The 231,503-nt window shown below is 39.1% G+C and overlaps 2 protein-coding genes and 1 pseudogene across 9 annotated transcripts; 1 reads left to right on the top strand and 2 right to left on the bottom strand.

Moving 5' to 3' along the window:
- Window positions 1-10,810: 10,810 nt before the first annotated feature.
- Window positions 10,811-171,821, top strand: KIAA1958 (KIAA1958 ortholog). 4 transcript variants are annotated; one of them, XR_009251476.1, is made up of 5 exons: window positions 10,811-11,066; window positions 81,838-83,032; window positions 150,265-150,437; window positions 161,922-163,908; window positions 168,581-171,821. XR_009251476.1 is itself a non-coding variant. In XM_058694512.1 (5 exons), the coding sequence occupies exons 2-5, from the start codon at window positions 81,862-81,864 to the stop codon at window positions 162,726-162,728; spliced, it is 2,235 nt and encodes a 744-aa protein (XP_058550495.1). In that variant the 5' UTR covers window positions 78,291-78,966; window positions 81,838-81,861; the 3' UTR covers window positions 162,729-171,821. The 4 variants fall into 4 exon arrangements, 3 of the variants coding, with proteins under 3 accessions (XP_058550494.1, XP_058550493.1, XP_058550495.1); XM_058694512.1 differs by lacking the exon at window positions 10,811-11,066 and adding exons at window positions 78,291-78,966; window positions 123,720-123,803 and having other exon boundaries at window positions 161,922-171,821; XM_058694511.1 differs by having other exon boundaries at window positions 161,922-171,821.
- LOC131491486 (small ribosomal subunit protein eS6-like) lies at window positions 101,043-101,857 on the bottom strand (annotated as a pseudogene).
- Window positions 171,822-183,623: 11,802 nt separating the features above from the next.
- On the bottom strand, window positions 183,624-206,144 carry INIP (INTS3 and NABP interacting protein). Of its 5 annotated transcripts, XM_058694505.1 has the most exons (5): window positions 205,980-206,144; window positions 204,496-204,578; window positions 190,636-190,738; window positions 188,156-188,246; window positions 183,624-187,038 (listed from the first exon to the last, which is right to left on the bottom strand). In XM_058694505.1, the coding sequence occupies exons 2-5, from the start codon at window positions 204,518-204,520 to the stop codon at window positions 186,943-186,945; spliced, it is 315 nt and encodes a 104-aa protein (XP_058550488.1). In that variant the 5' UTR covers window positions 204,521-204,578; window positions 205,980-206,144; the 3' UTR covers window positions 183,624-186,942. The 5 variants fall into 5 exon arrangements, with proteins under 5 accessions (XP_058550488.1, XP_058550487.1, XP_058550489.1 ...); XM_058694504.1 differs by lacking the exons at window positions 204,496-204,578; window positions 205,980-206,144 and adding an exon at window positions 197,302-197,761; XM_058694506.1 differs by lacking the exons at window positions 204,496-204,578; window positions 205,980-206,144 and adding an exon at window positions 197,241-197,352.
- Between the last annotated feature and the right edge of the window lie 25,359 nt (window positions 206,145-231,503).

Here is a 231,503-nt window from a genome sequence, read left to right as displayed (position 1 = left end):
CAAATATTTTCTCCCAGTCTGTAATTTGTTTTCTTATTCTTTGGACATTGCCTTTTGCAGAGCAGAAGTTTTTTATTTTAATGAAGTCCAGCTTAGCAATCATTTCTTTCATGGATTATGCCTTTGGTGCTGTACCTAAAAAGTCATTGCCATTCACAAGGCCATCTCAGTTTTCTCCTCTGTTATTTTGTAGGAGTTTTATAGTTTTGCATTTTACATTTAGATCTGTGATCCATTTTGAGTTAATTTTTGTGAAAGGTATAAAGTCTTTGTTTAGATTTGTTTTATTTTGCATATGGATATCCAGTTCCAGCACCACTTTTTGAAAAGATTGTCTTCTCCTTTGTCAAAGATCAGTGGACTGTATTTATGTGGGCCTATTCCTAGGTTCTCTATTCTTTTCCACTGATCTATTTGTTTATTCTTTCATCAATACCACACTGTTTGGTTACTGTAGCTTTATAGTAAGTCTTGGAGTCAGGTAGTGAGACTCCTCCAACTTTGTTCTCCTTCAATATTGAGTTGGCAATTCTGGGTCTTTTGCTTCTCCATATAAACTTTGCAATCAGGATCACCTGTCTGGCTTAGTCGGTGGAACATGCCAGTCTTGATCTCGGGGTCATAAGTTCAAGCCCCATATTGGGTATAGAGCTTACTTAAAAGAAAAATTAGAAAAAAAACAAAACAAAAGTAAAAGTATTTCTCAATTAAAAAAAGAAAAAAAAACAACACTTGAGAATCAATTTGTACAGATGCTGGGTGGCTCTGTCAGTTAAGCTTCCGGGTCATGATCTCGTGGTTTTTGCGTTCAAGCCCCATGTCAGGCTCTGTGCGTACAGCTCAGAGCCTGGAGCCTGCTTCAGATTCTGTCTCCCTCACTCTCTGCCTCTCCCTCACTCATGCTCTATCTCTTTCAAAAATAAACATTAAAAAAAAATTAAAAAAAAAAAGCAAAAGTATTTCTCAATTAAAAAAAACACATTAGAATCAATTTGTTGATAGCCACAGAATAATTTGCTGGGATTTTGATTGGAATTGCACTGAATCCATATATTAGTTTAGGGCAAACTAACATCTTGACAATATTGAGTCTTCCTATCCATGAATATGAAACACCTCTTCATTTATTTATTTATTTTTTTAATTTTTTTTTCAACGTTTTTTATTTATTTTTGGGACAGAGAGAGACAGAGCATGAACGGGGGAGAGGCAGAGAGAGAGGGAGACACAGAATCGGAAACAGGCTCCAGGCTCCGAGGCATCAGCCCAGAGCCTGACGCGGGGCTCGAACTCACGGACCGCGAGATCGTGACCTGACTGAAGTCGGACGCTTAACCGACTGCGCCACCCAGGCGCCCCACCTCTTCATTTATTTAGTTGTTCTATGATATCTTTCATTAAAGTTTTATAGGTGTCCTCATATAGATCTTGTTAGATTTTGTTAGAGTTGTACCTAACTAAGTATTTTGCAGGATGCTAATATAAGTGGTAATGTGTTTTAAATTTTAAATTTCAGTACTTCCTTAGTGGTATATAGGAAAGTGATTGACTTTTGTATATTAACCTTGTATCCTACAACTTTACTATAATCATTATTATTTCCAGGAGGGATTTTTTAGCCAATTTTTTCAGATTTTCTATATAGACAATTATGTCATCTGTGAACATAGATAGTTTTTATTTCTTTCTTCTTAATCTCAATACCTTTTATTTCCTTTTTTGATGTTATTGCATTAGCTAGAACTTCCAGTATCATGTTGAAAAGCATTAATGAGAAGGGACATCCTTTTGCCTTATTCATGATCTTAGAAAGTTTCTAGTTTCTCACCATTTAAGTATGTTAGCTATAGGTTTTTTGTAGATATTCCTTATCAAGTTGAGCAAGTTCCCTCTGTTCCTAGTTTACTAAAAGATTTTATCATGAGTATGTGTTAGATTTTGTCAAATGCTTTTTCTCCATGTATTGATATGCTCTTCTTTAGCCTGTTGATGTCGTAGCTTACATTAATTGATTTTCAAATATTGAACCAGCCTTGCATACCTGAGATAAATCCCACATGGTTGTTTCCATATGAATGTTCATGTCTCCCCTCTTCCCCCGTTTCATGTGGTGAAACCCTAACCCACAAGATAATGATATCAGGAAGTAGGGCCTTTGGGAGGTGATTAGGTCATGAGGGTAAGGCCCTCATGATTGATATTAGTGCCCTTATAAAATAGAACCAAGAGAGCTAGTTAATCCCTTTCACCATGTGAGGACATGGCAAGAAGTTCCCGTCTATGAACCAGAAATTGAACCCTTACCATATACCAAATCTGTGTGTGCCTAGCCTCCAGAACTATGCAAAATAAATTTTTAGTGTTTAAAAAACTACCCAGTCTCTGGCACAGAGGGTCCCTGACTTAATGATTGCTTAGCTTACAATTTTTCAACTTTATAATGGTGTGAAAGCAGTACACGTTCAGTAGAAACCACACTTCAAATTGGAATTTTATTCTTTTCCTGGGCTAATGATACCTGGCAAATACTCTCATGATGCTGGGCAGTGGCAGTTAGCTGCAGTTCCCAGTCAGCCACGCGATCACAAGGGTGAACAACCTATACACTTACAAACCGTTCTGTACCATACAACCTTTCTGTTTTTCATTTTCAGTATAGTATTCAATAAACTGCATGAGACATTCAACATATTATACAATGGGCTTTGTGCTAGATGATTTTGCCCAACTGTAGGCTAATGTAAATGTTCTGAGCATGTTTAACGTAGGCTAGGTTAAGCTAGGATGTTTGGTAGGTTATCTGTATTCAATGCATTTTTAACTTAACAATATTTTCAATTTACAGTGGGTTTATTGGTACAACCCCGTGGTAAGTTGAGAAAGATCTGTACTTTGTTATGGCAGCCTGAGCAGGCTATGAGAGTCATGGAACATAGTTCATTTTATATATTGTTGGGTTCAATTTACTGTTTTGTTGAGGATTTTTGTTTCTATATTCATGAGATAGTGGCCTTTAGTTTTCTTATAATGTCTTTGTCTGGTTTTGGTATTAGGGTAATGTTGGCTTCATGGAATGAATTAGGTATATTTTCTCTGTTTCTTTCTTCTGAAAGGGACTATAGATAATTGGTATAATGTCTTCATTAAATGTTTTTTAGAATTCACTAGTGAATACTTCTTGACCTGGTGCTTTATGTTTTGGAAGGTTATTAATTACTGTCTTGCTTTCTTTCCCATTCATTCTGTATATCTTTGTTCTTCTATTTTCTAGTTCTTCTTCTGTCTTCCATTTCATTCTGTCTTCCATGTAATGCAAGAATATCACAAGATATTTCCTTTACCCATTCCCATCCTTTGTGTTATTTTTGTTATACATTTTATTTCCTGTATGTTATAAGCTCCACAGTATATCGTTTAATAGTTCTGTTAAACAAGTAAATTATCTTTTTAAAAGTGAAAAGATGAGAAATGTCGGGGCACCTGGGTGGTTCAGTCAGTTAGGCATCCGACTTCAACTCAGGTCATGATCTCATGGTTCGTGAGTCAAGCCCCATGTCGGGCTCTATGCTGACAGCTCGGAGCCTGAACCCTGCTTCGGATTCTGTGTCTCCTTCTCTCTCTGCCCCTTTCCCATTCACACTCTGTCTCTCTCTGTCTCAAAAATAAATAAAAATTTTTTAAAAATGAGAAATGCCTTTTAAATTTATCCATATGTTTACTATTTGCACTGTAAATATATATCCATCACTAACTATCCAAAAATAAACATATCCAAAAGTTTCCTTCTGCCCCTTTGTAGTCATTTATGCTCATCTTCCACACCATTCCTTGCCACTATTGACCTTCTTTCTATCACTAGATTCATTTGCATTTCCTTGGAATTTATATAAATGGAATTATACAATATATACTCTATCATTCTGGCTTTCAATCTGCATAATTATTTTGAGATGTATTCATGTTGCTCCATATATCAATAGTTCATTCCTTTTTTATTATTGCTGAGTAGTATTGCTGAGTATCCATTATATGGATATACCAAATTCGTTTATCCATTCACTTGTTGACAGACATTCAGGTTGTTTCTAGCTTTTGGCTATTACAAATAAAGCTGCTATGAACATTTATGTACAAGCCCTTGTTTTCTCTTGGGTATGGAATGGCTGGATCATATGGTAAGTGTATATTTAACTTAAGAAATTTCCAGGGCTCATTTGCAACTATGTGGATGGAACTAGAGGGTATTATGCTAAGTGAAATTAGAGAAAGACAAATATCATATGACTGGAATGAGGAATTTAAGATACGAAACAAATGAACATAAGGGAAGGGAAGCAAAAATGATATAAAAGCAGGGAGGGGGACAAAATATGAGACTCTTAAATATGGAGAACAACAGAGGGTTACGGATGGGTTGTGTGTGGGGGGGGGGCGGTGGGCTAAATGGGGAAGGGGCATTAAGGAATCTACTCCTGAAATCATTGTTGCACTATATGCTAACTGGGATGTAAATTAAAAATTAATTAATTAATTAATTTTAAAAAATTGCTGGGGCGCCTGGGGTAGCTCAGTAGATGTAAGCATTCTGGCTTAAGCTCAGGTCATGATCTCATGGTTTGTGGGTTCGAGCCCCCACATTGGGCTCTGTGCTGACAACTCAGAGCCTGGAGCCTGCTTCGATTCTATGTCTCCCTCTCTGCCTCTCTCTCTCTCTCTCTCTCTCTCTCTCTCTCTCTCAAAATTAAACATTAAAAAAATTTAAAAAAAAGAAATTGGTAAATTTGTTTCCAAAGTGGTTGTACCATTTTATATTCCATTAGCAATGTATAGAGTTTCATCTCTCCACATTCTCATCAACACTTGATATGTTCAGTCTTTTAAATTTTATCCATTCTAATATGTAGTGGTATCTCATTGTATTTTAATTTTCATATCCGTGATGATGTTAAGCATCTTTCCATGTGTTTATTTTACATTGTATACCTTCCTGGTGAAGTGTCTGCTCAGACCTTTCATCCATATTTTATTACATTGTTTTCTTATTGAATTATGGTAGTTCTTTATATATTCAAGATACAAGTCATTTTCAGATATTTGCAAATATTTTCTCCCTTTCAACGGCTTATGTTTTTCATTTTCTTACCAGTTATATACATACATTTTTAATATTGATGGAGTTTTAATTTATCCAATTTTTTTAATGAATCACGATCATGCTTTTGGTGTCATAATTAAATCTTGGCTCAACTGAAAACTCTGGAAGTTTTATAGTTTTAAGTATTGCATTTAAGTCTATGATACAAATCAAGTTAATTTTTGTACATGTTGAAAGGTGTAGACCATTTTTCTAACTAGGGCTATTCAATTATTCCAGCATCATTTATTGAAAAACAGCAGATTTTAAAAACAGCTTAAGAGGAACTTCTGGGTTGATGAACACATGGAGAGTGACACATCTAGAGAAGGCAATGAAGCCTCACACCCTTTCCCCACACCTTCCATATCTTCCATCTGGCTGTTCCTGAGTTACTAGTAACTAGTAATCTAAAACAGGTTAATTAAAAATAAAAAGAATCTAATAGAACTTTGAAATGTATAATATAACCTATTAAAACTTTGCAATAATATAACTTGAGGGTTTCATTATTGTAGGGTTAATGCAAAACATTGTTTAAACACACACAAAAAAGCATGACAGTAAAGTTAGTGAAACTTAAAAGTATACACAGTTGATCATATATTTATCCAAGAAAGGACCAAATCACTTCCCAGCTATTCCCTACCCCTCTAGGAGATAAGAACTTTAATTCTCCCCAGTTTGAGAATAGGAGCTGGGCAGAGGATGGGAGCCAGTATCAAGTGGCATTAGATCTAAATTTGAAATATGGTAGAGTGTTTTATGGCAGTTTACTAATTTTCATGTTTGCTGTGTCCAATCTGCTGTTAAACCTATCTATTGGATTTAGAATTTTAGTTAGTACAGTTTTTGGTTCTGGAAAAATATTTTTGGTACTATCTTCTTTTTTTTTAATGTTTATTTATTTTTGAGAGACAGAGTGAGCAAGCAAGTGGGGGAGAGTCAAAGGGGGGACTGAGTATCCAAAGCAGGCTCTGTGCTGACAGGAGCAAGCCCGATGGTGGGGCTCAAACCCACAAATTGTGAGATCATGACCTGAGCCAAAGCCAGATGCTCAACCAACTGAGCCACCCAGGCGCTCCACCTTTTTTTTTTTTTTTTTTTTTTTAATGTTTACTTATTTTAGAGAGCATGAGCAGGGAAAGGACAGAAAGAGAGGGAGACAGAGGATCCAAAGTGGGCTCTATGCTGACAGCAGCGAGCCTGATGCGGGGCTTGAATTCATGAACCATGAGAGATCATGACCTGAGCCGAAGTCGGACACTCAACCAACTGAGCCATCCAGGCACGCAGTACTTCTTGTAACAGCTTTATTGAGGTATAATTCACATACCATATAATTCACCCATATAAAGTATATAATCTAGTGGTTTTCATATATTCAGAGTTGTGAAACCATCATCAGCATCAAGTTTAGAAAATTTTTCATCACCTCAGAAAGAAACCCTTTATTTTTTAGCAGTTACCCCATTTTCCCCCCAAAGCCTCTCAGGCCTAGACAAACACTAATCTACTTTTTGTCTCTAGACTTGCCTATCTGGACATTTCATATAAATAGAACTGTAGAATATATGCTCTCCTGTGACTGGCTTTCTTCACACGGCATGTTTTCAAGGTTGATCCAAATTGTAGCATGTACAGTACTTCATTCCTTTTATTGGCTGAATAATACTCCATTGTATGAACGCACCATTTTTTACTTATCCACTCAGCAGTTGATGAACATTTGGGTTGTTTCTGCTTTTTGGTCATTATGAATAATATTGCTATGAACATTCATGTACAAGTTTTGTGTGCATGTTTTCACTTCTCTGGGGTATATACCTAGGAGAAGAATTGCTGAGTCATACAGTAGCTTTGTTTTACCTTTTGAAGAAATGCCAGTCTGTTATCCAAAGCATCTGCACCATTTTAACAATATCACTAGCAGTGTATGAGGGTTTCAGTTTTCCACATCCTTACTGACACTCGTTATTGTCTTTTTCATTATAACCATCTTGGTGTGTAGTGATATCATTGTGGTTCTGATTTGTGTCTCCCTGATGGCTCTATTTCATTCTTTTTTAAAGGTTCTAGCTCTCTAGTGAAATTCTCCATTTTGTTATTGATGTTCTTGAACATATTAACCATAATTGTTCTAAAAGTTGCATATAAAACTACAGTATCTGGATCATGTGTACATCTAATTCTAAAGTCCTTTTTTTTTTTTTTTTTAAGAGAGAGAGCACAAGTGGGGTAGAGGGGCAGAGGGGGAGAGGGGGAGAGAAAGAGAGAGAGAGAGAGAGAGAGAGAGAGAGAGAGAGAGAGAATATCCCATGCAGGCTCCATGCTCAGTGTGGAGCCTAATGTGGGGCTCGATCCCCCCATCCTAGGATCATGACCTGAGCTGAAATCAAGAGTTGGATGCTCAACTGATTGAGCCATGAAAGCACCCCTGTTTCTAAAGTCTTTTTTTCTTCTTCTTGGCTTTTGTGCAGTTAGTTTTTTCTTGGTGTATTTGGTGATTGTTGATAGAATGTTAGATATTGTATATGAAATATTAAGATTCTTCAAAGAAGATTTTTTTCTTGCAGGCACATAGAACATGGAAAGATCATCTTGACCCACCTAGTCATTTAAATAGTTCAGGCTGGGGCACCTGGGTGGCTCAGTCGGTTGAGCGCCCAACTTCGGCTCAGGTCATGATCTCACGGTCTGTGAGTTCAAGCCCCGCGTCGGGCTCTGTGCTGACAGCTCAGAGCCTGGAGCCTGTTTCAGATTCTGTGTCTCCCTCTATCTGACCCTCCCCCGTTCATGCTCTGTCTCTCTCTGTCTCAAAAATAAATAAAACATTAAAAAAATTAAAAAAAAATAAATAGTTCAGGCTGTTTCAGGCATTGTTAGTGCTATTTCTGATATGATTTTACTCTTAGGGTATAGTTCTTCAAGGGTCTCAACTGTAAGTTTGAGGTTTCACTGGGACCCTTCCTTCCTGTTTAATTCTAACACTATACGACAGTCAAGTGTTGTTGCCAAGATTTTTTTTTGTGTGTGGGGGGGTACTCAGCAGTTTCATGGCTTCTTGCCTGTTGCGTGCACAAAGCAAATGCCTGTTGTGTGTACAAAGCAAATGACATATAGAGTGATTGACTCCTTTTGCCATGATTGCCTTTTCTCTGGGATGTTGGCCTCTTAAGTCCTAGCTGCCTTGATAGACTTGACCTCCAAATTTTGTATCCATAGCCCAATCAGACTGTTGAAAATTCTAGGATGCTCCTCACTGGTTTCTATACTCCTAGACACAAATCAACAATGCCCTAAGAAGGAAAAGTGATTGAGAATATAGGATTCACTTCAATGTGTTTCCCTTCTTGCCGAGCTCTGGGACTCTCAAGCCTTGGTTGCCTAGGTTGCTCTACAATAGCTTTAAACAGTTTTTGTTGTTGTTTCAATGTTTTAAATACAGATTTTATAGTCCTTAGTGGGAGAAGTAGTTTGTTCAACAAAGTATCCCACCATCGCTGAAAGCCTGCATCATTGAAGAAATTCATCATGATGGAAATATCCTTTAAATGGGACTGCATTCTTTTTGTTTATTTATTTATTTTGAGAGAGACAGAGCTCAAGTGGGGGAGAAGCAGAGAGAGTGAGGGAGAGAGAGAATCCCAAGCAGGCTCTGTGCTATCAGCACAAATGCGGGGCTTGAACTCACAAACCGTGAGATTATGACCTGAGCCAAAATCAAGAGTCAGATGCTTAACCAACCGAGCCACCCAGGCACCCCAGGGATTGCATTTTTAAAAAGTTATTTGTAATAAAACCAAAACAAAAACATGTAATATAAAATTTATCCTGTTAACCACCTTTAAGTTTGCAGTTCAGTAGTGTTAACTATATTCACATTGTTGTGTCACAGATCTCTAGAACTTTTTCATTCTGCCAAACTGGAACTCTATTCTCGTGGAACAACTCCCCATGTTCCTCTCCCCCAGTGCCTGGCACCAGCCATAATACTGTACTTTGTTTCCATGATTTTGGCAACTCTAAGTATTTCACATAAGTGGAATCATGCAGTATTCCAATAGTCCTTTTGTGACTAGTTTACTTCACTCATCAGAATATTTTCAAGGTTCATTCCTGTTGTAGCGTTTGACAGGATTTCTTTCTTAAAATTTAAGACTTAAGTCTGAATAAGATTCTATTGTATGTATATGCCACATTTTGTTTATTCATCCAACTGCGGACATTTGGGCAACTTCCACCTCTTGGCCATTGTGAATATGCTGCAGTGACCATGGGTGTGCAAATAACTCTTCAAGTTTCTGCTTTAATTGCTAGACATATACCCAGAGGTGGGATTTCTGGCTCATAATTTTATTCTTTTTGCGGAGCCTCCATACTGTTTTCTATAGTGGTTACACCATTTACATTTCCATCAGTAGCGCACAGGGTTCCAATTTCTCCACAGGATAACATATTTGAAATATGTGGCAAGTAACTGTTGTTTGTTTTTTGGACAGACATTATTTCGTCAAAAATGTTCACATGGATTTTTTTTTTTTAATTAGCCTATGCCAGGAGGAGTCCTGATGTTGACAGAGCAAGGTGTTAAGAATCCTTCTTTGTTTAGAAGTTAGTCTCTTTCTCCGCCTCATATTCTTCTCTCCCCTCACATACCCCAAGCGTAAAAGGGACTAAGGTGTCCTTTGTCACAGTGGGGTGAGGCAAGGATGTGAGCACCCCATAGCTAATAAGATATGCTTTAAATGTTATTTATTACCACTATTACTTTTTGGAGATACTTAATGCTATAAGTAGAAAGGGAGTTAAGAGCATGGTGCCAAACTATCTGGGATGAATCTGGGTTCCTCCAGCTACCATCTGATCCTGGGCAGATGTCTTAATTTCTCTGTGCCTGTTTCTCCATCCATAAACTGGTAATGCTAACAACACTCACTGCATAGAGTTCTTCGGATTAAACAAATTAATATTCTCTAAGCACTTAGTGTTAACCCCGGACACATATTAAGTGCTATAAAAGTGTGCTAGATAAAATAAAGGTGGAAGGCGCCAGCCCTACCTCTGTTGTACCAAGCTGTCTAGGTGATACTATTGTACGCCTCCCTGGTTCTAGTGTGTTTTAGGTGTTAAGTTGCCCCTCTCTATGGGATGCATGCGAGTGTGGTAGTTGGCTTGGTAACTTCTACTGGGCTGTGGTGACTGTGGGTTAGATGTGTCAGCAGGAGGTGTTCCTGGACGTGCCTGGGTGTGGAGGTGACTCTACTCGGTGCGTTAAAACAGGTGTTACACACCAGACGAACGGAGCAGGTTCTTGCAAGGTCTGCTCCTTGGGTTTAGGTGGAGCTGTATGGAGCTCCAAGGAGCAGTGGGGACCGCGGCAGGACGGAGAGCTGCCCACTTCAGAACGTAGCGGGGATAGTGAGTTTCACACCTGTCTGGGTGCAGAGACCCGAGCCCGTGCGCGCCGGTGTGTGGTAGGAGGGTCGGTCCACACCTCCTCCGGGCAGCGACGACCGCGAGCTCGGAGCGCCTCGTAGGAGGTGTCGTTACACACTTCCTGTAGGTCTCGCGGACCACGGCGCGTTTCCGGTGCCGGCTGGAGCCCGGGGTCCGAGCCCCCGCCCCGTTCGCCGGCCCCGCCCCGCCCGCGCCCCGCCCCCAGCCCGCCGCGCTCCGAGCCGGGCGCGCGGAGCCCGGGGCGCACGGAGCGGCGCGCGCCGGTCGGCAGAGCCAGGCTGGCGCCCCCGCCCCCCGCTCCGCGCCTCCGTCCGCCCGGCGCCTTCCCCGCTTTTCTTGCCGCCGCTCCCCGGCCCTCTGGCCGCTTTCCCTCCCTCCCCTCGGTCCCGCCCCGTCCAGCCCGGGCTGCCCGGCTCCCGCAGGCCCCCCCCGCCGCCCGCGTTCCTATGGACAGACGCACAGACACCTGCAGGTGGGTGAGAGCCCGCGCGCGGGGCGGGGACGAGCGCGCCGACGCTGCGACCTGGGCCGGGGAGCCCCTTTGTGTGGGGGGCGGCCGCGCTGGGGTCCGGGCTGTCTCCCCTTCGGCCGCCAAGCAGTGACCCGGCTGAACCCTCTTTTGTCTTCTCGGGGGGGGGGGGGGGCGGGGTGGGAAGGCCGAGAGTCAGGGCAGCGACCCGGGCGGCCAGCCGTCGCCGGGCTTGGGGGCGCGACGGGTGAGACCCCAGGCGGCCGAGCGGGCTCCGGGAGCGAGCTTCGGCGGCCGAGGCTCTGGTCAGCCTTCGCGGGGCCGGCGCGGCGCCCGGCATCTCCTGTCGCCGCCGCGGGCGCGCTGCGTGGGTCTGGCTCGCCTGCTCCTGCTCTTGGGTCTGTTTGGAGGTGGGAAGGAGGGCGGGAAGGAGAAAGAAAAGATCTGCCCTCTTAGTTTCCAAGTGTTGAGATGGTTGTGGAGAGAGGGAGAGAGGTGGTTCGGGTCTTTGCCCGACTTGTTTCCCTCGCGAGAGGCACGCTGAGGTGCGTGTGGGGCGTGTGTGGAGGAACGTGCATCGCTTCGGTCCCTTATTTATTGTTTCTAACGGAGGAGGGCTTTCTCCGAAGCGCTCTTCCGCCCCCTCCCCCATCCGAGGCTGCGCACAGTGATTTGTGTTTGTTATCAAATACATCGACAAATGTATTCCCTGGGTGCAAGGAGGCTGGGTTGACCAGAATCAAACCCAGATCAGAGAAGGTTTCTGGTTTTCGGGTGGTTCCTCTTCTGTTTCTTAAGATTAGGTTGGGACTTTCAGGCAAATCAAAGATGAACATGGCTGTGATTTTTTTAGGAATTTTTGGATATCTATCCATATTTTAAAGTTTGATGGTAAAGTTTTGCTATTTCCCAGACTCCTTAGGATTAGCCTGACCGAATCTTCTACCTATTAAGTAAACAGTTAACAAGCGACTCAGATAGTGGTAGCTTCCACAGTGGAGGTTAAGTTGGAGTGCAGTAAACATCTAGTTTTCCGTTCAGGCTAAAACCTTTATTTTTGCTGGTTTAAAATATGAGATCTTCCACAGCGTATGGGGAGAACGTGAATGTTAGAACTGATTTTTCTCCCTGTGATTGTTCTTTCCCTCTTTTATTCTATGTTTTTATGTATTCTCTCTTTACAAAACCTAACGATTGGGGTGTACTGGTGGATATAATTTTTTGAAAAGTACCGTGGGTGATATTTCCGGTTTATGTTATTTATCTGAGTTTCTTATGAAGAGTTGATACATATTTGTAGATATCCAAATTGTAAGTGAAGTTGAATAAGTACCCAGAAACTTAATATTGCACGTTCAGATTTTTAATGCAGGTACAGATTTATATCTTTATATTAATCTCAATTTACTCACTTCTGGAGACTTTTTTTTTTCTTTTTGTCTGTTGTTTGGAATCCATGTAGACAAATTTAAATCTGACTTATCAAGGAGATTAAAAAAATAGTTTTGGGTACACTCAGTTATATATACAGCTTTATGTAGAAAACAGAGGCTTTCCTTGAAAAACATAGTGGTGCAAAATATTTAAATTTTCATCAAATGAGATATAGAAAGCAATGTGCTTCTACAGATGCAATGTGCTTTCATCAGAAAGCAGAGCACACTTTAAAAAAAAAAGGTTTTCTTTTTACATTTATTTATTTTTGAGAGACAGAGTGAGACAAAGTGAGAGTGGGGGAGGGGCAGAGAGAGAGAGGGAGACACAGAATCCGAAGCAGGCTCCAGGCTCTGAGCTGTCAGCACAGAGCCCGATGCGGGGCTCGAACCCACAGACCGTGAGATCATGACCTGAGCCGAAGTCGGTCGCTCAACAGACTGAGCCACCCAGGTGCCCCAGCAGTGCACAGTTTTAATGCAGTTTTAATTAGGCAAACTGATTTTTGTCCTTATGAAGAGGAGACCATTTTAGTATGCCAAAAAGAGTGATCTTCTTCTAGGAGAAAAATTTATCCTAGATTCTTGCCCTAGTTACATTAACAGATTAATATTATTGCATGCCTAATTTTATGTATACCTGGAGTGTACATTTTTGTACACTTAAAACCTAGAAGAGGCTACTTCTAACATTTGTCTCACCAGCCCCTTTGAATTGATCAAATTATATTCCTGCTTTGACTTCCTGTCTAGATTAGCTAAACCAAATTAGGCTGCATAGAGCTCAGTTCAAGGCACTAGTCAGCTCTTGAGCAGGGTTCTTCTTTTTCAATAAGGATGGCCCAAAGAGCATGGGTATTGAAATTTGTTCGGGCTTATTGTCCTAATTTTTTGTTGTTGTTGTTGTTTTTTTTTCATTATTGTCCTAATTTGTATTAGGAATGGGATGGAATTCGAAAACACTCCCAGAGTTTCAGCTATTAGATTACACACTCTTTATCAGTTCTTAGAAATTTCAAAAAAAGATAAGCTAACAACTTGAATTGCTTGTTTATGTATTTATTTATAGGACTGGCAATTGGAGGGATAAGGTTTAACAAAGAGTCAGTGTGTAAATTAAACATTAAGAGTGTGTGGCCTGTTTTGAGAATTGCTTGGCAACTTGTAGTTATGCCTAACAGTTTTCTGGGATTGGCAGTGTAGTGTCTTTACGTGGGCTGGCTAAAAGATAACACCTAGTTTTTTTTTTGCTTTGTTTTTATTTTTGGCTCTGATATGTGGATATTTTTTGGTTTTTGTATAATTAGCAGTAACATTTTAGTGTAATCAGAAGCAGTGCAGAGAACCTTACATATTTTCAATTGATTTCTCTTCTGTTATGTTGGTGTTTAGGAAGGCATATAAATTATTTTTCAGTCTTCATGGTTGAAATTTTTTTCAGCTACTAAATGTTACTTCCAGAAATTTTGAATTTTTATGTAAAGTTGGGTTTTAAATATACTTGAGCAATATAAACTGACATTTACCAGTTTCTTTTTTTTTTTTTTTAAACAACACTAAGCTGTCCAGTTAAATTTGATAGGCTTGAAAATCTATAGACTTTTCCTGCTTGTTAGTTACCAGCGTGTTACCATTAAAGGAAACCCAAAATGGCCACTTGAGATTACTTGGAACCCTCAAAGGACTAGTATTATCATTAGTAATAACCAAATGGAAGCTGAAAAGTAGCAATTTTATTCTTTATAATAGATCTGTGACTTTCAGATCCTTCTTTTTCATGAAGTTTTTTGTAGCCTGGTGTGGAAGCAGGTCTTGACTGTTAGAAGTGTGGACAGTGACCTCTCATTCCAGCCTTTATCATCCTGCATCGTTTAAGAACGGCACAAACTCGTGCTGCTCTTGGAAAATGCAGAATTCATTCTTGGATTAATATTCTGCTACCAGATGTACGAGGCTGGCTCTGAAGAAGCTTTTTCTTTTAAATACTGTCAAAAATAGAGAAGCTAAAGATTGGAGAGAAGCCATTTATTTTGAACAGTTTATTTTTTGACAGTTTGTGTTTGTAAAGAAACCTGCTCATAATATTTACTTAAGAGAGCTACATAGTTGCCTGAGGAAGCCCCACAGGTTTCTTTTTTCCTTTAAAAAAGTTTCCATAGAGCTTAACTCTTATGTGATACTTCTTGACTTTGCTTTTGATTAGTTGATTTATGGACTTTATTTACCAGCATGATTGGAGAATTCTTTTGCTATACAGAAATTGCACTCTGCCTGTGCTCTGATCTGTTTCCTAGGTAACAAATGTACTGCATAGATTCCATAATGAGGACTGTGGTTGGCTAGTTACAGTGTAAATTCTGTTGTTTGGTAAAGCTTAGTCTCAAATTCAAATAAAGGTCAAGAAACCAAAAGTACTCAAGATGCAGATTTTTGAATTTTATTTTGTATTCAATGTCAACAAAGTTTAATATGCTTTTCTGGAGAAAGGCAAATTATGCAGCAGTATTCAAGTGTATTTTGTAAAGTCTTGAAACAGTTGGAGAGCCTTTTCACTATTCTATATTGGTAATACCAATGGCTTTAGTGACAAGATGTATTTCAAAACTTTGTCACACTTTAATATAGATAGCGAAGTGCTGCTGTCTAGGACATCTGTAATTGGTTCTTTTGTACTGAAAGAAAAGTAACATATATGTTGCTAACTTGTGCAATTTCATGTAAAATACAACTTTAAAAAACTTTAAGAAGGCATTAAAACATTTAAGAAACTTTTAAAAACATTAAAAGTCTTGTTGTAAAATGATGCATTTGACTCTAGCTATTTCCCCTCTGATCTGCCTGAACTTTGGCCCCCTCAGCACCTGGGAGCAAGTCTCTTTTAGGTAGCTACAAATTGGAAAATAGCTTTCCCCTTTACCTTACTGTCCTCTCAAAATCTATGGCCTGTATAGTTTTAGATACAGGGCAAGAAATAATATAGGTTCAATTATTAGTGATTATTACTGTTTAAAAAAAACTTGCAATGAACCATAATTTCATTAATACTCACTGAAACTATCTTTTCATTTGATGCTTGCAACTGTTTTTGTTTGTTGATCGTCAGGGATTCTGTTAGCAAAAAAATTTTTTAAGTTATTTATTTATTTATTTATTTATTACATTTATTTATTTTTGAGAGACAGAGAGAGTCAGAGTACAAGTGGGGAGGGGCAGAGAGAGAAGGAGACACAGAATCTGAAGCAGGCTCCAGGCTCTGAGCTGTCTTACAGAGCCTGATGCGGGGTTTGAACCCACAAACCATGAGATCGTGACCTGAGCTGAAGTCGGATGCCCAACTGACTGAGCCACCCAGGCGCCCCAAGTTATTTATTTATTTTGAGAGAGAGTGGGAACGAGTGCAAGTGGGAGAGGGGAAGAGAGAGAGGGAGAGAGAATCCTAAGCAGGTTCTGTGCTGTCAGCATAGAGCCTGCATGGGGCTCGATCCCAAGAACTGTGAGATCATGACCTGAGCTGAAATCAAGAGTTGGTGCTTAACCGACTGAGCCACCCAGGTGCCCCTGAAATTTTTTTAAAGTTAATCTGAGGAGGACTTGGCTGGCTCAGTGGGTAGAGGATGCAGCTTGGGGTCGTGAGTTTGAGCCCCATGCTGGGTGTAGAGGTTACTTTAAAAAAGTTAATTTGAATTCTAAAGAATTATCCAAAGTTGCTGCCATTACTTTCTCTTGCTTGGCAGGATTGTTTATGTATTATTTACTTACTTTTTTAGTTGATTTCGGGAATAAGACGTATCTTATTTGGGTGTTCCTTCTTCTTGGTTTTCCTTAGAACTGACACTACTTGAAACGTTTCTGGGCTTTTCAAGTTGCAAATATTGTGTCCATTATGTTTTCTCTTGAATGTTCACTATTTAAAGGTTTTTTTTGGATTATTATTATTTTTCTTTTCTTTTCCTTTTTTTAACGTTTATTTATTTTTGAGACAGAGAGAGACAGAGCATGAACGGGGGAGGGGCAGAGAGAGAGAGAGGGACACAGAATGGGAAGCAGGCTCCAGGCTCTGAGCCATCAGCCCAGAGCCTGTCGCGGGGCTCGAACTCACGGACCGCGAGATCATGACCTGAGCTGAAGTCGGACGCTTAACCGACTGAGCCACCCAGGCACCCCTATTTTTCTTTACAATATTTTTAAGTAGGCTCCACGCCCAATGTGGGGCTCAAACTCACAACCCCGAGATCAAGAGTCTTGTGCTCCAGGGGTGCCTGGGTGGCTCAGTTGGTTAAGCATCTGACTTCGGCTGAGGTCATGATCTCAGGGTTCCTGAATTTGAGTCCCACATGGGGCTGTCCACTGTCAACGCGGAGCTGGCTTTGGATCCTCTGTCCCCTTTTCTCTCTGCCCCTCCCTCCCTCTCCCTCCCTCCCTCCCTCTCTCCCTCCCTCCCTCCCTCCCTCCCTCTCTCTCTCCCTCCCTCTCTCTCTCCCTCCCTCCCTCTCTCTCTCCCTCTCTCTCTGTCTCTCTCTCAAAAATAAACAAACATTAAAAAAAACAAGAGCTGTGTGCCCCTATTTAAACATTTTTTAATTGGGGTGCCTGGATGACTCAGTTGATTGAGCATCTGAGTCTTGGTTTCCATTCAGATCATGATCTCACGGGTTTATGGGTTTGTGGGTTCGAGCCCCACATTGGGCTCTGTGCAGACTTTGTGGAGCCTACTTGGGATTCTCTCTCTGCCCTTCTCCCCTCATGCATTCTCTCTCTCTCTCTCTCTCTCTCTCTCTCTCTCTCAAAATAAATAAATAAACATTAAAAAAAATTTAGATGTTTGTTTATATTTGAGAGAAAGAGAGACAGAGCATGAGCAGGGGAGGGGCAGAGAGAGAGACACACACACAGAATTCAAAGCAGGCTCCAGGCTCTGAGCTGTCAGCACAGAGCCTCACCTGGGGCTCAGACCCATGAACTGTGAGATCATGATCTGAGCTGAAGTGGGACACTTGACCAACTGGGCCACCCAGGTGCCCCCCCCCCAAAATAAAAAAAAATAATAATCATTGTGTTATTTAAGGCATAGTCACCACATATCAAAAGCTCTGCTGTTCTGAGACTTCATACTTCTGGGACAGAGTTAACAGTATTTGTGAACTCCTATCTAGCCAGAACTACTTCCTCTTCCTAGCCAGTATTAGTTAATAAGGGCTGCCATAACAAAGTATGACAAACTGGGTGGTTTAGACAACAAAATTTTCTTACGCTTCTGGAGGCTAGAAGTCCCAGATCAAGATGTTGGCAGAGTTGGGTTCTTCTAAGGATTCTCCTTGGCTTTCGATGGCAGTCTTCCTCAGATATTTTCACTATGTGCCTGTCTGTGTCCTATATTCCTCTTTTTATAGGACATCAAGTCATCACCTTAGAACTCACCCAGATGACCTTATTACCTCTTTAAAGGCCCTGTCTCCAAATATTGTGTCATTTTGAAGTCCTGGGTATTAGAACTTAAGTATATGAATTTGGCAGGGGCAGGGGGTGAACAATTCAGCTCATAATACAGCCCATTCCTCCACTCATTGCCTTTCATGCATACCTACTTCACTCCATATGTGTGATATAATCAAGTCCCTAGACTACTTGGTTCCTGCTTCCCAAGATTTCTCAGTTCTGTTTGCCCCATACAGATCACATAGTACTCTGTCACCTTTGCCTATCATTGGTCTTGGTTCTACAGTTAAATATATTCAATGCACAACACAAGTCCTTATGCTAAGGCTTCTGTAATCATCATTTGATAGTTTAAATCTCTTTGAACCCTCATAAATGCCTCATGTGAATAATGTGTCCTGTCTTTCATGTTTAAAACTGTGGCTTTTATAGTTGAAGGTCAGTTTTGCTGAATATAAGTACTTGGCTCACATTTTCTTTCCTCGGGTTTCTTAAATATGTTACTCTCTGGTAGGGTTTGGCAAACCTTTTCTGTAAAAGGCCAAATGGTAATTATTTTAGGCTTTGTGGAACATAAGTCACTGTCAAAATTACATAACTTTGCCACTGTAGTGCAGAAGCAGCCATATAGAGTATGTAAATGAGCAAGCATGACTGTGTTTAGAGAAACTGTATTTACAGAACCTGACAGTGGGCTGGATTTGGTACCCAAGCCCTAGTTTGCTGAGCCCTATTCTATTGTATTCTGGTAAAAAGTGTTGTTGTCAGAGTCTAATACCTGTGATTTTTTTTAAGTGACTTTATCTTTTTCTTAGATGCCCAAAGGACTTTTAATCTTTAAAAACCGATACTTTTACTAGAATATGTATTTTTAAAGGTTTATTTATTTATTTTGAGGGAGAGACAGAAAGAGCATGAGCAGGGGAGGGGTAGAAAGAGAGGGAGAAAGAGAATCCTAAGCAGGCTTTGTGCTGTGAGCGCAGATCTTCATGATCTGAGCCAAAATCAAGAGTTGAACGCTTAACCAATTGAGCCACCCAGATGCCCCTAGAATATGTATTAAGTGTTGGCTGTTCTCATAAATATTTTCATCAGTGATAGATTTTAGTATTTAACGTTTCATTGCTTTCATTTTCTTTTTGGGGTCTCCTGTTACATGTATGTTGGATCTTCATTGCTTGTCTTTTATATGTACATCTTTCCTCAAATTCTTTTTATCTTATTTTTAAAGTTTGCTTTATTTTTGTATTTTTCCTTTTTATCCTTTATTAAGCAGTATCCCTGGTATCTGTCCTTTAAGTCTAGTGTTCCTCCAGTTTTGTCTTCCTTTCTGAATTTTTTTTCTTTCTTATTCTGTCCAGAATTTTGTCATTGCTTTCGTAAATGCTCTGGTTATGTCTACATTCTCTCTCTCTTTTCTTTTTTTTAGGTTTTCTATTTCTGATTTATTCTTTATAGCCCCTGTCAGTTTCTTAGTTTCTTTTAATTCATGTTAAGATATTATGTTACAGTTCTTATCTACTTTATGGCCATATTTTTCTGATGTGCCTTCATTGGTTAATGCATTATTTGGTTCTTTTGTCTTTTTATCACAGTACTTCACATAGGATTAGATTGCATTCTTTTTTCTTGTTCATGTTTAATTTAGATGGATTCACCTGTACTTTAGAGAAGGTTTCTGTGATGGAGGTGGAAGTAGGCCAAGATAGTTGTTTATTATTATTATTATTATTATTATTAATTTCTAAATATTTTATTTATTTTAGAGAGAGAGTGTGTGTGTACACATGTGCACAAGTGGGACAGGGGCAGAGAGGGAGAAGGAGTCAGAGGATCCAAAGCAGGCTCCACACTGACAGCAGAGAACCTGATGTGGGTCATGAACTGTGAGCTCATGACCTGAGCTGAAATCAAGAGTCTGACATTTAGGGGCACCTGGGTGGCTCAGTCGGTTGGGCGTCCGACTTCGGCTCAGGTCATGATCTCACTGTCCATGAGTTCGAGCCCCACGTCGGGCTCTGTGCTGACGGCTCAGAGCCTGGAGCCTGCTTCCGATTCTGTGTCTCCCTCTCTCTGGCCCTCCCCCACTCACACTCTGTCTCACTCTCTCTCTCAAAAATAAATAAACATTTAAAAAAAAAAAATTAAAAAAAAAAAAAAAAGAGTCTGACATTTAACTGACTGAGCCACCCAGGTGCCCCTGAGTTTTACATTTTATAGTTAAGTCTGATCTGTTTTGTGTTAATTAAAAAATTTTTCTTAATGTTTATTATTTTTGAGAGAGAGACAGAGTGTGAGTGGAGGAGGAGTAGAGAGAGGAAGACACAGAATCCAACGCAGGCTCCAGGCTCTGAGCTGTCAGCACGGAGCCCGATGCAGGGCTCAAACCCCATGAATCATGAGATCATGACCTGAGCTGAAGTTGGACATTTAATCTACTGAGCCACTCAGGCACCCCAGTGTTAATTTTTATTTAAGGTGTGAAGTGTATGTTGAAGTTCATTTTTTTGCCTGTGAATGTCCAGTTGCTCCTGCACCATTTGTTGAGAAAGCTGTTCTTCCTCCATTGAATTGCTTTTGCATCTTTGTAAAAAAGCAGTTGAGCATACGGATGGGTCTGTTTCTTGGTCTATTCCATCTGTTTTTGTGAATAGATTTGAGGAGAATCCAGAACTAAGCCTTTGCTACTGTTTAACTTGCTTAGAATTCCTTGTTCATTCTTTTTTCCCCCCTTGTTCATTCTTAAGTATGATTTTTTTTTTTTGTTATTATTGTGGAAAACTTTTTTTTCCTGTTGGTCAAAGGGGACAAATATTAGGTTAAAAAAGGTTAAGATATGCAGTAATTTGATTAATAGTTTTTTTTTTTTTTCAACGTTTTTTATTTATTTTTGGGACAGAGAGAGACAGAGCATGAACGGGGGAGGGGCAGAGAGAGAGGGAGACACAGAATCAGAAACAGGCTCCAGGCTCCGAGCCATCAGCCCAGAGCCTGATGCGGGGCTCGAACTCACGGACCGCGAGATCGTGACCTGGCTGAAGTCGGACGCTTAACCGACTGCGCCACCCGGGCGCCCCTGATTAATAGTTTTTTGAGTTTATTTGCTTTATAATATAGTGATAAGCTGACATAGATTTGTTTCAGAGAATTCAATTCTTTTGTAAATTACTTGGGTTGTTAACATTTTCCTGACAATTGTGGTTCAATAATAATAGGTATACTTTGGCATCTTGAGAAAACAGAGCTCCACATTAATGAATTTTTGTATAACTAAAGTTTATTTCTTGTACAAAACTTAAGATTTTAATTATTTTTAGGGAAAATGTTTCCCATCTGTGGTTAAATTTAAATAAAGGGTGGCAATTCAGTTACTTATGGAAATCTGCCAAGAATCCTCCTCTGGCATTTGGATGAACACAAGCAGATAAAGAAATTTGTTTCTGTCCCCAGAAAATTCTCTTCAGCTTTCTGGCTCTGAAGTTTTGCAACTTTAGACAGGTTTCTTACAACAAATGCAAGGAAGATTCCATCCACCTAACTGACAAATCGATCAAATTCATGGATTTACCAAAACCTTGTTTAAACAGTCTTTGAATATTTCTGTGAAATTTTAGCTGAAGGTATTCCCATTCTATCTTCAGAGCAGCATTTTAAGGAATGTTCTGGGTTTTTTTGTTTGTTTTTAGGAATGTTCTGTTTTTGAAAGCAAAGATTATATGGTGGCATAGTCTTTTTGTAAATATTTTCTTTCTAATGTATTTCATGCAAAAGTGTATATTCAATGAAAAGTATATATTTTTGTAAATAATATTCTACCAATGAATATGTTTTGTTAAATATATTTAGTATTTGTGAATATATTCTTAATATGCAGTACTCATAAATTGTTTTTTGGCCAACTGGCTGGTTTACTTCTGACAGACAAAAGTCTTACCGCAAATTATATTTCCTGTATATTTAGCATTTCTCTGATCATGTGTTTATACACTGATAAGGTATAAAACTCTGCACTTTTGGGGTACCTGGGTGGCTCAGTTGGTTAAGTGTCTGACTCTTGTTCTTGGCTCAGGTCATGATCTCACAGTTTGTGAGTTTGAGCCCTGCACCAGGCTCTGTGCTGACAGCATGGAGCCGGCTTGGGATTCTCTCTCTCCTTTCTCTCTCTGCCAGGTTCTCTCTCAAAGTAAATAAATAAACTTAAAAAATCTACACTTTCCATTAATAAAGTAATTGCCTCAAATCTTTAGTTGTTTTTTTTTAATGTATATTTATTTTTTGAGAGAGAGAGAGAGAGAGAGTGAGTGAGCACACGTGTGAATGCAGGAGGGGCACAGAGAGAGAGAGATACAGAATCTGAAACAGGCTCCAGGCTCCTTGCTGTCAGCACAGAGCCCGATGTGGGATTCAAACCCATGAAGCGTGAGATCATGACCTGAGCCAAAGTCGGATGCTTGACCAACTGAGCCACCCAGGCATCCCTTTTTATTCTTTTTAAAGTAAACTCTACCCTCCCCCCCCCCAATATGGGGCTCAAATTCATGACCCTGAGATCAAGAGTTGTATGCTCTACCATCTGAGCCAGCCAGGCACCCATAGGGTTTTTCTTATTAAAACTTATTTTTAGAGTCAAAATTCATCCTGTAGATTTGCCTTAATACCTTTTTAGTTGATGCCTTCCTGTTAATCATCCAAATAGATATTTTATTTGTCTTTCTAAGAGCATACTATTAGTCTGAGAAGTAGGGATATCCTTATACATCATGTAGTAAGAAACAATATTTTTGTTTAAAATGAAAGAATGTAGTTCTATATAATAGTTGTGTTTTTTTTTTTTTTTTTTTTTTTTTTTGAGAAAAGATTACATAGGTGAAAAGGTCCGTCAGTTTGGCTATGTGAAAACTTAAACTTTTAAAAAGTTTGCGGGGCACCTGGGTGGCTCAGTTGGTTAAGCGTCCGACTTCGGCTCAGGTCACCATCTCGTGGTTCGTGAGTTCGAGCCCCGCGTCAAGCTCTGGGCTGATGGCTCAGAGCCTGGAGCCTGCTTCCGATTCTGTGTCTCCCTCTCTTTCTGCCCCTCCCCCGTTCATGCTCTGTCCTTCTCTGTCTCAAAAATAAATAAACGTTAAAAAAAATTTTTTTTTAAAAGTTTGCTTTTGGGGTGTCAGGGTGACTTGGTTGAAGCGTTGCACTCTTTTTTTTTTTTTTTTTTACAGCATGATAATGTTTATTTTTATTTTTTTTCAAGGAAGTAATCTCTTTAATTTTTTTTTTCAATATATGAAATTTATTGTCAAATTGGTTTCCATACAACACCCAGTGCTACTCTTTTTTTTTTTTTTTTTTTAATGTTTGTTTAATTTTGAGAGAGACAGAGTGCGAGTGGGGGGGAGGGGCAGGGAGAGAAGGGGAGACAGATCCGAGCAGGCTCCAGGCTCTGAGCTGTTAGTGCAGAGCCCGATGCGGGGCTCAGACTCACAGACCGTGAGATCATGACCTAAGCCAAAGTCAAAAAGCGTCCCACTCTTGATTTCGGCTCAGGTCATGACCTCCTGGTCACTTATGTAAGATTGAGCCTTGCGCAGGCTCGGTGTTGAGTGTGGAGACTGCTTGAGATCGTCTCCCTCTCCTCTTGTCCCTCCCCTGTGTGTGTGTGTGTGTGTGTGTGTGTGCGCGCGCGCGCGCGCGCGCGCGCACGCGCACGTGCCTGAACTCACTGTGCTCTCCCTCTCAAAACACACACACACATAAACACACAAATAAAAAGTTTGTTTTTAAAAAGATAATGCAATTAAAAAGAAAGGCAATAGTTTGTAGAAAATGTAGCAATATGATAGGGAGTTGAGGTCTTCATGGCACTGTATTATTTTTATGATTTACAAAAGAATTAATAAAACTTCAAGGACAATTAGGTTAAATGAAGAGCAAGAAAAATGTTCAGCCTCACTGATAATTAAGCAAAAATAATATAGCAATCCATTTACTTTTAATTTGCTTTCTTAATTCCAGTATAATTAACATACAGTTTCAGGTGTACACTAGTTCAGCAATTCTGTATGTTACTCAGTGCTCATCACCAAAAGTGTGCTCTTAATCCCCTTATCTATCTCACCCATCCCCCCACCTACCTCCCCTCTGGTAGCCACCAGTTCTCTATATATGAGAGTCTGCTTTTTTGTTTGTCTCTCTTTTTCTGTGTTCCTTTGTTTTGTTTCTTAATCATTTGCTTTTTAAAAAATCAGCAAAAATATAAAATGAGATAATGCCCATTGCTGGTGGGGGGAAAAGAAGGGAGGAAGTTATTCTCGTATCTTGCCGATGTGTATATAGAATTATTTATTTGTTCTTTTAAACTTTTTTTTAAAGGAAATTTCCCTTTTTTTAATTTTAATTTTTTTTTTCAACGTTTATTTTATTTTTTGGGACAGAGAGAGACAGAGCATGAACGGGGGAGGGACAGAGAGAGAGGGAGACACAGAATCGGAAACAGGCTCCAGGCTCTGAGCCATCAGCCCAGAGCCTGACGCGGGGCTCGAACTCATGGACCGTGAGATCGTGACCTGGCTGAAGTCAGATGCTTAACTGACTACGCCACCCAGGCGCCCCTTAATTTTTTTTTTTTAATTTATCTAGAGAGAGAGCAAGAGAGAGAGAAAGCATGAGTTGGGGATGGAGGGAGGGAGGAAAGGGGAGAGAGAGAGAGAGAGAGAGAATCCAGAGCAGGTTCTGTACTTCCATTCCAGTACTTCCAGTGTGGAGCCAGATGCAGGACTCAAACCCATGACTAGTAGATCATGACCCAAGCCAAAATCAAGAGTTAGCTGCTTAACCGACTGAGCCACCCAGGTGCCCTTGTTCTTTTAAACTTTGAAGGTGTAGGGGAGGTAAAACTTGGTTCTACCCTGCTCAATTCTGTGGCAGGGCCTGAGTAATAAACATGGTAAGAGAAAAACATACAGATGTTACTTAATATTAAAAATTTTTCAGGGGCCGCCTGGGTGGCCCAGTCGATTAAGCATATGACCAGCTCAGGTCATGATCTCGCAGTTTCTGAGTTCGAGCCCTGCGTTGGGCTCTGTGCTGACACCTCAGAGCCTGGAGCTTGCTTCATGTTTCGTTTCTCTCTCTCTCTGCCCTTCCCTTGCTCATGCTCTGTCTCTTTGTCTCTCAAAACTAAATAAACAGTAAAAAAAAATTTTTTTTAAATGTTTATTTGTTTTTAGAGAAAGAGAGAGAGAGAACTTGGGAGCAGAGGAGGGACCAGAGAGAGAGGGAAAGAGAAAGAATCCCAAGCAGGCTCCACACTGCCAGCACAGAGCCCAACGCAGGGCTTGAACTCACAAACTATGAGATCATGACCTGCATGAAAATCAAGAGTCGGAAGCTCAACCTACTGAGCCACCCAGGGGCCCTGAGATGTTATTTAATATTTTTATGTGCACACAGGGTCTTCATAAGGGAAATTAAGACCTGAAGAAATGGGTTGAACTGAGAGTTTATATAGTTGTTTTTTTTTTTTAGTGTTTGTTTATTTTTGAGAGAGAGAATGTCAGCGCATGCAAGTGCAAGTGTGTGCACGTGGGGGAGGGGCAGAGAGAGAGGGAGACTGAGAATCCGAAGCAGTCTTGACACTGTCAGCACAAAGTGGGGCTCGAACTCACAAACTATGAGTTTATGACCTGAGCTGAAGTTGGATGCTCACCTGACTGAGCCACCCAGGCACCTCAGAAAGTTTATATAAGTTTTAAACGAAGAATCAATAAATTTGATGGGAAGTGACTAGGCAAAGGAGTTTCAGCTAGAGGCCATAAATTGTGAAACAGTGACTAGAAAATATATGGGAGAGACTAATGGAAGGTAAGGGTTATTTTAGTAGGTTTGGTTGTACAGATCCATTTTGGCATCATCTCCCAGTCTCTAGTGCTAAGAATGTTCTCTTCTGGTATAAAGAGGGCATCTTTCTCATGGGAAATTTTATGACCTGCTTTTGGGTAGAAAGAGGGAGGTCAGAGAGACTTTCCTGAATTTTCTATTTCTCAAGTGTTTTCAGCCCAAAATAATATGCCAAAGTGACATATTTTGGGGTGGCATGTTCTGAACCCCTTCAAAATATAATGTGTACCAATAATGAACATATTGAGTATACAGTTGAATTTTAACAAATTGTATAAATGTGACTAGCACTCATATCACTAAGCAGGATTTTATCAGCACCCTAGAGGAACCCCTTGTACTGCTTTCTGTATCTAACACAGTCTTTTTGAAGGAAAATAAGTATCCTGACTGATTGCTGAGTCAGGGTATATATGCTCAGCTTTAATAGATACTGCCAATTTTCCAAAGTAATTGTATCAGTTTATACTGCCATCAGCAGTGTGTTAGTGTCCCAGTTGGTCCACTTCTTCATGATTATCCTTTTGAAAAGCATTTTGACAGAATGTATCAGGAGACATAAATATATCTATAGCCAATTATCTAGTAATTCTACTAATTGAAAAGATAGAAAAAGATACATGCACAAAAACATTCCGTGAAGCAGAGATCAAAGACCATAGGCTAAATCTGGCCAGCTATAGCCCACATCCAGTTTCAACCATTTGTTTTTTGTGGCTACTTTTGTGCTATAATGGAAGAGTTTAGTTGTAGAAACCTCGCAAAACAGAAAATATTTACTATCTGACCCTCTCCAGAAAAAGCTTGCTGACCCCTGCATCAGAGCATTATTTAGAGTAGTGAAAGATTAGCAATAACCAGTATATCCATCAGTTGGGGAATTATAAGATAAATCCTGGTGTAAGCACTTGATGGAGTAGGATATAGTCATTTAAAATGATGACAGAGGGGCACCTGAGTGGCTCAGTTGGTTAAGTGGCCAACTTCAGCTCAGGTCATGATCTCACAGTCTGTGGGTTCAAGCCCCACGCCAGGCTTCATGCTGACAGCACAGAGTCTGGAGCTGCTTCGGATTGTGTGTCTTTCTCTCTGCCCCTCCCCCACTCACATTCTGTGTCTTTCTCTCTCAAAAATGAATAAACGTTAAAAATTGTTTTAAATAGTAAAATGATGATAGAGATTATTAATCCAGCAAATATTTATTGGGCATTTGCTATGTGTTAGCTACTTTTCTAGGTGCTGGCAAATCAGTAAAGACAAAAATTCCTGCCCACATAAAACTTTAATTTTAGTGGAGGAGATAGAAAATAAATGAGATAAATATCTAAAATAATATGTATGACGTAAGTGCTAAGATGGAAAAAAAGGGAAGGGAGATAAATATTTTAGGGTGAGGGCTTGATATTTTAGATTGCCTTCTTTCTCTGAGAAAATGACTTTTGAGTAAGGACTTAAAATAAGTGAAAGGGCTTGATATACAGGGAGTTGGAGGAAAAGCATTTGAGGCAGAGGGAAAATCAAGCATAAAGGAGCAAAGTTGGAAATGTGCTTGATGTGTTCTGAGAACGACAGTAAGATGAAGGGCTGCAGTAGAGTGAAGGAAGGGGGAGAAGAGTAGCAAGGGATGAGGTTGGACAGGTAATGGGGGTGGGGGTGGCTGTGATGATGCATCATGGTCAACCTCGTATAATTTAGCTATCTTTTATAATAAAATGCATATTTTGAAACTTGAAGGATTTTGCATACTTTAGTAGTCAATTACTTCTAGTTGATTGTAGCCTGCCAGTGGACAGCACTGTCTTAAATCATCTTAGGAATTGCTGGTTTTTTAATGATTAATTTTTCAGTGTTTGAACCAGAAGAAACTGTGGAGACCCCTTTATTTTTTGTTTTATGGGTAAAGGAAATGATCTGAAGAAGTGAAGGAACTCAGGCTTTCAGTTTTTTTCCATATGTCTTTGTATGTTCCATCACTGTTTAATCTGAGGTTATTCTGTGTTTTAGTGATTTTTGTCATTAATAACTTATCTAATCTTTAACATAAAAAAATCCTTTTTAAAATAATGAATTTAAATCTCTCGTCCAGATTTTCTCAGTGCCAAAACCCCTGTAGCCAATGTGGTGTTAATAATGAATTCTTTTGGCTAGCACCCTGGTTGAGACCATATATATAGAAGGACTCAGACTACCTGGGTTTGTTTCTGGCTCTTATTAGTACTTAACCTCCCATTTATAAAATGATTTGGTACTAACTATGTACCTCATAGGGTTGTTGTGAGGATTAAATGAATTCATGTGGGTAGAATGCCAGGCAACTAGGCCAAATTACTACGGAGGCTTAAATATCAGGAAGGGAAAGTATTTGAGCCTTAGATACCAGAGAAATTTGAGTTCGACAAGTACTTGGATTGTGTTATTGAAAGTTTGTATGTGTTCCTCTACTTTGACTTAATAGGTAACAAATAGCAATTTATTAACATTTTAATTAACATCAGCTTAATTAGCATAGTGAGTTCAAATCATGTGCTGTTGTAGCACTTATAAACCCTTCACAGCTATCAAATTTTGGGGGGAAGAATACTTATTCTAACTTCCGTAGGAGAAATACTGTGACTTAGGTGAGTGGCCTGAGTGAGTGGGTCACATGACTAAACACAGCACAGGATGAATGATAAAAGGCCACTGGCTGGACTGAAAGCTATTGGCACAGTGTCCAGCCAGCTCTAGGAAAGATTGCTTGTTTACTGGAGCATGCAAGAGCTTTGCTTTGTGCGTATATAGGTCAGGGCAGTAAAGAACTCTGCATACACAGACACAAATTGGTGAAAGGGAATCAAGTAGAGAGTGATGAGGATGTAACCCTGTCCTTTGAAGCATGCCACCAAAATTCTAGTACTTGAGTGCCCCTAATCTCAGAGAGGCTGAGCACCAATGAACTCAAATAATGGATATAGTTAAGAATTAACACTTTTTTTTTTAGTTTTTCTAGAAAATGACTTTCAAAGTGTATTATAAAGCTTGCTAAAATTTGAAGTATGAAAAAAAAAAAAACCCCAGAATTTAACTTACAGAGTACTTTGACAATTTATGGAAAAAAAAAAAAAGTTAGATATATTTTTCTTAGTGGTATTTAATTTAGCGAAGGATGATTTTATATACATACTGTGTCCATAATATATTTTGTGTTTGTGACTATTTGGGGGTTGCATAAAATTCTATTACTTTTTAGTGGGAAAAATCTGAAATCTTTTTGCACTGTTGATTTTGTTTTCTTCAGTGCTAAGTCTTCAGGAGTTTTACTTGCTCAAGCTGCTGCTTTTTTTCTTTTTAACATAGCTGGATAAATGCAGATATAGTCAGCAGTGTTTCTGCCTTCCTTGCAGAATCATAGGTTATAACTTAGGGTTTCTGTGGGCACATTAATTCTGAATAGAACCTAGGGATTGTGCTTAACTAGAAATGTGGTGGTTTTGGTAGTGAGTTCCTAACAGAACTCAGGTACTTATATGCTCAGTAGGACATTGCTGTTGTAGCTGTTGTGGTATTTAATTGAACCTGAAGGTCCCTTGGAGCTTTCCTAGTCCATTATATTAAACTGAGAAAGTTTTTAAAAATGCAATTCAGTATTTATGATTTAGTTAATAGTTAAGCTAAGGACTTTTAGAAGTATTTAGAGGTGGGAGGAAAGAAGCCATACATTTACAGAGACTTTCATGAAACATAAAATTGTGACACTGAATTAGCCTTTTTTTTCCCAGCCCTCTGCTGTTACCCTAGGCTCTGGTCCAAAGAGGTAGCATAGGACTCACACTCCCCCTAACACCTTTGTTGTTGGGTTCGTTATTCTTTTTTTAAATTTTTTTTCAATGTTTTTTATTTATTTTTGGGACAGAGAGAGACAGACAGAGCATGAACGGGGGAGGGGCAGAGAGAGGGAGACACAGAATCGGAAACAGGCTCCAGGCTCCGAGCCATCAGCCCAGAGCCCGACGCGGGGCTCGAACTCACGGACCGCGAGATCGTGACCTGGCTGAAGTCGGACGCTTAACCGACTGCGCCACCCAGGCGCCCCGGGTTCGTTATTCTTTTCAGGGTTGGGTTGGTGTATCGAATGCACAGAATTAATCTGAATACTCAGGAAGGATGTATGGAATCTCTCTTTAGGTTGTAAGAAATGACTATGATTGAATATTTTAGTTTGAGTCTTTTGACTAGGACTTTCTGTTTTGTGTGATAAATATACTGCATTAGCAGCAGGGGAACTAAATTTCTATTGACTAGGATATCAGTCAAAGTTTATATTCCTGTAAGATCAAGTATGACTCTGAGATACTGTATGTTTTAGCTTGACTTGGTAATTCTTAATCTTTTTGTGGGTCTTTGACCCCTTTGAGAATTGGATAAAAAATTTGGATTCTCTTCTCAGAAAATGTACATCTGCATATATAGCATACAATTTTGTATACATTTTAGGAAAAATTTAGATCTTTCTGACACATTATGCTAACAACCTCTATTTTGTGTATTTATATTTTAGCATGTGACTTTCTTCTGTCTTCATAAGAATGGAAACCTTAAAGGTTTGAGATAAGAATTAGGAGATTGAACTTATGGACTTCCAGGGAAAATTTACGTTTTTGAAGGAGGGGGATACTATGGTATTTTTCCATCAGAAATCCATTTAGACTGTTGTTTCTGATAAATGTACGAGTAGTGCATCTGGTTAAATCATTCTTCTGCACTGTAGGTTATGAAAAAATAGTGTCTCACTACTGGTACATTCACAAAGGCAGTCTAGCAAGGAAAAATTTAAAAGCTTAAATTCTCATTCTCATTTCTGTGAGAATAAAGAGGGTGAATTCATTATGTCAAGCATTACAAATAAGCATGTATTAAAGCGGCTACATATGATGATGGCACATTGTTGGAACACCCCATGAAAGATAATTTGCATGGAAGATGATTATTCAATAGGGCTTTAATTTACAAGAAACATTCCACAATTTAATTGAGCCCTTTTTGCACACACTGCTTCGCTTCAATAGATTGCATTTGCTCCCTGCATATGTACAATGCCATGAGGGTGGTTAAAATCTGATTCAGTCTAGCTGGAAGGTGAAACAACAGCTGAAAGTCATGTCATAAAAATATACATTATTAAACATTTGAGAATTGTTTTTGAAATCAGTTTTCTGTTGGCTGATGTGTACCATAAAGCTGATTGTCTAATTTTCTTTTTTCTAATAAGATTTGTATAAGATTATTTGGCCCTGCTGGCCACTAGTTAAACTATATGGTTCAATTTAAAAATTATTCACTTTTATAGGCTAGTCACCTATATTGTACTTTTGCATACATATGAGCATACATAGCCTGCATTTATAGTTATTATAGAAAGAAAATTATTTTGTGTAAAAAAGACACTAAAATAAACATTTCAACAAATAGCTGACTTATAATTAAAATGCCTAGAAAGATAATACAGTAGTCCTCCCTTATCCCGTGGGGGGATATATTTCAAAACTGCCAGTGGATGCCTGAAATTGCAGATAGTATCAAACTCTGTGTGTGTGTGTGTGTGTGTGTGTATGTGTATACCAATTATAAAGTTCAGTTTATGAATTAGACACAGTAAGAGATTGACAACAATAATAAAATAGAACAATTAGAACATTATACGTAATAAAAGTTATGTGAATGTGGTTTCTCTCAAAATATCTTATTGTGTTGCATTCACTGTTGAGATGATGTGAGATGATAAAATGTCTAACTGATGAGGTGAAGTGATGTGAATGACACAGTGTTAGGCTGCTGTTGACCTTCTGACACTATATCAGGAGGATCATCTGCTTCAAGACCACAGTTGACAGTGGGTAACCGAAGGCAGAACCTCAGATAAGGGGGACTACTATACATGGTGTTAAAAAAAAAAAAAAAAAAAAAGAAGTAATGTAGCTATGTCTAATGTCTTCTCTGTTAGCAGAATAGTATATGGATAACTTTATTATAGAGAAGAGGTTTTGCGTGAGCCTGAACTGACTGACTCCTTGTAGATGTTCCATTTTTGAGCATTTAAAAAAAATTTTTTTTTTTAAACGTTTATTTATTTTTGAGACAGAGAGAGACAGAGCATGAACAGGGGAGGGGCAGAGAGAGAGGGAGACACAGAATCGGAAGCAGGCTCCAGGCTCTGAGCCATCAACCCAGAGCCCGACGCGGGGCTCGAACTCACAGACCGCGAGATCATGACCTGAGCTGAAGTCGGACGCTTAACCGATTGAGCCACCCAGGCGCCCCAATTTTTGAGCATTTAAAATAAGCATTGTTGTGAGAAGCCAGGCCCATTCTTAGTGGGGAAACACTAAAAACATATGGAGGTAGTAAAGGTATGTCCACATGAGGAAAACACTGAAGGCCTTCAGGTTAAGTCAGAATGTCTGTTAAGATAAGGATGTCTGTTATCACCATTGTTTTGCAAATCCTAAGATAGGCAAGAAAAATGGATATAGATATTGGAAAGGAAACCATATAATTATCACCATTTGTAGGAATAGTGATGGGATAGAGGAAAAGAATATTTAAAAAAAATTTTTTTTTAACCTTTATTCATTTTTGAGAGTGAGAGAGACAGAACGTGAGTGGGGGGAGGGGCAGAGAGAGAGGGAGACACAGAATCAGAAACAGGCTCCAGGCTCCGAGCTGTCAGCACAGGGCCTGACGCGGGGCTCAAACTCACGGACTGCGAGATCATGACCTGAGCTGAAGTTGGAGGCTCAACCGACTGAGCCACCCAGGCGCCCCAAGGAAAAGAATATTTTTGAGAATAAGATGAAAGTTTAAATTGGAGGGAAGGGAGATTGAAACATTTTCTGTTGGTCCTCCAAGTTTTTGGTGAATGAAGGCTTTCTGCAGAAAGTGGTGGGGGGTGGGTAGGGGGGCGCTGAGAGGGAAATTGAGCAACTAAGAAGAACGAGAAGAAAGAATTTAGAGTAGCTGTGATGAAAGAAAGAATTTAGAGTAGCTGTGATGAAAAAGTATGTGGTGTACCTCTAAGGGTTCAACTGAGGGTGTATCGTATGAAGACACTGTGGAGTCATTCAACAAAGGTTGGTGCCTGTGAGTCAGGGTGATTTCTGAATTCTCTGAGCATAAGCAGTTGATTACCTGTGTGGGCACCTTGATAACCACCTGAGGTGGTAAAGAAGTAGTTCATCTTCTTCCACACAATTTTGCTTCTGAGATCTGATGTTTGACTCCATGAGACCCTGAAGTTAGAGATCCTACAGGATCAATTATAAGTAAGGTAAGGGAAAAAGGAAGGAGGAAATTATTTGGAGAAGAAGCCTGTGTTATTTATTTATTTTTTAATAAAGCTGTTTTTATTATTTAGTTATTTGATAGAGCATCCACTTGTGTGAGTGGGGGAGGGGCAGGAGGAGAGGGAAAGGGAGACTCTTAAGCTCCTACATGGAGCCCTACATGGGTCTTGATCTTAAAACTGTGAGATCATGACCTGAGCTGAAATCAAGAGTTGGACCCCTGACTGAACCACCCAGTAGCACCAGCCTATGTTATTTTTTTTTTTCTATGTTATTTTTGTAGTGGGAAAATCTGTTAGTAGAGGTCTCTGATTATGTTCAAAAAGGTCTAGATGAAGTTCCTACTTCCTAGGGTTGTTGTGGAGATTAACTAAATTAGATGTGAAGGTATAAACTGTTTCCTACAGTGCTCTGCATTATAGTAAGCTCTTAGTAGATACCTGGTTTAAAAACAAATGTAAAAATCCTGTGCCCCATGAGCCCATTCTTTCCAGATATTTAAGCAGTCTTGTCTCCCATGCATCCTTTCAATATTCACCATCCTTAAACTTTTTCTTTGCACTGGTCCTAGCCCCTGGTCCTTCATCCTTGTCTTTGCATACTGAGAAACCTGTGCTTGAGCCTGCCTGCTACTTCTTGTTCCTATTTCCTTTCTTTCATAGCCACATTCTTAAATAAATGGATTATGGTGCTATCTTTTCTCTTATCACTAACTCTCTTTAATCTTAGGGAATTTGGCTGTCTCTGCCCCTTCTACTCAAAGTCTCCACAAAATTAGACCTACCTAATAGACAAACACCTAAGAAAATGATCAGGTGATAATAAGTGCTGTGAAGAAAAATAATTCAAGATAGGGGGGTTTGGGAGTGCCAGACACATATTGGGGTGGGGGTTTATAAGGTGGTCTGGGAAGGTATCTTTATTAAGAGGACACTAAAGCAGGTTTAAGGAAGTGAAGGAGCAAATCATAGAGATATCTGGGGAGAAAAACATTCTAAGCAGTCAATGCACAGTCCCTGTAGTGGGGGCAAGGTTGATGCATTTGAGGAAGAGCAAGGAGGGTTTTGCAGATGGAACAGAGTGACGGACAAGGGGATGATGTCAGAGAAGTAAGTAGATGCACATTGGGAGCATGTGAAAGTTATCTTCTGATTGCTTATGTTTCCTCAGTGAGAGTAAGGATGGAGCAGAAGGAAGTGGAGATTTGAAGAGCTGTTCAATTAGGACAGTAGAGAGAGAATAGATTTGAGCAAAGTGTATCCCTGGGCCAGCAGCACCAATATCATCTGGGAATGTGTTAGAAATGCAAATTCTTGGGTCTCATCCCAGACCTACTGAATCAGAAACTCTGGAGGTGAGGACAGTCAATGTATGTTTTAACAAGCCTTCTGGGATATTATGCACAAAAAAGTTTGAGAGCCATCGGACTAAAGAGATAAGTACAAATTAGTACATAGCCATGAGGACCCACTTGAGTTTAGTGATCTTAAGTTTAATGTGAAAATAGTCATTAGGTTATGTTGAAGAAAGAAAGGGATGAGGGAATTGAGTGTGTACAAGGTATTGTTTTAAATGATATACCACAAAATCTAAGTTGCATAAAGAAATAAGGGAAGATGGATCATTGGGACAGCGAAAACATGGTAGGATTGACTTTGAGTCCCAATGAGTCAAAGAATTGGTCAGTGAAAGAAATTCTGATACAGATCTCTGATTAACTCTAAATTACAAGTATTTTCCCTTCAGTCAGGTGTCTCCAAAAACTAGTATTTCCTGACTTTAGAATTGTATGTCAGAGCAAGTAATTTTGAGTCAAAAGTTTTGAGTTCATGGGAATGCAAGCTGGTACAGCCACTCTGGAAAATAGTATGGAGGTTCCTCAAAAAACTAAAAATAGAACTACCCTACGACCCAGCAATTGCACTACTAGGCATTTATCCAAGGGTACAGGTGTGCTGTTTCGAAGGGACACATGCACCCCCCGCCCCATGTTTATAGCAACACTATCAACAATAGCCAAAGTATGGAAAGAGCCCAAATGTCCATTGATGGATGAATGGGTAAAGAAGACATGGTATATTTATACAATGGAGTATCACTTGGCAATCAAAAAGAATGAAATCTTGCCATTTGCAACTATGTGGATGGAACTGGAGGGTATTATGCTAAGTGAAATTAGAGAAAGACAAAAATCATATGACTTCACTCATGTGAGGACTTTAAGAGACAAAACAGATGAACATAAGGGAAGGGAAACAAAAACAATATAAAAACAGGGAGGGGGACAAAACAGAGGAGACTCATAAATATGGAGAACAAACAGGGTTACTGGAGGGGTTGTGGGAGGGGGGATGGACTAAATGGGTAAGGGGCACTGAGGAATCTACTCCTGAAATCATTGTTTCACTGTATGCTAACTAATTTGGATGTAAATTTAAAAAAAATAAAAAATAAAACAAGTTTAAAAAAGTTTTGAGTTCAGGTCCTGCCTTTTTTCTTTTTTTAATATGAAATTTATTGTCAAATTGGTTTCCATACAACACCCAGTGCTCATCCCAACAGGTGCCCTCCTCAATGCCCATCACCCACTTTCCCCTCCGGCCCATCTGCCATCAACCCTCAGTTTATTCTCAATTTTAAGAGTCTCTTATGGTTTGGCTCCCTCCCTCTCTAACTTTTTTTTTCCTTCCCCTCCCCCATGGTCTTCTGTTAAGTTTCTCAGGATCCACATAAGAGTGAAAACATAGTATCTGTCTTTCTCTGTGTGACTTATTTCACTTAGCATAACACTCTCCAGTTCCATCCACGTTGCTACAAAAGGCCCTATTTCATTCTTTCTCACTGCCAAGTATATAGGTCCTGCCTTTGTTAGTTGGCCTTGGGTAAGTTACTTAACTTTTCTAAATCAATTTCAATATTTGTACAATAGAACTAAAAGTACCTAATAGCTTAGTCTCACAGTTGTTTACAGTATGAAAAGAGACAAGCATATGAAAATATTTTATAAAATTACTCCTAATAATAAAGTCACATCTCCTAGTAATAAAGTCACATCTCCTAATCATTACCCTCCACTGTTTTCCACACTGCCCTCCTCCTCTTCTATATCCTGAGTTTTGTTTATGTAGTACAAATAATTTCGCCTTATGTCTGTTAAAAAGATATGAATCTTGTAGAAAAGTAAGAAAAAGTATTGATGACTCTTATTGCTTGCCTTGTAATAAAATGTTGTCTTAAAAATACCCAAGGGTACAGGTGTGCTGTTTCAAAGGGACACATGTACCCCCATGTTTACCGCAGCATTATCAACAATAGCCAAAGTATGGAAAGAGTTCTGCTTCTGGCCAAGGTAGAGTAACTGGGAGCAGATTTATCACCCCACCTGTATTATTAGTCAGAATTCTGCAGAGAAACAGAACCAATTGGATGTGTTTGTTTACATATTTTTTATAAGGAATTGGGTCACTTAATTATGGAAGCTGAGAACTCCCAAATTCTGCAGTCTGCAAGTTAAAGACCCTATAGAGCCAATGATGTAGTTCCAGTCCAAGTCTGAAGGCCTGAGAACCAGGAAAGCTGATGGTATACTTTCCAGTCTGAAAGCCTGAATTCTCAAGACCCAAGAAGAGCCAGTGTTTTTTTTTAGAGTCTGAATGCAGGAAAAGACTGATTATTCAGTTCATTTGTCAAGCAGGAAGAGTTTCTTCTTACTCAGCCTTTTTGTTTTATTAAGGTCTTCAGTTGGTTGGATAAGGTCACTCACATTAAGGGGTGCAATCTGCTTTATGTAGTCTACTGATTCAAATGTTAACGTCATCCAGAAATGCCCTCACAGACTCAACATACCAACATAATGTTAATCAAATGTCTGGGCACCCTGTGACCTGTCAAGTTGATACATAAAACTATCACTCCACCTGAAACAATTAAGAAACCAGACAAAATATATTAAACAGTGATTTTTAAAACATTGGATATCAGGCATTGACGTACAAGTGATTTCTGAGAGATGAGAAACAAGTAAGGTGAACCCCATGACTGCTTCAGCTTACTACCTGGAAAGGATTTCTAGGCTGTGGTGCAAGGAGGGGGAACTCAAGTGGAGACTTCCAGTTTCGCTGAGTTGAAAAGGTAGGGATAGAAGTCTGAGGAGGCCAAGGTGACTAGAGTTCACAGAATTCACAGGAAGAGGTAAAACTATCTCTGTTCACGGATAACCTAATCATATATATAGAAAAACCCAAGGAGTCCAGTAGAGATAATAAATGATTTCAGCAAAGTTGCAAGGTACAAAAATCAACACACACAAGTCACTTGTATTTCTGTACATATTCAGGAAACAATCCAAAAAGGAAATTAAGATGGCAATTCCATTTATAATAGCATCTAAGAGAATAAAATACCTAAGAATAAACTTAACCAAGGCAATGAAATACTTGTACACTGAAAATTTTAAAACAATGCTGAGGGGTGCCTAGGTGGCTCAGTCGGTTAAGCGTCTGACTTTGGCTCAGGGCATGATCTCACAGTTCGTGAGTTCGAGTCCCGCATCAGGCTCTTTGGTGACAGCTTAGAGCCTAGAGCCTGCTCCAGATTCTGTGTCTCCCTCTCTACCCCTTCCCCACTCACACTCTGTCTCTCTCTCTTTCCAAAATAAACAAACATAAAAAAAATTAAAAAACAACGGTGCTGAAAGAAATTAAAGAGGACCTAAGTAAATTGAAATATAGCTTGTGTTCATGGATAGGAAGACTTAATATTGTTAATATGTCAATATTCCCCTGAGCTATTCTTATCAAAATTCCAATAGCCTTTTTTTTACAGAAATTAAACAACTGATACCTAAATTCATTTGGAATTGTGAAAGATCTTGAACAGCTAAAACAATTTTGAAAAAGAACAATTGGTAGGTGCCTCCGTGGCTCAGTTGGTTAAGTGTCTGACTTCAGCTCAGGTCATGATCTCATGGTTTAGGAGTTAGAGCTCTGTGTCGAGCTCTGTGCTGACAGCTCGGAGCCTGGAACCTGATTTGGTTTCTGTGTCTCCCTCGCTCTCTGCCCCTCCCCCACTCACACTCTGCACCTCTCTTTCGAAAATAAATAAACATTAAAAAATTTTTAAATTGGAGGACTCATACTTCCTGATTTCAAAACTTACTACAAAGCTATTATAATCAAAACAGTGTGATATTAGCATAAGGATGGAAGTATAGACCAGTGGAATACAATTAACAGTCTAGAAATATTATCCTTATATATAGGGCTGATTGATTTTCTTTTTATTATTTTTTTAAATGTTTATTTTTGAGAGAGGGAGAGAGACAGAGTGTGAGTGGGGGAGGGGCAGAGAGAGCGAGGAAGCCACAGAATCCAAAGCAGGCTCCAGGCTCTGAGCTGTCAGTAGAGCCCGACATGGGGCTTGGGCCCACAAGCTGTGAGATCATGACCTGAGCCAAAGTCAGATGCTTAACTGACTGAGCCATCCAGGAGCCCCAGGGCTGATTGATTTTCGACAAGGGTGCCAAGTCCATTCAATGGGAAAAGAAGTTTCTTCAGCAGGTGGTGCTGGGACAATTATATTTCCACACACAAAAGAGTGAAGTTGGATCCCCACTTCATACCATAAGGTAAGGTATGGTAGGAAATTTAACTTAAATAGGAAATAGGAAAATTAACTTAAACTGAATCAGTAACAACACCTTGTAAGACCTAAAATCATAAAAATCTTAGAGTAAAATAAATGACTGCTAACGAAAGCATATGAAATTTTATTCTTTGCTGTTTTTAGTGTATGATTTCTCTGTTGATTGCTCTATGAAACATCATGTGGCTTTTACTAAGTATGCTATTATTATAGTAACGTGAGTTTTTTTTTAAGTTTGTTTATTCTGAAAGAGACTGCATGCATGTGAGTGCATGCAGAGAGAGGGAAAGAAGAAATCCCAAGCACGTTCTGTGCTGAGCCAAAATTTTGAGCCAAAATTAACAGTCGGATGTCTAACCAACTGAGCCACTCAGGTGCCTCGCTAATGTGAGATTTAACACAAATGAGATACTCCTTTATGATGTCTAAACTTGGATGCATAGCATACTATATACTGTTCAGGATCCATTTGGAAATTTCATGATCTAGTTTTTGTGTGTTGATTACTACCAGGACATCACATGTTCTGGTGTTTAAATATAACTTCACAGTAGCAAAATCTTTTTCAAACTCAAATACAGATGACTTTCAGGCTTTTAGGGATTGCTTGTTTTAAATTATTCTTATGACTCTGAACAAAAGTTTGCCTTCCTCAGTACCTGGTATATAGGTACTCAGTGATTATTTATTGAGTGAGCAAATATTATGTAAAGTGTGATTATCATGAAAATTAATTCCAAATCCTTCAGTTCTTTGAGGCCTTTCCAGCAGATACATACTATTTTTACAAGTCAATTATCGTAAGAAATGCTGGTGTACCTTTTGGAGTTCAAAGACATTTTCGTACCATCTTGTTTCTGATGAAACAATTGGATCCCATTGGATTATGTTCATGTAATTGTTGGATTATTAAAACATTTAATTTTTATTTTAGTAAGTGCTAATATAAATACATTACCTTGTGTCTTGTTCCTAATTATATTACATTGCAGGAAGTGGACAAGTATAATAGAAGAAAGGTGTTTCAGTTCCTTCAGTGATATGTCATCTTAATTAAGATCAAGGATTTCTTAAGTTGGTGTGTTTGGGAAAATGACAAAGTGAAAATAGTTTTTTTGCAATTTACAAAATCGCACCAATTTACAAAATTGGTTATGTAGAAAGCAGCAAATTAAATTGCTTTTATATTTTTAAAACATGGTAGGAAATAGAAAAGACAGGTAGATAAAATACTATGTCTATATTACTTCCAAGGAAATTTAATTCAGCAATGGCTGAATTGTCTTCAGCAATGGCTTTGAGTAGAAGTACTATCTTCAGTTGTAGATAAAATAATGCATGCGGTATAGTCTCAGGTAACTAGAGACAGAATGAAATTGATATTTTGCATTAGTTGTGCATTATTTATCATGTCTGATAAAGCAACAGCATATGCCTGATGCTTTTACCACCATCTACATGATGATACTCTATGCTCCGAGTGAGTGGGTGTATTAATCCTAGATTAACTTTTTCACAGTAAGTTGTGGACTTCCTTTGTAAATTAACATCCATAAACTTAAAACTACAGTTAGGAGAATGATAGAGGATGTAGAAACACAGATAAGAAAGAAAACTGAAGGAACAGAGAAATGAACAGGTTATTGAAACTGTGAGAAATATATCAATTCTCTTTTTTACTGTAACTGTTCATTATAAGTGATTCTAAGGGAAGAAATCCAGATCATCAAGAAAATACTGAATACAAGTAAATGTTAATGTTTTTTTTCCAATAAGTACAAAGTCAAACTATAAAGATTAAAAATGGACACTGGAAACACGAAGGTCCTGAGGTTTTCTTCTAGGAATCCTTTCTAGACCATCTATGGTTTGGATCAGACAAGCATATGTTGCTGTTTTGGGGGGGTTTTTTTCAACATTCTGCCCCTAGCACCTGTCGTACAGTAGTTGGAGTTGAGATGTGCCCAATAAATAATGTCTACATTTGATCTTTTTCTCTGCCTCATGTTTTGACTTGCTTCAGTTGCCATCTCCTCCTTCATCTTTTTTTTTTTGGTTTTATTAATTTCTCCTTTACCTGTAAGCCCTTAATTCTAGTTTCTTTTATCATGTTTCAAGCTTGTTGAGTTTAATATTTAGTTAACTTATTTTTCAATTTTGAGTTTTTTTTCTAATAAAAGCATATAAGGCAATTCATCTTCCTGGGTCCATTGCTTTGCCTGTTCTCCTTGGATTTTAATGTGTGTTATTCTCAGTGTTTTATATTTCTGAATAGTGTGTCTTATTTAAAATAGTATTTAAAAATTTTTTTAATGTTTATTTTTGAGAGAGAGAGAGAGAGAAAGACTGAGTGCAAGCGGGTGAGGGGCAAAGAGAGAAGGAGACACAGAATCCAAAACAGGCTCCAGGCTCTGAGCTGTCAGCACCGAGCCCGATGTGGGGCTCGAACTCACAGACTGTGAGATCATGACCTGTGCCAAAGTTGGACGCTTAACTGACTGAGCCACTCAGGTGCCCCTAAAATAGTATTTTAAAGATTTCTTCTTCTTTTGATTATTATGCTAATTTTCAATTTTATTGCATTTTGGTCATAAATAAGGCTTTTCGCACTTTAGAATTTTGAGATTTCTTTTGACATATTGCATGATAATTTTTGAGAAAGGTTTTATTGGCATTGGAAAAGAATGTATATTCTCTATTTGAAAAAAAATACATCTATTCAGGTCTAATTGTGTTTTTCTCATTTTTTTTATGTCTGCTTGAAATCTTTGTTCATATTTTTCATATGACTGGAATATGTTCTTTATTCTTTTTTTTCCTCCAGTAAAAGTGCATTGGGCTGATTATGGCCTTAATTTCCCTAAATGAATATGCCTTTATTTTTGTCCACCCACTTGAATGATCATTGCTGGGCATAGAATTCTGGTTTTATTTTATTTATTTTTTTAATGTTTATTTTTTTTTTTTCAACGTTTTTTTTTTTTTATTTTTTTTTTATTTTTGGGACAGAGAGAGACAGAGCATGAACGGGGGAGGGGCAGAGAGAGAGGGAGACACAGAATCGGAAACAGGCTCCAGGCTCCGAGCCATCAGCCCAGAGCCTGACGCGGGGCTCGAACTCACGGACCGCGAGATCGTGACCTGGCTGAAGTCGGACGCTTAACCGAATGCGCCACCCAGGCGCCCCTTTGTTTATTATTTTTGAGAGAGTGTGTGTGTATGAGCAAGCAGGGGAGGGGCAGAGAGAGAGGGAGACAGAGGATTTGAAGTGGACTCTGTGCTGACAGCAGAGAGCCCAATGTGGGGCTCGAACTCACTCAGATCATGACCTGAGCTGAAGTCGGTGCTTAACTGACTAAGCCACCCAGGAGGCCCAGAATCCTCATTTTGAATAGTTTTTCCCCAAGAAACTATAGACCATCTTTATTGTTCTCTAGTATTTCATGTTGTAGATAAGGTATCTCATATTTTGATTTAGTACTTTATCCCCAGTACTACTTTCCAACCACAGCTACTCAAGTCTTAACCCTGTTCTGTTTAGTATTTCTACCATCTCTAAGTAGCTCTGGTCCTACTTTCATTTTATCTGAGTCACATTTGATATCTATCCAGTCTCTGTTTTCATACACTTATCTCAGCTCCTAAGACCTTTCAAAAGGCCGGGATTCCCTACTCTTTGGTTCCATACCACAGAAATGATAAGCTTGCCACGTGCAGGCCTTCTCATTGCGTACTTTGACCTAGAACCCTGGCCCTTGTTGATCCATTTGGGATCAGCTTCCTTATCTCCCCTTGGCATATCTACTTTTCTGTGGCTTTCTTCCTTGGGTATAGCCATAGAGCTTATCCCCCTTAGCCAGCCCCTAGTCTGAAGCTGGGCAAAATGAATGTACTGCTTCAGAAGGACTTGGCTCAGCCTCTGGTGGGTCCTTGGAATAGCTGCCCAAAGTACCAGTACAGGAACTTATTGTGTAGATCTAACATTAGTCATCTGTCTTTTGATCACATTAGATGGACTGGAAATTTGAATTCCTGTGGCTCAGACTGCTTTCAGAGTTGAGTGGATGGTAGGGGTATCCACAAATTAACAGTTTTGGGTGGCCTGACTTAGCAAGATACAGGGCTGTGTGAGGACAGCTGGGTAATATGTTTTCTACCCATAGCATAGTCACCTACCATCAAAACCAGCAATCATCACAGCCACCCATCAGAAACGGATTTCTTTTTTGTACTTATGACTTCTGATTTGAGAAGTGACATAAGAATGAGACTCTAAGGGTGGAGGGTAGTCCTGTAAGATGTTGAGACTTTTCCAATACATGCATAATTAGATGTGTTGATTTTAAAGAATCAACCAGTAGATGTGTCGTTTTAGAAGCTTGTCTTGGATTACATGAAATTTAAGCCATTTATCAGATCTGGTCTCTGGCCTGGAATTTCCTCACCTTGTTTTGTGCTTTTGAAAGTCCTGGGGAAGATAGTTTGGAATTTCTTTGTGAAATATTTTTTCTAAAGGTAATTAAACGTGAGCCCTTGCACAGATCTTTCTGGAAGGTGTATATATGAGCACATGCTCTAGTATCTTTTTAGTATAGGTTGTTCTATAACCTCTACACTTGTGTGGAACTGTCCCTAGTATTAACAGGCACTGATGTGGAGGGCTGGAGTGCCAATTGGAGAGGGGCAAGGGCACTGGTTGGCTGTAGAGTGTGCTCTGAGATGCCATAATTAATGAGTAGACGGGGTCAGTAAATCTGCAAATGAGCAGAGGTGAGGTGAGGGGATAGAGCTGAACTGATCTGGATGACGAGTGTAGTACTATAAAAAATAATAGCTACCATTTATTAAGGACAGACTGTGAGCTAGGGCGAGTGTTGAATGTACAGCAAAACCTGAGGGGCAGTTGGCTGGACCGGACAGTGGCAGTCATGCAGAGAGAAGTTTCTTAAATAACCCTTTTGCTGGATGTGATGTCAGTCTTTTACATAAGCTATCTTGCTACAGCTATACAACTAAGGTATTGTGGCTGTTATTTCCATCTTATAAATGTGAAAATTGAGTCTCAGAGGTTACATAAATTGTTCAAAGTTATACAGCTAGTAATTGCTGGAGCCAAGATTTGAGTCATGTCTGTCTGGTGCCAGACCTTGTGCATAGTGTATCGAACCACTGTGTACAGCAGATAAGGCCCACGAGGTGATACTTATCTGTAAATCTTCTTGAATTCTATTAAAAAAAAAAAAAGCTTAGAAGTTTACTCAACTATGTCTTAACAGACAGATTTAACAGGAACTTTGACCTGACTGGAAATTTGCAAGTAGCTCTTTGGTTTAAGATTTGAGGATTGAATGAGAGGTAGTGTAGTAGGTTCATTCAGCATACATCCAACGGTAAATCTGTGTGTTGCCAGATGGTTGCACTGGAGCCCACGTCACACATATGATGCTGTTTCAAGAGAGTTGGCTTCTTTCAAAGGCCAGTTGTTCCATGTTTACAGACTGCTAACAAATGGGATTAGGAAAGTAGTGTGGGTGGTTTAGCAGAACCATAGAAAACTCAGTGTATATGACCTAAGCATGGTTAATGAAGTTGTTAATATTTCTCTCTATATTAAAAGAAATGCTAAAGCAAAACTCAAGATGGAGATACAGTGATAAAGTTGGCTCTGATTTATTTGTTTTTAAATTTTTTAACATTTATTCATTTTTGAGAGACAGAGACAGAGCGAGAGGGGGCGGGGCAGAGAGAGAGGGAGACACAGAATCCGAGGCAGGCTCCAGGCTTCGAGTTATCAGCATAGAGCCCAACTCGGGGCTTGAACCCATGAACCGTGAGATCATGACCTGAGCCGAAGTCAGACGCTCAACCGACTGAGCCACCCAGGTGCCCCTATTTGTTTTTTTAAATATAATTTATTGTCAAATTGGCTTACATACAACATCCAGTGCTCATCCCAAGTGCCCTCCTCAGTGCCTATCACCCAGTTTCCCCTCTCCCCCACCCCCATCAACCCTCAGTTTGTCCTCTGTATTTAAGAGTTTCTTAAGGGTTTGCCTCCCTCCCTCTCTGTTTGTAACTATTTTTCCCCCTCCCTTCCCCCATGGTCTTCTGTTAAGTTTCTCAAGATCCACATGAGTGAAAACATATGATATCTTTCTCTAATTTATTTCACTTAGCATAATACCCTCTGGTTCCATCCAACTTGCTGCAAATGGCATGATTTTATTCTTTCTTATTGCCAAGTAGTATTCCATTGTGTATATAAACCACATCTTCTTGGGGCACCTGGGTGGCTCAGTCAGTTAAGCATCCGACTTTGGCTCAGGTCATGATCTCGCGGTTCATGAGTTGGAGCCCCGCTTCGGGCTCTGTGCTTTTACCTCAGAGCCTGGAGCCTGCTTCGGATTCTGTGTCTCCCTCTCCCTCTGCCCCTCCCCTGCTTATGCTCTGTCTCTCTGTGTCTCTAAAAAATAAATAAATGTTAAAAAAGAATTTAAACCACATCTTCTTTATCCATTCATCAGTTGATGGACATTTAGGCTCTTTCCACAATTTGGCTATTGTTGAAAGCACTGCTATAAACTTGGGGTACATATGCCCCTATGCATCAGCACTCCTGTATCCCTCGGGTAAATTCCTAGCAGTGCTATTGCTGGGTCATAGGGTAGCTCTATTTTTAATTTTTAGAGGAACCTCCAGACCGTTTTCCAGAGCGGCGGCACCAGTTTGCATTCCCACCAACAGTGCTAGAGGGTTGCCCTTTCTCCATAACCTCACCAGCATCTATAGTTTCCTGATTTGTTCATTTTAAGTTGGCTCTGATTTAAATTTTTTTTTTCAACGTTTTTTATTTATTTTTGGGACAGAGAGAAACAGAGCATGAACGGGGGAGGGGCAGAGAGAGAGGGAGACACAGAATCGGAAACAGGCTCCAGGCTCCGAGCCATCAGCCCAGAGCCCGACGCGGGGCTCGAACTCACGGACCGTGAGATCGTGACCTGGCTGAAGTCGGACGCTTAACCGACTGCGCCACCCAGGCGCCCCTAAGTTGGCTCTGATTTAGATGGCTTTGCTTTTATTCTGGGACCTCATGGGTGAATAGGCATTGTTTATGTAGGGAGTTGTGTTCCTAGAAGTCACTATATACATCAAATATGCCTCAAGTGGTGAGTGTGCATAAGATGCAAACCCCATATAGATTTAAGGCCGGAAACTTGAGTAAGATTTCATGATTGAGGAGCACCCCATCTTATTTCTCCTTTTGATTTCAGCTCTTTTTTTCAGTGTTAATCGATCATTTCCCAACCACATTACCACATACCCAAAGCCAAAAAGATGCTACTGGTGGCACTGATGTTCATGCTGAGGGATTAACATGGTGTGAAGGACAGAATTGTTCATGGTGGAAATTTGAGGAGGGGTCTATAAAATGTGGATGGATCCAAGACACAACTAACGACATGTGTAAACTCAGAAAACCAAAGCATGGGCAGTAGAACTGGACTCCAGGAGTTGCCCCTTTTTTGTATGCTCACAACCACTTACAAATTCTTGGCTTTTGTGTGTCTCATACTTGAAGGGGGTCCAGTTTAGTGACCAGTTGCAATTTGTGCCACACCTTGGAATATAAGGAAAGAATGTAACTGAGAGAATTTTTCCCCCCTTTGTTGTGGTAAAATACGTATAAAGCTTACCATCTTACCATTTTCAAATATACCGTCAGTGGTATTTAGTACATTCACGTTGTTGTGCTATCATCACCACTGTCCATTCCTCAGAGACCTATTTTATGATGTTGTTAGAAAAGTGAGAATCTTTAATTCGTAAAGATGTGAAGGTAGCGAGTGCTGTCCAAAAGAACTTTAGGCAATGATGGAAATGTTTTCTTTCCGCGCTTCCCACTGTGGTAGCATTAGCCACATGTGGCTGTTGAGCACTTGGAATGTGGCTAGTAAGGAACTGAAATTTTAATTATATTTAATTTTAATTATTTTAAGTTTAAATAGCCACTGTAGAATAGAATTAGTAAGTCTTTAATGACTCTCTGGTGCCCTGGCATCTTGGGGTTGTTGCTGGATAGGGTTTTGCTGCCTACAGAGGAGTCAGAGTTTGCTGTCTATGGTAAACTAGAATTGCATTTTCTCACAGGAATAATAATAAAAATTCTAGTTGGCTGTGGTATGCAACAATTAGTTCTGTTTCTGGTTAGCAGAGAGGGTTAAATGAGATTTTGGTGGGTGGCCTGAGAACTTAATTATAATTTGTATAGCACTGCTTTTGTGATAAAATCCTCATTTGTTTTCTAAACTAATTGATTTACCATTTTTGGTGTCCTTGTGGAGACTTGTCACGTGTTTATTTCCCAGAATCCCCTTCACAGCAGATTATAGCACGTACTATGTAAGGCTCACTACATGTTGATTCTGTAACTGGTATGCCAGAGATCATTTCGTCAATGAAGGTATTTGGGTGTGTGTTCTATATACTGAATAATCAGAGAACATTTTACTGGGCTGGCTATGAGTTGACATTGACACATTTCCTTTTCTACTTTGCTGTCTGATTTCCCATCAGTCATCCTTTGCCCATCCTCTCAGGTCCATAAACACTAGAAATACATTCTTTCCTGAAATCCACAGCACTTGACCTCCCTATAAGCATACAAATCTTGAGAAAATTAGCATATCCTATGGTTTTCATTTATTCATAATAGCATGTTCCCAGTAATGGTGAAGTAGACTGATTCTGGGGACCACCAGTGAGTGGTCTGTTCATTGCCTGAATTATTTGGCTGTTCCTAATGATGCCATTACTCCTGCCTTATTGGTGTTTATTGTTGCAGTTATTCATATATAAAAGTAATTTTGCCTAGTACCTATTATATGAAGGAGAATTTATTACATATTTCTTTTTTATGTAATTTTCTAGTCCTCACAGAATTGCACAATTTTATTTCCTGTGAATGAGAGAAGCCACATTGTGTCCTTGATTATTGTTGCTGTTTTGTAAACTTACTACATTACATAACCAAAATAGGAACAAATAGACCCTAAACTTAGTGAGTCTAGATGAGCACAGAAGAGAAGGAATAGGACAAAGGGATTCAGGAGCTATCATTACGGACCTTGGGAGTGGGAGGAATTGGGAGGCTTCTTTTAAGTTTTTTATTTTGGTGTGTCCCCATCAGTGAATTCTCCCGGTGCTATCCTAATCATTGGCGGTCAGTGGTCTTGGTGTCCATATTTATCTGAATTGTTCTACAGGGTTATGTACATCTCTGAGAGGTGCTAAATAGATTGAAGTTAGTGCTGCTTTACATAAGGAACCCTATATAGTGTTTGTGATGAACTCATTCAGGCACTAATATGTTTATGTACTTGTTTTTTTCATCTCAGCTTTTAAATAGTATTGACTCGGCCTTAAGACACTTTTCTACTTCAGCATCTTTATACTTAGTGTTGTCTTTGCCTAACATTTTTTCCCCACACCACTTTACATGACTTGCTCCTTCCTGTTTCTCCATCCTCAACTTAAAAATCACTTTTTCAGGGGTATCTACATGGCTCAGTCTGTTGAACATCTGACTTTGGTTCAGGTCATGATCTCGTGGTTCTCAAGTTCAAGCCTGACATCAAGCTCTCTGCTCTCAGCACAGAGCCCACTTCAGATCCACTGTACCCCCCCCTTCTCTGCCCCTCCCCGGCTTGTTCGTTTTCTCTCTCTCTCTCTCTCTCTCTCTCAAAAATAAACATTTAAAAAAATAACCTTTTCAGAAAGGCCTTCTCTGACCATTCTCATTAGATCTCCTATAATTGTCATAGCAGTTTGTTTAAATTCTTTTCAGCATTTATCACATCTGTGATTATTTAGCATGTCTTTTTTTATCTTAAGTTCTCCTCTGATTGACCTTCTGGTTTATATATTCACCTACCTATTGGGTGCTCATTTATTTATTTGCAATCATTTATTGAATGTCTATTGTGTGCTGGATGCTGAGAGGACAGACAGTCCTGGCCTCTGCCCTATCCTTGTGGTTTTACAGATTATAAAGCAAATAATGGTAATCAAATATAATTGATCTTCATTATTCGTGGATTCTCTATTTGTGAAACTACCTGTTCACTAAAATTAATTTGTAACTGCAAAATCAGTACTTGCAGTACTTTTGGAGTCATTCGCAGACATGTACAGAGCAGCAAAAAAATTGAATTGATGCACATGTTCCCAGCTGAGGTTGAACAAGGCAATGCTCTGCTTCTATTTTGGTTCTCATACTATAGACAAGTGTCCTTTTCATGCTCAATGTGATGCCACACTTTTTGTATTTTTGTGCTTTTTGATGGTGATTTCAATGTTTAAAATGACCCTCTAGTGTCGTGTTAATGTGCTTTCTAATGCTCCTGAACACAAGAAGGCTGTAATTTGTCTTATGGAGAAAGTACTTATTACATAAGTTTTGTTCAGACATGAGTTATAGGGCTGTTGGCCATGAGCTCACTGTTAATGAATCAACATATACAGTAATGAATAATTACTTGAATAATTAATGAATAGGTGTCTTTAAACAGAAACACAAATAAAACAGGATTATATGGTGACCAGTTGGCAAAAATTTTATGACCAATGGCTCAGAGGAACCCTATATTTCCTCTAGGAATTTCAGCATTTAGTATTTGCAGTGACTTTACAGAACGTAGTTACTACAGATAACAAGAATCAGCTGTACTTGCGAAGTATCTTAAATGCAAAGAAAGAACAAATAGGATGTTATGATGGAGAATAACTAGCAATGGTAAGACAGAGACTTCCCTTATTTGGAGCCTCTTGGGAAGTAACATTTAAGTTGACATCTATGGAACAAATAGGAAGAAGAATATTTGAGGCATAAATGGTGCTAGAACAGGAAGGAGCTTGATATTTTTAAGGAATTGAAAGAAAGGCATTGTAGCTGGAGGAAGGTAACGCAGAATGAAGTTGGAGAAGAAAGCAAGAATTTGATTATGATGCCCTTTGGAGAGCACACTAAGGACTTTAGTTTTAGAATATGCAGTGGGAAGACCTATGGAAGGTTTTAAGGGGTGTGTGTGTGAGATGACCTGCTTTATCTTTTACAAAGATAATTCTGCTTGTTGTGGGGGAATGGGTTGAACAGGGCAAAGGCTGAAGTAGAGAAATGAGTTAAGAGTATGGTGATCCATATTTAATAATTGCCAAATCTGCCTATATTAGCTCCTAAATTGTTCTCAGTTCTGTTCTCTCACTGTCGCAGGCCACCATCCTTGCCTGTTGTACTCTCACAACTTCACAGCAATCACTCAGCCTACACCCTGCTCCACTGCCTCCAGAGAGATGCGATCTATTGAAGTCACCCCCTCACCGCATCAACTCCCTAGACCTCTAGATAGTTTGACACCTCCTTGCCTTTCAAGCACTGTCCATCACTGTGCTTTGCCTGGCATCCAGTGCCGCATAGAGAGAAATGTTCTCTATTTCTCCTTGTGTCAGTTGTTTGGGCTGCTTGACTTTCTTTGCCTGGGAATCCTTCACCACTTACCATCTCATGCAAGATGAAGTGCTTCTGGTGTGTACTTTCATGATAATCCAAAGCAATTGTGAATTTCATGTTTTGTTTTTAAATCTCCAACATACTCTTTTGTGAATGGAATCATAGAAATAAAACTGGTGTCTTAAAACCAATATATCCATTTACTCATTTCAAAAACGTTTATTGATTACCTAAATGTGTTCTAATAGTGGAGTACAGAGTAGTGAACAAAACAAAGTCTCTGTCTGCTGCTCTCTTGGAACTTGGATGTGTGTATGATCTATCAGTACCTATATATCCATTTCAAACATTTTGTAGATACTTTTAATTCTAGAATAGTTTTAGATTTACGGAAATCCTGTATTACTAACTTAACATTAGTATGGTAAATGTGTTATAACTAATTAATCAATATTGATATATTACTATTAACTAAAGTCCATACTTTTTTTAGATTTCCTTTGTTTTTACCTAATGTCCTTTTTCTGTCCAAGATCTCATTCATGATACCACATAACATTTAATCATCATGCCCTCTTAGGCTCCTCTGAGCTGTGACAGTTTTCAGGGTTTACTTGTTTTGGTGACCATGACAGTTTTAAGGAGTATTGATATATTCTGTAGAATGGAAATGTCCCTCAATATGGGTTTGTCTGATATTTTTCTCATGATTAAGTGAGGATTATGGGTTCTTGCGAAGAAGATCACAGAGGTAAAGTGCCATTCTCATCATATCAATGGTACATGTTATCAACATGAATTATTGCTATTGATGCCTTGATCACTTGACTGAGGTAATGTTTGTCAGGTTCTTGCACTGTAAAGTCCTCCCCCTCACTGCCACATATGTTAGTTACTTTTTGGAAGGAAGTTACTATGTGCAGCCCACTTAAGTGATGGGGAGTTATGCTCCATCTTCTTGGGAAGGAATTCTTCTGTACAGTAGATTTGTCTCTTCTCTCCCAGTTATCTAGTCAATCATTTATTTATTTAATAGTTTGGCTTATAATCCAATACTACTTTATTGATTGCCCAAACTGTATTTGGACATTAAGAACTCATTGAGTTGGCTCCTGTGTCCCTTCGGCATGCTCCCATTGGTTTGTGTTTTGAATGCTTCCTTATTTTCTAGTACTATAAGGATATTCAAGTATGTATTTTTGAAAATTTAAATAATTTCCCCTCAGCGATTTTCTATAGAATTTGAAAATAATTTTATGTACTTATATGAACTCAAGACTATTAAACAGATAAATCTTCAATCGTTATTGTTTTTGTTTTTTTGTGATGGTCTGTATAGTTACTTTTAATCGGTAAAATATGAGTATGAATTTTCTCAGAATGTATTGTATTTCTCAGAATAAATACTGTATAAATACTTCTTAGAATAATATTGTGACCAGTTTATACTTTTAAATTATCAGGTATAACTTCCATTTTGCTAATCATATTAGAAAAATTTTATATTTCTCTAGCTTTCAGGGATATTTACAGTTGCCAGTAGCTGAGTACATATTATGCAGGAAGTGTTTCAGTGATTATATATGCTGAGTGGTAAGATTGCTTAGTCTAAAAAAAGGACTTCATAATATTTGGCTTTTGGTTGTAATTACCAGTCATGCTCGCCAGAAATTAAGTTTAGCTCTTAGGAGCCCAAAATTCTTTGTATGTTTATCTGTAACTAAATATTTCAGAGACTGTTATGAAACTGTCAGTAATTCCATTATATATTGTATATTCAGCTTATTCTTGCATTATAGCTGATGGAATAACATATAGCAAGTGATTGTATAGCAACATGGGAAATGCTTAATATAAATAGTAATAGTTTGATTATAACTTTGTTTTAAAGGAAACTAACTGACCATACATACAAACAACCATTTGGAAAATACCAAAATATTAATAGTGAATGTCTTACTAGGTGGTGTGACCCGGCTTTTCTATTATTTTTCAATTTTAGAAAATGGCATGTGTTACTTATTTAATGAGGCAATGAGGGCATTTTTTAAATTTAGGAAAAAGCGTATTTTGCAAGGATTTTTATCAGGTGCTAATTTGTTTGTTCCATTTTAGATACTGAAAGTTAAAAAGACTTTGAAAAAAATACTCTGTAACTCAGGCTGGTTTTCTCCACTGGTGAGCCAGTTCTTTTTTTATAATAACACTTTACAGTTTACAGGTTTTTAAGTACATCTTATTTCATTTAAAAAATCTATATCAGATGGATTTCACTTCAATTATACACAGAAATGGGCCACAGTATAAAGGTTAATGCTCAATGTTGATATATTGAAACCATGACTTGGTTAATGTCGCTCAACTGGACAGATTTGGGAGACCCAGGGCCCTAAATGCTGCCCATTAAGCCTCAGCTTTGCTGTTGCCGCTGCTGCTACTGCTGCCAGACAGACCACATTTTGAGGGACAGCCTCACATTCCTCTCATTGGAGACTAGTGGCCTCAATAGATACCTTGGGGAACCTCTTTGGATTAAAAATACCTAGCATTATTGAGCTGCTTTTAATTTTTTAAACTTCGGATGGTGAGGAGGAGGTGAATTGAGGCTTGGAAGTTGCAGTCTTTCGCAGGCTGCTATCTCTGGGTGGCCTCAGGATGGGTCATAGATAGAAGATTATAGTTTATAAAAGATACGTTCCAGTGTTAAAAATTATGCCAGATTTGCCACAATTAAAGGCAGATGCATTTTAAATCTTTTCTTTTCGTAAAGCCTTTTCTTTTTAGTATTTATAGATATATTCAAAGAGAATGTAATTTTTGTCCTTAAGCCAGAGGAAAATTCCTTTTCTTTTTTTTTCTCCTAATATGACCCTGGTCTCTAATAGCCAGTGCTCGATCTCTTGTTCTTTCTGTTGCTGGGAAATAACACAATATATAAGAGAGTGGGGACTGGAGTGGTCATTTCCTTGGTTGCCTCCTGGGGGTCGGGGGTGGTAGTCTGTTTTAAGTTTCTGATATAACAGTGGTGAGATTACCACAGCATTTGGTAGCTCAGCCCTGGAATTAGGACTGCAGCATCAAAAACTGGGCTTGTGTTCTAGTAGCCTGGTTTCATGATGTTAGTGGGATTAGTTATTCCAGTCTGTCCGTGTGCTACTGTGCATGGCATAAGGTTGCCCTGTGCTTTGATAAGCAAGTGTGCCTTTCACTAGAATGCCCATGAATTTTTCATAATGAGATTCATGTGTACACTAAAATGATAATCAAGAACTGTGCAGAATAATAGCACCTCTTTTCTTAATAATGGCCCTCAAAGTTGCCCTTTAGAAATCATTGCAACAAAATTTGGCTATTCACAAAACTGTTTCAATATTGAAAAATCACTGTCATAAAAGAAACCCTACTGTTAACATTTGGTGATATTTGCTTTACCCATTTTTAAAAATATTTTATTTATTTATTTATTATTTTTTTTTTATTTTTTTTTTTCAACGTTTTTTATTTATTTTTGGGACAGAGAGAGACAGAGCATGAACGGGGGAGGGGCAGAGAGAGAGGGAGACACAGAAGCGGAAACAGGCTCCAGGCTCTGAGCCATCAGCCCAGAGCCCGACGCGGGGCTCGAACTCACGGACCGTGAGATCGTGACCTGGCTGAAGTCGGACGCTTAACCGACTGCGCCACCCAGGCGCCCCAATATTTTATTTATTTTTAAAATGTTTATTTATTTATTTTGAGAGAGAGAGAGAGAGAGAGAATGAGCAGAGGAGGGGCAGAGAGAGAAGGAGAGAGAATTCCAAGCAGACTCCATACTCAGCCCAGAGCCAGACGCAGGGCTTGATCTCATGACTACAAGATCACAACCATGAGATCACAACCTGGGCTGATATCAAGAGTCAGTCGCTCAGCTGACTGAACCACCAATCTCTACACCCAATGTGGGGCTCGAATTTATAGCTCAGAGATCAAAACTCAGTCCTTACTGATTGAGCCAGCCAGGTGCCCCTGCTTTATGCATATTTTTGTGTGTATATGTATGTTTATATGTGAAATCATGTATGTATACACATACACACTTTTTTACTGAATCATTTGAAAGTAAGTTGCAGATGTGATGCATCATGGATTTCTAAGTGCAATTTGTCTAAATAGAACCTGTATTGCATTGCTACTACTTCCTTCCACTCTAGTCACCCTTTCCCCACATTAGCATCCCCTATCTGGGTAACCCATATTGATACCATAGTATGTGTCCTTCCATATTTATTCCATGTTCCTATAATTACATACATGCATATATTCATATATACGGTTTTGTCACTGTCTTACAAAAATGAAATCATGTACACACTTTTCTGCATGTTTCTTTCCTTACTCAAATATGGCATAGGGAACTCTTAAAGTCAATTGATGTAGCTGTAATTAATTTCTTATTTTTAATAACAGTTTTAGGATGTATTTCACATACCTTAAATATACATGTTTAAACTGTACAATTCAATGGTTTTTAGTGTATTTACAGAATTGTGCAACCTGATCACCCACAGTCAGTTCAAGAAAATTTTCAAAATCCTAAAAAGAAACCTAGCATCTATTAGCATTTACTCCCAAATCCTCCCCCTCCACCGACCTTCTCCCAGTCCTAAGCAACCAATGATCTACCTTCTGTCTCTAGAGATTTGCCTGTTGTACCCATTTCATGTAAATGTAATGTGTGGGCCTTTATCACTTAACTATTTCAATTAGGATACTGGGGTGTTTTTTTTAATGTTTATTTATTTTTGAGAGAGAGCGAGAGACATAGCGTGAACAGGGGAAGGGGGCAGAGAGAGAGGGAGACAAAATCTGAAGCAGGCTCCAGGCTCTGAGCTGTTAGCACAGAGCCCGACATGGGGCTCAAACCCACGAAGTGTGAGATCATGACCTGACCCAAAGTTGGACTCTTTTTTTTTTCATGTTTATTTATTTTTGAGAAAGAGAGAGAGACAGTGTGAGCGGGGGGAGGAGCAGAGAGAGAGGGAGACATAGAATTCAAAGCGGGCTCCGGGCTCCAAGCTGTCAGCACAGTCTGACATGGGGTTCGAACTCATGAACCTTGAGATCGTGACCGAGCCACCCAGATGCCTCAGGATACTGTTTTTAAGGCCCATTCGTGTTATAACTTTTGCTGTGTTACATGAATGTTTTACGATAACCAGGTATAAAGAAAAAACAATATTTAAAGGTTGTACTCTAATGTTTTATGATATTAATAATAATTGTGTGAGGATTATTGGGTGATCACTTTATTAGTCTGTCAACTTTTATCTATGTTTGACAATAATAAGAAATTTAGAAAAAAAGCTCCACTAGAAAGTTTTCTTTCTATGATGACATTTTTGTAATATTTACATATTAATATGTTAAAATCATGCTTAAATAGAAATTCCTTAAACATCCCAAAATTATGAAATTATTTTTCTAGTTCTTTTGTTTTTTGTTTAAATTTCTAAGCTAATTAGAATTTTGTATTCTCTGTTTATTAATTCCATTAAAAAATTTATTATTCTTGGGGTGGGTGGGTGGCTCAGTCGGCTAAGCGTCTGACTTTGGCTCAGGTCATGATCTCACAGCTTGCGAGTTCGAGCCCCATATCGGGCATTATGCTGACAACTCAGAGCCTGGAGCCTGCTTCGGATTCTGTGTCTCCCTCTCTCTCTCTGCCCCTTTCCCGCTCGCACTCTGTCTCTGTCTGCCTCTCAAAAACAAACATTAAAAAAAATATATGTTGAAAAATAATTCTAAAAGGTGGAATGGAAATTATACCTGAAGGTAGATTGTAATAATTGGCTGATAGGGCTGCCGGAAGTTTTAACATTGATTTAGTCTTGTATATGTTCCAAATCAATGAGTTTGAGTAAAATAAGAAAAACATAGATGTTACAGAGCCTGTGAGAGCTGAGAAATACTGGGACACCACTGGCACATGTCCAAATGAGTTTCACAGGGTAAATCCTGGGGCCAGTATGTACTTGGTTGGAGATAAAAACCCTTCTAGAAGGCAGGATGCCAGTTCATCAATAAAAACAAATATATTCTTAGCACTGTTTTAAGGAACGTTCGTTTTGTCAAAGGTCAGAATTATCAGATGGGTTTGTTGTGTTGTGAATATACTCTTCTTGAATATATGCAATGAATATGATTGTAGTCTTATGAATATATTCTTAATGAATCTGTTGATATTAAGTTTTAAACTGAACTCAAAATTTTCCAGTATAGGTTAAAAGTACAGGCCATGAATATGAATATATGCTGATGAAAATATGAATATAGTCTTAGTGAATATATTGATATTCATTAAATTTTAAACCATCTTCAAAAATACCCCAATATGGTCAAGAACATAGCTCATGAATGTGAATATAAACTTATGAAATGTTCATGAATATATTGATATTCATTAATTTTAAACTACATTAAAACGTTTTCCCAATAGGGCAAAGAAGAATATATTCATGAATATATTTATAAGGAGGATATATTCATGAATATAATCATAAAGAATATATTCACATCTATTGAATATATTCATGAAGAATATGTTTATAAGAAAACTAAACCACTCTACAACTCTTTGCTTTTTGCAAATTAAATAGTTCTTAAAATGCTATGAAGTAAATTCTAAAATTTCACTGAAATATTGAAAAAGTGAGAGTATAAATTTGATATATTCAGTGAATTGATCTATTTATGAATTGACTGCTAGTGAATGGTTTTGGCAAATTAATTTAGAGCCCTCTGTCTCAACATGAGATGGACCATTATTTATTACAGCATCTATTCTGGGAAAACCAAGACAAGAAAGAGAGGGTATTGAAAACAGCTGGGCTATCTGTGTACTCAGAGATTGATTGATGACACTAAAGAAATGATGGTACCTCTTACAAGGGAGGCCTTCAAACCCTACATAACTTCTAAGGAGCAAAGTACTCAGGCAGATGAATTTAATATGCCGGGCAGGGAGTGTAGCCAGACACTGTTATTTTAACTTTCTGTTTATTTCTCTTGGGTTCACATTCATGAAACTGTACAGTTTAGTAATAAAGAATAGGTTTCTAGGGTTGGACTACTTACAAGACTTTGAGTCTTTTTTTTTAATTGAAGTATAATTTACATACAGTAAAATGCACACATCTTAAGTGTATAAAGTGATAAATTCTTACATATGTATACAATTACTTAAATGCCATCAACATAAAATGTGGGACACTTCCCTCACCCTAGAAAGTTTCCTTGTGCCCCTTTCTAGTCGATTTTTACCGTGTACAGATAACCACTATGCTGGCTCTTGTCATTATAGATTGTTTTGCCTGTCCTTAAAATTCATATACATGGGGGAGAAAATTCATATACATGGAATATACAGTAAGTATTCTGATGTGCCTTGCTTCTTTCACTGAGCATATTTCTCAAGTTTATTAGTTATAGTGGTGTGTATCAGTATATATTTTTTATTGCTGTCCATTTTTATAAATATACAACAAATTTTCAACCCAATTTTTATTTGGGGCTGTTTCCAGTTTCGGACTATTAGGAATAAGACTACTAGTTGTATGCTTGTGCTTTTATACTCATTTCTCAACATTTTTTTAAATGAAAGGATTTTCAAATATAGTGTATTCAATACCTAGTATGTATTAAATAGCATATCTACTTTGCTTTGAGACAAATATACTGGTTAAAATGAAAGTTTCAGGGGTGCCTGGGTGGCTCAGTCGGTCTGACTCTTGATTTCAGTTCAGGTTTTGATCTCAGGGTTGAGAATTCAAGCCCCACATTGGGCTCCGTGCTAGCTGTGGAGCCTATTTAAAAAAAATAATAAAATGAAAGTTTTAGCAACAAAATACAAAATAATTATGAATATAACTGAAAGGACTATCATCCTAGTATTTATTAACAGATCTTAGTTTAGATATGGACTGGAGAAGTTGGAATGGGTTGTTTCAGAATGGGCTTTACAGGCCACTTAGGGGTCAGGATCTTTTTTTCTTAGTGAAGTGTCATATACTTATGTTAGGTGCTTTACCATACCTTCTCATTTAACATTCACAGTAACATTAATAAGTGGGTGCCACTTACATTAGGTTGCAAACACATCTAGGTTGTACCTGTCAGGCACAACTCTTTCTTTTGCTATAGGATAATTTAATATGTTTTCAAACCTGGAGCTAATGATACTCTGCAGTTTACTATTTTCTTTTGTTGAATTGGTAGTATTTAGGGGCTGAGGAGTTTGGCCTCATTACCATCTGCAAATTGAGAGAGTTAAACTCAAAATGGAGGGACACTGGGAAACACATGGCTTGCATTTTGAGTTTCTTACTTCATTTTCATGATTTGGTAGTTCATAAAGGAATGCTGAGACTTCAGACAGTTTGCTACTCTGAGATCTCATAAATCAAGCATTCTTCATGGCCTGTATTCACTCTGAGTCGATTGAAGCTCTGGAAAGCTTGAATACTGTTCACCCAGAGGCTTCCTGCCAGCAACAACCCAAACTTCTCAACCCATTTAATTAAACCCCCCCCCCCCCACATTATAGGTGCATCTTTTGGAAAAACAATATAATTAAAATTTCTTAACATTCCATGTATATTCAGAAATAACCATCTATTTCACATACATATTTGAGTAAACAGTCAACCATTAAATGTAAATAAATAGATGCTGAGTGGGCTAGATCTTGTGAATACCTTGGTTATATAATGTTTTGCATGTGATATTGTTTGATGTTTGTACAAAGAATTCTGTAAAATGTGTAACTCCTTTGGGGCACATGAGTGGCTCAGTTGGTTAAGTGTCTGATTCTTGGTTTCAGCTCAGGTCATGATGTTGCGGTTCATAGGTTCCAGCCCCACATTGGGCTCCGTGCTGATAGTGCAGAGCCTGCTTGGGTTTCTCTCTCTGGCTCTCCCCTCCCCCCCCACCCCGCTCTCTCTGTCTCTCAAAATTAATAAGTAAACATTAAAAAAAAAGAATCTTAAAATGCTTAACTCCTTTAGTAACCACTAAACTGTGAGCTTCTTAAGATTAGTACCCATGTCTGATGTAGATTGGCTAAGCTATAGCATTTAGTACAATTTATTGTATGTAGAAGATACTTAATCTTTATATTTAAAAATTTTTTTAACGTTTTTTGTTTTTGAGAGAGAGCATGAGCAGGGAGGGGCAGGGAGAGGGAGACACAGAATCTGAAGCAGGCTCCAGGCTCTGAGCTGTCAGCACAGAGCCCAATGTGGTCTCACACACCGTGAGATCATGACCTGAACCGAAGTTGGACGTTTAACTAACTGCTCCTATATTTTAAATGAATAAATATATGAAACATCAATCATGGAAATACCTTCTTATGGATGATTATCATAATATATGTAAGAGATGTCCGCTGAAATGCCAAGTCATTGGAACATAGATTTTCCTACAATAGTTACATTTTCTCTGTGATATTTATGTTGCTGTTTTGTCCATTAACTAGTTCAAGGAGGTAGGTGTGAACCTTTGTCTGTGTCCCTGTTTTCCTAATACAGAGGTCCTCTGTTCATATATGTACCCAATCTTTTTGCACTAAGATCCTCCTTCCCTCAGTTCCATAGTATATTAGATTCATTTCTGAGCCCTTTTCATATCTGTGTCCTTGTTTTTTACTATAAAATGGAGGAAAGTATGTAGCAACTTGAAAAGTTTTTAAAATTTTATATACTGTTGGACTGGAAGTGAATGTCAGATCTGGGAGGGTCCTGAGAGATCACTATTCAACCCCTTTATTTTACTGATGAAAGAACCTTAAGTTCTAATTACTTCCTCACTATAACTCACCTTCCACTGTTTTATAATTGCCTAATTGTAAGCATTTCTAGCCAGACTTTAAACTCAGTGGGAATAGGGCTACATCTCTCTTATTTAATACTGCATCTCTGGCCTGGGCACAGTACTTGGAAGAGAATAGATGTTCAGTTACTGGTGTTGAATAAATAAATAAATGAACCAAACTTGGTGAAGGGACTTGAAGCTCACAGCTGTTGAATCCTATTTCAGCACACTAAAAGTTGGACATTTGTAATCTACTCCACCATCCTAGAGAGTAAGGACCGGTGGAAATGATTAATTTCCTTAAGTGCATGCCAAACTCTACAACTTACACATTTCCACACATTGGCTTTCAACATGCAGAGGACTTCTGTACAGAACAGCAGTTGACCGAAGAAACACCAGAGGATGTGCTGCCTCATTTTTGCCATAATATATAAGCTCATGCTTGATAACATAAACTCAGGAATGGCATTTGTAGAAGGGACTGTAACAAATACCATCTGTTTCAGTCCCCTGATTTCTCATTCCCAGTATAGTTCAGGCTCTTTAGCATGGCCTTTATAACTCTGTGCTATTCCACCCTATTTTTCTTAACTCATATCCTGTTACTTTCTTTAACCCATTCTGTTCTCAAGCAAATGAAAATGTTTGCTATTTTCTGTACAACCTGAGCTTCCCAGTTTCTTTCCTTACTTCAACATTGTTTTCTTCCTTTAATTCCCATATTACTCCATATATCCTGATCCTGTCCATTTGATCCACAAGTATTTATTGAGACCTCATTGTATGCCACACGCTGAGTTAGGAGTTGAAACTATAATGATTAGTAAAATTATAAGCCTTATGCTCAAGGAGTTAACACTGTAGTGGAGGTGGGCATTTACATAGGGTAACAGGATCCCAGGGGAGCAAATGGAGTGGCACCTAAAGCGACTTTTGGGGGAAGTGTTGAAGAAATGACTAAATCAGTGGTTCTCAAATAGAGGTGGGGTAGAGAGAGGGAAGCATTTGACAAGGTCTGGAGACAGTTTTGGTTGTCACAGCTTGAGGGAGAAGAGTGTGCTGCTGGCATCTGGTGAGTAGAGGCCAGGAATACTGCAAAATATTCTATGCACAGGACCATACCCCAAAGAAAGATTTACTCAGCCCCAAATGCTGATGGGTGAGAAACCCCTAAATTAAGTTGAAAAGATTGAATAGGAGGGATTTAGTCAAGCCAAAAAAAAAAAAAAAAAAGCAGTATTTGTAAAGATCTGGAGTTGAGATACCATAGTTTGGAAAACTAGAATAAGTTTATTAACATGGTTGGAGCTGAGATGTTGAGTGGGAAGAAACTAAGCTTGAGAAGTAAGCTTCACTGGCAAGGTCTAGATCAAGAGGCCTCAAAAGCCGTGCTGAGAAGTTGGGACATCTTCTCTGGCTATTTGAAGACTTTGATGGAGAGTGATGTTACTGTAGGCAAAACCTTAAATCCACATTAATGTAAATGTAAAAGAGGTGAACAGTTTACATACTCTGGTGCTTTTTAACTAGTAACAAATCTGAGTTCATCAGTAGACACCCATGGTAGGACACTTGGGCTGAGAAAACCATTCTAGCAAGTCTGAATTCTTGGTTACCTATCTACTAAGGATCACTGATGAAGCTATGTAAAGCAGTTCCTTGTTAGCTGAGTATAACTGGCCCTGAAAGGGTATGTATGTATGTGTATGTATGTATTTAAATTCAAATTAGTTAATATACAGTGTAGTATTAGTTTCAGGAGTAAAACCCAGTGATTCATCACTTCAATATGTCACCTAGTGCTCATCCCATCAAGTGCTCTCGTTAATGCCCATCACCCATTTAGCCCATTCCCACCCCCCCCACCTCCCGTCCAGCAACCCTCTGTTTGTTCTTTGTATTTAAGAGTTTCTCAAAACTGATTTAAGCAATATAATGGAAGAAGAATTTAGAATAATAGTCATAAAATTAATCGCTGGGCTTGAAAAAAGCATAGAGGACAGCAGAGAATCTATTGCTACAGAGATCAAGAGGCTAAGAAATAATTATGAGGAACTAAAAAGTGTTATAAATGAGGTGCAAAAAAAAAATGGAGGTGGCCATAGCACAGATTGAAGAGGCAGAGGAGAGAATAGGTGAATTAGAAGATAAAATTATGGAAAAAGAGGAAGTTGAGAAAAAGAAGAAAAAAATCCAGGAGTAGGAGGGGAGAGTTAGAGAACTAAGTGATGCAATCAAACGGAACAATATCCATATCATAGGAATTCCAGAAGAAGAAGAGAGAAAGGGGCTGAAGGTGTACTTGAATAAATCATAGCTGAGAACTTACCTGATCTGGGGAAGAAAAAAGGCATTGAAATCCAAGAAGCACAGAGAACTCCTTTCAGACGTAACTTGAATCGATCTTCTACATATCATAGTGAAACTAGCAAAATACAAGGATAAAGAGAAAATATGAAAGCAGCTAGGGATAAACAGGCTCTAACTTACAAAGGTAGACACAGAAGAATAGTAGCAGACTTACCTACTGAAACTTGGCAGGCCAGAAAGGAATGGCAGGAAATCTTCAATGTGATGAACAGAAAAAAAATATGCAGCCGAGAATCCTTTATCCAGCAAGTCTGTCATTCAGAATAGAAGGAAAGATAAAGGTCTTCCCAAACAAACAAAAACTGAAGGAATTCATCACCACTAAGCCCTACAAGAGATCCTAAGGGGGATTCTGTGAGTGAAATGTTGCAAGGACCACAAAGTACCAGAGACATCACTACAAGCATGAAACCTACAGACATCACAATGACTCTAAACCCATATCTTTCAATAATAACGTTGAATGTAAATGGACTAAATGCTGCAACCAAAAGACATAGGGTATCAGAATGGATAAAAAAACAAGACCCACCTATTTGCTGTCTGCAAGAGACTCATTTTAGACCTGAGGACACCTTCAGATTGAAAGTGAGGGGATGGAGAACTATCTATCATGCTACTGGAAGTCAAAAGAAAGCTGGAGTAGCCATACTTATATCAGACAAACTAGACTTTAAATTAAAGGCTGTAACAAGAGATGAAGAAAGGCATTATATAATAATTACAGGGTCTATCCATCAGGAAGAGCTAACAATTATAAATGTTTATGTGCCGAATACAGGAGCCCCCAAATATATAAAACAATCACAAACATAAGCAACCTTATTGATAAGAATGTGGTAATTGCAGGGGACTTTAATACCCCACTTACAGCAATGGATAGATCATCTAGACACAGGATCACTAAAAAAACAAGGGCCCTGAATGATACATTGGATCAGATGGATTTGACAGATATATTTAGAACTCTGCATCCCAAAGCAACAGAATATACTTTCTTCTCGAGTGCACATGGAACATTCTCCAAGAGAGATCACATACTGTGTCACAGAACAGCCCTTAATAAGTATACAAGAATTGAGATCATACCATGCACACTTTCAGACCACAATGCTATGAAACTTGAAATCAACCACAGGAAAAAGTCTGGAAAACCTCCAAAAGCATAGAGGTTAAAGAACACCCTACTAAAGAATGAATGGGTCAGCCAGGCATAAATTAAAAATTAAAAGAATTAAATAATTAAAAAATTAAAATTAATTCCATAAATTAAAAAATATATGGAAACAAATGAAAATGAAAATACAACAATCCAAATGCTTTGGGATGCAGGGAAGGCATCCTGAGAGGAAAGTACATTGCCATCCAGGCCTATCTCAAGAAACAAGAAAAATCTCAAATACAAAATCTAACAGCACACCTAAAGGAAATAGAAGCAGAACAGCAAAGACACCCAAACCCAGCGGAAGAAGAGAAACAATAAAGATCAGAGCAGAAATAAACAATATAGAAATCTAAAAAAAACTGTAGAGCAGATCAGTGAAACCAAGAGTTGTTTTTTTGAAAAAATAAACAAAATTGACAAACCTCTAGCCAGGCTTCTCAAAAACAAAAAGGGGGGGGGGGGGAGATGACCCAAATAGATAAAATCATGAATGAAAATGGAATTATTACAATCAATCCCTCAGAAATACGAGCAATTATCAGGGAATACTATGAAAAACTATACGCCAACAAACTGGACATTCTGGAAGAAATGGACAAATTCCTTAGCACCCACACACTCCCAAAACTCAAACAGGAAGAAATAGAAAACTTGAACAGACCCATAACCAGTGAAGAAATTGAATCAGTTATCAAAAATCTCCCAACAAATAAGAGTCCAGGACCAGATGGTTTCCCTGGGGAATACTACCAGACATTTAAGGCAGAGATAATACCTATCCTTCTCAAGCTATTCCAAAAAATAGAAAGGGAAGGAAAACTTCCCAGATTCATTCTATGAAGCCAGCGTTACTTTGATTCCCAAAACAGAGACCCAGCAAAAAAAGAGAACTACAGGCCAACATCCCTGATGAATATGGATGCAGAAATTCTCAACAAGATACTAGCAAATCGAATTCAACAGCATATAAAAAGAATTATTCACCATGATCAAGTGGGATTCATTCCTGGGCTGCAGGGCAGGTTCAACATGTGCAGATCAATCAATGTGATACATCACATTAATAAAAGAAAAGATAAGAACCATATGATCCTGTCAATCGATGCAGAAAAGGCATTTGACAAAATACAGCATTCTTTCTTAATAAAAACCTTCGGGAAAGTCGGGATAGAAGGAACATACTTAAACATCATAAAAGCCATTTATGAAAAGCCCATTTATGAAAAGCCCTCAATGGGGAAAAACTGAGAGCTTTCCTCCTGAGATCAGGAACAACAGGGATGTCCACTCTCACTGCTGTTGTTTAACATAGTGTTGGAAGTTCTAGGATCAGCAGTCAGACAACAAAAGGCAATCAAAGACATCAAAATTGGCAAAGATGAAGTCAAGCTTTCACTTTTTGCAGATGACATGATCTTATACATGGAAAACCTGATAGACTCCACCAAAAGTCTGCTAGAACTGATACATGAATTCAGCAAAGTCGCAGGATACAAAATTAATGTACAGAAATCAGTTGCATTCTTATACACTAATGAAGCAGCAGAAAGACAAATAAAGAAACTGATCCCTTTCACAATTGCACCAAGAATCATAAAATACCTAGGAATAAACCTAACCAAAGATGTAAAAGATCTGTATGCTGAAAACTATAGAAAGCTTATGAAGGAAATTGAAGACACAAAGAAATGGAAAAACATTCCATGCTCATGGATTGGAAGAATAAATATTGTTAAAATATCAATACTACCCAAAGCAATCTACAAACTTTCTATGCAATCCCAATAAAAATTGCACCAGCATTCTTCTTGAAGCTAGAACAAGCAATCCTAAAATTTGTATGGAACCACAAAAGACCCCAAATAGCCAAAGTGGTAGTGAAGAAGACCAAAGCGGGAGGCATCACAATCCCAGACTTTAGCCTCTACTACAAAGCTGTAATCATCAAGACAACATGGTATTGGCACAAAAACAGACACATAGACCAATGGAATAGAATAGAGACTCCAGAATTGGACCCACAAAAGTATGACCAACTAATCTTTGACAAAGTAGGAAAGAATATCCAATGGAAAAAAGACAGTCTCTTTAACAAATGGTGCTGAGAGAACTGAATAACCATATTAATTTTTTAATTCCTTTGCACTTTTAGGGAAATAGTCTCATTCCCTCCTTCTTGTATGTTTTCTAAAACAAATGTTCTGGCCCCAAATTAGAGAGTTTAGTCCTATTACCAGTACTCTGAAATTTAAGCCATTTTGATATCTATTAAGGATATCTAAAATATTTTATTTTATGAGCAAAACTAGATTATTAACATTCCTAACCCATGTCACTGACTCATCATCTCATCTGGAACAGTTATACCACTTGCAGTACTCACCATGCTTATTCCTAAAAATGAGAGTCAGAGTGGAGGACTATTAGTATGATATATACTTGGTAGCTTCAAAATTTTATTCCCAGGAGCAGATATTTCACAATAATAAGAAAGACCTGTCTTCCCTTTTACTGAGAATTAGTAAAGATAAAAAAATTAATTTATATATTCTATAATTATGTCCATATATAAGAATTATATAATTGTTATCCATGTTTATAAACTTACTAATATGTTTAAAATGTTAACTTAAGGTTTATCCACTATGCATAAAGTACATCCCTGTCTGAATGTTTCATTTTTTTCTGCAAGCTTTAGAAGTGTAGCAATAGTATAAACAAGATGCTTTGTAAAACCTAGTTATTTTGGAAACCAGTGGCCAGAGATGAATTTTTAGAATTGAACCTGCCCTGTAGATTCCTGTGCATAGAAATGTGAGGACGTATTGGAGTCAAGGTGACTTGCAGGATTTGGACTTCAGCAGCTGAGGAGGTGGTCATGCCATTTGTTAAGATATTAATTTGGATATTAATTGTCAGGATATGTACCTGATAACCATATTCATAGGGATGGCTGAAAACATCATCTAGCGAGACAGTCATATGAGCAGACTGCCAGGACCACTGATAAACTCTAGTTTTAAAGGTCAAAAAGATGAGCCCCAGCAAAGGACACTGAAAAATAGCAGAGTATGTTAGAAGCTAAGCAAAGAGACAAATTCAGGTGAGACAGAGAACAGCTGTTTAAACTGCTGAGAAGCCAACAGAAGAACTTGAGTATCAGTTGGAAGTTCTTGATGTGGTTATTGGTGATGTTGGTTAGAGCAGTTCCAGTGGAGAATGGAGTGGCATGCTTATTTTCCGCACGGTTTTCTGAAATCTGGGATCACCCTGTCTTAAGTTTATTTGCTGAGGTGGGGCTGTATTTCTAGCAGCATCTAGGATACAGTCTTCATTATAAGACACTGCTACTCAAGTCTTGGAAAATTCTATCAGGAAAATGAAGGTATGTAATTGTAAGGTAGCTAAGAATGTTAACATCACTCACTTTGAGGTAGAATTTTCAGTTTTTCCATTGACTATACTTCTTTGAGTGGACTATAAAGTATGAACCAACCTGTCAAATCATGTTCATTGATGGGAAAACCACTTTAAAATGTGATTGAGGGGCACCTGAGTGGCTCAGTCATTTAAACGTCCCACTTTGGCTCAGGTTGTGATCTCGCGAGGTCATGAGTTCAAGCCCGTGTCGGGCTCTTTGGTGATGGCTCAGAGCCTGGAGCCTGCTTCAGATTCTGTCTCCCCTCTCTCTCTACCCCTCACCCACTCACACTCTGTCTCTGTCTCTCTCAAAAATAAAGATTAAAAAAAAATTTTTTTTTAAAAAAGAAAAGAATGTGATTAATACTACTAGGCAACACATATGGAACAGTTTGTATGAATGGAATGCCACTAATTTTAATCCTTTTCTAATAGTATATACTACAAACTTCTGCACAGTATAAACTATAGAAATTTAAAACATGAATAATTGGGAATTATTAAGAATTCTGAGGTATTTATGAGTCTTTTGTTGCATCAATATTTTGAAAGCATTTTTGATATAATATCAGTATCAAATTATTCACTAAGATTAAGGTGTTTGTTTTCCATGACAGTAGAAATTTTGTTAAAAATTATTTTTTTAATGAAATTTTTTCTGGCAAATGCATAATTAGCTTGCATGACATAAACGTGATTTCCACTGGATCAGTCTCTCAAAGAGATGGTGAGCAGCATTTGTTAGGAGAGTGTAGGTGAACTATGGTGGGATGGATAAGGCAAGTAGTACTTTGGAAAGTTTCATCTTTTATCCTGACCTCTGTGTGGAGTGCTAGAATGTTTCATAATAGTTGCTCAGGGTGAGTATATAATGGAATTTCAGAACCTTTCTGAGGCCCTTTGCTTGTACTTTTTCTTCTACTTGGAAGTTTCTTCTCTCCTTCTGCCCTTTCCTCCTTCCATCTGTGAATTCTTACTAATTTTTCAGCTCTTAGCTTAAATACTACTTTCTCAGAGGCTTTCTCTGATCCCCCAGAATAGAACAAGTCTCTCTAGTTTTATGCTCTCTTAGCATTCATTGGATTGTTTTTGCAGAACTTTTGTCAAAATTTCAACAGAATGATTTCTTGTGTAATTAGCTGTTTCTCAACCATCCCACCTGCCTCCTTCAGTTCCACATAGGCACAGATCATGGCTATCTTGTTCATGACAGTATTCTAGTGCTTAGTGGCCTTAATGTCATTCAGTATTTGTTGAAAGAAAGGATGCCACTGAAAAGACCTTATGATTTCTCTTAAAAGAAATTCTGGGACCAAAGTTTTAAGGTGGCTGCACAATAGGTCCTATGGCTGCTCTAAGGCCTATTTGCATGATTCCTAGGGATGTCTGGGTAGCTAGGCCTTGTCCTGTTATGCTGCTCTAAATTTAGTGGGTACTTTGATGAATCTTTGTTATTCTAAGGTGTCTGAGAAAGTTAAATGAAGACCTTATTCTTGACTGAGTATACCACTGTGTGCTCTCTGGGTCTCATGCCTTCACAAGGGTACCATGCCAAATTGTGTGTTATATTGTAGACCATCGAAATGGGGAAAAGAGTCTGATTTTAGGTGAACAATTATCAGGTGATTATTCTAGGCATTTTACGGTATGAATTAACTTAATCCTTACAGTAACACTATGATGTTGGGATTATTCTTAGCATAATTTTACAGATTAGCAAACTAAGGTACAGAGAGGTAAAGTAACTTGCCCAAGGTCACAGCAAACGGCAGAGTTAGGATTTAAGTTTTGTCTGTCTGGCAGCGGAGTCCCATGTACTGTCCCATCTTACATGGAAGTGGTCCCTCATACACATCCAGGATAGTCTGTATGCAGAACTTCTTCAGTTTTACGCATATTAAGATAGGGCTTGGGGGAAAGCAGTTGAGTTTGTAGAAAGTTTCCTGTGACCCTCATCTTATCAGACTTATCTGTAACTCTACCAGTGAGGCCCTTTTGGGAGACTCAAAAACTTTTAACTCTATCAGTCATGGAGAATGTTGCTGATACTGTTTTCTGCCTGATTGACCTGATTTCCTTCTGTAGCCATCCTCCTATAAATCTTGTTTTGATTTACCAAGTCTCATCTCTCAGGTAACCTGAACATTGACACTTGCCAAATGGTGTCTGCGCAATCACAGTTTAAGTTCATAACCTTTCATTCCCTTTCATCTTAATTTCTTATATAAATGTTCAAAGAAATAAAAACATAGGGAGAAAATTGTCACTGCTGAGATACAGGAAGGTTAGCCATGAATTGGCTAGGTAATATGACTCTTTCTTCCCCCCAGTAACCCCCATCCAGCTTTGAGTAAATCCCTAAATAATCTCAAACTCTTTGAGCTCAGAGTTCATGGAGCTGTTGTTAGTGTTATTTTGTATATTCAGTTTTTATTCTCTATGATTGTGCAGAAATGTTCATAGCTGTTTTGTATTTGCAGTTTTCTTTCTTTCTCTTTCTTTCTTTCTTTCTTTCTTTCTTTTAATTTTTAAAATTTATATCCAAGTTAGTTAGCATATAGTGCAATAATGATTTCAGGAATAGAATCCAGTGATTCATCCCCTACATATAACACCCATTGCTCATCCCAAAAAGTGTCCTCCTTAATGCTCCTTGCCCAATCAGCCCATCCCCTCACCCAAAACCCCTCCAGCAACCCTAAGTTTTTTCTCTATATTTAAGAGTCCCTTATGTTTTGTCCTCCTCCCTTTTTTTATATTATTTTTGCTTCCCTTCCCTTCTGTTCACTTGTTATGTATCTTAAATTCCACATATGAATGAAATCATATGATATTTCTCTTCCTCTGACTAATTTTGCTTAGTGTAATACACTCTAGTTCCATCCACGTTGTTGCAGATGGCAAGATTTCATTCTTTTTGATTGCTTGGTGATACTCTATCATATATATATATCACATCTTCTTTATCCATTCATCTGTCGACGGACATTTGGGCTCTTTCCATACTTTGACTATTGTCAATAGCACTGCTATAACCATTGGGGTGCATGTGCCCCTTTGAAACAGCACATCTGCATCCTTTGGATAAATAACCTAGCAGTGCAATTGTTGGATTTTAGGGTGGCTCTATTTTTTGAGGAACCTCAGTACTGTTTTCCAGAGTGGCTGCACCAGTTTGCATTCCCACCAGCAGTGCAGAAGGGTTCCTCTTTTTCCACATCCTCGCTAGCATCTGTCATTGCCTGAGTTAATTTTCGCCATTCTGACTGGTTTGAGGTTGTATCTCATTGTGGTTTTGATTTGTATTTCTCTGATGATGAGTGATGTTGAGCATTTTTTCATGTGCCTGTTAGCCATCTGGATGTCTTCTTTGGAAAAGTGTCTATTCATGTCTTGTGCCCATTTCTTCACTGGATTATTTGTTTTTCAGGTGTTGAGTTTGAGAAGTTCTTTATAGTTTTTGGATACTAGCCCTTTATCTGACATGTCATTTGCAAATATCTTCTCCCATTCCATTGGCTGCCTTTTAGTTTTGCTGATTGTTTCCTTAAATCATTTCTTTTATCAGTCTCTTTATGCTCATCTATATATCCAACTATTTGATACCTCCTTTTGGGTGTTTTAAAAGCACCTCAAAGTAACATAACAAAAATCAAACCTTTTCTCAGTGGCCAAGTCAGAATCTATAACTTCTTTCTTCCTCTCACTACCCTTATCCAATCTTTCATCTTCTACCTCTTACTCGATTTTCAAGTATGTCCCCTTCTTTCCATCCTTCTGCTACTATCCAAGGCAGGTTACCACTGTATCTTACCTGAATTGCTGCATTATCTTTCCTGACGGGATTCCTGCCTTGCAGTCTTGATCTCTTCAACTATAATCAGAATTATGATTCTAAAGTCACTTCATTACTTACAGCCATGTAATACTTTTTAAATTATCTCTATAATAAAGTCAAGTCTTGTACATGATCTATAAGACCATCATGATCTAGCCCTTCCCTACTTTTTCAGACATACTCCCCACCCCAGAGTAGAATTAGCCATTATCCCCATATATGGAACTTCTGTTGTACCACGTTCAATTACTTGACTTACGTACTAGTCAACTCTCAGTTTCTTGGAGTCAAGAACTCTGGTCTTATTTCTCTTTATTTTTGGAATGCCTTACACAGTGTGTATTAGGTTTCCTAGGGCTGCCCAACAAGTACCACAAGTGAATGGCTTAAAACAACAAAAATGAGGGGTGTCTGGGTGACTCATTCGGTTAAGCATCTGACTCAATATTGGCTCAGGTCGTGATCTTGCCATGGTGAGATCGAGCCCACGTCAGGCTGAGCTCGCACTCTCTCACTTTCTCAAAATAAATGAACTTTAAAACAACAACAACAACAAAAATGTATTGTTTCATAGTTCAGTCTAGAAGTCCTAAATCAAGGTGTTGGCAAAATCATGTTCCTTTTGAAACCTATAGGGTAATCTTTCCTTCCTCTTCCTAGCTTCTAGTAGTTAGCTGTCAACCTTTGGTGTTCCTTGGCTTGCAGCTACATAACTCTAATCTGTGCTGTCACATGGCTTTCTCCCTGTGCCTGTCTTCATGTGGCTGTCTCCTTATAAGGACACCAGTCATAATGGATTAGGAACCCCGTTTACATCTGTATGACTTCATGAAAACTTAACCAATTACATCTGCAATTATAGGTTATAATTTTTTTTAATATTTATTTTATTTTGGGGGAGAGAGAGAGATGGGGAGGGGCACAGAGAGAGGGAGAGAGAATCCCAAGCAGGCTTCATGCTGTCAGTGCAGAGCACAATGCGGGGCTTGAACTCATGAACAGTGAAATTATGACCTGAACCAAAATCAGGAGTCATATACTTAAAACCAACTGGGCAACCTAGGCACCCCTATAAGTTATCTTATGGTCACATTCTGAGGTACTGGGATTTAGGACTAAAACCTATCTTTACAGCGGGTGGGGTGGCACAAATCAGTCTATAACACAGTATTTAGCATGTAATATGTACTTAAGAGATGTTTACTGAATTGAAATATAAATGAAATACATGTTATATATTCATGGTATAGAATTAAAACTTTCTTGTATTATGATTTTTTAATTTACTAGGTACGAAGTATCTTTTAGATTTGTCTGTTTCCAAAAATTACATCATGGATTGCATGGTACTTATAACATTTGAAAATTAATAACTGTATTAAAGTAAAAGCAAATATCATATAATCTGAATTATTTATTTGGTTTCTTGTTTATTTTTATTTTTATTTTTTAATGTTTATTTTTGAGATAGGGACAGACAATGCGATTGGAGCAGGGGTAGAGAGAGAGGGAGACACAGAATCCAAAGCAGGCTCCAGGCTCTGAGCCGTCAGCACAGAACTCGATGTGGGGCTCGAACCCACAAACCACAAGATCATGACCGGAGCCGAAGTCGGACACTTAGCCCACTGAGCCACCCAGGCGACCCTGAAATCTTTATTTGTAAGCTCACTTTTTAAAAAATGCTTCTTTATTTTTGAGAGAGAGAGCATAAGCAGGGGAGGGGCAGAGAGAGAGAGAGAGAGACAGAGAATCTTAAGCAGGCTTTGCGCTGTCAGTGAAAAGCCTGACGTGGGGCTCGAATCCACAAACTGTGAGATCATGACCAGAGCCAAAGTTGGATGCCCAATGCACTGAGCCACCCAGATGCCCCTGTAAGCTCACTTTTAATGTTTGTGCTAATTTATGTAACTTACGTATACATTTTTTAAAATAATAGATGGGTCTTACATTTTGGAAAGCACATTTCAGGCCTCAGTAGGAATAAATATCCTTTCCCTGTCCTTTCATTGTGGTTTTAAAAGTAGTATCTTCTTTCTGTACATTATTATGCATTAATGTTGAAACTTTTTTCTTCAGACTTTTTTTGGTAAAATTCCAGTTGTTTGAATATTTTCTATATGTAGCATATGTAATAAATTGCATCCTTTAATGAAAATATGGGGAAATTAGGATTGTATGATCTACTTTTTAGATTTTAAGAGTTGTAGTTAATGGAATAATAAAATAGGAAGTATATGTCATTCTCAGCAAGTAAGAAAAACATAGAAACCTTGTTTCTGGCTTTTTAAAGGAGCTATACTTCCCATGTTTTGTTTTTTCTTTTGTTTCTAGCTTTGTTCATCACTGGTCTGTTAGTTGAGACATCATCAGTTCTTTTTAGACCATACCCACATTTCCTTAGATAGCAATGAAAATTACATAGGGGATCTCCTGAAAGAAGGTAGCAATGTTGAGTGTGTTTAATTTTGATGGATACCTTCTTCATCCCTGGATTATTTATATTCCATTAGCAATTGATGGAGTCCAGTTTATCAAATTTTTTATGGCTCTTGCTTTTTGCAACCTAACAAACCTGTGCCTACCCCAAGGTCACAAAGATACTATCCTGGGATTTCTTCTGGAATTTTTTTAGTTGTAGGTTTCAGATTAGGTTTAAGGTCCATTTTGAGTTAACTTTTTAGATTTATTTTTGAGAGAGAGCCAGAGTGTGAATGGGGGAGGGGCAGAGAGAGAGAGGGAGACACAGAATCTGAAGCAGGCTTCAGGCTCTGAGCCGTCAGCACAGAGCCAGACGTGGGGCATGAACCCACAAACCGCAAGATCATGACCTGAGCTGAAGTCTGATGCTTAATCAATTTAGCCACCTGGGGGCTCCCATTTTGAGTTAATTTTTATGTGTGGTTTAACTGAAGGTTTTGTTTTTGTTTTTAATGGCTGTCTAATTGATTTAGCATCGTATTTTGAAAATGTTTTCCTCTCCTATTGAATTGCCTTTGCCTTTGTTGAAAATCAATTAACCAAATATGTGTGGGTCTGTTTCTGAGCACCCATTCTGTTCCATTGATGTATGCGTCTATTCTTTTGTCAGGATCCCATGATCTTGATTACTATAGCTTGAAATTATTCTAAGCTTCAAAACCAGGTATAGTGAGTCCTCCAACTTTATTCTTATTTAAAGATTTTGCTTTGGTTATTTGAGATCCTTTGCATTTCTATATAAATTTTAGAATCACCTTGTCTGTTTCTTCTAAAAAAGCCAACTGGAATGTTGATTGGAATTGCATTGAATAGATATAGCAGTTGATAATAATACCAACCTAACAATATTGAATCTTTCAATCCACAAATATAGTATTTATCTGTATTTATGTCACATTTAATTTCTCTAATCAGTGTTTTGTTGTTTTTAGTTATGGAAGTCTTGGACATCTTTTGTTAGATTTATTCCTAGGTATTTAATACTTTTGGCACTACCATAAATAGAATTTTTAAAAATTTAATTTTCTAATACTTTGTTGTTAGTATGTAGAAAATAATTGATTTTTATTTTTTTTTAAATTTTTTTTTTCCACGTTTTTTTTTTTTTTTTATTTATTTTTGGGACAGAGAGAGACAGAGCATGAACGGGGGAGGGGCAGAGAGAGAGAGGGAGACGCAGAATCGGAAACAGGCTCCAGGCTCCGAGCCATCAGCCCAGAGCCTGACGCGGGGCTCGAACTCACGGACCGCGAGATCGTGACCTGGCTGAAGTCGGACGCTTAACCGACTGCGCCACCCAGGCGCCCCGAAAATAATTGATTTTTAAAACTATTAATCTTCTTACTACTTTGCTAATAAATTCATTTATGAGTTCTAGCAGTTTCATGAATTCTTTGGAATTTTCTACATAAACAGTATCATCTACATGTAAAACAGTTATATTTGTTCTAATTTTTCTACCTTTTATTTCTTTTTATTGCATTATTTCAGCGGCACTGATCTCTAGTATGATGTTGAATAAGTGATGAAAGTGAGCATTCAGAATACTGATCTTGGGAGAAGATGATTCAGCCTTTTACATTAAGTTTAATATCAGCTGTAGATTTTTTACAGCTATCCTTTATGAGTTTGAGGAAATTCCTACTAATATTAGCTTACTAAGAGATGTTTCAGGGTTTTTTTGTTTTGTTTTTGGTGGGGTTTTTTTTTGTTTTTTGTGTTTTTTTTTGGGAGAGAGAGAGTGTGAGTGGGGGAGAGGGGCAGAGGAAGAGAGAGAGAATCTTAAGCAGGCTCTATGCTCAGCGCAGAGCTTAACATGGGGCTTGATCCCAGAACCCTGGGATCATGACCTGAGCTGGAATCAAGACACTCAACTGGCTGAGCCATCCAGGTGTCCCTAAGCATTTTTAATTGTAAATGAATGTTTAATTTTGTCATGTGCTTTGCATCTTTTGAGATGACTCATGTGGATTTTTTTCTTCTGTGGACTGTTAATATGTTGAATTATATTGGTGGAGTTTTGAATGTTCAGCCAACCTTGCATTCTTAGGATAAGTCTTACTTGGTCATGATGTATTATTACCCATTTTATGTATTGTTGGATTCATTTCGGTAATGTTTTGTAAGCTTTTTTTTGTATAAAATAAGGATGTTTGTCTGTAATTTTCTTTTTTTTTTTTTTTCAACGTTTTTTATTTATTTTTGGGACAGAGAGAGACAGAGCATGAACGGGGGAGGGGCAGAGAGAGAGGGAGACACAGAATCGGAAACAGGCTCCAGGCTCCGAGCCATCAGCCCAGAGCCTGACGCGGGGCTTGAACTCACGGACCGCGAGATCGTGACCTGGCTGAAGTCGGATGCTTAACCGACTGCGCCATCCAGGCGCCCCTGTAATTTTCTTTATTGTAGTACCTTTCTCAGGTTTTTGTTATTAGGGTTATGTTGTTTTCCTCAGACAAGTTGGGTAGTGCTCCCTTCTCCTATTTTTTGAAAATATTTGCATCATTTTGGTATTATTTCTTCCTTGAATGTGTGATAGAATTTATCAGTGAAATATTTTTTTTGGAGAGGATTTTTTTTAGCATTCAACTTCTTTTATAGATATATGACTACCAAGATTTTCTGTTTTTTCTTGTGTCAATTTTATCACCTATCAGCAATTGACATTTAGTGGCATTCCAACAACACCACACTAAATCCTTTGAAAGGTTCAGAATCTTATAAAAAAAAATTTTTTTTTAATGTTTATTTTTGAGACAGAGAGAGACGGAGCATGAACAGGGGAGGGTCAGAGAGAGAGGGAGACACAGAATCCAAGGCAGGCTCCAGGCTCTGAGCTGTCAGCCCAGAGCCTGATGCGGGGCTTGAACTCACGGATGGTGAGATCATGACCTGAGGTGAAGTCGGATGCTTAACTGACTGAGCCACCCAGGCGCCCCAGGTTCAGAATCTTATCAAGAGAGAGATTATAATGGCTGTGGGCAGATTGTTGGAACTGAAGTGAGGTGAAAGCCAACTAGACATTCACTGGTATTTGGCTGGTATTCATTGGTACTTTGTCAGGTTTTCTAAGAATGACATAATCTTTTCATAACCCCCCTTTTTTTTTTCCTGTAAGAAGTTTTTCTCAAACTTTTGAAAGAAAAACATTTTCATGGACTGTCCTTAGCCCAGTGCTGCCTTAAGTCATTTTTGTCATAATGTTATTTAAATATGTATAAACATAAAATTTATGCTTATAGTTCTGAGACAGCTGTAAACCAAAATAATCACACAAATTCAACCAAAGTTAAACTATAAAACCAACATAAACTTAAATTAACATTAATGTGATAGGAAACCAGACTGGAGACAATCTTTCTACTTTTATATCAGAAGCAGTGTAGTATGTTAATTTTAAGAGCATAGGCTCTGGAGAAAGACTAAGGTTCAAACTTTGGCTCTACCACTACTTTGTTCAAGTGACTTAGTTTACTTATTCATAAAATGAGGGTAATAATTTAGTTAATTTATTAGGAGTATTACTATAGTTAGGATATTGGTATGTCAAGTCTTAGAATAGTGCCTGGAAATTAATAATGTCCAATAAGTATTAGCTGTAATAATAATTAGTTTCTTATTACTGAAACCTTAATGATTGGTGTTGGATTTAATAGTAGAATGTCTGACTCTATATTTAATGGGTTTCTGATTTGGCTTTAATAGTATGAATCCTAATATATAGAATGTTTGCTTCCCTAAGTTAACATATAAAGTGTTGATAATAACTTTATAGCTTTGTTTGCAAATTTAGGGTAACCAGATCTCATACTTAACCTAAACTCTGCTAGTCAGGGCTCTTTGAGTTTGTTTTTAATCAAGTGTCACGTGATAACTCCTAAACCGTGTGCCTAATCCAATCATAGCCCATATGAGATATGGGAAAATACTGTCTGAAGTTATTTTTAATTCTTGAAAATGTAGAAAAAGCATTATTTTTCAGCATAGACCTTATCATCAAACTGTTGAAGGAAATCAGTAGGTTCTTGAAAGGATTTATTTTTAGCACCTTGGAAATACCGTAATTGTCTTATTGATTCTATTTTTATTAAATTTAGAATATATTGCAGCATATTGATAGTTATTCCTTGGCAGCTTGGACTCATTCCATTTAATTACCCTAAATATCAGCTAATTATGCTCTCTTATAACTGTATTGGTTAACATTGGTTGCCTGGCTGAAATGTATTAATAGTGATACTGGAAAAATATTTTCACTTTATCATACTCAAGAAAAGTTTAAGAGCCTCTTCATAAGATTGCTAGTGAATTTCAGAATGTAATAAAAGTGACTTCTGATTACTGTCTATTGATTCTTAAAGGTTATTATTATAGAATTAAGTGGATAAGCTTTTAACAAAATTTGAAATTTTATCTACTTTGTCTTTTATTATAATTTTTTTTCCGGCTTGTGGGACCTTCAGTAAAGGTACTTATTTTACTACTGTAGCTTTTACTTATACAGTAAGTTCTTTGGAGTTCTACATGCTTATACAATTTTATGTTTGGATTCTGTCACATTTTTATCTGTTTGAACTGTTACAACGTCCTTAGTCAAATATTGTGCCATAATGTATGTTATTTTCTATGAACATATATATTTATTTCAACTCCTTTTTATTTTCTTATTACCCTGTGACACTTAAAGTGGTATATTGCTTCACCATCACATATGCCATTTTCATGACGTCAAATCATGATTGCCTTTCATTTGAAAATTAATGCAAAAGAGAAGTTTTGTATTTATATCTGCTAAAAAGGAAACAGCATGAACGGGTTTCCCAACAAATTAGAAGTTGAGTCATGTCACTTTAGGTGATTATGGACAATAATGTGAGTATAGATGCAAAGGCAATACTCGGATGTAATGTGATTATTTAGATGACTCATGATATGCTTAAAATAATCATATTTTTATAGAATCAAAATAAAACATTTTGGAATAGAATTATAGACTTCCCAAGAATTTATTTGTGGAGTCCAGTCTGAGAAACAATTGTACTGGGGCATGGTGCAGAGAAATTGAAGGATTCTGCTCTGAGGTTCCAAAAACCAGAGATGAATGTTATTTTTTGTGTGTCAGGTAGTAGTTGAGTTCAGCTGTATGTAATTAAATACTCCAACAACAGTGGCTTAAGCAAGGTAAGGGGCTCATCTTTCCTTATGTAATAAAGAGTCCTAGATAGTCCAGAGTTGATGTCATGGCTTTATGATGTCAACAGGGACCCAACCTTCTTCTGGCTATTCTCTCCCATCTTTAAGTTCTTATTCCATGCTCCCATTATGGCCTCTATTGCCATATGGAGCTCCAACCATCATGTCCTTGTTCTAGTCGGGAAGAAAGAGAAGGACAAAGGGCAAAAGAAAAAAAGGCAAAAACTGGACAAGTCTGTTTTTCAGAAGGCTTTCCCAAACCCCACTCAGTGGCTTTTTTTTTTTTAACATATTATTGCCCAGAACTGTGTTATATGACAATTCCAATTTCAAGGGAAGCTGGGAAATATGTTTTAGGTAAGCATATTGCTGCCCCTACAAATTGGGACTTTCTGTAAGGAAAATGAGAGAATGGATACTGGGTAGGCAAATAGTCTCTGTCATACCAATTAAATATAGACATTAAGAAACTTAAAAAACAAAAATAAAAAACCTCAGGCCTTCTTGCTTTATGTGTGTGTGTGTGTGTGTGTGTGTGTGTGTGTGTGTGTGTGTGTTTATTTTTGAGAGAGAGAGAGCGCATGAGCAGGGGAGGGGCAGAGAGAGGGGGGGACAGAGGATCCAAAGTGGGCTCTATGCTGATAGCAGCAAGCCCAGTGCGGGACTTGAACTCAAGAACTGTGAGATCATGACCTGAGCCAAAGTCGTATGCTCGGCCAACTGAGCCACCAGGCGCCCCTTTCTTTTTTTTTAATTTTGTAATTTTAAGTTCAATATAGTTAATGCAGTTTTATATTAGTGTTAGGTGTACAATATAGTGATTCAGCAATTTTGTACATTACTCAGTGCTCATTGTGTTAATTGTAGCAGTCTTTCTCTTTTCTCTGCATTTTTACTTTAAAGTTATATGAAACAAATAAAAATAAGTCCCTAAATTCCTAAAGTATGAAGGGAACATAAAGATCATCTAGTCCTGACATTTTAGCTTAGAGGTAATCTATGATTTGTTTGAGGCCACAGACTCAGGTTCCAGGACTAGAATTGAAGTTCCCAACTCCTATGCCAATAACTGTTCTTTCCATTTACTGTGCTGCTTCTTAAAATCTGGTTGCTCATGTATTAGTCTTCTGTACACAAGACAGCCGTGGTTTGGTTATACCACCGGCAAGAAAATCCTCTGTTCCCTTCAGTGATTACAATAAAGTGATAGGAGGAAATTTCTTGTTTCTTATTTGAGGGTCTTTGAAAAAAGATTTTTTTAAATGTTTATTTATTTAGAGAGAGAAAGAGCTCGAGAAAGGGAGGGGCAGAGAAAGAGGTAGTGAGAAGCCTGATATGGGACTTGAACTCACAAACTGTGAGATCATGACCTGAGCCAAAATCAAGAGTCATATGCTTAACTGACTGAGCCACCCAGGCACCCCTTTATTTGAGGGTCTTATGTGTTCACTTTGTTAGTGTTGATGGCACTGCCAGCATTTATATATTTATTCATTCATTCACTCATCATTAATAGTAGATTATAAATTCTCAAAAGCAGGACCATATCGTATTAATCCCCAAGTAGGCCCTCATTGATGAATGCAAAATTATAGTTCCTGTCCTCAAGTAATTCTCAGTCATGTTTGGGAAACAGACAAGAATGTCAATGATAACAGTACAGAGATAACTCAGGAGATGATAGATGCACAAGTGAAAAGAATTTGAATACATTTTTGAGGCTGAAAGAAGTTCTGGAAAGACTTCAACAGGAGGTGGTCTCAAGTTCAGTTTTGAAATGATTTTCCAGATGAATAAAGAAGAGGGCTGCACATCAAGACAAAGAACAAATTTTTAGAGGCCTAGTGGAGGGTGAGAAACTTTAGCGAAGAGGAGACCATAAAAAATGTGGGGGAATCCCATACTAGTAGGAAATGAGGTTTGAGAGGTTGGCTGTGGTCCTGGCCACATCACAGAGGCCTCATAACATGTGAAAGGTTTCACTTTACCTAACTCTACTGATGAGGTGCCATGGAGATTCAAATGTGCCCTTTTGTATGACCACCTGACATTATAGTTAGACCTTGGTACTTCAGTGCAGAGCCCACCTACACTGAGGCACCACTTGTTACTCACAGCTACAGATGAACAGGACCGACTAACCACACATCAAGATCCTTGTTCCTCCTTCTCCACGCCCCTCATCCCAGTTCTCCCCAGGATCTCCCTTTTACTTGACCTTTCTAATCACATGCAGACTCCACGTGCCCCATTTTACTTTTCTTGCCCATCATCTTGTCCTCACTCTTACCCAGCCAAGGACTCATAACAAGTGATTCTTTCTGAAGTCTGTCCAATAAAGAATAGTTTATTCCTATTTGGTAGTTGGTTATCCTAGGGTGCCCAGGAGGCTCAGATGGTGGAACACACCAGACCCATCTTTTACCTCTAAACTGTGACATAAAAGGCAGTATTTCAGGAATTTCAGACAGCAAGGAGGCAGAAAGCCTGTTCCGAAGATTTGGTTAGAGTCCCGGCACCTGGCCCACCCATCCTTGCTTCTGATCTACACAGACTGCCTGCAACCCAGATCCCAGCAGGTGCACTCTAGTGGCTCTCCTCCCAGTCCATTCTCCTTTCTCTATTAGACTTTTCTTCTGCACTTCAGCGCTTGATTCTTTCCTTGGACTCTTAGTTGCATCATTGCTTTCTGGTGCCCAGCAGAGGATTGACTTCCCTTCTGTAACTCATCCTAGAATGGATCTCAGCCTTTGTTGGTTCTGCCTTCAGTAATGAAGTTTCTGATGGCAGAGTGTAAAGTTGGAAGTGCATTTTCTTGGTTAATACAAATAATGCATATATTTTACTCTTAAGGGGCTGACTAAGCCTCTTTTTGTGACTTTGGAAGTAAAATGTACCATGACAAACCTCACCTCTTTTTTATTGCTTGTTTTTTTTTCTTTCCCACATTTTTTCTTATGCAGATATTACTTTTTATGTAGATATTATAACATTGAAGGAAACGGACAAAAATCTTCTTGTTTCACAGCCATAAGGCATCAACTGTTTTTTACTTTTCCCTGTATTCTCTTCCAGTCCCTGCCCATGTGCAGCAATATTAACTAGATAAAGTTTTGAAGTACATTTCTTTTTTATGCCACATGATCATAGTTCAAGGATATTGAAATGATGGAGATACGGGAATATCTTGGGTAATAATGGCTTCTTATTTTGATTATTTCCCTTTAGGAAAGACACTGCTGATCCTGTAACATGGAGGATTGCCTTCATACCTCATCTGAGAATCTGTCCAAATTGGTCAGCTGGGCCCACAGCCATGGCACCATTTGCAGCCTCATTCCAAACCTGAAACACTTGCTTTCAGAAGGTTCCCATGGGAACCTCACAGCAATGTGGGGCTGTAGTGCTGGCCATGCTTATCACTGGCCATTGACAGCTACTTGCAGAGCTGGGTCCCAAGAAAGGGTCTGTTTCCAGGATAACAGAAGTTTTAACTCTGATAGTCCCAGTATAATCGGAGTGCCCTCTGAGACACAAACTAGCCCTGTTGAAAGGTACCCTGGGAGACCAGTGAAAGCGAAGCTAGACTGTAATCGGACCAGAGACTCTTGTGACTTCTCTTATTGCAGTGAGCCCTCTGAACTGGATGAAGCTGTTGAAGAATATGAAGATGAAAACACCCTGTTTGACATGGTTTGTGAGTCTTCTGTTACAGATGAGGATAGTGACTTTGAACCCCAAACCCAAAGGCCTCAAACCATTGCTCGAAAAAGGCCTGGAATAGTGCCATCTTCTCTCCATTCCAGCTCCCAAGCTCAAATGGTTGATGAATGCAGCAATGATGTCATCATTAAGAAAATCAAACAAGAGATTCCCGAGGATTATTACATTGTGGCGAATGCAGAGCTGACTGGAGGGGTAGACGGACCAGCCCTGTCATTGACACAGATGGCAAAACCCAAGCCTCAGAGTCATGCTGGTCCCTCTTGTATAGGGTCTGCTAAGCTGATTCCCCATGTAACATCTGCCATCAGCACAGAGCTGGACCCACATGGTGTGTCTGCATCCCCCTCTGTGATGTCCAGACCGATTGTCCAGAAGACTGCCAGGGTATCTCTGGCTTCACCAAACAGAGGACCTCCCAGTGCCCATGGCACAAACCAGCAGGTGGCCATGCAGATGCCTGTGAGCACTTCCCATCCTAATAAACAGATCAGCATCCCTTTGTCTGCCCTGCAACTGCCTGGACAAGATGACCAAATTGCTTCTGAAGAGTTCCTGCCCCATCTGCCCAGCCAGGTCTCCTCTTGTGAGGTAGCTCTTTCTCCCTCAGTTAACACAGAGCCAGAAGTGAGCTCCAGTCAGCAGCAGCCCCCAGTTGCTCCAACCATAACCACTGAGGCCACAGCACAGTGCATACCAGGTATGGCACATGAGGTGACAGAGAGTCCCTCATCCATGTATGTCAGAGAATTCTGCGCCGTCAACACTTATGAAACCATTGGCTCAGTTTGCTAGAATTCCGGCCTTTATTATTCTCAGAAAGATAGAAATAATGAAATATATGACATCCAGGTGTTACTCTAAAGGAAATTCATCTGAATTAAGGCCATCCATCCAGTCAGTGTACCTCAGGGCTGAGAGGACAGCTGTAGGATTGTGCTGTTGATATTGCATGGCTAGATTTAAGGTTTGTATCTGATCTTAAGCTGAACTTTATATAGCAGAGTTATCTTTGAAAAAAAATTTGTCTCCTATCAGTATCAAAGTATTTGATTGCTGTTTGAAGCCAAAAATGATGTTGGGTTAGACAAATAATGACAATAGAACTGGCGCTTTTCCTTTATTATTTGTCTGAACCATCTTGGCATTTCTATTCATTTTAGTTGGTGTGGCAGTTTAGAACAAGGTTTTTAAAAAGCAATAAATAATTCTAGAAGAAATATTTTATCTTTTATCTCATAATTTAAAATAACTTGCATTCCTGGAATACATGGGCCTAACTCAGCGGATGAGAGGGGAGGGAAATAATCATATGAGGTCTCTGTTATTCTGATATTCTGATATTCTGTAATTCTCACGTTCAGTTCTTATTTAATCTGGGATATTATTATATAAAGGGGGCTTGGGTGTCGCGTGTTTGGATCCATTATTCAAATCTAATAGGCCAGAAGTAGAAACATGGATAAGGATGACAGATATGTAGAACAGAGAGTAGAGAAAGCAGAAATTTGTGGCACATTTTGGTTTCATTTTAAATCCTCTCAAGGAAGTCCTGTATTTTGGGAAAAGTTTCCTAGAATCCTGTGGTACCTGTGCCTTTACCCAATTTATGATTTTCCTGCGATAGCCCTGGTGTTATTAATAAAATACACAATGAAAATATTCATATCCTGACTAAGAATTATGCTTTTCAGTTTATTCATTTTTCCTTCTTTTTAAAGTAACAGCTTTATCAAGATATAATTCACATACCATAAAATATACTCTTTTAAAAGTATACAGTCCAGTGGCTTCAGGTATATTTACAGAGTTGTGCAGCCATTACCACTATATAATTCAAAACCCTGTCATCACCCCAGAAAGGAGCCTATACTTATCAGCAGTCTCTCTTTCCCTCCTCCCAACCCATCAACCACTAATCTACTTTATGTCTCTATGGATTTGTCTTTTGTGCTCATTTCATGTAAATGGAATCATATCGTGTGGCCTTTTGTGACTGCCTTCTTGCACTTAGCTACTTTTTTAAATGTTAATTTATGTTGTAGCATGTATCAGGATTTCTTTTTGTTACCAAATAGTACTTCATTATATGGATATACCTTATTTTGTTTTCCTATTCATCAGCTGGTGGGCATTTAGGTTGTTTTTATTTTGGGGCTGTCATGAGTAATACTGTTAATAACATTCATATACAAGTTTTTGTGTGGACATATAATTTCATTTCACTTGGGCAACTACCTAGAAGTGTAATTGCTGGGTGTATGATAACTCTATGCTTAATTTTTTGAGGAACTGCCAAACTGTTTTCCAAAGTACCTCCGCCATTTTACAATCACCAACAATGTTAAAAGGTTCCTGTTCCTTAATGTGCTCACCAGTACTTGTTATTTTCCATTAAAAAAAATTCATCCTATTAGATGCATGAAATAGTATCTCATGATGGTTTTGATTTCCATTATCCTAATGACTAATGGTGTTAATTGAACTTTTAAAAGTTTTACTTCAATCATTTAATAACAATATGGTCTTTGGCTAATCCTGGCATAATTTAGACACGTTATTTTGTACTAGGTAGGAAATCTGACTCTTGATACATATAGGATATAAGTAGTAGTACTTTTTCACTTAAATAAATAGTTGTATCTAGTTTATTTGTGTCCCCTCCCCCCCCCCTTTTTTAATATAAATTAGGAGACTTGGCCTGACAGAGTTTTCTGCATTCCCACTTAATTTATATTTGAGGGTAGAATTCAGAAATGTATTTTGCACAGTGGTCCAGTATACCAAAACAGCTTAGTAAGACTGTTGTATTACATATCCTTCCATGAACTTACCCAGCATCCTTCAGCTAATGTACCACAGCTTAGTAATTGTATTATCCCCTCCACTAACTTACCCCAGATTTTCTTGTATCTGCCTAGTGGATAAGGAATGAGACATCAAGGCTCTTTACTAAATAAAATATGAATATCTTATTATATAATTGTTTTTGAAAAGAAATGCAGCCTATTTGAAAAAAATATTTTAATCTATTTATTTTTATATAGATTACATTCTCTTAGGCTTTTTTCTTTTCTTAATGAAATTGTGTTTTTTTATAATAGCTATAAAAGCAGGTATGGCCAAGTACAGCACATAATGAATACAATTGTAAACTGTGATTTAGCTTTACTCTAGCAAGGAGAATTGGTTTGGCTTGGAATTGAACCTTTAAGAAAAACAGTATAAAGAACTGGTAATGGGACTTTCCTAAGGAATCATTTTGATGTTTTTTTGATCCGTTGTTCTTTGGAAGGATATTATATTGCTAAGATATCATTAGCTAAAGAAACACTATTTGTACTGGAAACATCACTGGAACAAATAATCTGATTGACATTTTTCTTTTGTGAACGTTACGTAGACTTAAATTTACCATTGTTCTATAGAGCCCAATTAGGCTCTGTGCTCTAACACTTTTATTTACTTGTTTTGCATATTTATTGCAGTGGGTAGTCTTTATTCTAAACATAGATTTTTTTTAAATTTAGAATTCAGCACATCCAAATGTATGCGAATGATTATGTACAGATGGACCTTACTCAGTTAATATATAAAGTGTACTTGGGACTAAGCAAAGAAGAAAGCTTTTGAAAAGAACTTGCTGTAAGCAAAATCAGGTACTCTTCTTAAGAAAACAGATGTTGTATAAGCTGGAGTTCTTATCAGATCATTGTAGAAATACTGCATATCTTTGAATAATATTTTTAAAATAAATAATCTGACAAATGACTATTGAGTCAACCAAAAACAAAGAGAAATTGTCTCATTTTGTTTAGTTTTACTGATGCTATTTAAATTGTATTCTCCTAGTGTAAAGTCATCCTTATTTATGTTCAAAATTAAACAACCAAAGTGATAAAATGTTAATCAAGGTATGGATAAAATTATTTTCATACCAACCCTGTTATACTGTTCAACCCAAATCTTAGCAAACAGTAATGAGGAAAGAGGACATATATTATTAAAAGAATTATTAACTATCTCCCAGTGGCTTAGATTCCATTACATTTTGAGGTTTTTAAATGTAAATTTGGGGCATTTGTTATAAATTTAAATCTCTATTGCATTGTGAGTTGGGTTTTTATGTGCATATTTCTCAAATACACACACATACACACGACTTACTTTTATGATTTTGTACAAGGACCCCTTTTATTAATCAGCTTTTTCCCCAGAAGTTTTATAGTAGCAAGCAATCAACTTTTTCTTATCGGATTTATAATATATGTGTGTTTTTCTCTTGAAAATACACATCTTGGAGCACATGGTGGCTCAGTTGGTTAGGCTTCTGGCTCTTGATTTCAGCTCAGGTCATGATATCACATTTCCTGAGTTTGGGCCCTGCGTTAGGCTCTGTGCTGACAGTTTGGAGCCTGCTTGGGATTCTCTGTCCCTCTCTCTGTCTCTGTCTCTGTCTCTCTCTCTCTCTCTCTCTCTCTCTGCCTCTCTGCTCCTCCCCTGCTCACTCCTTCTCTCAAAAATAAAGAAATAAACATTAAAAGAAAGAAAATACACATCTTTAGTTTTTTCTAATAAATCGTATGTTCTATATATATATATCGGAAATATTAACTCAGTCTGGTTTTTTTTTTAAGTTTTTATTTATTTATTTTGAGAGAGAGCACACAAGTGGGGGGTGGGGCGCAGAGAGAGAGAAAGAGAGAGAGAATCCCAAGCAGGCTCCACACTATTAGCATAGAGCCTGATGCGGGGCTTGAACTCACGAACTGCGAGATTGTGATCTGAGCCAGAACTAAGAGTTGGAGGCTTAACTGACTGAGTCACCTAGGCACCTCTCTCATAGTCTATTTTGTACATTGGAAATACATTTCTCTCTTTACTGTTAAAGTAATTTTGGTGTAATTAAAGTAAGTTTGTTGATGGCATTTTTTAAGATGGATTTTCTTAATTTTTATGAAGGTTAATCTTTTTAGCCTTTATTTAGCTATCATCTTTTCTGCCTTTGGTTATTTTGCTAAGGATGTCCTTTCCCTCCCTTGAGTCAGATAACTACCTGTATTTCACTCTGGTTCTTTTTTGGTCCCCTGCAACCCCACCCTGTCTCCTTTGTTTTTTTTACCTTTAACTCTGCAGTTAGAATATGTTTTGGATTGGAACCTCACTTTATTATTTTTGCAGTTAGATGTTTCAGCATCATTCATTAAATAATTCCTGTTTATGTATCACATTTTTGTTTATAATTGGGTCTGTTTGTAGATTTTCTTTTTTTTTTTTTTTAATTTTTTTTTTTTCAACATTTTTTATTTATTTTTGGGACAGAGAGAGACAGAGCATGAACGGGGGAGGGGCAGAGAGAGAGGAAGACACAGAATCGGAAACAGGCTCCAGGCTCCGAGCCATCAGCCCAGAGCCTGACGCGGGGCTCGAACTCACGGACCGCGAGATCGTGACCTGGCTGAAGTCGGACGCTTAACCGACTGCGCCACCCAGGCGCCCCTGTTTGTAGATTTTCAATTCTGTTGTTGTTGATCTCTTTTTCTTCTAATTTTTTATTATTTGAGTATATCTTTTTTTTTTTTTAAGATTTTTTTTTTTTTTAAAGTAATCTCTGCACCCAACACAGGGCTTGGACTTAAAACCCTGAGATCAGTAGTCACTCACTCCACCAACTGAACTAGCTAGGTTCCCCACTATTTGATTATATCATATACAAAACAAAACGCATTCATAGAAAAAGAAGAGTATAATTTAAAGTATTTAATAGAATAGAATAGAATAGTATAATTTTTTTTTTAATTTTTTTTTTTCAACTTTTTTTTTTTTTTTTTTTTTTTTTTTTTTTTGGGACAGAGAGAGACAGAGCATGAACAGGGGAGGGGCAGAGAGAGAGGGAGACACAGAATCGGAAACAGGCTCCAGGCTCCGAGCCATCAGCCCAGAGCCCGACGCGGGGCTCGAACTCACGGACCGCGAGATCGTGACCTGGCTGAAGTCGGACGCTTAACTGACTGCGCCACCCAGGCGCCCCTAGAATAGTATAATTTAAAGTATTTAATAGAATTTAGTAAGTTTTTTGTTTCTTAGATTTTTTTTTTTTTTTGGGTGGGGAGAGAGATCATGAGTGGGGGAGAGGGACAGAGGGAGAAAGAGAACCCCAAGCAGACTCCACGCTCAGCGTGGAACCCAGCTCGGGCCCTGATCCCATGACCCTGGGATCATGACCTGAGCCAAAACGAAGAGTCCAACACTTAACTGAGTGAGCCACCTAGTGCCCCAAGTTTAGTAAGCTTTTAAAATTGATTAAGTCATATATTCTAGTTATTTGGTCTGTGTTTACATGCATAAACAGGGATTTTTCTTGTCAAAAACAAAAAACCTGAGTTAAAATAAGTTAAAAGAGAATAAATTGCTTTATAGTCCAAGGACATATCTTGAAACAAGCTTTTATGCAATGGTCAAATGATGTCTAGTTTCTTTCTTGCTATTTCTCACCCTTAGCTTCCTTGGTATTAGCTCTACCTGTAGATATTTGATTCCTGCATTGTCCCTAAGGTGATTGCCAAGTGCTGCTAAGATTGATGTCTTGCCTTTGTCACAGCATTCCCCTAACCCCTGAATCAGTCTTTGGAGCATCATGCCCCCAACAGGAAATGGTATTGAGGCCAGTTCTACACAAACCACATAGCTAAGTGTGGAGGTTGGATGGGGGTATTCTTCCAAGGACATTCATTCTAGGTTCTAATCTTGAAAGGGGCAGCAAACCAGTAGGTAAGTAAGTAGGTACTTACTACTATTTGTGTGTATTTTTGTTTTTGTTTTGAGCACTTAAAGTTTTTTAATTTTGTTTGTTTATTTATTTATTTTTAATGTTTATTTTTGAGAGAGAGCTGAGCTGTCAGCACGGAGCCCAATGTGGGGCTTGAACTCTCACAAACTGCAAGATCGCGACCTGAGGCAAAGTAGGACGCTTAACTGACTGAGCCACCCAGGTGCCCTTGAGCACTTAAGTTTTTTTTGATGTGAGCAGATAGGAGGAGATGTTTATATATGTCATTCAAGGACAGGATATACTAGAACAGTGTTCTAACATAAGGGGTAGAAACATACATGAATATGTATGCTTGTGTGTGTCTGTATATGCATATGTATACATACATATCCATGATATTATATATATTTTCTTATTCCACAAGAAATATATGCCTCTTTTTGCAAGATAGGACAAGACTAAATATGTTTTCTTAGCCACACCCTTTTCTGTGCCTTCCTGCAGGAAAACCTGAGACATAAATTCTGAAAGATAAGGGAGGAAGAGTAAAAATTCAGGCTCAGTTTTATGCCATCATTTCCCTCCTTATCACAGGATGCTTATCTGAGGATTGATAAGTCAGGCAGTCCTGGGCATTGAGATAGTAGAGCCTGGCCATTCAGAGTTTGGAATCAGACATGCCTAGCTCGATTCTCACCCCTACCTCCTGCTGGCCTTGTGAAATTAGCTGTCATTTCATTTTCCTGAGACTGTTTTCTCATTTGTAAAGTAATAATAGTGCCTGTCTTACAGGATTGTTTGAGGACCAAATGCAAAAATATAGGTTAAAGAGAATACCTGACATATAATAAACACTCAGCAAATAAGTTTCTATCATTACTAATATTTTTATTTTCATTATCATCACCATTGTTGCCATTATTAGGCTGTGCTCAATACTCTTTAAGTAATGAGGTAGATTCCGATGTTATGCAATTACATCCATTCATCTTCTAAAAAATGTTCCATGGACCAGTATTACCAGCATCAGCTGGAAGCTTAGAAGTGCAGAATCTCTGGTCCTACCCCAGACCTAAAGAATCAAAATTTGCATTTTAATAAGATCTCCACATAACCTGTATGCACATTGAAGCTTAAGAAGCAGTGATATAGGGAATGCAGGACCCATATTATGGGGCACATTGTTATTCCATCCAGCCACCCAGTAACTGAACACTCTTGCTGTGTGAGAGAATTCCCTCTGTGCATCTGCATTTCCCCATTGGAGAGGCCAAAAACTTGGTTCCAAGTTTGTATTTCAATGAGGGCACAGTCTTGTGACCTTGGGCTTTGTCAGTCAGATGCACTCACACCAGACTCCAATTAGAAGTACCTAGACAGATACTATATGTTTTCACTCTTAGGTGGATCCTGAGAAACTTAACAGAAACCCATGGGGGAGGGGAAGGAAAAAAAAAAAAGCGGTTAGAGTGGGAGAGAGCCAAAGCATAAGAGACTCTTAAAAACTGAGAACAAACTGAGGGTTGATGGGAGGTGGGTGATGGGTATTGAGGAGGGCACCTTTTGGGATGAGCACTGGGTGTTGTATGGAAACCAATTTGACAATAAACTTCATATATTGAAAAAAAAAAGTACTTAGAAGAATCTATTTTGCAAATGCAAATCTTGCCATTTCTAGAGGTAGCAGAAGCAGCATCCCTGCAGTGGTTTCAGCCTTAGAGGCCCGTTGTTGGAGTTTGGTGGCTTCATGACATCTACCAGAGCAAATCTGTGTTGGGTCAGAGAGTTTTTTGTGGATTCCTGCAAACCTGATTTACTGGTATTCTAGCAAACTCTGTGGCCCTTATTAAATTCTTTTCTGCCGAACCTCACTAGATTGGGCTTTCATTGTTCTAAACAAAGAATCTGGAGGCATATAACCTCTAAACCTAGGAAATGTTGCATGAAAAATAAAATAATTTTCTTTTTGTCACTAGGTTTGTATTTTCAGCTAAAATTAATGGCATCCCTTTGGTAAGTAACCACTGATACCAGGATGGCCTGTATCGTATGATATCTTGTTGTACAAATTGTACAAACAATCAATAGGATGGTGAGGGTAGAGATAGCTTCTCCTCACACTAAATCTTCCCTTCCTTACCAGGGGAGTTTTTGCTGGAATGTGTCCCTTGTTGGGAAGTGGTTGGAAGCACAGGTTAACATATTCCCTGAACCTAGAATGGGGGAAGGAGGTACTTAGTACTTTTGCTTTCAGCTATGGACTTTATTTAAAAGGGCAGTTTTGGGAAATGAGAGAAATCCCAGTTGGAACTTCTTACCATTATGTTAAATATTGGTTGAAAGTTAATTTTGAGTTATTAGTTTTTTCTTAGGTGTACCTTTTTCCACACTAATTCACATGATACTATTTTCTGAAATGATCTATTTCTTAAGTTGATACCTCTGACAAAGGGATTGAATAGCAAAATCACCTGGAGGTAGCCCAAATAAGGAGGATTAAGAAAATCTGGGCATTGACTTTTTTTTTTAATTGCCTCATATATTTCATTTATTCCTTCTTCCATTTCTTTCTCTCCTTGTATAATTTTGCCCTTGAGTTGCCATTGGTAGTAGTGGTAATGTGAAAAGTTTTGTAAGATCTGGTGAAGAGGAGTAAGCTTTATTTCATTAGGTCTTTGAGAAGAAAGTTAATGAACTAGATACGTATCTAATTTATTGTGTTCTCCACACAGTACCCTTCTCTCCAGTCCCAGTGCCTTGCAAGTAGCATGAGTGTGGTCATTATATTAGTAATTTCTTGACCTCAAGTATATAACTTAGGGAAAAATTACGTACCTGGGTACAGGAGTTTCTGGGGCTCACTGCTTGATGCTAGCAACATCATCTAAGAAGCAAGAGCCTTGTTTCATTCCTCTCTTTGCCTAATTGGACAGTGGACTGCATGTCCACAGGAAGAGAGGGTAAGTCAAAACATTGATGAAATTATAGGCCTCTAATGTGTTACTGAATACTGTGAACCTTTTCAGATCTGTACCATCAGCCGCCCTTCCCTTAGCCTGTTAGATGCCACGTTCCACCCCTCTCCTGAGTATCACAGTCTGATTGTTTCTCCACTTGAAGATCACCAGTTCTTAATTTTCCTACTTGAGTGTCATAGAATCACTTCTCCTCTACCTAGGTGTTGGAAAGCCCTTCCTCCCCAGCTGATGAAAGGGCAGTTCTCAGAGTGGAGTGGTGGGGGTTGTCTTAGGTTTTATCACGAATAGTAGAAAGCTTATAATAATGAGTTTTAAGGATCTGGGGATGGTGGTCTTTAGCTCCTGGCTGGTAAGCACTCCCCTCCTTCCTTCCTGCAGTGTAGTTCTTTGAAAAGAGAAAAGACTTGGTTTTAAATTAGTAATTTCTAGTTTTATTTTCTACACTGGCAATAGGGGAGGTATGTGTGGGGATCATTCTGTTAAAAAAAATGACAGTATTTTCATGTCTTTTCAAAGTATTTAGGTTTTTACAAAGACAGTTTTACTAAGGCAGAAAACTCATTATAACTTACAGTATGTAACTTACATACATCTTATTATAAAGCTATAATAATTAAAATGGAATGATCTGACATAAAGATAGACAAGTAGAGCAGTAGAACAGGATAGAGAGCCTAGAAACCCACCTACACATAAATAGGAACTGTATGTGAAAGAGATGGCATCTCAGATTAGTGGGAAAAGGGTGGACCAGTCAGTGAATAGTATGTGGAACAAAATAAAATTGGGTCCTCACCTTACATCAGACATGAAAATAAATTTCATTTAAAGATCTAAATGTGGAATTATAAACTTAAAACTATCTAAAGGAAATCCTGCAAAATAGCCTTGATGTTAGGAAGAATTTTTAAAACATGGCACAAAAAAGACATAAACCATAAAGGAAAAGATTGGAAATGCTAACAGCTTTAAGGTAAAAGTCTTAAAGTAAAAGTCTTAGCTGACACAAGGGATATCATAAACAAAGTTAAAAGATAAGGAACCATCTGTGAGATGAGTTTAATGCGCATAACCAAAAATATTCATACAGATAATATATATAAAGAACTGCCACAAATCAGTAGGAAAAAGGTCAAATAATCCAGTAGGGAAATGAAAAAAGGAATTGAAGAAGCACTTCTTTTTTTTTTTTTTTTAATTTTTTTTTTCAACGTTTTTTATTTATTTTTGGGACAGAGAGAGACAGAGCATGAACGGGGGAGGGGCAGAGAGAGAGGGAGACACAGAATCGGAAGCAGGCTGCAGGTTCCGAGCTGTCAGCACAGAGCCCAATGAGGGGCTCAAACTCACGAGCTGTGATAATGACCCAAGCCGAAGTTGGATGCTCAACCGATGAGCCACCCAGGCGCCCCTAAATTATATTTTTCAATGGAATATGTGCATCAGTCAGATCTACATTTACTAATGTAGATAAATCTTGAAGATACAGTTGCAGAATAATAGAGTACCATACCTTTTTTAAAAAACCCAAATACCAAAATATATTGTTCTTATGCACAGCCCCTCACATACAATTAATTATGAAACATGAAAGGAGATACTACAAATGATAATGGTTGCCTTTGAGGAGGAAGGGGGATGGGAAATGAACTATATCTGTAACATTTTCTTTTAAAAACATGTAAAAAATATGACAAAATAATAACGTATTAAATCTGAATGACAGGAACATGAATTGTGTTACATAAGAGGCAACACAAGTGTAGTGCTTAATTATGGATATCCAGACACACAACTGCCTGGATTCATATTCCAGCTCTGCCACTCCTTTTCTGGGTGAGTTTGGCAAGTTAGTTAACTTCTCTGTGGTTTCATTTTTTCATCTGTAAAATGAAGAAAATAACGTATTTATTCTATAGGGTTGATACAAGGATTCCATTAATCTATACAAAGCCCTCTGATTCAAGGTCAGCATACTTTAGCATTATTCTGTATACTTTTCTGTATATTTCAAACGTGGTTACTTTTTTTAAATCATGGTTACTTTTTTAAAAAAATGTTTATTTATTTTGAGAGAGAGAGCATGAGTAGGGAAGGGACAGAAAGTGAGGGAGAGAGAGAATCCCAAGCAGGCTCCACGCCGTTAGCGCGGAGCCCAACACGGAGCTCCGTCTCCTGAACTAAGAGATCATGACCTGAGTCAAAATCAAGAGTTGGACACTTAACCAGTTGAGCCAACAGGCACCTCTAAAACATGATTACTTTTTGTTGGTTTATTTTTATTTTTATTATTATTTTTTTTTAATGTTTATTTTTGAGAGAGACAGAGCATCAGTCAGGGAGGGGCAGCAAAGCAGGCTCCAGGCTCTGAGCTGTCAGCACAGAGCCTGATGCGGGGCTTGAACCACAAGATCACGACCTGAGCTGAAGTTGGCCACTAAACCAACTGAGCCACTCAGGTGCCCCAAACCCCCAAACATGATTATTTTTTAATACAGAGAAAGACGGATACCATATGTTTTCACTCCTATGTGGATCCTGAGAAACTTAACAGAAACCCATGGGGGAGGGGAAGAAGAAAAAAAAAGTTAGACATGGAGGGAGGCAAACCATAAGAGACTCTTAAAAACTGAGAATAAACTGAGGGTTGATGGGGGGTGGGAGGCAGGGGTGGGTGGGTGATGGGTATTGAGGAGGGCACCTGTTGGGATGAGCACTGGGTGTTGTATGGAAACCAACTTGACAATAAATTTCATATTAAAAACATTTTTTTAAATAAATATAGATTTTGAAAATAAGTAAAATTGTGGAATATTTATGAGATGAGGGCATTACGACATTGTTGTTACTGAATATAGAAGGGTTTTTTTGTGTGTGTAAGAAAGCAAATTTTACTTAACATTATCTTCTGGTGTACTTGTTTATAGACAAAGAATTTGGGGATTATTCTTACAAATTTCAACACTGTGGCTTCCCTCCTATGATTATAATGGGACGCTGTCATGGGGAATTTTTTTAACTTCCTCTGCTATATAATATGTAAAAAAACAACCAAAAAATACCCCCAAATGTTCTCTATTATCTATTAGCACTTTTATTTCCAAAATAATACTGCCTGAGTTCCATGAAGAAAGAGGTTGTTTCCATTATTTTACTGATGAGAAATGAGGCACAAAGAAACTAGGTGATTTGCTTAGTTACAGTGGGAGAAACTTGGTCTCGTGCTTGTTAACTTCTTAGTTAACATTGAGTCACTGCTATGTACCTACCTCTGCTTGTCTTGGTATAGGTATAGCCTAAACTTCCAAATGCTCCTTCTTCTCCTTTTTTCATTTTCAGGTCATGCCTATCACTTACCCAAAGTTTAGACTGCCCGAGTACATCTTAAAGATATGATTTATTTTCTCTGAGAATCATTTCTGAAAGGACCCAGGGTTTAAATAGAAGGATTCAGGGAGACAGGAGACATGTGTTTTAGCCTCTTTTTCTGCTAAGCATCTGGCCAAGTCACTTGCACTTGAATTTATCAAACATTTTTTTAAGATCAACTATATGACAGAAGTGATGAAAATACAAAGATGAATGTCAGATTCCCAAGCCCCACAATAGCATTGTTTAGAGAAGGAGGCCAATAAAGCAACAACTTCAATTCCACGTGTATAGAAAGAGGTATATGAAATGTAGTGGAACACACATGAGGAGCAGTTTACTCAGCCTTACGATACACAGGAAAGAGTATTTCAGGTAAACAGAACAAATGAGCAGAGATTCAGGCATAAACAATTTGCAGATTACTTAGGGAAGCATGGATTTGAGTGTGGCCGAGAAGTAATTTCCAAGGGGTCAGGAGAGTTGCTGCTGGAGGTTGGAGCCTCCCATGAAGGGCTGTACCTGTGATGTCACTAATGTCCTACATGCAGAGCAGAGGGGCATAATTCATTGTCTTAGAAGATCATACTGATAGCAGTGGGAAAGTAGAGACTGGGACACAAGAGCTGTTTTATAGGGTGTTACGGTGATTCCAATGGGAGATGGCAGTAAAGTGCTCATGAGACAACAATACAGACATTGGAGAGGAGGAGAGAGACAGAGGTTGGTGCTTCAGGAGTTAAAAAGTACAGACCTTGATTACTCTGAGTATTTGGCCTCTTGAGATCTCTGTTGCTACCCTCATATTCTCTCTCTGAAGGCACAGCACTATTTTGGGTAACACCAAAAGGTTTTCAGAACCCAAATATCTATAGTGAAGGCATAATTCTCTGAGAGTAGGGTAAAACAGTGTTTGGAGTTCTGAAGCATGCTGTGACATTCATTTCATTCATTCATTTGACAAATATCCATTGGAAGGCTACAAATTGCCAAGTTCAATTTGGGTACCACTAGTACACCAACATTCAGGACAAAAACACGGTTCCCTTTGTCATACTGCCTACAGTCTAATGGGAGAGAGACATATACTTGCCCTCTCAAAACATCCTCAATTAAGAGAAAAAAGTTGAAAATATTTTCTGAACCAAGATGCTATTCAAGTTTAAATGACTTTGTAAGATTAAATCAGTTGCCTTTAGATAATACATTTATGAAGGCTGTTTCTAGGATGATATGTGGTTAAATGAACAAGCCACTATGGTAAGTGAAAGGTGAGTTTTAGCTGGAAATTAAAAGTGCAGAGGCTACAGACAACCCATTCCACATCATTTATTTGAAATACTTTATACTTAGCTAAACATAACATGAGTCTAGTTATATTAAAATTGTAATATTGCTTATTTTTGCAATCAACTAGTGACCTATCTTTAAGAATTAAAAGTATAGGGGCGCCTGGGTGGCACAGTCGGTTAAGCGTCCGACTTCAGCCAGGTCACGATCTCGCGGTCCGTGAGTTCGAGCCCCGCGTCAGGCTCTGGACTGATGGCTCGGAGCCTGGAGCCTGTTTCCGATTCTGTGTCTCCCTCTCTCTCTGCCCCTCCCCCGTTCATGCTCTGTCTCTCTCTGTCCCAAAAAAAAAAAAAAAAAAAAAAAAAAGTTGAGAAAAAAAAAAGTATTAAAAAGAATTAAAAGTATAATTATTTACTAGTTTTTCAAAAGACAAAATAAAAAATCAACCTAATTGCTTTCTATTGTGCAAATGCATAATGTTCTGAGAAATACTTTTATCAGCTTTTCTCTAGTGCTTACACATACTTTTTAAAATGTCATTTGTCTTAATATTTCACAAGAAAATCTTCCCAATTGGCTTTTTATTTCTCTAAACTAAAGGCACTTTTTATTATACCAATGAAATAAGAGCTCTATTATTTATTTAATGTTCATCCAGATATAACTGAGACTTCCAAATATGCAAAATGTACCCAAATACGGCAGACTAGCAAATAACTGTAAACCTCAGCATGTAATTTCCTTTCAGTGAATTTAGATTTGACTAAGGCTGCTAGAAAGTTCAGAATCAAAGAGGCATAGATCTTGTTTTTGTAGTCTTGGTATCCATTCCTTGTAGTCTAAAGGGATGAAATAATGTATGACTTCTCAGCAGAGAGGTCAGTGTCAGAACACTGAAGTCTTCGCTTCAGTGTCCCGGGATTGAAACATCTTCCTTATTTGTTTTCCTCAGGGAAGCAGCAGCCTTCGACCTCTCCTTACAGATTTTGCTGCCTGACCATCTTGGGTCTCAACAGGTATGGGCAGAGTGCAGGTGATCCCCTGCATCGTAGGCCCAGCAATAACTTCTCTTTCAGTCTAGATCTCATTTATGTAACTGATGGCTTGTGTTCCCAAGAGTGTATTAGAACCACAAGAAGTACATATATATAATGTAGTAAAAGCAATAAATTATGCTTACATGGCTACAAGGTGATTTTAAGCTTTATTTTAGTTGAGAAGAGTGATCAAATTTATCATCAAGTAAATCTGATTTAATGATTGATATACCTTAGTTAGCTTATTTGTCTTCAGTTATGATACACATAGCTGAATCTTCAGTATGCCCTAATAGCTGCAGGATTGCTTTTTTTAGGCAAAACAATTTTCTTACCTTTTTCAATTTTCTGCATTCTTATCAAGGTAATACATGTACGTGGCAATCAGTAAGATAATGTTGTTTAACATTAACAGTCTCACCTCAAAGCTCATCACCTCATAAATCCCATTCTTCAAGAGAAACTTCATTTGAGCCAATTCTATTTTCAGTTCTTTCCAAATTCTAAACAAATTGTTTATACTTCTGTCTCTTGATTATCAGCTTGAGAAAATCTCTACAGACTCCTTATTACAAATGATGAGAATTTAACTCATTTCCATTAACCTTTCAGTCTTTTATTTTTAGGCAATTAAAATACGCAAATACCCAATAGAAGAATAAAAATAATGAAAAAGGAAATAAATAGGCTTACTCAACCTAAGACTGAAGATACTAGTGTCTCTGTCCTTCCTTCAACTGTTCTCATCTCCCTCCTAACCATCCTCTTAACCTGACAAAGTTGTCAATATTTTTTCATCGTCTTTGGTGGCCATAACTGAGTCTTTTCCTGCTTTATCCTTAAGTTGACTCTTCAACATTAAAAACCAATAGTACCATTTATGTTATTTTGACAGTGTAAAAACTATTCATAGTTATTAGTGTTCTAAACTTGAATCTCTTTTCATCCTGATGAATTTCACCACCTCTGGGACACTGAAAAGAGGATGTTCCTAAGGGTTCTTGTATGGATAAATGACCTAACCAATGAAGAGGGCTTACTTAAGTATGTCCCCATATTATTATTAGTACTGTATTTGTTGCATCTGAAATGTCATTGGTTGTAAAAATGTACCATTATTTTATATTCCACAATGAAAGAAAAAGCATGCTACGAATTAAACTATAGTTCCCAGGAATTGTGAGACAAATTTCAGAGATATTAAAATGTAGAAGTGCATCTTACAATCAATGAAATACATTATTCTCGTTTTGGGGGGTTTGTGTGTTTTCCTAAAAGTTTTGGTATCATTTCTTGACAGAAGAACGGTGTGCTGTTATCGTATCTGTATGGTCCTCCCAAGATTTCCATTTTCCATTCCGTCATCCTGCTGCGGTTTGGACTAACCGATTTAACAAGCCTGAGATAACCCTCCCACCCTGAGGATTCTATAGGTTTTATCCTCTGTTTCCTAGCTTTCATGTGTCCCTTTTTTCCCCTCATTTTACTAGAGTCCATCAAATAATTTCCCAAGAATGGATAGGTGGGAAGTAAACTTTTGAGTTTTTAAATTACTGAAAATTCCTTTCCTCTAATAGGAATTTAAAATTTTTTTCTTTAGTAATTGTTCCTTTCACAGGGATTATAATTATAGTAATCTCTCAAATCTCTCAGAATTTTGATTAAAAGTTTTTAAACAATTCTATCCTTAAATTTTCTGTTCTTTTTTTTTTTTTTTTTCCATCCTTCTCTTTATTGCTGCCAGTTTTCTTCTGATGCCTAGTCAAATAGTTCACATTTAAGAACACAGGACAGGAATCTGGTGTTGGTTTCTTCTGTGGTTGTGTAAATAGATTTGCTTACTTTGGGCCTTTCCCGGAGTGAAAAGTATGTGAGATGTATTGATTGGCAGGACTCGGTTATAGAGAGTGGATAGAGAGCTGGTGCTTGGTCCACAGGCCTCCAAAGATGAGTCTCAGGCACCAGCACCCATGCTACAGGCCATGCCTTCCCACATGATTGGGTTCAGTTTCCTTAGCAAAGTTTTGTCTGTTTTTTGTTTTGTTTTGTTTTGTTTTTGTTTTGGAAAAGGATGAGGGTGGAGCAGTGAGAGGTTAGGGAGCCCAGTTTTCAACTCTACTTCTCACTGTCATATTCCCTTGTCAGTTGTCCCTAAGCCTAGAGCCTCAGAGGGTTTCAACAGAGTGGTTGGCCTCCACCTTGGATGCAGCCCTGTGTGTTCTAGGCCCTCATGACTCCATGTGTGGTCACCTGGGAACTATTAAAAATAGTTTGTCTCGTTGCTTTAAAAATTCTTTGACTTTTATCATTTTGATTATAATAGATCTTGGAATAGTCTTTGGGTTGATCTTACTTGGAGTCCTTTGAGCTTTCTGTATCTGGATGACCATATAGCTCCCAAGATGGAAATTTTCAACTAATATTTCTTTAAATATCTTTTTTTTAATGTTTACTTATTTTTGAGGTGGGGGAGGGGAGCAGAGAGAGGGAGAGACACCGAATCTGAAGCAGGCCCCAGGCTCTGAACTGTCAGCACAGAGCCCGACACGGGTCTTAAACCCACAGACTGTGAGATCATAACCTGAGCCAAAGTCAGATGTTCAACTGACTGAGCCACCCAACTGCCCCATCAACTAATATTTCTTTAAGTAAGCTTTCTGCCCCGTTCTCTCTCTCTTCCTTCTGGAACTCCCACAATGCAAATGTTCATTCACTTGATGGTATCCCATGATTCACATAGGATTTATTATTTTTTTTCATTGTTTTCTTTTTATTCTTCTAATTGACTAATATCAAATAATCTGTCAAGGCCACTGATTCTTCTGCATGATCAAGTGTGTTGGATGCTCTGTATTGAACTTTTCACTTTTGTTATTGCATTCTTCATCTCCTGGATTTCTGATTGGTTCTTTTTCATGGTTTCTATTTCTTTATTAAACTTTTCCTTTTATTCATGCTTTGTTTCCCTGGTTTTGTTTAGTTGTTTGTGTTCGCTTACATTTTGTTGAGTTTTGTTTTTAAAAATTTTTTAATGTTTATTTTTGAGAGAGAGAGAGACAGAGCATGAGTGAGGGAGAAGCAGAGAGAGAGGGAGACACTGAAACCTAAGCAGGCTCCAGGCTCTGAGCTGTCAGCACTGTGAGCCCGAACTCACAGACCGTGAGATCGTGACCTGAGCTGAAGTTGGATTCTTAATTGACTGAGCCCCCCAGGCACCCCTTGTTGAGTTTCTTTAAGATGATTATCTTGAATGTTTTGTCCTGCAGATTATAGATTTCCGTTTATGTTTTTGTTTTTATGTCTGATCTTAGTTGTTACTCTTAGAAAAATCTCATTTTTGATTGGACTCAGACATAGAGGTAGAAGTTCTTGGAGAAGACACCCTCTGTCTCTTGGCAGTCTGTTCCTGGTGTTTTCTTTGGCCTCCTTCAATCTCTTGGCCAAAAGTTTAACATATTCTGAAGCCTCTTCCTCATTTTTCTTAGTACACTGTTTCTTCAAAGCAGTATGCTGACCTTTGTGTTGGAGGACACATGGAGTAACAAGACACTGAGTCTTGGGTGCTTTGATTCTAGGTTTCTTACCTTCTTTGTTTAGGGTCTTTCTCACAACATGCTAGTGGACATCATCTTCTTTAGAGAGATCGAAAAGTTTGTGGATTCTGCTAGCTCTTTTGGGCCCCAGGTAACGAGGCACAGTTGTGTCACTGAGTCCAGGAATATCCTTCCTCCCCCTTTTTTACAGTGATCAAGTGGAGAACACTGAGATTGGCATCCACAATGTAACCTCAAACAGATTCACACTTTTTTCCTCCAGTTCTCCTTGGTCTGTAACAGGAATACCCTTGACTCAGTAGCAGGCAGACATGGCCATGGATCAGGACACTGCTTCATGGGGAAACCTTGTTTGTCATTGCCACCACTGATTCGGACCACATAACCCTTCCATTCCTCACCCAGAGCATCAACGCCAACTTCTGTAGCCATATGCTTCTCATAAAAGGTATGAAGTTTGCATTCATCGTCCACTTCAATGAGTTCCTGGCAGCCAGTAGCTGGCCAAGAGGTGTTCAGCTTCATCCTGAAGCAGCCTACTGCTTCTGAGGCACCACAAAAAAAAGAGCTAGATCTCCATTTTTTTGAGATCAGTTATGGGAGCTTGATTAGTTTCCTTTGGTTCCTTTATTAATTTCTTTGTCATGTTTGCCTGGTTCTTCCTGATCCTGTAGCCTTGCATTGTTGTCTATACATTTGAAGTAACACCTCTTCCAGTTTTTACAGACTGGTTTTAGCAGGTAAAGGTCTTTTCCTGTTCACTGGGCTGATAGGATTACCTCTGGAATCACAGTCATGCTGGGCTGGACAGTTAGGAGGCTGTTCCTGGGTTACAGTTGGGTTGCAGTTGATATTCTTGTTACCAGTGGCTCAGGTGGGTGTGGATCTTACCCGGTCCCTGGGTGGACAGGACTGTCTCCAGTACCTTGCTTGGTAGGGTAGTGCTGGGACAAAGGTCCATTTTAGGATCCACGGTTAGGTCTTCAGACAGTGACCCTATTAACTGGGTGTACAGACAGTTGTGGCTCCCACCAGGCCCCTGAAAATGATCCTAAGTGGTCACTGGAAGAGTCCTTGGATTGGTAGGACTGGCCCTGGACCATGGCCTAGAAAAGGCTGTAACTGATTTGCAGCACTGTTTCTGGTTCCACAGCCAAGATTGAGGTCTGCAGACCTGGCTCTGGAGGCACACATGGGTGTGTCTCTTGCCAGGTCCCTAGGTAGGCTGCATCATTCCCTGTGTGGCTAAAGGAGCTAGACCTGATTATAGGTTCCTTTCAGGATCTGTGGGGGTGCCGACGGGTATTTCCCACAGATTCCCTTGGCCAGCGGTACTAGTCATGGACTGGCTGAGAAGCTGGAGCTGAGTATTGGGCCCTTTCTGAATCTCTGGGTTTGCAGATGGGATTATGTCCTGCTGGGGTCCTGGATTCTCAGGACCGCTGGCAGACTGTGGCTGTGAGAGGGTTAGAGCCATATACTGGGCCCTTTCAGGATCTTCAGGGCTGCCAACATTAGTATCTCCTACTAGGTACTAGGTCCTTGGACCTGTAGGACTGCTGACAAACTCCAAGTATAGGACCCTTTTGGAATTTCTGGCCACACAGATGGAAGTGTCTCCTGCCATGTCCCTGTGTCAGCAGGACTGTTTTCAGGCTACAGCTAGAAGCAGCATGGCCCTGGTTACAGGGCCCTTTCAGAATCTACAGCCTGAAAGAATTTGGAGGGCTTACCTCCAGGGGCTCCAGACCACAGCCAAGAAGAGAATGGACATGCTTTACAGGCCACTTAGGGTCCACATCCTGAACCGAGGTCTGTATGCCTATTACCCAATGCATGTGGGCATGACTCCTCCTGGGTCCCTTGGCATATGGTGCTGGTGACAGAACTGAAGCCACATGGGGCTATAGTTCTCAAGGGTACGGAGCTGTTCAAGGATCTGAAGTCTGGACCATCATTGGTGAGTCAGCCACCTGGGTGTGAGCTTGCCTTCTCAAAACAGTTAGGGTAGGGTTTCACAATCTCCCACCCAGTTCCAAAACTCCCAGAAAGCCACTTTTGTCCTTGAGTGGATATCAAATTATTGTTGACAAGGGTGATATGAGTAACAGATGTCTTCAGACATCTTACTGAAACCACTCCCACCCCTAGAAACTTAAAAAAAAAAAAAAAAAAAAAAAAAAATCAGTGTTACTTAATTTTCTACCTGTTAACTTCATTTAGCAGAAAAAAAGAATCCTTATAATCCAAGAATATGCTGTTGCTGTGAGTTTGACTTTAGTGTTTGGTACATATTCCTTAAAAATAATGCCTGAAATTATATTTTACATAATATATTTAGTCTCTGGAGTATGTTAAGATTTATGTTACAGATCACTAATGTTTTATACCTTTATACTGTTACAATAACTGCTGCTAAATTATTATTCTGTGTAATGAAAAGCAGCTATCTCATCAGTAAGAAAAAAAACTTTGCCTGTTTTGCCCATACTTATAAATGGGTAATAGAAAGCTAATCCATGTAGAAAAAATAATTTAGTTTTTATTTTATAATGAAGTTTTCAAAACTATGTTTTGTTTTTACCCACTGACCCAATTAGAGAAATTAGCATTCTCCTATCCATTAAATTATTACTTCTTGGGTGGAATTTAATCAATATTAATAGACTAACTCAGAAAAAAAAAGAAATAATTTATTAGGGTTTTCTGCATTTCTATTTTTATGTGTTATCTGTTTTCCTATGCATTATGTGCCATACATCTTTTGTTTCAAGTTGGTTAATAATATCTTTGTGTTCTTTACTTTATTATTCATTTTCAGTAAAAGATGCCTTCACATTTTGAGCCTACTAATTAAGATATGCAGTCCTGTAAATTGAATGTAAATGTAAAGAAAGACCTGGTTTCTAATCAAAATTTTTTATAACTGTTTCTATTGTGTATAGTATTTCATTTCTTAAATTCATCTGATGTTACCTAATGTAGCATGCTTGTTTGTTTTGGGGTCACTGAAGCCATAGAATTTTCACAAACTCATGAAAAGTGCTTTTCAGACACTCAGTTCTGACTGAGGTACTGATAAGCTATTAACAAATGGTGATTATTTTTCTTCATAGGCAGGGTCATATGTTGTTAGCTCTTTGATTACTACATGCAGAATAGCAATAAAAATAGCCAATACTTATAGGGTGCTTATTATCTCACTAATTGCTTGTGGTAGCTCTGTTCTCACAGCTCTGTGAAGTCAGGACTATAATTAACTCTATTTTACAGATGAAGAAACTAAGGCAAGGAAAGTTGAACTTGCTGGAGGTCACACAGTAAGAGACTAGGAGAGCCGGGATTCTGACCTAGTTAGTCTGGTTCACGCTGTTAACCGCCAGAGTCACTGGCCATGGTGATGCTTCTCTTGCATGTTTCGGCAGCCCTCCCTCTTAGCACTAGATGTCCTTTTAGGACGTACACCAACTTTCCTTCAGTTTTATTTCTCCAAAAACTTCATTGCCAGAACTTCTACTTTTACTCTTCCTTTTCTAGTCCCAATCTCCCATCTGCTTTTATTGTCTAATTGTCTCCATAAGAAGGGGATAATAATCAAAGTTTAACAGTTGAGGAGACATATACAGACATGCCTAAAACAATGCCTACCGTGTTGAGGTGCTGAATGTATTTTTTGTTGAGTGTTAAAAAGTAAATAATGCAAATACTAAAATTTCTAGAAAGAAAAAAGGTAACTTTCTGCTTTCTTTTAGGAAAACTCATGCTGCTGTGTGGAGTTTGAATAGAGGCAAGAATAGACACAGGGAATTTGTATATCATCAATGGGTAATAAATCCAATATCAAATTCTTTTTCAAGTCTTAAAACCTCTAATTTCAAATGATCAAAGGGAATATGTCAGAAATAGTAACTTAACCAGGCATTACTGTATTAATAGTAGTTTCCCTCTTGAACATAAGACACAGCAGTATTTCCAGAGAAAAATAAAAATACGTCACAAAAGGACACTGAAGTATATAGTTAAAGTGGAATGGACTAAACTCTTGGTAATTGAAGAGTAATAGTTGTAATTAAAATTTTAAGTCAGAAGGATATACACCAAAATATATACGGTGGCCACCTTTGGATGATGGATTTATGGGCAGTTTTTCTGTCTTCTCTATACATTTATTTATATTAAACATGTACTACTGGGGCATCTGGGTGGCTGAGTCAGTTAAGCATGCAGCTTCGGCTCAGGTCATGATCTCATGGTTCATGGGTTCGAGCCTTGTGTCAGGCTCCGTGCTGACAGCTCAGAGCCTGGAGCCTGCTTCAGATTCTGTGTCTCCCTCTCTCTCTGCCCCCCCCCCCCCCCCCCGCTCGCACTCTGTCTCTCTCTCTCTCTCTCTCTCAAAAATAAGCATTAAAATTTTTTTAAAGTACTACTTTCATAATAAAACTAATAAAATTATTTTTATTAGGGAAAATATACATAAAATAACCTTTTCCTCATGTGAATACTCTTTAAGTCATCTGTTTTTTAAACTTCGATATTTCTGGATTTAAGCAAAGTATATTTAAGGATATTTGAACTCACCAGGGTTAAATGCAGTCATGGCTGAATTTCTGAACTGTGCAAGGAGTAATTTTTACTTTTGAAAATGATTTAATATCCAATAAAATTTTACTTAAAAATCATGAAAGAACATACATAGGCTGATGAAATAATGCCTGTTAAACAGTATTATGTGTTGTGTACTAATGGAGTCATCACAGACTAACCTGAAAAGGAAAGCCACATGTGTAAAGCTGTGACTTCATGATCGAAACTAGAAAATGGGGGGCACCAGGGTGGCTCAGTTGGTTAGGGCTCCGACTTCAGCTCAGGTCATAATCTCACAGCTTGTGGGTTCAAGCCCCACATTGGAGTCTGCTGACAGGGCGGAGCCTGATTTGGATTCTCTGTCTCCGTCTCTACCCCTCCCCCACTTGCTCTTTCTCTCAAAAGTAAACAAACATTAAAAAAAAAAAAAAAGAAACTGGAAAATGTAAATGTCACATCAGTAATGAATCCCTGTCTCTCCTACAACTGCCTTAAGTCCAGGAAAGTAAGAACTCAAAAATAAGGTTCTTTTGGGAAATTGTATATGATGTTTTGTATATGAAAGTCTGAAGGCAGCAGCTCACTATATATTTTATGTATTACACCAGCTGCAGGTATTTCAGACCCATCAGAAGGTCCTCTTGATTCAGTGTCTCTGGCAGTGTAATAAAAAAAAGTGGAGGAGAAATCTCTGCAGTCTGTAATAAGCAGTATATCAGTGAGTACTGTCAGATTCTGTAGAAAATTCCACAACATGATTTATTACGTTAATTACAGTCATATGGGTTTCATGCTGCTAAGCCTGAAAATGCAGCCACATTCTACAGTTGATTTAAGAATATATTTTGGCCAAGACAAAAGGGGTCCTTATCGTGATTAATATAGTACAATATTTATTCTCTTGTTTTACTCTTTTTTTTGCCTTTGAAATGATGAATTTCTTTTCTGTGACTTGAAATTAAGTTCGAGATTTGAAAAGTTTCATCTAGTTTTTACTCACTTGTGTCATCTGGTCTCCTTTTTGTCTTTTTGTGTTGTCTTAGTTGTCACTGAACGTTGCATGTCCTCTATATGTGAAGCCTGTTTGAATTAACTCCCTTTTGAGCAAATGTGGCTAGCCTACAGCTGTCCCTAGCTGGCAGTGCTGACCCTAAGACTTCTTAGGTCACACCTGCAATACTACTGCTCTTTTTGAGGTGAAGGAGCAATTGAGGAGAAATCTTAATTTTCTTAATGCAAGGAAGCAGAATTTTTAGAGAATTCTGTCGTTTTACCCTTGTTTAGTGCTGTACTGAATTCATAGTCACAGAATGTCTCTTCTTCAGTGAGACAGGAAGCTTGTCACATCACAGGATTCTAAGTGATGTGGAATGGAAGGTGTCCTAAGAGCTGTTTTAGATACAGATACTAATTCTGATTGCTTACATATGTCTGTGACAGAATATGTCCACGTATACACAAATGCCTAACACTGGTGATGTAACTTGGGAGAATGAAATATTAGCTACAAATTAAAGCATCAATAGAGGAGAAACTAGTGAAATAAGATTTACTAGGTTGGAATACATTTCTTCTTCTTTTCTTTTCTTTTTTTTTTTTTTTTGTTTGTTACGTTTATTCATTTTTGAGAGACAGAGACAAAGTGCAAGCAGGGCTGGGGCAGAGAGAGAGGGAGACACAGAATCTGAAATAGGCTCCAGGTTCTGAGCTGTCATCACAGAGCCCAACGTGGGGCTTGAACTCAAGAGCTATGAAATCATGACCTGAGCCAAAGTCGGATGCTTAGCCAATTGAGCCACCCAGGCCCGGGTGGAACACATTGCTAAGCAGTGATGTTTTTAAAGAATTGAACTAGATGATTTATGTACCCAATGCTGAGCTAAGTGGTTTGTTTTTCTCTTAGTCAAATAATTTTAATACAACTCTTAAGAGATAGGTACAGTTATTACACCCATTTTACAGTTGTCGAAACTGAAACTCAAGTTAAAAGACTTACTAACACGAGTTCACGTAGCTGGTTAGCAGTAGAGCTGGGACTCAAACCCAGCCATTCTTACTGGCAGTGCTGCAGCCATAAATGAGTTGCTACACTGCCCATATCAAGTGCCTTGAAAGGGACCAAATAACATTAAATTTGAAACAGTATTTTTGGCAATTAGGGAAACAGTGTTGAATTTAATAATTTCACAAAAGTTACAAAAGACGAAGTTTGAATCCAGTGGATTTCAGTGGGAAATAATTCTTTAACTCCTTCATTATTTTGTCAAGTAATAATACTAGTTATCTATAATGATTTTTGGTAGTATTTTTCACAGAAGCAGAAATCACTTAAGTATTTATTACTTATTTAAGAAGCCACTGTTTTGTCAGGGAAATAAAAATTTTCAGATCAGAAAATCTGCTGTCCCAGCAGGGAGGCAAGTGCTGCAATTGAAGCCAGGCTTAGGCTGAGGTTCACTTGAAGGAAGATATTCTAGGCCTTTTAGGGGAAGATGGAGAGGAGGCGCTGTTTCTCAAAGCATGGCCTGTTGGACCACACCTATATTAAATCATCTGAGAACTTGTTAAAAATGTAGACTCCTGCATGCTATGAGCCATTCATTTAATTCCTTGTTGGGAGGATTTGCAAGGTCAGTGCCTGGTCTCCTTTATGTGTACAATATCTTACTCCATCATCCAATGCACACATTTCCTTAGCCTGATTTAATTCGTAAAGAGAGAGACAACAGTGAATATACATGAAAAAAAGGTGGGTTTTTTTCCCCCTTCTTTCTTTCTTTTTTTGCCTGTAGTTGTTTAATAAGTGCTGGTATTTTTATAATGTATTTTATTTCTAAATTTTTTTAAGGAGAAAATTTTCCAGAAGCTCTAGAGTCACATAACATACAACTGAGAGAAATGAACAGATGACCAATGTTTATTTAAGTGATTTCTGCTTCAGTGAAAAATACTATCAGAATCATACCAAACTGACTCATACTGTTATTCTAAATTATCAAGCTTTTGAATATGTATGTAATAAATGTGTTTTACTCTCACTATTGGAAAAGATTAACTGAGCTTTAAAATAGTTTGTTGGTCAGATAGCTATAATAACATACAAGTCTGGCTTCAACTAGTGATGTTAACAATCCTACAAAATAGCCTGTGTTTGAAGGTTCTAGGAGAAAGCATAAAAATTAAAGGAGAAAGAAGACAGTAACTTTTAATACATTTTATGGTAGTTATAAGGTTATCTCAATTTATTTTCCACCTTTTTTTTTTTTTTGAAGATTTTATTTTTAAGTAATCTCTACAACCAGTGTGGGGCTCAAACTCACAACCCTGAGATCAAGAGTCATGTGTTCCACTGGCTGAGCCAGCCAGGTGCCCCTTTTTTTCCACTTTTAAAGTAAATATAGCTCACTATTCCTTTTTTTATTTTTATGTTTTTAATGTTTATTTATTTTTAGAGAGAGAGAGAGAGAGCATGAGCAGAGTAAGGCAGAGAGAGAGGGAGACAAAGAATCCGAAGTAGGCTCCAGGCTCTGAGCTGTCAGCACAGAGCCCAATGCGAGGCTCAAACTCACGAACCATGAGATCATGACCTGAGCCAAAATTGGCTGTTTAACCGACTGAGCCATCCAGGTACCCCACACCATTCTTTTTTTAAATAAATTACAGGAGGGGCGCCTGGGTGGCGCAGTCGGTTAAGCGTCCGACTTCAGCCAGGTCACGATCTCGCGGTCCGTGAGTTCGAGCCCCGCGTCAGGCTCTGGGCTGATGGCTCGGAGCCTGGAGCCTGTTTCCGATTCTGTGTCTCCCTCTCTCTCTGCCCCTCCCCCGTTCATGCTCTGTCTCTCTCTGTCCCAAAAATAAAAAATAAAAAAAAAAAACATTAAAAAAATAAATAAATAAATAAATTACAGGAGTTAGGAGCTATTGCTGTTTTCAAAAATGAAATATGAATGGTGGCAAATATGATTTTTGTAACCCTTTGACAAATAAAGTTGGCCTATTTCCTAATTACCAACTAGGGCACTTTTACATTTTAATACCAAGATTATTTTCCTTGAGCATATGAAAGAATTCTAAGAAAATTTAATTTCTTTCAAATTGTGGTTTATATACACAATGGAGTACTACATGGCAATGAGAAAGAACGAAATATGGCCCTTTGTAGCAACGTGGATGGAACTGGAGAGTGTGATGCTAAGTGAAATAAGCCATACAGAGAAAGACAGATACCATATGTTTTCACTCTTACGTGGATCCTGAGAAACTTAACAGAAACCCATGGAGGAGGGGAAGGAAAAAAAAAAAAAAAAGAGGTTAGAGTGGGAGAGAGCCAAAGCACAAGAGACTCTTAAAAACTGAGAACAAACTGAGGGTTGATGGGGGGTGGGAGGGAGGGGAGGGTGGGTGATGGGTATTGAGGAGGGCACCTTTTGGGATGAGCACTGGGTGTTGTATGGAAACCAATTTGACAATAAATTTCATATATTGAAAAAAAAAGAAAATTTAATTTCTTTCAAAGGAATACATATGTAGAAGTAAGTACCTAAAGCAAACGTCATCATGTCAGTATAATCTCTTTTAAAGTGAGGGTCAGGACTGGGGGAGGGAGTTATCTTGATTTTTATGGACATGTTAATTCTCATATGGACTTCTGTTAAAGTATTATTTTTTTTCTTATCCTGATGGTAATATAAAGATATTGTCTTGTAGCAATTTGTGTGATAGGTCTTTGTTTGTTTGTTTGTTTGTTTGTTTGTTTGTTTGTTTTTTTAGTGAGCTCTATGCCCAAAGTGGGCTTGACCCTGAGACCCTGAGATCAAGAGTGAGATGCTTTACTGACTGAGCCAGCCAGTCCCTCCTTATGTGATAGGTCCTTTTATCCAAAGGGACTAGCCCTGGGAAAAGCTTCCAGTGTCCTTGTAATGAGCCATTTCGTATAGTTATTGCAGATGATCATACCGCTTGCCTTGACCACAACAGACTCTCTGAAGAGGCTTAATGAAGGATAAGGTGACTATGAGATTCTGATTGTGAGCCCCCAAATTTAATTTTGTACCATTGACTTTTGTTCTTAAATGCAGTCAGTAGTGTTGGTCTAAAGTAGATTGTATAATTACACATACTGTTATCTCAGTAACTTTCCTTTTAGCTTTGGTGTTAATTCAGTCAAAAAATGTTTATTGAATGCTACTACTTCTCAAGTGCTTTTCCAGATCCTGTGAGTAAAGTAGCAAAGTCCCAGCTCTTACAGAGCTGGCAGCCCACTGGAGACAGACAGATGCTAAACAAAGTGTCAAGTAAATATGTGGTATGTCAGATGGTGACAGGTGTACAGAAGAAAATAAAAGCACAAGGGAAATAAAGAATGTCAGAAGTAGAGAAATGGGTTGTTGATTTATTTTTAAAAGGCATTTTCTTCAAATGTTTGGCATTTGGAGGTTCTTTGCACTTAGCATATTGTTTCCTCTTCTGGTGTATATATTTATAATTACTATATAAAGCACTTCATGTGGCTCTCCCACTGTTTAAGCTTTATATTCCCCACTCTAACCCTTCTCCCACCTTCAGACCAGGATCAGTGTTTTACTGTCCTTATGATCAGAAGCCAGACTCCCTCTCATATCATTCCCTTTGCACATGCAGTTTCTTCCTGCAGTGCTCTACCCTCCTGTTCTTCTTAACCAAATGGTACCCTTTCCCCCATGGAACAGAGCTACAACATATCTTAAGCTCTATTTGACTTCTCTTTTGTTTCTGAATTCCTATAGGACCGGGAGGCCATGCCATAAACACAGTGCCTAATCGCACTGTGCCCTGTATGGTCATTTTAATTAATTTTATGTGTGTTAGTCATCTCTTCTAGCTATGATATAATCTACATAACCATCAGGGACTTGCCTTTGACTCTACCACCACAGGACTTCTTGAAATGCTAGGGAGGGGGTTGGGGGGTACTCACAAATGTAGATTTATATTAATCCCAACTGTAGTCTCATAAATATAAATCTACTCGCCAGATTTCTTTTTACTTTTTTATTTTTCAAACTTAAAAATACATTCTTATTTAATAAGCTTGTAGACTTATCATTCACTGGTTTATAAAAAGAATTTGAACATCATTTCTCTATCAAATGAAAAGATAAAATATTCAAATGAAAATAATAAGTTAAATATCAAGAAATGTTTCTTACTGCTTCAGATGTATCGCTTTAATAAAATCACAAAAAGAATGTGATAGCTAAGCTTCTTTTTTGTTAAATTGAATGCTACAGCAATAGAAGGAAATGGATCTGAATTTAAATAGAACATAAATCTCAAATTAAATGAGAACACAAGATACTGCACTAATTATGTGTTTTTCCATGCCATCTCTTAACAAGGGAGGAAATAATTGGATTAATGGGGCATGAAGACTATGTAAATAAGTACAGAAAGGCTGTGTATATAAAAACTTTACTCAGGTTCTTTGTAGGAGTTCCTGTGCCACTGCTGAGGCTCTCTCTCCGGCCCCGTTCCAGGTCACAGATCTCTTGGAAGACAGTAACCTAAAACTTTTCCATCTCTTAGCTACATTTATAGAAGGCCCATTTCACTGTACTAGGTTTTATAGTACGGCTTCTCCTTTTGAAAAGCTTATAAGTGATAAGTGTTAGATGGCTGTTGTGTTAGATGGCAAGAAGTAAGGGACCACATTCATTCAAAGAACGAAGGTCACCCATACCTTCTACCTGAAGAGTTTATTCACTCTCCCTACTTAAAACCAAAGCCTACTTAAAAACAAACACTACTTGCATACTAGTGACAGCAAAGATCCCTAATACAGTAGCCCAGCAGGGTACAGTATGGGTAGAAGGGAACTTATATAAATTAAAGGTATGGAGGAAAGGCAGACATTTTAAAAAAGCATTTCTGAAAGCCACCCATGTCCAGAAGTTCTCCCTTTCCTACCATCCTCCAGTCAAAGCTTGAAACATTCAGTCATTAGAAATATGTGTGTAAGGGGCTCCTGGGTGTCTCAGCCGTTAAGCATCTGACTTCTGCTCAGGTCATGATCTCGTGGTTCATGAGCTCGAGACCCACATCGGATGAGCTCAAGCCCCACTTCTGAGTGAGCACAAGCCCCGCTTCTCTCTCTCTCCCTGCCCCTCGCTCACTTGTGCCCTGTCTCTCTCTCAAAAAGATAAAAGAAAAGAAAAATATATGTGTAGGATACGTAGGTTTAAAATTCTTTTGAGTACCTGGCTGGCTCAGTCAATGGAGCATGTGACTCTTAATCTCGGGGTTGTGAGTTCGAGCCCCATGATGCGTGTGGAGATTACTTAAAAATAAGATCTTTAAAATAAATTTAAAAATTTTGATAGTTCTTATATTTATTCATTCAGTCTTCATACTTTGGGTAGCTCTGGAGTGCTGGAACATATGCTGGGTATTCAGGATTCAGAGAAGATAAATACATGAAAAATAATGTAATTAATGGGGCATAAAGACTATATAAATAAGTATAGAAAAACCATTGCTTAAAAATTTTACTAAGACTGGGGTGCCTTGCTGACTCAGTCAGTGGAGCGTGCAACACTTGACCTTGGGTTTGTAGGTTCGAACCCCACGTTGGGTGTAGAGATTACTTAAAATCTTTAAAGAAAAAAAAATTTTTTCTGTGCTAAGCATTCCTTTCTCCTCAAGGAAGTCACAACCTAACAGAGAGGTGTGAGTAAGATGGAATAAAATAATAGGGCAGGATAATGGAAGCATAATCCATTTGTCACCTGGTGTCTCTTGGTCCTTTAAGATCTCAGTAAGATTAGCTCAAATCTCTGTCCCACAGTTTTTACAAACTCTTAATACCTTTCTTTCTTTTTGGGGGGTAGAGTGAGGGGGAAAGGTGAGGTGATGGTTGACTTGGATATTCCTCTTGTTTTTTCTGGCTCTGACCTTCCGCAGAGGTAGTTTAGGCATCATTTCACTGTCTGGGAGTGTTTTGCACGAGGTCATTCAAATGTGAACTCAGCCCTAGTTATACAAGGTAGAGTTCTTTGCATGAGAAAAGATAGGTCTGCAAACCTATAGGTAGTTTTGTATCATAAGAGGGCAGTGCAAACCTGACCATGTAGTTTTCTGACCAACTAGTTTTCTTAAGACAGAATACAAAGTCATTAATAAGACCTACAAGGCCTGGTGTGATCTGACCCCCATGGGCTTTCAGACCTCTTCTAGTATCACTCTCCCTTTTTATTGCTCCAGGCACACTGAGAGTCTTTCAGTTTCTCAAACTTAATTTCCATTGCAGGAACTTCTCAAGTGCTGTTCCCTCTGCTCTTCCTCCTTCTATAGTTTATGTAACTGGCTTCTCATTTTTAGGTCTCAACTAAAAAAGTCTTCTTAGAGAGTCCTTCCTGGAACATCCATCCTTAAGTTGGTCATTTATTCTTTCTCACAATACTCTGTTATTTTTCTTCATAGTATTTGTGTTGGTTTGTCTAAGGTTACCTTATTTGTGTTATTATCTGTTTTTACTCACTCTGTGGTAAATTCCACAAAAGTAGGGACTGTTACCATTATACTCATCCCTGTAGAATGAGCCTACTTAATTCCTAACATGTTTCAGTCACTCATTAAGTGTGCTTGAATGAGTGAGGTGGTTCAGCAGGGATTGACGGATTAGCTGTAGAAGAAAGGGAGAGCAGTGTCAAGGCTGGTGCTCAGATTTCAAGCTTGGGCAAATGGTAAGTGAATGGTGGCGGCACTGATTAGATAGAAGAGCAGGTTTGTTGGAACAGAGCCAAAGCTACGTTTTAGGTCTGGGCACATATAATGGTTCGTGGCTTTTAGGTACGTTAGGTTCGTGGGAGCCGTAGGGAACATGATTCTGATGCCTACTCATTCACCGTCTGCAAAACTGTATCTCCAATTGTTAAATACCTGATCTGTTTAGAAAACAATAATTTGTACTTCTGTGTTTTTGGCTGCTACCTTGTCTTCATTCCGTTTTCTAGGCCTTTGGGGTTTTTAAATTTTTAAATAATGATTTTTAAAGTTTGCTATTTAATCACAACTTCCTATATATAATAAGACCATTTTGCTCATCTCAATGCATGCTTTTTTTTCCATCAGTAACAATGACTCATTCAGCTTGCCTGCTGAATGATATGAACACTTACGAAAATTGGAAGTGATCTTTACAGAATCTTCGTTTGTGTTGAAAACAATTTTGTTTATCATTCATATTAGATAAAAAATAGAACTATTTAGAATCCAAGTTCTATTTTTTACCACATACATTCAAACAAAATTTAATAAAATTTGGCTACTGAGTTTTTGATGAATGACAAAATCTTCAGCAATGTAACTCTTCTTCACGGAGATTTCATGTGGTGAGAATGCATTCAGTGAACATTTATGGGATCCCTGTTAAGTGCTAGGCACCAGGTTAGGGACTAAAAGTTGCAGCAATCTCATTCATATGTAAAGAACTGGATCTGAATTCCAGCGTCTTTTTAAAATAACTTCAAAATAAGAAACAGAAACAAACATTCTCTTAAATTAAACTACAAGTCTTCTGCTAGAACCACAGTGTACAAAGAAAGACTGCCAGATGCAGTGATCAGTTGGGGATTTGAACATGACACCATGAGACATGTGACTGTAGATCTCGGAGGTGTGAGAACTGTTTTCCACCTAGGATGATACATGCTGAGCAGTTAAATTAACAGTCACTTTTGAAGAACTGGTATGGGGGTGTTTGGGTTGGTCTTGAGAGCTTCCCTGGGCCCTGTTTGACACCAGAGAATAGCAGAGGAGGCAGGACTGAGTCAAGAAACACAAATACACTTGCCATCTTTGTGGGAGGTGGTCTGCCATTGTGATAAGGCAGTGGAGATATACTTGAATTTATGGCTTGAAAGGGCACACTGTGTACCAGAAAAAAGATGGGTGTACAATGATCAGCACTGAGATATAGCCTAGTAATCTTACTGCCCTTCACAGATAAAGAAATAATCATTTAGATATCCAGACCCCTGCCCAAAAAAGCAATCAAGAGACCTATAAGGGAGAAAGACTATGCTGACCATTGACTTTTCTTTTTATTTTTAAAAAAAAAATTTTTTTTTAAACGTTTTTATTTATTTTTGAGACAGAGACCGAGCATGAACGGGGGAGGGTCACAGAGAGAGGGAGGCACAGAATCTGAAACAGGCTCCAGGCTCTGAGCTGTCAGCACAGAGCCCGACGCGGGGCTAGAACTCACGGACTGCGAGATCATGACCTGAGCCGAAGTCGGACGCTTAACCGACCAAGCCACCCAGGCGCCCCTGACCATTGACTTTTCTATGCTAGCATTGAATTCTACACAATACTTGAGCAATGCTACTATTGTCCAGGGTGTGTGGGAGGGCGGGGAGTATGAGTGGAGAGTCTTGTACCTAGTCAAACTGTTGTTCATGTTGTTCAGTTATAAAGACAATAAAAGCTTAAAGACATACTAAAAAATTCAAGACCTCAGGAAAATATCGTTTTCATAAATACTTTCTGATTAAGCTGTTAGAGGACAAACTTTAACTAACTGAAGGAGACTGGCAAAACACTGGTGGTAAGCATTGATTTTGTATATTTAATTGCAAAATTGAGAACAAAATGTAGAAATTATTATTAAAAACAATTGTATCAATTATTTTATAAATACTTATAGTAAGTATCATAAGCCACAACAATGTAGAAGTGTATAATTTTTCAAAAGTTGGGAGGGCACAGGAGAGAGAATGTGGGAAATAGTATAAACGAAGATTCAAAAGATATTACTTCAAGCTACCAATTCAGGTAGTAGGGTATTCAGATTGAAGGTATAAAGGTAACACTAGAAGAACTAAACTAAACGGTAGAATAAAAGCTAACAATTATAAGGACCAAGAAAAATAATAAAATTGAAAATGATTAGTTGGAGGAAGAAATGTAAGTATATGGCATATTAATTTTGATATTGCTTGTAGTGGGGTATCAATATATGTTGTATAAAAATAGAGGATTTGTGATATGCAGAGTTATCAAAATAATGATAACCACTAGAAAAATTAACAAGAGAACATAAACTGGAAGAGGTTTTCTTTACTCCTAAAAGGAGATGACTGGAATAGACGGTCACTTTTCCACCTCTGGCTGTTGTTATCCTGCTTGTGGATGAAGCCAGCACAAGGAAGACAGTTCAGCCAAGAAAAAGAGGAGCTGAGCAAGAGCCCTGATACAATAGTCAAAACAGATCCTGGCATATATTATGATCACAAGAACTAAGAGTAAATGAAACAAATAGAAATGAGAAAATTAAGAGAGTAGATCCTAAAAGTTCTCACCATGAGGAGAAATTTCTTTTCTTTTTATTGTATCCATATGAGATGATGGATTTTAACTAAACCTATTGTGATAATCATTTCACAATATATGTAATTCAAAACATTATGCTGTAATGTATAAACTTACACAGTGATATATGTCAATTATTTCTCAATAAAACTGGGAAAAAGTCTATACATTAATGTGTAGTATGCAAAATAAATACAACTAATATTAAAACAAAGAAATGAGATAAACTCAGTGTTGACTCTAAAAGTGGATCACAAACCAAAACCCAACGATATCTTATGCAGGTGTTATTGTCATCAAAGAATATATGCATTTCTAAAAATCATTTTGCAAATGGCACACTAAAAAATGACAGAGCTTGGGGCTCCTGGGTGGCTCAGTGGGTTGAGCATCCGACTTCGGCTCTGGTCATGATCTCACAGTTTGTGGGTTCACCCTCCACTTTGGGCTCTGTGTTGACAGCTCAGCTTCGAATTCTGTGTCTCCCGCTCTCTCTGCTCTTCCCCCACTCATGCTCTGCCTATCTCTCCTTCAAAAATAAATAAACATAAAAAAATTTTTTTTTAAATGACCACTTTTGGGAGAGACTATTCAAAGCCTATGCAACTTTGTAATCAAGTCACTAACCAACCAAACTAATTCTAATAAAAATACTTCAGTAGTTTAAAAGACATGATAGACTTCTAATAAATAGTGACGTCCTACAACAAATACAGGAATTTGCTGCAAAAAAAAAAAAAAAGTTTTAAAGGTCCAGTTATGTGAATAATGAGCCACTGTCACCGCTATTATTAACAGTAGGATGACTATCTAGAAAAATAACAAGTCGGCGCCTACTTTTTACACCAAAATAAATTCAGGCAATTAAATATTTAAAACGTAAAAATGAAATTTTAATGAAATAAAATGAAAATGGAAAATGAAATAAAAATGTTTTAGAAGAAAACATAAGAGAACTGTTTTATGGCTTCATAGTGGGGAAAACATCTCTAAGTATACCACAAAATATAAAAAACATTTAACAGAGGTAAGTTCAATACCATAAGTGTGTAATAGTCACAAATACAAAGGCGAACTAAAAAAAAGTATATATTTATCCACATACACATCATTATATGTAACACAAAGAGCTAAATATAATAATGATAATGTTAAGTAAATAATATAATAAATATTAAGACTAAATATAAAAAAAGACTAAATATAAATGAAAAGTCCTAAATGTATCTGTAGCTCCTATAAGTCAGTATAAAAAAAGAAAATGGGCAGAGGCCAAAAAAAATCCACAGAAAGAAAATGAAAAAATATAAGGGGCTAATAAGTATTTGAAAGAAATATTCAATCTTATTTATCATAAAAGAAATGCAAAATAAAACCTTAATAGATTTTACCAATTAAATAAGCAAAGATTAAGAAGTTTGATAATACATTATATCTAGGAAGGTGTGATTAAACCATCATTCTTATACCTTATGGAAGTATAAATTGATACAACATATATACATATAGGGCAATAGCAATATAGCATTTCCACTTTGGAAATTAATTCTGTGTATATACTCACTCATATATGGGGAATGTCATGTATACAAGGATACCCTTTGTAGCATTGTTTGTAATAGCAAAAGAATAGAAATAATTCAAATGTCCATCAATAGAGAATTAGGAGATTAGATAAATGTATTATGGTGTATCCATAGAAGAACTTTACAGCTATTAGATTGGGGCAAATATGTATGCAGTGGTATGGAGCTATCTTTAATACACCATAATGGTAAAAAGCAGAGTGTAGAATAGGATGTAGAGTATATTCCACCCCCCTACTTGAAAGACAAAAAATAAGTGTTTGTGCTGGGGCTCCTGGGTGGCTCAGTCGGTTAAGCAGCCGACTTCGGCTCAGGTCACGATCTCGCGGTCCGTGAGTTCGAGCTCCGCGTCGGGCTCTGTGCTGACAGCTCGGAGCCTGGAGCCGATTTCAGATTCTGTGTCTCCCTCTCTCTGACCCTCCCCCGTTCATGCTCTGTCTCTCTCTGTCTCAAAAATAAATAAACGTTAAAAAAAAAATAAAAAAAAAAGTGTTTGTGCATAGAAAAAATCTCAAAAATTATTCCCAATAGATTGGTAATACTGGTTGCCATGCAGAGGGAAACAAGGAGATGGGATGGAAGGGTGACTTACTTTCACTCTATACCCATATGTAACTTTTAGGTACTGTACCTACTGTATTGCCTGGTCAAAATTTATTAATTTACTAAAATCAAACGAATCATGGTCCATATTGAAAAAAATCTTAATTTTTATCTAGAACGTACAGGTGGCTGTTTAGTGGATGGCAGATCGAAATGTGAAAAGTAAAACTAAAGTCCTTGGAAGAAATAGATCTTCCATTACTTTGGAATAAGCACGATTTTTTTAAATAAGATGCAAAAAGCATGTACCATAAAAGAAAAAATTGATAACTGGGCTATATTAGGATTCGAAACTCTTACTCATTAAAAACACCATTAGGAAAGTGAAAAGGCAAGCCACAGATTGGGAAGAAGATATTTGCGTTATGTGTATCTGATAAAGACTCAAAATTTGTTAAAACCTCTTGCAAACAGTAAGAAAAGGGCAGACAAAAGGGCAACAGAAAAATGACTTGAACAGGCATTCCACAAAGAGAATATTCAAATGACCAATAAACCTATAAAGAGGTGTTCGACTTTATTAGTCACCAGGGAAATGAAAATTAAGACTACAGTGCAGTACCACCCACACCCAGCAGAATGGCTTAAATAAAGAAAGACTACTTAGTTGTTGCCGAAGATACGGAGCAACCTGAACTCTCACATACTCAAGTTTGTGAAAGTAAATTGGTACAACCACTCTGGAAAATTGTTTGTCAGTATCTATTAAAGCTGAACCTATGATTTCCTTTGGCCCAGTAATTCCACTTCTAAGTAAACACCTGACATCATTTCATACAATGTTCATAAAAATTTCATTGGAAATAGCCCCAAACTGAAAACTACCCAAATGCCTGATAGAGTGGAAACAAAAATTGTGATATAGTCACACAATGGAATGTGTGTAATGTACCCACAGCAATGAGGGTAAATTATCTACAACTACAAAACAATATGGATGAAACTCACAATGCTGAACAAAAGAAGCCAGATACAAAAGAGTTCATCCTCTAAGATTCCATTCATATTAGTTACAATAATAGACCAGACAGTTGTATTCTGTTTCATCAGAATAGCTGTTATTTTTTATGAGAGGGAGTAACTGGAAGAAGGGGACATGAGAAAGACCTCTGGGATGCTGGTGGTGTTCTTTTTCTTGATCTGGATACTGGATTCAATTTGTGAAAATTAATTGCATGCACTTAATGACTAGTATACTTTATTGTATGTATGTTATACCTAATAAAAAGTTTTTAAAAAGAATTGGATCAGAAGTTTTTCTAAAACTAGAGATAAAAGCAAGATAAATGTAACAGTTTTATATTTTATTATCAATCTTTTCTGGTCTTTTTTGATTGTATAATTAGCTGAAAAACTATTACTTGACTTTAAGGCCATTTACTTCCCCCTATTCGTGCAAAATGAATAAGGGTTTCTCTACTCTTCCCCCTCCTTTTGTGGTGCATTTCAGGCTATTAGGAAAGGAGTTTTTAGTTTCTTTCTTTTTTTTTTTCCTGTAGATGTGTAATGGCTCTCAACTAAAGATTGAGGCCAAGTAGAAAGAGGAGGAAGGCTTACTTTAACTCTTTTACTCACATACCCCTCAAAAGAACTTTGAAAAAACTATCCATTTAAATGGACACCCAAAGGTTTTCAACAGTTTATTTTTATAAAAAAGAGGGAGAAAATGTTGAATATTTTATGAAATGAAGATGAGGATTGACTGTAACTACAAATAATGTTTCATGTGTATGAAATAGTTATTGAGCATCTTATGAACAAAAGCATGCTGAACCTGAAAGAACTGAATAGAGTTTTAAGCTTCTATCTTGAACATCCTGGTAGTCCTGCAGAATAGTCCATTTCCAGTGAAAAGAACCAACCTTACTAACCTATAACCCCTTCAGAAGTCCTAAATTCACCCCAGTTCAGGCCCAAATACCCTCTTTCCGATGGCAAATTTCACCTATATAAGAACATGTATAAGAACAAAGGACAAGACATGCTATGGGTTTAATCATCAATGTATAAGTTTTGTTTGCCTCCTCAAAGTCTTTTGCACCCCAGAATATGTACCATATTAGATTGGGGATGGCAACATTTGCAAACTCAGTCTTCATCTCAGACAAGTAAGTTTTATAAAACATTCTGTATGAAACTTGAGAAACTAGAAATTTTTTCCCTAAAGTTGTCCATGACTGTTTATTTCTTAGAAAGTCTCTGAGGTTTGAAGACCACTGTGATGGATATTTAAACAATTAGCCAGAATGAACAGCTGTGCTGGCCCCTTTGGCTTTACATGTAAACAGCCAGGGAAGCCAGCCAGCATGGTAAAAGGTTACATGTAAAGTGTGCCTTCCATCTTTTTGAGGGAAAGATACACATCTTTATTGGTGATATATAAACAGTTTTAACTGGAAGAAAATAGCATAATCAAAAGTCAAGTCTAACGAAGTATAAAATACACTTTTGTATATTGAATTTTAGAAATATGATCCTTCAAAAACATGCCTATAAAAATATCTAATTAGGTAGTCTAGTGAATTTTAGTTCATTTTGTTTTATAAAGTTATGAGGATTTTGGCAATTACACATTAGAATGTCATTTTAAAATAACATAATTATTCATAAATGTGTATAGTAATACAAAAAGTGTATTTTCTGAATAAAATTCAGTTAATTAGAATTCTTATTATTGTATGTGGTTATTTACAAAGACTTCCAATGAGCAACCTTACAAACTAAAATTTTCCTAAATAAGATAAACAGGATAAAATATTTTACCTTTATACTGTAAAATCAGAAATTACATTTTTATGTTGTTTTAAACTAAGCTTGATGCTTGCCTCTCAACAATCAATAGGATAGCCAAGTTTTCTATTGTGTGGTTTCATTTTTAGAATTTCTCTTTTTGAGTTACACCCATGTCTGACATAGTGATTTTTGACAAAACATTTTTATTGTTACTATTGAGTCCAAATTTAAATTACATACTACTGAAAGGAAACCATTTAGATGATATCATTGAACTTAATAAAAAAAAGTTGAGTAAAAAATAGAGTAGGGTTTCCATCATAACACATAAACACTAGAACTTTGTTTCTCAAGGGAGTTTCTCTCAAACCTCCTCCTGGGCATGGATTCCTGCCAGCTGGGAATCTGCTATTGATCAAGCATCCTGAGCAATCCTGAAGCACACTCAAGTGTGAGAACTGGTACTCTAGAGCAACATCACTTAACCGTGGATGATCCATAATGAGAAGAGGCAATTCTAGTTCTTGGTGGAAGAGTATAAATAATAAATAAAATGATTTGTCCAAGAGATACATCCCTTTCCTTACATCTTGATTGTAGTAACCTAATTCAAAATTCGTTGTCCTGTTTGTTACACTTAAGAAGTTTTATCCTTGTTACTTTTTTATTTATTTAAAAAAAATTTTTTTGATGTTTATTTTTGAGAGGAAGAGAACGAACACGAGCAGGGGAGGGGCAGAGAGAGAGAGAGGGAGACACCGAATCTGAAGCAGGCTCCAGGCTCTGAGTCATTAGCACAGAGCCCCGATGCAGGACTCAAACCCATGAGCCGTGAGATCATGACCTGAGCCAAAGTCAGACACTTAACCAACTGAATCACTCAGGTGCCCCTATCCTCATTACTTTACAAAATACCGAATATGTTACCACTTCTTACAAATAGCCCTGCAATTACACACAGAATATTTATAAATTGTGTTAACCTAAATTGCCATAAAGTGTTGAATTAACTGCTGCAAATCATCTGTTTGGTAACTTTTAAATATAGATCTCTAGTGATGTGCTAAATAACAAATTTGAATATTTAGTTAATTCAATAAAATGGAACCAGTACAACCTCTGGTTTCACAAATGAAGTGATTCAAAATGAGTGTGTCAGCTTTAATGGGGCCCTCGCACACTGCAGTAGGATGAATAGCACATTTTTTTCCCTTGCATTCTTCCTAAAACAAAGGCTGTTTCTAAAACTCACTCCTCCCACAAACTTTCATGCACAAAGCTTATGTGCCAGTGACACAAGAAGCTCATTTTGATTGTAATGGGCCATACCCTTGTCTAGTACATCATTTGTGAAACTGAAGTTGGCTATTATAATGCAGCAGGTATGTAAATAACATTTGTAAGTGATCTCTATAAAATGGATTCCTTCTTTCCCTTTTCATTATAAGAGGAAACTTTATTTCAGAGTAGAAAGTGCATTGTCTGAACTCATCAACACCCTCTCTATCCCTCCCCTCCCCAATTTGTTGCAGACCAGGATGAAAGAGCAGCTGAGCTCAGCAGGGAGCAGAATGAGAAAACCATCCGGAGCACGCAGACTGCGCTCCGCAATTTCCGCGAGTTCCTCATCTCCAAGTATCCTTCTGAAACAAGAGAGATTTATGTCATCCCTTGCAAGGAGTTGGATGCCTACCTGGCCTCTTTCTTTGTGGATGCCAGGCAGAAGGATGGGTCCGAGTATGAACCCAACAGCTTGGCCAATTACCAGTGTGGACTTGAACGGTACCTAAAAGAACACAGGTATGGCTACAGTATTACGAGGGATAAGGAATTCAAGCGTTCCCAAGAGGCCCTGAAACAGAAGCAGATTGAACTCCGCTGCAAAGGAAAAGGAAATAAGCCACACAAGTCCATGAAGCTCACCTTTGCTGATGAGCTCATTCTGCGGAAAAGAGGACTGCTGAGCCGCTATAATCCTGAGGGTCTTCTCAACCTTGTGTGGCTCAACAACACAAAAGCTTTTGGGCACTGCACAGGATTCCATGGATCTACCTTGAAGTGGGGTGATATCCGGCTCCGGGTAACAGAAACGGGGCTGGAGTACTTAGAGTGGATGGGTCAAGACACTGGTGACCTGAATGCCAAAACCAAGAGAGGGGGGACGGACTCTCGTGTGTATGCCACCCAGCATGCCCCACAGACCTGCCCCGTACAGGACTATAAGGAGTATGCCCAGCGGCGACCTCCTGCCATGCGCTACGAGGATGCCCCTTTCTACCTGTCCATCAAGCCAGTGGTGAACTTGGCAGCTCTGCATTGGTATAACTGCCAAGCCCTCGGCAAGAACAAGCTGGCCAAGATGGTGAAGACCATGTGTGAGAAGGGCAACATCCCCGGCAGGAAGACCAATTTCAGCGTGTATCAGAGCTGCAGCACCTTGTCTGAGGCTCAGAGCAACCAGCTGGTGCTTATCTGTAACAATCTGAGCCAGCAGGCTGCACAGTCAGTGGCCGGGCACTCCAACAGCGGCAATTTCATCGTCTCTGCCTCTTATGACTCTTCCTCAGACACTGCTTGACCAGGTGTCCTGAGCAAGACCCCAGCTTGGTTACTGTGTCCAGAGAAACTGTGGTTATACACTGCTTCTCGTTTCCTTTCCTCGGCCCTCAGTGTTAACTTTATAAAAATATAAATATATAATATATTTTTCTTTTTACAAATAAGCCAATGGAGATAGTTTAGTATTGCTAACATAGTATTTATAGGCTTAACACAAATGTACTTGTGGGTGATTAAATGTAATTACTGTTATAGCCGTTACAAAACCATAGTGGTTCTCAGGCAATACAAAGTAGAGAAGGAATTCCGTTTTTTAAAAAACTGTCAGAAAAGTAACTGAAAGTCGTCCTAGACACGTGTGTCCTCAACGCCTGCTTTTCCTTCCCACCCCACCTCTCATTTTGAGTCTAGTTAATAAATGGCTTTATTTTTTTAAGTTTTAAAATTTTATATTAATCAGGAGGAAACAATACTAGCTCTGCTGCTTACACAGAATTATATTCAGTCAGATCCAGAATATGAGAGTGTTGACATAAGCTCTACAAATTATTTACATATTTTTTTTAGCTGAATTAGAATTTTAGCTCCTGTGCCTCTTTTTTGTAATGTCTGAAAATCTAGATGTTTAGGTAACATCTTTTCTTTTGAGGGCAATAAAGGTGCCATTCTTTTTGAAAGATATATAATTTTTAAATAATATGCAAAGTCCAATATTGTGGCAAAAAAAGACTGTTAACAGCTCTTTACTGTTGTGCTTGAACCTGGATAGATTTTTTTTGTTCCCTAAGAAATCAGTTTAAATGAAGTGTGATTTTCAGATTTACAAAACTACCAAAGCTTTCAAAATGTTCCCAAGCATTAGACTGTATATCAAACATAAAGAGAAGGTAGAGAATGGGAGGGTCTTATTAAAAATCTGGAAGCGCTAGTCAGGAAAACAAAAGAAGACTACTCTTCAAAGCCCAAACCCCCTGAATTATTTATTTATAAGCATTAAACTTCAGTCTCTTTTCCCTAGGAGATTACTTAACTCTGTAGTTGAGATCAAAAGAATATTGACACTCATTTGGGGTAACAACGTTTTGTTATTGGATTTAGCTGAATTCAAAGCATTCTTGAAAATGTGCAGTTTCTAGTAAATATAAATTTATCTGTGATACCCTGCAATTATAATAATAATAATTTTGGTTAAACAACTCTTTGTGGTGGTTTTCCCAAGGTCTTTATTTTCAAGTCTTAAAGCCTGTGGTGTATTTTTAGTTAAGATCCTTCAATAACAACATAAATTTAGACATTAGGGCGACAATGAAGTTGAGCTTGGTTCCTGTCCTGTATAATCATTAACACATAGAAAATCCGAATCTTAATTGCTTTGTTGGATTCTGTTGGGAAGTATTTGTTCTTTAAGGCAACCTCTTAATTCACATTAGCTAGAAGGGTAGGTGGTATTTTATGTGTTAACTTATTGTACAGCGCGTTCAGGTTTCATTTTTATATGCCTTCCTAAATCATCACAAAAGCTGAGGTTTCCCTTGGCTTGGTGGCTTTTTTCAACACCAAGTCATAAACACATAAAGACTCATTCCTCTATATGGTGACCTTTTCTTTGGTTCACGAGTAGAAAGTCTTCTGTGGACTTTTTGTGGTGGAATCAACTTCATTTCGTGACTTTTCCTCCATAGAGAGGCATCCAGAAATAAGAAAGGGTGGAAGATATCTTGTTTTATTTATTTATTTTTTGTATTAATGATGGCAGCCACCATTTTTTAACTAGTGTGTATGCCAGCTCTGTGTCAAGTGACTTACATGCATCATTTATATAATAGTTACTGTGTGAAAATTGGAAAATTTAGGTAAGCATAAAGAGCACAAACACTCATAAATCTGCTGGCCCAAAAAACCGCTGTTAATATTTTAGTAAATATTTCTTTAGACATTTCAATACATACATATTTATTTCTGTACACATCTTTCATCCTTTCAATCCTTGAAAAGCTTAGTTATCTTCATTTTATGTTGAGATCAAGACAAATCAGTTATTGTTAAGGAAATGGTACTGTCTTCTGACTTGAGTTTTTTCTGTTTATCTTCCTTAGTTCCAACTCAGAGTCAGTTTCCAGTGATTTGAGCCAGAAATGGGGACACAGTGTTTTCCCATCTCTCAAGGCTATCTGATTAGAAGGAATGCTGAGTGACCTTTCATGATGGCACACTGTGTCCCCTGTTGCCCCCTCTTCTGTTCATTTTGAGCCACAGGGCCTCTTTCTCCCAGTTCCCTTTACAAAACTCTCCTTACTCTATACCCTTGTTTGTAAGTGCACAGGACAGCCTACTATAAAAGAACTCTTAAAAAAATTTTTTTTAATGTTTGTTTATTTTTGAGAGAGAAAGAGTATGAGCAGGGGAGGGGAGCAGCAGGGGAGTATGAGAGTGAGAGGGAGACACAGAATCTGAAACAGGCTCCAGGCTCTAAGCTGTCAGCACAGAGCCTGACGTGGGGCTTGAACTCAAGAACTGCAAGATCATGACCTGAGCCAAAGTCAGAAGCTTAACCAACTAAGCCACCTAGGTGCCAATAAGGCTGTTCTTAATGGGTTACCTCTTGTTTAAAAAAAAAAAAAAAAAAAAAAGGTTTTTGTGAAACACTTAAAATGTGTGCATTTTATTTTTGCATTGACATACTTTTAAAAATTCTTAATATGTTTTTGACAGCAAAGTAAGTTTGTCATGAGGAAGAAGGGCAGTGAGGATGTACTGAGAAAGCAGAATTAGGGAATTTTGCATTCCTATTTGTGTTGATTAAGGCACTACAATGAAAATCTCTCCTATTTCATTCTATTGCATTTTCATTCAGAAGAACACAAATTGAGAATGTAAATTACTTTTTTATTTATTTTTATTTTGCTTTGATAACTCAAACCAAATAGGAACATTGTGACATTTAGATTTAGAAAGCTTTTCTGAAGAATGGCTTGGTAGAAGTTTAGCTGAATTACAGTATCTCTTTGCATTAATGAAATGATGAAAAATTATCTGTAACTACCTCTAAATTTTGTGTTTTTATATAAACAATACTGAAGACATGCTATTGCCAGATGCCATTTTCATTATTTGTTACTTTAACTTAAAAGAAGTTATGTTCATACTGTGGCACTGGTACATGCCAAAATATCATTCATGTGCTTTCGTGAAAATTCAGCAGTCCAGTAGGTGTTCACTACAACTGAATGTGCTGCCTTTCCAGTCAATCCTGTGATTCATACAAAAACCATAAAACCATATTTGCAAGGTTTACATTTTTAAGTCAGTGTAATGTCACGTAAGGAATTCTCCAGTGCTCCTCACATGACTCTGAAAGTTGTGCACTGTCTACAACAAAAGTGTCAAGCCCATCTGTCAGCATTTGAGGGGAGATAGCTGCAAAATTCAGTCTTTCTTCTATATTCATGTGAGTGTTGAAAACCTTGGATGGTAGCAATTGTTTTTAAAACCATAAAATCTGAAAAGGTTAGAGAAATTCAGGATGTTAATCCAACAGAGCTTATTCTTAAAATTCCATTTATTCTCCTAGTTAGTAGGGGTGGTCTGAATATGGTTTGTAATACGCCAGCTACTTAAAATATTTTTCTAGATCTTTTCCCTGTGTTAAATTTTCCCTATGTCAATTCACTTTCCCCTGTGTTAAATCACTTCCCAGAGCAGTAAACAATAGTCTGAAAATTTTCTAGAGTAGATCAAGTCTCTTTGGTTTTTCATTTAGATCATTGTTAGCTGAAACTTTCATCACATTAATTGATCTCAGTCATATGGCTCAGCTTTTAAGATGTCATGACATCAAATAACTTTCACTGAGAGAGAATTTACAGCCATATCAACAGATATTTGAACACCTATTGTCCAGACACTGGGAAGGGTACAAAGATGTGTAAAACAGTCCCTACCCTCAAAGAATTTATAAAAGATACTGTAATAAAAGTTTCATTTCATTTTTGAGAGCTCACCAAAAAAAAGTATCTGCCGATACTCTTTTTGCATTATTTCCCGAATTTGTACTCATACAGTTTGTCTATTATTCAGCCACTGAATATGTTGGTTTGCTGTGGAATACATAACACTGCTTTGAGTATTTTGACGAGAATCTTCCTTAGAGCCTGTTTTAAAACCAATATGAAGGCAGCCACTCCTGCACCATCTATTGGGTTCACATAGGTGCACACATGTACAACAACGTGCAGATTACCATCACTATCGTTTACTGAGTACTTAACAGTATGCCAGAGTAGTAAGTGCTTCTGTAAGCTGTTTCACTTAATTCTCACAATAGTCCTGAGGGTAAGTGTGATTATTTCTCCTTCATAAATGAGGAAATCACAGAAGTCAAATGGGTTGCCCATATCACAGCTACTACATAAGAGCATCGGGATCTGAAACCAGATCCAGATCCTATTAAGTTCTGTCCTTTTCGGCTGAGGCAGCTTGTTCACAAGGTGATTTGCTGTGCATCTGTGGACTCTGAAGTGATAAATTATACATGAAATCCCTAGTGTAATAAAATCATCAATATTCATTCAATTCCAAATTGAGAGCAGTGCCATCACCTGGCATGTTTGTTGGTACAACATTGTTTAGGCCTCATTATTTTAATTATTTTGATATAGGACATTTGGCAGTTTGTTTCTCCCTTGGCCATGAGTAGAGAGCATAAGTCTGTGTCACTTTTTAAAGGACACTTAACTTTTTCATGGAGGTGAGTGTGTGTACAAGTAATTATATTTTTAAAAGTGATTTCCATTTGTTTTTACCCCCAAATAAACCAAAAACTCACTTTTAAGAGAGTTCCTCATAAATCAGACAGGGAAAGGGAAGGTTGGGCTCTTAAGCCCAAAAGCCAGTATTGCCAGCCACCAGTTACTGAGCATTGATTGCCGGTCTGCCAGGGAGTTTGATCTTGCCTGCAAATTTGGTGCCAGCAAATTAACAATATTTAATTTTTTAATGTTTATTTATTTTAGATAGAGACAGAGACAGAGCACAAGAGGGGAAAAGAGGGAGACACAGAATCTGAAGCACACTCCAGGCTCTGAGTTGTCAGCACAGAGCCTGACCTGGGGCTTGAGCCCATGAGCTGTGAGATCATGACCTGAGTTGAAGTTGGATGCTCAACCAACTGAGCCACCCAACCCCCACCCCCGACAATATTTGATAGAAGAATTTGTTGTTAATATTTTGGTTTTTTATCTATCGAGATTGTTTTTGGGGTGCCTGGCTGGTTCAAGTCAGTTAAGCCTGTGGTCTGTGACTCTCGATCTCAGGCTTGTGAGTTCAAGCCCCATGTTGGTTGTGGAGCCTACTTAAACAAACAAACAAACAAACAAACAAATAAATAAATAAATAAATAAATAAAGATTGTTTTTAACAAAATTTTTGAAGAAAAATACTATCCTTACGAGTCTCAGAATTAGAGATAGACCAAAACCATTCAGATTTTCTCTAGTTGGCTATCTCCATAGTTCAACATATTAGAGGCAAACACTTCTGATTTTAATCAGGCTTCTTGTGACTGGTTTTCTCTATCTATAGGAAAGGAATATTTTGATCTGTATTTCTCTAACCAAAATAGAGCTATAATACTTAGCATCTATAAATAAAGACTCTACTATGTGATAAAGGAAATAAATTTCCAAGCCTAGCGGAGAAGTCAAGAGGAGTGTATGATAATTTATTGCAATAAGCTAATTTTTAAAAGGTTCATTTATGGAAAAAAATGTTATAAACACTAAGGAATTAACAAGTTCTCTACCAATTAGTTTTAATAGATTTTTTTCTCAAATAGAATTCCTATATATCAGATCTTGGCATATTACCATATGATAAGGTACAGATAGAGAGTTGCTTATTAAGAAACATACCACTGGCAACGGGATCCTCAGTTGTTTTTTGTTTTTCCCTTAATGCATGGAATTCAACATTGCTTCTCTTCCCTGCTCAGATCTGGCTGAGATGAAATGAATGCATTTTCACAAGGCAAAGTGATGAAGACAAGATGATTTTAAGAGATCCTTGCCATAGAATATAACTGGGACATAAATATACTCCATATATCATCTTTGGTTAATGTATTTCTAATGATATAAAACAGAAAAGGGGATGATATTGGCAAACTGCCAACAACTCTGATTTCACTTCTAATCAGAGAAAAGGAAGTTAATAAAAATTTATCATGCTTCATCCTATTTGTAAATTAATCAGACGGAGGGAGACACCTAGGTTGGTATGAAAGATTGCATTATTTTTAAAAGACAACATTTTAATACAATTGAGTTGGTTTGTAAACCATGACTTTGTTGAATTACACTCAGTATTAATGAAGTCAGTATTAATTTGATCAGAATATTAATTAGGTCAGAATATTAATGTGAACCATCATCTTTGCTGAATTATAATCCTAGAGGCTGACCAAGAGAACCTCGAGTCCAGTGCTTTTCAGTGCTATGAAGAATAGGAGTCACCATGTCCTCTTGGGAGTAGAGGACAAAGAGGTCAAGGAGTAGAGATTGCAAAGGGAGTCCTCACGCTGATTCCCCAGGAATTCTCATGTTCCCTACGCCCCTACCTTCCTATTTTGAGACTCACTAGACTGAATGAGCTACTACCTCTATGACACATCCTTCACATGGGGCGTCTGGAAAATAAGATTGGAAACATCTAATCTAATCTACCCCTCTTTTTTATAGAAGAGAGGAACAGTTCTAGAGACATTAGATGAATGCCCAGGTGTACACACCTTGTCAGAACCAGAACTATAACCTAGGCACCCTGACTTCTAATCCATAGATCAGAGTTTAGGGAGGGAAAACAACCCTGCGTTTCCACTGAGAAAGAGTATCCTTTTCTTGTTTTCAAAATTGTAATTGGTTTTTAAGCCCTCGGTCAAGTTTCTATTAGAAGTAGATTCAAGCTGCTAGTTTCCAAATAGGCTATTTTTACATGTGAATTGTCACTTTTCATTGTATAGTGTTATATCTTGATTAGCAACTTCTTTTTGAAATTTGATGGAATAATCTCTAAATGTAATCATTTTTTAACAAGCATCTCTCCCCATTCATACTTAGTTTTCATATACAGAGGGAAAACAAACTACAGTTTTCAAGTATCTGAATTCCAATAATAGATCATGAACTAAAAAGTAACTTTTTGTTTATTGTGACACTCATTTGCATATCCAGCTTCATAGTATCTATATTATTAGTTTCGAATGCAGTCTATAATATCCTTTTTTATTCTATGGAAAGGTTAAAATATCATCTTGAAGGTTTGAGATGTATCTTCAATCCAAAGGATCAAACTTCTATCAACATAATTAGGATGTTTCTGAAGTGAATTTAGTTAAAGATAGGGAAGAAAGAGAAAATGGGAACTAATGGAAGACCTATAGCAGGAAGATGTAGAAATACAAAGTATTTGTAAATTCTCTGATTATCCTGCTTGTTCTTCTAAAAAAGAATTCAAGCATAAATGAAAAATATTCACAAATTTTTATTTTACAAATTATATTTACCAGATTATAGTTGAAGAAAAAAGGTGAAATTCTAGGATTTTTTTTTTTTTTCAACGTTTTTTTATTTATTTTTGGGACAGAGAGAGACAGAGCATGAACGGGGGAGGGGCAGAGAGAGAGGGAGACACAGAATCGGAAACAGGCTCCAGGCTCCGAGCCATCAGCCCAGAGCCCGACGCGGGGCTCGAACTCACGGGCCGCGAGATCGTGACCTGGCTGAAGTCGGACGCTTAACCGACTGCGCCACCCAGGCGCCCCTAGGATTTTTTTTTTTAAGTACAGTGGAATTGTCTTTTGAATGCAGTGTTGAATTTTGCTAGACTTCTAATGTTCTCCTTTGTATTACACTGGAATTAGAGAGTATTTTTACCATGGTACATCCATTTCAAAGAGCTTTGAAAATGCTTTGGCATAATTTATTTATTTGTGGTAAGTAGGATTAGGAAGACATCAGCAATATAGAACCTTAACAGTAATTGCGCATACTGTACTTAAGTGATTTTTATGTCTGTTTACTTTCTGTAATTCTTACATTTTATAAATCAAATAACTTAGTATACTTCCACTAGAAATTAATTTATAATGGATTATTTATACTGGATGAAGTAGCAGGTCCATTTTAGTATTAATCCACTCAGATTAACTTTATCTAACTGAATTTTTATATCTACAGTTCATTATATTACAACTTTTTAAATAGCATTTATAACAAAAGAACTTTTGTTTTATAAAGTATTTGTTACAAAAAAAACCCATCTTGCCAAAAACCATTACAATTTCTATGCATTGTGTAATATTCAGTGATGTCACTGTTGAGATTTGCATGTTGTTATAGGTGCCCTTTCCTATCTGTGTTTGTGATGTTTATGTGGAATTGTTAACCATTGCTGCTATCACTTATTGTAGCTAAACTGAAGAACTGTGCTAAGAGGCTGTGCCAGTCAACAGTTGTATGTGTGACTTGTGAAAATGTGTACTTAGTTGTTTAATATTTTGAGCCAGCACTTAGTGGCCTCTACGGAAGGAAATATTGTAGTTGTCAAGTGGTGCCAACTTCAGCATCTTGTTTCACATGTGTAAATTCCACGTCAGATTTTCTTCCATACTTTCCCCCAACTCTTTGAAAGGCAATGTTTGCAAAAAGAGAAAGCAAGAATTTTTAGCTTTTTCGGTACTCCTCCCACCTCAAATCTTTTTTTGTTCTTCTGATACTTGAACACCTTACAGAAAAATCCTATGGAATGACAATGTAGCAGCTTAATTTACTTTTATCTGGTTATTTCTATCCAGGTAAATGATGTAATAACAGAACTATGAGGTGCCTACCTCATTTTTGTTGGTTATCCTGGCTTATTGTTTGAATTGCTTTTAATAAGAATTTTTAGCTTTTCAAATTTATTTATTAGGGACTGTGGAAGTCTCAGAGTTCCCAAATAATTAACTTTTATATTCAGCATTCACATGGGCTTTATAACCTATTTGGCTGCCTTATGACCATCAGAATTTTTTCATACCCACCTGTCGTTAGTTTTTCCTAGTATTTACATCTTGTGTCAGTATTTCCAAACAAACCCTGCAATTCGAGAGAAAAGTGGATGAATTCTATGTTTTGTTAAAATTCAACATGGGGGAAATATTATACATTTATACTCAAACTGGAAGGGAAACAGTCATAAAATGTTAAAGAAAAGTAGGCTATGTTCTTAAGAGCATTTTAATACCAACATGTCAAAATTCCTTGCTTAGTGCAGGGTTTCATTCTGTCTGCTCAATGGGTTTATAATTATGAGATTTCTTTAATCTCCTGAGTTATGTAGAGGCTTTTTGTGTGACTGTCAGATACATGGTGACAGCCAATGCTGTATTTGGAAACATTGCTGCTGAAATTGCTGATTTAATTTTAAGAATATTAAAACTAATTCATCAAGGCCCCTGCCACTCCTTTGCTTAAAGGAAAAGAAAGGCAGATTTTAATTGTGAGCCTTTTCTCCAGAATATGCTTTAAACATTTACCCCTCGATGGAGGTGATAAAGCAATAAAAGGAAACTCAATTATGTATGTTCTAAAGAAGTTCTGCCCTTGTCCAGTGGCCTCCAGAACAACACTAAAGCATTTCTTGATTCCTGCATTGGGGGTTTTCAGGTGAGGTGTTTATACATAGAATTTCTTTTATATTTTGGACACCAAAGATTATGGCATGATAGATCATGATGATTAACGGTTTCTATTAGATAGCTGTGGGCACGTTTATTTGAATCCTGCTCTTGGATTTTTTTTTTTCCCCATTTTGGATCTTCTTTACATTTTGTATGTCTGTCCTAAGGCCCTTATGCCCAGGGCAACTTTTATGTAATACATATGTATTTATTAGGTTTCTAATTTATATAGTATATTTCCATCATGACTTTAAAACTTTTTTTCACTGCTAAAATTAGACCTAGATTTGCCAGATAGCCCCCTTTTTCGTTGTAATCTGAAAATGTAAATGTAACCCCATAGGCCTGAAACCTGGTAAGAGAATGACTGGAAGCATTTTGGATTCAACAGAATCACTTAAATCACTCATTTATCTGTTCAAATGAAGAACTTTGGTTGCTTATTAGAATGAGTGCTGTATTCAACTTAAATAAGATCTTCCTTATGAAGATTTCTTTCATTCTACCACTTAGAGGTTAATTGGGAATAAAAAGGTAGATTTATCAATTTATTCAGTATAATTTAACTCCAGACATTTGTTTAAAACAGAAATATACCACCACAGTTAATACTCAGAAAAATGTTATGAAAAATGGTACTGTTCTTTGAAGATACATTTATTACTCCCCCCACCCATTTGGTAGAGTGTCATTTTTGGTATATTTTCTGGCCACTTGACTTTTAACTGACTTACGTGAAAAAAAGCACATGTGTGCCTGATGTTCATTCTAATCATATTTTAAAATTCTCTTTTAAACTGCTGCAGTTAGAATTTGTGAAAGAGGAGAAAGGTGAATTGAAATGGAGGGAAATTTCTGTTAATATGTTAAAATGTGTGACTTTGATGCTCTTGGTTAATCCTCTGCCAGTTGATATTTGTATTAATATGATAGACCTTTTTTGTTAATAAGAATATACTGTTGGCTTCATCTTTATTTTGCTGCTCACTGCGTTTCACACTACAATGTTTTCATCTTTTTCAGCTCACTGTTTTTGCTTCATATTTGTCTGTGTACTTGTGCTCTAAATAAAATTCTAGTTTTATGTCCCAGTGGCTTATTCCATTGTGTGTATATTGGCCTCTAACGTCGTGTAATTTTCTTTTGCTTTCAGTATTTGTTGATACAGCCTAAAACCTATGGAAGTAAGAAAAAAAATCCAATAAAATCAGCTAATGAGCATCCGTGATGTCTCCATAATGAGAGCATGCTTTAGTCACAGTATTTTGTCTGTGTTTGGATATGACCAGTCTTCCTTCACTTAATAAATGGTTTTCTGCAAAGCTGGCTGGCTGCTCTTTGTAGCTAAAACAAACGTTTTTAAAAACATAGCCTCATTTTGAAAAAAATAAAATTGTCCTGGTCACTGTGCCTTAGGCCCCAGGATATAGTCAATGAATATCAGGTGTTGTTTCTAACCGCTGAGGAGGGGAAATCTTGGAAGAGAGTCATTTCTACATGTGTGCATTCACATGCAGCCCATAGGGTAGGGAAGACACTTTAGAACAGCTGAATTAATCCTCTGCTTCCTGGAGCCCCAGGTCCAAAAGTCCTATTAATGAAACAGAAGGCTCCACTGCAAACTCCTTGTCTGTGAGCTCTGTCGGCCAGTTGTACCAAAGTTACACCAGCAAAGTAGATGTCAGGTTCCGGACTTCCTCATTTTTAAGAAAAGTCTTTTTGGCCATAATTCTCCATGTGCCATTTTTTGCATTTAGCTTATTTGATGACATTCTTTGAGCAGAATAGGAATGGTTATTCAAAATGATTATCACTTCAGACATCTTTGTTATGTCACTAAAATTATTTAATAGAGAAAAATGTTAAAATAAAAAACCAGAAAATATAATATTCCTTATCCCAGTCATTGGTTTTGCCAAAATGCAAATGTATTTCTTTCATGTCTATGAATAATCCACCAGTCTTTACTCATAGAAAGCTGAATATTGCAGGGACACCTGGGTGGCTTAGTCGGTTGAGCGTCCAACTTCGGCTCCGGTCACAATCTCACAGTTTGTGGGTTTGAGCCCTGTGTTGGGCTCCCGGCTGACAGCTCAAAGCCTGGAACCTGCTTCAGATTCTGTGTCTCCTTCTCTCTCTGCCCCTCCCCAACTTACACTCTGTCTCTCTCTCTCTGTTTCTCTCTCTCTCTCAAAAATATGGAAACATTAAATTTTTTTTAATAAAAAAAAAAGCTGAATATTGCAAATAGAAGCAACAGCTTTATTTTTGTGTGATAGTATTTTAAATTGTATTAAAGTTACTTTATCAGTAGTTGTAACTTAGTTTATGTGTTCTTGGTACTTCAAGAAACAAGAAACTCACCTTTAAATTTGTTTACAAGTTACACATTTAAAATGGGACAAATTAGGGGTGCCTAGGGGCACCAGTCGGTTAAAGGTCCAACTTTGACTCAGGTCATGATCTCACAGTCTGTGGATTTGAGCCCCGTGTCAGGCTCTGTGCTAACAGCTTGGAGCCTGAAACCTGCTTCAGATTCTGTGTCTCCCATCTTTTTCTGCCCTTCCCCTGCTTGCACTCTTGTCTCTCTCTCTCTCTCTCTCTCAAAAATAAACATTAAAAAAAATTTTTTTAATGAAATAAAATGGGACAAATTTTATTTCCCCAATAGAGGAAGAATATTAGAATTCAAACTGAGTAATATTTAGCCTACAACTCACAAAATATTTTCTTTTTTAAAAAAAGTTTTATTTAATTTATTCATAATTATCTTTTCTGAAAAGATACCAAGTAAGTAAAATGGCTCATATGTACAAAATACTTAATGTTGGTGATACATCATCTGAAAAGATTGTTGAAAGCAAACATTTAGTTTGATGGCAAGCATCCTCAGACCAAACTATTGTTTTTTAAAAGAGCATATTTTCTTTATTACAGTTAATAATGCTTTTAAAATGTGAAGGCAATAAATAAATACTAATTGTGAACAATTTGACAAATACTGATAAGTAGAATAGGAAATAAAAATCACAGGAATTTTACTACCCATAAAAACAACTTTTAACATTTTGGTGTTTTATTTTATAATTCTTATGCTTAGATGCCCTTCAAAAGTTGTAGTAAAAAAACATTGTAGTCAAACTATATTTACTGTTTTGTACATTTGGAAAAGATCTTTAGCCTTTGATTTTTTTTGTCTTGTTTTATTTTATTTTGAGAGAGACAGAGACAGAGCACAAGCAGGGGATGGGCTGAGAGAGAGGGAGACACACAATATGAAGCAGGCTCCGAGCTGTCAGCTTGGACCCACAAACCATGGATGGGATCATGACCTGAGCCAAAGTCAGACGCTCAACTCACTGAGCCGCCCAGGCGCCCTGGATCGTTAGCCTTTGAAAGTGTGATTATCATATAGTTACATAGCTTTCCATTGCATAGTAGTACCAAAATCTAGCTTACAATGCTTTTGTTGGCTTGGATTTGTATCCAGTTTTTCCCTGTTACACATTTGCCTTCAAGAACATCCTTGAGCATACATTTTTGTGCATATCTATGATTAAGTGTCCAGCATAAATTTCTACAAGAGGAATTCCTGAGTCAAATAAAAAACGTTTATTTTTCCTGTATATACATTTCCAAAATCCTAGTCATTTTTATGACTGGCAAAAATAATTATTCATATTATAAAGCTTAAAAGTCGCACAGAGCTAAATACTTACCAGGGTGATATGTATCCTTACCCTTCCAAAATTTTTTTCTAAACTCTAGTGCAATTTCCCCCTATCTGAGCCAATACTTAGATATAGACCTTTTTATATTTTTGCCAGTCTGATAAATGAAATACATCCTCTTTTGATTATAAGGTCTTATTATTATTAATGCTTTTGTTGTTTGTATTTCTTCTATGAATAATTGCCTGTCACATTCTGGGCCCATTTTCTAGTGAGTTATCTTTTTCCAATTGATTTAAGGAAGATTTTCATATGTACTTTGTCACTTTATGTGTTATAAGTATTTCTCCAGGTCTGCTTATTGTCTTTTAAAATTTATTCAATGCAGAACTTTTGAATTTTTATGTCATCTGATTTGTTAATCTATTTTTTATAGCTCTGGGCTGTATCATGCTGAGAAAGGCTTTTCTTACTCCCAAAATCATAGAAATTGTCTTCTTTCTGGAAAGAGCCTTTTGAAAAAAGATCCATTTGGAAATGCGTTGTGTGTGGTATGAAATAGGAATCTAAATTTGCTTTTGTTTTTGTTTTTCCAACTCAATAGCTTATTATCTCAATGCATTTATTGAAGAGTCCATCCTTTCCCCAGCAATTCGAATTGGAGCCTTTTTTATCGACTCAATTTGCATATTTACACAGACGTCTTTTGGACTTTCTTCTATAGCACTGATCTATTTGTCTTTTTCTTTATCAGAACTTAAACTATAAATTATTGCAGTGTTATAGTACATGTTTATTTCTTTCAGGGCAAAGCCTCCCAGTTATTTTCAAAATTGCCTTCCTTTTCTTATGCATTTACTCTCCTAGAGAAACTTTAGAATCAACCTGACCAGTAATAACAAAAGAGAGGGATTTTAATTGGAATTGCACCACATCAAAGATTACTTGAAGAAATTAAACATCTTTATAATGTTGAACCTTCCCATCCAGGTACATGTTATGACTCTTCATTTATTAGGTTTATATATTTTTAATTTTAAGGATTTTTGGAAGTTTTCTTACTGAATTTTATAAACAAAAAAGTACACAAATAGTTAATGTACAGTTTGATTAATTTTTTATGAAGCAAGCTTATTGCTGTAACATAGAACATTGCTGAACCCCATAAAATTCCCTCATGTGCCCTGCCTTAGTTACCTCCCTAAGATAACCACTATGTTAAGAGTCACTTTATCTGTTTTCAGATTATATAAGGGGACAATTTCAATATACTCTGTTGTGTCTGGACTCTTCTGTTTAACCTCGTGTTTGTTGGCTTCATCCATATTTTTCATGTTAGTTGATTCCAGTACTCATTCCTTGTCATTATTATAAATAATGACATTATTATACAATAAATTATTGTATAAATATTTTACAATTTAAAATGCATTCTATTATGGACTTAGGGATATTTCCAGTTCAGGGCTTTCTCTTATTGTGCTTTTATGAACACTCATATGCCTTTCAGTAAACATGTACATATTTCTGTTGGGTGTATACTCAGGTGTAGGATTGCTAGATCGTAGAATATTTGTGTGTTCTGGGACACCTGAGTGCTTAATCGGTTAAGCATCCGACTCTTGCTTTCAGCTCAAGTCATGATCTAATGGTTTATGAGATTGAGCCCTGTGACAGGCTCTGTGCTGACAGCATGGAGCCTGCTTGGATCCTCTCTCCCTCTCTCTCTGCTCCTCACCCGCTCACACATGCACACTTTCTCAAAAATAAACATTAAAAAAAAGAATATTTGTGTGTTCAACTTTAGTAGATACTACCAATTAGTTTCCAAAGTGCTTGTGCAAGTAACACTCCTACCAGCTGAGTGGGAGTGTTCTTGTCACTCCACCTCCTCACCAATGCTTGATATTTGCAGATTTTGTTTTTCATTTTAGACATTTTGGCGAATACATTTTAACTTACATTTCCTGAAATATTAATGGTATTTCTTATTTTATGCAGTGTCCATTCAATTTGTCCATTTTTAATGGGACTAGCTGCCTTCTAATTGGTTTGTTATATATACACCCTTCAGATATATCTTCTCCCACCATGTGGCTTGCCTTTGCACCCTCCAAATGATGCATTTTAATAAATGTCTTTTTAATTTTAATGATTCAATTTGTCAATTGTTTAGTTTTGGGGTAATATTACTGATATTCTATTAAAAATATGTCGCGGGGCACCTGGCTGGCTCAGTTGGTTAAATGTCCAACTTCAAGGTTTATGGGTTTTGTCAGGCTCTGTGCTGACAGCTCAGAGCCTGGAGCCTGCTTCAGATTCTGTGTCTCCCTTTCTCTGCCCCTTCCCCACTTGCACTCTGTCTCTTTATCCCTCTCAAAAAAACAAACAAACAAACAAAAAAAAAACATGGGGCACCTGGGTGGCTCAGTCATTTGTGCATCTGACTTCGGCTCAGGTCATGATATCGCTGTTTTTGAGTTTGAGCCCTGCATTGGGCTCTGTGCTGATAGCTGGGAGCCTGGAGCCTGCTTCCGATTCTGTGTCTCCCTCTCTCTCTGTCCCTCCCCTGCTTGTGCTCTGTCTCTCTCTGTCTCTCAAAATGAATAAATGTAAAAAAAAATTTTTTTTAATAAAAAAAAACATTAAAAACAATTTTTTAAAATATGTAGATACCCCAAAGTCATAACAATGGTCTCCTATGTTTTTTTTCTAGAAGCTTTATTGTTTAACCATTCATATTTAGGTCATAATCCATTTGGAATTGTTGTTTGTGGTGTGAAATAGGCATTCAGTTGACTCATATTATGTAAGGATTTTTGTGTGTTTATGGGCTGTGTTGGCTTGTAATTTTCTTTTATTGTATTGTTCTTGTCATATTTTTAATAGAAAAGTTATGCTGCCCTATAAAAGAAAATGAGTATTATTCTCTCATTTTCTGTCACTAGCAGAGTTTTTAGATTTAGCATTATGTATTCCTTAAACGTTAAAAGAATTTGCTAGTGAAATCCGTCTGAACCTGAAGGGTTTTTTGTGTTATTTTAATTTTTAAAAATGTTTTATTTATTTTTGAGAGTGAGAGAGACAGAGTACTAGCAGGGGAGGGGCAGAGACAGAGGGAGACAGATTCTGAAGCAGGCTCCAGGCTCTGAGCTGTCAGCACAGAGCCCAACACAGGACTTGGACCTGTGAACAGCGACATCATGACCTGAAGTCAGATGCCTAACTGACTGAGCCACCCAGGCACCCCTTTTTTGTGATATTTTAAATTATAGAGTCAATTTCTTTAATGGGTGTAGTACTATTTAAATTTTACATTTCTTGTTCAGTTTTAGTAAGTTGTGGCTTTTCTAGATATTTGTGCATTTTGTCCGAATTTTCAAATTTATTGGCATCAAATTGTTCATAATATCTTTTTACTGTCTTTTTAATATCTGTAGGATCTGTAGTGATAACACCTGTTTCATTCTTGCTATAGCAATTTGTGCCTTCTCTCATTTTTCATACCAGTTTATTAATTTTGTTAGTCTTTTCCAATCTTTTTGGCATTATTTTTTTAATTGTAAATTTCCTATTTCATTGATTTCTAATATATGTATTTTTACCTTCTTTCTACTTCTTTGAGTATATATGTTATTCTTTTTATAATTTCCAAGTACAGTTGATATTCAACCTTTCTTCCTTCCTAATCTCTGCGTTCAATGCTATCATTTTCTCTATAGGTACTGCAAAAAGTGCATCTCACAACTTTGACATGTATATTATTGTTATCATTCAGTTTGAAATATTTTCTAATTCCCATTGAGTTTTTTTCCATTCATCAGGGGTTTATTTAAAAGCATAATATTGCTTAATTGTCAAAAGTTATCTTCTTGTAATTGATTTATATTTTAATTTTGCTGATATTCTGCATGATTTAATCCTTTGGAATGTTGAAATTGGCTTTAGGTCCTAGCATTTCTATTTTGGTAAAAGTGCCATGTATCTTTGAAAAGAATGTGTTTTCTGAAGTTGTTAGATATGTTGCTCTTTGTGTATCAATTAAGTACAGTTTGATACTTGCATTGTTTAAGTCTTCTATATCTTTACTCTTTTCTGTGTGTGCTTGTTTTGTTGAGTATGGAAAAGGATATATTAAAATGTTAGTTGTAGATTTGCCTATATCTTTTTAAAATTCTTACAACTTTAGCTTTTTATATTTTGCAGCTATGTGATTAGATCTATAGAAATTTAGGATTGTTATATCTTTCTGTTGAATTTTATAACATTTCTCTTTAGGGGCGCCTGGGTGGCTCAGTCAGTTAAGTGTCTGATTCTTGATTTAGGCTCAGGTCATGATCTCACAGTTTGTGAGTATGAGTCCTGTGTCAGGCTTGCGCTGACAGTGTGGAGCTGGCTTGGGTTCTCTCTCTCCTTCTCTCTCTGCCTCTCCCCTGCAGGTGTGCATTCTCCCACTCTCAAATAAATAAACCTAAAAAAAGGTCTCTTTATTTTTTAGTAATACTTCTTGCCTTAAAGTCTGTTTTGTCTGATAGATAGCTATACCAGCCTTCTTTTCTTTATTGTTTATATGGTATATCTTTTTTTCATCCTTTTGCTTTCAACCTTTCTACCCCGTTTATTCCGATGTGTAAGGGACACGTAGCTGAGTTTTGTTTATCCAGACTGACATCACTTATCTTTTAATTGAAATATTGATCCTGTAATAATTGATACTTTTAGGTGTAAATATATCCTAGGAGTACCTGGGTCGCTAGGTTGGTTAAGCATCCAACCCTTGATATGAGCTCAAGTCATGATCTCACAGTTTGTGAGTTTGAGCCCTGTATCAGGTTCTGCACTGACAGTGCAGAGCCTGCTTGGGATTCTCTCTCCCCCTCTCTGCCTCTCCTGTGCACGCGCTCTCTCAATGTCTCTCTTTGTTTCTCAAAATAAATAAATAAATAGATAAATAGATAAAAGTAAATATATCCTACATTTTTTTGCTTTGTCTTATCTATTCTTTGTGCCTTGTTTTTGATTAAGCAAGTTTTTTTTTGTTATTCCCATCTTCCTCCCCTATCAACTTATACATTCTTTCAATATTCTTGTAGTGGTTACCATGGAGATTAAAATATGCATCCTTGCACTGTTAAGGTCTACTTTAAATTAGTGTTTTCATCATTTTCTGGATAATACAAAGACCTTTCAACACTAGCTCCAGTTACTGTCTTCTGTGCTGTTGTAATGAATATTAATTCTACATGCATTTAAAGCCCAAGACACCATTAGTATTGTTTTAAACAGCTGCATTCATTTAGATTCACCTACATATTCAATCTTTCCAGTATTCTTTATTTTTTGCTATATCAATGTGCTTACATCCTGATCACTTCCTTTGCCTGAAAAACTCCCTTTATTATCACTTAATATTTGACTGCTGATAACAAAGACATTCATTATTTTGTATGACTTCCTCTGTATGTCACCTTTATTTTTGAAGGATGCTTTGCTTAGTATGAATTCTACACTTGTAGCAGTTTTCTTTCAGCATGTTAAAGATGATCATCTGTCTCCTGGCTTCCATCATACCAGTTGAAAAACCAATCAATCTGTTGTTGCTCCATTGAAGGTAATTTGTACTTTTCCTCCAGTTTCTTTTAAGATTTTCTCCTTGTCTTTTATCTGCTCAACTTATAACACCTTGCACTGGGCCATCCTCCCAACCACAGATCCCTTTCTCACTGCACTCAAATCCTGACATCCAATGCTGGTAAGCCCTCCTGCATGGAAAGCTCTCATCACACTTCTTGGGCTGTGATAACTGGCACCAGGCCACTCCCATGCAGGGAAGCCCTACTCACTCCAGCAAGACTCTAACTTTTCACATAGGGCTTTTTCCCATATCTCCCGCTGCTGTGTGGGTGTCCTTAGTCTGCTCAGACAGTCACACCACATACCTGGATACCCCTGCATGAGATGTTTTTTCCCTCTGAGTTCAGGATCTGTTGTCTCCCCACTGAAACATATTTCTTGCCCCAGCTTCCTACACCCTTCACTGGGTAGTTCTATGCAGGTGTCCTCTTTACCCTTTCAGGCTTCATGCCTCACTGTAAGCCACCACAGTCCCTTCAACATACACATACTCCAGTACAGGTGTCTACTTTGCTCTGCCACACCAACAGCTTTGAAACTGAGTAGTTCAGGAAGAAAAGGGAAACAGATGAAGGAAAGAGGACGAAGAGAAAGAAGGAAGAGGATTTTGTAAGTTCCATTTTGCTAATAGATTTTAATGCTCTAGTAAAATTCTCTACCTTTTCCTTATTTTCTTGAACATATTAAACTTACTTGAAAGTCCATGTCTGACAACTCCAGTAATCTGGATAATCATGTCTGATTTTTCTCTTGTTTTTCATTCATTTGGCCTTATTTTATACTATGTCTGTTAACTTGTTATGAATGATGGCCATTTTGTATGAAAGCTTGCTGAAGATGTTATCCTTCCTCCAGAGAGGATTTAAATTTCTGCTAGCTAGCAAATAAGGTAGGCAGATCACCTTAACCCAGGTGAGACTGTCCTACAGGTCTTCCTTGACTTACAGTGAGGTTATATCTTGATAAACCCATCATAAGTTAAAAATGTTTTCGGTAGAAAATGCATTTAATACGCCTAACCTAGTGAACATCTCTGCCTAGCCTAACCCTCCATGTGCTCAAAACACTGACATTAGCCTACAGTTGGGAAAAATCATCTAACACAAAGCCTGTTTTATAGTAAAGTGTTGAATATCTCATGTAATTTACTGAATACTGTACTGAAAGTGAAAGACAGAATGGTCATATGGGTACAGAATGATTATGAGAGTATCGGTTGTTTACCCTTATCATGTGGCTGACTGGGAGCTGCAGCTGGCCACCCTTGCCCTGCATTGTGAGAGAGCATCTTACCACATATTGCTTAGCCCAGGAAAAGATCAAAATTCAAATTCTGAAGTACAGTTTCTACTGAATGGCTATTACTTTTGCATCATTATAAAGTCGAACCATAGTAAGTCAGGGACCATCTGTATTTCGTTTCTCTTATTCTTACAGTTAAGCCCTTCCTGGGTCTCAAATGAAAGTCTGTATTGTTACCAAGTTTTTTATGCCTTGGAAGGCCCTGGATTACTATTCTTGACTCTCAGTGCCATGAGGTTTCCTCTTAGTGATTTCTCCTTTCTACTTGGTTTTTTTTGCATCTTACCCCTGTGTGTTTAGCTTAGGAATCAGCAATTCCTAGAAGGAAAATTGCATGCAGAATGTTGGCTTACTTTTCCATGGTTCCCTTCCTCCAGGTTCTCCAACTCTCAAGTACTGGCTGCTTGTTAGCCCTGTACTTCAATATTTGTGTACTTGTTTCCCTAGGATTGCTGTAGACTGCAGGCTGCTTGTTTGTTTGGGTTCTATGACCTGCACTGCAACCCTTCAGATGACTGAAGAGGAAAACATGGCAATCAATGCAGGACTCCCCTCTGTGCATTTCCCTTCTCACCAGGATGTTTGCTCCTTGAGTTCCAGTTACTGTGGTTGTTTTCCAGGGCATTGTATCTAGCTTTATTCTCAGCAGGAAAGATAGTGTAATACCAGCTGCTTCATGATAGCCCTAAGTGGAAGTCCTCCTGCCATCATTTTTGAGTTTTCTTTTCTTCTGTTAACTTGTTCTTCATGCTTTGTCTTTCACGATTGAAAATGTCTTTATTTTGCCCTAGCACTTGAATGGTACCTTAGGTAGGTAATAGAATTATTCATTTCTTAGCCTTTTCCTCTTACAACTCTGAGAAGACAGAGTCATTATATTGTAGCATGGGGTGTCACAGATGAGAAATCTGATTCATGTTACTGTTAATGGCTCCCCGCTACCCCTCTTAGTAGAAAGATCACAGAATTTTCTTTTTGTTCATAGACCTTGGAAATTTCACTAAGATATGTTTATATATGTGTCTTCTTCAGTATGTCTGTTTGACAGTTCATGAGCTTTAACATCCTAAAGATTAAAATCTCTTTGATTAATGGAACTTTTCATATATTATTTCTTTGACTATTTATTGTATTCTATCTTCTCAATTTTTTCTTTTGAACTCTTATCAGATGGATTCTGAATCTTCTGTATCAGTCTCCCACCCCTCTTAACCCACCCTCATAATTTAAAAACTGTTATGATTTTGCTTGCCCTTCAGGGGAAATTCCTTCCATATCACTAATTTGTCTTTTAGCAGTGTTCATTCAAATACACAGTTCTTTTTTTTTTTTTAATTTTTTTTTTTTAACATTTTATTTATTTTTGAGACAGAGAGAGAGAGAGCATGAACAGGGGAGGGTCAGAGAAAGAGGGAGACACAGAATCTGAAACAGGCTCCAGGCTCTGAGCTGTCAGCACAGAGGCCGACGCGGGGCTCGAACCCACGGACTGTGAAATCATGACCCGAGCCGAAGTCGGACGCTCAACCGACTGAGCCACCCAGGCGCCCCAAATACACAGTTCTTCTATCACATATTTTTAAAATATTATTTTGTCAATCATTTTCAATTTCTACGGTCTTTCTTGTTCTCCTATTTTTTCTTTTCCAATGAAAGCTGTCATTGTCTTAAGGATGCATTATGCTCTCAGGTTTATGTAATGATACATTTGTGATCTTTTAAACTTTTTCTTTGGTTTTCTGAATTAACACTGCGGGAGAGTGGGAATGTGGATCCCGTTGATCTGCTTGTGAAACTTGGTTACTTTCATGCTACTGGTTTTCCCCAGTTGCCAAGTAATGCTTGTGTGCTCACATTTTAAAATGAAAGTCTAGATGTATCATTGCTGCCAGCTCACAGGGATTTCCTTAGACATTGTTAAGTGTTCCTGTTTGATATATCTGGACAGAGCTCACTTTTGCAGCTAATAGTTGAACACAGGGTTTTGCAAGTGGACTTCACCCAGCTATAATGAATGGACAAAGAAGTCCCATGAATAGGCGTCCCTTCAGGGTGTATAAGCTGAAAGCAAGCTGGGAAGCCAGGAACTTGCAAATGTAGACACAGGGAAGGTGCTACCTAAGACAGGGCATGCATGCATTCAGGGATTTTTTGCTTTTTTGCAGTTGCTTTTTGTTTTTCCTTCCCTGTGTCCAGTGGGGCTGCCTCAGGTTTCCCGAGGCAAGGCCCCTTCTCTCTCTGACTCTGAGGATAGTCTTTCACAGTGATTTCCCTCACATTACACACTGTGCTTGCCAACATCTATGCTGTACACGATGTATGTGGTAGCCACGCGTAGAGAGCCAGGGCAGTTGTTCAGATCTGGCCGTCCTTAGAGTGAGTACCTGACCCCATGGCCCACTCCCCCTCCAATGGCCAGCTCTCCCTAGCTTTGAGCTCAGAGTTTGCCTATTCTCCAATGGAAGGAGAATTCAAATCCTTCTTTAGTGGTCCCCTCTTTGTTCCGTATTCAGTTATAAGTTCTTACTTTTGTTTGTTTCTCCATCATACGGTCTCCTAAAAATGCCCTCGACGCCATAGCTCTGCCACTTCTACTCAGAATTTTCAAAGAGCAGCTTATTAAGTAAGTTTAATTTAATCCTTAAATACACTTATGAAAGAAACATATATGTCATTTAATCATTTTCACACAATTTATTTCCCTTTATGTAACCATACAAGCATTCTTTACTGTTTCTGTATGTACTAGGATTTTGTTTTCCATTTTCAGTATACGGTCTCTATCCTATGATAAAAATGAAATTATTTAAAGCCATGTAATTTTTTCATGTAATAATTAAACCTCCTATCTTGCAGTGTGACTTTTTTCTGCTCCTGTACTGTACTGAAATGATAGGGACTGGGCTGTGTTGCAAATACATCCTGTGTTCTGGTTACTAACAATAAATAAATAAATAAATAAATAAATAAATAAATAAACAAACAGGGGCACCAGGGTGGCTCAGTCAGTTAAGCATCCGACTTTGGCTCAGGTCATGATCTTGCGGTTCATGGGTTCGAGCCCTGCATTAGGCTCTCGGCTGTCAGCTCAGAGCCTGGAGCCTGCTTCTGATTCTGTGTCTTCCTCTCCCTCTCTGCCCCTCCCCTGCTCACGCTCTGTATCTCTCTGTCTCTCAAAAATAAATAAACACTAAAAAAATAATAATAAACATAGTGAAACTGTAGTGGTTGTGTAAATAAATCGGACTTAGTTCTCCTCACTGAAGGCTAATACGAGTATATGTTGGGGGCCAGGATATGCTTTTCATAAGTGGCTAATATCTAAATTGTATTCTGTACTGGGAACTTTATCTGTGTAGTACATGCTGCCTTTGCTGTGGCAGCCAGAGCACAGAGTCAGTGGGATCCAGGTCCATACCCTAGCTCTGGCACTTGCTAACTCCATGACTTGGGACAGCCCAGGGTCTGGCACAGAGAGGGCACCTTGGTAAATATTGGATGAGTGATGTATGAAGTTACTAAATGTATGAGGTGACTTAGTTTCCTTATCTGTAAAATAAGTATAACAACACAATTGCTTAGTGATTACAGATCATTTATATAACTCTTGGCATATAGTAAGCATTCAATTAATACTAGATGTAATAGTAATAAATTTTGTGCTAGAATCCTTTCATTAATATCAAGCAAGGCCCAAAAACAATATGAATGATTTCAGTTTATGAGGGTGGTGAGAAGAATATGCTTACATGATTCAGTCACTTTGGATAACATTTCTAGCACTGTTTCTTCCTCTCTTGCTAAAAGCATCTATTAAAGTAGATTATGTGTTCAGCAGTTCAACAGCAAACTCAAAGGGTGAAGAACACAGTCTTAAGGAGCAATACAAACCAACTGGAGATCTTCTGGACACAATTACATCACAGTTCTAAGGAATAATAAAGCAAATGTGAGACACATACTGGAGAGAATAAGGAGTTGGGTTCATGTGAAGAAGGTTATGTAGAAGTGAGCTTGGAATTAGAAATGGGAGAAAAGACACTATTTGGCACGAAGACCATGGGGAGATTTCTTGGCTTCGGGTAGGGAAGGTTGGTGTGGTGTCCTGGGCTCAAGTGGATGCTGGGGATAGCAGGAGCTGGTGGTTGGGAGTTCCTCAGTGGGAACAGTGAAAGGTGAGGTGAGTTAGGCAAAATGGAACCAATCTGCAGATCACCTTGGTAATTGCACTAACTTTCCATTTTGCTGTTTCTCAGCCTCTTAGCACCTTGTTTGAACATAGAAACATTCCAAAGAGGATCAGAACCATTAGATAAACTACAGGTTGGCATTGCTTTCATTTTAAGGTGGTCTACCTTGATTTTTTTTTTCTATTCAAAGACAACAGTTTAAACAATTTAAGCTTGGTTTTAGTAGATCACAGAGTATAAAGAAAGGTCTAATGGTTATGGACTTGATTATCTCTTTGGTAGCCAACAATTAAAGTGGACACCTTGAGGAAGACCAGTTTCATCTGACATAGTTTGACAATTGCAATTTAAAATCTGTTCCTTCTCCTCTGAGATGCTGTGAGGCCCTCTGGCAGTTATCTCTTCTTTCCCCTAAAGTTATTCTCACTTTACCTTCTTTTCTGATTCTAAGGTAGCTGATGGATTGTGGAGTCAGGGTTTAAATATCTCTTTGTTCATTTGTGAAAAGAATTAAAGAACTATGCCAACACCATTTAATTCAAGGTTGTCCAGGATGGCACATAAGACACTATATTACAGAGAAATAACGACTCTACCTGCACTGAGGGTCAAGAGAAAGGATGTGTAACTTGCCTTCCCTTACTTCCTTCTATTTTGTTGTTGTTGTTCATATGAATGCCTTTTTTTCTTTCCAGTGAAAATTTTAGCTAGAACATTCTTTGTTTTTCTGCATTCATTTTTTTCTTTCTGTTACTGGAATGCCTGCATTGGTGTATCAGTTGATATATATGGCAAAAATACTAGGGCCAAAGGCAAGTTTACTGCCTTAATTCTATGCTAGAAATATTGTTCCCTACTTTATTTATTCTAATACGTCTACTTCATAGAAATTTCATTTTTAAAGTGTTACCTCTTAGATTTGTTATTGAACGTGATCCCAAGATATAATTCTCTAAAGAAAGGAATGGCAAATTATTTTAATGCCTTTTGTTGTTTTTGTTTCTAGCCTATTCTACTAAGCTCAACAAATTTCCTGTATTTAATATTAATGATGACTTGAATGATCTGTGTACCAGTGCCGTGAGCCCAAATACTACCAAAGCCACGCGGTATGCCCTGAATGTGTGGCGATATTGGTGCATGACCAACGGGCTCAAAGATCACACAGACATCACCAAGGTAAGAAACTCTTGAGTATACTTCTTCTTTCAGCCAGCTTCACAGCTTCCGAGTGCCAGGCATTGTGTTAAGCATTGTGGGGAACACCAAACACTTGCTTTTTGCTTAAGGAAGCTTGGGAAGAACATGAAATCGAAAGAAAAAAATGCACAGTACAAAGCAGAATTTAGTAAGTGTTCTGTGAATTTACAGGTCAGAAATGCCAAAAAAACAATTCAGGCGGATAAATTAATTTCAGTCTGATGAGACTAGTGAAGGAGTTGATAGTTAAAGCTGTGTTTTGAAGGAGAGTTGGAATTTCACTAGAATTAGATGAAGAAGAGTCTTTTAGGCTGAGTGACATGAGAAAGAAAGAAAAAGATTTGGAGGATAGACTTCGCGTATGGGGATAGTGGACTCTAAAACAAGATTTTGATAAACCTTTAAATGCCAAACTAAAATCTTATGAATATTGGGATGCCCTTGAAGTTTTGTTTTGTTTTTGTTTTAAGGAGTGAGTTTATCTGAAGGATTATTGCAGTGGCAACTGGGAAGAGACTGTCACAAGAGGGAAATGCTGTGACTGTACGATCTAAAGGGTTAGGCTAAAGGAAAATCACTGAAGTTTCCTTAACAGGGAATAACATAATGAAAGAGATATTTGGGAAAAATTAATTGGAAGTGATAAACAAAAATTTATTTAGTATCCTTGGTCCTCAATTTCCCTAGTTGTAAAATGAGCTCTTAAAACTTACTCTTCCAACTTGAAACGTTTGAGATTTGTGAATGTGAAGGAAACATTTTTGGACATATAGAGACAGAAGAGAAAGGCGTGTTTTGATTTGGATATACTGAGTCTAAATCAGACAGCTATCCAGATGGACATGTCCAATAAACAGTTGGGAATGTGGGAATTAAAACGTGGGAGAAAAGGGGGCACCTGGCTGGCTCAGTCAGTAGAGTATATAACTCTTGATCTCGGGGTCATGAGTTCAATCTCCACATTGGGCCTAGAGCTTACTTAAAAAATTAAATTAAAAAAAATACACACACACACACATGCACGCACACAAACAAACATGGGAGAGATGTTAAAGCTGGAAGTATAGATTTAAAGGTCTTGCACACAGAGGTCATAACTGAAGCCCAAGGCCGGTGACATCTCCAAGTTCAGATATTGTGTTTAGGGCACCAACAATAGATGAAATAAGAAATCCAGGTTTCTACTTCTTTATTTTTTAATGCTTATTTATTTATTTTGAGAGAGAGAAAGAGAGCAAGATTGTGTGTGCACAGGGGAGGGGCAGAGAGAATCCCAAGTGGGCTCTATGTTGTCAGTGCAGAGCCCAGCGTGAGGCTCCATCTCACAAACCATGAGATCATGACCTGAGCTGAGATGAATAGTCGGTCGATTAACTGCCTGAGCCACCCAGGCACCCCTCCAGGTTTCTACTTCTGACAGCATGGTGCTATAGATACTGTGAGGGGCCTTTCTGCTCTACTTGCAAAAAGGAGAGGAAACATCCACAGTGTGCATGTGCACATGCACACACTCGGACACACACACACACACACACACACACACACACACACACACACAAGACAGCTGGAACTGGAGCAGTGAGCAGTGAGCAGTAGCACATATGAAAGGCAGGGTTCTCCTGAGGGTTTAGATGTATAACATCATTAAGGAAGAGAAGAGACAGATACATCACTGAAGAATCCTGGATTTAGGAGAGGACACTGAAAGGAGCCTTAAGAGGTTCTAGGCCCTACATTTGTCTCCTCACCGAGTCATATGCTAATAATCTTTGAAGTGAAACACCCAAAAGGTAGGGGTTTAGTTTTTTTGCAGATTAAAGTCAGCTAAATATGTGTTCATTAATAAAGGTTAGGGGGAGGAGGGGTGCCTAGGTGGCTCAGTCAGTTAAGCAACCAACTTCTTCTTAGGGCATGATCTCACAGTTCATGGGTTCGAGCTCCACAGTGGGCTCTATGCTGACAGCAGAGAGCCTGCTTTAGATTCTCTGTCTCCCTCTCTTTTTGCCACTCCCTGTCTCACACTCCCTCTGTCAAAAATAAGCAGTTAAAAAAAAACAAAAACAAAACACCAGCCACTCAAGGAAACAGATCACTATGGATGAGGTTGCATAGACACAGCAAGCAATAGATTTAGACACCAAGGACTTTAGGCAGTAGATTATAGACTAATATATATGAAATATTTACAGAAATGATAAGAATTATAAAAATGAGCAAGCAACAACATACTAATCAAAATAATCCAGCAGATTTGAAAATAACGAAAAATTTCCACTTGTGGCCATAAGAGGAAAAGGGCCCAAAATTATCCACCTGCTATAACAACCAGAAAACTGAGCACAATATGTGCAACAAAGTGTTTTCAACAGAACAGATAGCAACAAATCCTTTAGAGAAAGGTAACAAATGAGAGTACTGAGAAAGGTCTTGTATCAGATGTAGAGAATAGTTCGCTCCAGACCAAGCTCTGTTCTAATCCCACCCAACAAATCTTAAAAGCTAGACCCAGGTGCATGAAAAGGTGCTAGCATCACTAATCATCAGGGAAATGCAAATCAAAACCACAATGAGATACCACCTCATACCTGTCAGAATGGCTAATATCAAAAAGACAGGAAATAACAGGTGTTAGTGAGAATGTGGAAAGGGAACCCTTGTGCTTTATTGTTGGAATGTAAATTAGTGTAGCCACTATGGGAAACAGAATAGAGGTTCCTCAAGACATTAAAAATGGAATTACCATATGATCCATCAATTCCACTTCCGGGTATCTGAAGGAAACAAAAACAAAAAGATTTAGGCACCCTCATGTTCATTGCACCATTATTTACAATAGCCGAGACATGGAAGCAACCTAAGTGTCCATCAATGGATGAATGGATAAAAAAAAAATGTGGTGCATATATACACAATGGGATATTACTCAGCTATAAAAAAGAAGGAAATCCTGTCATTTGCAACAACATGAATGGACCCAGAGGGCATTATGCTAGGTGAAGTAAGTCAGACAGAGAAAGACAAATGCCTTAAGATCTCACTTATATGTGGAATCTAAAAGCAAAACAAAACAACAACAACAACAACAACAACAACAACAACAACAACAAAACACCCAAACTCATAGACAAATAGAAAAGAATGTGTTTGCTGGAGGTGGTGGGGAGGGGCATTGGGAAGGAGAGTAAAATGGGGAAGGTGGTCAAAAGGTTTAAACTTCCAGTTATAAAATAAATAAGTTGTGGGAATATGATGTACAATTTGGTGACAATAGTTGATAACACTGTATTGTATATTTGAAAGTTGCTAAGAGAGTAGATCTTAAAAGTTCCCATTACAATACAAAAAATTTAACTATGTGTGATGATGGATGTTAGCTAGACTATGGTAATCATTTTTCAGTATATACAAACATTGAATCATTGTGTTGTACATCTGAAACTAATATAGTGTTATGTGTCATTTATATCACAATTTTTTAAGTAAAAAAAAAAAAGGCAAGACATAGAAGGATTGAATGATTTTTCAAGTAACTTAACTGTGTCCCAGAACAAAGCTTAAGAATATTTATAGGAACATAAATATATACAGAACCAAAGAAATAAAATTCACAATGTCTGTCAAAAATTATTGGACATGCAAAGAAGCAAGAACATACCCCTTAAAAGAATGAATCAATCAAAACCAACCCAGATCTAACAGATTTTAGAATTAGACAAGACATTAAACAGTTATCATAAAGAAGATAAGCAAAAAAAAAAAAAAAAAAAAAAAAGGTAAACAAATGGCCAATGAGCACATGAAAAAACACTCAACTTCATTAGACATCAAGGAAATGCAAATCAAAACCACATGAGATTCCATTTCACATCCAATAGAAAGACTATAATAATAACATTTGGTAAAAAGATAATAACAAGTGTTGGTGCAGATGTAGAGAAATTGGAAGCCTCTTACACTTCTGGTGGGAATATAAAATGGTATAGCTCCTTTGGAAACAATCTGGCATTTCCCCACAAGTTTTTGAACATAGAGTTACTCTTTCACCCAGCAATTCCACTCCTATGCATATATCCAGAAAATTAAAAACATATATATCTGTGAAAAATCTGAGTTCAAGCATACTTTTTGTAGCCTTATTCACAATAGCCAAAACGTAGGAGTAACCCAAATGGCATGAGCAGATGAATAGATAAAATGTGGCATATCCATACGATGGAATATTATTTGGCAATAAAGAGAAGTGAAGTACTGACAGATGCTTATAGCGTGAATGAACCTAGAAAATGTTATACTAACTGAAAAAAGTCAGAAACAAAAGGACAAGTATGTATTATTCCATTTATGTAAGATATCTAGAAGAAGCAAGGTCATAAAGATGGAAGGTATGATAGAGGTTACCCGGGGCTGGGGGAGGAGGAAGTGTGGAGTTATTGTCGAATGAGTACAGTTTGGAATGATGAAGAAGTTCTGGAAATGAATAGTGGTAGTGTTGTGCAATGTTACAAATGTACTTAATGCCACTGCATTGTATAATTATATATGGTTAAGATGGTAAATGTTGTATGTATTTTACCATAATAAAAAATCAGTAAAATATAACCACTTCACCTTTATTAATAATTTTAAAATTCACTGTTCTCACATACCCCATCGCAATTTCTTCATCCCTACTAAACTTTTCTAGGCTCAAGGGTCTTGTCTTTTAAACTTTGTGAAGCCACTATGAAGACAGTTGTCTCTTACTGGGAACCTTTACATTTCCATGCAGGAATCCCTGAAAAGAACCTAATTTCTCCACACTCTCTAAGGATTAGATAAGTTTTGCAACCCAGGTGAAGAAAATGTCCCATCTGTCTGGTACAGTGTGCCTTATCACCCCTGCGCTGGTATTTCTTAGTGTCCCCTGTGTTAGCTAGAGGAATAATGGGTGAGAAAGAAGATGTATTTCAGTCCTCTGTAATCTATTCACATGGGCCACTCAAAATAAACATTTTTAATAACTTAAGAAAGAGGCCAGTATCTTAAAGGATTAGCCAATATTTAATAAAAAGAAGGAATTGTGGCATCCAAAATCCATATTCTTTAGTCTCACCTTCTTGGTCTCAATGTGTGTGTATATATATGTATATATGTGCTTATTTTAAGCAAATTTGCTTATTTTAAGAGAGGGAGAGTGCACGCACATGCATGGGAGAGGGGGCAGAGAGACAGGCAGAAAGAATCCCAAGCAGCACAGAGCCCGACACGGTGATCAAACCCACAAATCGCAAGATCATGACCTGAGTTGGAATCAAGAGTCAGACACTCAGGCGATTGAGCCACCAAGGTACCCCAAGATATTTTTAATCTAGATGTGTCTTTAAAGATAGTTATAGCTGACAGCAGACAAGGTAGGTAACAGCTCTTGATCATGATTTGGTAACTGGTGAGCCTCAAATTTAGTTGTTTGTTCAAGGGAGAAAGCAAGGAGTCAAATCAGACTTCAAAATATCATCTAAATAAGTGGGGTGTACCCTCCAGTCTCACTCTGTTGCCTACTGTGTGAGTTTCACATAGTATTTTTCATGCAAGTTATTTTCACAGGTGTGATCTGATCCTCCCTGACCCATCTCCCTCAAGGTTGCTATTTCAGTGATCTAGACTCACTCATTGGAAAATAGAGCATCTTGAAGTTCCACACTTATCTTTCTGAATAAATTAAAATTTGGTAACTGCAAAAATGAAGTAAATTTTTGTTGTCAGCAATGGTTACTTCAGGATTCATTTTATTTTCCTAGAAGAGTACTTGTAGTTCATAAACATTTCTCCACTTTTTTCATCCTCCTAGGTAAGATTATCCACAGAGGGATTTGAGACATTCCCCAAAAGTAACAATATAAGTTGTATGACTTGACATTTCTCCAGGAATTGCTTTTGCTGTGGTTTTACTTTGTAATCTGTGGTATTCTATGTAAATCAAGAAAAACATTCTGCATCTTAAGTCAGTTTGGCTGTCCTGACTGTGAGGTAAATTCATTGACTTAACTGTGTTTATCAGTTCATTGTGGATCACTGATGTATTGCAGGTGTTCTGCTGTGTGTTGAAGACCTGGTCATGTATAAGATGTCATTCTTTTTTTTTTTTTTTTTTTTTAAAGGTATCAATTTTATTTATTTTTGGGACAGAGAGAGACAGAGCATGAACAGGGGAGGGGCAGAGAGAGAGGGAGACACAGAATCGGAAACAGGCTCCAGGCTCCGAGCCATCAGCCCAGAGCCTGACGCGGGGCTCGAACTCACGGACCGCGAGATCGTGACCTGGCTGAAGTCGGACGCTTAACCGACTGCGCCACCCAGGCGCCCCCTATAAGATGTCATTCTTGCCTTCAAGGAGCTCTCAGTCCATTTTGAGAAGCAGACATAAAAATAGATAAGAAGCTCTGAAATATGGAGAAGGCCATAATAAAAAATTAAATTAAGTGTTGTGGGATCCTAGGTGAGAGAGTAACTTTGCTTAGGGAAGCTGGAAAAGCCTTTATGTAGACAGCAGAATTTGAGCTAGATCTGAAATAAGAGAGATTTTCCAAATAGAGAAGGTTAGAAGAAAAAGGCATTCTGGACATAGGAAGTAGAGTGCAAAGACTTAGAGGCGTAAGAGTACCTGATGGTTCCTGTGAATGGCACAGAGTTCAGTGAGGCTGGAAAATAATATACAGAGAAAACAGCAGATTAGGCTAGAGAAATAGTATGTGTACCAGTTAATGATAGCTGCATAACAAACCACTCAAAAGCTTAGTGGCTTAAAGCAACATACATTTTATTTGCTCATGATTCTATGGGTTGTTCTTAGCTGGGTAGTTCTTCTACTGGTCACTTGGAGTATCTAACATGTGGGTGCAGGGTATTAGATGGGAGACAGCTTGTCTCTGCTTCACATGTTACATGGTCTAACTGGGCTTCCTCACTTGGTAACATTATGTACTAAGCTGATGAAAGCACAACCTGTTGGAACCTATAAGACCAAAGCAGATGAAAGCAGCATCTCTTGAGGCCTAAGTTTGGAATTCACACACAGTTAACTTTTGCCATGTTCTTTGGTCAAGAGAAGTCATGGCCAGCCCAGATTCCAAGGATGGGAAAAATAGATTCCACCCCTTGATGGGAGGAGCAGCATTGCAGAGAGGGGTGGGAACAGGGAGGGGAGCAGTTGTGGCTGTCTTTGCAACCAGTGTACCAGAGGGTGAAAGCAAATTATGTAAAGACTTGCTTACAAGGTGAACAGTTTGAAATTTAGTCTAAGGGCAACAGGAAGCTATCAGAGGTTGGTTGGTTTCTTGTCGTGTCTTGTGTTGTTTTTAAGTACTACAGGCAAAAGACTTTTTTCTCAACATCCCTTATTAAGGAGCCATTCCTCTAGTCCCATTTGTTACTGAAGAAGCCATCATGTTAGTACAACAGCCTACCTTTTGGTTGGATGTTTGGAACAGGAGTGGGCCAACCAGAATCCTTTCTTTAGATTTTTTTCTGTTGAAAATAAGAGTTGGAACATTGCCAGTACCTGAAGCTGTAAGATGCAAACCTTAGGGAGTGCTGGGGGGTTATGTTGTACGCTATATAAAGAAAGCCACTCTACACAGAGAAGCGGAGATGGGAGAAGAGTCCCGATGGTCTTGGAGACCACTAATGCTGACATCCCTGCTGAGGCTTGTTCAAATTTGGCTTATCTCTTGCAACCAAAGGAATCCCAACTAATACAAAGAGAGGTTAACACCTGCAAGTAGGGAGTTGCAAGTGACAACATAAAAATCTGAAACCAGTTAAGTTTGGGAGTCATAGTTGTTTTAACTGGTTTTTACTGGTATGTAAGAAAGCTGTTGCATTTTTATGTTTTGCATATAACTATCCCACTGATGGCTTTTCAGCTGAATCTCTTGGAAATTTCCTAGACCAACAATCAGATTATCAGAAAACAATTATATTTTTATCGTCTTCCTTTAGTATACACATATACATACACACACGTGTGTGTGTGTGTGTGTGTGTGTGTGTGTGTGTGTGTGTGTGTCATTTTTTTTCTTGTCTTGCCTGGTTGGCTAGGACCTCCAGAACAGTGTGTTATATAACAGTAATTATATTCAGCAAGCTCATCCTATTCCTGACATTATAAAAAAAAAATTTCTAACATTTCCATCGTAGGTATAATATTTATAGTTCTGGTCTGTAAAATACTCTTCATCATAGTAAGAGGATTGGATTTTTTTTCTTCCAATCTAAATTTAATTTGAATTCTTAAAAATTTCAAATGGAGGGGCGCCTGGGTGGCTCAGTTGGTTGGGCGTCTGACTTCGGCTCAGGTCATGTTCTCATGGTTCGTGGTTCGAGCCCTGTGTGGGGCTCTGTGCTGACAGCTCAGAGCCTGGAGCCTGCTTCGGATTCTGTGTCTCCCTCTCTCTGGCCCTCCCCCGCTCACGCTCTGTCTCTCTCTCTCAAAAATAAATAAACAAAAAAAAAAAAAGAAAATTTCAAATGGATATCATACTTTCAAGTCATTTTTCAGTACTCAGCAAGTCCATGTTACTTTCTCTATGAGTAAGTCAATGATATTAACATGTTTATTAAGACCGAATCATGTTTACACTCTGCAACAATCCCTACTTGTCTTGATGTAGTATTGCTTTCCTGCAGTTCTGAATCTGATTTTATAATAGAGGCAGCCCTTGTTTTCCATGGTACCATGTTAATTGCTGCTCGTGCATATCAGAGCCGTGTGTTGGAGCCTTGTTCTCGCTTTGCACGGTTCTAACATGCACACTTTAAACATGCCTTACTTTAACCTGGCACTGTGCAAAACAAACATTGTCTGTTTACCTTTATATTCATACACTTTTTATTATATATCTGCTAGATTTGGAGTAGAAAAAAATGAAGAAACTTTCTTTTTCCTATGCTCCAAAACTGTTTAAATGCAAAAGCTGAATAGACTCCATAAAGCCAACTCCTTAGGAGTGATATACATCCCTGACCATCATTCACCATATTTTGGGGGCTCTTCAGATCTTTTACCTCCTATTGAACTAACTTTGGTAATTTGCATTTTGCTAGAAAATTATTCAGGTTACCTAGATTTTCAAGTTAATATGTACAAAGTATATAATGTTCTTTCATATTATTGATTCATTTTCTATAGTTTACTGTCTTTCTCATTCCTAATGTTATTTAAATGTATATTTCCTTTCTTCTTCTTTCTCTTTCTTGCTGTCACAACCACTAGAAGTTTGTCAAAGTAGGTCTCTCCAAAGATTACATAGTTTCAATTTTTAAAATATGTTTATTTTTGAGAGGGAGAGAGAGTGAGCATGCAAGTGGGGGAGGGGCAGAGAAAGAGGGGAACAGAGGATCCAAAGTCTGCTTGATGCTGACAGCGGATAGCCCTTTGTGGGCTTGAACCCATGAACCATGAGATCATGACCTGAGCTCAGTGGCTTGACCGACTGAGCCACCCAGTTACCTCATATTTTCATTTTTTAAGCTTTTTAAAAAATTTATTTAAGTAGTCTCTACACCCAACATGGAGGTCAAACACAACCTGGAGATCAAGAGTTGAATGCTCTTCCAACTGAGCCAGCTAGGCACCCCTACATATTTTCACTTTTTAATCTATCCCAATTTATATCTTTTCTAGTTCATTAATTTATGTTTTATTTTTTATTGATTCACGCTATTGTTTTTTTAAGTTTATTTTTGAGAGAGAGAGAGAGCAAGCAGGGAAGGGGCAGAGAGAGAGGGAAAGAGAGGGAATCCCAAGCAGGTTCCACACCATCAGCCCAGAGCCCAACATGGGGTTCAGTTCCCTGAACCATGAGATCATGACTGGAGCCAAAATCAAGAGTCAGAGGCTTAACTGACTGAGCCACCCAGGCACCCCTCTATTTTTTTTAAAGTAGGCTTCATGTCCAGTGTGAGCACAGTGCAGGGCTTGAACTCATAACCCTGAGATTAAGACTGGATCTGAGATCAAGAGTCGGATACTTAACCGACTAAGCCACCCAGGTACCCCATGATTCGCTCTATTATTTTTTCATTTGGTTTACTTTCTCTAGCTTTTTCAGCTAAATAATCAGTTTGCTTATTTTCAGGACAATTTTCTAACAAAGTCATTCAAGAGTATGATGTTATGAGAGTGTATTTAGCAAATCTCATGCATTTTGATATGGAATGTTTTCAGTTTGGTTCATTTTTAATCTCTAACTCACTTTTTATTTTCTCTTTGACCCAAGGACTATTAGAAGAATGAGTGTTACCTGTACGGTTTCTACTTTTAAAAAGTTTTCTGTTGAGACTTTCTTTTGTCCTAGAATGTGTAGTCGGCCTGAAATGACTATGAGCAAAGTCTGGTTTTCTCTGTCTAGCTCCTTCTTGAAAATAAAGCTGTCTTACTGGCCAGGCTTCCTTCTTCTCCTACCACATCCAACTGAGAAGCTCTCTCTAATTGTCAGTGCAGTCATTAAGCTTTTCATGTTTTTTGAAGAAGTATTGATATTGCAACCCTATGGGTCATTAAGCCAGTGATATTTCTGGACCTATTCAGATATGTTCAAGTGAAGAATCAAGGTCATTAACTTGCTCTGCAGCCCAGACATGCCCATCGCCTTTCCCTAATGGCCCAGTGTTTAGTGCCAGCAGGACCCAATCGTATGTGCAGATTTTGAGGAAATTAATGCTGGATGATTCAGTCTGTAAATTTAGTTCACAAATTCTTCAGAAAGAATGGTTGAATTTTCCCAAAGGAGAGAGAAGGAAATGATTTGCTAGAAAAGAGAAGAAGGGGCTTCTGGAGAAAAAGGGGCTTCCAGAGAGGAACAGAATAGTGAAAGTTACAAAGGCCAATAACAGTAACTAGTATACATATGAATATTCATATAGATATACGTGTATATGTGTTCTTCACCGTTTACAAACCACTTCACATCCCCTACTTAATTTTTTTTTATTTTTTAATGTTTACTTATTTTTGACAGAGAGAGAGAGAGAGAGAGAGCGAGCATGAGTGGGGGGGGGGGGGCAGAGAGAGAGGGAGACACAGAATCCGAAGCAGGCTCCGGGCTCTGAGCTGTCAGCACAGAGCCCGACATGGGGCTCAAACTCATGGACCGCGAGATCATGACCTGAGCCGAAGTCAGATGCTCAACCGACTGAGCCACCCAGGCACCCCCATCCCCTACTTTATTTAAGCATTACAGTAATTCTTTGAGTAGGTCTTGAGTATTATGTCCCATTTTGCTGCTTGAAACACTTAGCTTACAAGTGTGGAACCAAGATCTTCTGCTTGAAGTTCTTTCACTGTCTCATGCTGAGGAGTCAACCTTCTAGAGACCACAAAATGTCTTGTCCACAATACAGCCCCTGGTGAGGATCAGGAGAAGGAAGGGGTCTGACTCTTTGGGTGTCCTCAAATATGTAACCTCAGTGTTTGTCTCATTTGAGATCCCCGCGGCGAAGTTGAACGAGCTGCTCGAGAATTTTTACGTCACCGTTAAGAAGAGTGACGGCTCCGACTTCCTGGCCACCTCGCTGCACGCCATCCGCCGGGGCCTGGACCGCATCCTGAAGAATGCAGGTGTGGGCTTTTCCATCACCAGCAGCACCTTCAGCTCTTCCACCAAGAAACTCAAGGAGAAGCTGTGGGTGCTGAGCAAGGCAGGGATGTCAGGTGCTCGTTCTCGCAATATTGTCTACTTTTCTCTTTCTGATGAGGAGGAGATGTGGCAGGCAGGGTGTCTAGGGGATGACAGCCCCATTACTCTCTTGTCCACTGTGGTCAAGTACAACAGCCAGTACCTGAACATGCGGACACTGCAGGAGCATGCAGATCTGATGTATGGTGACATTGAGCTGCTCAAAGACCCACAGAACCAGCCCTATTTTGCCCGGACAGACAGTGTCAAGCGGGAGAGCCGGAGTGGTTCCACTAGAGTGTGTCATGGGAAAATCTACCATGAGCATTCCCGGGGACACAAACAGTGCCCTTACTGCCTCCTCTACAAGTATATGTACATCCACCGGCCGCCCACCCAAATGGAGGCCAAGTCCCCTTTCTACCTTACAGCGAGGAAGGAGGCCACAGACATGGGCAGCGTATGGTATGAGGAACAGAGGATGGGACTGCGCTCTCTTCGGGGAATTGTCCCAAACTTAGCCAAGAAGGTCAAGCTGGAAAACTGTGAGAACTTCACCTTTGTCTCATTTACTCAGGTCTCTAGGAGACTTGGCTCCCACAGTTGCTGTCAGTGAGTCTTCCCTGGGTCCAAGCCACTGCCCTGCTTACCCTGATGGGAGGGAGCTCCCTCAGGCAGCCAGGGCCAGAGCTCCAAGGTGGCAGGGGACAATTGTGACATCAAGGTCAGGCTGGTCTCTGTCAGTGTGACCTGCTGTTTCTTTGACTTTGGGTTTGTTCTTTTTTTTAACTGAAAGTAGATGGGTCTGAGTAATTAGGGTATTTTATCCAAATGTGTGTCACCTTTGTTAAATAATAGAATCTAACACAATGTATAATTGTTCCATACACAAAAGTGGAGGAAGTTCATCTTATCTAGTGCCTTTTTAGCACAGATTTTTGTCAAAAAAAAAAAAAAAAAAAAAAAAAAAGAGGAAGAAAAAGGAGACTGTTTAAGTAGTCATTAAAAAAACTCCCAGTAGCCTAGTAGCTTTAGAATGTTATGAAGACTATATATACTTTGTTGAATTACACTCACAGTAAGGAACTGGAAGGAGAGAGGCAGACATGTTAACTGTTTCCAGGAGAAAAATTGCACTCGACACTCCTCTCTGTGTCTTGTTGATGGATGACTTGGTTCTGCAGAGCAAGCAGCTTTGGTTGCTAGAAGCTGGTGGGGCTGCACTCAGTAGTGCTGATAAGAGAGGCGGGGGGCTGCCCCCCACTGCTGTCAGCACAGGAGCAACTTGATTCCTGCATCAACGGAGGCAGTTTTAATTTTATGGAAAAAGATTAATGCACCAGAGGATGTTTATGAGAGCAAGGTTTCCGGTGGACTAGATGGTTTGTATCGTGAGGGAATTTCCAGTAGTGGGAAAAAAAAAGTGGCTTGGGAAAGCGATCTGTGATCAAAATAAGAAAACCTCCTGAAGCAGAAGTGCCTACGTTTTATTTCTCAGTACCACGTGAAAGCTGTTTTCATTCGAACGTTTTTTTTGGAACTGTCTTTAATCTGTTCTTTGTGTCACACAGTTGTTTCTGTCAGCATCTAGCACTGGATCTGTAAAACAACTAATGGTAATTTTTCAGCTTAACCAGGAAAATCCAACAAGGCAAGCTGCAAAGAAAACCCCAAAATGTGTTCATTAAAGGCTTTGAAATATGTTTCTCAAAGTATGACTCTTTCAGCCACAGTAGATGTCATCATTTGAGGTTGGCACCACTGCTTGGGACATGATGACGTAGGCAGCCTACCAGGTAAGCAGGCTCAGCATTTTGGACGTAGTTGTGAGGATCAGAGCACGATGACAGGCTATTAATGCAGCTTGAAATCATTTCACTCAGGTAAACTTCAACCTGAACACATGCTGCTGAAACATCAGCAGAATTTTCTAATAACGACTCTGAATGATAACTGAGAAAGGAGCCCAAAGAGTGGTAATTAATAATAATTTCCAGAAACCTGTATTTTGTATTTGAGGAAAGACTGCTACAGCTTTATACCAGTATGCTCCTGCGTGTGCTTTCTAATCCAAAATTAAAATTCCAATATAAATTCATTTTATAAGAGTCCTAAAATCAGTCCTGTTTCTTTTTCAAAACATTATTTTAGTATTTATTTTAATTAATCATTCTTAAATATCATTCACCAGTCATTGAAATATGTAATACTTCCCTTACCAGAAAAGACTCAGCCAATGCTGCCTTAAGGTTTAATGTTTTTCCCTTTTTAGTTAAACTGCACATTTATAATTTTGTTTACTAGTTGATCTTTCCTGAATATGGGTTAATTTTGGTACGTCTCCATGTGTATATAAATAACAGGCAATACTGAATAATCAGTGTTATGACTTGATATTGTGTACTGTTCTGTTGTGATTTCCTATAGTGATTTTAGGAGTTTGCTTAAAAAGAGACACAAAACATTAGGTACAGTTTTCTTTAGTTTGCTAAACACCCAAAGGCTATTTTGTTCGTGGAAGGCAGATGGTCATATTTTCTGTCAGTTCTGCACTTAAACAGAAATATAACCCATGTGAACTATTGGGCAGACACAGCCTACAGCCTAATTGAATAAAACCTCCATCTTTATTTTAAATAGAATTGAGAAGAAGTCGCCATTAGGGATCTCCGGGATCTTTTCAGATTATAACATTTCTGTAAGTAGCAATAACTGACCCAGAGGTTGTCATCTTTCTGTTGAGAGTGGCTTTTCATCAGCTGAATAACCACCTCTGCCTCACATTTGTTGCTTATCACTATCTGATGTGTTATAAATCCCCAGCGTTCTGAAGTGAATGGTTATAACAAAAAATCAGGAGGTGGAATCTTCAGTGCTATCTGATGGAATGAAAGAATTGTATCTCAGCATCATAAATGCCGTGCATTACATGCCTCCCTTGAGGAGCGCAAAAGTGAGAAAGAAAACACATATCAAGTGCTCCTCTGTGCCACACATTGTACTAGGTGCTTTGTTATGTATTTGTGTTAGACGTGTGCGTATGCAACACGTACTTTAAATTTATATGTGGTAACACTTGGTAGACCTGCTAAAATGGCAAAGCACCCGTTCCTTTATGCGGCCACGTCCATCCTCGGAGGATCTGAAGTGGGGCCAGAGTAGCTAGTTCTAGTTGGCATTCAGCCTTTCCAGCCAGCTCTAAATCATGCCCGCTGGGAATGCCATGATTTTCTCCTCTTCCCTAAGCCAGGAGAAAGGAGAATCCCAAGAAAAAGAAGCGGGGAGATTAAGGGCATTTTCTCCACTTCCCTTTATTTACTTATTTTTCTCAAAAGTGGGAATGAATATCAGGAATTCACAAGCTCATCGAAGCACAAGTTGCCTCTGGCTTTGCATCAGGAACTGTAGGGCTACAGATATTAGGAGAGTACCTGTGGACTGAGTGCTTTGGGTGAACTCTTGCCCCCAGCACCTGCTGCATCTGCTCTTAAGTGAGCCCTGCTTGCTAGGTACCTCCTCTCCAGAATCTAGCAGGCCTCCCCTTGGAAGTTTATTCCAGCAGAGATGATAGGGAATCAGCTTGAAGGGTATGATCCCGCTAAACATAAAGGCTTTATTTAATACGGTACTAGGTGCATAGGAAGCATGCAGTACGTTAGCTATTTTAGCTACAATTTTTGGTAAGAATAATAATAATATTCATCTAATCTGCATTACATCAATTATTTCTTCCATTGTGGAGATTCTCTCTCCTTTAAACTGTTAAACTTGAAGAGGAAACCAAACCTGATAATCTGGTCACATTTATGCCCATAAATTCTACCTCCAACACAGCCCAGCCCTGATACCTCAGCTGTAAGCAAAAACTAGTGAAGAATGGAGATGCCTTAAGAGGCTTTATGAGAAAGCTTTTGCATTGTCTAGTGTGTTTGCAAAGGGGAGTAATATGGAAGAACCTAACCAAAGTTGTGAACGAAATGGTCTCCTTGGTTGTGTGGCGTTTCCCAGCTCTCCTTGGATTATATGCTGTATTAATCTGCCCTAACTGATAAATGGTATTTGAAGAAATGTGAAATTCTATTCCTTTCATTTTTATTTAAATTCGACCTTATTAAAAGCATCAAGCACTATACCACTCTCTCAGCGTGTTCATAGACCGTCATTGGGAGAATCTGGACAAAATAACCTTCATTTAGAAGCTGAAGCCCTTTTCTGTAGTAGGAAGAGGACTTGATTGGGAGCTCCTTCACCACTCACTTGGCAATTCTGGTCTCACTTCCATCAACTATAATAAAGCGGGATTGTTGCAATGGATCATCTCCAACGTGAACAGTATCACAGTTCCTCAAGCCCATATAGTTAGGAAGTGGCAAAACTTGGAAGCAAGATTCCTAATTCCTCAAGGTCATGCAGTGAATCTCCTAAATTTTAAGAAGTTTCTTGCTGTACCAGAACACTTTCTTCTAGAATAACAGTTTTCTTCAATTTTCAGTTTTCACAACTTCTAAAATTATTTTTTGCTATTTCTAGGCAATAGAATATTTGATTGCTTTTCTCAGTCTAGGCTAATGCTGGCCACACTTTAATTACTTAAATAAAGGAAACAGGATGTTTAAATATTGTGCTTATCAACATGCATGACTTTGTTGCTTTTACTGACATCTGGATTGCTAAACCTTGTTGAGCTAGTAACCTATTACCTTTAGGCACCAATAAATGCAGACAACAAAGACCTCAAAGTTACCTCATCTTCTCTACGTGAGCTCCAGTTTCATCTAAGTAAAGGCCCATGCACATTTAGAAACTGTTAACAATTCACAGATATTCAAATTCACATATATCTTTAAATGTTTTTGCTTTGGGATTGGATGTTTAACGCTCTGTATTAAGAGAAAAACATTCAATTGTATTTAGTCAGTGTTCTGAAAAATCTTTGTTGTTTTCTTTCCCCCATATAGATTAATCACCTTAGCAAAACCATGAGTGGAGGGAGAGATTGGTGGTGACCTATGGCTGAGCTCCTTTTGTGAGAGAGGAGGACGCCATGTGGGCATGTGGGTGATTAACTTATCTCTGGGAATTCCTATGTATTCCATATCCCTGACTCCTGACATCACTGGATTTCCCAAAATTCCTTTATGGGAGGCTGCCCCTCCTTCTGGCAAAGTTTGTTATGATTTTGAGTGTTTCCAGTTCTTTATGATCCAAGGAAACCAGAGTTGCTTCTCATGTTTAGTTGTTGATCAGAATCAGACTTCTATGCTCAATTAAAGTGCTTTATTATTTATCTAATGCAGCTCATATGGAAGTTAATAATTTCAGGAAATATTTACTAAAACCAAAACAAAAAGATCACTGGGTTATATTGGATGCATATTGCTTACATTACTATTAAAAGCATTTAAATAGACCCCCATTGAGATGAGAGTGGGCTCCTAAATATTTTATAGTCAATATAACTGATATGATTAATTTGCATTTAACTGTAGTTATTGTTACAGTTCAAATAAGTTTCTAGAAGGTTCACATTTGACTAACATTATGGTAAGTGCTTCCTGACAGCTGCCTCATATTCTCATCTAACCTCACAACAGCTCTGCAAGGTAGGTCTAATTATTCCCATGTTACTTATTGAGAAACCAAGGCTCAGAGAAGTTAAGTAAATTTCCCAAAGTGTCACAGAGCTAATAAGGAGAAATTAAGTTTGGACCCAGGGTCTTCTGGCTTCAAATATAGTGCTCAGTCCATTAGAGAAAACTGTCTTCCTCAGGGCCACAGAGGTCCATTTATCACAGAACCTTTAAAAAATTAAACACAATTTCTGTTTGTTTGGGAATACTTCATTTCTCAAGACATACTGTGGCACACCTTGTATGCACTCTCTTACTAATCTGTTGGTCATTAGTATGATTCAGTAGTTCCTGGGAGGCCTGATGGTTTTCTGTGAACTTTCTGCATAGTGATAAGTTTCTGTCTTTATTCAATAAATAACTCGTATTACCTATTCTCTAATCCAAAGGGCAGATGATCATGCCAGTTTATTCTAATAAGAGTCAAGTAGTTTACTTACTGCACCTGTTTTGACACTGTTATCACTGAATAAAATGTAAAGAACTACCTAACCTATGTCACAATTATATGCTCGTGTTTTTTACTTTTGCTTTTTAATTTTGGTGTCAAAGGATTTTTATAATCCTTAAGGTAAAGCACCCTCATAGCAAAATATACTTACCTTAGTCTTTTGTTTTGTATTCTTCTTTCCTTTATCAGGGCATTTTTATTTTCTGTTTTGAGACTTAAAAAACAATAGGCTATAAGTACCTCTGAGATCATGTAGTCAAATTCCCTCATTTTACCTATAAGGAAATTGAAGCCCAGAGATATTTAAGGGGCCATCGAAGATCAGCAAGACAGTAAGTAGATTCAGTACTAGAAAATTAATCCAGAACTCTTTCTTCCATACCATAGCTGGGAAGATTTGGGTTTTTAAAAATTAATTATTGAACTGCATCTGGAAGAATGACATCTGGCTGTCAGAAGCCCCCACTGAGCTCCTAACTTCCCAAAGAAATACTCATAGAGACCCCAAAGAAGGCCAAATCTCAGTTCTAGAATCTAGAAGGAATTGGTACAATTTATAAGGCATATGGTGGTGGATTGAGGGAAAATCTTCCAGGCTGTAGCTCACTTTTTTCTCTGGCTTCATGTCATGAAATGGACATAATGTGAATTTAAAAATTTGAAAGATATCTAGTAACTCATTTTCTTCACCAACCATGTCCTGCCTCCTTGCTCAGGATCAGGTCTCCCGAGCCAGAAAAATAACTGACTGATCCTTCCTCTTAACCAGGAAGCAGACCGTGAAGGTTCTCCATCCCACCACCCTTCTCCCTGCCCCACCTCCTCCTCATTCAGTCCACGACTCCAAACCCTAGGCCCAAAATGTGAGCAGAAAGCAGAGAGATCTCTTAGAGGCCTGGTACATTCTGTGAAAAATGTCCTTTAGGTGAGGACAGATACAACTAAGTAGCGGAACATGCAAATACTGTGATTTTTCACGTACAGTATCGGTTCAGAGAACCAGGAAACCAGGCAATAGGATGGAAAAGAATGCCACTTCAATAGAAAAGCATTAAACTTGAAATTGGACTTGGAAGTATGCACATCTCCTTACCCACCACCACATGTATCCACAAAAGAGTGTTGACAGAACACTCAGTGTGGACAGATAGCACAACCAAAGGCAAGTCCTGGATCTGGGAAGAGACGACCATATTTAAGGATGAGTATAGAGTAAAAAAAGCAAGACGGGGTATATAAAAAAAATGACTGAACCAGGTGAGATAAACAGCTTCCAAGAGCATTTGAAAATGAAAGTGGTCTCCTGCAAGAAACAAAAGTGTAGGGCTCTTCTTGTTGTAACTGAAAGAACAGAAGAATTGCTTCTGTGAAGCAAGTTATGTCAGAATGGGACTGGTTCAGAGAAAAAGGAGGTAGAATAAAATGAAAAGGAAGAATGCTTAGAAGAATTTCAAGGAAGCTAAAACACATCAGATTACAATCCGCGCTGGAAGCAGAAAAGAACACAACTGAGCTTAGAAACACAAATCAATAATGTGAAGGACAGACTTGAGATTTTCTTCCTAATGTTCTTTCAAAAGAAAGAAGAGATGAAAACAATGGGGAGAGATTAATGGATTTGGAAGACAGAACATTAGCTAACATTCCTGAGTTTTGCTTTCCTGATGGAAAAACTAGAAAGGACTCACTGAATTCCTGGTCAAAAAATAAAATAAAACCAAAGAGACCTGTACCTAAGCATGTCCTGGCAAAAAATGTCAAACTACCAAGGACAGAGAATGAAGAATCCTGCAGGCATATCCAGCCAGAAAGTCACCAGTTGCCTCTCAGAAAACAAAAGAGCTTTCTGGCTTCAACCTTCTATTCTATAGCACCAAATGCCAGGAAACTATAGGGAATTTTGAGGGGAAATATTGTGGAATTTTGGAATTAGATACACGTTAAGATGCAGAAAGGATTTTTAGTTATGACAAGCATTCAGGAAATAAACCATCTATGTACTATTCTAGCCTACAAAGTTTGGTTTAAAAAGCAATTTTTGCTTAATATAATTTCAAGGGACTCTGGGGTATTAAATATCAGATCATTTACCCACCAGAAGAAGGAAATATATGCTTTTAAATAGGTAACATGGTTAGAAGCCACATATCTGAAAGTGCCCCAGGTCCTCGCATGAATGGGCTTCCCTAATGTAAGAAAATGTACCTGAAAATAATTGCCGTTTGACAGCATTGTGTTTTTTCATTTTTATTACTGAAGTAATGCAGTGTTCATTATAGTATAAATAGAAAATTCAGATACATTCCTTACAAATAAAATTTAAATGGCCCTCAATTTCCTCTGCTACCACCTAAAACACTATTCTGAGAGAGTCCTTTGCTTCTAAGTGAGAAAAGGCAAAGGGGTCCCCACTTCTGTTTTGGGGTCTGAGAGCCTGAACTAGACCTTTGTTGTGGCGATCCCATGTGCTTGTCCCTGCTCCTCTAATTCAGAACTAACAGGTGCCAAGTTAGAAAATTACGGAATCTATATCTGTGTTTTAAAATGAGACCAGGGAAAACAAATCTTGTTTTCGAATACAAGAGTGGTCCAGTTGGAACAGCAGGAAGCTGGCCTGGGGGAGTGAGAGTGATTTCTTTAGCTGTGCTCGAAGTTTTAAATTCAGGTACTAAGGGAATAGAAGCATTAAAAAAAAAAAAAGCTAATTAATTACTTCTGGAGTCTAATGTCAACGTTAGAACTGAAGCTGGGTTGTGTGGTTTGGTTTTTCATTCGCTTGCACTGGAAGGACTTGAAAAGACCCAGGAATGTTGAGTATCATTGGCCTTAATGCTCAGTTCCTTCCTGACAGTATAAAGGTTTATCTGTGCCCCAAGTTTCCTTGCAATTTAAACTCTAAATTAAATTTTCAACACGACAAGCATGTTTGCTTTAAATTTAGCAATAGAATAGTTAATAGGTTGTTTTGCGTTTGCTTAGTTTTCCATTCTGAAGCACAGCAAACCTCTTCCAGATGGAGAGAGTCTCTTTTGGATAGGTTCCAAGTGTAACCTTTTCCAAGGTCCCCTGTTGCTCGGCTGTGACTGACAAAAGTCTGTTCACTGTAACTGCTTAAATGAGAAACGCAGTGCTTTTATTTAACATTTTAAATATTTTCTATGTGGCTGTATGTTCCAAATGATAACAACAAAGCTGTGTCCTAATGTTTTCGCTATTCTGGATGTGTTTTTCTTTTCTTAGTGTAGAGGAGGATATCCATCATTTCTTAACACTGGAAACATCATCCTGAATCACATAAGAAATGGTCAGTAACTTGAATGATTTTAATGTACCACTTTTCAACTTTTTATTATCCCCCCTCATGCCTGTACATGTACACACACACACACACATGTGCACGTGGGGGAAAGCACATGTGGCATCTGTCTTCTGTCATAGAACGTCAGAGGTGAGACAGACTTTCCTGTTCATCTAGTCCAGCCCTCTAGCTGATAGTCTATTAGTCTGTTAACAGTTTGCAAGGTTCTGGGTTTTGTTTTGTTTTGTTTTAAGTTGTTGTTGTTTGGTTTATGTATGTGCAGCTTGACTGTTTACCCCAGATTTTTGAAAATAAAAAATTTAATCTATATTTTATGTCTGTTTTATTAAAATAACTTAGTTATTTAAACTTAGCAGTATGTGTGGCTTCTGAATGCTTTTTATTTTCATATCACGTTCCTAGAAGTAATGTTCTTCGTGGTTTGCAAAAGTAAGGACATTTTGAGCGGTTCTTTGCCCATATGCTATGCTCCTGAGCTAATGCCCTGAGTGAAATTGTTCTGACTGACCTTCTCTCTGGTTCTCCAACTTGCATTTCTTCACTGGGCAGCTGGGAGCCCATTTGGAAAGGCCTTGTAGATGATTGTGTATATGCCTCGGATTACTGTTTTTCTGGTTTCTAAATTATTATCTTTGGTTTTGGGAGAGTATAATTAATCCTGAATACCTTTAAAATAGACATTTGTAGCTCTAAATCATTCCTGAGAAATGAGCGTCTGAGAAATCTTTCCATATGGGTGTCATGGTAATAAGGGTGAAAAGATAAGCTGTTTCACTGAAAATTATTATTTTTTTTAATTTTTTTTCTCAACGTCTTTTATATTTTTTTGGGACAGAGAGAGACAGAGCATGAACGGGGGAGGGGCAGAGAGAGAGGGAGACACAGAATCGGAAACAGGCTCCAGGCTCCGAGCCATCAGCCCAGAGCCCGACGCGGGGCTCGAACTCACAGACCGCGAGATCGTGACCTGGCTGAAGTCGGACGCTTAACCGACTGCGCCACCCAGGCGCCCCTCACTGAAAATTATTGATCCTTAAGCACAATGACTCTCTTGTCATTATCCTACTTAGAGCAATGATTTTTTTTAAAGTTTTTATTTTGTTTATATTGAGAGAGAGAGAGCAGAGAAGGGGCAGAGAGAGAGGGAGAGAGAGAATCCCAACCAGGATCCACACTGTCAGCATATAAAGCCAACGTGGGGCTCAGTCTCCCAAACCGTGAGATCATGACCTGAGCCTAGATCAAGAGTCAGATGCTTAACTGACTGAGCCACCCAGGCACCCCTAGAGCAATGATTTTTAAATTTTTACATTTAAAATTTTACATTTTATAAAATGTAATGGAAACTGGGGTGCCTGGGTGGCTCAGTTGGTTGGGCAACTGACTTCCGCTCAGGTCATGATCTCACAGTTTCTGAGTTTTAGCCCCGTGTTGGCTCTGTGCTGACAGCTCAGAGCCTGAAGCCTACTTCAGATTCTGTGTCTCCCCCTCTCTCTCCCCCTCTCTCTACCCTTCCCCTGCTCACACTCTCTCTGTCTCTCAATAATAAATAAACATTAAAAAGAATTTTTAAATAAAAAATAAAAATGTAATGGAAGCTATAGACCATTTTCTCAGGAAAATGCATATATGCATGTAGCATTTTACACACATAAACCGAGGTTTAAATACTCCTGCATTCAATTTTTTTTTAAGAGCTGTCTTTTTGAGATATAGTCTAAAAGATTTAAGGATTTGTTTCAACATAATCCAGAGGGGAAGAGTCGGTAGAAATGTAGACGATACACAAATTGGCTTAGAGTAGATCATGGTTAAAGCAAATCAAGGGGTGTGTGAGAGTTTGTTATACCAACGTTCTTTTGTATATGCTTGAAATTTTCTATAAGGAAGAGTTTAAAACAGCAACAAGCTCCCGTACTGGAGATTCTACTACCCTCCTCACAGATCTCATGGAATCGCAGAAACTTCCAGCTGAGAGGAAGCCCCCGAGGAGAGAGGAGAGGAAGGATGCCAACACAGCCAGGTAAGACACCCCCCTGCCAGACAAACCTGAGGTTGATTTTCAGGTGAGAATGCTGGGCTGGAGCAGGAAGGACAAGAACCAGTGACATTTGAATCGTTAACTGTTAACATGACCTCATTTGCACCTACCAGATGGGAACACATTTTGTTCTGTCCCTTTAATGCAGAGAGTAGATCTGTGGAACCCTTGGGGGCTGATTCTGGCAGCCTTCAGAGAGCTGTAGTTGTGAGGTACAGATAGAGACGTGTTCCACTCCAGCCGAAGGGGCGTGAAGGTTCGCACGCCGAGCTGGGCGGTCCAAGGGCTGGGATAGCACATGACTTTCTGGCCTCAAGAACAAACCCTCCTCAGGGGTCACCATGGAAGCCAGGTTCTACGGAGATCTTGAAAGGACCAGAGAAGGTTCAGGTGAGCACCGGCAAGGAGTACAATGTGTGGGTCAATGCAGCAGTGGCCTGGTACGTCCTTCCTCTCACTCAGGTGTCAAGACATGATTTTCTCATTCCTGGAGGAGTCTCGTGACCCCACACATTTGACTCATTCAGTCTGTTCCATCTCCTTTTTCTTGGCTTCTCCCAGATTAGGACCCGGAGTCCCAGAAGGTGTGGGTTCTGTCTTCCTTCTCCAATACACTTCCTTTTCCTTTTCTTCCTTTCTGTTTCCCTGGTTTTCTCCCTCTGCTTAGGAGCACTTTCACTATCGTTTTTGCTGGTAAGACACCAGGGACAGACATGAAAGATATTAAACAAGATATATTTCAGCAATAAACAAGATTCTTGTATTTCTCATGGGATCCCAAAGAAATAATGATGAGAAATAAAAACTCCTGCTGGAGTATTTACAATGTTGAAACGTTCAAAATGCAATCAAGGAAGTAATTTAGCACATTTCTAATACGCTTAACTATGGTCATAATGTTTAAGAGTTTGGCCAAATTTTAAAAATCCAGTGAATCTTGGGGCGCCTGGGTGGCGCAGTCGGTTAAGCGTCCGGCTTCAGCCAGGTCACGATCTCGCGGTCCGTGAGTTCGAGCCCCGCGTCGGGCTCTGGGCTGACGGCTCGGAGCCTGGAGCCTGTTTCCGATTCTGCGTCTCCCTCTCTCTCTGCCCCTCCCCCGTTCATGCTCTGTCTCTCTCTGTCCCAAAAATAAATAAATAAAAAAAATAAAGAAAAAATAAAAATAAAAAAATAAAAAATAAATAAAAATCCAGTGAATCTTTTAAGACACTACTAAGGAGTCTAACCCCCACAATCACAAATGCTTTTTTTTTTTTCCCACAAATGCATTTTTGACAGGTAATAGTTAATACTGTATTTGTGGTTTGTTGTTGTCTGTCCGTAGGATCATGGCCCAGAATTGAAAGGATGCAGTTTGACCTCCCCGTAGGCAGGGAACCAGTGTGATCCAGATGTTTCCTTTTGTGCTGTATTCTCAGGACATGTATGGCCTGTGTTAGGTCCACTGCCATGTATTTCTTTTGCTCGCTCATGATTTCTCAGTGTAGCTCCCCAGCCAGGATACTGTTTCTCAAATGTCAGTCATTCCTCTACCTCTTTCACAATTTTTGTGATAGCTGAGTCCACTCGGTCTTTTATTTATTTGATACTTGCTTTAAATGGATTCATTTTTTGCTTGAATTTCTTTTAAAGCAAATAATAGTAAGAACTTTCTTTTAAGCAGGGTTTCTCAAGTCAGACCACTCAGGTTCGAATTGCAGCCCTGCTTCTTACTAGTTCTGTGACCTTAGGCAAGGTGTGTGACCTCTCTGGGCTTTAATTTCTTCATTTCTAAAAGGGGGACAACAATATGTATCTTATAAGGATGTGGTGAGGATTGAGTAATAATGTTAATACATATGATGAAACACTTAGAGCAATGCCTGATACAAAGTAACTGTCAAAACATAAGTAACTGTCAGCTATGCTTATTATTTATAACATAAATGCTGTATTCCTTGAAATACACACATAACTATCGCAATTTAAAATGCTTGTCAGTATAAACTCCAAGAATCATCTCTATCATCACCAGTGATACAATAATCACATTTTAGGAAATAGCTTGACCCCCCACCTCCTCCCGCCTCATCCTTTCTGAGATTATCTTCTTATTGATTTCCGTGAGAATTTACGGTGTCATGATCTCCTGGTTTTTCTGGTGTATCTTTAGAGACTTTCTTTCTCAGCTCCTCATCCCTTGACCCTCTCATTTATTCTGATTCAATCTTATATACGTTCTCAGGGCAATTTCACTCACTCCTGTAGGCTTAGCATAAGGCGACCTACATTATCTAAACCTTTGTCAACTGGGGTCCTTCCTCTGAACCACAGAAGGCAGAAGATAACTTGAGTGCCTATCTTCTCAGTTGGAGAACTGAGGTACATAAAGTACTTTGCTCTATACATACAACAACTAAAATCATTCCTAAAAAACACGTTATAGATGCAGGGGAGAGACGAGAATTCATTCCAGACAATGGAGGCCTTAGGGCATTAGGGCTTATTACTTCCCTAGTGGAACTCTGGTTGAGAAGGGCACCTCAACCCCATGTTCCCACCCTATATTTCTTCCTAAGGAAATGGCACCTGTATCCACCTTGTTGTCCAAGCCAGGAGCCTGACAGTTATTCTAGGACCTCACTCCTCCCTCTCCCCATTCCTCTGTCGTCCTCCATAATCATTGTCTACTAGTGGATAATTCTATCTACCTTAATATCCTTCGAATCTCCTCCTTTCCCATTCTCCTCGCTGCCATCAGCTTGGTCAGTGCATACCATTTTTTCCTGTGATTATTTAAAAGCAACCTGAGTGGTTTCCTTGCTCCACCCAGTCTACCTTCCACTGGTTCCTGGGAAAATCTCACTAAATACAAATCGTATTCTATCTTTCCCCCTTTAACGGCGCTCCAAGGCCTTTCTGATAAGCTCCAACTCCTCCACATGGATTTCTGGCCGGCGCCGTGACACCATTCCACCCCCTCCTTCTGCCATTTTGCCTGCTGACTGCTCACCTTCTGCCTGAGTGCCCTCTCTCTTCTACCCGCTCCTCTGCTATCACTCTCTCTATTTTGTAAAATTCTTACGTATTCTTCAGTTCTCGTCTGGCTGCGCATGTGAGCTCCTCTGAGAAGCAGTGAGTCCCCTGGGCTTCTGCTGCCTCACAAGTTGGCAATGCTGAACGGAACCTACAAGCCGATCAGTGTCACTCTGCCCCATCTCCTGCTCCCAAGGAGCCAACTATACTCCAAGGGAGCAGCTTTGCATCTGTGGGCATTTGACTCACAAAGTGGCTACACTGGAAGATGGGTTTTTGAATGAAGGTTTGTGCCTCTGGGGATGGAGGGCAGTGCCTCAGTTTGTGGCTGCGCAGAGCCTATACTTTTACTGTTGGGTGTTTTCCTAAGATAACATGAATTAATAGCTCAGTTATGAAAAATGACGGGCTGGCACACACTCCTGTTTTCTTAGCAGAACTATGGCTGCCAGCTTTGCTATATTTGCTACAATATTGCAAGGCTCCGAGTCTCCTGGGAGACTCCCAGTAGTAATCACATCTGTGGAACTGAGGTTTCCCAAAGGCTGCACTGGAGAAGCATTCAAAGAGGTATAGCAGCTAAATTACTTTGGATCAAAGGTTTTTAACTAGCACTTATGGCTGGGCTTCAGGGAGTCTAGGCATCCCCTAAAATTATAGGTGTAGCTTTTTGTACATTTCACTTGCAGAGGGTCCACTGCTGAATACCAAGATGCCAGTGTTCCCTTTGGGTGATCAGACTTTTCTTTATTCATTAAAATATTTCATTGCTTGCCATGATGTATCAGGCACTATCCTAAGCACTAGGAACAGTGGACAAAAAAAAAAACACATGTAAAAACATGTGCCCTCACAACACTTACATTCTAGTGGGAAAGGCAGACAATAAACAAGAAAGTAAATTACATTCTATGTTAGAAGGTGCTAAGAGCCACAGAGAAAAATTAAGCAAGGTTGTACTGGGAAGGGAGATGACATTTTAAATAGAGTGGTCAAAGAAGGCTTCATTGAAAAGATGACATTTAAGTAAAGACTGGAGGCTGTTGAGGGACCAAGCTCCATGGTCATAAGGAAGAAGAGCATACCAGGTAGAGGGCACAGCAAGTGCAAAGGCCCCACCGTCCCAGCGGTATCCAGAGGACTCTCTTCAAAGTTGCTCTCGCTTGACATTAGACAGCAGGGGCCAAGCATCAACATCACTTTCCAGAAGAGTGGAAGGGCTAAGCATCTCAGGTCAAACCATTTTTTGTTGGATGGACCAGGCTGGTTTGCCTAACGAAAGACACACAGAACGAGGATATTGCTCTGGATCAGGAACTGACATTATCATCCAGACCCGCTGGTTCTCTACCCCGCTGGGGTAGAACTACATATAATTTGACTCAAATTCCAATTGTCATTTTGATCACTGGCCATTTTCAGTAGATAGCCTCTCAGTAGAAGTACTTAATAACTCCAAGGGGGAAAGAGAGTACATTAAGATTCAAGGAGGAAGAAAACTTCACTTTGTTTTCAGCCAAATTTTTTGTTCCGACAACGAAACTCACTTGACAATATTTTGTGTATTTGTAATCCATTGTAAAGATTTTGACTTTTACTGTCAGTGAAATGGAAACTCATCAGAGAAGAAAAAGGACACAATCCTACTTACATTTTTAAAATTTTATTGTGGTAAAATATACGTAACAAAATTAACTATTGTAACCATTTTTAAGTGTTAAAGTTTGGTGACATTAAGTGCAGGCACACTGTTTGCAACTGTTACAACTGTCCACTTCCAGAACTCTTTCATTCTCTCTTCTGCAACCCTGTACCTACCAAACAGTAACTCATCATTTCCCCCTCCCTCCCAGCCACTGGTAACCACCGTTTGGTTTTCTGTGTCTATGCATTTGACTACTCTAGGTACCTCATCTAAGTGCAATCATACAATGTTTGTCCTTTTGTGTCTGGCTTATTTCACCTAGCATACTGGCTTCAAGGTTCATCTGTGTTGTAGCATGTGCCAGAATTTCACTCTTTCCCCCCCCCCCCGATATATGAAGTTTATTGTCAAATTGGTTTCCATACAACACCCAGTGCTCATCCCAAAAGGTGCCCTCCTCAATACCCATCACCCCCCCCTCCCCTCCCTCCCACCCCCACCCCCCCCATCAACCCTCAGTTTGTTCTCAGTTTTTAAGAGCCCTTATGCTTTGGCTCTCTCCCACTCTAACCTCTTTTTTTTTTTTTTTCCTTCCCCTCCCCCATGGGTTTCTGTTAAGTTTCTCAGGATCCACATAAGAGTGAAAACATATCGTATCTGTCTTTCTCTGTATGGCTTATTTCACTTAGCATCACACTCTCCAGTTCCATCCACCTTGCTACAAAGGGCCATATTTCATTCTTTCTCATTGCCACGTAGTACTCCATTGTGTATATAAACCACAATTTCTTTATCCATTCATCAGTTGATGGACATTTAGGCTCTTTCCATAATTTGGCTATTGTTGAGAGTGCTGCTATAAACATTGGGGTACAAGTGCCCCTATGCATCAGTACTCCTGTATCCCTTGGGTAAATTCCTAGCAGTGCTATTGCTGGGTCATAGGGTAGGTCTATTTTTAATTTTTTGAGGAACCTCCACACTGTTTTCCAGAGCATCTCTACCTGTTTGCATTTCCACCAATAGTACAAGAGGGTTCCCATTTCTCCACATCCTCTCCAGCATCTACAGTCTCCTGATTTGTTCATTTTAACCACTCTGACTGGCGTGAGGTGATATCTGAGTGTGGTTTTGATTTGTATTTCCCTGATGAGGAGCAACGTTGAGCATCTTTTCATGTGCCTGTTGGCCATCCGGATGTCTTCTTTAGAGAAGTGTCTATTCACATTTTCTGCCCATTTCTTCACTGGATTATTTGTTTTTCAGGTGTGGAGTTTGGTGAGCTCTTTATAGATTTTGGATACTAGCCCTTTGTCTGATATGTCATTTGCAAATATCTTTTCCCATTCTGTTGGTTGCCTTTTAGTTTTGTTGGTTGTTTCCTTTTGCTGTGCAGAAGCTTTTTATCTTCATAAGGTCCCAGTAGTTCATTTTTGCTTTTAATTCCCTTGCCTTTGGGGATGTGTCAAGTAAGAAATTGCTATGGCTGAGATCAGAGAGGTCTTTTCCTGCTTTGTCCTCTAGGGTTTTGATGGTTTCCTGTCTCACATTCAGGTCCTTAATCCATTTTGAAATTTCACTCTTTTTAAAGGCTAAATAATATTCCATTGTATGGAAATACCACATTTTGTTTATCCATTTACCCATTGATGGACATTTGGGTAGTTTCTACCTTTTGGCTATTGTGAATAATGCTGCTGTTTACAAATATGTTTGTGTCCCTGCTTCCAGTTCTTTTGCGTATATGCCCAGAGGAGGAACTGCTGGATCAAATGGTAATTCTGTATTTTATTTTTTGAAGAACCACCATACTGTTATCCACAACAGCTACACCATCGTACATTCCCGCCATGAGTGTCCATGCGTTCCAATTTCTCCGCATCCTGACCAACACTTGCTTTTGTTTTTAATGGTAGCCATCCTAATGGGTGTGGTGTGGTCTCATTGTGGGTTTTGATTTGCATTTTCCTAATGATTAGTGATGCCACTTTTCGTGTGCCACATTTACATTTTACAACTATCCCTTTGGCTGCTGTATTGAACGTTCTGAGCTACGTGGTGAGAGGGAGGGCAGGGAGGGAACGCATAGACAACTGACTCTGGTGACGATGAAGACTAGCAAGCAGCAGAGGCAGCACTGTGTGGGCCTGAGGATAGATGTGGGTTTGAGTTCTGCTTCCCCACTGCCTCGCTTTGTGGCTAAGAGGTTAGCCAGCAAGTCAGTGCACCTCGGCCTAGTGTATGTAGGTGGCAAGTGACAGAAGACCTACTTTAAATTGGCTTAAACGAAAATAAGGATTACCTCCCACAACTGGAAATTCTAGAGCAAGGGTAGCATTTTTAGGGATTGTTTGACTTAGCAACCCGATGATGTTGTCAAGGACCCAGTTTCATTATATTTCTCTGCTGCCCCTTTTATGATAGTGGCTTCATTCTAAGACTGGTTCCATCTCACAGTCACTATATTAATTATATATATTAATTATATATATATTATATACATAATATATAATATATATAATATAATTAAATACACACACACACATATATTTCCTTTTACACATATAGAACGACTGCCTTTTGGTAGCATTCTCAAAGGTGAGAGAACATGTCTTTCCCATAAGCCCAGCAAATCTCTTCTGGAGTCTCATTTGGGTAACATGTCCAATGCTGAACCAATTCCTGTGGTCTGTGAAATGCAGTGTGCTATACACTGGATGTGGCAAAAAGGAATTGCCCGGATTGGCTTGAGTGTGTGGGGAAGGCCCACTCCTGCTGCTTGGGGCAGTCAGCTTTCCCTGAGGCATACTGACTGTTGTGGAGAAGGGGCATACCCAATAAAAACTTGGGTATTGTTGGCAAGGGGGAAAGGAAGGATTAATGCTGCTATTACTAAGAATATCCACTTCATTACCTCGCTGAGCTGCTGTGAAGATTAAGTGAATATGGTGTGAGGTTGCCTTGCTTTTTCTTTCTTTTTTTAAAGTTTATTTATTTTGAGGTGGGTGGCAGAGAGGGAGAGAATGCCAAGCAGGCTCCATGCTGTAGGCACAGAGCCCGACACAGCGCTTGATCTCAGGAACCATGAGATCATGACCTAAGCTGAAATCAAGAGTCAGACACTTAACGAACTGAGCCACCCAGGTGCCCTCACTTTTTCTTTCTTAAGAGGTTCTTAGAGGGGCACCTGGGTGGCTCAGCTGGTTAAGTGTCCAACTTCGGCTCAGGTCATGATCTCATGGTTCATGGGTTCGAGCCCCGCATCGGGCTCTGTGCTGACAGCATGGAGCCTGGAACCTGCTTCGAATTCTGTCTCTCTCTCTCTCTCTCTGCCCTTCCCACTCTGTCTCTGCACTCTGTCTCTCAAAAATAAATAAACGTTAAAAAAAACACTAACAAAAGGATATTCTTAGAAGTGGAGATCTAGGAATTGGTGAGAGAAGAATGGTAGATAATGGAACGTGAGCAAAGAGAAATTTGGGGGAAGGGTCCAAGAACTAAATGGAAGAGAGAGCTGGCATTAAGATGTGGTTGTCAACAGAAGACACCAGTCTGAAATCTCAGTAGAAATTAAGAGTAATATTCTTCTGGTGTTTATCACAAGGGCCCCTTTGCCATGAGCTGGCTGAGAAGGACCTAACCGGTTCATCTCCACACCTGCCTATGCTCAAAAATGTTCCACAGACTAGAGGTATTTGCCTCACCCTGGAATTCAAGACTCTCCAGAGGATGTGTCTGTCCAGCCTGTCTTTGGCCTTTTTTTTTTTTTTTTTTTTTTTTTTTGAGTTCAGGTTTTTGGGGCACCTGGCTGGCTCAGTTGGAGGAGCATGTGACTCTTGATCTCAGGATTGTGAGTACAAGGCCCACCTTGGGTATAGAGATAACTTAAATGAATAAATAATTTAAACATATTTAGACTCCTCTAATCCTTCTCTGCTCCATTTCCTTCTCCTCAGCTGGGGCAGCAGTGGTGGAGGGAGCAGGACCTCCTGCTGGTGCAGCACCCACTACTGGGGCAGGTCCACCAGCCCCTACATTGCAGATGAGGCTGCCGATGTAGACGTCGGCCAGGGCCTTTGCAAGCAAGCCCGGCCAGAAAGCTTCAGCATTTACACCTGCTGCTTTAATGAGGGCATTGATCTCATCCTCAGTGACTATCACCTCACCGTTGTGCAGGATGAAGGCCCAGTAGATGATGCAGGTGCACTGAGACAGAGGCCCCAGTGCTGGCGAGTGCTGCCGTCACAGTGCTAGTCGCTGGGTGAAGCGAGGGCCTCACCCCAACACGGCCTTAGCTTCCTCAAAGGATGGAGCACCTTAGTGCCTTTGGTCTCATTTCTAATTACTGCAGGATACAAATTTATCCACATCTATCCATACAAGTCCAGCCAAATTGGACTTTTGGTGTTTCATAATGGCCCCTACGCCTGTTCTGCCTCTGTGCAGGCTTTTCCTTTGCTTTCACTGTTGCTCTATCTTCCTTGGCTGAGACGCTCTTCTTTCAAAAGTCAAGTTCAAATGCTTATTCTTTTTTGTTGTTGTTTGGTTGTTTTATTTTTTATTTTTTTATTTTTTTAAATTTTTTTCAACGTTTTTTATTTATTTTTGGGACAGAGAGAGACAGAGCATGAACGGGGGAGGGGCAGAGAGAGAGGGAGACACAGAATCGGAAACAGGCTCCAGGCTCCGAGCCATCAGCCCAGAGCCTGACGCGGGGCTCGAACTCACAGACCGCGAGATCGTGACCTGGCTGAAGTCGGACGCTTAACCGACTGCGCCACCCAGGCGCCCCTGTTTGGTTGTTTTAAAGATATATTTATTTAAGTAATCTCTACACCCAACGTGGGACTTTAACTCACAATTTCAAGATCCAGAGTCACATGTTCCACCGATGGAGCCAAACAGAAGCCTCCCCCTCAGCTGCTTATCCTGACATAGGCTTCACTGACCCATCCAGGCTTATCCTCTCCTCACTAACAAGGTGCAACCAGAAAGTTATTAGCGTGTTTGTCTCACCCACTCTAGACTGTCAGGTTCTTGAGGGTAGTGAAGTTCTCCACTTCCTCCTATGTTCATTCTTTATTGCTCATTAAAAACAAAAACAAAAACAAAAACAAAAAACATGTCCCCTGTGCGTAGAGGTAAAGAACAGCATTCAGTAAACACTGGCTGAGCTGATGCAGAAATGGGACTCGTGCTGGCTGCCGGATGCTGGTGGTGGGGCTGACCGGCACCGATGACCTGATGAGCCCTAGGCTGACCTTTTATTCTCAGTGTAAACGTGTTTGCAAAGACCCTTGCCTCAGTGGGCCTTAAACTCCTAGAAAGTCTGAGTTTCTACTGCCAAAGCGAAACAAAGAACCGAGACCACTTAATGAGACGTTTTATAGATTGTTCAGAGGAAACAAAATCTGTTTGAAATCAGTGAGTCATTTTAGTTTTTATTACAGAATCATACAAAGCACTATTATCTGTATTTTTGAGCAGTGGCTTTCAAGACTTTTTCTTGGGGTGACTCACAGTGAAAAAAAACCAAAACAAATACCTTCTCCATCACGACCCAGGTCATATATATCCATTCATTCCCTCAATAAGCAGGTACTGGCCACCTACTATATGCCAAAAACTAAACAGAATACAGTAGTGAACAAAGAGGAGGGGAGAGAAGGAAACAAATCCTCACCTCAGAGATCTTACATACTAGTACAACAAACAAGCAAAACACACACACACACACACGGAGATAGAAGACTCGTGAAACAAAATCTCCTATTACCACATGCCATGCACTCTCATGCTATTTTTTCAAAAAAAAAAAAATGCTGGTCACACCCCATTAAAGCCATTAAGTTGGCTTCTCAATTTAGTAACAGGTTGAGGCCTGCACTCAGAAAAATACTGGTCTAGACAATTTATGAAGTAGGCAGAGTGGGTGCTGTTCCTATTTTACAGGTGAGACAGAGTGACATGCCAAGAGAGGCTGAATGAGTTACCCCCATTCACCCATACTCGGGGGGGTGGGGGGGTGGAGGGAAGCAATGTTGAAGCCTCACCTAGGGCTTCTGACTGGCCCCCTGCCCTTCCCATTATCCTCCGCAGCCCTCCCAATGGTCTTACTTCCTACTTCTGATTATGAAATCCTGACCTTTGCCTGGAGCAGCTCTTCCTGCCCTTCCAGGTAAAATCGGACCAATACTTCCAGGCCTGTCTAGAATGCTTTGTGTTCTGAATGCCTCTTCTATGGTACACTGCCCTCTGGCTTCCTTATCATTTCTGCTATGCCACAACAGGCTCCTCTCCACTGTGACTTCCTTCAGAGCAGGCCTCCTGTTCCCCCCACCATACTACAATGTTTTACAGGGTGTGTATTAACAAATACATATGGAATGGAACTGAATTTGTAAGTGACTCCCAGGAGAGGGGTGCAAGGAAGTGCTTACTAGCCAGGACTGCAGGATTTAGCAACATCTATTTAAAAGGCTAAGACTGGGGCGCCTGGGTGGCTTAGTTGGTTAAGCATCTGACTTTGGCTCAGGTCACGATCTCACGGTTTGTGGGCTGAAACTCCCGATTCGTGGGTTCAAGCCCCTCATCGGGCTCACTGCTGTCAGCACTGAGCCTGCTTTAGACCCTCTGTACCCTCCTCTCTCTGCCCCTCCCCCACTCATGATCTCTCTCTCTCTCTCTCTCTCTCTCTCAAAAATAAAAAACAAATAAATAAAAGGCTAAGAGACTAGAAAAGATACCACTGTAAAAAAGATCTCTTTACCTAGGTTATATAAGTCACACATTAGGTAGAGGCTTCAACAGTATAAAAAGTATACAATCCAAATGTTTTATCTTCTTAGCATCAATAGATAAATTTAGAACCATGCCAGTCAGTTGTGGGTTGCACAGAACAGAAACTGTCAAAACAATTCAAGAAAATGAGGGCTACTGTAGAAGTCCCAAGGAAGAGCTGGATGGGCCTGAGGCAGGACAGGGGCCAGGGGTCCCTGGGAGCTCCTCAGCAGCAGGGAGTAAGGGCACCTTTGCTGTAATAATGACCATTACAATGGAACAGCTGCCACCTCACCCAAATGCAGAAAATCAGCTCAAATTCTCAAGAACCTAAATGGCACAGCCAAGTCTAGAATTGTCCACCCATGCTTTAATTAGTTTGGGTTAACATAGAGCTAAGCAGTTGTTGCAAATATCTAGGGAAGGAAGGAAAGAAACCCTTTGAAAAGGGAGATGAACTTCGATTAAATATTGACCTAAACTGGAATTTTAAGTTTCAGTTCCTACCACCAGAGATGATGGGGACTCAAGGCTAATATCAGGTCAATTATAAGTAGCTATAAAATACTGTATCTGTGATATAGTATAAAATATAATTTCAATCCTATTAAAGGTAAGAAAAAAAATGTAGATTTTAGCTAAATGACCTCTAAGTTTCATGAACATAGAAATCTATGACTTTATATATACATACACACATATATATACATATATATATATATATATATATATATACACACATATACGTGTGTGTGTGTGTGTGTGTGTGTGTGTGTGGTGAAAATTGAATTCCCCTACCAGTAGTTTTCAGACTTTGTTCTGAATTAGAGATTCTAATTCTGTAGGACTGGAGTAAGGTAGGAGGCACTGCCTATTTAAACAGGCACCCCAGATTCTGTTGAAGTTGTGTCATATTGAGAAACTTGCTTAACCTAACTCCTTAAATTAAAAAGGGGCTTGACTTGCATACATTTTTAATTAGAACAAAAATGGACGATAAAACTCAGGGACACCATACATGTAGTAACACTGAATAATAAGCGCATGCACAAATTTTAAAACCACGTTTCTTATCACTGTTTTTTTGTTTTTGTTTTTTAATGTTTTTTTTAACGTTTATTTTTGAGACAGAGAGAGACAGAGCATGAACGGGGGAGGGTCAGAGAGAGAGGGAGACACAGAATCTGAAACAGGCTCCAGGCTCTGAGCTGTCAGCACAGAGAGCCCAACGTGGGGCTTGAACTCACATGAGATCATGACCTGAGCCAAAATCGAAGGCTCAACCAGACTGAGCCACCCAGGCACCCCTCTTATCACTGTTTTTAATAGCATTTAGTCACATAATTTATAGTGGCACAGGTTTATAAAAGATGTTTAAGATTTGTTGGTAACTTAATTGTATCTTAAATTTTCTTTGAAAATGAAAACAGGAGAGACAGTTATGAGTTAAAGATTTCAGGACGACATGTTGACTATAAACACAAAAGATACACTGATAGCAATTCTATAAACAGCAAATATAAATGTAACTTATTTAAGTCCATTGGTTCACATTTTTAAAAGCACCCTCATTTTTTTAAAGTTAAGTACTATATATAAACGGTTCATGAAAGTCTATTGTGGACAATGATGTATTCAGGCCACCTAGTTGGGGGCGGGGGGTGAATGTATGGGACCATCCAATCCAGAGTCTGATTTGGAGCTAAAACCGAACTGTTTTGTGTGACAAAACAGTGACAAGTAGCATCATCAGTTCCTAGCGAGTACACTTCCCAAAGCTCGCATCCTCCTGGTGACCCTCCTCTTCTGCTTTGACTTACACATACCTTTCTTTCAAAGAAGCAAAAAGTATAAAAGTTCACCAAAATCCTGTAAGTCACAGTTTGTATAGCACTAAATGATAGTAGCTTTGGCATCTGATATAGTTGCCTTTGCTACAAATATTTTCTTCACTCTGGGTCAAGGCGAGGTAAGACAGGAAGAATAAGATTCCCAAATGCGGAGTCTTGAGTTATGAAGTATCCAGATGAATGTGCATGTGCGTGCTGGGGGGGAAGAGTTTAAAAAAAAAAAAAAAAAAGCAATTAAGCTATTAAAAGTCACAGTTTTTCAACCAAGGCATTAAAATTACTTATCCTTGAGACAAAATTTATTTTAAAAATTAGTTCTGCTGCTGCTAATTTTGTTTAAATACACGGGAGATGGACAGTAATAAAAAATTCGTATTAACAAGCTGCACCAGGCACTCATTTATCAGACCCACTCTCTCCTCTGTGATTCTCTAAAGTCAATAATGAGTCAAAGACATGAATTACTTTGTTCCCTGGAGCAGGGAAAACTAGCAACAAAGATCCCAGAGATCTCCTCTTAATCAACAAAGTAGGAACTTGAGAAAGAAGGGCAGCAGTTGGGAAGGGAGCCGATTACTGGTGATTAAGACACCAACATTTTGTTGAGAATGTTGTAATGTAAGTAACAGAAAACCACCAGTGACCTCCCTCTATCGCTAGAGAAAAGAAGACTGTTTTTAGGTTGCCTGAAGTGAGATGATCTTTTATGTCTCTTCCAATTCTGAAATTCCAAGGTTTAAAAGCATAGGTAATGATGGCTTGTTCAAGGTCTCCGAGAATGTTAAACTATCCAAGATCACTGTAATACTAAAACTGTTTATTATTACTATGAAGAGCAAAATTTTAAAAACTGATGGATTATCACATTCCTATGGTCAGTGTGAATCTTTAAACATATACTGACCATTAAAAAAAGAATCCAAACAACAAAGAACCAGTAAGACTATTAAGGGATGTAACGGCATGACAAATTCGAAAAAAGTATGTACATACCATTAAACTAGGCAGTTTAGCTTTTAACATCATTCTGTCCATCCAAATATCCTAAACTCTTTTGTACACAAGCAATCCCTTGCCAGGTACGGCACAGAATCAATCATGGCGGTGTCAAAACCATAAAAGATACTTTCATTTCTGCTGTATTGGTCCTTCAAATCCTTTGAGCATGACTGAACATCAAAAAACCATTGCAATGATGTGCGCAACGCTTTTATTGATATCATTCCACTGAAATACAAAATAGGAATTGCGCTGGATTCCAAGATCCAGGAAATCTCCAATGAGACAAGAATGTCAGTTACACTTGGCTCACCTGCAAAGCTGCCTTTTGTTGGGCTGCAATATGCTGCTGCTCAGCATGATCCCGGAAGTCCTTATTAAGAGAGGGTCTCGAGAGTGCAATGCTAAAATGGGAATCTTAGTTATTTGGCTGTTGAAAGTAGAGACTTCCTTACTTCTGAATCACATTTTTCATTTATATATTCTTTATAGGGATAAAAAAGGCCTTCCAGAGTAAGTCTTTTTTTCCTTCTCCCACTGTCGACGTTAATTTATATGAAGAAAGCCCATGTTATTTACTGGGGCTTCGAATTACTGTTTTGTTTTGTTTTTTTTTTTTGATGATTTTTTGGGGATGATTTATGGTCCCTTACTTTCAAACAGATCTGACGTTACTCCAGTCTATCATAAAGTTACATTTATGATGAAAACAGAAGAACTGAATGTTTCAAGCAGAAGGTACAGCAAGTGTAAAAAAGCCCAGGGCAAAAGACCTTGATGTGTCTGAAGGAATTAAGAGTTCAATAGGATTGAAGGTCAGGATCGAAAAGGGGTGAAGTGGGTTAGCAAAAAATGATGCTGGGGAGGAAGGCAGGTGCCAGGATATGAAAAGCCTTGTGAAATACATTAAGAAATGTAGACCTTATCCTAACAGTAAAGGGAGACCCCCAAGAGTATTAGAAGCAGAGAAGTGACATGATCACCAGTACCATACGATGGCTCTGAAGGACCACCACTATGGCAGACAGTGCTGGTCACCTCAACAACTGCTGGTCTTCCTATTTCCTTGCCAATGGAACACAAACTTAGTTCTATTATCGGTGTTTCCATGCTTCAGGGCCGGCCAAGCTCATCTCTCAGGGGGTGAACTCTGGTGGGTGTTAAGACAGTGCCATTCCCCTTGCTGGTTTCTGGCTTAGGCAAGAGAAAAATACACAATTCTGGGCAACTAGACTTGATGGGTAGTCTGCCAGAAGGCTTCTGAGAACATTTTCCATGCTCTTGCAAAAGGAACACAGGGGAGGAACCTTCTGGCTTTTGCCTCTATAGGTGGCTCAGTGTAGAGGTGAGGCTGAGGCTACTGCAGTCGTATTTTGACCATTAGGGAGCTGCTGACCCACAGAGAAAGGCACAGAGGGAAGCCAGAGCACTGCTGACACTGTTGGGCCACCGCATGACGCCACTCTGGACACCCCTGCTCTTCATACTCTTGGTTAACGTACATCCTAATGTACGTGCCCATTTTCTTGGTTTTCTGTTACTTTTAGATTAAAGCATCCTAACTGACACAACTGATAAATGTATTCAGGAAGACTTAAGATGACAGGAAACTCAGTGAGGAACAGCTGTAGTAATTGAGGCAAGAAATGAGAGTGGCCAGGACCAGTAGCAATGAAGAAGAATAGATTTGAAACACATTTCAAAGTATAAACATAAAAGAATGGTAAATGCTTGGAGATAGAAATGAAAGGATAATGATAATAAACTGAAGGTCACACTTATGTAGATCTGTACCATCCATTGAGACAAGAAACCCAAGAATATTAAGTAGTTAGTTAGAGGCACGAAGGTAAGAGGAGTTAAGCTCGGGACATACTAAGTTTGAAATGCCTCAACGACATCAGGGTGGAGGTATCCAGGAGGCGGCTTGGGACTTGGGAGAGAAAACTAGATAAAAGTTATCAGCACATAAATAACAGGCTGTGAAAGTGGATGCAGCTGTCCAATGGAAAAGATGTGAGAAGACTGGGAAAGTGGATCTAGAACTAAACTCTGAGGAGCCCTGACATTCACGAGACTGGCAGTGGAGAAATGTCTGCAAGAGAAATCAAGACAGTGTGACACTGAGTGAATGGAAGCCAAGGAAAAAGAGTATTTGCAGAAGGAGGGAGTGATCAGTGGTGTCAAATAATGTTAACACGTCTCATAAGAAAAGGACTCTGACCTACTGGATTTATCTACAATGAGGGTGCAAGTGACTCAGGGGAGCACCTATTCTTGGGAAGCAGGGAGAGGAGGCCTCAAGACCAAGTGGAGTGCACTAAGGAGTAAAAGGGAGTCAGTTAAGATGAGGATAAACAGCACTTTTAAGAGGTCTGGCTGGAAGAGAGAGGAAGGCTAGGGTGGTGGTTAAATGGGGTAATCTGAACGAAGAGATGTAAGAAGGCAGAAACTGAACACAAAGATCATCGAGATACCTAAATTTTACCTGCTTTACAGAACACTTAAAGAGTGGGATGCTGACAATAATTTCAGTAACAAACAAAAACCACACAAATCCTTTTCTTTTTTAAAAAGCAGGCTGTAGGGAACATTAAATATTCTAGTTAGAATTCAAATATTTAAAATCCAACAAAATCTACTTGTCTAATTTTTTCAAATCTAACTAGGAAACAAAACATAACATGTAAATTCCAATATTAGAGAAATAAACCACTGCCAATCAACTTGAGGTATTTTGTCCAAAATATTTTTTATATCACTGAATATAAAACCCATATCATTCGTCAATACCTAGCTCCAGGATGATTTGTTGAAGATTGGTTCTGCATGAGTAATTTTCTTTTCTCTTTGTCCAGTTCTGCCAAGATCGCAACTCTGTTCTTGTTTTGAAAACCTAAGAAAGACAGTGGGTGGAGGGGAGAGAGAAATAAAAAAACATTTTAGAGATATTTTTATAAACCCAGGCCATCTAGAAACCCAGAAAGCAAATTCTATTCTCTAACGAGATAACAAACTCACTAGTAAGTAGTTTCCCTAGATGGTTACTCTCTTCCCACTGCCTACTTCCCAGTGACTTTACCAGCACGGCCCACGGATACATGTAAAGTCCAATACTGACTGAGGGACTCGAAAGACTTAGTTTTAAAGAACTGTAATCACCAAGGTTTCCAGGAGGAAAACAGCAACAGACATGCTCAGACCTAAACAATATTTCTTTTTCTCAGCTGCTTTCATTCAGAAATGACGCACAATCTTTCAAGGAACAAGTCAAAAAACGGTGACTGCCCACACAGCAATTCTGGGAAAGAAATGGAGCCTAATTGGGGGGGGGGGGGGGGGGGGGGGCGAGGCAGAAAGATGTGTCTGTTAGCAAGTACTTAACATTAGGCTTTTGATTTTTAAATTACAAAAGATCTAGAGCAGAGGGGGCAAAGTGCTGGCCCAGGAGCAGCATCCAACTAGGTTTTTAAAATCTGAAGTAAATGCCAACATGTAAACATTGAGATAATGTAAACAAAATTCTCAGATTTCTTGCTTCTCTAGAAACATGTTGAGAACTGGCAACAAGGGATCTGGATACCCCATGGTAAAAATTAACTAGAACGAACAGTCCTCACCTTTAATGGGCACTCTCTAACTTATTGCAGTCCTTTTTTTTTTTTCAACGTTTTTTTTTTTTTTTTATTTTTATTTTTGGGACAGAGAGAGACATAGCATGAACGGGGGAGGGGCAGAGAGAGAGGGAGACACAGAACCGGAAACAGGCTCCAGGCTCCGAGCCATCAGCCCAGAGCCTGACGCGGGGCTCGAACTCACGGACCGCGAGATCGTGACCTGGCTGAAGTCGGACGCTTAACCGACTGCGCCACCCAGGCGCCCCTAACTTATTGCAGTCCTTATTCAACTTGTTTATACGCCCTGTGGGCACTTGAGTTTCTGATCCCTAATTCAGAAGAAAACAAATGGAAAGATAAAAGACAGGCAAACGAACCTCAAAGTGAGGTCTCTGTAAACTGAAGAACGCCTTCCAAGGGAAAGGAGCACTCTCCCATTTGTATACACGAAGTTACATATATGTAAAGCAAGTTACACCACTAGGTATATTTCCACCTATAGGACGAGACTTTTCTCCACTTCTCAGAAGAGGCTAATGCATTCTTAGAAGATAATTCTGTGGTTCCATCTTTGTAGGAATTTAGAGATACTATAAATAGAAAAGTCCTGAAAACTGGGGCACCTGGCTGGCTCAGTCGGTGGGGCCTGCAACTCGATCTCAGGTTTGTGAGTTTGAGCCCCACATTAGGTGTAGAGATTACTTAAAAAAATATAAATAAAAATAAAATAAAGTTCTGAAAGGCAAATTTAAAAATCTGATAGTGTCTAAATTATGTGATGAGCAAAATAAATAACCACACTGGAAAGTACTGATCTGCTGTTTACAGAAATATCAATTTCCCTCAAGATTAATTTGTTCACAAAAAAATGTTTTAGGGTCACTATCAGTAAAGTAATTGTATGTACGTAGAAACTGTATGTACAAAACATTAAAAAGACTACATGAAGATAATTTGATAAATAACGTTCGGATAAATACAAGCACAACCGAGTTTTTCAATGCTCTTCGTGTATAAATGCACATAAATTATTTTTATTTAAAATTTTAAATGTTTATTTATTTTTGAGACAGAGAGACAGAGCATGAGCGATGAAGGACAGAGAGAGAGAGGGAAACAGAATCAGAAGCAGGCTCCCGGCTTTGAGCTGTCAGTACAGAGCCTGACGCGGGGCTCGAACCCATCAACCATGAGATAATGACCTGAGCCAAAGTCAGATGGTTAACCGACTGAGCCGCCTAGGCGCCCCAACGTAAACTATTTTTAAATGTGTTTCCTCCAGGAAAAGGAACCAGAGTTCTAGGTGCATGTCTTAGGGCAAGAAAAAAAATCAAGAAGGGCCTGGAACATCTAGTGGTCAGGAAGCAAGAAGTTTTTTAAACAATGTCCAGGGTAGTGCTGAAGACAAGGAAGCCAACTTAAGGTTAGCCAGGCTGTCACAACTGGAACGTTAAAAAGAGAATAATAATTATAGCTAAATAGAACAAATTCAATCTATGATAAGCCATGACTTCATAGAAAGATACAAAAGGGAAAGTTAAAATACATAAAAATATAGTTGTAAAGAAGGGTGAAAATAATAGTTATTATAATTAATAATTAGTTATAATAATTATAGTTAATAATTAGGTCAGTGTTAACATTTAGGGGTTTGTTTCTCCTATTAAATGTGCCTGTTTATAAAGTATAGCTGAATACTTTTTTGTTAAGGTACAGGGAGGCAGGGGCAGGCACAGGGAACAGGGGCTAAGTCAAACAGTTCCAGAAAAAGCAGGTTTGGTACTAAGAACAGGAGAGGTGGATTCAGTGCAGGTCCTCACCCATATACACCATTTAAAAGGGGACCCAGTGGCAATGAGCACCCATGTCACACAATGACCAAGTAGAAACTCTGAGTTCTAATTGGATGAATTAGTGAAATATCCTAAAGAAAACTAACTGTATAGACCTAATAATCCCGGACCTCTTGGGAGATGAAACGCATGAAATCCTGGCAGTAAAGCTACCAGAAAAGGGCAATTCATAATGAAAACAGAACACAGAAGTATTTCATTCAGGGACTAACTCCAGGTTTTTTTGTTTTTTTTTTTTTTGTTTTTTTTTTTAACGTTTATTTATTTTTGAGACAGAGAGAGACAGAGCATGAACGGGGGAGGGTCTGAGAGAGAGGGAGACACAGAATCGGAAACAGGCTCCAGGCTCCGAGCCATCAGCCCAGAGCCTGACGCGGGGCTCGAACTCACGGACCGCGAGATCGTGACCTGGCTGAAGTCGGACGCTTAACCGACTGCGCCACCCAGGCGCCCCGTAACTCCAGGTTTTAAGAAACCAAAAATCTGTGAGATCGGCATGAGCTTGCAAAAATCCCATTAACTAACTTAACAGGTAAAGTTTAATTATAGAAGGGACCCAGTGCACACCACCACAGCTTTTAAGCTTTTAATCTTTAAAAGCATTACCAAATCTTGTGTTTTGGCTGAGAATCAAACTTATCAAAAACACTAAATCCTGACTTGTCTGAAATTTTGTTTTGTTTTTGGTAGTGTAAGATTACTGTAACCCTAGGAAAGTATAAAAAAATTACTAGGATCCTGGGAAAGTACAGAGGTAAGAATCTGAGAAAATTATTATAGCCCCAGGAAGATATAAAAAACAAGTACAGAATGAGTAAATTAATTAATCATGGGTTAATATTTTAAAATCGATTTAAGTTTACTAAGTTTTGCAATAATTAGGGATGTGTTACACAGTCATATTAATTATAATTCTAATTTAAACTATTAAAGAGAATTTAACTAAATAAGCTTATAATCAATTCTACAGGTTTAAAAAATGTTATTTTAGAACTTAGTTTATTAGATGAGTAGGTTTAATACACTGTCAATTAAATTATGAGCAGTGATGAGTATTTTCTCCATGCAAAAGATCCCCTCAGACTTCAAAGAATTCATTAGAATATTTAAACAAGGGGTCACTGGCCTGGGCTAGCTCCTAGCCTTTCCTCCCTGTAAAGAGGGGATAATGCTTATCTCTGTATCTCACTTGTGCCCCCATGCTCCCACCCAGAAGCTTAAGTTTTATCCTTATAATTCCTCTCTTCCTACCCACATCTAACCAATCACTTAATCCAACTAATTTTATGTCCTAAACGTCTCTAAAGGAACTTCCTCGATCAACTCCTTTTCCAGCCTAACCAAACAAAATGATCTCTTGCATAATATTCTAGATCTTAATGTGTAACTACAGGCAGCTGAGAGCCACAAAGGCTAAACTTTATAGGGAAAGGGTATGGTCAGATCTTTTAGCCTTTTATACTCTAATCTTGTCTAATGCCCCTGAAACCTATGCTTCCTTCTTGATTTTTAAAAAATAATATATAGTATTATTTTACATGTCTGTTTTGCACAAAACATTTACATTATAAAAGTATATAAAAGTCAACAGATAGCTCTTAGGGAGTAATAATAACTTATTGCAAATTTGAAACTTAAGGCACAAACTAGGTAGTTTATCTGATTGTATTGAATGATGTTCATGCTGTCTCTCAAAAAATGAATAAACGTTAAAAAAAAAGCGGGGGGCGGGGGGCGCCTAGGTGGTTCAGTTTGTGAAGCCTCTGACTTCCGCTCAGGTCATGATCTCGCAGTTTGTGAGTTTGAGCCCCGCATCAGGCTCTGTGCTGACAGCTCAGAGCCTGGAGCCGGTTTCAGATTCTGTGTCTCCCTCTCTCTCTGCTCCTTCCCTGCTCATGCTCTCTCTCTCTCCCTCTCTCTCAAAAAATGAATAAACGTTTAAATAAATAAATAAAGTATAATGTTCTGTAGTGAGAGTCTCCTACCTTTAGGGTTTATACAAACAAACTCTAGGACACCAATATAACATTTAACTATTTTATTATACTCACTACATGAGTTTTTTTAAAAAAACACACACCTATCTCGTGCCATAATTTAACATTGCTACATTCTTTTACACATTTCATAAAGTTACATCCAACTTTTATATTCTTAGAAGCGTAAGGGTGTTAAAGATACATCTCACGTGCAGTACTTAATATTCCTTTATAATTAACCTGTTCCCTAACAATTATCTTAGAATAAAGCAGCAGTCTCTAAAATACTTCTACTTTTAGAACTTTAACCCTACCTCCATCCACAACCATATATATATATTCTCATCTCCACATTCATTCATAGAAACATTTAACTCCTACACATTTTTTGGTCACTAAAAACATTCTTGAGGAACTAGCCTCACGTCAATTACATTTAAAACCTAACAGCTTGGGCACCTGGGTGGCTCAGTCGGTTGAGCGTCTGACTTCAGCTCAGGTCATGATCTCATAGTTTGTGAGTTCAAGCCCCACACGTCAGGCTTGCTGCTGTCGGCCTGTCAATCCAGAACTTGCTTTGGATCCTCTGTCCCCTCTCTCTGCCCCTGCCCTGCTTGAGCTCTCCCGAAAACAAATAAATATTTTAAAAATAAAAAATAAAACCTAACAGCTGATATTCACTTTACATGAATAGCTCTATCACATGTAAACAAGCACTAACTGGAATTCTTTCTACTGAAAAAAAAAAAAAAAAAACAACTCTAAAGCTAAAGAATGAAAATTATTTTCTTTGTTCAGTAGGGTTATGAATCATCCACTTTCCAGTTACAGTTGATAAACTGCTTTCATAACACTTTTTAAAAGATATTTTAAAATATTATTCAAATCCTTTGAGGTGGTTATCCTACAAGCTAGATATTCTTCACAACTATACTTTTTTTTTTTATCTTGAGGGAAAGAGAGAGAGAGAGAAAATGTGAGCAGGGGGAGGGGCAGAGAGAGAGGAAGAGAAAGAATCGTAAGCAGGCTCTGTGCTGACAGCACGGAGCCCGACGTGGGGCTCAATCTCATGAACCATGAGATCATGACCTGAGCCGAAATCAAGAGTCAGATGCTTGACTGAGCCACCCAGGTGCCCCTTCACAGCTATACTTTAAATCAACGTATCATACTTAAGGTACCTGTTTTGTATTAAAGGAAAGTCACTGTGGCACTATTAGTTTAACATGTTTTAAGTTATTTATTGAATCAACATATATTTATTGTGTATGCTTTATACACAGGCACTAGATAAAGTTCTAAGGATACAATGATAAGCCAGAACTTGGCATGATTCTAGCTCTCATGGCTGTCAGAGTCCAGTGAGGATAGAAATGATCAAATAATTACAGAAATGAGTGTATACTTAGAATCTAAGATGAGTAGTCTGAAATAAAGAAAGAAAATTCTATAAACATTTATAACAATCATTACCATGGGAATTAATGTTAAGTAAACTTGACCTAGACTGGGAGCAAGTGCACCAGTGAAGGCTTCCAGAGAAAGTAATGCCTGAACTGAAATCTAAAGGATAAATAAATAAGTTCATTAGGGGTGGGGGGAAAATGATACTTCTCCCTATGAAAAGAGCACTGTAGCTGCAATGCTGAGATTAGGCTACACAAGAGAAAACAGGAGACTATTACAGTAGAACAAGTGAGAAATGACAGGCCAGAGAAGTGGGAAGATAGGAACAGATCCAAGAGCTATTTAGGAAGGTGAATCAACAGGACACTGATAGAGTAAATATAAAGTAAGGAATGAGGAAGGTGTCATGGATGGTTCCTAGATTTCTGATATGGTGAATTATTTCTATTTTTCTATTGCTGCTGTAGCAAATTACTACAAACTCAGTGGCTTAAAACAACATGAAGCTATTATCTTACAGTTCTATAGTTCAGTGGTCTTACTGGGCTACAATCAGCGCTGCATTCCTTTCTGGAGTCTCTGGCGGAGAATCTGTTTCCTTGCCTTTTCCAGCATCTAGAAGCTTCCTGAGTTCCTTGGATCCTGGTACCCTTTCTCTGCCTTCAAATCCAGCAACATTGCATCTCTCCGACCCTTCTTCTATTGTCATTTCTCTGACCACAGCCAGGAAAAAATTTGCTCCTTTTAAGGACTTGTGATTAAAATGGGTGCACCTGGATAATCCAGGATTATCTTCCCATCTCAAGGCCCTTATTAACCTTAATCACATGGCAAAGTTCTTTTTGCCACATAAGGTAACACAGTCACAGGTTCTGGGGATTATGATGTGGGCATCTTTGGTGGGGGAGGGACCATTCTGCCTAATGATATATGTCATGTACTCCATGGTTACAGCTCAAACCTCATCCAGGGGAGACTGCTTGATGTCTAAGTCTTAGCAGAATAAAAGCATATCACATTAAGTCAACATGAGTTGATTATTACCAATAATTAGCTTCTAGGTATCTAGTGAATGGCAAACACTTCTTATATCCGGTGAGATCTAAAACTCTTAGCCACCTTTTGGACTTTACTGAAAATACCTATCAAAGGAATAAACACTACTGTCTGCTCAGATGATCTCCCTGTGTTCAAGTTCTCTCTCAAACCTCATGGACTTACTCCCTGTAAGCGACTGCCACTTTTTCTACCTATTTGAGGTTTCCCATCTTCAGGACTGGCTAAATAAGATGATGAGTGATCTGCTTGAACTGACCTTTCCTCATCACTCATTTTTTTTCCCCCTCTTAAACTCACAGGGCCTTTTCTCATTCAGTACAAGGATTTTCTGCCTCATAATAGATGCAGAAGAGATACAAAGATTAAGAAGTCTCTGCCCCTATTCTAGAACTCCCAATTTTTTCTTAGATGCTATAATTAGAATGTTCTAATCCCTCAGCTAAAGTGCAGTATGGGAAAACATGGGACGTGGGCACAGAATCGATTTGATTTCTCATCTAAGCACTACCAGTTACTATTTAATATTGGGAAAATCATCTCACTTTGCAGGACAAATGGGGACAATGGTAACAACTTCAAAGGGTGGCTTTATGAAATATAGGGAATATAGCATACAGCCTGCCATGTGGTAACTGCTTAATAAATACTAGCTATTACTATCTAGCATTCTCTATTAGTTAACATCACTAGATTCTCATCAGCCCCATTCTGCCAATCCACTTTCAGTGAATAGTTTTTATTACAAAGAATAAAGCTGATTAGCATGCAGCTTTCTAGGTTACACTCACAGGACAGGGCTTCCAGGCCAGGCTGAATGGATCTCAAGCTCTCTCCTAACTATACATACTCTATGAAACTACTTTACAGCAAATTCTGCCTCAACTCAGTTTCATTCCTATTTGAACCTGGAGCCTACAGATCAATCCTAGCACATCAGAAAAATACTGTACTCTTTGCTTTGCAGTTAAAAATGACACAAAAATGGGGCGCCTGGATGGCTCAGTTGGTTGAGCGTCCGCTTTGGCTCGGGTCATGATCTCACAGCTCATGGGTTCGAGCCCCAGTCAGGCTCTGCTGACAGCTCAGAGCCTGGAGCCTGCCTTGGATTCTGTGTCTCCCTCTCTCTCTGCCCGTAACCCACTCGCCTCCTGTCTTTGTCTCAAAAATAAATAAACATTTAAAAAAAAAATTTTTTTAATAAAAAAATAAATGACACAAAAAGAAATCTAGCTTAAAAAAAAACCTACTGTAGGGGCGCCTGGGTGGCTCGGTTCAGCGTCCGACTTTGGCTCAGGTCATGACGTTACTATTCCTGAGTTGGAGCCCTGCACTGGGCTCTCTGTGGTCAGCACAGAACCCACTTCAGATTCTCTGTCTTCCTCTCTCTGCCCTTTCCCTGCTCTCTCTCAAAAATAATAAACATTAAAAAAACAATTAAAAAATAATAATAATCTTTAAAAATAAACAACCTACTGCAGGTTCAGTTGGTTCAGTTGGTTGAGCATCCAACTCTTGATTTCGGCTCAGGTCATGATCCCAGGGTCGTGAGATTAAGCCCTGTGTTGGGTTCTATGCTGACAGCACAGGGCCCACTTAGGATTCTCTCTCCCTCTCTCTCTCTGTATCCCTTGGGATTCTCTCTCCCTCTCTCTGTGTCCCTCTCCTGCTCTCATGCATGTGCCCACAATCTCTCAAAATAAATGAATCTTAAAAAAAAAAAAACAACTAAAAAATTAAAAAAAAACCCAACTGCAAATTGCATTTTTGCATCCACACTCACCATTTAAAAATATACAAATGCAAGAATTTAAAAATGATTTTTATCCTTCAGTGAGATAAACTCTTAATTAGGATGTAGTATACCTTAGTTCAAGGCTTAAGGGTACGTTTGCTTTTCTTCTGGGCTATAGATGGTTTGGGGTAAGATAATATCTGGGCCTGAGGTCAAGCAAGACACCTCCCAAGAGTTTTGCCACCCCACTCCCACATAGCACCCTGAAATCACAGCTAAGAGCATCTAGTATGGTCCCAAATCAGTAGTTCCCACCACCTGATCTGCAGGGCTTATAATTATTACTATAAACATTTTGAGATAACTATAAAAGAGTCAAGGAAAATAATTCACATTTCTTCCTATTTCACTAGGTTTCTCTGTGTCTGAAATCAGGTTGGTCCAATTGGTTGGACCAATCCACACGTACATAGGACCTTGATATTTACCAATAATGAAAGATTCTTTACATAGTACCTTGGCCAAATAGCAGTTTGACAATCTGCCTCTACATGTTAAAATTCTCAAAAATGTTACTCATCCATCAAGTAGTTATTAAGAACGAACCAAATGTTCCATACTACGACAGATGCTAAGAATAGGAGACTTCAGTGATGGTTTGCCAAGAGCTTATGAAATTAGCAGTCTTGACTGCTACCACAGTATGACAGACTGCTAGATCTGCTAGAGGGCTCAGTGAACACAATGGGATTCTGTCTTCTATACTGGAGACAAATTAACAAATTGCAGTATACAGATCAGGATTTCTTTTTCAGTCATGGTTCTCTCAGTTATCATTATAAGATAATTATGGCACTTGGCATTCAATCTCTGTATTGAGTAGTTCCTATACATGTAAACAGTACAGAAATAATTTAATAGAGAGAGTAAAATGCAATACATCCAAATAGGTAAGAATTTTAAAATTCACTTGGAGTCTAGGTGCATGATATGGACTCCCTCTGCTGGTGCCTAATAGCAGCCCAGGACACCAACAAAATCATGGACAACAAAAGCCAAAAGGCTAATCTAAATTCGCTTCTATTTAGATTAGGGGATGTTTCACAGAAGATGATTATGGATGAATCAAGAACAACCCTAAAAATTATTGTTTTATTGCAAATGTGGAAAAAAAATAACCAGTAAACTGTAAATCTCGATTATTTGTGATATTAGAACAGATAATTTAAATTTATTTTCATCTGGACTGTGATTTTTTTTTAGCAGCATATTTCCTTTCAAAAATAAACATATCTTTGATTTTATTTTGGTTCAAATTAAATTACTTTTAATCTGATAACCTGATGAAAAGAAGAGATCAAAGACCAGAAGGGAACGTTGACCTGTGATTAATCCACAGAGCACACAAATCACACATGGTTATTTGAGAGAACAGAACAGTTCTTAGCTAGTTACAACTGTCACCATAGCTAGCTTTTCACAACATTACACTTCTATAAAACTCAGGCAACCTTTAGTTTGCCCTAAATGCAACTAATATACTAAAAAAGTTTACATATAATAAGACAGCAGACTTCCAACTTCCAGTACTGGCAGAGTAGTTTGCTTAGACCAACCCTGCCACTGTAGAAGTTTAAATTCTGGACAAAGGATTAAAAAATCATTATGTGAAGGCACTAGAAACTAACCCAAATCAGGCAGAAACTCCAATTAGGGAGATTTGGGAGATTCATGACTTTTTGTTCAATTCACAGTCTGGATTGCCTCACCTTACTGGCTTTTGAGGTATCAGAGGACAGAGTTCAGGGCTGGCAGAGTGGCCAGAAAATAAGGGGAGAAACCCAAGAGGGAAAGGCATACGGAGTAAAGCCTATAAAATCCACCCAAAGTGTTTGCTTCTTGCTAAAACTACACATGTATGGGGGAAACCCTGGGAGATTTAGCAATAAAGTAGCAGCTGGAAGCTTACAAGACTGAGCAGAGATTTCAGCTACTGCCCAACACAAGGAGACAAGAGTTTGGAGTCTGAGTTGAGTTGAAGGCTTGCATCTGCTAGAAGTCACATTTCAGAGGAATACAAAAAGAATCCAGAGTCTCTACAATGTATTAGTCATAATATCCAGTATCCAATAACAAATCACTAAGTATAGCAAGAAAGAGGAAAACATGACCCACACTCAAAAAAAAAAAAAAAAAAAAAAAAAAAAAATACAGTCAACAGAAACCAACTCCAAGATGATCCAGATGATGCAATTAGTGGTGACAAAGGGCTTATATCCAGACTCTTAAAAAAACAAAGCACTTCATAATAAAAATAACCCAATTTTTAAAAAATGAACTAAACACTCAAATCACATAAAAGGATTTACAATGGCCAGGAAGTACAAAAAAGAGCTCAACATTTGTCATCAGCAAAGTGCAAGTTAATACTATAATGAGATGTCACTTCCTGTCCTCTAAAATGACTAAAATTAAAGAGACCTATAACGGTGTATGTAGAGCACCCAGATTTCTCACACATTGCCAGAGGGAATGTAAAATGGTACAAGCAGTTTGGGAAAAGGTTTGGCAGTTTTTTATAAAATTAACAATATACTCAGTTGCTCCACTTGTATCTATTAATCCAAATATCTACAAAAAGACATATAAACGAGTATTTTCAAAGCAACTGTATTCACAGTGGCCAAAACTGAGACAACCCTAAAACCCCTGAACAGGAGAATGAATAAAAAAATGGTGGTAAATACAGAGTAGAAAACTACTCCAGAATAAACGTAATGAACTATTGATACGTGGCATGACAGTGAGTGAAAGCTGGACACAAACAAGTACACACACTATGATTCCATTTATATGAAGTTTAAGACAAAACTAAGGTTAAAAAAATCAGAACAGAGAGGATAAAAACATATGGGTCAAAAAAAGTTCAGAGTTGATAGGGAAAGGAAATAGAGGTTTGCTTTCAAGTTGTAGAACAGGAAACAACTTACAAAGTGGGATTTAATACTTGCTAGAGATTAAATTTTACTTTGTAAAACTTTTTTTTTTAGAGAGAGAGTGAGTGTGAGCAGGGGAAAAGAGCAGTGACAGAGAGAGAGAGAATCTCAAGTAGGCTCTAGGCTCAGCACAGAGCCTGATATGGGGCTCGATCCCACGACCCTGGAATCATTACCTGAGCTGAAATCAAGAGCTGGATGCTCAAACAACCAAGCCACCCATGCACCCCTAAGACTTATTTTTATTTTATTATTTTTTTTAAGTTTATTTATTTATTTTGAGAGAGAGAGCACACACGCACGTGAGCAGGGCGGGTAGAGGAAGAATCCCAACCAGGCTCCACTCTCAGCGTGGAGCCTGACTCACGGCTCTAGCCCATGACTGTGAGATCAGGATGTGAGTTGAAATCAAGAGTCCAATGTTCAACTGACTGAGCTACCCAAAATTTATTTTTAAATAAAAAATCCTTCTCTAGGATGTGTCTGACTTGATTTGCTTTAGAGAGCTTCTAAACAGAGATGTATATGAAAGTTTCTAGAACAAATGAAGATAAAGGCATGGATATTGCCTGGTGATAATATAACGTCTTAAAAGTGGTTCTGGGGACGCATGACTGGCTCAGTTGGTTAAGCGTCAGACTCTTGATTTCGGCTCAGGTCATGATCTCACAGTTCATGGGATGGAGTCCCATGTCAGGCTCTGTGCTGACATCGCAGAGCCTGCTTGGGATTCTGTCTCTCCCTCTCTGCCCCTCCCCCGCTTGTGTGGGTTCTCTCTCTCAAATAAATAAACATTTAAATAAATGAATGAATGAATGAATGAATGAATGTGGTTCTGACATGTGGATGCCTGGGTGGCTCAGTCGTTAAACATCTGACTTTGGCTTAGGTCATGATCTCATGGTTCATGAGTTCAAGTCCCACATCAGGTGAGCTCAAGCCCCACTTTAGGTGAGCCCAGCTTCTCTCTCTCTCTCTCTCCCCCTCTTGTGGGATTCTCTTTCTCTCCCTTCCTCCCTCCCTCTCTGCCCCTTGCTCACTTGCGCCCTCTCTTTCAAAAAAAAAAAAAAAAAAAGTGGTTCTGAGGGGTGCCTGGGGTGGCTTAATCGGTTGAGTGTCCAACTCCTGATGTTGGCTTAGGTGCTCAGGTCATGATCTTGAGGTTCGTGGGTTCAAGCCCCCCATTGGGCTCTGTACTGACAGTACAGAGCCTGCTTGGGATTCTCTCCCTCCTCCTCTCTCTCTGCCCTTTCCCTGCTCTCTCTCTTATAATAAATAAATAAACTTAAAGTGGTTCTGACTGCAAGTAAAAGAGAACACAGGTTTACACTGTGAATAATCTTAACACAGGCTAAAATACAGGATTAATAGGGGCGCCTGGGTGGCTCAGTTGGTTAAGCATCCAGCTCTTGATTTTGGCTTGGGTCATGATCTCACAGTTTGTGAGATCGAGCGGGCTCTGTGCTGGCAGTGTGGAGTCTGCTTGGGACTCTCTTCCTCTCTCTCTGCCCCTCCCCTGCTCTTTCACTCTCAAAAATAAATAAACATTTGAAAAAAACAAACAAACATAGAATTAATAGCTATTAAGAATGTTATATATCCATGGGGCGCCTGGGTGGCGCAGTCGGTTAAGCGTCCGACTTCAGCCAGGTCACGATCTCGCGGTCCGTGAGTTCGAGCCCCGCGTCAGGCTCCGGGCTGATGGCTCAGAGCCTGGAGCCTGTTTCCGATTCTGTGTCTCCCTCTCTCTCTGCCCCTCCCCCGTTCATGCTATGTCTCTCTCTGTCCCAAAAATAAATAAAAAACGTTGAAAAAAAAAATTAAAAAAAAAAAAAAAGAATGTTATATATCTGATACAATCTTGGACTTACTTCAAATACAGGGTTTTTACTTTGCTATTCATTTTTTATTCTGACTACAGTTAACTGCTGTATACTAACTTTTCTATTAAAACATGTTCACTATTATGGGGAAAAGTTCCCATTAATAACAAGTTCCAGTATGCGTTACCTTGTCCTGATGGGTTTGCTGCCATATCTTCCTATTTTGCTTCAACTATGTTCAGTGGCAACTGGTCAACAATTTCCAATCTCCTGTAAAAAAAAAAAACAAAAACGAATACGTGTACAAACATATAAAATGCACCATACTTTAATAACAAACTAAAAGTTGTCAAGAACAGCTAGCTTTCCTACAATGAAACATTTGCAGTGTCTTCATCTCATCAGAAACATACATCTGAAAAAGCACACAGACTTAAATCACAAATTTAAACTCTGCAAAGTCCTCAAGTATTTAATTAGAACGTTAAGTGTTTATTCTTGAAGATGTTGATACCAACATTTAGCATTACTCTCTTTAATATACACCATTACGTTGTATTTACCAAATACTACCACATATATCAACCGATTGACAGCATCAATATGAGTGCTAGAAAGAAAAAAAATCATTCCGCTATGGTGCTTTTGGATTCACTTAAAATATATCCAGCAACTACTGTGTATACTAAAAGCTAAAAAGGAAAACAAGCCTAGAATTTACCAAGTATATAGTCTGCATCATACACTAAGATGCTTGAAATTATTTTACTTATCAGCATTTTATAGATAGGGAGATCCGTGCCCAAGGTCACAAAGCTAGTAAGAATACTTTGGGCTGTTAGTTTCCAAACTTCGTGGTTTTTGTATTAGGCCTTGGGGAGATCGCAAATGAGCAGGACCCTACGCCAGCCTTCAAGGAACATACAATCCGATGGGAAAATATACTCTCATTCAAGCAACCATACGAAAAAGTTTAACGAACGCGCTCTTTAAAAGGCGTAACTAGGGGCGCCTGGGTGGCGCAGTCGGTTAAGCGTCCGACTTCAGCCAGGTCACGATCTCGCGGTCCGTGAGTTCGAGCCCCGCGTCAGGCTCTGGGCTGATGGCTCGGAGCCTGGAGCCTGTTTCCGATTCTGTGTCTCCCTCTCTCTCTGCCCCTCCCCCGTTCATGCTCTGTCTCTCTCTGTCCCAAAAATAAATAAAAAACGTTGAAAAAAAAATTAAAAAAAAAAAAAAAAAAAAAGGCGTAACTAGTGCTCCGGAAGCAGAGAGGAGCTGATTCTTTCGACGTGATGAAGGATGCCTTTAGGGGAACCCCGGAAAAGTACAAGGGCTAGCAAACGGATTGAGGTTTTGAACAAAATATCATTAGGCGCTTCCTCGGCAGAAGCACAGGGCGAGGCAAGCAGGTTGGGTCGGGAAGAAAGAGGGCCATCTAGTGAAGGGGAACGTTAACCGGGGATGGGACAAGGCGGCACCCGCGACTCAAAGGGCCCTTGCAGGAGGGCGTGGAGGGCAGGCTGGGCGGGGACTGCGGCCGACACCACCCAGAGGAGGGGGAGTGAAGAAGGTGGGGAACCCGCTACCTTGTGGCAACAAAGACAGCGGCAGCAGATCCGCGCTGGCGCCACACACTTCCATCCCCCGGCGCCATCAGGTGGTCCTACTTACCCGGGCCACGAAAGCGTCCAGGACCCTCCACGCGTCCAGATCGCTCTCTCAAAGGGGGCGCGACCACTTAAACACCTGCAAACAGAGCCCAACATGCGGCCCTACAACCTTCCCGCCCCCGCTACGCTTCCGCCTCCTGCCTGACGTACACTGGAGGGAGCGGAAGTCCCGCCTCCCGCCTCCAGCCAGCAGCGGCTGCCCACTGTGATTCGTGCTTTAACTGCTCAGCGCAAGCGCCACTTCCCTTTTGAAGAGTGACAGCCGAAAAAGCTCATGGGAGATGCAGGCGGTGCTGTTGGGGGCGGGGCTCAGGGAGACGCTTGTTGCCGACTCTGCCGGGCAGGGGCGGGGCCGAGACCGGCTGAGACCTTAGCACCGCGAGTGGCCCTTTCGTCAAAATCACTGTTCAGAGAAAAGTCACTATCCTGGCCAGGCCTGCGACGATAGGAATCCACTCCGGCTAGGATAAGAGGAGGGCCAGTCTTCACAGGCAGGGCTGGCTTTTATTATTCAACAACCATCTGGGGTTTTGCGTCTGCACTTTTCCACAAATCCCAGGGATTTTTTTTTATAGTTCACATAATTATACATAAGAAAAGCACCAAACATGCAAAAGTGTTTGCTACTGTGCTATAATCTGTTTAAGAAATGGCTGTGCCACCTCTCAGAACACAAAGCCCCTCCTAGTGGGATCACCTGAAGCCTGATCTACAGATCTACCTATTTACATTAAAAGGTAACCATGTATTGGTGTGTTTCACCTGTTCTGTGGTGGGTAACCCCTGTTATGAATATTTCTAGAATTTGAACATCGATTCTTAATGTTTGCTCAATGGTAAATGTTTATAAGGCACAACTTTGTTACGTATGGATCTCTGAAATAATAACACTACCAAGCATGTATTGAGTGCCTTCTGCATGCTAGGTTCTTCTTGTGCATCGGGCTCTGATCCTGCCATTTCCTGATTTATATATAATTTATATTTATATATTTGTATATGAAAGGAGTAAATGTTTGCCAGGTGCTAAGGCCCACATTCTTAAGCCTCACACATTGTCTCTGCTCTGGAGGAAGGAATTCCTCAGAGTCCAGCTCTTGCTGACATCTTCAATATAGATATAAAGTGTAATACATGAGCATTCTGGTAGTCAGCCAGGACTGCTTTTCATTTAAGAGGCATTTTTTGAGGGGTGCCTGGCTGGCTCGGTTGCAAGAGCATATGACTTCTGATCTCAGGGTTGTGAGTTGGGAGTTCTACGTGGGGTGTGGAGATTACTAAAAAAATAATAATAAATGTTAAAAAAAAAAAAAAAAAGGCCTTGGGGTGCCTGGGTGGCTCCATCCGTTAAGCTTCCGACTTTGGCTCAGGCCATGTCACAGTTTTTGAGTTCGAGCCCCACGTCGGGCTCTGTGCTGACAGCTCGGAGCCTGGAGCCTGCTTTGGATTCTGTGCCTTCCTCCCTCTCTTTCTCTCTCCCCCTCCCCCACTTGTGCTCTGTCTCTGTCTCTCAAAAATAAATAAATAAATAAATAAATAAATAAATAAATAAATAAATAAATAAATAAATGTAAAAAAAAATTTTTTTTTAAAAGATCTTTTTGAGTCCTGGACTGACTAAAAAGATGACTGGGATGTATATGGCTTACAAAACCTTAGGAAATTTTTTTGGTTTTAGGTGGCCTGACTAGATAATACAGAAACTAGGACATAAGAAAGCTCCAGTCTAAGTCCTTTTTTGGTTTGTTTTCTTCAAGTTTTTATTTAAATTCTAGTTAGTTAACATATGGTGTAATATTGGTTTCAGGAGTAGGATTTAGTGATTCATCACTTACTTATAACACCCAGTGCTCATCCCAACAAGTGCCCTCCTTAATACCCATCACCCATCTAGCCCATCTTCCACCCACCTCCCTCCATCAACCTTCAGTCTGTTCTCTTTAGTTAAGAGTCTTTTTGTGGTTTACGTTTCTCTCCTCCCTCCCCACCATGTTCATCTGTTTTGTTTCTTAATTTCACATATGAATGAAATCATATGGTATCTGTCTTTCTCTGACTTATTTAGCTTAGCATAATATACTCTATCTCCCTCCATGTGGTTGCAAATGGCAAGTTTTCATTTTTTTCTTTATGGCTGAGTAATATTCCACTATAAATATACCACATCTTCTTTATCCACTTATGAGTCAATGGACATTTGGGCTCTTTTCGTAATTTGGTTATTGTTGTTTTTTTTTTTTTAATTTTTTTAATGTTTCTTTATTTTTGAGACAGAGGGAGACAGAACATGAGTTGGGGAGGGGCAGAGAGAGAGAGGGAGACACAGAATCTGAAACAGGCTCCGGGCTCTGAGCTGTCAGCACAGAGCCCGATGCGGGGCTCGAACCCACGAACCATGAGATCATGACCTGAGCCGAAGTCGGACGCTTAACCGACTGAGCCACCCAGGCGCCCCAATAATTTGGTTATTGTTGATAACGCTGCTATAAACATCGGGGTGCATGCGTCCCTTTGAATCAGTATTTTTTTTATCCTTTGGGTAAATACTACCTAGTAGTGCAATTGCTGGATCATTGGGTCACTCTTTTTTTAATTTTTTGAGGAATCTCCATATTGTTTTCCAGAGTAGCTGTACTAGTTTGCATTCCCACCGGCGGTGCATGAGGGTTCCCCTTTCTCCACATCCTTGCCAACACCTGTTATTTCTTGTGTTGTTAATTTTAGCCATTCTGACAGGTGTGAGGTGATATCTTGTGGTTTTGATTTGCATTTGTATTTGATGGTGAGTGATGTGGTGCATCTTTTCATGTGTCTGTTAGCAGTCCAAGTCCTAATGGATGTTCTGAAACAAGCCCATTTATGGAAAAAAGAAAAAGAAAAAAAAAGAGTCCTACCTCCAGAAGAATATTTTGTAACTTCCCGGCAAGGTCAGCCTCCAGGCTTTGGGAGAACATTATCAGGAGAAAAATGAATTTAATTTGCTGCCTTTTTTTTTTTTTTTTTTTTTTGCCCTTTACTTGGTAGATGTTAGCCTTTGAACTGCCCCTCAGTCTTCTCCTTGGAAGTTGTTGGAACTGCCACCTCACAAGAATTTTGGCATATTGGTTATTAGTGGGTGAGTTTACTTGGGTTCAAATCCTAGCTCTGACACTTAATGATTATGAGCCCTTGTTTTACCTTTCAATGCTTCAGTTCTGTCATCTATAAAAAGGAAATAAAAATATATATGAATGACCACTTCACACCCATTGGATGGCTACTATAAAAAAACAGAAGGGGTGCCTGGGTGGCTCAGTCAGTTAAGCGTCCAACTTCGACTCAGGTCATGATCTCACGGTTCGTGAGTTCGAGCTCTGCATTGGGCTCTGTGCTGACAGCTCAGAGCCTGGAGTCTACTTTGGATTCTGTGTCTCCCTCTCTGTCCGTCTCTCTCTGTCTCTCTCTCTCAAAAATAAAAATAAAAACATTAAAAAAAAAAAAAACATGGAAGAAAAAAACCCAGAAAATAAAATAGTAAGTGTTGGCAGAGAAATTGGGACTCTTGTGTGCTGTTTGATGGGAATACAACATGGTACAACCATTGTGGAAGACAAGATGATGGTTACTCAAAACATTAAAAATAGAATTACCGTATGATTTAGTTATTCTACTGCTGGGCATATACACAAAATGATTGAAAGCAGGGTCTCTGTATACCTATATTCACAGCAGCACTGTTCGTAATAGCCAAGAGGTAGAAGCAACCCAATTGTCCATCCACAAATGAAAGGATAAACAAAATGTGGCCCATACATACAACGTAATATTATTCAGCCTTAAAATAGAAGGGAATTGTGACACATGGAACAGCATGCATGAACCTTGAGGACATTATGCTAAGTGAAATAAACAGAAAAGGACAAATTCTATATGATTCCACTTGTACGAGGTACTTGGTCAAAATCATAGAAACAGAAAGAAAATGATGGTTGTCAAGGGCTGGAGAGAATGGAGAGCCATTGTTTAATGGATTATAGAGTTTCAGTTTTACAAGATGAAAAGAGTTCTGGAAATGGCTGGTGGCGATTGTGGCAACTCTGACAGACCTGCCTTTTACCACATACGGTACTCGGTCATAGGTCAGCTAATAAACACACAGATTCTACACATCTACTTGGGGAAAGTCCACAACAAAAGGAATGCATGTGACAGTCCCGTGGCTCTGTTAACTGATAAGGAAATGCCAGGTAACAGCCCATAAAGCCATTATGATTGTCATGGGCTTTTAATGTCAGAGTAGAGAGGTGAGAATAATCCCCAACTTCCAGGTGGAGCCACCTTAACTCTCCTTTGCTATTTTGTGATTAAATATTTATGGAAAATGCATTAGGCTAGACAGCCTTGGAAATAAAGTGTGTAGAAGTTTGAGACAGTTGCCGTATTAGTTCTATTGCTTGTAACCAATTACCTCCAAACTTGGGCAATTTATAACAAGTGTTCATTCTCTTATCACAGTTTTTGAAGGACTGGAATGCAGTCAGCCTGGCTGGGTGGTTCTGGCTTAGGATCTTTTGTAAGGTTGCAGCCAAGATCCTACCTAGGGTTGTAATCATTTGAAAGCTCAGTTGGATGGAAGGATCGGCCTGCAAGTTCGTTCCCATGGCTGAAGGCAGGAGGCTTCAGTTCCTCAACCTGCAGGGTTGTTCGTGACATGACAACTCACAGCCAGAGCAAGTGATACAAGAGTAAGAGAGAGTGACCAAGACAGAAGCCAACAGTGTCTTTTATAACATGATCTTAGGAGTGACTTCCCAACTCTCCTGCTATATACTATTGCTCACAGACCAGCCTTGATACAGTGTAGAAGGGACTGCAAGGCTCTGAATCCTGGGAGATAGAAACACTTGGGACTGTCTTAGTCCCTTCAGGCTGCTATAATAGAATACCATAGACTGGGTGGCTTATAAATAACAGAATTTTATTTCTCACAGTTCTGGAGGCTGGGAAGTTCAAGATCAAGGCACCAGCACCATCTGGCTCTGGTGAGGGCCTGTTTCCTCATTCACAGACACCTGTCTTTTTGTAGTAACCTCACATGGTAGTAGTGTTGCCCCTTGGAGTGGTGGAGACTACTGGGCCCTGAGGCCTCCACCTAGCCCATCCCTGGGATGTCGCTGGAGGCTCTGGGCCTCCTGCAAGGAAGTGTTTAAAGATGGACCAGATATAGTGTTTGAGCAGTACAAGTGAGTTTATTAGAGAGGGTATGCACTGGAGAGCTCAAAGGATAGCTGGGGGGAGGTGGCGGGGTTGGGTCTCTATCTTTTATTGACAGTTGTTAACTGAGGGATGGAATATTTGTTATTTGGGGTGGGACTTTCTCAGGGTTTCCTGCCTTTTCTCCCTTACTTGGTCAGGGTCTCTGGCCTTCTTTACCATGGGCCTATCTAGTTTGATCTGGCTCTTCATGTGGCTTTGCTTTTGGAATGCTGCCAGGACAGGTCTCTAACTTTCCTGAGAATGGTTCATGACTCCCCCTTGCTGGCCTCTTGTCATCCTGTCAAAGCCTAACTAACTGCCTACTTTAACAGTAGGGGTAAAGTGTCTCTCTGAGGTTTTATTTATTTATTTATTTATTTATTTATTTATTTATTTATTTTCAAAGTTTATTTATTTGGAGAAAGAGAGGGAGAGAGAGAGAGAGGGAGAGGGAGCATCCCAAGCAGGCTGCATGCTCAGCCAGATGGATGGGGGAGGTCTGTCTTGATGCCATGACAGACTTAACAGACTGAGCCACCCAGCCACCCCTCTGAAATCTTTTTTTTTTTAATTTTTTAAATGTTTATTTATTTTTTGAGAGACAAGAGAGAGAGAGCGTGAGCAGGGGAGGGGCAGAGAGAGAGGGAGACATAGAAACTGAAGCAAGCTCCAGGCTCTGAGCTGTCAGCACAGAGCCTGATGCAGGGCTCAAAACTCTGGAGCCTTCAGATCATGACCTGACCCGAAGTTGGACACTTAACCAACTGAGCCACCCAGGCACCCCTGAAATTTCTTTTAAATGGGCACTAATCCCATATGTGAGGGTTTTGCCCTTGTGACCCATGCACCTCCCAAAAGCCTTACCTCCAAATATGAGCACACTGGGCATTTGGATTTCCACATACAGATTTTGGGGGGACACAAAATCTGCCCCCTGCTGGGGGTCCAAAGCAGGGATCATTTTAGGAGCTGGCTACTACAACTACATTACTTTAAACAAACAAACAAACAAACAAACAAACATACAAAGTATTCTTATTTCAGATCCTGTAACATAAAATGGGGTGAAGTTAGTTCAGGAAACTCTTAACTACAAAAAGGGGTAAAATTGCCCACTGGGTTGAGAGCAGCCTTTAGAACCAGACTATCCTGATTAAGATTCTGGCTCTGCCACTTACTGAGTTAACACTGTTCAATTACTATTCAATTTCCTCATCTGTGGAAAGGAGTAATGATAGCACCTTCTACTATAGGAATGTGAAGGAAGCTACCCTTGAAGGAGAGTGGATTTCAGTTAAATCAAAAGGCAGACAGATGATTTGGTTAAGGGGAATTTGCAGACCATGAAATGAAACCTCTACAAACTTTAGAGGTAATTGGTCTCTTTTATGGAATCTTTACTGTATGCTAGGACTCCACATGTGTTGTCACAAGACTAAGCTTTGAGAAGGATACAATGATCATCTTTAAGCTTTAAAGATGTGGAGACATTGAGACTTTAAAAAATGAAGTAACTCGGGGCGCCTGGGTGGCGCAGTTGGTTAAGCGTCCGACTTCAGCCAGGTCACGATCTCGCGGTCCGTGAGTTCGAGCCCCGCGTCAGGCTCTGGGCTGATGGCTCGGAGCCTGGAGCCTGTTTCCGATTCTGTGTCTCCCTCTCTCTCTGCCCCTCCCCCGTTCGTGCTCTGTCTCTCTCTGTCCCAAAAATAAATAAAAAAACGTTGAAAAAAAAAATTTTTTTAAAGTGAAGTAACTTGTCCAAGATGCTTGCTCCATTCTTTGTTTATAATAATGAACTGTTAAAGAACAAAAATTCAACCTCTAATTGGATTTATTCAGCAATTTACGAATCAAATAGCATTCCATCCAACAAATAGAAGGATGCTCTGGGAGTTGTACAAAATGGAAGGTTTTATAGGCAGAAACAGGTCAGGACAAGGAAATTAATAGCAAAAGAAAAGAAAGGATTGTTCCAGGCAAGGTGACCTTCCAGTTAGAGGGAAAGGATTGTGGGGTTTTATCATGAGCTTACTTCACCAGTGCCATCAGAAAATTTCAGACAGATTGGTTTAAACTCCACTCCTGGGAGAGGCTGAAACTGCTATTAGGTATTCTTCGTGAGACTTAACATAAGTGACTCCATTTGGGGCCTGTTGTTTCTTTATAACAGACACAAACCACTAGTTGAAGCTGCCCCTCGTGTGTATAACCATGGCCAAGGATAACAGCATGTAGTGTGGTCACTGCCACCAGTTGGTGCACATTGAGTCCGCATGTGGAGTTGGGTCTAGTTCACAGTTTGCCAGCCGAGTCTATGTGGCACAGACACCAAGGCGTTAGGTCACTCTGCCTCTTTTCCCATGGAGGGAGGTAAAGGTGTTGGGGCAAGGAGAGGAGGACCACAAGGGTGGGAAAAATTAGATTGGAAATGTTTTATTTAACAGATTGATTGACTTTAAAAAGTAAGAGTTAATTTTACCACTTGTTTGTCCCTTTAATTAAAATGGATTGAACCCTGATGCTTTCACTGGGACCTGAACAAGAGGACACATGAAATTGCATTAAGCTACTCACGGAGCATGGCAGCATGAGCCCAGAGTAATGCTTCCTGTCATCTACTTCTTTTTCTTTTTTTTTTTCTTTAATGTTTATTTATTTTGAGAGAGAGAGCTAGAGAAAGAGAGTGGGGGAGGGGCAGAGAGTGAGAGGGAGACAGAAACTCCCAAGCAGGCTCTGTGCCATCAGTGCAGAGCCCGATGCCAGGCTCGAACTCACAAACTGTAAGATTATGACTTGAGCCTAAGCCAAGAGTCGGGTGCTTAACCGACTGAGCCACCCGGGCACCCCCTGTCATCTACTTCTAATGTGGTCACCTCTAAGGAGCCAGGTCTCCAGTACCTTTTGGAATCCTCAAAGTACCTAGAAGTGATGATGTTTTGGAGTGGTGGGGGTTCGGAGCTGACCACCAAGAAAGAATTTCTGAAGGTATCTTTGGTGCAAAAAAGGTGATTTTATTAAAGCCCAGGGACAGGACCCATGGGCAGAAAGCTGAACTGGGGTTGTGAAGAGTGACTGCTTATATACTGTGGAGTGGCGGCGGGTGGGGGGGGGGGGGGGGAGTCGTGATGTCAAGAGGAAGTTTCTTAAAGGGATTTTTCATATGCTAAAAAAGACTCACAGATTACTTGGAGGTTTAGCCATTGTCAGACTAAGGTTGTTTTTCCCTCTAGCAAAGCATTAACATTAAGACAGTAGGGAATTCCTGGAGATTAGGCTATCGATAAGATTGCCCTTTTCTTGTAATATTACTAAGATTTGTAAACTGATAGAAACTCTATCAGTTTAACCATTTGTTTTCTGTCCTTTCCTTTGTTCCTGGGCAGCCAGGAGTGCCTGAGGAGTGTCACCTAGCCCACCTGGGGGTGGTGTGTGGGCGTGGTTTGTGGGGTGTCAGGTTGCCTTCTGCTCCCTCATCAGAAGGGTGCCAAGCAGACACGCCCACTTTGTTTTAAACCCAGTTGAAGCTGAAATGGGCCCTTTTATTCCTTTATTCACTAAACATTTAATGAAAATACAAACGGAATGAACTGTCTTTATCTCTAACATGCTTTTTGAGTGTGGAGGCCAGAACCCCACTTTTGCTTTTCTACTCTTGAAAACTAATCTAATCCTTTAGTCAAAGAATGCTTTGTGGACTCTCACTATGCAACTAACATGCTCTTCAGCATTGCTGTCCCACCAAAGTTCAAGGTGTTTGCTCTTCTGAAACTGTTAACACTAGGACTATTAACAGCTCCTCCAGGCTTGGTGCCATTTGTAAATTTAATAAATTGTCTGAAGCGCTCTTATTAGAGATCGTTAATGATAAAATATTAGTTCCATCCCATGCTGCGTGCTCTAAGTCCCCTGGCATTCTTAAAATTCCTTTCTAATTAATGAGTACTTTAATTTTCTGTTCTTGGGCCAGTTTTATTCAACCCGAACCTTAGGAATGGACTGAATTCCTATTGTGCCTAAGGCTAAAGTTATTTGTGGTCAAGTCCTAATCCCTGACAACTGTAAATGTTACCTTAGATGGAAAAAGGGTCTTTACAGGTGACATTAAGAATTTTGAGTTGGAGAGGTTATCCTGGATTATCCAGGTGAGCCCTAAACACAATCACAAGTGTCCTTATAAGAGAGAGGCAGGGAGGGGCATCTGGCTGGCTCAGTTAGTAGAGCATGTGGCTCTTGATCTCAGGGTTGTAAGTCCAAGCCCCACATTGGGCATGGTGCCTACTTTAAAAAGAGAGAGAAAGAAAGAGAGAGACAGGCAGAGATTTGACAAAGACAGAAGAGAAGACAGTGTGCTGGAAGAAGTGTAACCTAACAAGGCAGGGCAAGCCAATGAAAAATCTGACACCGAACTTTTGCAGTGAAGCAAGATAGGTAGGCTCTTTACTGGTGTGGCCCCACCCAGGAGAAGGGGGATCTCACGCTCAAAGACCTGCACTCCCAGGTGGCTTATGAGCAATGGTTTTCAAAAGGTGGAAATTCAGGCTAAGGGACTCAGGGTCTTGGATCATGCTGATTGATGAGGGATTTGGCCAGCTGTAATACTTGCTTTCTTGATCATCCTGTCCCTTCCACTGACTCCATGTCTGGTTTCAGTGAGATTGTAATGAGGTGGTCGTTCTGCTTCAGGGGACTGGTCGTTCCACTTTAGGGCCCTGGAACTGCAAGATGTTCTCGGCCAGCTGCATTAGTGATGTCATCTCTAGAGTCCAGAGGCCAAGGTTTTACATCCTGTGATGATTACTGAGCTTCAAACTATTATTATTTTTTCTTGCAAACACAGCACCTTATGTTTGTTATCTCAGGCAGCACAATATCCCACAGACTTTTCTGGAGGCAACTTTATGTTATTTCCTGAGGCAATTTAAAGGTTTCTATAACAGTAACCAAGGGCTATGTGACTCTGGTCAGAGGCAGCCAGGAGCCATTCTGTCCTTATTGTGGGGCCTGTGGGGGCTTGCACCCCCACTTTCAGGAGCAAAGGACATCCTCCCCTCCTGTGGATGGAGTGTGGCTATGCCGACACCTTGATTTCAGCGCAATCAAATGGATTCCAAACTTTTGGCTTCCAAAACCGTGAGAGGATAAATTTCTGTTTTTTTGTTGTTTTTTTTTTTTTTAATTTTTTTTTCAACGTTTTTTATTTATTTTTGGGACAGAGAGAGACATAGCATGAACGGGGGAGGGGCAGAGAGAGAGGGAGACACAGAACCGGAAACAGGCTCCAGGCTCCGAGCCATCAGCCCAGAGCCTGACGCGGGGCTCGAACTCACGGACCGCGAGATCGTGACCTGGCTGAAGTCGGACGCTTAACCGACTGCGCCACCCAGGCGCCCCTATAAATTTCTGTTTTGTTTTTTTTTTTAAATTTTTTTTTTCAACGTTTTTTATTTATTTTTGGGACAGAGAGAGACAGAGCATGAACGGGGGAGGGGCAGAGAGAGAGGGAGACACAGAATCGGAAACAGGCTCCAGGCTCTGAGCCATCAGCCCAGAGCCTGACGCGGGGCTCGAACTCACGGACTGCGAGATCGTGACCTGGCTGAAGTCGGACGCTCAACCGACTGCGCCACCCAGGTGCCCCTAAATTTCTGTTTTTTAAGGCACCAAGTTTGTGGTCACTTGTTAGAGTCACCACAGGCAGCTAATACAGTGCTATTCACGGCCTGTCGCAGCATATGTGAGAATGCTTGAGAACAAATGCTGGACAGGCCTTTTTGTCTGGGTTGCATTTTAATGAAGTGTTTCAGGCTTCTAAAAATATGTAGCTAATAATACACTAGACACCCTGGAACATACCACTTAGCCTAAAAACAGTATGTTTCAAATACATTTAAATTGTCCCTGATACCCTTCCCATCCGGCTCCTCTCTCTCCACCTCTGAGACAAGCCACTTTCCTGAATGTAGCTTTCTTTGCTCCAACACATACCTTTAAACTTTTACTGCATTTTAAATATATTACATTAGGGGCGCCTGGGTGGCGCAGTCGGTTAAGCGTCCGACTTCAGCCAGGTCACGATCTCGCGGTCCGTGAGTTCGAGCCCCGCGTCAGGCTCTGGGCTGATGGCTCAGAGCCTGGAGCCTGTTTCTGATTCTGTGTCTCCCTCTCTCTCTGCCCCTCCCCCGTTCATGCTCTGTCTCTCTCTGTCCCAAAAATTAAAAAAAAAAAAAAATATATATATATATATATATTACATTATTTTAAAATTTGGTTAAAAGTGCATATGGCCTTTTTTGCAGTTTGCCTTTCTTCCATAACTATCTGAGCTTCTCACTGAGTGCTTTCTGCATGCAAATCACCATGTTGGGCAGCATGGACGATACAAGACAAATCAGACAGGACAATTTTGCACCAACATTAGCTGTTAGAAGTGCTACAACTGTAATCTCTTAGGAGTATTTTCCAATTGTTTATTATTATTATTATTATCATCATCATTATTATTATTTTGTTAAGAGTTCAGCTTTTTTTTTTTAACTTAAATCCAAGTTAGTTAATATCCCATTGTTTTATTTTTTTAAAAATTTTTTTTTTTTCAACGTTTTTAATTTATTTTTGGGACAGAGAGAGACAGAGCATGAACGGGGGAGGGGCAGAGAGAGAGGGAGACACAGAATCGGAAACAGGCTCCAGGCTCCGAGCCATCAGCCCAGAGCCCGACGCGGGGCTCGAACTCACGGACCGCGAGATCGTGACCTGGCTGAAGTCGGACGCTTAACCGACTGCGCCACCCAGGCGCCCCAATATCCCATTGTTTTAAATGGAAGGTTCCTGCTCAGTATCTAAAACCTAATTGGCAACAGGAATGATGATTTTCAATAATCTCTTAACACCTGTAAATCAGCACAAGTCCTGTGCCTCTGTGAGGGTTACTTATCTTTGTAAGACATTGATTGATTGATTGATTGATTCATTCATTCATTCATTCATTTTGAGAGAGAGAGAGAGAGGAGGAACAGGGGAGGGGCAGAGAGACGGTCCAAAGGAGGCTCTGTGTTGACAGGAGCTAGCCCAATGCAGGGCTTGAACTCACAAACTGTGAGATCATGCATGACCTGAGCCAAAGTCAGACGCTTAACTGGCTGAGCCACCCATGTGCCCCTGCAACACTTTCAAAGTAAATATGATATTTCTCAAAATTAAGAATTGTTTAGAAATCAGGTGTTTAGCTTAGACACAAACCACAAAACTAATACCCTCAAGTCAGAACATTAAATTTCATGTAACATGTTTTGGTAAACTCGAATTTCTGTTGACAGTGTGAAGATGATGCTCTTAACAGCAGCCTGCATTTCTCTGGGTTTCCTTGCATCTCCCACCAGTTTTCTCCATTCAGAATGTAACTGTGTTCCAGGCAGCCTAAAGGCTACATATCTATAACCCATTAATCTGTGCCTTCTAATTTATAGCCTAATTATAGCTTCTTTGAGATTTCAACAGAATACTGACCCTGGGGAAACAAGGAACCGGGTGTTTCCAGAAGATCAAGTTTGACCACACTAGAGAACAGCCTTCCCTGATGCAAATCTGTCTCAGGTCACGTGGAGAATGCTTCCCCTTACTTGTTGACCTTTACCACTTCCTGTGCCTCCCCCTTTAAAAAAACCCTTGCTTGGTCTGGGACTTTGGGAAAGGGTCTTTGGACATTAGTCCACCATCTTCCCAGGTTGCCAGCTTCCTGAATAAAGCAAACTTTCCTTTCCAAACAACACTTGTCTCTTGAGTATTCGGCTTTTGAGCTGTGAGCAGCCAAACTCGGGTTTTGGTGACAAAATGACTGTAAAACCTTCACCTCTATGGTATAGTGTGAAGTCATTTGGCTTTCACTGAGCCCAGGACTACCCCAGGTCCAAGCAGGAGGGGCTTCTGCCCCCACATCTTAGAGGGTCCTGTATGACACACACACGTACGCACAACGTGCACCCATCTGTTCCAGAGCAGATGAGAACCGCTGTCACTTGAGCACTGGCCCAGCACAACCTAGAGCCTTGGCCATCTGCTGCTATGACTAACACTATTCAGGCTCCATGGAAACACTTCACATCTCTTGCCCTGTGTTTTTGAATCAAAAGGCGGTTGGGGTGGAAAGCTGTGAAGGTTTATGGGTTATGCCCATTGAGGTCTGAGTTGGGAAAAACCCAGTCTTGTGTGTCCCTTGTACTCACACTGCCTGCTACCACAGGGCACAGCACTTCTTTTTTTTTTTTTTTTTTTTTAATTTTTTTTTTCAACGTTTTTTATTTATTTTTGGGACAGAGAGAGACAGAGCATGAACGGGGGAGGGGCAGAGAGAGAGGGAGACACAGAATCGGAAACAGGCTCCAGGCTCCGAGCCATCAGCCCAGAGCCTGACGCGGGGCTCGAACTCACGGACCGTGAGATCGTGACCTGGCTGAAGTCGGACGCTTAACCGACTGCGCCACCCAGGCGCCCCAGGGCACAGCACTTCTGACACCAAGTGCGTGTGCGCTTCTCCCGTACCAAGCAGTCCTGTGACACCAGCTATGCTGCTTAATTCTGATACCATCTACCTGGAGATAGTATCGGACCCCATAGGGTATCGGACCCCATAGGTTAAGGGCTCAGTCCCGTGAGACTGCCCTCTCTCTCCCCGCACTTGATTCAGATGCCAGTCACAAGTAGAGGTTCCCCAGGTTACCCACAACTTCTGTCCAACGTGGGTACAAATTGGAGGCTACTCCCCCTTGGATTTGATTATTTGCTAGAACAGCTCACAGAAAGGGAAACTCTTACTTACATTTACCGGTTTATTAAAGGACGTGCTACAGGATATAGATAAACAACCAGGTGAAGAGATACATAGGGCCAGCTCTGGGGAGGGTCCTGATCTCAGGAGCTTCTTTCCTGTGGAGTTGGGGTCTGTCACCCTCCTGGTGTGTAGATGTGTTCAACAACCTGGAAGCTCTCAAACCCTGTACAATTGGGGTTTTATAGAGGCTTCCTCATAGAGGCACGATCCATCATTAACTCCATTTCTAGCCCCTCTCCTTTCTCAGGGGAATGGAGGGTGGGGCTGAATATTCCAAGTTTCTAGTCATGGCATGGTCTTTCTGATGACTAGCCCCCTTCCTGGAGCCATGCAGGAGCCCACTCAGTCATCTCATTGGAACAAAAGGCACTCCTGTCACGTAGGAAATTCTAAGGGGGTTGGTTAGGCGCCCTGTCTTGGGAGCCGGTCTCAAAGACCAAATTTTATTAGTTTTGTTTTTTGTTTTGTTTTGTTTTGTTTTAAGTAGGCTCAGTGCCCAACAGGGAGACCAACGTGGGGCTTGAACTCAGGACCCTGTGTTCAAGACCTGAGCTGAGATCAAGAATCAGATGCTTAACCAGCTGCACCACCCAGGTGCCCCCAAAGAACAAATTTTAGAACCAAAGATGCTCCTACTGTTCTTATCACTTAGGAATTTACAAAGGTTTCAGGGGCCCTGTGCCAGGAATGAGTTGAGGTGGGGGCAGACACCAATATACATTTTTTCTATTATCTCAAAAGGCCAGAAATGGACACTGCTTTTTAGTGCAGGGAATAGGTGAACAGCAGAAGTACTTAGGGAAGACAAAAAACAAATTCCAAATACCGTGTCTCAGATCAGATGTGAATTCAATAAATTCTTGCATAACCAACAATTAAAAAAAATTTTTTAATGTTTGTAGGGATGCCTGGGTGGCTCAGTCAGTTAAGCATCTGACTTCGGCTTAGGTCATGATCTCACAGTTTGTGAGTTCGAGCCCTGCATCAGGCTCTCTGCTGACAGCTCAGAGCCTGGAGCCTGCTTCAAATTCTGTGTCTTCCCCTCTCTCTGCTCCTCCCATGCTCATGCTCTGTCTCTCTGTCTCTCAATAATAAATAAACATTAAAAAAAAATTTTTTTTTAATGTTTATAACATTCTTCAAGAGAGAGAGAGAGACAGAGCATGAGTGGGAGAGGGGGAGAGAGAGATAGAGACAGAATCAGAAGCAGTCTCCAGGCTCTGAACTGTCAGCACAGAGCCCCATGCGGGGCTTGAACTCACAAACTGTGAGATCATGACCTGAGCCGAAGTCGGACACTTAACTGACTGAGCCACCCAGGTGCCCTCATAACCAACAGTTATGAGATGAGTTCAAACTCACAAACCATGAGATCATGACCTGAGCCAAAGTTGGACACTCAACTGACTGAGCCACCCAGGCACCCCTAACTTGAATTATAACTTTTAAATATTTAGACATATGGAGCCTGCATCTGTACTGAGGCCCCAGGCCCCACAAATGCTTAGATGGGCCTGACTAGGCACAAGTTTACATGTGTTACATTTGTCATTAATATAGGAAAATTAAAGTGGAAATATTTGGTAGTTTTTTGATCTTACATATAAATGTGGGAGCCATGGGAATGGAAACTTGTGCACCCGCTCTGGAAAATAGTGTGGAGTTTCCTCAAAAAATTAAAAATAGGACGCCTGGGTGGCGCAGTTGGTTAAGCGTCCGACTTCAGCCAGGTCACGATCTCGCGGTCTGTGAGTTCGAGCCCCGCGTCAGGCTCTGGGCTGATGGCTCGGAGCCTGGAGCCTGTTTCCGATTCTGTGTCTCCCCCTCTCTCTGCCCCTCCCCCGTTCATGCTCTCTCTCTGTCCAAAAATAAATAAAAAACGTTGAAAAAAAATTTATAAAAAAAAAAAAATTAAAAATAGATCTACTCTATGACCCAGCAATAGCACTGCTAGGAATTTACCCAAGCGATACAGGAGTGCTGATGCATAGGGGCACTTGTACCCCAATGTTTATAGCAGAAATTTCAACAGTAGCCAAATTATGGAAAGAGCCTAAATGTCCATCAACTGACGAATGGATACAGAAGATGTGGTTTATATATACAGTGGAATACTACTTGGCAATGAGAAAGAATGAAATCTGGCCATTTCTAGCAACATGAAGATGTGGTTTATATATACAATGGAATACTACTTGGCAATGAGAAAGAATGAAATCTGGACATTTGTAGCAACATGGATGGAACTGGAGAGTGTTATGCTAAGTGAAATAAGTCAGGAAGAGAAAGACAGGTACCATATGTTTTCACTTATATGTGGATCCTGAGGAACTCAACAGAAGACCAGGGGGGAGGGGAAGGGGAAAAAAAGTTACAGAGAGGGAAGGAGGCAAACCATAAGAGACTCTTAAATACTGAGAACAAACTGAGGGTTGATGGGGGGTGGGGGGGAGGGGAAAGTGGGAAGTGGGTGATGGGCACTTTGGAGGGCACTTGTTGGGATGAGCACTGGGTGTTGTATGGAAACAAGTTTGACAATAAATTTCATTAAAAAAAAAATAAATGTGGGAGCCGATATCTATGTCATTAGTCAACTAAAGAGTGGTCATCTGGACAATTCAGAATATGCTACTATATTTTATATATTTGTAGTATTCAGAATGTTTAAAAAAACTTTTTAAGATCATCATCAAAATGAGATGCTGAGAACATACCAGTTCCAGTAAAAAAAATACACATTATATATACAATTAACAGCAAAGACACACATAATTCTGAAGTGTTAAAAAAAACTCTAATAAGTAAAATTGATATGTTTTCTCAAATCGGAAATGCTTCTGTAGTGTACGTCAAATTATATGACATGAATTCAACCTTGTTTGTTTCCACGTGTCTCAAGACACATCTGGGGGGCACCTGGGTGGCTCAGTCAGTTGAGTGTCTGACTTCGGCTCAGGTCATGATCTCACAGCTCATAAGTTCAAGCCCCGCATCAGGCTCGCTGCTGCCAGCACAGAGACTGCTTCTGATCCTTTGTCCCTCTCTCTCTCTGCCCCTCTCCTCCCCTCTCCTCCCCTCTCAAAAATGAATAAACATTAAAAAAAAAAAAAAAAGACACATCTGATAAAGGTGAGGTAAGACAGAAAGGAGTATGTCCATAAAATGGAGGAGAGGGGTGGGACATAGCTGTTAGGTGGAAGTCTAGGACTGTGACTGAAAATTGTCTTTGTTGCTGTTGTGTGGCATATAAATATAATTTGAAATAGAGATACCTGGGGCACCTGGCTGGCTCAGTCGTTAGAGTGTGTGACTCTTAATCTCGGGGTTGTTAGTTTGAGCCCCATGTTGGGTATAGATATTACTTAAAAATAAGATCTTAAGAGGCGCCTGGGTAGCTCTGTCGGTTGAGCCTTCAACTTTGGCTCAGGTCTTAATCTCACAGTTCGTGGGTTCGAGACCCGCGCCGGGCTCTGTACTGACAGCTTGGAGCCTGCTTTGGATTCTGTGTCTCCCTCTCTTTCTGCCCCTCCCCTGCTCATGCTTTGTCTGTCTCTGTCTCTCAAAAATAAATAAATGTAAAATAAATAAAATCTTTAAAAAAAAAGAAAAAAATGATATGTCGTAAGAGATGTTTTTAAAAGTGTTTTTAATTGGGATATAATGAAGATTTCTTAAAGTTCTTGTAATTATATTACTTTACAAATGGAGAAAGGTAAGCAAAAAATTGACTTAAATAAAGAATATTGCTTATCCTTGGAAAAGAAGTAGGAAGTATTGCAAAAATGATTTTTTTAACTTTATTTATTTTGAGAGAGAGCATGAGCAGGGGAGGGGCAGAGAGAGAGGGAGAGAGAGAATCCCAAGCAGGTCACCCTATGAGTGCATGGCCTGACTTGGGGCTCCATCTCATGAACTGTGAGACCATGCCCTGAGCTGAAACCAAGAGTCAGATGCTCAAACGACTGAGCTACCCAGGCATCCCAGTATTGTAAATATGTTTAACTCGGATGTTTCATGTCTTGATTTAAAAATTTTTCCTTATTAGAATTTTTAAATTTCAAAAGAAATAAATGCTCTTTGTAATGCGTGAAAGGAAACAATAAGAAGTTGTAGAAAGAAAATGTTGGGATGCCTGGGTGGCTCAGTGGGTTGAGCTTCTGACTCTTAATTTTGGCTCAGGTCATGATCCCAAGGTCCTGGAATGGAGCCCTGCACTGGGCTCATTGCTGAGCATGAAGCCTGCTTAAGATTCATTCTCTCTCTCTCTTTCTCCCTCTCTCCCTCTCCCTCCCTCCCTCCTTCCCTCTCTTTCTCTCTCCCTGCCTCTACCCCACTCACATTCTCTCTTTAAAAAAAAAAAAAAAAGAAAAAAGTTAAAATGTTAATGTGGTTAGCCCTTGCCCTGATGCCCCCCTCAGTCCAAGATAAAGTATTTAACAGTCTGGTGCATATCCTACCATTCGTTTTCCTTTTCTGATACAAACCTATACACACATTCATTCATATACAGTGGTCCCACTATACATGTTACTTCACCATTCACTTTTTATTTATTTATTTTTATTTTTATTTTTTATTTTTTCACCATTCGCTTTTTAAAATTTAATGTCTTGGGGTGCCTGTTTGGCTCGGTCGATTAAGCCTCCAACTCTTGATTTTTGGCTCAGGTCATGATCTCATGGTCATGAGATTGAACCCCACGTTGGGCTTTGGTGCCGGGCATGGAACCTCCTTAAGATTCTCCCTCTCTCTCTGCCCCTCCCCTGCACTCATGCGCGCTCTCTCTTTCTCTCTCATAAATAAATAAATAAATAAATAAATAAATAAAATTTAATGTATCGTAGGCCTTCCAATACACAAAATGCTAATTTTTATTGCTACATACTATAGTGTGGATGTACTATAATTTGTTCAACCTTTTACCTAGTGATGTATATGTAGGTTATTTCCACTCTCTCTGCCTCTACAAATAATGCTGCAATAAACATCTTTGCACATATATGCCAGTAGGTACTAGTGCCTTTAGTTTGGTAGAATCACAGGTTTGTGCTGACACTGACAGCACCCAGTTCCCTGTACCCTTATTAGTAGTGGATGCGGAGGTAGATGTCACATGAAGCTTAAGTTTCAGGGCTCTTTACTCCTACTCCTCTACCCCTTTAAGGCCTTGGGAGAAGTCTTAGTACTCTGCTCACAGGGTTGTGTATTTTTGTAATATTTGAAAAAGTAGGTTACTTTATCCACAGCCACTTAAGACTACTGTGCCTTTTCACTCCAAATTTCCCTGCCTTCATGCTTCCCCTTGGGTTGGATGGCTTTGGAGTGGCTGCAGGCATTTCGAAAGTTGAGCTGGGGAGGCAGAGGGGCACTTGGCTGGCTGGCTCAGTCGGTAGAGCATGCTACTCTTGATCTTGGGTGGTGAGTTTGAGCCCCACATTAAGGGTAGAGTTTACTTGAAAGAAAGAAAGAAAGAAAGAAAAGAAAGAAAGAAAGAAAGAAAGAAAGAAAGAAAGAAAAAAGAAAGAAAAGAAAAGAAAAGAAAGAAAGAAAGAAAGAAAGAAAGAAAGAAAGTTGAGCTGGGATGTGTCTATTTGAGTTTAGTGGATGTATTTATGAGGTTTACTATTCACTGTCACTTCTGTGCATAGTGAAGTTATCACTGGACATCTGGCATAGGAATGGCTTCCAAGTATGTGACTGAAGACACAGGGCCAGAGTTTGTATCATGAAATGAACTTGTCCAATGGCACCTGGCACCAGCTGTATGAGAGTACTGGAGGAGAAACAGAGTGTGAAATATATGGAGCCAGACGCTGGTCTGTAGAAAATTCTTTTTTTTTTTTTTTAAGTTTATTTATTTATTTTGGGAGAGCACGAGCAGTGGAGGGGCAGAGAGAGAGGGAAACCGAGAATCCCAAGCGGGCTCCGCACTGCCAGTGCAGAGCTGGATGTGGGGCTTGAACTCCCCAACCGTGAGATCATGACCTGAGCTGAAATCAAGAGTCAGATGCTTAACCGACTGAGCCACCCACACACCCCTGTAGAAAACTCTTCCCATTGTCCAAGCGATAGAATTCGAAGCAGGTGTTTCTCTTCTGTTAGTATCCTTGGTGAAGCAGTACATACAATTATAAATTCACCTGGAACTTGCCTCAGACACAATTAGAATTCCTGTGCTTGTAGGCTAAAAATTTGTAACAACACTGCAAGCAGCAGGTATGTTTGGTGGGAAGCCACATATTTTATGCCTGCCAGTGTATCAGATTGGCTCTTAGCACATTACCAACAACAAATCTGGGCTGTAGCTTTTTAAAGCTATCAGTAATAAGCATATTTTCAAACAGCCATGCTAGAGGAAAGACTTTAGTAACTTTCTATTCTTTCTATGGAAAATAATATTTTAAGATAGTTGTCATATGAGGAAGTTCTTACGGAATATACATCCAAAGACTATGAAAAATAGTATTGTAGAGGTGTGTCAGGCAGTTAATAAGCAGCTTAAATTTGGGGGGGGGATATTTGTGATCAGATTCATAAAATTTCTTATTGTGGTGATTTTCTCGTAAATATTTACCTTTGTAGTAAGTTTTGTAATGAAATTTTAAATTCCTTTACTTGAAAAGGGTCTTCAAACTGTTTAAATTTTAGACCTCCTGAAGCATGAATCCTCATCTAATTATAATTTGTCTCTCAACATTTGCCAGTAAGATAAGCGAAAGTTGTATCTTTTTGCTTTTGTTGACATTTCATAGATCTCTAGTGAAATCAAGCATATTTTTTCACATATATATTGGCCATTTGTATTTCCTTTTCATTGAATTGACCGGACATATTCTTCTGTCAAGTTCTGTGCCCAGTGTGGGGCTTGAACTCATGACCCCAAGATCAAGAGTCACATGCTTCACCAACTGAGCCAGCCAGGTGCCCTTCTTTTGGTCATTTTTGATTGATTGTTTCTTATTAATTTGTAGGGGCTATGTGTATTAAGGATATTAAAACTAGTGGGTCATATGTGTGACAAATAATTTTCTCTAGATTATCCTTTGTCTTTTTTTTATAACATCTTTTAAAAAAAATTTTAATGTTTATTTATCTTGAGAGAGAGAAAGAGGCAGATTATGAGTGGGGGAGGGGCAGAGATAGAGGGAGACACAGAATCTAAACCAGGCTCCAGGCTCTGAGCTATCAGCACAGAGCCCAACGCGGGGCTCGAACTCATGAACTACGAGATCATGACCTGAGCTGAAGTCGGATGCTTAACTGAGTGAGCCACCCAGGCGCCCCTTTTTATAACATCTTTATTGAGATGTAATTCATGTATCATACTATTCGCCCATTGATTGATTGATGAATATTCTTTTTCCAGCTTTATTGAGGTATAATTGACAAAACTATATTTAAGGTGCACAGCATATTTTGATATCTGCATACATTGTGAAATGATTATCACAAGCTAATTAACGTATCCGTCACCCATTTAAAGTCTAGAATTCGATGGTTCTTTCTGTGTCCACAGGGTTGTGCAACCATCTCCTCAATCCATTTTAAAACATTTAATCACCCCCAACAGAAATCCTGTACACTTTATCTATCACTCTCCATCACAATTTATCTTTTGACATAGGGTACTTTTAGTATCAACTTTTCTTAATTTTCCTATAGTGAAATATTTCTCTTTTCTTTTACAACTTCTAGCTCTGTAGTTTCCTATGTGGCTTTAAGGTCTCTACTCTCCCCAAAGTTCTTTAAACATTCTGCTAATATTTTATTTTTACGTTTCCATCTTTACTTCATCTGGAATGTATTCTCAATCTTTTCCTAGTCACTAATCAAGTAGAACCCTGCCTGTTGACTAGATTTCAGGAAGAAATTACTGTACCTGATGAGAGAGATGTTTCCCTTCCAACAGACTTAGGGGGAAGATAAATATCTTGAGGGCCAGGAACAAAAGGCAAGAGCAAGGGCAAGGAACACTCCCAACAAGCAGAGTCCTGATCATCCCATGTGTGGTTGCTTAGGGTAGAGTGTGTGCTCACCTGATACTCTGAGACCTGCCTTGACCAAGTAACTTCCTTCCTTCCCTCCTTCCTTCCCTCCTTCCTTCCTTCCTTCCTTCCTTCCTTCCTTCCTTCCTTCCTTCTTTCTTTCTTTCTTTCTCTCTTTCTTTCTTTCTTTCTAAGTTTTATTTTTATTTATTCTGAGAGAGAGAGAGAGAGAGAGAGAGAAAGAGAGAGAGAGAGAGGAGGAGGGGCAGAGAGAGAATTCCAAGCAGGCTCTGTATGGACAATGCAGACCGTGATGTGGGGCTCCAACACACCAACTGTGAGATCATGACCTGAGCCGAAATCAAGAGTCGGAAGCTGAACTGACTGAGCTACCCAGGCATCCCAACTTTCTCTTTCAAATAAAGAATTGAAAATGGGGTCCTAACAGCAAGGGCCAAAAAGGACCCAAATGCACTTAGCACTGTGTTTCCAGAGACCACAGTATGGGAAGAGGTGGGGCGCAGAGTAGGAGTGACAATAGTAATGAAACCTGGCCAACACTACTTGGACCAGGTGATCAAGGTTAACATCGTGGTGACAAATCATGCTGAGCGTATGCACCTTCGATATGATATGAGGAGAGTAGCACTTTACCTCACCTTTGTGGTCTTCCTCCCCCAAACCCATAACCCCAGTCTAACCATGAGAAAAACAACAGACAAACCCAAATTGAGGGCTATTCTGTAAAATGCCTGATGGGCCTGATGCCCCAGCAAGGGCATCACAAACAAGGAAAGTCTGAGAACTGCCGTCAACCAGAGGAGGCTAAGAGACATGACTGTGCAATGTAATGAGGTATCCTGGTCAAGATTCTGTAACAGAAAAAAGAGCACTAGGGAAAAACTAATAAAATCCAATAAAGCATACCATTTATTTAGTTAATAGTAACATGCCAAGGTTGGCTTCTCATGACAAATGTACCATAGTGATACAGAGTGTTAACAAAAGAAGACACTGGATGAGGGGTATTTGAAAACTTTCATACTATCTTTGCAACTGTTCTGTAAATCTAAAATTATTCTAAAATTTTTTTAATTGGGGGAGGGGAAGCATTTTTGCTAGCCACATCCTTCCTGAGGGAGTATATCTATGCCAAGAAAGCATCCTGCTTTCCCAAAGAGTTGGTGTCTCTGCAACCTCATGCTTAATTTGAACAAATTTTGTAGGTGGGTCAGAAATGAATTTTGAAAAGTCATTTCCTTTGTCCAGATTTCCCCAGCCAGCTCAGAGAAGCTTTCCAGAATAACTGATTCTGGTTGTCCTGGCCACTCCATGCCTCCTATCTTAGGAAGTTCAATGGGTCACAATGACATCCTTTACCCCCTCTTGCCCCAAGATGCTGCTCAAGACCACCAGAAGGCTTATTTTCTCAACCTGTTGTTCCTGGTTCTTGAACCCTGATTCTCTTCTTCCCCACTGACACTTGCTTTCATCCTCCCCTCTCTCCTTGCTTGAGTGACCAAGCAAGACCCCTTACCCTGGTTTTTCTATCTTGGCTTCTCACCTTACTCACCTCTATCATTCTTGACTTCTGTACTACCCGAAGCGGCAGGTGAGAGGTATTCCATCTACCACCTTTCCCTGCCCAACTAGCCTAAGTCCCCTAGGTCTCAGCTGGAAGGAGCAGATACGGTGTAGTTTCTCTTACCTATGTAATGGAATACTGTTAGGGCAATATTATCAAAACTAAAAGGCATCCTCTCTATTCCAGGAAAATTAGCTTAAAAAAGTACTATTTGTAATTATGCTAATATATCAAATTATGATTTTGTAGCATAAATTTTTTATTAAGGGAGCAGTGGCATGATTTAGTTTCTGGTATCCCCTTAAAGTTTCCTGATCTCCAGATAGTACGAGCCATGTAGCCCTCCAGGAGGTTCTGGGTAGTACTGGTGCTGGTGGATGGACTGAAATCGGCAGAGCAAACCTTTTTGTCTTGAGACTGTACAGAAACCTCGTGTTCAAGGTAAAGTTACAACTCTGCTTTCATTTCAGTGTTAAATTACTTTACTGGCATCATCAATAACCTCCTAAGATCCCACTCTGAGGGACTGGATGTGTGGCTCTTCCTAGGAAGAACTTCAGTCTGCTTTGACTTGATGACAACAAGCAGTGGAATGAGTGAACTTGGAAGATTGACAACCTCACAAGGATGCTGACTTGGAGGAGCCAAGATACACTACACGCACTAGAAATTGGGAGTTGAACGAACCTTCATTCTAGTGTAGGACAGTGTGATTTAAGAAGTCTTGCAAGGGACTGGGTTTGATTTTGGAAAAAATGAGCATGCCAGCAGATAAAACTTCTAGAAGTTTCCATATATTGCCCTAAACTCAAAGGCTACTATTCCAACAAGCAGAGAGAACCAGATTAGTGGGTATGTGGTGAGTGCGGCTTCCTGAATCTGCTGTTTCCTTCATGAGTGGGTGGTGATGGTGGGCTGCCTGCCACATCACAGGAGACCCCCGAGTGGGAAGACCAAGCCTCCTGCGCTGCCAATCAGAGAACCCGAAATACCAGCATGATCAATGACTTAGCTAGCAGATGGTGTGGGCCTGGCCGTTAGCAAGTCACCTCACCTGGACCAAAAGTCTGGGCACTGAGTGTAACTTCCTTGCTGTGCCCCCGGCACCATCTTGCTACATTGCCCATAGGTTCTACAGAAAGACGAGGCCTCTTGGGGAGCTTGGGTGGTTAAGCGTCCGACTTCGGCTCAAGTCATGATCTTACGGTTCCTGAGTTCGAGCCCTGCGTCGGGCTCTGTGCTGACAGCTCAGAGCCTGGAGCCTGCTTCAAATTCTGTGTCTTCCCCTCTCTCTGCTCCTCCCATGCTCATGCTCTGTCTCTCTGTCTCTCAATAATAAATAAACATTAAAAAAAAAATTTTTTTTTTAATGTTTATAACATTCTTCAAGAGAGAGAGAGAGACAGAGCATGAGTGGGAGAGGGGGAGAGAGAGATAGAGACAGAATCAGAAGCAGTCTCCAGGCTCTGAACTGTCAGCACAGAGCCCCATGCCTGGAGCCTGGACCCTGCTTCAGATTCTGTGTCTCCCTTTCTCTCTGCCTCTCCCCTTTCATGCTCTGTCTCTCTCTCTCTCAAAAATAAATAAACTTAAAAAAAAAAAAGAAAGATGAGGCCTCTTGTCTGCATTCCCCTTACCTCTGTCTAGTGAGGACAAGACTGTGGGCCCACACAGTCATTGATCACTTGGGTAACAAGGCACAGGATGGGCTGAGCAGAGCAGGTCTGGCTAGACCTACTACAGTGGTCCAATCTGGGGCAAGGTTCTGGGAAGAGCTGGTAGAATTCCGAGGCTTTGGGAAGGCTCAGAAGCTCAACCTTAGGAAGCCGGGAACTCTATTCCTCTTCTGTTCTACAGCTCTTCCCACATCTTTAAAATTTATTTATTCATTCA

The sequence above is a fragment of the Neofelis nebulosa genome, chromosome 12 (genome assembly GCF_028018385.1).
Source record: "Neofelis nebulosa isolate mNeoNeb1 chromosome 12, mNeoNeb1.pri, whole genome shotgun sequence".
Classification (NCBI taxonomy): domain Eukaryota; kingdom Metazoa; phylum Chordata; class Mammalia; order Carnivora; family Felidae; genus Neofelis; species Neofelis nebulosa.
Note: the sequence above shows the minus strand (reverse complement) of the source record. Positions and strands in the feature narration are given on the sequence as shown.

Coding starts and splice junctions, on each gene's coding strand:
- KIAA1958 (XM_058694512.1), top strand. CDS start 81,862: ATGGAGGATTGCCTTCATACCTCATCTGAGAATCTGTCCAAATTGGTC. Junction 83,033..123,719: donor CACAGCACAGTGCATACCAG/GTATGGCACATG, acceptor AATTTGTTGCAG/ACCAGGATGAAAGAGCAGCT. Junction 150,438..161,921: donor ATCACACAGACATCACCAAG/GTAAGAAACTCT, acceptor GTCTCATTTGAG/ATCCCCGCGGCGAAGTTGAA.
- INIP (XM_058694504.1), bottom strand. CDS start 197,407: ATGACAATAGAAGAAGGGTCGGAGAGATGCAATGTTGCTGGATTTGAA. Junction 188,247..190,635: donor ACAAATCATCCTGGAGCTAG/GTATTGACGAAT, acceptor TTCCCATTTTAG/CATTGCACTCTCGAGACCCT. Junction 187,039..188,155: donor AACAAAAGGCAGCTTTGCAG/GTGAGCCAAGTG, acceptor CTTCCCCCCCAG/CACGCACATGCACATTCATC.